At 43.6% G+C, this 281,335-nt stretch overlaps 19 protein-coding genes, 2 long non-coding RNA genes and 1 other non-coding gene across 41 annotated transcripts in view; 14 read left to right on the plus strand and 8 right to left on the minus strand.

Moving 5' to 3' along the window:
- Positions 1-3,559: 3,559 nt before the first annotated feature.
- LOC130529044 (uncharacterized) lies at positions 3,560-5,550 on the minus strand. The gene is made up of 2 exons (XM_057038942.1): positions 5,336-5,550; positions 3,560-5,043 (listed from the first exon to the last, which is right to left on the minus strand). Exon 2 carries the CDS (start codon positions 4,358-4,360, stop codon positions 3,560-3,562), a length of 801 nt encoding a protein of 266 aa, XP_056894922.1. The 5' UTR covers positions 4,361-5,043; positions 5,336-5,550.
- Positions 5,551-7,186: 1,636 nt separating this feature from the next.
- LOC130528254 (carnitine O-palmitoyltransferase 2, mitochondrial-like) lies at positions 7,187-9,424 on the plus strand. The gene has a single exon (XM_057037417.1). The coding sequence runs from the start codon at positions 8,008-8,010 to the stop codon at positions 9,286-9,288; it is 1,281 nt and encodes a 426-aa protein (XP_056893397.1). The 5' UTR covers positions 7,187-8,007; the 3' UTR covers positions 9,289-9,424.
- A 36,970-nt stretch (positions 9,425-46,394) lies between these two features.
- Positions 46,395-65,679, plus strand: ryk (receptor like tyrosine kinase). Of its 2 annotated transcripts, XM_057037415.1 has the most exons (16): positions 46,396-47,174; positions 51,109-51,230; positions 51,315-51,414; positions 51,649-51,780; positions 52,019-52,081; positions 52,457-52,598; positions 53,739-53,839; positions 55,689-55,772; positions 55,860-55,985; positions 58,722-58,808; positions 59,032-59,101; positions 59,927-60,059; positions 62,405-62,514; positions 62,625-62,784; positions 64,179-64,315; positions 64,691-65,679. In XM_057037415.1, the coding sequence occupies exons 1-16, from the start codon at positions 46,979-46,981 to the stop codon at positions 64,800-64,802; spliced, it is 1,875 nt and encodes a 624-aa protein (XP_056893395.1). In that variant the 5' UTR covers positions 46,396-46,978; the 3' UTR covers positions 64,803-65,679. The 2 variants fall into 2 exon arrangements, with proteins under 2 accessions (XP_056893396.1, XP_056893395.1); XM_057037416.1 differs by lacking the exon at positions 55,689-55,772 and having other exon boundaries at positions 46,395-47,174.
- A 307-nt stretch (positions 65,680-65,986) lies between these two features.
- Positions 65,987-82,662, plus strand: LOC130528252 (solute carrier organic anion transporter family member 2A1-like). Of its 6 annotated transcripts, none has more exons than XM_057037414.1 (20): positions 65,987-66,294; positions 73,048-73,185; positions 73,280-73,799; positions 74,310-74,472; positions 74,972-75,181; positions 75,278-75,376; positions 75,447-75,586; positions 76,040-76,106; positions 76,199-76,363; positions 76,434-76,638; positions 78,124-78,265; positions 78,429-78,592; positions 78,723-78,787; positions 78,909-79,029; positions 79,109-80,509; positions 80,632-80,809; positions 80,920-81,003; positions 81,200-81,596; positions 81,674-81,986; positions 82,067-82,662. In XM_057037414.1, exons 4-15 carry the CDS (start codon positions 74,397-74,399, stop codon positions 79,227-79,229), a joined length of 1,575 nt encoding a protein of 524 aa, XP_056893394.1. In that variant the 5' UTR covers positions 65,987-66,294; positions 73,048-73,185; positions 73,280-73,799; positions 74,310-74,396; the 3' UTR covers positions 79,230-80,509; positions 80,632-80,809; positions 80,920-81,003; positions 81,200-81,596; positions 81,674-81,986; positions 82,067-82,662. The 6 variants fall into 6 exon arrangements, with proteins under 6 accessions (XP_056893394.1, XP_056893391.1, XP_056893390.1 ...); XM_057037411.1 differs by lacking the exon at positions 73,280-73,799 and having other exon boundaries at positions 66,063-66,080; positions 66,142-66,294; XM_057037408.1 differs by lacking the exon at positions 73,280-73,799 and having other exon boundaries at positions 66,122-66,294; positions 81,200-81,313; positions 81,517-81,596.
- On the minus strand, positions 79,741-79,812 carry trnap-cgg (transfer RNA proline (anticodon CGG)). The gene has a single exon. It is a non-coding gene; the product is annotated as a tRNA-Pro (tRNA).
- Positions 82,663-84,920: 2,258 nt separating the features above from the next.
- zgc:109982 (uncharacterized protein LOC553564 homolog) lies at positions 84,921-88,025 on the plus strand. Of its 2 annotated transcripts, none has more exons than XM_057037425.1 (6): positions 84,921-85,130; positions 86,272-86,433; positions 86,548-86,727; positions 86,808-86,901; positions 87,404-87,587; positions 87,704-88,025. In XM_057037425.1, exons 1-6 carry the CDS (start codon positions 85,034-85,036, stop codon positions 87,938-87,940), a joined length of 954 nt encoding a protein of 317 aa, XP_056893405.1. In that variant the 5' UTR covers positions 84,921-85,033; the 3' UTR covers positions 87,941-88,025. The 2 variants fall into 2 exon arrangements, with proteins under 2 accessions (XP_056893405.1, XP_056893406.1); XM_057037426.1 differs by having other exon boundaries at positions 84,928-85,154.
- Positions 88,026-88,560: 535 nt separating this feature from the next.
- dr1 (down-regulator of transcription 1) lies at positions 88,561-90,058 on the plus strand. Its single transcript, XM_057038380.1, has 4 exons — positions 88,561-88,929; positions 89,096-89,331; positions 89,412-89,575; positions 89,715-90,058. The coding sequence occupies exons 2-4, from the start codon at positions 89,103-89,105 to the stop codon at positions 89,859-89,861; spliced, it is 540 nt and encodes a 179-aa protein (XP_056894360.1). The 5' UTR covers positions 88,561-88,929; positions 89,096-89,102; the 3' UTR covers positions 89,862-90,058.
- Positions 90,059-92,958: 2,900 nt separating this feature from the next.
- Positions 92,959-97,571, minus strand: med8 (mediator complex subunit 8). Its single transcript, XM_057038378.1, has 7 exons — positions 97,463-97,571; positions 97,181-97,302; positions 96,073-96,217; positions 95,039-95,179; positions 94,511-94,598; positions 94,195-94,425; positions 92,959-93,460 (listed from the first exon to the last, which is right to left on the minus strand). Exons 1-7 carry the CDS (start codon positions 97,466-97,468, stop codon positions 93,390-93,392), a joined length of 804 nt encoding a protein of 267 aa, XP_056894358.1. The 5' UTR covers positions 97,469-97,571; the 3' UTR covers positions 92,959-93,389.
- A 921-nt stretch (positions 97,572-98,492) lies between these two features.
- tmco1 (transmembrane and coiled-coil domains 1) lies at positions 98,493-101,137 on the minus strand. The gene is made up of 7 exons (XM_057038379.1): positions 100,935-101,137; positions 100,486-100,563; positions 100,337-100,396; positions 100,203-100,249; positions 100,047-100,114; positions 99,827-99,971; positions 98,493-98,939 (listed from the first exon to the last, which is right to left on the minus strand). The coding sequence occupies exons 1-7, from the start codon at positions 101,002-101,004 to the stop codon at positions 98,841-98,843; spliced, it is 567 nt and encodes a 188-aa protein (XP_056894359.1). The 5' UTR covers positions 101,005-101,137; the 3' UTR covers positions 98,493-98,840.
- A 3,593-nt stretch (positions 101,138-104,730) lies between these two features.
- On the plus strand, positions 104,731-108,295 carry magoh (mago homolog, exon junction complex subunit). The gene is made up of 5 exons (XM_057038590.1): positions 104,731-104,931; positions 105,917-105,975; positions 107,130-107,240; positions 107,938-108,020; positions 108,092-108,295. Exons 1-5 carry the CDS (start codon positions 104,841-104,843, stop codon positions 108,189-108,191), a joined length of 444 nt encoding a protein of 147 aa, XP_056894570.1. The 5' UTR covers positions 104,731-104,840; the 3' UTR covers positions 108,192-108,295.
- Positions 107,343-111,515, minus strand: cpt2 (carnitine palmitoyltransferase 2). The gene is made up of 5 exons (XM_057038589.1): positions 111,197-111,515; positions 110,877-110,957; positions 110,673-110,779; positions 109,132-110,439; positions 107,343-108,875 (listed from the first exon to the last, which is right to left on the minus strand). The coding sequence occupies exons 1-5, from the start codon at positions 111,364-111,366 to the stop codon at positions 108,562-108,564; spliced, it is 1,980 nt and encodes a 659-aa protein (XP_056894569.1). The 5' UTR covers positions 111,367-111,515; the 3' UTR covers positions 107,343-108,561.
- Positions 111,516-117,808: 6,293 nt separating this feature from the next.
- Positions 117,809-120,779, plus strand: LOC130529002 (uncharacterized). 2 transcript variants are annotated; one of them, XM_057038884.1, is made up of 2 exons: positions 117,809-120,210; positions 120,503-120,779. In XM_057038884.1, exons 1-2 carry the CDS (start codon positions 117,944-117,946, stop codon positions 120,630-120,632), a joined length of 2,397 nt encoding a protein of 798 aa, XP_056894864.1. In that variant the 5' UTR covers positions 117,809-117,943; the 3' UTR covers positions 120,633-120,779. The 2 variants fall into 2 exon arrangements, with proteins under 2 accessions (XP_056894864.1, XP_056894863.1); XM_057038883.1 differs by having other exon boundaries at positions 117,809-120,353; positions 120,503-120,657.
- Positions 120,780-121,801: 1,022 nt separating this feature from the next.
- Positions 121,802-129,100, plus strand: LOC130529003 (carnitine O-palmitoyltransferase 2, mitochondrial-like). Its single transcript, XM_057038885.1, has 5 exons — positions 121,802-122,750; positions 126,266-126,346; positions 126,426-126,532; positions 126,639-127,940; positions 128,506-129,100. Exons 1-5 carry the CDS (start codon positions 122,563-122,565, stop codon positions 128,832-128,834), a joined length of 2,007 nt encoding a protein of 668 aa, XP_056894865.1. The 5' UTR covers positions 121,802-122,562; the 3' UTR covers positions 128,835-129,100.
- Positions 129,101-131,921: 2,821 nt separating this feature from the next.
- ndufa11 (NADH:ubiquinone oxidoreductase subunit A11) lies at positions 131,922-134,421 on the plus strand. Its single transcript, XM_057037792.1, has 4 exons — positions 131,922-132,077; positions 132,290-132,382; positions 132,665-132,787; positions 134,208-134,421. The coding sequence occupies exons 1-4, from the start codon at positions 131,999-132,001 to the stop codon at positions 134,318-134,320; spliced, it is 408 nt and encodes a 135-aa protein (XP_056893772.1). The 5' UTR covers positions 131,922-131,998; the 3' UTR covers positions 134,321-134,421.
- A 56-nt stretch (positions 134,422-134,477) lies between these two features.
- On the plus strand, positions 134,478-160,178 carry LOC130528433 (kinesin-like protein KIF1A). The gene is given in 49 exon segments (XM_057037793.1): positions 134,478-135,417; positions 136,991-137,108; positions 137,558-137,631; positions 137,725-137,907; positions 137,988-138,053; positions 138,172-138,350; positions 139,025-139,136; positions 139,199-139,276; positions 139,349-139,414; positions 139,491-139,508; positions 139,601-139,679; positions 139,749-139,827; positions 139,903-140,057; positions 142,804-142,907; positions 143,053-143,132; positions 143,610-143,685; positions 144,054-144,133; positions 144,221-144,327; positions 144,426-144,509; positions 144,634-144,814; positions 144,882-144,954; positions 147,699-147,780; positions 147,853-148,001; positions 148,080-148,258; positions 148,370-148,507; positions 149,216-149,334; positions 150,156-150,235; positions 150,311-150,402; positions 150,572-150,769; positions 150,852-150,939; positions 151,017-151,135; positions 151,212-151,270; positions 151,362-151,577; positions 151,935-152,043; positions 152,177-152,243; positions 153,198-153,282; positions 153,370-153,475; positions 154,973-154,999; positions 155,846-155,960; positions 156,045-156,178; positions 156,267-156,328; positions 156,391-156,536; positions 158,342-158,527; positions 158,615-158,686; positions 158,806-158,867; positions 159,052-159,153; positions 159,231-159,423; positions 159,714-159,819; positions 159,893-160,178. Coding segments are annotated over 47 exon segments (5,070 nt in total). The 5' UTR covers positions 134,478-135,417; positions 136,991-137,002; the 3' UTR covers position 159,819; positions 159,893-160,178.
- Positions 160,179-162,592: 2,414 nt separating this feature from the next.
- scly (selenocysteine lyase) lies at positions 162,593-167,802 on the plus strand. 4 transcript variants are annotated; one of them, XR_008951296.1, is made up of 14 exons: positions 162,593-162,757; positions 163,183-163,238; positions 163,401-163,510; positions 163,592-163,692; positions 163,797-163,974; positions 164,057-164,184; positions 164,262-164,429; positions 164,519-164,625; positions 165,110-165,146; positions 166,469-166,552; positions 166,701-166,800; positions 166,869-166,944; positions 167,019-167,224; positions 167,649-167,802. XR_008951296.1 is itself a non-coding variant. In XM_057037788.1 (13 exons), the coding sequence occupies exons 2-13, from the start codon at positions 163,225-163,227 to the stop codon at positions 167,161-167,163; spliced, it is 1,248 nt and encodes a 415-aa protein (XP_056893768.1). In that variant the 5' UTR covers positions 162,593-162,757; positions 163,183-163,224; the 3' UTR covers positions 167,164-167,802. The 4 variants fall into 4 exon arrangements, 3 of the variants coding, with proteins under 3 accessions (XP_056893768.1, XP_056893771.1, XP_056893770.1); XM_057037788.1 differs by having other exon boundaries at positions 167,019-167,802; XM_057037791.1 differs by having other exon boundaries at positions 164,262-164,417; positions 167,019-167,802.
- A 5,197-nt stretch (positions 167,803-172,999) lies between these two features.
- akr1a1b (aldo-keto reductase family 1, member A1b (aldehyde reductase)) lies at positions 173,000-181,398 on the minus strand. Of its 3 annotated transcripts, none has more exons than XM_057037794.1 (9): positions 181,346-181,398; positions 180,664-180,765; positions 178,766-178,885; positions 176,902-177,053; positions 176,542-176,737; positions 175,142-175,341; positions 174,203-174,275; positions 174,011-174,097; positions 173,000-173,138 (listed from the first exon to the last, which is right to left on the minus strand). In XM_057037794.1, exons 2-9 carry the CDS (start codon positions 180,742-180,744, stop codon positions 173,073-173,075), a joined length of 975 nt encoding a protein of 324 aa, XP_056893774.1. In that variant the 5' UTR covers positions 180,745-180,765; positions 181,346-181,398; the 3' UTR covers positions 173,000-173,072. The 3 variants fall into 3 exon arrangements, with proteins under 3 accessions (XP_056893774.1, XP_056893775.1, XP_056893776.1); XM_057037795.1 differs by having other exon boundaries at positions 181,342-181,360; XM_057037796.1 differs by lacking the exon at positions 181,346-181,398 and adding an exon at positions 180,233-180,312 and having other exon boundaries at positions 180,664-180,679.
- Positions 181,399-187,880: 6,482 nt separating this feature from the next.
- uhmk1 (U2AF homology motif (UHM) kinase 1) lies at positions 187,881-195,643 on the plus strand. The gene is made up of 10 exons (XM_057038079.1): positions 187,881-188,637; positions 188,909-189,038; positions 189,802-189,988; positions 190,061-190,258; positions 190,395-190,489; positions 190,738-190,814; positions 190,903-191,001; positions 191,087-191,175; positions 191,601-191,721; positions 193,842-195,643. Exons 1-10 carry the CDS (start codon positions 188,334-188,336, stop codon positions 193,982-193,984), a joined length of 1,443 nt encoding a protein of 480 aa, XP_056894059.1. The 5' UTR covers positions 187,881-188,333; the 3' UTR covers positions 193,985-195,643.
- Positions 195,644-197,161: 1,518 nt separating this feature from the next.
- On the minus strand, positions 197,162-202,927 carry LOC130528555 (meprin A subunit beta-like). 2 transcript variants are annotated; one of them, XM_057038077.1, is made up of 13 exons: positions 202,680-202,927; positions 202,490-202,540; positions 202,360-202,403; positions 201,901-201,979; positions 201,707-201,824; positions 201,197-201,375; positions 200,612-200,830; positions 199,869-200,018; positions 199,154-199,369; positions 198,440-198,696; positions 198,000-198,210; positions 197,750-197,926; positions 197,162-197,673 (listed from the first exon to the last, which is right to left on the minus strand). In XM_057038077.1, exons 5-13 carry the CDS (start codon positions 201,820-201,822, stop codon positions 197,396-197,398), a joined length of 1,803 nt encoding a protein of 600 aa, XP_056894057.1. In that variant the 5' UTR covers positions 201,823-201,824; positions 201,901-201,979; positions 202,360-202,403; positions 202,490-202,540; positions 202,680-202,927; the 3' UTR covers positions 197,162-197,395. The 2 variants fall into 2 exon arrangements, with proteins under 2 accessions (XP_056894057.1, XP_056894058.1); XM_057038078.1 differs by lacking the exons at positions 202,360-202,403; positions 202,490-202,540; positions 202,680-202,927 and having other exon boundaries at positions 201,901-202,100.
- A 4,076-nt stretch (positions 202,928-207,003) lies between these two features.
- LOC130528899 (uncharacterized) lies at positions 207,004-208,335 on the plus strand. Its single transcript, XR_008951431.1, has 3 exons — positions 207,004-207,290; positions 207,553-207,975; positions 208,093-208,335. It is a non-coding gene; the product is annotated as an uncharacterized LOC130528899 (long non-coding RNA).
- Positions 208,336-210,937: 2,602 nt separating this feature from the next.
- LOC130528390 (F-box-like/WD repeat-containing protein TBL1XR1) lies at positions 210,938-275,883 on the plus strand. 6 transcript variants are annotated; one of them, XM_057037686.1, is made up of 17 exons: positions 242,649-242,957; positions 259,013-259,078; positions 266,184-266,285; positions 266,373-266,476; positions 267,847-267,992; positions 268,073-268,298; positions 268,397-268,529; positions 268,724-268,865; positions 269,067-269,130; positions 269,378-269,475; positions 269,643-269,703; positions 269,789-269,910; positions 271,056-271,130; positions 271,696-271,823; positions 273,028-273,193; positions 273,769-273,870; positions 274,014-275,883. In XM_057037686.1, exons 4-17 carry the CDS (start codon positions 266,461-266,463, stop codon positions 274,038-274,040), a joined length of 1,506 nt encoding a protein of 501 aa, XP_056893666.1. In that variant the 5' UTR covers positions 242,649-242,957; positions 259,013-259,078; positions 266,184-266,285; positions 266,373-266,460; the 3' UTR covers positions 274,041-275,883. The 6 variants fall into 6 exon arrangements, with proteins under 6 accessions (XP_056893664.1, XP_056893666.1, XP_056893667.1 ...); XM_057037687.1 differs by having other exon boundaries at positions 266,373-266,410; XM_057037684.1 differs by lacking the exons at positions 242,649-242,957; positions 266,373-266,476 and adding an exon at positions 210,938-210,962.
- The window catches only part of LOC130528391 (uncharacterized), an 80,700-nt gene continuing 12,800 nt past the window's right edge, over positions 213,436-281,335 (minus strand). Inside the window, exon 2 of the long non-coding RNA XR_008951274.1 lies at positions 213,436-213,994. This is a non-coding gene — a long non-coding RNA (uncharacterized LOC130528391). The remainder of the gene's footprint in view (positions 213,995-281,335) is intronic.

A 281,335-nucleotide genomic window follows, 5' to 3' on the forward strand; every position in this document is an offset into this window, starting at 1 on the left:
AAGACAAGAAGCCCAGTCCCGCTTTCGGGAAATTGGCAATGTTCGCAGGAGGTTGTGAAGTGTCCTGTTGAACCTCTCACACTGCCCATTTCCGGCCGGATGATAAGGGGTGGTGCGGGACTTGGCAACCCCATACAAAGCACAAAGTTGGGAAATCAAACCACTCTCGAAGCTTCTGCCCTGGTCTGAGTGTAGGCGACTTGGAACCCCATACTTGTAAAACCATTCTGTGACCAGAACCTGGGCTACTGTCACCGCTCGCTGGTCCCGGGTGGGAACAGCCACTGTAAATTTACTGAACACGTCAGTCATGACTAAGACGTTCTCAAAGCCATTACGAGAAGGTTCAAGCAAAGTAAAATCCACTGCCAAAATCTCGTTTGGCCGGGATGCGAGAAGGTGGCCCATGTAACTCCGATGAACCTGCCCCGAGTCTTTCGCAACTTGACAGCGTTCACACCGCGCTGCACCCACTTCTTGATGTCGGATGACATTCCCGGCCAGTAGCAGCGTTGCCGCACCAGCTCGGTGGTCCTTTCTGTGCCTTGATGCCCATGCTCCTGGTGGAGCTGATGCAGGGTGTCCCCCTTGAGCACCGTGGGCAAAACAAGTTGGAGTTGTTCCTCCCCACCGTCAGAGCGGAACACCCGCCGGAAAAGCACCCCATTCTTTTCGACCAGGCGGTCCCACTGGCGCAACAGCACAATTGCGGGCTGAGAGAGCTGCCTCCTCTCAGCAGGGGTAGGGAGGGACCCACGTCGCCAGAACACCAACACCTCCTTTAATACAGGGTCCTCTTCCTGCATCAAGTGAAGATCAGCTGGAGCGTGAGATGGAAGGATAGAAATCAAGGACTGCAAGGCACCAACCATAGGACCAGGCTGGATGTTCGGCTGAAGGCTACACGGGACAGAGGTGCCAGGCAAAGATGGAATGACACAATCCGGCGTTGGTGCGTACTGTCTCGACAGTGCGTCCGCATTTCGGTTGTTTCGCCCAGACCGGTACTTGATCTCCAGATCGAAAGCGGCAAGCTCAGCAGCCCACCTATGCTCGGCCGCCCCCAGCTTAGCCGACTGAAGGTGGCTCAAGGGGTTATTATCTGTGTACACAATGCACTTATGCCCCAACAGATATTCTCTAAATTTCTCCGTCACGGCCCACTTGAGCGCAAGAAATTCTAGCTTCATAGAGCTATAGTTGGACATGTTGCGCTCAGTGGGCCGGAGCCCCCTACTCGCATAAGCCACCGGCCTCACGCAACCATCTGTCTCCTGGGAGAGCACTGCACCAAGCCCACTATGACTAGCGTCAGTTTCAAGGATGAACGGACGTGAGAAGTCCGCGTAAGCCAATACTGGGGTGGAAACCAACCTTGACTTTAGAGCATTGAAGCTCTCCTCACACTCGGGCGTCCATGCGGAGCCCAGTGCCCGGCCAGATCCCCGCTTTGTTTTGGTGCCAGCCAGGTCAGCTACCAACTGGTGCAAGGGTTTAGCCATCTTGGCGAAGCCATCGACAAACCGCCTGTAATAACTGGCGAACCCTAAAAAGGACCGCAACTCACTGATGTGACGAGGACGCTGCCAGCCAGCCACAGCCTCTATTTTCTTGGGATCGGTCGAGACACCCTGGCTGGAGATGATGTGTCCCAAGTATGACACCTGCTCCTGGAAAATTGCACATTTCTCCGCTTTGACCTTAAGGCCCTGCCCCTGCAGTCGCCCGAGCACCATTTCCAGCCGCTGTAGGTGTTGCTCGACGGAAGATGAAAAGATGATTATGTCATCAAGATAAAGCAGGAGGGACTGACCTTGCTGATCGCCAAACATGCGTTGCATCAGCCGCTGGAAAGTGCTTGGCGCATTGCAAAGGCCAAAAGGCATCCGATTGAATTCGAAAAGACCAAAGGGGGTGCAAAAAGCGGTCTTGGGACGGTCCTGCTCCGCCACAGGCACTTGGTTATACCCACTGGCAAGGTCAAGAGTGGAAAACCAGCGGGCCCCCGATAAGGCGTCCAGGCTCTCCTCGATACGAGGCAGTGGAAAGGCATCCTTTCTGGTCTTACTGTTCAGGAGCCGATAATCCACACAGAGCCTCAAGCCACCATCCTTTTTCCTCACCAACACGATAGGTGAGGCATAGGGACTGGAGCTCTCACAGATGACTTGTGACTCCAGGAGCTGGTTAATGTGCATCTTCACTGCCTCATACTCTGAAGGGGGAATGCGACGATACCGTTGCCGTACAGGGACATCATCAAGCAGGGGTATCTCGTGTGAAATTAAGTTCGTACACCCCAAGTCACCATCACTGGCTGCGAACACTGAGCTGTACTGGTCCAGCAAAGACCGAACACTGGCTTGTTCCAGCTCAGTTAAGGCTGAAAGGTCCCATGACCCTATCCTATCAAGTACGGATGGGACGGCGGACTGGGAGGCCAATGTGGCTGTGGTCAACCCCACCTCAGTTATCCCTGCAGGCAAACTGACAACTTGAGCGGCATTCACAACACCAAGTCTGACCCGGGGGTAAAGGAGAACCCCTGCTTCCCCAACATTGACAACTGGTACCCACACAGTGCCACGGACAACCCTTAGCAGGCATGGTGAAGCCAACAGCCCAGCTGGCAACCCTGACTGGGGGGGCTCAAACAAAACGCTCTGACCCGAAAACTGTTCAGAACAGGTGGCAGCGACCAGCTTCATCACCCCACCAGGTATCCGAACTACTTGCCCTCCACGGACCCTAACGTCACCCTGAGGTTTTGGCTGTACTGCCGTCTGGTGGCACTTCTGAAGGGCGGCCACAACGGACCCGGTGCGCCTGACACAAAAGGCGACTCGAAGAGGGATGAACCGAACACCCCAAAAAGCTCTTGGTAGCATCTGCGGATTACATTCATCCCAAGGATCCCGGGGGACGAAGAAGCCCCAGGCGGGTCTTTCACCACGAGGATACCACAACACGGTATCACCTTGCCGCACAGTTCCACCTCAAGCTCCAAGTAACCCACATATGGAATGGCTAACCCGTTAGCTGCACGCAACTGCAGCCATTGACATGACTGAAGGCGGTCATGGCCCCAAAACCCGAACTGGGCCCGAAAGAAGCTCTCAGTTATGGTGGAAACCATGGAACCAGTATCCACCAAGCACTCAACACCAATTCCCCCAATTAACACAGTAATATTAGGACAGGGAGCAATTAGCTTGGTTATAGCGGGTGACGGTGAGCCTGTGGACCCCCCGACTGAGCTGTGGCTCGGCAACTCAGTGGGCTTCAGTTTCCCGACTGCTGAGAAGAGGAGGACCTAGCCTGTGTGTCGTAGCCAGCCACAGAGTTTACACGCCGGCGGGGAGGAGCCCGCTCACCATCGCATTCGCGGGCAAAATGGCCAGGCTGCTGACATCGCCTGCAAATCAAGGGGCCTGAACGGGAGATTGGGGCTAAGGGAGGAGGGGCCTGCAAGGAAGCTACCGTCATTGTTAACTGATTTAACTGCTCTTGTTGACGCTTCAAGAGATCCATCACCGCGTCCAAGCCTGGTTCTTGGGGCCTAGCCTGGGGACCTGGTGGGGGCGACCCTGCACTCCGTATTGGAGGCCGTAAGCCGTTGGCAATGAAACACTACGACCCCTAGTGCCACCTGGGAGACCTTCCTCTCCCACCTGATCGCTTCGCCACGCAGTTCAAGCAAGGTGATAGTAGGCTGGCGACGAACCAGCTGCTTTAGCTCGCGACGAAGGGAACCATCTAGCACATGCTCAACAAACTGGTCTCTCAGCAGCACATCAGCGTTTGGAATTCCATTGGGTGCCTGCCTCTCCACGCGGGCCATCAGAGACATCAGGGCCAATGAAAATTCCTGCAGAGTCTCACCGTCCAGCTGCTGCCGCGAAAAGAAGGCTTGCTGTAGGGTGACGTAGGACTGACTGCAACCATACAGCTCCTTCAAGATGGCAAGTACACGCCCCGGATCCCTCTGTTCCTCCCGAGGGCGGAACTTTATCTCCTCCTTGGCCTCTCCCTCTAAATGGTCAACCATGAACAAGGCTTGCTCTGCCGCTGGAAGGTACCTAGCACGCGCGCACGCCTGAACCTCCTCTGCCCACTCTGCAATGCTAATTCCCGACTTCCCACTGAACATCGGGCACTTGCGGTCTCTTGGGATGACGACCAATCGTTCAATAACAGGAGCTGAAACCCCGGCACCGGAGGCGTAACCAGTCGGACCCGGGGAAGCTGATGCGGACCCACTAGCACCACCCAGAGAAGTGGTACGCTCGTGGCGAAGTTGCTCGTTGTCTGCCTTAAGCTGCAACACCAACTCTCGAAGCTGTTGAATCTCCTCCTCCATGTTGCCTGGAAGAGGGAATTGCACCGGACAATAGGAGATGAGACCGCTGGGCTGATCACTGCTGCTTTGGCTCTACAACTGCCCAAACCTTAAATCAAATAAGAAAAAAACAAAGGAGATACAAACAAAAGGAAAATTATCAGATTCAAATAAACACCAATAACCCAAAAAAAAATAGTCTCTGCCTCCTTTAAATGTGGAATCCTGCCGACAACGCCAAAATGTGGCGGGGTGCAGAGCGTGGAACGGTGGATGACAACGCCACCTGGGGAATTTCACCCCAGGAATTAACCGGAAACAGGCACGCGCAGATACGGTTCGGTTCCAGAGGCAGAGACAGGATTGAGGGTTAGGCAGTACAATTTTATTAAACACAACTCAACACCAAAATAGCTCGGCTGTACAAAAATCAAACAAAAGGGGGTGGACAGGGCTGGGGCCCCACCGGCAGGTGAAACTCAATTAGGGGAAATAAACAAACTAAAAACACCGTGCTACTACAAACAAAACTACACACGAAAGGTGTGGTAAAACGCCCTCCACCAGGGGTTGGGTCCCCGCCGTGGCCCGCAGCACCTGTCCACAAAGAAAAGAGAACAATTAAAACACGGTTAAGAGTCTAAAAATTGAGAGTAATAGCTCCGTAGTCGCCTCGGCGGCACCACTACGTCTCAGCGCCGTCCCTCGAGCGAAGGGGGGCGAGAGAGAGAGAGAGAGAGAGAGAGAGAAGGAGAGAGCGAAGCGAACAGGAGAGAGAGTCCCGAAAACGGGACGGAGCCAAAGCAGCAGTGGGTCCAGTACGCGAGGTAGTCCGTGCCGACTGTTTGGTGGCGCCACCACTCCGTGAAGGTTCCCGCTGGGGCAACGCGACCCACCGCCACCGGCCAGCCGGCAGTCAACTGCAACAAGGACAGCGCCATTAACTTTTATCGACCGAGTGCGGGAAAGTCAGTGACGCGCATTGCTGCGCCTTACCTGCCCAGGGTAAACTAGCGCGCGTGCCCTCACGGCAAAGCGCTCTAGGTGGAAGGATGGCGGGAGGAAGCACCAACCTTCTTGGCGCTGCCAAACAGCATGCTCGCGCTGTGAAACAGTTTGTTGGTTGAACCGCCCAGATAAGCCGCAACCCCGCCGTACCGTCGAAGGGGGAAAAACAACTAAAGTCAGCTGGAGGCAGTGCCTTATATAAACCTTTTCTCCCCACCCCAATTAAGGCACTACCTCCATAGGACACCTGTTCGGAGGGCAGGCCACGCCCTGCCACACATGGCTCTGAGGGACTGCTTCAACACTACAGACTGGGATGTGTTGACATCGACGGCCTGATAGCCTGCATTACGGACTACATTAATTTCTGTGTGGAAAATACTGTGCTTACCAGGAAGTTCAGTGTTTCCCCAACAACAAACCCTGAGTGAACCCTGAACTAAAAGCCCTGCTGAATGAGATGAAGAGGGTTTTTAAATATGGGGACAAGGAGGAGCTGAGGAGAGTCCAGAAGGAGCTGAGAAGGGGGATAAGGAGAGGCAAGGACAGCTACAGGAGGAAGCTGGAGGAACGCCTCAAGGGGAGCAATGCCAGAGAAGTCTGGAGAAGCCTAAAAACCATCTCAGGCCACACAAAAGAAAGTTGGAGGGCCCCTGATTCTGGGGGCCAGGACTGGGCAAATGAGTTGAATTTCTTCAACAGATTTGACTGTGCCGTCCCTCCCTCTCCCACTCACCAAAGCCCAGACCTGACTGTGCTGTCACATCACCATCCCCCCTCTCCCCCCGTAACACCTCCGACACCAGCAGCTCTCTTCTCACACCATGCCACCTCCCTCCACCCCCTGCCGGATCGACCCTCATACTCCAACCCCCGTCCTCACTCACCAGGAGTCACACCTCACCTCTCCATAACAGTTGATCAGGTGAGGAAGGCTGAGGAGGACCAAGACGAGGAAATCTACTGGCCCTGATGGCATCAACTCCCGACTACTTGAGGACTGTGCAGATCAGCTCTGTGGAGTACTCCTGCACATCCTTAACCTGAGCCTCAGTCTGGAGAGAGCTAGAGCTGTGGAAGCTCAGAGAGGGACAGGAAGAGACTCAACAAACTGGTGAGAAGGGCTGTCTCACTCCTGGACTGCTCTCTGGACTCCATTGAGGAGGTGGGTGAGAGAAGGATGTTAGCCAAGCTGACATCAATTATGGACACCCCCTCTCACCCCCTACACAAGACTGTGGGGGCCTTAAGCAGCTCCTTCAGCAGCAGACTGTTACACCCACAGTGTAAAAAGGAACGGTACCGCAGGTCATTCATCCCAACTGCTGTCAGATTGCACAACATTCACAACTCTTAATATAGCACCAATAACCCATGGTTGGCATATTTTTTTCTGCACTACTTAATCATACTACCTCCGGAATCTGCGGATAAGCTATTATCCAATCTAATATATATTTTTTATTATACTATTTTTCTTTTCTATGCATAGTTACAACATATTTTCAACATGCTGTGCAATCTGTAAATGCCACAAATTCTACTCTTATTTGCACTTTCATTTTTCTTCATATAGTATAATATTCCCTTCTGTATATAATGGATAATGTACATAGTATTGTACATAACATAATATTTTTTCTTTTAGTGTTGTATATCACTGGCTACTTCTGTAACGTGAATTTCCCCGATGTGGGATCAATAAAGTTTATCTTATCTTTACCTGTCTTGTTTCATGACCATGTTTGTTTCTGAAACAAGTTATTCTTGAGTGAAGGAAAGTCGGTTCTTTTGAAACACATATATTCCCAAATAAAGGTAGAAGATTTGGTCTTTATCTGTCTTCAGCATTAAGCCAGGCAAGATCAGCATGCATTTTGTCCATGTTTTTCGTCATTGAACACCGAAGGACAAGACGTGCTGCTCTATTTTGAACTAACTGCAGCCTTTACAGCTTTGTATAAGCTGTGCTTGGCCAGACAGCCAAACAGAGTGTGAAAAAAGCTTGGATAACCTGCAAGGTGGTGTTGGGTCTAAGGAAGGAGAAGCATTATCTAATCATTCCTTCCCATTTTTCCTACAATTTTTCCTACATGTTTTTACCATGATAACTTACTGTCATTGTGAACCCCAAGGAGTTTAACCTCATTAACCTGGCCAACACAGCTGCCAGTTAAGGAGATGCATAAATTTAAATCTTGCCTGAGTGCAAAATTCATATTTGGTTTTCACTACATTTAAACCTAAATTGTTTTTGACTATCCAATCTGCAATAAGTGTAATTTCATTTTGAAGGAGAACATCTAACATCTTCTTTAACATTCTAGCAATGTGTTATCACTATTTCTTTGATGGAGTGAACGTGTATACAGCATTCATATGCATTTGTTTCAACAGCGTAAATGGAAATTTCAAAGTTTTAATGAAGTAAATCAAAATACTGTCACCATAACTGTATTATATTATTGGTAACAATGTTTATCATTTTGTGATCTGAGAACCACAGAGAAAATTGCCCAAGACTTCCTGAATGGTGTCGACAGAGAACTACACAAGGAACTGGTAGCTAAGGATAAAATCAACAACCACACAAGCTACATTTCAGGTGATTTTAACATTCTTATATTACAAAAAAAAAAACAATTCATATGTTCTGATGGATGAATAACTTTCTTTCAGGACCCTGGTTAGACATGTATCTTAAAAATCGCAAATCTTTACTGCACTTCAATATTTTTGTGCCGCTTCGACCAGACCCAAAGACAGAGTATAATCAACATTTGGTGTGGGCCACCAATCTGCTCTGCTCAACTTTGCGCTACATGAAAACACTGCGAGCTGGACTACTGGAGCCAAATGTTTTACACTTCCAGCCTTATGGAGCTCAGATGGTTGACGCCTACCCACTGGACATGTCTCATTACCATCGTGTCTTTAACACAACTCGAATTCCAGGACAGGGCCGAGATGAGCTCTTTACTAATGAGAAAGGCCGCCATGTTCTTGTTATGAGAAATGGCAACATGTATGTTTTTGATGTTGTAGACAGGGATGGAAACTTGTTGAAGCCTACAGAGATCCAGGCCCACTTGAACTACATTTTGACTGACCTGACACCAGCACCTGCCTTTCCTATTGGAATCTTGACCAGTGAGAACCGAGACATGTGGGCCGAACGGAGGGACAAACTGGTAAATTGTGGAAATACAGACAATTTAAGGCTTGTGGACAGCGCTGTTTGCTGTCTCTGTCTGGATGATGCAAGTATGAAGAAGGGTGATGACATGTTACATAGTTTGCTGCTGGCTAATGGCTGCAATTGGTGGCTTGATAAGTCTTTCAGTCTCCATGTTTCAAAATCTGGTGAAGCTGGCATTTGCATGGAGCACTCCTGGGGTGATGGCATGACCATGACTGATATTTTGGGAAAAATCTACAAAGACTCAACAGAGCAGCCGCAGGTGCACCCAGGCTCTGTTGCTGTTGCAGTGGATTCAGCTTCTGCTGTGCATCAGTTACAGTTTAACCTGGACAGTGTGCTGAAGAACGGCATCAAGAAAGCCAATGACAACTTTGATTTACATGTGTCACAACTCAGTATTGATTTTATGATCTTTGGGAAAGGTGGGAAGGAAACAATGAAGAAAAATAACTTGAGCCCAGACAGTATGGCCCAGCTTGCTTTTCAAATGGGCTTCCTGAGGATGCGTGGACAAACTGTTCCTACGTCTGAGTCATGCAGTATGGCGAGATTCAAGCATGGTCGTTTAGAGATTATTCCATCAGCCACCACCTACACAAAACAATGTTCTAATGCCTTCGTTTATCAGCGAGACCAACACAGCGTACAACAACTAAAGGCCATGCTCTGCCAGTGCTCCAGGTATCACAGGCAGCTTGTCAAAGAAGCACATATGGGTGAGTTTAAGATATTTTTGTAGCTATAATTTGTGACACCATAATCGTAAAGAAAGAGGAGAGTTTAATATCTTACATATATTCTTAATTCCATGGGAACACTTCTTTTCCAGAATTTGTTTAGCTCATTTTACACAATTAGATCAACTCAGAGGTCAGCAAGTCTAGCAGGGAATGGAATGTGGTGGTGACGAACCAATAATTCTCTTGGTCAGTGCAAACAATCAGAGGGATAAATGCTGACAGCTTAATAAGTGCAATTATCCAGTATAAGTTGTGCAGCATAAGTTTGCATCATAAATTTTGGCTTCTTTGCACATATAACCCAGTCACATGTCTTTATATGTTTTACAGATAAGTTGAACACAGTTGTATACTTTGTCCCTGCCTTGGCCAATTTGCTATTTGCACTGTTGCTTTGGGTTTCAGATAAGTCAGCTGGAGATTTTCTGATCAATCAATCAATAAATCTTTATTTATCAGCATCTGTTACAATCAAAATTGTTTACAGAATCCCAGGGCCTGACCCCCCAATGAGCAACAGTGGCAATAAAAAACTCCCCTGTAACAGGAAGAAACCTTGAGCAGGACCAGGCTCATGTAGGGTGACCCTCCTGCTGATGGCTGGCTGGGTAGAGAGAGAGGAGAAGGGGGAGGACAGTTAGAAGAGAGAATAGGTACAGAACATAGAAATACATTAATTACATTAATTATAATAAACTGCCGGTGGAGTTGAGTGGGTCAGCAGGGTCGGAGGTCAGCAGGCTAGCATACATCTGTAAAGGCGGCTAAACTCTTTAAAAAATGGCGCTGTCTCAGGCGGCAGCCAGTAGTAGCAGCTCCCTAAACTTAATTGTTCTCTTTTAAATTTTCGTAGTGTTTTCTATACTTGTTTACATTCTTTTCTATTTGGATTTACTTAATTTCTTTCCATTTTCAACTGGAGTATTCAGACACCATGTTCTGGAGGCTAGAATACTTTTTTCTCTGTTTTGCGGTGCTTGGGTTATTCGCGGCCCCCATCAGCTGTGCCGAGAAGCGGAGCGGTATTGTTTATACACGAGACCAGCTGATGGCTCTAAGACCACCATCCTTCGTGGTCGAAGACAAGCCCCAAATCCCGAAGGAGCTGAGGAGGAAACGACAAGGGACTAAGGCTGGAGTTAAACAGAGGATGAAGAGGCGACGTTTTAAACCCTGCGTCCCCGCGGTCATAACGGGGAATGTCAGGTCCCTGGCAAATAAGATGGACGAGCTGGAGGCGCTCACACGGACCCAGCGGGAGTACAGAGAGGCCAGTATCATGTGTTTCACGGAGACATGGCTCCATGGACTGATACTGGACTCTAATGTGACGATCGCTGGTTTCACCACTGTGCGAGCGGACCGAGACACCACCGCGGCCGGTAAGAAGAAAGGAGGGGGACTGGCCGTGTTCGTTAGCAACAGGTGGTGCAGCCCGGAGCATATTTAAGACAACGAGCGCGTGTGCAGTCCAGACGTGGAACTTATTGTTATCGGACTCCGTCCATACTTTTTGCCACGGGAGTTTACTAATGTCATCGCCATCACTGTTTATATTCCTCCGACCGGTAAAGCGGACACGGCCTGTGATGTTATTCACTCTGTCACAGCTGACCTGCAGACTAAACATCCCGGAGCCTTTATCCTCATCACAGGTGACTTCAATCATGCCTCCCTTAAGTCAACTCTCCGTACATTCCACCAGTATGTCCAGTGCAGCACGAGAGACAGGAAGACTTTGGATTTACTGTGTGCTAATGTCACCAATGCATACACCTCCACTGCACTCCCTCCACTAGGCAAGTCTGACCACAATCTCGTGCTGCTCTCCCCATCATACACACCTGTGGTTCAGCAGCAATCGGTCACTGTGAGGACTGTTAGGAAATGGTCAGATGGTGCCATGGACTGTCTGCAGGATGCCCTGGAGACCACCAACTGGTCTGCTCTCTGTGAACCACATGGTGAGGACCTGGATGGACTGACAGACTGTGTTTCTGACTACATCAAGTTCTGCACTGAGAACTCCGTCCCCACCAAGAAGGTACGCTGTTACCCAAACAACAACCCATGGGTGACAAGCGACCTGAAGGCCCTTTTGAATAAGAAGAAGAGGGCCTTCACTGCTGGGGACCCGGCTGAGCTCAGGAGTGTACAGAAGCAACTGAAAAGCAGTCTGAAGGAGAGCAAGGATGCCTATAGGAAGAAGCTGGAGGAGACTGGAGAGGAACCAGACCAGGGATGTTTGGAGTGGGATGAGAACAATCACTGGCTTCCAGAAGAAAGGAATATGCTCAGCTGATGGGAATGTGGACCAAGCTAATGAGTTGAACCAGTTTTTCAACAGGTTTGATTCTAGCTCCCCCTCCCCCAGCTGTCCCAATATTCCTCTGAATAACAATGGGTCCCCTTCACACCTCCCAGAGCCCCTAACACCTCTGCCAACTTCTTCCCCCTCCCCCCTGCTGACACCCTATATGGATTCCAACATCCCACTCCCCCCGACAGGACTATCCTTCACGTCTGGCCAGGTGAGGAGAGAGCTGGAGAGGCTCAACCAGAGGAAGGCTGCCAGACCGGACGGCATCAGCCCACGAGTGCTGAAGAGCTGCTCCAGGCAGCTGTGTGGGACACTGCAGCACCTGTTCAACCAGAGCCTTCATCTTCAGAAGATCCCAGTGCTTTGGAAAACATCCTGCCTGGTCCCGGTGCCGAAGAAGACCCATCCTGTGGCACCGAGTGACTACAGGCCAATAGCACTGACCTCCCACATTATGAAGGTCATGGAGCGGCTGGTGCTGTCACACCTCAGACCTCTGGTGAGCCCCTTTCAGGACCCTCTGCAGTTTGCCTATCAGCCCAAGGTGGGGGTTGATGACGCGGTAATATACTTACTACAGAGGGCTTACGCCTCCTTGGACAGACTAAACACCACAGTGCGGGTCATGTTCTTTGACTTCTCTTCTGCCTTCAACACCATCCAGCCAAGACTGCTGAGGGCTAAGTTGGAGAAGATGCAGATGGATGCTCCCCTTGTTTCTTGGATCGAGGACTACCTGACAGGTCGACCACAGTTTGTGAGACTGCGGAGCTGTGTGTCCGACCCCCTGATGAGCAACACAGGAGCTTCTCAAGGAACTGTGCTCTCCCCCTTTCTGTTCACCACCTACACAGCTGACTTCCAGTGCCACTCTGAGACATGTCACCTCCAGAAGTACTCGGATGACACAGTCATAGTCGGGTGTGTGGAGAATGGACAGGAGGATGAATACAGGGACCATGTGGAGAGTTTTGTCAGGTGGAGCAGGGAGAACCTTCTGCAGCTCAACGTGACCAAGATGAAGGAGATGGTGGTGGATTTCAGTAAAAGCAAGTCCCCTCCCTCCCCAGTCTGCATTAGTGGGAAGGATGTGGAAATCGTCTCATTTTACAGGTTCCTGGGTGTTCAGCTGGACAATAAACTGGAGTGGTCCACAAACACCGATGCTGTTTACAAGAAGGCCACGAGCAGACTCTATTTCCTCAGGAGACTCAGGTCCTTCAGTGTTTGCAGCAGGATGCTCCACATGTTCTATCAGTCTGTCATGGCTAGCACCATCTTCTTTGCTGCAGTGTGCTGGGATGCAGGTATTAAAGCTAAGGATGCTAACAGACTCAACAAACTCATTAAAAAGGAGGGGTCTGTTGTTGGATTTAAACTTGCAAACTTGGACGAGGTGGTGAAGGACAGGATGGTGTTGAAATTGCGGACAATCATGGAAAATCCCTCCCACCCCCTCCATAACACAGTGGACAAACTGAGAAGCAGCTTCAGCAACAGAGTCCTGCAGCCTCGCTGCTCTAAGGAACGGTACAGGAAGTCCTTCCTGCCGTCCGCCATCAGACTATATAACTCATCCAAACCCAGCCAATAACAATAATTGTGTAATGTTTATGTTGTAATTTTATTTCTATTTTATTCTATATTTATGTATATATGCTTATAATGATTCTAATATGTATATATTATATTATGTATATATTATATATATATGCTTATAATATATGCTGTATATATGCTTATAACGTTCTAATCTTATCTGTATTTATTTATTCTGTTTCTATACTTTGTATAGGGTGCTATTACAATTCAATTTCCCCACGGGGATGAATAAAGTTCATCTTAATCTTAATCTTAATCCTTAATACCTGTAGATGGAAACGGGGAAGCAGAGAAACTACACAGGAAATAACATCATCAATGATCTACTCGGAGAGGAGACTATCTCTCTCTCTCTCTCTGTCTCTCTGTCCGTCCGTCCGTCCATCCGTCTATCTAAGATTAAGATTAAGATGTACTTTATTCATCCCCACAGGGAAATTGAATTGTAGTAGCAACCTATACAAAGTATAGAAACAGAATAAATAAATACAAATAAGATTAGAATGTTATAAGCATATATACAGCATATATTATAAGCATATATATATAAAATATATACATATTATAAGCATTATAAGCATATATACATCAATATAGAATAATATAGAAATAAAATTACAACATACACATTACACAATTATTGTTGATTTGGTTTGGGTGAATTATAATTGAGTTTAATGGCGGACGGCAGGAATGACTTCCTGTACCGTTCCTTAGAGCAGCGAGGCTGCAGGAGTCTGTTGCTGAAGCTGCTTCTCAGTTTGTCCACTGTGTTATGGAGGGGGTGGGAGGGATTTTCCATGATTGTCCGCAATTTCAATACCATCCTGTCCCTCACCACCTCGTCCAAGTTTGCAAGTTTAAATCCAACAACAGACCCTGCCTTTTTAATGAGTTTGTTGAGTCTGTTGCCATCCTTTGCTTTAATGCCTGCACCCCAGCACACCACAGCAAAGAAGATGGTACTAGCCATGACAGACTGGGAGAACATGTGGAGCATCCTACTACAAACACTGAAGGACCTGAGTCTCCTGAGGAAATAGAGTCTGCTCATGGCCTTCTTGTAAACAACATCGGTGTTTGTGGACCACTACAGTTTATTGTCCAGCTGAACACCCAGGAACCTGTAAGATGGGACTATTTCCAGTTCATTTGAAAGCCTGACTCTTGGCATCACCCATCTGAACTGGAAGGCAGAAAAGCCACTTTGGTTTGTAGTTGTATATCGGCCCCCTGCTGGGCCACATTCAGAGTTCCTATCTGAGTTCTCTGATTTCTTATCTGACTTGGTCCTTAGAATAGACAAAGTCATTATCATTGGAGACTTTAATATCCATGTAGATGTTGTAAATGACAGCTTTAAAAATGGCTTCATTTCATCATCCTCCAGCAGATAAACCAACCAACTCATAGCTTCAACCACACCCTAGATCTAGTTCTGACTTATGGTGTTGAGGTATAACAGGTGTCAGTGTTCCCTCAGAACCCACTCCTGTCAGATCATTCTTTGATCACTTTTACATTTATGATTAAGGATTCTTCTATGCTCAGAGCACAGTCTTACTATAGCAGATGTCTTTCAGATAATGCTGTAGCTAAGTTTAAGGAAGTGATCCCTGTGCTAATCCCAGGACCGCTGTGTGTTTCCCCAGGGATCAGTCATGATAATCTTAGCCCTGCTGAGGTTGACTCTATTGCTGAAGGTGCAGCAACCTCACTGAGAATCACACTTGATTCTGTTGCCCCCCTGAAAAAGAAAATAGTAAATCAGAGGAGGTGTGCCCCTTGGTATAACTCACATATCAGGACCCTCAAGCAGAAAGCGTGCAGACTAGAAAAGAAGTGGCATTCTTGCAAAATAAATAGCTATCATGCAGCCTGGAAAGACAGTCTGTTAGTTTACAAAAAGGCCCTCCGTAAGGCTAGAACAGCTTATTTTTCTTCTTTAATTGAGAAAAATAAGAACAACCCCAGGTTTCTTTTCAGCACTGTGGAGAGTCACAGTGTTTTAGATCCACGTATCCCTTCTTAATGAGACCTCATGAGCTTCTTCACTGATAAAGTTCTAGCTATCAGAGAAAAAGCTAACCAGGCCATCCCTACAACTGGACCATCACCAGATGTGCTGACTGTGGGAACATATAGGTTCTCCAACGAGCCCTTAAACTCCTTCAGCCCTATATATTTTTCTGAGGCGTCTTCGCTAATTCAGAAATTCAAGACCACCACGTGTCTTTTCGATCCCATCCCAACACACCTGTTGAAGGATGTTTTACCATTGATAGGCAGTTCTGTCCTGGACCAGATCAATTGTTGTTTAGTGACAGGTTATGTACCCCGGTCCTACAAGGTGGCAGTGATTAAGCCGTTGCTTAAAAAAACATCACTGGATCCTGATGTGTTAGCAAACTATAGACCGATATCCAACCTTCCTTTTATCTCTAAAATTCTAGAGAAGGTTGTGGTGACTCATTTACTGGAGCACCTGCAGAGAAACAGCCTGTTTGAGATGTTTCAGTCAGGCTTTAGAGCTCATCAAAGCACAGAAACAGCACTTCTTAAAGTTACTAATGATCTTCTCATAGCTTCAGATCATGGACTGGTTTCTATGCTGGTTCTGCTGGACCTCAGTGCTGCTTTTGATACAGTTGATCACAGCATCCTGTTACAGAGACTGGAACATGTGATTGGGATTAAAGGGACAGCACTAGACTGGTTTAGATCATATTTATCTGATAGATACCAGTTTGCTCATGTCCGTGGCATTCCCTCTTCATACAGTAGGGTTAGCCATGGAGTTCCTCAAGGTTCTGTACTTGAACTAATCCTTTTCACCTTGTACATGCTCCCCTTAGGTCATGGTGTTTGGTCCTGAAACTCTCAGGGATAGATTAGATCACATGATCACTCTAGATGGTATCTCATTAACATCTAGTCTCTCTGTGAGGAATCTTGGAGTAACTTTTGATCAAAATCTCTGCTTCACCTCACACATTAAATTAGGCCCTAGAAGTGCCTTTTTTCACCTGAGGAACATCACAAGGATTAGAAAACTACTGACCCACCATGATGCTGAAAAGTTAGTCCATGCATTTGTTACTTCCAGGCTGGACTATTGTAATTCTTTATTATCAGGGTGTCCAAACAACTCTTTAAGAAGACTCCAGGTGATCCAAAATGCTGCAGCTAGAGTTCTGACAGGTATTGACAAAAGAGATTCAATTCAATTCAATCTTTATTTATATGGCACTTTTCATACACTAGGTAGCGCAAAGTGCCTCACAAAGGATAAAAACAGCAAAGAGAACAAGAGAATCAAGAAAAGGACACACACACACACATGCATACAACACACTTACACACACACCCACACACATAAACAAGCTGAGGCAAGCTGAGACATGGCTGGGCACCGAGACCTGAGGCGAAGGAGACGCCACCTTTGGAGGCCCACCAGGCCGAGGGAGGTCACGGTCCGTGACCACAGGTGGTACCGCCACAAAGACCACCCCGACCCGGACAGACCGGAGGCTCCACACCAAAGCACAGAGCCCCCTAACCACCCAGGCCAGAGTCGACAATGGGACAGCACCCCCAGCGGTAGACCGCAAACATCTCCCAGCCTGGCAGGCCCCCATGAGGAAACACCATGAGGAAACACTGGAGCTAAAAACTGAAGGACTAAAACAGTAAATGGGATAAAAGGTATAAAATCTAAAAACTAAGGAACTAAGAATTGAAGGAGTAAAACAGTACTAAGACTAAAACAGACTGAAACAGTAAATGGGTGTGACGGCCCGCCCAGGTGTTTTGTTTTGTTTACCCAGAGACTGGGTGGGTCGTCAGTGAGACTGGTTTCACCTGCGAGCTGGGAGGAGCCAGAGGACATAAAAGGGGCGGTTCTCCTTTGTCTCGGGCGCTGGCTGGGCTGATGCCACCACACCTCATGGCCGTCTCATCATTTTGGTTTGGGTTTTTCAATAAAATAGTTAGATGATTTGATCGTTCTGTGTGCTGATTCCCTCTATTTTGTTACAACTTTGAGCCAAGTCGTAACAAATGGGGGCTCGTCCGGGATTTTGAAAATCCCTGAAGAAATGGTTGTTTTCTTGGCAGTTGATGTTTGCCAGGTTAAATGTAAAAGTTGGAGGGAGTTTAGCATACAGTTGTGTTAAAGTTTGAGAGAGCGTTAGTGCTTTGTCCACTTATGGTTTAGAAGTTCTGGCCTGGTGTGCTTCAGGGCAGGCACTAGGTGTTGGAGATACCTTTCCCGGTAGGTCTAAGGTGGTCTGGGTGACTAGACCTGTTTGTTGTTTTAGTTTATTTTGGTGCACTAGTGTGGTTAGAGCGTTTGTCTCGGGGACACTTCCAGGACTGTCAAGGTGGGCTGCCAGCGTGCTGGTCGCTTAACCGAGTCACTGGGCTTTGTGTTTAATCTTCCCACCACAACTTTTGCATGAAGTCTAGGGATTGAGTTAGCTAGTTAGCTCCCTGGTTAGGTAGGTAGCTAGGGGAAAGTTGCTCCACATGTGACTGCTGTGTGCACACCAGGTTGACTAGCTTGTTGTGTTGGTGGTGAAGGTGCTTACTTGCCTTTACGCCGGGCACAACTGTGGTTGGTTAGCGTGCTAGACTGGGGTTTGGTAAGTTTATACGGTTTGAGTAATTCAGGGGACTAGCATTAGTGTTGTGGACATGGCTTCAGTTGATGAGTTCTTGCGGAATCCAACTTGGGAGTTATTAAAGACTCTCAAGAAAGAACAACTGTTAAAAGTTGCAGAGCATTTTGATGTGGAGTGCCCTAGGCCATCACGTAAAGACACGATATTGTCTACTTTAAAGGCAAACCTGGTGCAGCAGAAGGTTTTGCCTCCAGTAGTGGGTAGTTCTCTGGAACCTCATAAATAGGTTTATCAGGTTGAGGGGTTCGGAGCTTTAACTTTTGAGCAGCAGAAGGAACTGCTAGTATTACAGCATCAGCAGGCAGTGGAGAAGGAGGCACGGGCTAAAGAGTACGCTTTCGAACTTGAGAAGCTAAAGTGGAAAGTTCAGTTACGTGAGGCTGAATTGAAGCAAGAGCAACAGAGTTTAGAGCGTTACCGTCTTGACCTGATCAAAGATGGTAAACTTTCTGGTCCCTCTGAAGGTAGCTTGTCGGCACAGAGTACTTATTTTGATGTCGCAAGTAACTTGAGACTGGTTCCAAAATTTTCTGAAGAAGATCTTGATACTTTTTTTTTGTTGTTTGAAAGGCTGGCCAAGGCAAGGAAGTGGTCTGACTCTGAACAGACATTGCTGCTGCTATGTGTTCTGACTGGAAAAGCTCAAGAAGCCTTTTCTGCGTTAAGTATGGCTGACAGTGAAAACTATAACTCTGTGAAGATTGCAGTTTTAAAGGCTTACGAGTTGGTGCCAGAAGCATATCGACAGAAATTTAGAACTTCTAGAAAACAACATGATAAAACATATGTGGAGTTTGTTAGGGAGTTAACTACTCTCTTTAATCGTTGGCTAATTGCATCTGGAGTAGAGACCTTTCCACAATTGTGTGAACTTCTTTTGTTAGAACAGGTCAAATTTACTCTTCCAGAGCGTATAGCTACATTTCTGGCGGAGCATAAGGTAAAGAGTGCATCAGAGGCTGCAGTTTTAGCAGATGAATATGCCTTGACTCACAAGATCCGGGGAAACTGGAGTCGTAGAGACATGCCTTCCAGTACTCAGAAAATGGATGGTTTGGGTTTGGAATTGGAAGTTGATTTGCCCAAGAGTGGTGGTAGTCATGAGAAGCAGTACCAGGGTAGAACTTGTAATTACTGTTTGGGACAAGGTCATTGGAAGAGGGAATGTCCAGTGTTGAAGTCGAACAGCAGGTTCTACCAGGGAATCCGTCCTGCAAAACCTGTGGCTTTGGCTGTGTCAGTTCGTCCTGCTGGTAAGGCTGGGGCAATAGCTGCTGTGAAACGGCATACTAACTCCATGGTGGTTGCCCCTGACCTACCTGTGGTGTCAGGGTTAGACGAGTCTGACATCAGGTCATTCGACCCAGGGTATCGTTCCTATGTCTCCCAAGGTTTTGTGTCCTTGGTGGGAAGTGGGAAACGGGTACCTGTTAACATTTTAAGGGATTCGGGTGCTTTGGACTCGTTTATTCTCGAGTCAGTGCTGCCGTTTTCCTCGGACAGTGACACTGGCAGTTGTGTTAAGGTTAGGGGGATGGGTCCAAATGTTTTGACTGTTCCTTTACATAAGTTATCTCTATCTTCTAATCTAGTGCAGGGTGAGGTTTCACTTGGGGTGTGTTCAGAGCTGCCTATAGCAGGAATACATGTGATCTTGGGAAATGACTTGGCCAGGACTCATGTGCAAGGTGGTGCACTGCTTATCCCTGAAGGGGTTACTAGGTCTGATACTGTGGAGCCCTGTAGTGGGAAGCATACAGACTCAGCAGTTTACCCAGTGGGGGTAGTCACTCGAGCTCAGAGTCATTCTAGTTCTGGTTCTAAAACGGTGGGAAAATTAGAAAAAGCAAACTTGGAAAAGTCCCAGAGGACAATGAAAGGGTTATTTGCCCGTAGAATCGAAAAGCGGGTCTTTAGCCCCAGTGACCAAGTGTTGGCACTTCTTCCTTTGGTGGGTTCGCCCTTTCAGGTGAAATTTGCAGGCCCTTATGCTGTTGTAAGGCAGATCTCGGATCAGAATTACATCATTGCAACGCCTGATCGTAGGAAGAAGTCACAGCTTTGCCATGTAAACCTGTTGAAATCTTATTACGCCCTTCCGTCTTTGTCTAATGGTACACTGGGGGAAAGAGCAGTGGCAGCCTCAGTGGGTAATTCTGACCCTATGTCTGTATTGGTAGGGGGTGAAAAGGAGGATGTGAAGGTTCCTGATGATAGCATCATGCAGGGCCGTCTTAGGAACTCTGAGTCTCTTAGTAAGTTACACAGGTTGTTGGATCATTTGTCTGATATGCTAATTGAACTGATACGTTCTTTCTCTTCCTTGTTCTCGGACACTCCCTCTCGTACTCACTTAATTAAGCATGACATAGATGTAGGAGATGCTCAACCTATTCGGCAACGTTTTTATTGCGTTTCACCGAAGAAACGTGGATAGCTTGAGTCAGAGGTAAAGTACATGTTAGAGCATGACATTGCAGTGCCCTCTAGTTCAAGTTGGACTTCACCAGGTTTGCTGGTGGTTAAACCAGATCATACTTTTAGGCCATGTACTGATTTTCGCAAAGTGAACAAGATCACTAAACCTGACTCTTTTCCATTCTTTGCAGAATCCAAAATCAGCGACTCATGAGATGGTGTCTTTTCCTGCAGCCGTACCACTTAGACATCCGCCATATAAAGGGGGCAGAGAATGTCCTGGCAGATGCATTGTCTAGGGCACTGCCTAGTTAAAATTTTGTGTTCTGTTTGCCTTAGTCCCTTGGTTTTTCCCTGTCACTCTTGCTCTGTTTCTTTAAGGGGTCAAAGTTGCTCAGTCAGGAGGAGTGGAAATGGGTTAAGCCGAGCACAGGAGTGGTGCCATTCTGGACCTTTTCCTTATGGGGGGGGGGGGGTGTGACGGCCCGCCCAGGTGTTTTGTTTTGTTTACCCAGAGACTGGGTGGGTCGTCAGTGAGACTGGTTTCACCTGCGAGCTGGGAGGAGCCAGAGGACATAAAAGGGGCGGTTCTCCTTTGTCTCGGGCGCTGGCTGGGCTGATGCCACCACACCTCATGGCCGTCTCATCATTTTGGTTTGGGTTTTTCAATAAAATAGTTAGATGATTTGATCGTTCTGTGTGCTGATTCCCTCTATTTTGTTACAACTTTGAGCCAAGTCGTAACATGGGATAAAAGACTAAAAACTGAGAATAAGAACTGAGGGAGTAAAACAGTACTAAGACTAAAACAGACTAAAACAGTAAATGGGATAAAAGGTGTAAAGACTAAAAACTGAGAAACTAAGAACTGAGGGAGTAAAACAGTAAAAGTATCAAGTAAAATAAGGATAAGACATAAAAAAGCATGAGGACATAAAAGAAATTAAAAATAATCCGAAAATCAGTTAAAGGCCTGATTAAAAAGGTGTGTCTTGAGCCTCTTTTTAAAAATCTCAACAGTCTCTGCGGCCCTGAGGTTCTCCGGCAGGCTGTTCCACAGTCGGGGACCATAATAACTGAAGGCCGCTTCCCCGTGCGTTTTAGAGCTTACTTGTGGAATGGTTAAAAGGCCGGTGCCGGAGTACCTCAGAGTCCGCGAGGGTTGATAGAATAAAAGCATGTCTGATAAATAAGTCGGGCCAAGACCATTAAGACATTTAAAAACAAAGAACCTTAAAATCGATCCTGAAACGCACGGGTAGCCAATGCAGCGATTCTAAAACCGGTGTGATGTGCTCCCGCCCTCTGGTCCTCGTCAGCACTCGTGCAGCTGAGTTTTGTAATAATTGTAGGTTAGAAATGCTCTTTTTTGGAAGACCAGAGAGCAGGGCATTACAATAATCTAAACGACAAGAGATAAAAGCGTGCATCAGCACCTCCGTGCTGGCCTGAGAGAGAAACAGGCGGACTCTGGCTATATTCTTCAGGTGGTAAAAACCTACCTTTGTTATGTTTTTGATGTGTGGAATAAAACTAAACTCAGAGTCAAAGATCACACCCAGATTTTTTGCAAATTGAGATGGCTTAAAATCCTTTAATTTTGGTACAAGTTTCTCTCTCTGACCTTCAGGACCAATGACTAGGACTTCTGTTTTGTCCTGGTTGAGCTGTAGGAAGTTTTCTGCCATCCATGACTGGATATCTAGAATACAGTTAAAAAGGGCATCAACTGGCCCTGTGTCATCAGGAGCCACGGCGATGTACAGCTACGTATCGTCAGCATAGCTGTGGAAGCTGATGCAGTGGCTCCTGATGACGTCCCCAAGAGGAAGCATGTAAAGATTAAAAAGGGTTGGACCTAAAATTGACCCTTGGGGAACCCCACATTTTGTCTCGTGGATTCTCGAGGAGCATGTATCCATACTTACAAAGAAGCTTCGATCAGTAAGGTAGGAGGTTAACCAGTTAAGAACAGTACCAGAGAGGCCGACCAGGTTCTTTAGTCTATTCAATAAAATATGGTGGTCTACTGTATCAAAGGCGGCGGTCAGATCCAGTAGAACCAACACCGTGAGCTTTTTGTTATCTAGGTTGCACCTGATGTCATTTAAAATCTTTAAAAGGGCTGTCTCTGTACTGTGGTTCATCCTAAAACCAGACTGATGCCTCTCTAAAATGTCGTTTGAGTTTAAAAAATCATTCACTTGGTTAAAAACAAGTTTTTCTAAAATTTTATTTAAAAATGGTAAGTTGGATACTGGCCGATAGTTATTTAAAACGCTGGGGTCTAGATTGCTCTTCTTCAGAAGGGGCTTCACCACCGCCGTTTTAAAGGAGGTGGGGAAGACACCCGTCTGAAGAGAGCAATTCACCATATATAGAAGATGTTCCTCAAAGAATCCATAAAATGTTTTAAAAAACGGTGTGGGAATTGGATCTAAAAGGCAGGTTGTGGGCCTTACTTGGGAGAAAACTCGACCAAATGTCCTCGCATCAACCAGGACAAAACTCTCCAGTGTCTCCTCAGGTGAATGCAATGATCCAGGAGTGTTGTTGATTAAAATTTGTTGTGATAAAAGACTGGATCTAATATCATCGATTTTACTCCTGAAGTGGTCTGTAAAGGCCTTGCAGAGGGTGTCAGTCGTTGTTGTGGGACACCATAAAATTACCATTGGTTAAAAGCTCAATTGTGTGGAATAGAAATTTGGGGTTGTTTTTATTGTCAGAGATTAGTTTTTTGAAATGAGAGGTTCTTGCTTGCTTGATTGTGTTATTGTAGGTTTTGAGGTGTTGATAAAATATTTCTTTATGAATGGTCATCTTGGATTTCCTCCACCTCCTCTCAGCACTCCTGCAGGTTCTTTTCAGTTTTCTAATTTCTTCATTTCTCCACGGTGGTGCACGTTTTGTTCTTACAGTTTTTGTGACAAGTGGAGCCACACAGTCTAGCGTTGACTTTAATTTATTGTTAAAAGTGTCAACAATAAAATCACATGGTGCTGGTAAAATTTCTGCAGGAGTGCTCTGTGAAATCTGGATAAAATTTGCAGCCACTTCAGGAGTCAGGTAGCGTCTCCTCACCGTTCTCACAGGGGCCCTCCGCTGGTTAAAACTGGTGATGTTAAAAAACACACAAAAGTGGTCAGACACGGCCAGATCCACAACAGAGGACCCACCCACGAACAGGCCATAGGTTATGACTAGGTCCAGGGTGCGCCCTCTGTTGTGGGTTGGCTGCGTGACATGTTGTTTAAAATCCAAACTGTGAAGGAGGTTTAAGAATTCTCTGGACACTGGGTCCGAGGCATTGTTGAGGTGTAGATTAAAATCGCCAGTTATTAAAATCCTGTTGTATTTAGCGTAGATGATTGATAAAAATTCCGAGAATTGACTGATAAAAGAGGTGGAGTATTGAGGTGGTCTATAAACTGTTATGCTTAAAATAGGAGGGCTGCTAAAAACAAACGCATGATGCTCAAATGATGGAAACGTATTAAAAGAGACCTCGCGTGATGGTGTCAATGGAGTGAATGATCTGTGATGTTGATGGCAGACATGGGAGTAGTGGTGGAGGGGCATGTATGGTGCAGCGTGCGGGGGGTGAACGTATATGTGAGTGTGAGTGGGGGGCAGAGTGTTGGTGTGCATGTGTTTTAACCAATAGTCAGGAGGTGGATGTTGTGCAGGAACGGACAGTCAAGTCAATGTTCAAAGATAGAAGCCAGGACCCTCATGGTTTGGGTGAAGGCCGTCCCGTTTAAAAAGATGGGGTCTATTTAAAAAGGCAGCAAAATTGTCAATGAAGGGGATACTGTTGCCCAAGCAGTACCCCTTCAGCCACAGGTGCAGCTGGCAAAGGCGGCTGGTGATGACGTCACTGTAGCGGGGTGGGGGAAGCGGGCCGGAGATAATTAGCCGCTTGCCCGTGTCCAGCAGACGGTCCACCAGGGAGATGAAGTCCTGCTTCAGAACCTCCGACTGCTGAAATTTGAGGTCATTGATGCCGGCTTCCAGAACCAGCGTGGAGGCCGAGGGGTGCTGTGCGCTCAGCTGCAGGGCCGAGGATGTAACCTCCGCAACACGGGCACCGGGGTGACAGAAGGTCCGGCCATCGTGCACCGCCACATGCCTGACCATTGAGGTCCCGACCACCAGCACCGCGGGGGTGCGCTGCACCTGAGTGGCCGCCTCTGATCGTCTGGAGGTGCGGCGGTGGCGGCGAGGAGCCTGGGGATGGTGGCGCCGGTTGTGGCTGCTCCTGACCAGGATGGTAGCGGAGGGCCATGTCGAGCGAGCTGACCCTGGTTCCTCATCTGGTGAGAGCCAGCTGGACGGACAGAACCAGGAGGCGAGCTGGAACAAGCGCCCACGGGAGGGAAGTCCTGCAGGCTTAGGATATCATACCTGTTATCCAGTGGCAGATACGGGGGCGGAGGAGGCGGTGATGGACGAGCCCCAGTGCCCCTGGCCACCACCGACCAGGGTTCCCTTGGTTTGAGCGGTGTTGAACTCACTCGGGCTCCTGCTCCATCCCTGGCGATGAAACCCTGCGACTCCGTGGGGCGGAGGAAGGAGGTGGAATGAGCCGCTCCTTTGGGCATGGCTCCCTGGCGGTGCCGGCGGGACTCCGCCGGTGCTGTGGCTGGAATTTCAGCGTTGATGGACCCGGTCCATGGCAGGGTGGTGTCATTCGTGGCCGTCATGCCCCAGTCACCAGCGCCGGATGCCTTCAGGAGGGCGATATGTTTCGCCTGGGACATAGCAACAGTGGAGAGGTCCAGCAGGTCGACCCGCAGACCCTGTCCCTCGGACCTCAAACGGGTGATATGTTTCTCCTGGGTCGAGGCGACAGCAGATGACTCGAGTATGATTTTGTCCCTCTCCTTGAGTTCGGACTGGAGCCCGGAGATGCTCTCCCTCAGTTTGGAGAACGTGGGGAGGCAGGACTCACACACCACCATCATGCCTGCAGCCTGAGCCGGGGGACAGCCACACTAGGCACCGTGCCAGCACACGGAGGTGAGTCCAGGTTAGTACCATGGCTAAAAACAAGCCGGCGCTAGCAGCGGGCAGGTGACTCCGCGAGATCGATAAAACTTAAAATTTTAAGATCCTCCGCACCGATGTCTGCTCTTCATAGTGATCTGTGTTCCATGTAAAATGGTAACTCACGGTCTGATGTTTTTGATGTTCCTCCTGTCGGACGCGATGTTAGCAATCCATCCGGTTAGCAAACCATCCGGTTCAGTCCCATCAGAAAAACATTTTTAAAAAGGAATTTCTTTAAACTAACTCCAAGTTGGCCTCCAGGTGTTGCAGTGTAAACTCTGATGTTTCATTTATCAAGAGCTGTTGTGAAAAACAGCAGCGTGAAGATGTTGATGATGCCGTCAGTGGAAACTGTGTTCACATGACTCCTGTACTGGCGTCTCTTCATTGGCTGCCCGTTAAATTTAGAATAATTTTTAAAACCCTTCTTTTGACCTACAAGGTCCTCAGAGGTCCAGCTACATCCTATCTGGAGGAGCTAGTGACACCTTACCAGCCCAATAGATTGCTCTTCTTCAGAAGGGGCTTCACCACCGCCGTTTTAAAGGAGGTGGGGAAGACACCCGTCTGAAGAGAGCAATTCACCATATATAAAAGATGTTCCTCAAAGAATCCATAAAATGTTTTAAAAAACGGTTTGGGAATTGGATCTAAAAGGCAGGTTGTGGGCCTTACTTGGGAGAAAACTCGACCAAATGTCCTCGCATCAACCAGGACAAAACTCTCCAGTGTCTCCTCAGGTGAATGCAATGATCCAGGAGTGTTGTTGATTAAAATTTGTTGTGATAAAAGACTGGATCTAATATCATCGATTTTACTCCTGAAGTGGTCTGTAAAGGCCTTGCAGAGGGTGTCAGTCGTTGTTGTGGGACACCATAAAATTACCATTGGTTAAAAGCTCAATTGTGTGGAATAGAAATTTGGGGTTTTTTTATTGTCAGAGATTAGTTTTTTGAAATGAGAGGTTCTTGCTTGCTTGATTGTGTTATTGTAGGTTTTGAGGTGTTGATAAAATATTTCTTTATGAATGGTCATCTTGGATTTCCTCCACCTCCTCTCAGCACTCCTGCAGGTTCTTTTCAGTTTTCTAATTTCTTCATTTCTCCACGGTGGTGCACGTTTTGTTCTTACAGTTTTTGTGACAAGTGGAGCCACACAGTCTAGCGTTGACTTTAATTTATTGTTAAAAGTGTCAACAATAAAATCACATGGTGCTGGTAAAATTTCTGCAGGAGTGCTCTGTGAAATCTGGATAAAATTTGCAGCCACTTCAGGAGTCAGGTAGCGTCTCCTCACCGTTCTCACAGGGGCCCTCCGCTGGTTAAAACTGGTGATGTTAAAAAACACACAAAAGTGGTCAGACACGGCCAGATCCACAACAGAGGACCCACCCACGAACAGGCCATAGGTTATGACTAGGTCCAGGGTGCGCCCTCTGTTGTGGGTTGGCTGCGTGACATGTTGTTTAAAATCCAAACTGTGAAGGAGGTTTAAGAATTCTCTGGACACTGGGTCCGAGGCATTGTTGAGGTGTAGATTAAAATCGCCAGTTATTAAAATCCTGTTGTATTTAGCGTAGATGATTGATAAAAATTCCGAGAATTGACTGATAAAAGAGGTGGAGTATTGAGGTGGTCTATAAACTGTTATGCTTAAAATAGGAGGGCTGCTAAAAACAAACGCATGATGCTCAAATGATGGAAACGTATTAAAAGAGACCTCGCGTGATGGTGTCAATGGAGTGAATGATCTGTGATGTTGATGGCAGACATGGGAGTAGTGGTGGAGGGGCATGTATGGTGCAGCGTGCGGGGGGTGAACGTATATGTGAGTGTGAGTGGGGGGCAGAGTGTTGGTGTGCATGTGTTTTAACCAATAGTCAGGAGGTGGATGTTGTGCAGGAACGGACAGTCAAGTCAATGTTCAAAGATAGAAGCCAGGACCCTCATGGTTTGGGTGAAGGCCGTCCCGTTTAAAAAGATGGGGTCTATTTAAAAAGGCAGCAAAATTGTCAATGAAGGGGATACTGTTGCCCAAGCAGTACCCCTTCAGCCACAGGTGCAGCTGGCAAAGGCGGCTGGTGATGACGTCACTGTAGCGGGGTGGGGGAAGCGGGCCGGAGATAATTAGCCGCTTGCCCGTGTCCAGCAGACGGTCCACCAGGGAGATGAAGTCCTGCTTCAGAACCTCCGACTGCTGAAATTTGAGGTCATTGATGCCGGCTTCCAGAACCAGCGTGGAGGCCGAGGGGTGCTGTGCGCTCAGCTGCAGGCCGAGGATGTAACCTCCGCAACACGGGCACCGGGGTGACAGAAGGTCCGGCCATCGTGCACCGCCACATGCCTGACCATTGAGGTCCCGACCACCAGCACCGCGGGGGTGCGCTGCACCTGAGTGGCCGCCTCTGATCGTCTGGAGGTGCGGCGGTGGCGGCGAGGAGCCTGGGGATGGTGGCGCCGGTTGTGGCTGCTCCTGACCAGGATGGTAGCGGAGGGCCATGTCGAGCGAGCTGACCCTGGTTCCTCATCTGGTGAGAGCCAGCTGGACGGACAGAACCAGGAGGCGAGCTGGAACAAGCGCCCACGGGAGGGAAGTCCTGCAGGCTTAGGATATCATACCTGTTATCCAGTGGCAGATACGGGGGCGGAGGAGGCGGTGATGGACGAGCCCCAGTGCCCCTGGCCACCACCGACCAGGGTTCCCTTGGTTTGAGCGGTGTTGAACTCACTCGGGCTCCTGCTCCATCCCTGGCGATGAAACCCTGCGACTCCGTGGGGCGGAAAGGAAGGAGGTGGAATGAGCCGCTCCTTTGGGCATGGCTCCCTGGCGGTGCCGGCGGGACTCCGCCGGTGCTGTGGCTGGAATTTCAGCGTTGATGGACCCGGTCCATGGCAGGGTGGTGTCATTCGTGGCCGTCATGCCCCAGTCACCAGCGCCGGATGCCTTCAGGAGGGCGATATGTTTCGCCTGGGACATAGCAACAGTGGAGAGGTCCAGCAGGTCGACCCGCAGACCCTGTCCCTCGGACCTCAAACGGGTGATATGTTTCTCCTGGGTCGAGGCGACAGCAGATGACTCGAGTATGATTTTGTCCCTCTCCTTGAGTTCGGACTGGAGCCCGGAGATGCTCTCCCTCAGTTTGGAGAACGTGGGGAGGCAGGACTCACACACCACCATCATGCCTGCAGCCTGAGCCGGGGGACAGCCACACTAGGCACCGTGCCAGCACACGGAGGTGAGTCCAGGTTAGTACCATGGCTAAAAACAAGCCGGCGCTAGCAGCGGGCAGGTGACTCCGCGAGATCGATAAAACTTAAAATTTTAAGATCCTCCGCACCGATGTCTGCTCTTCATAGTGATCTGTGTTCCATGTAAAATGGTAACTCACGGTCTGATGTTTTTGATGTTCCTCCTGTCGGACGCGATGTTAGCAATCCATCCGGTTAGCAAACCATCCGGTTCAGTCCCAATCAGAAAAACATTTTTAAAAAGGAATTTCTTTAAACTAACTCCAAGTTGGCCTCCAGGTGTTGCAGTGTAAACTCTGATGTTTCATTTATCAAGAGCTGTTGTGAAAAACAGCAGCGTGAAGATGTTGATGATGCCGTCAGTGGAAACTGTGTTCACATGACTCCTGTACTGGCGTCTCTTCATTGGCTGCCCGTTAAATTTAGAATAATTTTTAACACCCTTCTTTTGACCTATAAGGTCCTCAGAGGTCCAGCTACATCCTATCTGGAGGAGCTAGTGACACCTTACCAGCCCAATAGACTGCTCCGCTCTCAGAATGCTGGTCTACTTGTGGTCCCCAGAGTCTCTAGGGGTAGAACGGGGAGCCGAGCATTTAGCTACCAGGCCCCCCTGCTATGAAACCAGCTCCCTGTCCAAACTCATATTTCTCAGCTTTCACAAATAACTTGTTTTTGGGGATACATTGGAGAACCAGCCGAACATGGACATACTCCTCGAGGGTCTTGAAAAAGATCAAGATGTCATCAATGGACATGAAGAGGAATATATTCAGCATGTCCCACAGCACATCGTTCATGAGTGCCTGGGAAACAGCAGGTGCACTTGTTAGACCAAACAACATGGCCAAATATTCAAAATGACCTGCAGGATTGTTGAACACTGACTACCACTCATCTCCCTGGCAGGTCCGGCAAGGTGATAGGCGTTCCATAGAGTGATTTTCAGAAAAAGTGGGCTTTGTAGAGAGGGTTAAAGGCATCATTAAGTACAGGCAGATGATATTTATTCCTGACTGATCTCGTTAAGGCCCCAGTAATCGATACATGGCCGCAAGAAAAATCCTGCTCCTATGAGGGAAGATTAGCCCCATGACCAATCAGTCTGTTAAATACCTCCCCGTGGCCTCCAGAGGTTGTACAGGCTGGATGTTAGTGCACCAGGAAGTAAGTCAATAGCACAGTCATAGGGGCAATAAGGAGGTCAGGAGAGGGCTCATTGCTTGTTGAATCCCTCCGCCATGGAAACCGTTTCTGAGCATTTTCTTGCAGAGTCTGAGTGACCATCTGCAAGATCAACTCATACCTCGGAATGAATCCCGGGATCTGAATTCCCTCGTGTCCTTGGCTATCTTGCTGAGAGCAAGATGCCAGGGACAACAATCCCATACTCTTGCCTCTTTTCTAAGTGCTCCAGTCGCTGCGGAGCAGCGAATCCAGCTGGGACATGCCAAGTTAACATCATAGGAATGCCATGGCAGAATCCGTGGGGTGAGTGCTTATACTGTGGCCAACTTGGTCATTTAATTTTGCTTTGTACGTGGAAAGTAATTGGGGTTTTTTTCTGCATGGATTTAAAGATTGTCAATTCTTACCAGTCAAGCTAGCATTTATTCGATATGAAATAATTCTTGGGCAAGTGTACAGTGACCTTGTTAGAAGTCAGTGACATAACTCAATGCAAAACCTAAGACAGACAAGGAAGGCAGCTTTAGTGAACAACAGTTTATTTACAAAATATTTACAACGGTGAGGGAGCGAGGATCCATTCAGGATGTTGGCAACTTCTGTTGGGTAACGTAATGCGTCACTTCCTTTCTTCTCAATAGAATTCATTTGTGCACTGTGCACGGTGTGTGTTGGAATCACTTTCATTAAAATTGAATAATCTGGAAATTCTAGTTACTCGATAACAAGGAGAAATAATTCATATTAAACAAATACAGTATTCCGCTGATTCGACCGATTACTAGTATTAGCAGGGCCTCACCGTCTGTTTCACCCGGTGTCTTACCCCATGTCTGTTCAGTGTGTGAAATGTTTAGTTACTCTTCTGCCTCCTTTAGTGAAGGGAATAGGTGCATAAAGTGTAGTTAATTAATGACTCTGGAGGCGAGACTTAGCGAGCTTGAGACATGGTTCCGCAGCTTGGAGTTGTCTGGAGTTGCGTCAGGTAGCCAGGAGAAGGTAGCTGATGCGGCGCTGCATAGCGTAGCTACAGCTAGCTGTCCCCCGGCAGCAGCCAAGCAGCCGGCTATCCAGGGCGGCTGGGTAATGGATTGCAGGAAGCGTAGCCCAAACCAAAAGTCCACGGTGCACCACCAACTGCTTCCCGTAGCTAACTGTTTTCCCCACTCGGCGACACACTCGCTGAGAAACCAACCCTGGTAATTGCCGACTCTGTTTTGCGCTACGTGAAGCCGACTCCAGTAACCATAGTTAAGTGCATTCCGGGGGCCAGAGCGGGCGACATAGAAGCCAATCTAAAGCTGCTGGCGAGAAGTAAACATAAATTCGGTAACGTTATTATTCACGTCAGAGCAAACAACACCCGGCTTCGTCAGTTGGAGGTCACCAAAATTAACATAGAGTCGGTGTGCAATTACGCAAAAACGCTGTCGGACTCCATAGCATTCCCTGGTCCCCTCCCCAATCTGGCCAGCGATGAAATGTTTAGTCGCATGTGGGGTCACTGGTTGTCACGGTGGTGCCCCGAAAACCAGGTGTCCTTTGTAGACAATTGGAACAGTTTTTGAGGGAAAGCCTGGTCTGATTAGGAGAGACAGTGTCCATCCGACCTGGGATGGTGCCTCCTTCATTTCTAGTAACTTGGCCAATTTTATTAGACCCAAAGTGACCTGACAAACCACGGTCCAGACCAGGATGCAGATTTGTAGTCTTACACACCTCTCTGCTGCTTCCATAGAACCCTCATCCACCAACAATACCATATTAACTCTATAGAGGTAGTCTCTGTTCCATGGTTAAAAGTTCACCAAGCACAGAGCAGGGGAGCGGTCAATCACCATAATCTTATTAAAATTAATACCAAAGCACAAATAGAAGAAGCTAAAATCACAATTAAATGTGGACAAATAAATATTAGATCTCTTTTGTGTAAATCCCTGTTAGTGCATGACCTGATAGCGGATCATCACATTGATTTATTCTGTCTAACTGAGACCTGGCTTCAGGAGCAGGAGTATGTTAGCTTAAACGAATGTACTCCTCCTACCCATCTTAACTATCATATTCCTCACGTTACTGGTCGAGGAGGGGGAGTGGCAGCAATCTATCACTCCAAGTTATTAATTAATCCTAGACCAAAACATGATTCCAATTCATTTGAAAGCCTGACTCTTGGCATCACCCATCTGAACCGGAAGGCAGAGAAGACACTTTTGTTTGTAGTTGTATTTTGCCCCCCTGCTGGACTACATTCAGAGTTTCTATCTGAATTCTCTGACTTTCTATCTGACTTGGTTCTCAAAACAGATAAAGTCATTATTATTGGAGACTTTAATATACAGGTGGATGTTATAAATGACAGCTTTAGAAATGGCTTTATTTCATTACTTGAGTCAGCTGGTTTCATTCAACAGATAAACCAACCAACTCATAGCTTCAACCACACCCTTGATCTAGTTCTGAATTATGGTGTTGGGGTAGAACATGTGTCAGTGTTCCCTCAGAACCCACTCCTGTCATATCATTCTTTGAACACTTTTACATTTATAATTGCTAACTCTATTGCTGAAGGTGCAGCAACATCACTGAAAATCATGTTTAATTCTGTTGCCCCCTGAAAAAGAAAATAGTAAATTGGAGGAGGTGTGCCCCCTGGTATAATTCAGACATTAGGACCCTCAAGCAGAAAGTGCGAAGACTAGAAAGGAAGTGGTATTCTTGTAAAATAGAGAGCTACCATTTACCCTGAATAAAAAGGCCCTCCGTAAGGCCAGAACAGCTTATTTTTCTTCTTTAATTGAAGAACAACCCCCGGTTTCTTTTCAGCACTGTGGCCAAATTATCCAAGAATCACGGTTTTTTAGATTAACGTATCCCTTTTTCCCTTAGTCGTGAAGACTTCATGAGCTATGTCAATGATAAAGTTCTAGCCATCAGAGAAAAAGCCAACCAGGCCATCCCAACATCTTGACCATCAACAGATGTGCTGTCTGTGGCAACATACAGGGTCCCTAACGAGCGCTCAAACTCCTTTACTCCTATATAATTTTTCTGAGGCATCTTTGCTCATTCAGAAATCCAAGTCCACCACGTGTCTTTTACATCCCATCCCAACACACCTGTTGAAGGATGTTTTACCAATCATAGGCAGTTCTATCCAGGACCAGATCAATTGTTGTTTAGTGACAGGTTATGTACACCGGTCCTACAAGGTGGCAGTGATTAAACCGTTGCTTAAAAAACTATCAATGGATGCTGATATAGTAGCAAATTATAGTTTTATAAAATTCTTGAGAAGGTTGTGGTGTCTCAGTTACTGGAGCACCTGCAGAGAAACAGCCTGTTTGAGATGTTTCAGTCAGGCTTTAGAGCCCATCACAGCACAGAAACAGCACTTATTAAAGTTACTAATGATCTTATAGCTTCAGATGATGGACTGGTTTCTATTCTGGTTCTGCTGGACCTCAGTGCTGCTTTTGATACAGTTGATCACAGCATTCTGTTACAGAGACTGGAACATGTGATTGGGATTAGAGGGACAGCCCTAGACTGGTTTAGATCGTATTTATCAGATAAATACCAGTTTGCTCATGTCCATGGCGTTCAATCTTCATACAGTAGGGTTAGCCATGGAGTTCTTCAAGGTTCTGTACTTGGACCAATCCTTTTCACCTTGTACATGTTCCCCTTAGGAAACATTATTCGGCACCATAGAATAAATTTTCATTGTTATGCTGATGACACTCAGCTATATTTATCCACGAAACCAGAGGAGACAGAGCAGTTCGTGAAGCTTCAGACCTGTCTTAAAGACATAACGTCTTGGATGTCTTCAAACTTCCTTCTCCTTAACTCAGGAAAACCTGAGGTCATGGTGTTTGGTCCTGAACCTCTCAGGGATAGATTAGATTACATGATCACTCTAGATCACATATGTCAAAGTCAGTCCTCGAGGGTCACGATCCTGCCGGGTTTTCTTTCCTACCAGGCTGAAACTGCATTCAGTGGGATAGAAAACCCAGCTCGTTTGTGGCCATCGAGGACTGACTTTGACATGCCTGCAAGGAGATAGCATAGTCTCTCTGTGAGGAATCTTGGAGTAACTTTTGATCAAAATCTGTCCTTCAACTCACACATTAAATTAGTTTCTAAAAGTGCCTTTTTTTACCTGAGGAACATCACAAAGATCAGGAAACTACTGACGCGGCATTGACAGGTATTGACTAAAGAAATCACATAACTCCTGTACTGGCATCTCTTCATTGGCTGCCCATTAAATTTAGAATCATTTTTTAAATTCTTCTTCTGGCGTATAAGGTCCTCAGAGGCCTAGCCCCATCCTACCTGGAGGAGCTAGTGACACCTTACCAGCCCAATAGACCGCTCCGCTCTCAGAATGCTGGTCTACTTGTGGTCCCCAGAGTCTCTAGGGGTAGAATGGAGGGCCGAACATTTAGTTACCTGCTCCCCCTGCTGTGGAACCAGCTCCATGTCCAGGTACGGGAGGCTGACTCCATCGCTACTTTTAAGATGAGACTTAAAACCTACCTCTTTGAAAATGCTTATTATCACTGATTAGTTATGCTGCTATAGGCCGAGGCTGCCGGGGTCCAGAAACATGATCACCTGACAGGCCTCTGTCACCTCACTGGGTCATGCTGTCCTCTCCTCTCCTCTCCTCTCCTCTCCTCTCCTCTCCTCTCCTCCTTACCAAGTAGACTGGTGATGTTATTTCTTGTGTAGTTTTTCTGCTCTCCCCCCTTCTGTATTCATCTACAGCAGGGGTGCTCACATTTTTTCAGCATACAATCTACTTACAAAATGACCAAGTCAAAATGATCTACCCACTACAAAAATGCAAACAATCTAAATATTTTCAAATGTATTGAGGATTCTTTGTATGTACAATGTATGTTGATGTAGATTGCATAACCGAATGAGCCAATATTGCAAAACACACATAATAATTAACTATTAACGTTTTTTTTGTAATTGCCTGTGTTTACTTTGATGACTTGCACTGAATTGAATCAGCCAGGGATGCAGTCCGGACAGTAGCTGCTGACAGCCAGCCTCAAGCACACTTCCAAATGTACATCAGTCATGGTGGAACGGTATTTGGACTTAATAACCTTCATGTACTTAATAATCTTCAACGCACTTCAAAAATGACATCGTGAAAAAAAAGTCCACTTCCCATTCCTTATGAAAGTGATATGTTTTTGTCTTCTTACTTGGTCCCACACCATCATTCATTTTTCTGACTATAAGCTTTAGCGATGGCTTAAAATCAGAGGTAATTCGCTGAATAGCTTAGCGCCGTTGTTTGCGCATGAGCGGTGACCTAAAGGTCAAAATTCAGTTGTCATCTGACTTGTTGCCGTGTATGTCAATCAAGTAACGGGATTGATGATAGACTGACATCGTAAGTTCTGCGGCACTTAGCACCGTTGTTTGCGCTTGATTGGTCACCTGAATGTCAAATTCAGTTGTCATCTAACTGGCTGCCCTGTATATCAATCAAGTGACGGGATGAATGATAGACTGATATTTTTTGTTGTCACGCCGCGATCGACCAGTACTACCTCCGCGATCGACCGGTAGATCGCGATCGATGTAATGAGCACCCCTGATCTACAGGTATCGCCGCCTTCATAAGCTGTATACTGACCTACTGACCTCCGACCCCGCTGACCCACTCAACTCAATTCTACCGGCAGCTTATTTTAATTAATATAATGCATTTCTATGTTCTACCTATTCTCTCCTCTACCTGTCCTCCCCCTTCTCCTCTCTCTCTCTACCCATCCAGCCATCAGCAGGAGGGTCCCCTTATACAGTATGTGCCTGGTTCTGCTCAAGGTTTCTTCCTGTTAACGGGGAGTTTTTCCTTGCCACTGTTGTTTGTTGGGGGTCAGGCCCTGGGATTCTGTAAAGTGTCTAGAAACAATTTTGATTGTAACAGACGCTATATAAATAAAGAATGACTGATTGAAGGAATGTGTGGGTGCTACTCAGGAATACGGTGGTGAACGAAGTGCCAAGCCAAAACCATGTGAGGTGCTCAACATGGAGGGAAGATGCGATGACCTAAAGGCAAGAGAAGAAAACAGTTAGAAAATGCAAAAAGTGCAAGGAATTGAAGTCTGGAACACTTGGCTTACCATTGGTACTGACTACTGGTACTGAAAAGGTCTGCTAATCAACACGATCACCTGCAGAAACAGAGCAAAACAAACACACAGACCAGACACAGGATCATTACAGACCTGAAGAAACACTTTCTTCAAATTGTGAGCTGCTTAGATTTGATCTCATCTGTTGATGTTAATGACTTTTTAAAAAAATGGAGATCTACAGACAACATGCCTCTCACAGACTGGCCCTTGTGAGTTCTGCCCTAGCAGATCAGGGTGTCATCTGTAGTGACCACCTTCCTGGAGAAGATGGATCCCAGAGACGCCCACTGTTTCAGAAAGCATGGAACTCGCCAGTGACTAACGCCCCAGAAGCTTGGGTCTGACCACCCCTCGCCGTGCACTGTGATGCAAAGGGTCCGGTCGACATGAGGCCACCCAAAGCTGGAATTCCTTCATGTGGAGGCAACTAGATAGACTAGGAGAAAGGCAGACTCCATTAGTCTGTGTAATCAAAGACCACAATCTGAATCGAACAGATCTGCCTTAATGTCTTCCATTTATGATGCATTTGTAGCAGAACTCAGGAAGGTGTTCAATCACCTGGTTCAGGGCAATGAAGCACAGGCCAGACTTTTTAGTTTCTGACAGTGTTGAGCATCAGCCAAAGATTTCAACACATCTCCACATTTATGCAGCAGAGAGCAGATGATATGACACTGCACTTCAGGCAATAGTTTTTTGGGGAAAACCTGGTCTAATTAGGAGAGACAGTGTCCACCCCACCATGGATGGTGTCTCTCTCATTTCTAGGAATTTGGCCAATTTTATTAGACCCAAAGTGACCTGACAAACCAGGGTCTGGACCCTCTTTATCTGCGTTGATAATCATCAGGGAGAGATGGAGGGACAAGGCCAGAGCGTGTCAGTCATACTGTTGCTCCCCTTCTGTCTTCCTTCAGGTTCCACCTGTGGAGGGCCCAGCTTCGAGTTCCACACACATGCCAGTGGAATGGGAGGAACTCATCCAGCTGGGTGGAGAGTGACTAGCACAGAGACAGAAGAGACTCTAAGGTCTGCCTGTATTGCGGCAAAGCCGGCCACTTCATTACCTCCTGTCCAACACAGCCAAAAAGACAAGCGTTGAGTCTTCCTGCTCCACATCTTCATGGATGACACTCCCTCCTGTGGCTACATCATTTTCTTCACCTGAACTTCCTGGTGAATTGTGGAGCCTATGATAGTTAGATTAAGGGTCCTCGCCTACCAAATAGGTTGCTGTGATGTGAAACCAGATGCCTTGTCTTGCCATTTCTCTCCTGACCACTGCTGACCAAAACCCAGCCTCATCCTGTCTCCCTCCTGCACTGTGGGTGCTGCCTCCGGGCTGGTCAAAGAGAAGGTCTGAAAGGTGCAGTTAACTCATCCATGTCCTAGGTGTACACCTCACAACTGACTGTCGGTCTGCTCTGATGTACTGCAGTTGGGCCATTCCACCCAACTTATCTGACATAGGTCTTACCTGAACTCTCCGTTTTCTTCAGCAACAATTCTGGTTACCAGATTATCAAGTTCTTTGTTTCTGCTTGTCCCAAAGATGTCCAACAGATCTCCGGCAGGTCTCCTCAATGCCCTTCCCATTCCTTCAGGTCCCTGGTCGTAACCAGACTCCCCCCTTCTGATGGTAATGTGAGAAGAATTATTGTTGTTATTACTATTATCGTTTTAATGCTATAGTGAGTAGATTTAGAGTGTTTAAGGGGTGTTTAAGAAAAGGAATGTGTGAATGTTTAAATCAAGTGTTGGAGCTGTTATATAATCAGCACTTGGAGGTACCATGTTCAAGAAGACGAAGAAGTCGTAAAGATAGGAAACAAGGAATTGTGAGGTCCTGATGGACATAAATCTCGTATGGACCAAATAAAAGAGGTGAGCGAGCAGCAGAAGAGCGGAGTTGAGAGAGGAAGCTTGAACTGCTCTCCCTTGCAAGGAACTCCTGTTGTTTGCGTGGTTGATCTGAGTCTAGTGAACGAACAGCGCGGGTGATCAAAACTTCATCCTCACAAAATTTGGTCCTTCGAGCCGGATCCCAAGACCTGGAGAGGAGCGCCGTGGGACGACCGAACGCCGAAGTCTGTGCACAGCCGGAGTCAAAAACACGTCCGAAGTGAAAAACCTTTCATCACGAGTTGACGGAAGGCCGGTCTTCGTCCCTCCCAGGGCGACCATCTCCAGTGACGGGAAGAAGGCACCAAAACAACTCAGAGAGAAACCATAGAAGCAACGGAGTGAGTATAAGACACGAAAAAGCGCTACATGGGAAAATACCGCGGTATTACCTGCCTGGTCATCAGGAGAGAAGCAGAGGCAAGATACACCCGCCTCCTCAGAGGTAGAAGCTTGGTGTATACTCTCCTGATTAAAAAAGAGGGGCTATAAGGCCACGGCAGAGGGACTGAACTAGATATCCAGTAGGGATTGAGGGTTGTTCAGTCGGGAGATCAGGAATCTCCACCCAAATACATAAAAACTGATCAAATAAAGTGCAAACATGGGCAACCAACATTCCACAAAAGGTGCTGAATTCGAAATTCCAGCATCATGTAAACACATGGAATGCCATTACGGCCACGAGACAAAAGACTGACGAAAGTTTTGAAGACTGTAGTATGAGAATGAAAGATGTGTTCTGGAAAAATAGTGGAATTCCGTATGTGGAAGAACCAGAAGGTCCCTACCAACAGCAGTTAAAGCAAGCTATACTGTACATGGCGGATCAAAATCAGAGATAAAAACCTGGGTAGAGAGACAACTAGTTGATTTCGGAACCTGTTCCCTAAACCGCTAAGAACAACATGCTATGCATGCTGAAAGACAATGCCAAAAGAGTAAGAATCAATTCCCAGGCATGTTTTTCAATGCCAACCCTGTCCCAAGCCGAGGCCGTGGACGTGGGCGAGGCCGTGGCGGAAGGGGAGGAGGAGGCAATTCCCGTGAAAATGATCAGTGTCATTATTGTAAAAATTATGGACACTGGGAACGTGATTGCAAAAAGAAATAACGTGACCAGAGATACAATAGAAAACAGCAGCAAGGTTCTAATCTACCCCAGCAATGACTAGAACCGGAAAAAGATGTCACAAAAATGAAAACAAATCAGGGCACAAAATTTGACCAATTTGAAAAAGAAGACTTAGAAGATGTTTTAGACTTAGAAACCATCTTCATGTTTGCTGAAGGCAAACCAGAAATACAACTGACCGTGTTGGGTAATTCTTTAACATTCTTAGTAGACACGGGTGCAGGTAAATCAGTAATTAGAGATCCAATAGCCCTGACACCAACTTCTACACAGATTTTTGTGAGATCAGCAAATGGTCTCTTAACCAAAGAAAGAATGTCAGTTCCTGTAGATGTTTGTGACCCTGAAAGTAGAATCAAACTTAAAGCTCCTTTTGTGATCTCCACTACATGTCCCATAAATCTGTTAAGAAGAGATCTTATCTCTCAGCTTCAGTTGATGATTCGTACCACAGCCGAAGGGATGTGGTCTGGAGATAGAATGGTTAATCTGTGGGTAAGGGAAGGAGAGAAGTGCAGTAAATTCTGGTCACTCGACATTCCCGAAAAGCAGCCCCCTCCATTCTCTGACCCAATCACTATGATATATGGTAAAGCTCTGTCACACTTACAACCCGAAGCCCACCTCCACAATCAAGCTGACTTGCATGTAACCATGCATGTGGAGGGCATAGGTGAAATCTGTAAATCAGACTCTCAAGACACACCAAGCTATGCAGAGAAGTTTGCTAAACTCAAAGATCCACAAATGATTGTAATTATGCATCTATATGTGTGTGGTCAGACAGCTGTCTGCACGGCAGGAAGCCTTTACACCAAAGCAGCAGCGCTATTCAAAGTGTCAGGTTCTGTACCGCATGTTTCTATTGCTAAACCGCTTAAGAAAAGATGGCAAGACTTGGGATGCGACGCAAAATAGCTGTATGTAAATGCACTGCACATACTAACAACACAGACGCAGTCTCACAAGGCAATGCCTTTGCTGACAAAGCCGCAAAGGCTGCAGCAAATAACAACACACTTCTTGATAATGATGAGGAATCATTTACCTTAGAACCTGCAGATAATGATATTCTAAAAGAAATGCAAAAAAGTACTCCAGAAAAAGAAAAGGCCATGTGGAAGAAGCGAGGAGCCAAACTGGATGACAAAGGACTGTTAACCATAGGCAATAGGATTAAGATTAAGATTAAGATGAACTTTATTCATCCCCGTGGGGAAATTGAATTATAGTAGCAGCGTATGCAGAGTAAAGAGACAGAAAAAAATAAATAAATACAGATAAGATTAGAATGTTATAAGCATATATACAGCATATATTATAAGCATATATATAATATATACATAATATAATATATACATATTATAAGCATTATAAGCATATATACATAAATATAGAATAAATTAGAAATAAAATTACAACATGAACATTGCACAGTTATTGTTATTGGCTGGGTTTGGATGAGTTATATAGTCTGATGGCGGACGGCAGGAATGACTTCCTGTACCGTTCCTTAGAGCAGCGAGGCTGCAGGAGTCTGTTGCTGAAGCTGCTCATCAGTTTGTCCACTGTGTTATGGAGGGGGTGGGAGGGACTGTCCATGATTGTCCGCAGTTTCAACACCATCCTGTCCCTCACCACCTTGTCCAAGTTATCAAGTCTACAGCCAACAACAGACCCTGCCTTTTTGATGAGTTTGTTGAGTCTGTTGGCATCCTTTGCTTTAATGCCTGCACCCCAGCACACTGCAGCAAAGAAGATGGTGCTAGCCAGGACAGACTGGTAGAACATGTGGAGCATCCTGCTGCAAACACTGAAGGACCTGAGTCTCCTGAGGAAATAGAGTCTGCTCATGGCCTTCTTGTAAACAGCATCGGTGTTTGTGGACCACTCCAGTTTATTGTCCAGCTGGACACCCAGAAACCTATAAGATGGGACTATTTCCACATCTTTCCCACTAATGCAGACTGGGGAGGGTGGGGACTTGCTTTTTCTAAAATCCACCACCATCTCCTTCGTCTTGGTCACGTTGAGCTGCAGAAGGTTCTCCCTGCTCCACCTGACAAAACTCTCCACATGGTCTCTGTATTCATCCTCCTGTCCATTCTCCACACATCCGACTATGACTGTGTCATCCGAGTACTTCTGGAGATGACATGTCTCAGAGTGGTACTGGAAGTCAGCTGTGTAGGTGGTGAACAGGAATGGGGAGAGCACAGTTCCTTGAGGAGCTCCTGTGTTGCTCATCAGGGGGTCGGACACACAGCTCTGCAGTCTCACAAACTGTGGCCGACCTGTCAGGTAGTCCTCGATCCAAGAAACAAGGGGAGCATCCATCTGCATCTTCTCCAACTTCGCCCTCAGCAGTCTTGGCTGGATGGTATTGAAGGCAGAAGAGAAGTCGAAGAACATGACCCGCACTGTGGTGTTTAGTCTGTCCAAGGAGGAGTAAGCCCTCTGCAGCAGGTATATCACTGCGTCATCAACCCCCACCTTGGGCTGATAGGCAAACTGCAGAGGGTCCTGAAAGGGACTCACCAGAGGTCTGAGGTGTGACAGCACCAGCCGTTCCATGACCTTCATGATGTGGGAGGTCAGTGCTATTGGCCTGTAGTCACTCGGTGCCACAGGATGGGTCTTCTTTGGCACCGGGACCAGGCAGGATGTCTTCCAAAGCACTGGGATCCTCTGAAGATGAAGGCTCTGGTTGAACAGGTGCTGCAGTATTCCACACAGCTGCCTGGAGCAGTTCCTCAGCACTCGTGGGCTGATGCCGTCCGGTCCGGCAGCCTTTCTCTGGTTGAGCCTCTCCAGCTCTCTCTTCACCTGGCCAGACGTGAAGGACAGTCCTGTCGGGGGGATGGGTGACATGCTGGGATCCATGTAGGGTGTCAGCAGGGGGGAGGGGGAAGAAGTTGGCAGAGGTGTTAGGGGCTCTGGGAGGTGTGAAGGGGACCCATTGTTATCCAGAGGAATATTGGGACAGCTGGGGGAGGGGGAGCTAGAGTCAAACCTGTTGAAAAACTGGTTCATCTCATTAGCTTGGTCCACGTTCCCATCAGCTGAGCGTATTCCTTTCTTCTGGAAGCCAGTCCCTGGTCTGGTTCCTCTCCAGTCTCTCCTCCAGCTTCTTCCTGTAGGCGTCCTTGCTCTCCTTCAGACTGCGTTTCAGTTCCTTCTGTACACTCCTGAGCTCAGCCGGGTCCCCAGCAGTGAAGGCCCTCTTCTTCTTATTCAAAAGGGCCTTCAGGTCACTTGTCACCCATGGTTTGTTGTTTGGGTAACAGCGTACCTTCTTGGTGGGGACGGAGTTCTCAGTGCAGAACTTGATGTAGTCGGAAACACAGTCTGTCAGTCCATCCAGGTCCTCACCATGTGGTTCACAGAGAGCAGACCAGTTGGTGGTCTCCAGGGCATCCCGCAGACAGTCCATGGCACCATCAGACCATTTCATAACAGTCCTCACAGTGACTGGTTGCTGCTGAACCACAGGTGTGTATGATGGGGAGAGCAGCACGAGATTGTGCTCAAACTTGCCTAGTGGAGGGAGCGCAGTGGAGGTGTATGCATTGGTGATATTAGCATACAGTAGATCCAAAGTCTTCCTGTCTCTCGTGCTGCACTGGACATACTGGTGGAATGTAGGGAGAGTGGACTTAAGGGAGGCATGATTGAAGTCACCTGTGATGAGGATAAAGGCTCCGGGATGTTTAGTCTGCAGGTCAGCCGTGACAGAGTGGATGACGTCACAGGCCGAGTCCGCTTTACCGGTCGGAGGAATATAAACGGTGATGGCGATGACGTTAGTAAACTCCCGTGGCAAATAGTATGGACGGAGTCCGATAGCAATAAGTTCCACGTCGGGACTGCACACGCGCTCCTTGACGTGAATATGCTCCGGGTTGCACCACCTGTTGCTAATGAACACGGCCAGTCCCCCTCCTTTCTTCTTACCGGCCGCGGTGGTGTCTCGGTCCGCTCGCACAGTGGTGAAACCAGCGATCGTCACATTAGAGTCCGGTATCAGTCCATGGAGTCATGTCCCCGTGGAACACATGATACTGGCCTCTCTGTACTCCCGCTGGGTCCGTGTGAGCGCCTCCAGCTCGTCCATCTTATTTGCCAGGGACCTGACATTCCCCGTTATGACCACGGGGACGCAGGGTTTAAAACGTCGCCTCTTCATCCTCTGTTTAACTCCAGCCTTAGTCCCTCGTTGTTTCCTCCTCACCTCCTTAGGGATTTGGGGCTTCTCTCCGACCACAAAGGATGGTGGTCTTAGAGCCATCAGCTGGTCGCGTGTATAGACAATACCGCTCCGCTTCTCGGCCCAGCTGATGGGGGCCGCGAATAACCCAAGCACCGCAAAACAGAGAAAAAAGTATTCGAGCCTCCAGAACATGGTGTCTGAATACTCCAGTTGAAAATGGAAAGAAAGAAAGAAAATCCAAATAGAAAAGAATGTAAACAAGTATAGAAAACACAACGAAAGTTTAAAAAAGAACAATTGAGTTTAGGGAGCTGCTACTACTGGCTGCCGCCTGAGACAGCGCCATTTTTAATTTTATTTTTTATAAACCAATCCTTCCCCGGAATATGCATAAATGGGCAGCATTAGTGAGCCATGGGCCATGCCATGTCTCAACAGGAGGGATCGTACAGATGGTTAATGAACATTATTACACTATAGGATTTCATACATACTCAAAAAAAACATTTGTTCACACTGTGCTATTTGTGTGAAACACAGCCCACAGGGAGCCCTTAAGGCCCCTGCAGGCACTACACCATTACCAAATCATCCATTTCACACAGTTTTTCTAGATTTTATTCAGCTAACACCATGTGAAGGTAAACAATATTGTCTAGTAGTGTTAGATGGATTTACTAGAGGGGTAGAAATTTTCTCCACGGCAAAAGCAGATGCACTAACAGTGGCAAAAGTCCTATGTAGAAAGATCACATTTAACGATGAACAGGAGGGAAAATGTGAGAAGAATTATTGTTGTTATTACTATTATCGTTTTAATGCTATAGTGAGTAGATTTAGAGTGTTTAAGGAGTGTTTAAGAAAAGGAATGTGTGAATGTTTAAATCAAGTGTTGGAGCTGTTATATAATCAGCACTTGGAGGTACCATGTTCGAGAAGACAAGGAAGTCGTAAAGATAGGAAACAAGGAATCGTGAGGTCCTGATGGACATAAATCTTGTATGCACCAAATAAAAGAGATGAGCGAGCAGCAGAAGAGCGGAGTTGAGAGAGGAAGCTTGAACTGCTGCTTAGCTCTCCCTTGCAAGGAACTCCTGTTGTTTGCGTGGTTGATCTGAGTCTAGTGAACGAACAACGCGGGTGATCAAAACTTCACCCTCACAGTAACACCACCATTCTCACGGTGGTTGACTGATTCCTCAAAACCTATGCAGTTAATCCCTCTCTCCCTCCACTCTGCAGCAGACTGGTGACATTTTTGGTCAGACATGTTTTCCGCCTTCAAGAACAATGAATCAAACTACTTCCCCAGTTCATTTTGCAGGTGTGTGGGGCCTCCTGCAGCACACATCGGGCATTAGTGAGCCTCTCTTTAAGGTACTACCATCAGTCCACACTTATGGAGTTCCTTTTGGCTTTGGGTGAAATATATCCACAACTCTCTAGTGTCTGCCACCACTGGGATGTCACCCTTAATGGCCTCCCTTAGGGTATCAGCCACCTCTGTTTGATTTCCAGGTGCACAATGTGGTATTGCCCTCTGTGTGAGCCAATGGAGCTATAGGAGTGTGTAGTGGCAGGTTCCATCCTCTTGTGCTCATCTCAACAGTCCCAGAAGTAGGCCAATCAGCACAGAACTCCCGCCCCATCCTATTAGCCAGGCCAAAGGGTGTGATTGTCCTAAAAGGACCTTCCCCTCCAAGTGAACTGTCTTTAAGTTATTTGATTGGATTATCAACCCCTTTGTTGTATGCCTTACGCTGCCCTCCTCTCCCAAGTGCATCCCACCATTCTTGTGTCCCTACTGAAACCAATTTACAAGTCTGATCTGGTTCCTCCTTCCGAGCCCCCGCAGGTCATCGATGGCTGCCCTGCAAATACTGTCGGACGTATCTTGGATGTCCATCAATGTTGATTTGGGTACACAATGAAATCAAGTAATCCTTATTTATAAAGCATTGTCAAAATTGTCTCAAGATGCTTTGCAGAATCCTGGGCATAGGAGGAGGAGAAGGGGTGGCAACAGGTAGAAGAGAGAATAGGCATAGTTCATGCAAACACATTTATAACAAGCTGTCAGTATAATAGCTGAATGGGTCAGGGGGGGACAGAGGTTGGCAGATCATTGCACAGCTATGAAGTTGGAAAGGCCTGTGGATAGCTGCAGAGAGGGAGGAGCAGGGAGACAGCACAGAGGTGTGTAAGACCACAACTGCGTTGACATTGTGTCCTAGATTGTCAGGTCACTTTGGGTCTAATAAAATTGGTCAAATTTCTAGAAACGAGAGAGGCACCATCCCAGGTGGGATGGACACCATCTCTCCTAATCAGACCAGGTATTGCCCAAAAACTGTTCCAATTGTCTACAAAGGACACCTGGTTTTTGGGGCGCCACCATGACAGCCAGCAACAAACTACGACATATAAATTAACATCTCATCACTGGCCAGATTGAATAGGAGACAAGAGAATGCTATAGCGTAGGACATAATTTTGTAAAGTAACAAACCAACTCAATATTCATTTTGGTGACTGTCAACTGATAAAGCTGGGTGTCATTTGCTCCAACGTGAATAACAACTTTACCAAATTTACTTTTTTTTTACAAGCAGCTTTAAATTTGTCAAGTGCTCTGGCCCCCAGAATGCACAGAACAATGTTCACCGGTATCGGCTTCCTGCACTGCAACAGAGTCAAAACCCTCCAACACTGGGCACAAGAAATACATCCTAAGGCAGGAAGAAGGAACAGGAACACAATAAGTCAGCTCTCAAAACACGTGGCTATACTCTCATGTGGTTCTTTCATCAGAATGAGTTTTCCATAAAATCTTTTAAAACTACTGACACTGACTGTATAATGCTGTGGTATTGATGGGCTAAAAGATTAAGTACTTCTATGTTTGTGAAACCTATTTTAAAGTATAATTGAAGAAGATGTGCCAGCAACAGGCTGCTCCATAAAACATCACCAAAATCAAAAATTTATTTTGACCATTGCACTATTTTGCTTAATTCGTTTTTTCAAAAAAAAAAAAAGCTATTTGTTTTAGTTTCAATTAATAGACAATGCTGACTTGTTTATTACCACATGCATAATCGTCATTAATCGGAGCCTCTGACTTGGCTGTTTCCGTGCTGCTTTCATGAACCATTGATCTTTAAGGCAGTATTTCTTGTCAAGAGATTATGCTGCTCACCAGAATGTCGAATGTTTATTATTACTCAGAAACATTTCTGGTGTGATATATTTTCACCTAATTTTGGTTATATAATGAGAAACCTTCGTAGTGTTAAAAGTTTAGCATGTATTTATTTATTTTGGTTAAAACATTTCCGATGGTCGTGAAGTGATCATGGAGTAGGCCCGAACGCTCCCCCTACCAGTACAAGATGAGAGGAAAGTATGGAGGGTAGCGCTCTGTATCTTAGCTAGAACCTTTTGCATCGTTTATTTTAAGCTTCTGAATCGTTACCTCGGTGTCTAGGTTAGGCTTTCGGTGTTCAAAATGAAAACTCCGTAAGCGTTGCATTTTTCGAAACACCATTTGACAGCTACGGAGTTTTAAAAGTTAGCCTTTGGGGCTAACTTAGCTTGTATCTGCTAAAATACAACAACCAGGCCAAGAAATCTGCTTTTCGCGAGGCCCAAACTAAGGAGTAATGGTGCTTCTTAGATGCGGATAAAAAAAATAGTGGCCACAGGTGAACAACGCAGAAACACCTGTAAGTCGTGTAGCCATTGACAGCAATGTCGGTTCCCAACTTTGCTCAAACAGCTGAGCCCCGACGTTGGCCACACTCGATGTTGTGGAAACTGGCGAGTTTTATCTTCCTCATCCTGCTGAAAGGGATCGATTGTTTGGCTAATCCCAGTTACCTGCCAGACAACTACAACCCCAGTGTGAACATCTACATGAGTTTGGAGGAGGTCAAGAAGCTACTGGGTAAGACTGGCTATTGCGGTGGAGTTCATCACTGTGTCTTAACTGTGTTGAGTTGCTGGGGTTTACACTGGTCTTGTTTGGTGTTTGAGAATAAATCGAAGAACAAACCAATGAACCTAAATCTGCACAGTAAATAAAATATGTACTCTTAAAGGTTTGTGATGTGATTAAACACATTTTTGCAGGAACTCGGAAATTAACATTGCAAAACTTTCCACTGAATAAGTTATATTATCTCTTTGTTTTGGTCCTTTCTGAAGGTTTGATCTGCAACTTAATGCTGTCCTTTTTGCTTTGTCCTCTTGTTGCTGCAATTGAAATTGGTACCAATGAAATATGTTTTGTGCATGCTCCCAACTGACTCACATAGACTAATTTTGAGTCAAGGAAATTAAAAATGAAATGTTTAGGTTTTCTCATGAACCATTAAATCTAAAAGAATATCACAGCATACCAGGACTGTGAGCTTTTGCTATTGGTGGTTTGGTGATGGAGGTTTAACAGCTCTTTGGACATTGTTAAAAAGTATATTGACACATTGATGTTTAGAAGGTCCCTTTAAAATCAGTGTTTAAAGCCACATTATATATAAATATATAGATATATTTTTTTTCGTAAACTATTTTCCTTCTTGGGTCATTTTTATGACTGCTGAGTGAGGGAGACCAGGGACTCCTCTGTCCCCGTGTCATTAACACTTTGTAGGCCTTCAGTGAATTCTGGCTTTGAAACTACAAATTGTATTCTTGCTGCCTTTCCAATGAAAGTGACAACAGCACTTCCAAGAACTTTCTTTGTTCAAGTAGAGAGTGCTCCCATGGATCCTGAAAAAAATCTGGAAAATGGCTTAAAGGTTATGTGCGTGCATGTGCGTCCATGCTGTCTGAAAATAAGGCACAGCTCTTCTTTGCCTCTAGGTGGTTCAGCACCATATTTTTTAGTACCAGCCAATCAAATTTGCATGTTCTCTCAAAACAATCTCGCTTCCTAATGTTTTATTTTTATTTTTTTCCTCCCTACATTCAGCTTGTTACTTTTCAGATGGCAACAAACGGGCAGCAAAGTTCTTTTAGTGGGCGTGTTAAATATTGAGATTGACATGAAAAGATGCTTTCAGTGGAAATTGGGAGTCAATGAAAAGTTTTTAAAATATCCATTGTTACATGTGCACTGACAAAAGGAGGGTAGAACTCTAATTAGCACTGGCAGGAATTTTGCTTATGTTATTGTTGTTAGCATGATTGAATGGGATTCAACATTGTTAAATTAGCATTACAGCTATGCAGCTCGCGGAGTTTAGCGAAAGCAAACATGCTCGTAGCTGCTCTGCCATTGGCTATTGCCTAGCATTTTCCTGTCATCCCATTTGCTAGGAGGGACGTCAATCTGTACATGTTTGTGTGTATCCCAGCGTCACCTTCGTTTAACTTTTATTTACTATGGACCCCAGGAAAGTGGAGAAAAATGAAAAAGAAGAAGAGAGCTTTTTTGTCCATACAAACGAAGCAACAAATAGAAAAGCATGAAAAAGGGATGCGTTTGGTTGATCTCATCAAAGAATATGGCCGTAACCAGGATTTATTGTTGGTGTTTGAATGTTTGTCCATTAGATGGTGGTGTTACCACAAGTGTTAACGTTCGTTGCTAGTTCACAAGCAATTCAGAGGGCTACAGAGGCTAATTAAACAGTAAATGGTAGAAAAATATAAGGTCATCACTGGTTTGGTAGCTTGAGATTGTTTAAATCCAAACCGCTTAAGTTACCGCAGAGTGAAAAATACATGCCCAACTATGTCACTACCATCTTGGCAACCGTTTATTAAGTACCTATTTACAGTCATTTAGCAACTATTGCAGTCTTTTTGGTTCTAATACCACAAGCTGCCATACTTAGACGAATGTGTCAGTACAATGTTAGAGATGCAACTACACTTTACCAATGGTTAGTATGTATCTTGGTTTTTAGGTCGCTTCTGTTTTGGTACGATTTTTTTGGTCTGTATAGTGTGGAAAAAAATACTACTTTTTTTATTTATCGCTAAATGCCACATACAAAATCACACCCAATAAACTGTATTTCTGCTTTGTGTGTTATAACCTAAAATAAATTCATAAAGATATACCATATTTTCACGACCATAAGGCGTACCGTCTTAAAAGGAGCAGTCTCAGTTATGGATGCTATTTCTGTATTTAACACATACATAAGGCTCACCAGGTTATAGGGTACGGGCATGGTAAAACATACCGGTACGTTATCTTAAAATATGCATGCTAGTGTATATTTAGCAATGTACTCCTGTTATTTTTTGATCAATCCTCATCCACAAATCCATCAAAGTCTTCTTTCTTCTTTATTCGAAATGAATCCAAAAAGGCTTTTGCAAAAGCCGGCAAGCCAAAAAGCGTTTACCGAATTTTGGAACTCAGTGCAAACATAAGGCACACCATATTATAAGGCGCCCCATCCATTTTGGAGAAATTTTAAGACTTTTAAGTGTGCCATATGGTCGCGAAAATATGGTACATAAATCATTTTGCCAGTTCATCCTCAATAAAACTTGCTTTTGTGGTAAAAATGTGCGAGAGCAGGTGTAACGTGGATCATGTGTTTTTATCACATGACCAAGCCTCCACTGCCACATCCTTAAAAAAAAATCTTTGGTGATCAACATTTTGACTTCGGCAGTAATATTTTTGTCTGCAACAATCCCGCGCGGTAGGGATTGGCAAGAGTCTGTTTTTCTCTTGCCGGGATATTTTAGAATGCACAATGCAAAATGGTGTTAGCTCCTTGTAACTCACATTATCAGAACAAACCATGACCATGTGGAAATTTGTGCACCACCTTCAAGCAATAATACTGATTTTGAACATATTTGTTGTTTTTCTAAACAAACCTGAGAGACTGCAGCGCAGACATGAACATTTTAACACAAATATTTTAATATACCTGTTGTCACAGCGACAATACGAGCGATTTTCTATGGTGGCATCTAATGTTAGTCTGTCACACAAAGTGCCACTAAAACAAAGGATTTTTTTAATGGTAAACTTTGCAGTTATTTGTGATTTAACGACTATTTGAATACTCGAAAATCATTGCCCGTCCCCAGTCTGTGGCCCGACGGGGGTGATGCGGTTGAATGGTGTCGCCAAGATGCGGCCTCAGTGTTTCCATTTGTGTAGAACCCTCTGTGGAATTTGGTGAAGCGTCAGTGAGCTGGGATTCCTTGGCAAGGCTGGATTTAGGCGGATTCATCTTTGCGAAAGACTCAGGAATTAGGCCACGTACAAGGTTATCCTGGAAGAAAACTGCTGCCTTCTGCTCTGACAATGAGGACTTAGTTTCTCCAGCAGGACAATGCACCATGCCGCACAGCTAGATCGATGGTGGTGTGGATGAAGGACCACCAGATGGAGACTATGACCAGCCCAATCTCCAGACCTCATTGAAAATCTCTGACAGATTGTGGCCATCCTTTTCATCACATTCCAAAGAAAGCTGATATCTTACTCCAGTATTGACCTAAAGTCTTCCAATAGCAGTGTGAAAGACTGGTGGAGATGCATGAAAGCTGGGTTATTCCGCATGTATTGACTTTGAACACTCCATAAGATAAAACATTGGTAAATTGTTGAAAGAAGTGCCCTTTATCAGCACTCAGTGGCTGATACTGGGTCCTGAGCCCCGTACCCCTGTCTGGGACCAAAGCACCACCTCCAAATCAGTGAAGTGTGCTGAAGTGTTCTTTATTTGAAGTGATATTGGTTCTTCTGAAACTTACTTACTGTTGTGGAGTGTTTTTTTATTATTATTTTTAAAGAGGTAGGACAGTGCTATACTAGGAGCTTTGTCTTTTAACTGTGGTTGATGTGCAGCATTCAGAGTGGCTTTTTAAACTGACAAGGTTTAATGTGATGTCATCTTCAGGTCTGGATGCAGAGCTGTACTATGTACGCAACAACGTAGTCAATCATTATGCTCTGTCCTTCACGTTGCCTGTGCCCAGTGAGACCAACAGCCTTCACTTCACTTGGCATTCCAAGACAAAGGTTTATCTCAGCACACAGAACCATGAGCGCTTTTGCTTGTATTAAAGTGTGGACAACTTTTGGCTGTCATTCTCGGTTTTCTAGGTTGGCTACAAGCTTGGCTTTCACACAGAGAATCCAGATGCCATGAGCCAACCTCGGAGTAACATCTCCACTCAAGGGGAGGTGCCCCACATTCCTTCTGGTTTGTCAGATATTCTTCATTTGTGGTTGCTCTTTTATTTGGCTCCTGCACTTTCTTCACATGAAAACCAATAGTAATTGTTCTTTCACTCCAGAATAGATGTAATGATGCTGGATGCTGCTGTAGGATCCAGAGAAAGATTTTAACCCCCACAAAAGCCCATACCTTTTTAAAATGAGCCATACTCTTTTTGTTGAGGCCATTCTACTCATTGAATTCATTTGTATGTTGCAGTGTTTAGGGTGGATTTGGTCTGTTCGGGAAAGGTAGATGGAGAGGCTGTTTTAACAGTGCAGCTTAATTTGACCACCCATACCAGCAATTACATGGTGCTCAACTTTAAGAGGAGGAAAATGTGCTATAAAAGTAAGTATTGTAATTATCAGAAATAATGAGGTTACTTACTTTCCTTTTTTAAAGTTATTTTTACTGCATCACCATTAAACTCACATATTTAGAAAAGTTGCTCTTGTCCTTGAAGTAGATGCCATAGATGTAAACTTGCATTTAAATATTGATAATAAGTTTAACCCATAAAATATGTTTTTGGTTTTTAGTGCTTTTTAATGTACTTAAAAACCCCATTTGTGTCTGTTTTTGTCAGAAAGTGATTCAGACATGAACATTCCCAGTCCATTCAACAATAACACTCTTCCCAGAACTGACTGTAAGTCTTCCTCCACAATCTTGTTCATTGTCTTTTTTTATGTCAAGTGAGGCTGATTAGATGAATTATTATTATTAGTTCTGTTAAAATGAGAACAGAAAGGAATTGAGACTTTTATGTGAAATATTTTTACTGTTTGTTTAACTGTGTACATTTTTAAATATGCTCAAGCACTTTTAAACAAAATCATTATTATTGCGTTATTATTGTTAAGATTCTTATTATTGTGGCTGTTATTGTCATTTAAAAAAAAAAATCATCCTAATTGGTGATAATAATCACATTTTGATTCTTTCCTAAAATTCATTGGCAGGGAGGATCTCTGAGTTCTTTATGAAAATGTAATTATGGTATTTTATGTCATTTTATGTTTAGTTGAAGGTGTGATTGCACCTACCACCTCCACCCAGGTCTTCTATATAAGCGTCAGCGTGTGCTGCATCGTCATATTCCTCGTAGCAATCTTCTTGGCCATCATGCATTTACACAGCATGAAGCGAATGGAAATGGAGGACAGGTTTGTATCAGTAGTCCTTCCAAAAAGTTGTTCCACTCATTTCAATGTTGAGGCTTGAGCTACCAATTGACATCTTTCAATTTTCAAAGTTGTATTTTACACAGACAGAAAAAAAGCAGTGCAAACTGGTTTCCACACCTCCAGTTTCTTTAAAAAGTCAAGTTGGTGCAAATGGTTTCACAGGTTTTGGGATCATACCATCACTTTGATGTGATCTTTGATTTAGGAAATTAGGTGTCACGACAGTTGGATGAGGTAATTTAGGTTTGTCCCATTTTCTATACTGTCACTTTTCACTACTGTCTGCTTGTTGTGACCAGAGTTAACATGTTAAAAGTTTTTTTTTTCCACTAGCGGAATGAGGGCCAAGTCATTGCATTAATGATGGCCTGTTAATACTTTGATTGGCCGGGCAATTGATGCCAGTAGCGAGTGCAACATGTTGGAGAAAACCTGGAGTCTGTGACTTTAAGTTTTTTTTGTACATTTCTTACTCCATTGATGGGACCTCACTTGAAACAAATTAGTATAATTAGTAATGTTGATGATTCCTGTATGCAGACACTGTCCTCCGTATGTAGCAATGGCTTCTCTCATTAGCAGAGTATTAATTCAGCATGTCAGCAGTAGTTGATCAACTGAACTAGTGTTGCTATTGGATAGGAAGTTGCTTTTCTTGTTGCAGTCAGTGTGTATATTTTTGGTAAAAGATTTACATGATTTGCATTTTGTACATTTTTGAATAGTCTGTATTTTGATGCAGACTTTGATAAATAATTTATTGTATTCTGATTTCTCTATTTTTATTATAAGGCTCTGGTGAGATCAATAAAATCCAAAGATTTATAAGAGAAGTTTCATTGCTAACGGCATTGTGAGAGTTTAGGACCGCCTTGTTAGGGAAAAGCCCACCCACATTAAAGAGGAGCCGTGGTGTAATGGGAAACCATCCCGACCATACCGTAGCCCCTTGAGTTTATCCATGTAGAGCCGATACTGTGTAATGGAAATGTGCCCTATTATGTGTGTGACTAAATGACTTCAAATGAAAATGAGTAAAGAGAGAAGTTGAATTGAAATACTTGGTATAAAAGTGGGAAGAGAAGTGTGACAAGTGTGTTATTTCCCATTTGTTCTCAGCATGAGTGACAGTGGCAGCTCGCAGGGTCTCTCTCAACCATCTACACATACCACACAGTACCTGAGGGCTGACACTCCCAACAATGTGGCCCCTGTCACTAGTAAGTTTATTTTATCTGAAGCTTTTGTCTCCTAATATCTGAAACATTCTTGCATACTAACTTACATGTCTGTCGTGCTCACTTAGTTTTGTTTCTCTGATCAGCCTGTTGGTGCATTCGAGCAAGCTGTTCAGTCATAAACTTGACATTTGAGAACTCTAGTCCAGATCACTGCCCTGTAGACGGTTCTGAAGGGTTCACAGGAGGGTGGCCAACAAGGCTCTGTGCGTTGTATTTTAACATCAAGTCTGCTCCCTTAGCATACACCTACCTATGGACAAAATCATTACTTAGAGCCCTGGATGGATAGTCAGATCCACAGGTTCCCAAAGCTGCCTTCAGGTTTGGTACTGGTGTGGCTGGAACTGCTCTAAAAAGGGACTCAAAACAGACTGGAGACAGACTAAGAGAAGACCAGAGGTCCCCCTTTAATGCCAGAAACCTCAGAACATCACAAATCACTGGGCTGTGTTCTGATGGCTGGAAACAGGAGGGTGTCACTGCCAGACGATATGAAATGCTTCTTCACTCATTTAATCTGCTTCAGCCACATTAAAGCACTCCTCTACTCCCTGTAGAAGAGAGCATTGGGTGTGTGCTCCTAGAAGAGAACCAGTGAGGACATTACATCTACAGTATCTTTACAAGGATGTACGTCCCCACTACACTCTGTACACCTACAACTTCAAACCCACACGCGTGGACAACATGGCCAGTTTTCTTATACACACCACAGGGGTTCGTCTCAGTCTGCCTCCAGAGAGGTTTACAGCATGATGAGCAGCGAGCACCTTCAGCTTGCTTGGTATCATATTCCCAGCTGAGCTATTGTGGACACATAACATGAGAGCTGTGATCAAGAGTCCCAACAGAGGCTAAACTTCCTGAGGCTCCAGACTGCTGCTGACTCATTACCATTCACCTATTAAAAGGTGTATTACAGTATGGTATGGAAGATGCCCTGAGGCAGGCAGGAAAAGGCTTTGGAGTGGACTTAAAGTAGTATAGAACCTTATTAGTTGCTCTCTGATGGACATTCACTGTCTTTGTAGTGAAAAGTCCTTTTTGACAGTTCTCATCCTGGTTTCCATCTGATGCCCTCTGGCAGGCACCTCAGAGCAAAAACTACTTGACTAAAAACAGCTTTTTCTACAGCCAATTGAAAAAGTCAGTCAGAAATCCAATGTAGTTTTCTCTGTCAACTGGACTTTGTTTCTTCTCTTTAAAGACGTTTCACCTTCTGTCCAGAAGGCTTCTTCAGTTCTGAACTCACTGTGGACAGAGCTTGAAAATATAGCCCCTGTGGACCATTAGCATGCTAATGATCTGGGTGGTCACCTGAGAGTCGTTGGCAGGGTCTTTGGTAGGGTCATTCACCTAGTTTTGGTTGAGGTGTCTCACCTTTGTCTGCTGGCTCACTTGGTGGTGAGTCACCAGATCTCCTGAAATGGTGTGAACATTTGGTTTGTTGTCAGGAGGACTGGAGGACTTCATTGTATGTGGGTGATAGGAAGTGCCTCAGCCCACCACCTCTGTTTAAGGATGGTTTTTCCAATTTGACATGGATGGCTTCCTTGACACCCCTCTCAGTCAGAAATATATTTAGAATTGACACACTGTCCTCTTGTCTGTCTTTGGGTGTATATATCTTTGTTTCGCTGTTTTTTTAGTACCTCTTCGTATCTCACACATTGTGTCATGACAGTTCATTCTTCTGATGCACCAGATCATCCCTCCTCTCCATTTCGTCTGATACTACTTGACTTTTATGCTTGGATATTTACTGATCTGCAACTGCACCTCATTTGATGATTCATTTTTCACCTTCCATATTTTAATAACTCCTCAGGCAACCATCAGGCTTCTGCACCCATTCTTCAGCTTGCTGCCACTACCTTCCATAACATTGGTGCTTCCCCTCATGAAACCAAAAGTAAGTCCCACAGGTCGGTCGGTCGGTCGGTCATATTAGCTGTTTACTCTTAAATGATGAGCTTCATGAAAGCTGTGGTTCTTTCAGACCATCCATCTCTCCATATCGAGAAGAATGACCTTAAGAGTGTTACTCTACTGGAAGCCAAAGTTAAAGTGAAAGACATCGCAGTATCTCGGGAGAGAGTCACACTACGAGATGTTTTGCACGAAGGTACTTTTCTTTCTCTTATAAACATGAAATGTATGTTACGTTAATTTGCTGAAAATTGGGGTACAGTCAGGTTCAAGATGTTCTGATTCTGTGTGCCTCCCACGCGCACAGGTTACAATCTGAGGAGCTCGGCTACAAAAACTTGATAAACTCGGGAACTGCAGGTCGCACCGTAATCAAAGAAGCACCAAAATGTGCTCGGAGGATTTTGGTCTGGGGAATCAAACCTGTAACGATTATGCATCAGAGTAATCCCTGAAAAACTCGAAAAGCCTCCATTCTCACACCCGAACAGGAAGTGGCTTTTTTTTATTCGTAAGGCCTGATGTGTATCTCCTCCTCTTTTGTGGTACAGGCACCACATTTTTACCAGAACCTGTCTAAACTCTTGGAATCGCTGGCTATGACTTTTCTTTCTAATGGGGTGGGGGCGATATAGGGGTGTTTTCATGGACAAAAAATCCAATGTTAACTAATAGGACAGGCTTTGAAAAGGTCATGTAATTTAACCCGTTTGAGGGCCAGCAGCTCTGTCAGACATTCACCTAGAAACACCATAAAAACTTTAAAATGTTGCCAAAAGAGGCTAAATTGGCAATGTAAAATCTTAAAATGTTGGAAGATACCCCCGCAGGGGGCCTTTGTTTGAGGCCTAGAATTTCCTCCCCACCTCTGCTTTACTGTGTGTATTGCAAACACTTGAAAGTTTCGCTGAACAAATCACTCTAACTCTGTCGCAGAAGGTCCTAGAAGCATTAAAAAAATAAATAAAGCATCCTTTGGTAGCTACAAGTCTCTGCCACCTAAATAAATTAATCAGCACTCAATACAATGAGCTGCCCCGCCGACAGGTCTGCTCTGACACCATTTAACCTGATTTAATTTCTTTCCGGTTCTAATGAGCCCAACATCAATAAAATCTGTGATATGGGTGGGTTCTGGCTTCTCCTTAATGATCAGTAATGTGCGTGTCTTAGCAGTATGCTTGCTAGATATATGGTATTTTTTTTAAAAATCGAATCAAGCTGTTTCAGGTCCATATACTGTATATTGAAGTGTAGAGATGTCTTTTTTTGCAGCAAAAAAGTCATAATTGTGCTGAAAAACATTTATCTAACAGTTGTTCGGATGGCCTGACTTTCGCTCTAAGGTCCAGTCTACAGGATACGGCAAAGGGTTTGTCCCGTCTTCATTTCAAAGACCTTAAACAGAAGCTGTCAAATAAAGCCTGCAGAGTGGATTTTGTGTTCAACGCAACAGCCACCATCGCTATGGCAATGGAGTTTCAGTTGAAATGCTGATTTCTCATGCAGCGCTGTCCATGTGCATTACATGTTGATTCTCATTCAGTTCCATCACTAGGTGGCCAACATTACTATTTTAAAATGTTGCCTTACTTTCTCCTTCATTGTTTTTTTTCTCCTTGAGTTCATGTTATGTTGCTTATGGTCTGTGTTTTTACTGCATTATCAAAGTCTGGGATGGGGACATCTGTAGTTTCTAGGTGAGGTTTCTTCTAGGTCAGGACCCTTTCCCCTCTAAAGCACTTATGACCTGCTGGGGGAAGCATACCGCATGTGGACCTCCGCCCAAGTATAGAAACATTTAAAACACAATCAAGAGAAATTGAAGGCAATATTTTGTTTTTTAAATATATTTCCAAGAATCTAAGTCAGAAATCCTGCTCTTGCTCTGGACTTCAAGTAATTTGGTGTAGATTTGTGAGACTTTTTGAATTTAAGCATAATTTAAAGCTACAAAATGCTGAAGTCTAATCATCTAGAAATTTTCATGAAAAGATTTAAGTACTTTAACCGTAATATTGTTTGCATCCTAAATGTGTGCGATGGCACTTGCTTGAGGTGGCATCTCCTTGATTGAAAGCTTGATTGAAAAGGGGGATCTGTAAGAATGCTCACACTTTCAGTCTGGAAACTACCGTAAATTCTGGACTACAGAGCGCACCTGATTAAAAGCTGTATAATCGAATTTTAGAAAGAAAATCAATTTTGTACTTATACAAGCAACAGGTATTCCACGTAGTAATATGAAAAATTAGATCGAAAACATTCAGTACTGGTATGTTTTTATTACCGTAAGAAACGAGTCACTGCTGAGTGACAAACAGACAGGTAAGAAACAACAGCCACTCTTTTCACTTGTATGTTTATACAGAGAACTTAAATCCAATTTTTATCACGTCAGGATTTTTTTAACTTTTAATTTAATCCACTTAGCAACATAAACAAATACAGTATATTGTACCGGTAAATGCTTTTTTCCTAACGGTGTCTGTAATGCAGCTACCTTGAAATATACATTTGTATCAGCTACACACAAATTATGTTGTTTGTTCATTGTTTGAGTAAAAAAGCATAATCTAAAACACCCCGATGGCCCACCTCTAAAATCTTCTAGAAAGGATCGGTGTGGACTAATGGGTCACTGTGTTCAGCTTGCTTTGAGGAAGAAACCGGGGATTAGATCAGTTGGAATCCCAATGATGCTTCTTTGTCTGGTTTTCAGTACTGTGAAAACTAAAACATGTTTTCTCTTTAAAAAGTTCACAATTCTTTTGTACAGCTACAACAATGCAGAAGCACATTTTCACGTGTTTGGGTATTTAAAACTGCCGGGGTCAGCGGCGCTCGCCAGCTCATAGCTCAGAGGCTGGTGTCCAGAATTTTGTCGTCCAAATCTCCCTTTCATATAAGTGTTGTTTTTTTTTCTTGACAGGAACATTTGGCCAAATCTTTCAAGGTGCACTACTGGATGAAAAGGACCCCAGTAAAGAAAAGCAGGTCTTTGTGAAGACAGTAAAAGGTATGGACTCCATTTTATCCATTATTGTGATCCTCATCTGTTTTCTTACTCACTTACGTCTGTGTCATCCTCAATGTAAGTAGCCCTTAAATACAACAAATATGTGGCTATTTTACAAATGCACAGAAAACGAGTATAAAGTCAGTGTGAAATGATTATGTTGGTGACAATAGTTGATCGGCTGTTGAAGGATTTTGCTCGTTTGCGTGATTCCTTGGTGCAGATCATGCCTCTGAGGTTCAGATCACCATGATGTTGACTGAAAGTTGCAAGCTTCGAGGACTTCATCACAGGCGAGTGCAGAGATTCCTTTATTTACAAATCACACTGTATATGTATCTGTATAGAAATCCTGCTTAAGTATGTGGATTCTTATCATCTGAATAATGCAGAACACTCAAGTATATTTTTTAATTGTTTTCAATAATGTTGATCACAATGTCATGGAATTTAATCAGCATTTGGGGGATCATCGGTTTACCAGACTGCGGATTCAAAAGCAGTAAACCAAAATGTTTTTTGTTCTTCGTTTTCACTCTTGCCTTTTAAAAAAAAAAAAAAAAAAAAAAAAAAAAATTGTCTATAGCAAGTTGAAACCTTTCAAATCAAAGGGAATGAAATTAGTTCACATCGTGAGTATGGTGAAGTTGGAAGCGCTTGAGCCTCTTGGGTCAATAACACAGAACCAAAGCAGTATGAGAGCAGAAACGATTTTGGCCCGCCACATTCTCATGCAACCTACCAACCTTTCAAAGGTTCAATGCATTTCTAATTCGAAAAAGTGTCTTAGTTAGCAGAAAAAAAGGTTGTGTGGAGGGTGTATGTCCTCTCTGGCGCTGCATGGGGTCTCTCCAGGTTCCCCCCACAGATTAAAGACATGCCTTTGAGGGACAGGTGTCCTGGTGTCTCCAACCTGGCCTTAGGTGTGAGTGAGTGGTTGGCTGTTCTACATCTTAGCCCTATGATCAGCTGGCGGCTAGTCCAGGGTGCACAGCGGTGGAAAATCAAGGGATTGCTGGATGTGCACATTGTTTTGTGTGTCATGGTTAAGATTAAATGTTCTGTATTATTGAGGGAAGACCGTTGCAAACATGCACTTAAAATATCTTTCACTGCAGAAATCTGTTGCCGATAAGTCATGTCTGCACAGAGGACGGAGAGAAGCCCATGGTGCTGTTGCCTTTCATGGCTTGGGGGAATCTCAAGCTTTTCCTTCGGCAGTGCAAGTTAGCGGAGGCTAACAACCCACAGGTGAGGCACAGTTCGTGGGATGAAACACAATTTTAACCCTTTTGCATACTCTTCAAATATAGAGATTAGATCAGATTATATTCAAATCATTATCACAGACGATGGAGGAAAAGGTAAAAAAATCTCTATATTTCAGTGAAGCACATATATTGAAATTTTAGTTTCAAACAAATGTTTTGACATTAAAATCACAGTCAGAAAAAACAGAAACATCTTACCCAAAAGGCCAGTGTGTAATAATCCAAACTCGAAAAGGCCTGTCAAATTTTTGAGGAAGCAAAAACATTTATGTCATATCATTTATATCATATCACGCTTGAAAATCCCGAAATCTTCTCATTCTCAGCCAATCTTGGACCACCTTCTTCATAGTTGTCGCTTCAGTGTTGTCTTCTATTGTCATGGTTGAAATGGTTTTATTATTATTTTTATCATCTTTCATGTGAAGTATACCCTGTAGTGCTGGAAGGACTTCGATTTGACCTCTAGCGTGATTTTTCTATAATCTTATATGTTCGCAGGGTTTGACCCCCCCCTCGAAATTAGCAGGGAAAACAATGTTCTCCCCAAGCTTTCTCTGGAGGGAACATAGGACCTTGGGGGGGTGTTTGATCTGGAATAGTCTGCAGAATTCCTGAATAGTGTGGCTGTCTGCTGCAGAAACCTGTCTGGTGGACCACACTTGCAGTCTTCCCTAGTTCTGTACACCCACCAGATATCAGCCAGTGTGGGGCTGTAGACTTATTCATTTAGTTGTACCTCGAGATGGAGCAAGACTAAGTATAATAATCTACAAGAGGATGAAGTGATTAAGTCCAGGCTGTTCTTAGTGTTTTTGCGAAGGAACAAATCCTGCAGGACTTGAAGTGGGTACCTGGAAGCGTTACCCGTAGATATAGATGAGCCTCAGTAGTCACGTTTGGGCTTTCCTCTGTGTCAGGCTACCGAATATCATCGGATTCGTGGTGCAGATTCCTAGGAACGTTTATACAGATAAATAATCGGGTAATAAAAGATCCACGATGATGCCTGACAAGCGCCCGTCTCAGCTACGCTCCAAAAGTTGCACTTTTGCCTCCTGAGTTTTCTTTTTTTTTGGCAAACATGAGATCAGCTCGCAACACTCCCACTGATGCCCTTTTCACCCACTCACTTTCTGATGGTTGAATCATGAACCCAGTCCTTGGACAGGTCCATCTACTGTTGACCTGGGAATGTCTTTAGTTACTGGAAGCTCCGCAATACTTTGCCTATTGTGTGAAATAAAGGTGAATTTAGATAAGTGGGTATATATTCTCTCTCTTGCTCTTGCATTAATTACTTTTGATGCTTTTAGGGTTTTGAAGTATTTGATTATCCCATGAGGGTTAAGGCAAATAAATAATCCTTAAATTTGTTTCCTTTTTAACAGCGTCAAGCATAGAAAACCATTCTTAGCGAACAGGCCTTGCACTTGTATTAAGTCAGTTATTCTATGTACCTTATTTTCATGACCATAAGGCGCATTGTAATAAAAGGCGCAGTCTCAGTTATGGGTGCTATATCTGTATTTAAAACATACATAAGGTGCACCGTATTATTAGAGCACTTGGTGTGTTGTATTCACTTTACTTAAAATTTGAACACTTTGACATTCTAGTCACCTGATAACAACAGTGAGAAACAACCCATATTAAACAAATACAGGGCTTCGCCGACTATTAGCATTAGCATGGCCTCACCGTCTGTTTCACCCGGTATCTTTGTCTGTTCAGCGTGTGAAATGTTTAGTTACTCCTCTGCCTCTTTTAGTGAAGGGAATAGGTGCAGAAAGTGTAGTTTATTTACGGCTATGGAGGCCACCTTGCTTTGTTCCCGCGGAAACTCAGCTTCGTCTTCTTCACTTTCGTTCACTTTCTTGTTTTCTCCACTTTCTGACCATGGACTCATTAACATTAAAATGTCTTGCAGCTGCTCAATTGCCATTTTCAGCCACATATTCGATGGCCTGCAGTTTAAAGTAAGCCTCATATGCGTGTCGCTTGACCGGCGCCATTTTAGGGGATCCTTACGCGTAGGTGTGCCGCTAATTGATAGACGGAGTGTTTACTGTAGTGCACCCACCAAAGGCACACAGCAGATTTTGGAACTCAGTCCACACACAAGGCGCACCATATTATAAGGCGCACCATCGATTTTTGAGAAAATCTCAGCGTTTTAGGTGCGCCTTATAGTCATGAAAATACGGTATTTAAATTCCCATCTTTAAACCACGTTAAAATCAAAGTACTCACAGCCTTTTAACCTTTTTTTTTAACTGTGATTGTTATCCATACATTGTTCATCTGTCCTCTATGTCCTTTCAGTCCATCTCTCAGCAAGACTTGGTTTATATGGCCATTCAGATTGCATGTGGAATGAGCTATTTATCTCGCCGGGAGGTCATTCACAAAGATCTTGCTGCCAGGAATTGTGTGTAAGTGATCTTGACTGGGTCGGTGGTCCTCACTGTTATTACTGTCAGCGTACAATAACCTCTTTTGGAAGTTTTAGTGTAAATCATGACTTAATTTCCTCTTTTGACAGCATTGATGACAACATGCAAGTCAAGATTACAGACAACGCCCTGGCACGAGACCTTTTCCCCATGGATTACCACTGCCTGGGCGATAATGAGAATCGTCCTGTTCGCTGGATGGCCCTGGAGAGCTTGCTTAATAATGACTTCTCCAGTTTAAGCGACGTGGTAACATCTTCAGTGCCGTATACAGTGTGAAACAATAAATGAATCTGCCATTTTTGGTCTAGATAAGGTAGCTTTAAATGCATTTGACACATTCTCTGACAATTGGCTGAGGTGTTGGAGGGAAGGGAGCAGCACTTCTCTCTTTCCTGTCAGGATAAGCAGGCATGTATGAGACGGGAAGCTCAACAGATCCGGAGAGAAACATACAGTATACACACTCTTTCTTCATTTACATGGCAATGGCGTAGACATGCACATTCATAACTCTGGAATTCGGCTGTATAACAGTCATTTATACACTACATTTATAACACTAGTCAATTGTGATTTATGTATTTAAGTCTTTTCAGTTGTTTATTTAGAAATGTTCACATTTTGGTAACTAATGTAATTTTACCTATCACTGGCCAAAAAAAGTGATTTATGGCTGCCGTTACTCTCAGAGGCTGAAATCACCAGTGAGATTCTTCTGGCAGCATCTAACCAGTCTCAGGACTCAGCAGTTCTTAGTTTTCAGTTTGATATTTGGTGGATTTAGCAGGATGTTTTTGGGTCTAATTCTACCTCGGCTTCCAGTTATTTCTGGATCCTCTCACATGTTCCTTAAACACTCTCAAACAGGGTAGGAGTCCATGATGGTGAGCTGCTCAGGTCAGGTCCTGCTGCAGAAAAGCCTCCACAAAACATGAAACTCCCACCCCCAAGTTTTCAAATTGGTTTGAGGTTCTTTTCCCGGAATATTGTATTCAGTTTTTGCCAAATATGTTCTGTCATTTCACACATCATTTCAGAAGTCCTGCTATACCTTCTCTCTGACCTCAATTTTTCTTTAGGAGAGCAAATTTATTCAGTCATTTCATGCTTCTAAAAACCTGAGCCCCCCTGTACCCCTGCTGATGAAGTGGGGATAACTGTGCTGGTGTCCTAATTTACTCTTCACCAAAAATGGTATTCTTTTAAATTTGAAGGAACTCAGAAAGTTTCTATTGCATTTTAATTTAAGTTTTTGACTTTTACTTAAATCTACCCAATTTGAAAATCAGGACCCATGAAGTCGATCCACAATGGCCTATGTTAACAATAGACTGGTTGTTGTTAAAAAAGCAGCTGCAAACAACTGCGATACTTGCACATTTTTTAACCTGCTGCGAACAACTACTGATAACAATTAACTTGATTTTTATTTCCTCTCATTTCGAACTTGAAGGAAGGAAATTTCTATCTTTAACAACATGTAATAACTTTATACTGTAGATAGTTCTGGAATAACAATGGTAATCCAACCACCCTGACATACCAACAATTATCACTTAAGGCTTTTGCTGCCATCGTGTGGCTACAAACAGAAAAGGTTGGCAGAGAAGGAGGCTGAATCCCATGTCTTGTTTCCACAGTGGGCCTTCGGGGTGACGCTGTGGGAGCTGATGACTCTCGGTCAGACACCCTATGTCGACATTGACCCATTTGAGATGTCGGCCTACCTGAAGGACGGCTACAGAATAGCACAACCGATCAACTGTCCAGATGAATTGTGTGTTGATTAATAGCACATTGACATACACACACGCATGCACAGGCTTTTTCCATCAACAGATGGACATTTATGCCACCTTGTTAATTCCACTGATGTGCAACAATGAAACCGGTGGTCAGACTGAGTTAGAAAGACTACAGGGCTTTGCTTTTATCTCTGTGCTTTATAACACAGTAATACTGTTTGACTTCTGAATCAAAGTTGGATAAGAGGCCATTGCTATAGGAATCCAGTATTTACATTTTGAGGGCTCGTGTTTTTGTAAACAGTCATTTTGGTCATGTGGTGTATTAAATAGGCAATGATGATCCTCTCTCTCACCCATCGGTCTGTCTGTCTTGCTGATCTGGTGTTTGTGCTGTTTTGTTTCAGGTTTGCAGTGATGGCTTGTTGCTGGGCGCTGGACCCAGAGGAACGGCCCAAGTTTCAGCAGCTTGTTCAGTGTCTCACTGAGTTTCATTCAGCGTTGGGTGCTTATGTATAAAACGGCTCTCTCGCTCCTCCAGAACAGCTAATGTAGACTGGGAGACATTATTCATGAAGACCATGCATGAAAACGTGTTTTATTAATGGCAAAACCTTTGGCATTAAATGTAGTTAAATTGTCCTTACCCCGTAGGAAAATGACCAGATTTCCAAGTTTCTTTTAGCGGTACTGTAATGACAGAAGCAGCCCAAAGATGCCCTCATCTGTCCAGGGACTCAGTATTTACCAAGGTTTCTCAACCCTCCCCCATTCCCAGGTGTAAACCTTTGATTACCTTTGGGACGCCTTCTTTAATTCACAGAGATGAACGTATTTAAAACTGTGTGGCAGAAAACCTCTAACAGTTCAGTACAGGTACAGTTTTTATACTGGACATGCTGCTTTGCGGGGCTTTTTGGGGATGCCCAGGAATGGACACGTTTGAAAGCATATTGGTGTTGAGGCAGAAACAGGTTTTCTTGTTGGAACTAATGTGCAGTCTGAGGCGGTTCTCCAGAGTCGCCGTACATGCAGAAACCATGTGCTGTTTGGATTAAATCCACCTCTATCCCAAAGTTTTGCTCATTTTATTTCCATTATGACAACCTTTGAATTTAAAAACTGAGTGTTCTGATTAACATTTGGATGGTGACTTTTATATGGAAGTGCTTCCTCCCTGTGCTTTTTACCATCACAGAAATGGACATATAAAACCATATTTGTGTTTGTTGAGGCATTTTTTTTAATTTTTTTTTATACAAATACTGTACTGGTTTATTGATGACACTATTAAAAATGTGCAATCTCTCTGTGGCTTAAAACATGCAAAACTCATCGTTTGTATAACAAGTAATCCTCCAATTTTTGGACATGATTAAAGTGTTTTTTAAACAAAGCTTCACCTTTAATTCTTTTTGGGGGGGGGGGGGGTGTTCTTGTTTGTTTTATCACCATATAAATGTTAATTTCCATTAAAGTTTTAACTGATGTGATCCGGTTGTTAATATCCCTACTTAATTATCAGTTCTAAATTAAAAGGTTTCAGTATTCTGCATCTTTTGATTTGGGCAATAACCGCTGGGGTTTTGAACCTGTTCCCATAGGATTTGGACAAATTAGCAGCACTGTGACACTCAAACTCTTCCGTTTCCACTTCCTGATAAGGTTCAGTCATATCAAAGATTTGGCAGAGATAATAACGAAGGGGGAACAGCTGCTGTTCACGTAAGCTTCCCTGTCAAATGACGTCAAAGCTTTATTGTGAGTTACGATTGGAATGACGTCACACTTCTACAGGTGAGAAACGCAATGCTAAACTATTTCCTGTTCGGAAGCTCTTCTACCAAAGTTTTTTCAGGGCAGTCGTAGGCCGAGTGAGCCTCCGCTCAGCTTCAATCGGGATCTTCATTACGCAGCTGGAGCTGGGGAAGCTCAAGGAACCGGGCAGGTCTGCAGACGAGCAGCTCCACAAAACACGAAGAAAATGACGAGGATGACCTGCACGATTAAGGTGGGATCCCAAACTCTTCCTTTTCAGTTAGAGTTTCAGATATGTGACATCTATTATTCTCTCCTTTTCCTGCGTTTGATGTGCGAGCGCCCCCACACATCAGCCTTGAATAAAGCAGCATTATATGTGAATCACTTAAAAGATGAAGTTAAAGGACACCCCTTTCATTTTCAATTCAAATGCTGTTTTGAAAAGTACACTTACAGGAATTTTGCATTATTTGATCTGATTTGCACAAGGAATCACTATTATTTCTAGTTCCCTTCTTTTTCACCGGGACCTTTAAATAAATCAGACAGGTTTGTAGTTTGTAGTGATGAAACATGTCTGCAACGGTTGATGTTCATAAAGCATAACATAATAATAATATATTGTAGTAATCCCAGCAGCCTCACTGTGGACTACATGTGGTGGTGTTGGAACTGATGCGTATCACAGTTCATAGGAAATCAGCTGCTGAAGTGCTAAAAGAATCAGCTGCTGAAGTGCTAATGACCGCTCATCAAGGATCTCCTACTCTAGTTTCAATCAGCAAACCTACAATAGGCAGGAAGGATCAGATTCTTGGAATGTCAAGGCAGCAGACTTTCAGGATGTTTTGAGTTCATAATGATACCGAAAGAGGTGGCACAATTAGTTTACCAACTGTTTATAATGTGTTCTCAACACCTCGATCTACCTTAGGTGTTATTTCTTATGGGAGGAACTAAGTATTGTTCTCTTAGTCTGACTAAGTTTTGAGGACTTTTTCTTGTTTAATAGAACACAGCACTTGGGACAATAGGAGCACTTCCTTCCTGTGGGAACTCTTGGCTTGATATAAACCATGTGAAACAACTAGGACACCCAATGAAAGCCTGTGTTGGTTTAATATTTGGAGACATTGATAGTTAATGTACAGAGAGTAATATAAAGTAATATAAGTAAACTATTAAAACTGAAGAAAAGACTATAAAAAGCAAGTTAATGTGTCTCTTCAAGTTTAACTTTCATGGGAGAAACCTTTGTTCTGTTGGTCAAACAGGAAGACCAGCGTTCAGACAGAGAGAAGACCTCTGAAATAATGTTCTGATGAGCCACAAATTTAATTAACAGGAGATCAGGGCATTACAGTATTCCAGGAACAGAATGTCAACCCAACTGTGAAGCAAGCAGGGATGTGGGGGCGTTCCGGTTTGGAGATGCAGCAGCAGGACCTGACCAGCTCACATCACAGGATCCACCACGACTCCTGGCCTCTTTCAGAGGGTGTTTGAGCAACAAAACGCATCAATAAATCCACTGGCTGAACACGTTAAAATGGGGAGCCACGGAAGCCCAGATCTAACGGAGATGCTGGTGGTGGTGGTGGTGGTGGTGGTGGGGGGGGGGCAGGTGCTGGATAGCAGACAAATGTTAGAAACAGATTGATGCTCAAAGGAACATTAGTGGGTATTTCAGTCAAAGGGGTAGCACCACCATTAGAGTAGGACCTTCCACAGAATATATTTCACAAGGTCTGTGGGATCGTCGAGATGTTGCTAAATGTGAGTCAAGACTTGCCTTGTCCTGTTCTTTTTTCCCTCTTCTGTTTGCCAGTTGTCAGAGCTCAGAGTAACTAACGGGTCTGAACTTGGCATAGAGACGTTGTGCATTTCTGAATCCTTAAGAACCATTTTTCCTTCCTTTGTCCTCCATAATTTGTAATAATGCAATGCCTTAGTGGCAGAGGTAACACATTGTCCTACTTCCTGTTTCTCCTTGCTTGGAGACCAGGCATGTCCAAACCAGCCTTATAAGGGCCCCAATCTATCAGCTTTTCTGTGCTACCAGATAGATGGCCACTTTCACCAAGGAGACTAGAATCCCAGGTAAAAGCATTCTTCTCCCTAGGAAGACAGAAACCCCTGATTAGTTGTAGGACTGAGTTGGACTCCACCTGTATTTGTAAAGTGTTGGTGGATTGTGTGGATTGAGCTCACTAAAGTACATTTAATGGTTAGTATTTGACTGCTGTCCACTTAAGTTACACAATCGCAATATCTGTACTTATCACTCTCGCAATTTATCTCTGCACTTATCTCATAGCATTAGCATTAGTGTCACCTTCAGCTTCACCCTCTGCTTGTTCTGAGTGTGAAATGTTTAGTTATTCCTCAGATTCCTTTGCTGATAACCTTAGTTTGTAGGAATTGCAGTTAAGTAATGATTTCAGAGATGTTTAGAAGTGTGAGTCTTCTGGAGATCATCAATTAGCCAAGCCAGGTAACTCAACCAGCAACCATGCAGCCAGGATGACTGGATGGAGGTTTACAGGAAATGTAGCCCAAATTCAATAATGAAAAGGTTTACATTTTGTAAAATTTTAATGCCGTGCAGATTTCTGTGCAAGCACGAGGAAGCCCCTCTGGGCTTGGCAGGGACTGGGAGCAGCTTCTGCTCATACACAAACAGCTTTTCCTGAGCTGGACAGATATTTGGATGAAAAGCACAGAAATGGAAACACCCTGAGTTGGTATCTGGCAGACCCGCTCAATGCTATCTTGCCCTAACATTCCATCCAGAGCACACAGCCTGAATCAGTAGTAGAAAAACAATTTCAACATCCCACATGAGGTTACACCAGCCAGGGTCTGGGCCAGGATGTCGACTCATAGTCTTAAACACTTAAACACCACTGTTTCTGTAGAGGCGCCACTCACCAACATAAATGCCGTACAGACGATAATAAAGGCAGAGAGTGAAAGTGAGGTCTCCCTGAGTGAGACCTGGTGGCAGGGTGAGGAGAAGGTTGGCTTCAAATCAATTACTTCTTTATCGGGTTCCTCACGCCTCGGGTCACGGAAGAGAAGTGGCTGAACTATAGCATTTCACTTTTCTAATCCACCCCAAATCTGGCAACGGGTCCACATCCCAAATTTCCAAGCTCTCTAACCTTTTGTCTGACTTGTCCCCAAAACAGATACTACAAAGGCCCCGGTTGTAAGAAAGTTGTCAAAAAGATGCATGCCTGATTCTTACCATTCGCATTTGCAAACTTTGATGTGCAACATGTTTCTGCTCATGCACACAAACTTGAATTTGTGTTACCAGTGAAATCTTCCAAGTCATGGAAATTTGAATCATATTCACGAGAAAACAGTACCCATACATAACAGCTGGATTTTGGGTAGATTTTTTCTTTATGTTTAATGTTTAATATTATGTTGAACAGCTTTCTTGCTCCATAAATGATCTTTTTTTCCCACTTGTTCAATTGAACTGAACATTTTTCCTCCTGTTAGATCATTCAACAACCATCATTATTCAAAATTCTAAGTAGGAATTCTTATTCAGGCAAAAACTTTTTTTTTTTTTTACAAATGTCTCAGATATCTATCCATGAAACCAGAGGAGACAGAGTTGTTAGTGAAGCTTCAGACCTGTCTTAAGGACATAAAGTCTTGTATGTCTTCAAATTTCCTTCTCCTTAACTCAGGAAAAACTGAGGTCATGGTGTTTGTTCCTGAACCTCTCAGGGATAGATTAGATCACATGATCACTCTAGTCTAGATGGTATCTCCTTAGCATCTAGTCTCTCTGTGAGGAACGTTGGAGTAACTTTTGATCAAAATTTGTCCTTTAACTCACACATCAAATGAGTCTCTAGAAGTGCCTTTTTTCACCTGAGGAACATCACAAGGATCAGGAAGCTACTGACGCATCATGATGCTGAAAAGTTAGTCCATGCATTTGTTACTTCCAGGCTGGACTATTGTAATTCGTTATTATCAGGGTGTCCAAACAACTCTTTAAGAAGCCTCCAGGTGATTCAAAATGCTGCAGCCAGAGTTCTGACAGGTATTGACAAAAGAGATCGCATAACTCCTGTACTGGCATCTCTTCATTGGCTGCCCATTAAATTTAGAATAGTTTTTAAAATTCTTTTTCTGACCTACAAGTTCCACAGAGGCCTAGCTCCATCCTACCTGGAGGAGCTAGTGACACCTTACCAGCCCAATAGACCGCTCCGCTCTCAGAATGCTGGTTTCCTTGTGGTCCCCAGAGTCTCTAGGGGTAGAATGGGGGGGGCAGTTAGTTAGCAGTTAGCCACCCGCCCCCCCCTGCTGTGGAACCAGCTCCCTGTCCAGGTATGGGAGGCTGACTCCATCTCTACTTTTAAGATTAGACTTAAAACCTTCCTCTTTCGTTTCGTTTCGTTTTCTGCCCTCCACCTAGTCCTGGGCCGGCCACGAGGCCGCCTCCCGGTGGGACATGTCCGGAACACCTCTAAAGGGAGGCGTCCGGAAGGCATCCTAGCCAGATGCCCGAGCCACCCCAACTGACTCCTCTCAATGTGGAGGAGCAGCGGTTCTACTCCGAGCCCCTCCCGGATGTCCGAGCTTCTCACCCTATCTCTAAGGCTGAGCCTGGCCATCCTACCCTCACTCGTGAACAAGATCCCGAGATACTTGAACTCTTCCACCTGGGGCAGGACCTCCTCCCCAACCCGGAGAAGGCACTCTACCTTTTTCCGAGCGAGGACCATGGACTCTGACTTGGAGGTGCTGATCCACATCCCTGCCGCTTCACACTCGGTCGCGAACTGTCCCAGCATTTGTTGGAGGTCCCTGTTCGATGGCGCCAGAAGAACTACGTCATCCGCAAAAAGCAGCGACGAGATCTTCCGCCCACCAAACTCGACACCCTCCACTCCCCAGCTGCACCTAGAAATTCTGTCCATAAAAGTTATGAACAGAACCAGTGACAAAGGGCAGCCCTGGCGGAGTCCAACCCTCACTGGGAATGAGTCCGACTTACAACCGGCTATCCGGACCAAATTCCTGCTCCTTTGGTACAGGGACTGGGCGGCCCTTATCAAGGGACCTTCCACCCCATACTCCCGGAGCACCCCACAGGATGCTCCTGGGGCCCCGGTCATAAGCTTTTTCCAAGTCCACAAAACACATGTGGACTGGTTGGGCAAACTCCTCTCAAGCACCCCAGCAAGGGTAAAGAGGTGATCCGTGGTTCCACGACCGGGACGAAACCCTCATTGTTCCTCCTCGATCAGAGGTTCGACTATCAGTCTAATGGGGCCACCAGGCGCTCGCCATCGAGCCCCAGCCCCAGGCCTGGCTCCAGGGTGGGGCCCCGGTAACCCTCCGGGCCGGGTACGCGGCTTCCCTTTTAGACGTTCTATGATGGGTCTTGAACCATTCTTTGTCCTTCCTCTTTGAAAAAGCTTATTATCACTAATTCTGTAGTTTTATTATAGACAGACAAATTATCATACTTAGGGGGTAAGATGTTAACCTAATGATTAGATGCATTAGGTTAACATCTTAGCTATGCTACTATAGGCCGAGGCTGCCGGGATCCAGAAACATGATTATCTGACAGGCCTCTGTCACCCCACTGGGTCATGCTTTGGTCTTTGGTCTTTTGGGTCTTCTTTGGTTCCAGAAAAGGCAAAAAAGCAGTCTGTCTTCCTGAGGCCAAAGCTACACAATCCTCTCCCAAAATGGGTCTTAGTCAATACCCAGAGAATGTTTATGTTTCAAGGAGCTACAGCATTGTTTCCAAGTTTGCAGCATCTGCCAGCAGAATAAAATGAAACTATTGTATGCTCATTTAAAATGGTTGTGAAAAAAATGATGACCATTGCAATTAATAACTGGCTGAGCCCCCCTGCCACCAGCAATAATAACCTCGACCGGGCATTTCCTGTAGCTGTGGATCACACCCACTCATTGTTCAAGAGGAACAAGCAGAACAGCTCCAACTCTGTCATTTAGTTAGGACATTTTGTGCGTCTTTAAATCAGTCCAAAACATCCCTGTTGAGGTCTGAGCTCTGACACGGCTCCTCCAGAAGCTTTTCTGTTGCCGTTTGGTTTTAGAGTAGCTTTGATATTTGGTGTCACTGTTCTGCCTCACCAAAGTCATGAAAGATCAAATGTGTGTGTGTGTGTGTGTGTGTGTGTGTGTGCGTGCGTGCATGTGCGGCAGGCCATCAGAGAAAGTCTGGTGCCTTCATTCATGTGTTGTTGAGTGTAGCATTAATGCAGATGGTAGCAACATCCATGGAAATCATATTTCCTGGTTACTGCTGCCCATTCAAGCTAATGCCCCCTGTCACAAGGCAAAATTGGTGAAAGGACCACAACAGGGAGTTTGAGGTGAACTCTCAGACCATCTCAGCCCCCACAGCCTGATCAGCCAGATCAACCTGAGTGCAGCCTCCAGAGACCTGGCTGAACGAGCTCACCACGGTCGCACCGGTGCGACTGAATCGGTTTCATCCTGTCGGACAGGAATATGAGAAAATAGTGATAAGAAAAGGGGGGAATGATAGTTTATGAACTATGAATACAGCCGCCACATCCATGGGAAGGAGCAATGGTGAATCAGTGAGCCACCTACGCACAAGGGAGGTTTGGAAAGGACTTTCCAAAACAGTTCCCTTTAACAACAAACTGGACTGGACTGATAAGACTAGGGAGGGCTTTGTCCAAATTGTCTGTCATCATGGACACTAAGACTGCTGAGGTGTGAGGAGGAGCCCTGCTGTTGTTCCTGAGCTCACCATCGTACAGTACTAACACCATACACCTCGGCACGAACCTCAACACTGCACATCTAAACGGCAACGTCGGCGTGCCAAGATTGCTTCTTATTACTCTTTGCTTTTTATATTGTCTCTATTATTTTCACGTCTTTTTGAGCTGCTGCAACAGTGTATTTTCCACACTGTGGAATCAATAAAAGTTTCTCTTATTTTGATTTTTGCTAGCTGTTCGTCCTGTGCCATGGTCTTCTGCAGTTGTCTCAGCTGCTGTACAGTGCTTACTTCAAGAGCATCATCACCACAATCGAGAGACGCTATGGCCTCAGCAGCTACTCTGCAGGATCTCTTTCCTCCCTCAATGAGGTAGTGGCGAAACACCCCTCTCTTATCACACAATTAGCATGAAAATTATTACATGACATAAAACATTGCTTCGTGATTTTTTTTTGAATTACAGAAAATCAGCTTCAAACCTTTGTTTAGGTATAGAGTTAATAATTGGGCCTCAGACCATGTTTTTGAATTACTATAGCCTGGGAGGCCAGTCTGTGGCCTGCTGAGGTGTTCGGGACGCCCAGGTTGCTTTGTTAGCAGCCTCCAGCTCATCTGCATTGCTTTGTCTGGCTCACCCAGACTAAACCAAACCCCTGAGACTCTCTTTGGACTTCATTTTGGGGGTCTTTGCTGGCCAAGTACAGGGATATCATGCTCAATAAACAGGTTTTGCAGGATCCAAGTCCTGCTGGAAGATGACCTCGGCGTCTTCATAAAGAGGTTCAGCAGAAGGAAGCCAGAATGCTGCTGGCAGCTGCTGCACTGACCTTTGACCTGATAAAACACAGCACCAACACGAGCAGATGACCTGACCCCCAAAACCATCAGTGACTCTGGAAACTCCAGCTCCACTTTGGTCTCTCAGCATCTCCACTCTTCCTCCAGACTTTGGGACCTTCGTTTCCTCTTTGTCCTCAGCCCAGGTGAGACGCCTCTGACACTGTCTCTGGTTGACACCAGGACTGAGACGGTTGTGTCCCTGTCCTGGATCCGTCTGTGTCGGGATCCGTCTCCCATTCATTGCTTCCATGGATGTGCTTGGATGCAGCAGCCTGAGAACAGCAACTGCTTCAGCAGGAACCTTTGCTCTCTGACCCTCCTCTTAAGTCAGTCTTCCTCATGATGCTGTCGCCTCGTGACGGTTAAAGGCTCAGGAAAACTTTGCAGCTGTCATAAGGTGTACAATACAGGTTTATTAAACCAAATGAAGGCTTGAAATCTTTCATTGTGTGTAACAGATCCATATAATGAGTTTCACTTTGAATTAAATTAGTGGGAAAAAATCAACTTTTTCACAGGATGCAGGTGTATCAGCTGTGTGTTCAGCTTGTGTTGAAGTTATTTGACTTATTCTTTTTAAACTGTGAGAGATCACTCTAATCATTGTGGCAAAGCTCTCTAAATGTCTCTCTGTCTGTCTGTCTGTTTTGTAGGTCAGTAACAGTGTGCTCATAGTGTTTGTGAGCTACTTTGGAAACCAAGTCCACCGTCCTCGCCTGATTGGAATCGGTGGCCTCCTGATGGCTGTCAGTGCAACAATGCTGACCTTACCTCATTTCCTGTCTCAGCCGTATAAATACGACTCAGTTTTACACAGTAAGAGAAATGCAAGCATAACAAGAGCTCTGCAGTAAATGCTAATTAGTCCTGCAGCAACATCTTCATCCAAATACCATCATTGCTGCTTGATGCCACTTTGGACTTTTAACAAAACAGTAACATGCGCCTCCACTTCACCTCCATCTCATCCCAGAGGTAATAAAGTCTGCTGTAGTTTCACCCCCCAGGCAGCCCCAGAACTGTCCTAGCATTTGTCCTTCCACCAAAGGTCGCCAAAAATGGCTTACCTAAATTTCACAATGCGACAAGTTACAGTGTCAGAAAGCGGTCAATCATCATGAAAGATATATAGTTACAGTGACTCCCAGAGTAGCTTGGAGGTATGGAAAACAAAGTTAAAGGCAAAAAGCAGTTCATTGTGCAGCATAATATTTAACCAGTTATTCTTGTTTGTACCATGTTGATAGATTTAGGAATTGTACATTAATAAGAATCAATGGTTGTATTTGACTTTTATCCCCTCACTATTAAACAGACCACCGGGACCTTTGCAACCTTCATATAAATGTGAGTGACCCAAGCTGTGACCAAGAGGAGACCAGACATTTGACTGAAAATCATTACCTGTGGCCACTCATGGCCAGTGCTCAGCTGTTGTTTGGGGTTGGTTCGGTGCCCATTCAACCTTTTGGGCTGTCCTACATCGATGATTTTGCTGGACCTGGAAACTCCGCTCTTTACATTGGTGAATTTAATTTGTAAATCCTGTTGGAAAGTTTTTTGTGTTTTTAGGTTTCACTTCATTTTGTACAAAGTGTAACAGCCACTTCCTTTATTCCAGCCATCCTTTTTTCAGTATCTGTATTTGGGCCAGCTGTTGGCTACCTGCTGGGCTCTGTGGTCTTGCAGTTCTATGTGGATGTGGACAGAATTGGTCTGGGTAATGATGTCGCTTAGACGTGTGTTAAGTATGGGTGACACTGTATATACACTGATTGCCATTTTTACAGGAGCTGAACAAGAGTTGCACCAAGGTGATCCTCGTTGGGTCGGTGCATGGTGGATGGGCCTTCTCATCACCACTGGATTCCTGCTTGTCACCTCTGTTCCCTATTTTTTCTTCCCTCGTACTATGCCTGCCAAGCATAACGTGAGTCGTACACATCGGTCTGCACTTCTCTCATTTTTTATGATGGTATTTGTTTAAAACCAGTGATCAATGATGCATTGACATCTGCCAGTTTTACAGCCATAATGGAAGCCAAGAAACTGCAGAACAGCGGCATGAAGTTGGTTCTAAGAATGCTTTGATAAGCAATAAATATGATCAAAGCAGGAAGCCCATTTTAATTCATCTTTAACTACAATAACTCTTTTAAGGGTTAAGTTCACCCAAAATCCCCCCCCCCCCCCCGACTCTAACTTTAAATATTTTAAGCTCTTAGTATGAGGGTTGGTCCAAAAATCCAGAAAATGAGATACTAATGTGTGATACTGATAAATGAGTGGTGTAAATTCTGTTCCCCGAATAACTTTTTTTTAATGATTACTGACTGAAATTTCCCATTCCACCACAAATGTGTCACTGTGTGGAATTTTACAGGTGATGAGGAATAAAAGTGACATGGATGACAAGAAGCTGGATCGATCACTACTAGATCGCCTGAAACGTAAATGGATTATTTCCCTAGGGAAACGTGTTAAATATCTGGATCATCTGGATCAGAATAATAATCTGTGTGTTTGTGTGGGTGTGTGTCAGTGTTTCCCAGAATGTTGTCACACCTCCTTTTAAACCCTCTCTTCCTAATGCTGGTCCTGGCCCAGTGCTGCTTCTCCTCAGTCATCGCGGGTCTTTCTACCTTTCTGAACAAATTTCTTGAGCAGCAGTTCAGCGCTTCGACTGCCTACAGCAGCCTGTTAGTAGGTGGGTGCACTACAACTGAAGAGTATATTTTAGAGATTAAAAGTTCACAATAGCTGTTTGTGATTCTCAGGAGCTCTGAATCTGCCAGCTGTTGCTTTGGGAATGCTGATGGGTGGAGTCATCATGAAACGGGTGGGTCTGACCCTGAAGACCATCCCACGCTTCTCTGTGCTTGTGCTGACCGCCTCCACATTGCTCTGTGTCCCACTGTTCTTCATGGGTTGTCAGACACATAATGTCACAGGGGTCAATCATTTCCAATTTGGACAGCAAGGGTAAGTGTGAGATGAGTGATTTAAAGTGGTTTGAGTTATTTCAGGGCATCCACCTCAAAGACTGCATTTGTCACATCCTAGCTGGAGGGCTCTTCACAACCCTGCTGCTTATTGAAGTTTAGCAAATTAGCTTTGGCTTATTGGTTAAACACTTATGCCTCATTTCAATCAAGAAGGACTTGCTCAGCCAGCAGGGCCGCAGCTCAGACATCCTGGAGAACTTTGGTTTTTCGTATTTATCAGATAGATACCAGTTTGCTCATGTCCACGGTGTTCCCTCTTTATACAGTAGGGTTAGCCATGAAGTTCCACAAGGTTCGACTCTTCAACTCACACATTAAATTAGTCTCTAGAAGTGCCTTTTTTCACCTGAGGAACATTGCAAAGATCAGGAAGCTACTGACGCAGCATGATGCTGAAAAGTTAGTCCATGCATTTGTTACTTCCAGGCTTCTTTAAGAATCCTCCAGTTGATCCAAAATGCTGCAGCCAGAGTTCTGACAGGTATTGACAAAAGAGATCACATAACTCCTGTACTGGCGTCTTTTCATTGGCTGCCCATTAAATTTAGAATAGTTTTTAAAATTCTTCTTCTGACCTATAAGGTCCTCAGAGGCCTAGCTCCATCCTACCTGGAGGAGCTAGTGACACCTTACCAGCCCAATAGACCGCTCCGCTCTCAGAATGCTGGTCTACTCATGGTCCGCAGAGTCTCTAGACTGGGGGGCCGAGCATTTAGCTACCAGGCCCCCCTGCTGTGGAACCAGCTCCCTGTCCAGGTACGGGAGGCTGACGCCATCTCTACTTTTAAGATTAGGCTTAAAACCTACCTCTTTGAAAAAGCTTATTGTCACTAATTCTGTCGTTCCAGTTACTATCATAGACAGACAAATTATCATACTTAGAGGGTCGTCTAATCATTAGGTTAACAACTTAGTTATGCTGCTATAGGCTGAGTCTGCCGGGGTCCAGAAACATGATCACCTGACAGGCCTCTGTCACCCCACTTGGAAATGGTCTCCTCTCCTCTCCTCTCCTCTCCTCTCCTCTCCTCTCCTCTCCTCTCCTCTCCTCTCCTCTCCTCTCCTCTCCTCCTCACCAAGTAGACTAGTGATGTTATTTCTTGTGTAGTCCTCCCTCCCTTCTACAGGTATCGCCGCCTTCAGAGCTGCATACTGACCTCCGACCCTTAATTTACTTAATATAATGTATGTAATGTATGTAATGTATGTATTTTCACCTATGCCTATTCTCTCCTCTACCTCTCCTCTCCTACCTATTCTCTCCTCTCTCTCTACCCAGCCGGCTATCAGCAGGAGGGTCCCCCTGTTTGGGGTCAGGCCCTGGGATTCTGTAAAGCGCCTTGAAACAATTTTGATTGTAAAAGATGCTATACAAATATTGATTGATTGATTGATTGATTGATTGATTGATTGATTGATTGATTAAACTAAAAGGGGAATCTCTTGTTGGTGTCCCCTGCAGGTCCCTGTGCTACACAAACTGCTCCTGTGTTAGCAGTGCTTTCAACCCTGTGTGTGGCTCTGATGCTGTCGAGTATATTTCGCCTTGTCATGCAGGCTGCACCAATTTCACCAAAGACCTCAACAACACTTACAGGGTTCAGGTGAGTTTCTTCACATACCTGCAATCTCCCAGGACAACCCTGGAGGTTTCAGGTCTTGGTTTTTTGAGTCCAAATAAAGTTTATACAACTGCAATATTAAGCAGTTCTAATGAAACCCTGGTTGTTAAAGTGAGCTCAACATGTAATTTCTTGATTGGTGCAGCTATACACTCAGTGCATGTGTATACCCGGGAACCAGAGTCATGCTCAACCAGGTCCATGTCCAAACAGCTGCCCACATTTCCTTGTTCCTGCCATCCTTGTCATCTCTCTGGCAGCACTGATCGCCTCCATCACTCACAATCCCCTGTACATGATGGTTCTAAGGTAAGAATGATCATGCACATGTATATACATTATTTTAAAAGTGTTGCTCTAATATCGATAAAATGTCGCTACCACTCTTATTATAGTACTATACCTCATATAGTAACAACATGTTTTTCTTTTCCTTCAGGTCAGTTGCCTCAGAGGAGAAATCCTTTGCCATTGGAATTCAGTTTTTACTCATGAGACTGTTGGGTAAGATGGAATAAATATGTTGTTTTGCATTTTTTGAAATTTCTTGAAAATGTAAAGAATATTAAGTACATATTCAAATGTCGTAATCAAACATACTCTGCATTTTTATCCGGTGGTTCAGCGTGGTTACCTGCCCCTGCTCTCTTTGGGATGGCAATCGATAAATCATGCATTTGGTGGAAACAAATTTGTGGAAAGAACTTTAGCTGTGGTTACTATGACAACATCCTCCTGAGGAACAGGTTGAAAATGAATCAACACACATACACATACTATTGGCACATACTACAATTTTTAGTCTTTGTTTTTATGACCCTGCAGGTACATCGGCTTGCAAATGAGTTATAAAGTCATGGGCATTATCCTTCTGATGATTCTCGGCTGGAAGGCACAGAGGACACAAGAGTACTGTCTGGAGAAGGACCACTGTGATCCAATCTAAAGAATAATTGAAACGTGGAGAAGATTGCCACCAGTCTTTATATATCAGAAGTATTCTTTCACCCCTTCAGGTTACTTGTGTCTGTCACAGAAGTGTTAATGTGTACATTACAGAATTTCAGAATTAATTTTTTGTACCACTAGTGTTGAAAAATATGTTCTATATTCTTAGTAAAAAAAAAATATATCAAATAGAATTTGACTTTAAGGTATGTCTATCTATCTATCTATCTATCTATCTATCTATCTATCTATCTATCTATCTATCTATCTATCTATCTATCTATCTATCTATCTATCTATCTATCTATCTATCACTAGTAATGTTGACCTGCAGATCTGTGCATTTATATACATACACGTACGTGTGTGTACAATTGATGTTTGTTTGTGTACTAAACGATATAGAACTGAACCAAAGAGAATCTATGAGCATAAACACGGGCAGGTAGAACTAAGAGTAAAAGAAGTTGACCAAATCAAGGAATGAGTCAATAAGGTCGAAATAGAGAGGGCTCGTCCGGGATTTGAACCCGGGACCTCTCGCACCCGAAGCGAGAATCATACCCCTAGACCAACGAGCCTTACGAGCACAGGAGAATTCCTTTAGTGTCAAAAAGAAGACTACACTCCGTCACACGGGGAAAAACATGTATTTTAAAAAAATAAAAAAGTGATATGTGAGTTATTTCCATCGGTCATTGTTTCTGTATTAATGACTTAATACTAGATGCAGTTGTACTCACCGAAGAACATCAAAAAATAAAATATTTCGTACATAAAACACAACGCAAATAAAATGCGTTTGGTTCGAATGTATATACCCATTTCAAATAAGAAACACTGGGTGGCACAAGCATTCGAAATGACACTGGAACGAGTACTAGATATCACAAACCTCGATACCGTTTAAAATAAAGCCGATAAATCTTGGCAACAAAAAATTGTTTTAAGATTCGATAAAATATATTGTATGCACTTGTGCACTCTGTGACAAAACGTGAATGGTGATATATATTTTGAATTTAAATTTGCATCCACTGCATTTAAAAGATTACATGCGCTAACTTCATTGTAATTCCTTGTATAGACACGCAGTAGGATTTCGACTCGCAGCAAACGTTTACTGTATTACCTCGTATAGACGGGCAGTATTACTGTTAAGAAAGGTTGGTGTTCCAGCTGTTCGGAGCTAGCACGTCTTCATCTATGTTGTCCTGCCACTATTGATTTCAACGAGATGGAGGTCCTTCAACTTTCTCAGCTAAATATCGACCCAAGGTATAGTAATTTGAATTTGGGAAAGGTGTAATTTTGCGCTAACTTTTGAATATTCTTGCATCGCGGTGCTAAGTTAGCTAAAACTGCTTGACTTGAGTCGGTGGTTTGTACTGGGTTTCCAGCTCTGTCCTTTCTTCTTGTGAGCCGGAGCTTCAGGATCTTATGAGACAAATTGACCTGATAATCCAGCAACAAAAGCGAGATTGGGAAATGGAGCTGCAGCTCGTTCAGAACCGGCTCAAACGGAGGGAAGAAGAGTTGATGATTTCCCGAAATCTAATGGAGCAAAGGGACCTGGAGGTGCAGCTGATGCTTCAACCGAGAAGAGCTTTGAATTGTCCAACATTCAGTGCTGCGTGATGATAGAAGTTGTGTGTAAAAACCATTTTGGTCATTCTTACTGTGTTTAGGTCAGATCGCTGTGCAAGCGGCTGGAGCAACAGCAAGGGTTGCTTTTCGAGTATGAGCGACGCCTCCTCGACATCAGTGAAGAGGTGCTGAAGACATGCTGCACTAGAGTGTTTAGATCCGTCGGATATCTTATATGACAGCCACATTCATGGGAAGCTGCAAAATCTCATTTATAAATCGCTCTTTGCACTCTAGTTCACGTCATGAATCAGGCTGGACGTTATAATTCCATGTGCATGTTAGTTTCATTCATAATCTGAAGATATCAATTTCTTGCAGTTTGATAAATTAAAGAGAGGTTATCACAAACTTCAGCACAAACAGCTTAAGGAGACCAGGCATGGACTCGCAGCAGAGTGTTCCAACAAGACTGGACACTTTAAAAAGGCTGAGGTAAAGTAATTCCATGTTTCTGTCCTTGATTGTTCTGAAAATAGTCTTACTTAATCTCTGGATTGTGACCTGAAGCAAATCGAGCACACGAAAGGAGGATGTCAGACTAATGGCAGGAACAAAACCAAAATGGCTTGCTTTCTGTTTTGGTTTCTGTTTCATTCTGATTTGATCTCTTCTCTCTTTCCCTATTCCAATGGAAGGACTTAAGCTTGAAATGCACAAATCAGCAAGCTCAGCACAGTTGCACCATGACCAGCCACTCCCAGCTGGCTCAGGACAGGTAGCAGGCACTATGCATGCAAGACATGTGTGCACTATGTTCTTAACACAATGTGTCTCCTTCTGCTTTGTCTCCAGCTGTGTAGGTACCAGACATAACAAAGAATGGGATGGCTCGCAATTAACAACTGCCTCTGAAGAAGCAATTCAGAGGCTTCTTAAACAGTGTCGCGTCATGGCCTCTGGCTCAGAGGAGAACCTTTTCAGTCTGGCCCAAGGCAATGGCTGCTTGTCATCTCTGCTGTCCTTGTCCCCCTCCTTTTCTAGTGGCTCTCCATTCCCTGTCAGGAACTCTGCAGCTGAGTCTGCTGCAAGCAGAGGAAACTGCACCTCAAAAGAATCTACGGTTTTAGCATTTCAAGTAAAAGAGGCACCATCTCCTTCCCCAGTGGTAAATAATCTTCTCTTTAGAATTCTAGAGGTGTACTTAGGGTGATATTTCCTTTTGTTTTGTGGTCATCTTTCCCTCAGCAGAGTTGCTTGGTCTCGCTTGCCGACCGTATGGTTTGTTGTTTTCTGGAGGAGGAGAACCAGCGGTCCACAAAACTACTCCAGAGGTTAGACAGCCATATTCACCAGATGAAAGAAAACCAGGCAAAGACACAGTCCAAGTACCCACCCAGTGTCCCGAGTCCTGCACGCACTTCTGTACACTTCCTGGCGCAGTAGTGGCCCTTCTGGGAAATCAGAGACATGAGGACTTTGTCACTGGATGTGTTTCGGATCAGTTTGATGGACTTCCAAAGGCAAACCCAGGACGGGACTTGGACTGTACACCACTGTGCTGTCGGAGGCCCGCAGATGACACATTAAATCAGTTTAGACGGACGGAAAAGGCCTCGGTAAAAGGAGTAATCAGAAGAGTCTTTGGAGAGTTTTATTTGTGTTTTATTGATGACAACTGACATGGAAAAATTAGGAAACAAGACAGTCAATTTAGTAATAACTGGTTACTTTTCTTAGTTTGAATTTGGTTTTAACCCGATTGAGAACGTATGTAGTTGGAGAAATCCCTTTCATTGGAACTTTATGTTAAACCTTTAAAATTAAATTAACATTTTTCTTTTTTCATGTGTAAGTATGGGTCATGTCGTTCAACAGGAAAATCAAATAATGGTCACAATGGTCAAGGAGGAGATCCTGCCCCAAGTGGAGGAGTTTAAGTACCTCGGGGTCTTGTTCACGAGTGAGGGAAGAATGGAGCAGGAGATCGACAGGCGGATCGGTGCGGCGTCCGCAGTAATGCGGACTCTGCACTGGTCCGTAGTGGTGAAGAGAGAGCTGAGCCGAAAGGCGAAGCTCTCAATTTACCGGTCGATCTTCGTTCCTACCCTCACCTATGGTCATGAGCTTTGGGTAATGGCCGAAAGAACAAGATCACGGGTACAAGCGGCTGAAATGAGCTTCCTCCGTAGGGTGGCTGGGCTCTCCCTTAGAGATGGGGTGAGAAGCTCTGCCATCCGGGAGGAGCTCGGAGTAGAGCCGCTGCTCCTCCACGTTGAGAGGAGCCAGATGAGGTGGCTTGGGCATCTAGTTAGGATACCCCCTGGAGGCCTCCCTGGTGAGGTGTTCAGGGCATGTCCCTCCGGTAGGTCAAGATCACAAATCCATTATCTTTTGAATGTGTTCACCATGACATGGTTTTATTGTTTGAGTTTTCCATGCCTGACATGTTCAAAGAAGCGGACGAATCGGACTCATTCTACAGGCTGGAGTACTTTACTGTAAATGTGTCTTCCTGGAAAAAAAATGCATTGATATTATGCCCTGAAGACACTCAGACGGTGGAGACGAACATACCGACTGGTACCAATACCACTCAAACATGAAAATCAGCTCTTATGATGAACGTTGAGGAAACTTTCTTTACTTGCACGTTTGTCGCGCTGTTCGGTAGAAATAGACCAAAATCAATTCTGAATTAAAAAAACTGTGTGATTTTTATTTGTAACAGAATACTGGAATTACTTCCAGAAGCTTCTAGGGTCTTGCCATGGTCCCTAAACACTGCGTCTCAGTTCATGATGGAAGAGCCCTGATCATCATACACCCATCAGATTTGGACCATGACCTGGAGGTCGGCTTCTTCCATGGATACTTTTCATGATGAACTGGAAATATATATTTAGATATTAAATTACACCATTTTTTACAGTGATACCTTATCAGCCCAATAGACCGCTCCGCTCTCAGAATGCTGGTCTACTTGTGGTTCCCAGAGTTTCTAGGAGTAGAATGGGGGGCCGAGCATTTAGCTACCAGGCCCCCCTGCTATGGAACCAGCTCCCTGTCCAGGTACGGGAGGCTGACTCCATCGCTACTTTTAAGATCAGACTTAAAACCTACCTCTCTGAAAAAGCTTATTGTTACTATTTCAGTAGTTCCAGTTACTATCATAGACAGACAAATTATCATACTTAGGGGGTCGTCTAATCGTTAGGTCACATCTTAGCTATGCTGTTATAGGCCAAGGCTGCCAGGGTCCGGAAACATGATCACCTGACAGGCCTCTGTCATTCCACTGGGTCATGGTTTCCTCTCCTCTCCTTTCCTCTCCTCATCAAGCAGACTAGTTCTTGTGTAGTTTTTCTGCTCCCCCCCCCCCCCCCCCCCTCTATTTATTTACAGGTATCGCCGCCCTCGGAGCTGCATAATGACCTCCGGCCCCGCTGAAGTGATTGTACTGTATATCATATTTTTTGTGTGTGTTTCTGTGCTCTGTGCCTCTCCTCTCCTCTCCTCTCCTCTCCTCTCCCCCTCCCCTCCTCTCCTCTCCTCTCCCCCTCCTTCTCCTTTTCCTCTCCCTCTCCCTCTCCTCTCCCTTCCTCTCCTCTTTCCCCTCCTCCTCCTTCTCTTTCTCCTCTACCTCCCCTTCACTCTACTTCTCCTCTCCTCTACCCCTCCCCTCTCCTCTCCTCTCCTCTCCTCTCCTCTCCTCTCCTCTCCTCTCCTCTCCTCTCCTACCTATCCTATCTTCTACCTGTCCTCCCCCTTCTCCTCTCTCTTTACCCAGCCGGCCATCAGCAGGAGGGTCCCCCTACATGAGCCTGGTCCTGCTCAAGGTTTCTTCCTGTTAAAGGGGAGTTTTTCCTTGCCACTGTTGCTTGTCTGGGGTCAGGCCCTGGGTTTCTGGAAAGCGCCTTGAAACAATTTTGATTGTATAAGACGCTATATAAATAAAGATTGATTTGATTTGATTTGACAATCATCTCTTAATTAAGTGCCTTGTCAGCCTAATTGCCTAATGTCCATGTAGCATTAACAGGACACGTGCTGTTGTTAATCTTCAGCCAGCGACCTTCTGCTGAGTTGCAGGTTTGTGGATTAAGGATTGTGCCTTCCCAGCACCTTGGAACTCTTGGGTATCTCTTCAACCATAGCTGTGGGGTTCTTCTGCTTCCTTCCATTAAACATCAAAGATAATTACTCTTGGACAGCATGACCCAGAAAGTGGTTCTCATAACAGGCTGTTCCTCTGGAATTGGCCTCTCCTTGGCTGCACGCATTGCGAAGGATGAGAAGAAAAGATTCATGGGTAAATCTACTGTGTGTTTATGAGGTTTGTCTTAAATTCTGCCGTTCGTTTTAATTGGAAGTGTATAACTCGTATTTGAATTAACATCTGCTTTGATCAGGGTGAACCTTTCACCAGTCAGAGAAGAACTTAAACAAGAGGTGTGATTATGACAAAACATAACAGCTGGAAATCCAAGCAAGCCTCAACTACCATCAATTCATTTCAAATATGTTGACGTGCAACTTCATTTAGTTGGTGTTTAATTATTTAGGTGCCATTAGGTTCACTTAGATGTTAATTTTAGAGAGCGGTGTTGGAGTGGAGTCCAAAGTATTTGAAAAAGTTCACTAACTGAAGGAGAATGAGGTGAGTTGGAGTTTTGCACCCCTATCTTGTGTGTTTGGGACTCATCCTCCAAAACCCAGCAAGGCGAATTTATACCAAATGGTTCAATTTTGGTCTCATCTGACCACTGGAACATCCCATCCCTCCTCTGTATCCTTTGGATGGTCATTGCTGGCTTGAGTAGAGGGACATTGTGAGGGTCTGGAGGATTTTAATCCACAAGGGTATATGGTGTTACTAATGGTGACCTCTGAGATGAGATCTTGCATGGAGCCCCGGTCCAAGAGAGTAGGAGGGGGTAATTCCTTCTGTTTTCCATTTAATAAATACACCAACAGTTGTAGCTGTCTCACCAGCTGCTGTCCTGTCCTGTAGCCCATTGCAGCCTGGTGCATATTGTCCCCAGTGTCCTTGGACAGCTCTTTGGGAGACAGGTTGGAGTCTGATTGACTGTCAAGACAGATGTTGTTCAGAGTAGTAAAACGTTTGAACCGGTGCAATAAGTGAGGGGCAGAATTCTTGCTGCTTGATAGGTGAACAAATACTTATTTCAAGCGACAAAATCCAAATTGTTATTTCAAATAAATTCAGACAGCATCATTGTCTGGGGGTTTGATTCTGTTTCTCACCATTGAAGTTTACATACAATTGAAATGAAAGACTTTGTACATGGGGACACCTGAAAAGTCCCCTACTGTATAGGCCAGTTAAAAATCTACTTATTCCTGATGATTGCAACTGTATTTATTTAAGGTTTGAAAGCAGCCCAAACATTTAAAGTTAGTTTCCTGCTCAAATGGACATTTGCTTTTAGTCTATGCCACCATGAGAAACCTGAGTAAAGGTGAGGCTCTGGTTAAGGCCGCGGGTCGCACTTTGGGCCGGACTTTGGAGATCAAACAGCTGGATGTGTGTGATGAGGACTCCATCAGAGCTTGTGTGGACAGCCTGCCTGACCGCAGGGTAGATATTCTCAGTAAGTTAACATCATTGGCATCTCTTCACAGAAATTTGTTTTTACTGTCCTCATCAAAGCCACAGTGCAGTTGTCTTCATAGGTCTGCTGTCTGTGCTTGATATGCTCTCGTAGTCAGCAATGCTGGGATGGGTCTTATCGGACCCATTGAGTGTCAGTCGATTGGCGAGATGAAAACTGTGATGGACACCAACTTCTTTGGACTTGTGAGGTTGGTGAAGGAAATCCTGCCAGATATGAAGAGGAGAAAGAGGGGACACATCGTTGTTATCAGCAGTGTGATGGGAATTCAAGGTGGGGGTGTTCATCCACTATAAGAACACCGGTTTGTGGAAAAATGTGTTTTTAATGATGTTCACGCTCGTCTCCTGCAGGAATTCTCTTCAATGACATCTACGCAGCATCCAAGTTTGCTGTGGAAGGCTTCTGTGAGAGCCTGGCTGTACAAGCGCTGAGGTTTCAGCTCAAGTGAGATGCTGATGTGTTCAGACAGAACACATGTCTTCATGTTAGTTAGTTAACCTGTACAGATCTCTCATTAAAATGCAAAGTGCAACTTTGTGAAATTCAAATATAAATAAAACAGTGTAAAACCAGCTACACAAGCACGAGTAGGCTGGTTTTACTCCAGCCCTCACCTGCATCTTCATCAGCCTCCCATTAGGACCACAAGCCTCCCAGTACCTGACCAGCAAACTACATTCTGTATCTTCTAGCATCTCTTCAGCCAGTGTGGTAGGCTCCTTCCATAGAGGATAACAGGCATCCAAACGGAAGGATACAACAGTGGGATTGTACAAATTATTAAATACAATTTACACATTTTTACATGCACAATCCAAAGAATGTATTGTTGTTTTAGTGGCACAAAAAGTTGTGGCTTTAATCGAGAGATGTCCTTTTTATATGTCAGTCTTAACTTATGGTGCCATTCTTGAGCACCTTAACATGTTGAACTCTTTGTTCTCAGTATCAGCCTTATTGAGCCTGGGCCGGTCATAACAGAGTTTGAGCGGAAGGTCTACGAAGAAGGCTTGAAGACTGACCTGAGCAAAGCCGATGAAGTGACCGCTGACATGTTCACTAATATCTACTTGAAAAACTACAAACAGATCTTTGAAACCTTGGGGCAGACCGCAGACGACATTGCTGAGGTGTCGCGTCTCACTCGAATACAAACGTTCTACAGACATTTTCTATTAATGTGTTTACTACGTATTTTGTCCATTCAAATGTCTGAAGTTGAACTGTACTCTTTTTTTCTTTCTAGCATACTCTCAAGATAATCAGCATGGACAACCCCCCTTTTCGCCATCAGACCAACACACTTTATACTCCCATGACCACGCTGAAATATGCTGACCCCAACGGTGACCTCCCCATTGATACCTTTTACAAGATGGTGTTCGAGCATGACAAGATCTTTAATGCCAGTCTGAACTTCCTCAAACTTTTGCGGTGGAGAAGCCGAAAGAGTTTCACCTTGGAAAAAGACAATAACAACTAAGTTCTCACTACTGAGTCTATACCTTACCTGTTAGCTGTAAGATTAGTAGTCAATAAAATGTTGTGTTTAAAGCCAACAAATGGAATCATCCTCCACCATGAGAAGAGTCATTCACACTCATCATCCCATTTACTCTCCATACTTTCTTAACCTGGCAAGAAATACACAGCCTTAAGTTAATCTAGAGTAAAAACAGAATGAGCAAGTGGGAAATAATTATTGGGGGGATTATTGAATGAAAAGTAAACACCTATTTTCAAGGTATTCAAATAGAAATTGGGCATCTTAAAATAATACATTTTAAGGAAAAATAGAAATATATACACTATACATAATTTTATATTGAATAAAATGATTGTGACACATGCTAGATTTACGGTATTTACTGACAGACAGACAGACAGACAGACAGACAGACAGACAGACAGACAGACAGACAGACATGCATGCATGCATGCATGCAAGTGTTCTTAATGATCAGGTCAAAGTCCCTCTGTTGCCAACTTTTGGGTTTATTTAGGTTTATTTGGGCCAGGCGTAAGCTGACGCCCTCCTGGTGGAGCTCATGATACCGGGCGGGCAACTTTAAACTCTGCCCTCCTCGGGCTGACGTACATCCGCCTTTTTTGACGTCGTTTCCGGGTGGATTTTAAGCTAATGTTTTCCCCAAATAATATCGGTACAGTTGCATCGTAAGCGTATTAAGACAGTTTGCGGTGTTTGAAGTAGAATAATCGACAGTGTTGTGGCAAGTCTGTTATGTTCGTCTCTTGTGCTAAGCTAACTTTAACACAAACCAGGAAGAGCCCTTTTAGTTTTGCTGTTTTGTCTTTGCTTCTCGGCGTCATTACTTCTGGGACCACAAATGTTTGGCTAGCAAAGCGCATTTGATCTCAATTTTGGCTTGTTTTAATGGTTAGCGTGACTGGAACGTGGGTTGGTACGTTTTATTCCATTTAACCATTGAAGAAGCGACTTTGTTTGAGCAAGTAAAACTACTTCTCGTTTCGGCGAACAAGCTAGCCAGTTAGCTCACTTAAATGAGAAGTCTGCCGCTGTTGACAGTGGAACAGACCGTCTCCAATTCGACAATTTACTTGCTGTATTAAGTTTATGAGCTCAAAGGGGCCTCTGTTGGTTTATTTTCTGAATTAGTCGTCATATGCTTGCCGCGATGGCTTCTTCTGGAAACGACGACGACCTCACAATCCCCAGAGCAGCCATTAACAAGATGATTAAAGAAACTCTTCCAAATGTACGTGTGGCCAACGATGCCAGGGAGCTTGTGGTTAACTGCTGCACGGAGTTCATTCACCTGATCTCCTCAGAAGCCAATGAAATATGCAACAAGTCGGACAAAAAGACTATATCTCCAGAGCATGTAATCAACGGTAAGTGCTGCTTTGTTGAGTAGCCGCCCTGTTCATGGCTTGCAAACTACAAATCTCCCTGCAAATGCTTCCACACGCAGCCCTGGAGAGCCTTGGCTTCGGCTCGTACATAACCGAGGTAAAGGACGTGCTCCAAGAGTGCAAAACTGTTGCTCTGAAAAGGAGAAAAGCGAGTTCCCGACTGGAAAACCTGGGAATCCCAGAAGAGGAGCTCCTCAGACAACAACAGGAATTATTTGCCAAGGTAGGAATAATTGAGGAGAAACTACAAAACATCGCGTGTTTCGATAGTAACAATTCTGTCACGGCGTATTTCTGCATTAAAATGCACCCAAACGTGCACATCCATGTTTTGGTTTGACCTGTGCCTCTTGACCCGGCAGGCCCGGCAGCAGCAGGCAGAGATCGCTCAGCAGGAGTGGCTGCAGATGCAACAGGCAGCACAACAGGCGCAGATCGCAGCATCGTCTGCCAACCCGGCTCAGCAGACCAATTCCTCTCAGGATGAGGATGAAGAGGAGGACATGTAATCACAACATCTTCAACATTTGGGTCCCTTCCTGGGACTCGACTGGTGCTTTCATCGGCAGGAACTTAAGACATGCGCAGCTGCTGGAACACATCTGTGTAAGCTGACGTCAAATGGACGGGACAGTCAAAATACCAGCACCAGATTAGCAGATTGGAAATGTACAACTGTCAATAAAGTGTTTTTGATTAATCTTTATTTCTTGAATATAACTTTTTTGTTATGACTACTTCTGTTATTTCGGGGGTTTGGGTTTGGAGGTTTCTGGGTTTTGGACAAGAAGTAATATGTAAAATTGATTTTGTGGAAAAGCACGCGTTTCGTCTTGGCTACTCAATCTTGTAGACCAAAATAAATATGAATAACAACTAATTTAAATCAGTGCTCATTTACGGCCTGGAAGGGTTGTAGAGCTGGATCAAAGAAAATGCAGCTCATGAATTTAATCTGAAGATGGCAGCCACAGGTGTGGAAGCACAAAACTAGAATGAACAGGAAATGGGTGAAAGCAGCAGAACAAGTGACGAGGTGTCACAGTTGTATTGGAACCACAGACAAGGAAACTTCTGGTATATTACAGATATAGTCTGAAAGTCATGTCACTTTTATTTTACTCCCCATTTTGTTACTTTACAACCAAAAACATGAATGAACAAATAAATATGAAGCTCAAGAAATCCTATGATCTCTTAACTCTCATTACCCACAATCCCAGCTGCTCTCGGAATGAGTAATTAAACACACCGCAAGACCTGCAAGAAAGGTTTTGAAATTCTTGACCTATTAAAAAAGGATGAAATTGGACATGATTTGATGAATAGTAATCACAGCCGTCATTATGACATTTGGATCCAAGTGGAGACCTGATCCATGCGTGGCATTTGACCCACCGTAAAAGATGGCATAAACGGTTCTGGGGGTGGGGTGAGCTGGATGAAAGATGGTTCTGAGGGAACAAGAGGTGCAGGAAACAACATTGCGAATGAAGTAGACCAGTGGGAAAACCAACTGCTGCTTCCCAAAACCTTGAGTGAGGAGAGCTGATGGAGACCAGGGAGGGAGGGAAACTGAAACTGTTGTGGCCACATCATTGGGTTACTATTCATCACAAGATAAAGAATGTATGGACAAGGTTGCGCAGTGGAAGGTTTGACTCCCTTTACCTTCAGAACTACCTTCGTTCCTCATGATATACTTTCAACCAGGTGTTGAAACATTCCTGAGATTTTGGTTTCTATTGCTGGTTGGTTCGCAAAGGTGATCGATTAGACTGAGATCAGGTGACTGGAGGTCCCAGGAGCAGACTGGACTCATTGTCATGCTCCAGATGATCTCTGTCATGTGCATATCCTGCTCGAAGTAGCCATCGAAGATGGTTCACTGTGATCGTAAATGGATGAACATGAGCAAGTCACTTTCATGTTCCTAGCCGACAGCAGGGGTTAGTCTTCTGCTGTAGCCCATCTTCTTCAGGGTTCCAGAGACAGTCTTTTACAATCCTCAGTTGCAACCAGTGGTTATTTGACATATTGTTGCCTTTCCATCAGGACCAGTCTGCCCTTCTCCAACACCAACATCATTTTCATCCACACAACTACCTCACATGACATGTCCTCTGTTTGGGACTCTTCTCTGTAGACCCTGGAGATGGTTGTGGGTGAAAATCCCAGTTGATCAGCAGGTTCTAAAATCAGCCCTCCTGGCACCAACAACCAGCCACGCTCAAAGTCACTTAGATCCCCTTTCTTCGCCATTCTGATTCTGGTTTGGTGTCCAGACTCAAGTCCAGCTGGAGCTGCTCAGAGTCTTGGCAGAACATTCTCAAATCCAGATGTGCAAAACTTTTAGTGTCTCATTAAAAGGACTGAAGGCTGTAGAGGTATTCCAACCCAGTAATAGGTCAAGGTTTTGGAAGCATCACAGCGACGTGTGACCAATGACAACTACCATTGGAGATCAACTGCTGCCTGACATGCAAAAATAACGAAACCTCTTTTGACACTTCTGACTTTGATCACATAACTCCTGTAATGGCGCCACTTCATTGGCTGCCCGTTAAATTTAGAATAATTTTTAAAACCCTTCTTTTGACCTACAAGGTCCTCAGAGGCCTAGCTCCATCCTACCTGGAGGAGCTAGTGATACCTTACCAGCCCAATAGACCGCTCCGCTCTCAGAATGCTGGTCTACTTGTGGTCCCCAGAGTTTCTAGGAGTAGAATGGGGGGCCGAGCATTTAGCTACCAGGCCCCCCTGCTATGGAACCAGCTCCCTGTCCAGGTACGGGAGGCTGACTCCATCGCTACTTTTAAGATCAGACTTAAAACCTACCTCTTTGAAAAAGCTTATTGTTGTTAATTCTGCAGTTCCAGTTACTATCATAGACAGACAAACTATCATACTTAGGGGGTCGTCTAATCGTTAGGTCACATCTTAGCTATGCTGCTATAGGCCGAGGCTGCCGGGGTCCAGAAACATGATCACCTGACAGGCCTCTGTCACCCCACTGGGTCATGGTTTCCTCTCCTCTCCTCTCTTCTCCTCCTCATCATCAAGCAGACTAGTTATGATGATTCCTGTGTAGTTCTTCTGATTCCCCCCCATTTATTTCCAGGTATCGCCGCCTTCGGAGCTGCATGATGACCTCCGGCCCGGCTGACCCGTCGTATAGTGTATTATTGTGTGTGTTTCTGTGCTTCTCTCCCTTCTCCTTTTCCTCTCCCTCTCCTCTCTCTCTACCCAGCCGGCCATCAGCAGGAGGGTCCCCCTACATGAGCCTGGTCCTGCTCCAGGTTTCTTCCTGTTAAAGGGGAGTTTTTCCTTGCCACTGTTGCTTGTCTGGGGTTAGGCCCTGGGATTCTGGAAAGCGCCTTGAAACAATTTTGATTGTGTAAGACGCTATATAAATAAAGATTGATTTGATTTCTTCCACTTTCCGAACCTTCTGCGTCTCAGCCCAGTTCCCCACAGATTTAACTACCACCGCTCCATTATCTGACAGTTTTTTTTTCTCATTTCATTCTCACCAGTGGAAACACACAACACATCTGAAAAACTGATGTTTCAGGAGCACAACTGGTAGCATGACAGCACTGCAAATCTGGAAACAAAATTAAATATAAAGGTACATTTATTAACCCAACATTCAGATCCCTTAGACGTTTGGAAATTATTCCACTGACAAAAAAAAAAAAGTAACTTTTCAGAGGTGCAAATGTCTTTTCAAACTACAGAAACTACACAAGTTTACAACTATACACAAGTTTAAGCAAGATTTCGTAAAAAGACGAGTACAAATATTAAAATACTGGCTCAAATCTTCTCTTGAATGAAATGATAGATGTATATATCTATATCAATATATAGATATGTGTGTGTGTATATATATATGTTATCACAAATATTTACTGAGTCTTTTCTGATTTTACAGAGACACATTTAGGCCTCAAGTTAGTTATTTTCATGGAAATTATTGTTGTTTATTGTGGTCCCATATGTGTCAGTTCAGGACAATGGCAGGGCAGCTGGGCTCAGCGGTTGTAAGGATGCATGGAGGAAGCTGCAGCTTTGATGTTGGTCTTGATGCTGCTCGACATCTTTCCTGAAAAAATGAAGCGGGATATGAAAACAAAAAACCCACATTTTCAACACAAATACCAAACCAAATAAATTAATCTGTAAATGAGTATCAAGAGTATTTGTATCAACATGACGCAACTAAAGACAGATATAAGGATGTTCTCATGTGACCAGGTCGTATTAAAGTGTCAATATGACATGAATCATCATAATGAGATAAACAATGAATTAACATAAACACAAACTACAACAGGACGCCAATAGTTCAGCCCATGGGAGGGGGTAGTTCAGACCATGGGAGGCGGTAGTTTGGCTGAGAAGCTGTTCCGGTAGGTGGCTACGTTTAAACTACTTTTCTAGCTGAAGGTGTGGCAGAGCTGTGGGCCCTCAGACAGTAGTGGAAAAACACGACTTTTCTGATGCCTCTTCTATAAGTTAACGGGATTTTTGGGCTGCGAAAACCCCCTTACCCCCCCCCCCCCTTCAGTTCTGCATAAATATTTGGAAGAGTGCATTTAAAGGATTTATTGTTGAAAGAAATGCTGGGATTATTGGGAGGTATTTTCAGGTCTGGATGGCTTCAACAAATATGCAGACTGTCTTGTTAATCGATTATTCATATACAGGTGATCACATTAATATAGGACACACACGGATCAGGGGCCACTTTAAAAGTGCTGTTTATATAGGGCTGCAGCAGCGTCTCTCTGACCCAGGGAAATAAACCAAGTATAAAAAGCTCTCCCTGGCTCTTACCTTGCTGCCCCGGCTGCTGTGGACCAACAGAACCTGCCTGCTGGACTGGCCCAGCCCCGATGGTTGCCTGCTGTAAAGCTGAAGTGCCACCCATCATGGTCCCTGGACCTGGATGTCCCTGAGCCACGGGACCCGGAGGCCTACATTTGGAAAGGCCTTTCCCAAATGCAACAGCTCCAACCAACGTGTTCGTGTCAGCAGGGTTGAAATACTGTTTATTTTGTCGCAATGCTGGGAAAGATAATGAGATAAACCAAGAATGAAACACAAACCCTCCATCTGGATTGAAGAAAATGAGTTTTCTACTGAAACTTACAGATGCTCTCTGCCTCTCTCTCATCACGAGGGTTGTTCAGCTTCTCCAGCAGGCTGGAACACAGTTTATTCAACGCCTGGATCTGCTTCTGTCATACAGTATTCATAGATTGTTCTCATGACTAAAGGGGAAAGAATTACCGGGGAGCATAAAAACCAGGAATGAAAATGTAACAAGTAATTCAAATTTAAGAGGTAGACTGTTTTTTCACATTTCACACCAAGTGTGCAACATCACTTTAAAATCAAATCAATCTTTATTTATATAGCTTCTGTTACAATCAAAATTGTTTCTAGGTGCTTTCCAGAATCCCAGGGCCTAACCCCCAACAAGCAACAGTGGGAAGGAAAAACTCCCCTTCAACAGGAAGAAACCTTGTTAAAGATAGGGTCTGACTATTTTTAGACTGTCACACACACACACACACACACACACACACACACACACACAATTTCAAATGTAAAAGAAGAGTACAAGTCAAGTGATAACACCAGCCGATGGTTACACCTGGACTCAAAGTAGACCAACCTGTGCCACCTCTACACCAATACGTGCTGCCTCTGCAGTCAGCTGCTTCTCTTGTTCCTCCACATCTGGGTCAGGCTTTGTCCGCAAGTAGTCCGGAACAATCTCATGGCTGAACACTGGGAGGCGCTGCTCTGTGAGTTTCTGAGCACAAATTGAAGAGTTTGATGTGCACCACTTCAAAACGTCAAAAGGAGATTTATCACAATGGCACTGGCCAAACCTACAGAGTTTAGGTTTGGTGAATACACAAGTATCTGACTTGGACGACAAGATGGAATCAAAAAGAGCAGACATTTTACAATCCAACAAGATGATCTCCGCTGATGCGAGTGCTGATTCACCACCAAAATTATAGGCAAGAAAACATGACAACGCATGAGTCAGTCTGTTTCAGGGTGGATGTAAACCCTAATTTACCTGTGGTTTTCCCACAGTAAAGAGATCCGAGTGCATCGGCTCCTTTGGTTGTGACCTCTTTTGGTCAATGCTGCTGTGTTGCACCTTGGTTCCACAAATTTTGCTCTATTCTTATTACTCACCGAAAGTAGTAACGCCCCCACTGCAGCTATAGTTCACCCAGTTCCACGAGGCTCCCACTGGCCACAAATGTCTTTCCCAGTCATTTGATCAGATTTTCTCAGCACGGTCATGCTAGTGCACGAGGTAAATATTTATGGCCATTCTCAGTCAATTAAAAAAATAAATAATTAAAAAATTAAAAAATTAAAAAAGTTTCTACATATGGTGTTCCAGAGTCACTATAGGTCCACTTCAGTGATTTTCAAGTGTGGAAAAATACCCAGACTTTTTGAGTTCTATGCAGCAATTTAAACGTTATTTTAATATTTTGTTTCCATATTGTCCCCAGGGCCTGTGGTGCCAGATCCAGGTAAAATGAAAAAAGCTGTTCAATTTGAGTGACCCTGTAGAAATCTGTATATACTATAACTGGACACATTTTAGTCTGTAGAAACTAAAGTTTAAATCTATTTTCCTGAAGTGTATGGAAAAAAGTCACGGAGCAGGACACTTACAGCTAAATCCTCATCGCGATCTGGTGACAGAAGAAGTGGTATTATAACTTGGTTCCGGAAGGATGGTGTTTTCTCATTCCTGAGCAGCTTGTTGATGGTGTTTAACTGACCCGACAGAAGAGCAAAATTGTCCAGTACAGTGGGCCTGAAAGCAATCAATCAGAAATTAAAGTAACAGCTTTGGGGAGGTGCTTCTCCAAACAGAAAACAAGAAAACACAATTGGGAAAACGTTTAAGCTGGATTTATATTAAAGATGTAATTTAAAAAAAAAAAAAAAAAAAAAAAAGCACATCAGATGCACAAAGTTAGTTACTGACCAGAATAACAACCCACACCAGTGTCTGTGTAGTCCTTGTGATAGGCTACATGCCCATCACAGGGCAACATCAACAGCTGTCCTCAGTGGCTCCTCTAGATTGTTCTTTAATAACATTTGAAGTTACAGTTGTGAATTCTTTAGGATGCAGATGATGCTAACGGGATAACACTTAAAGCAGGCTAAAGCCTGAAATGTCATTTACAACAGAAAACACAATGAATCCTACTCCCAAATACAGTATGGTCACAATATGAGACAGCAGTCAGAGACATGCACATGTCCCTAGAAATACATGATATACAGTGCAAAGAAAAATAGTGTTTTGCATGGTTTTCATAAGAGATCTGTTCTTCTTCAAGACCAGGAACAGTTTGGTCCTGGATAAAACTGTAATTAATAATGACAGTAGAGAAGGTTTGCCTTGAGGCCTCTCCAGCAAACATTAAGCTCCCCAAAAAGGCCACCAACCAGCTCAACAAGGCATGTGAACCATGATCTTCATTTTGGGACTGTTCATGCTCATTTCTTTTTTTTCTGATGTTTGTTTTAAACATTTCCCAGTAAAAATAAATCTTTATTGTATTGCTGGATCAAACATGGGGGCCGGGAGCTTTTGCATGCATTTGGATGATAAAGCGTATGTGATTTGGTTAATTTAAGCTGTGTTCTTTAGTGTAAATGTGAATGGCTCCAAGGCACCAGCTCAAAGCTTGTGGAAGGTTTGGCAGTCCTTCTGATGATCGAGTTGAGCGATACGGTTTCTGTCAAGAATATCGAGTGTACTTACCACATTAACCGCTCATATTCATTCTCCAATTTGTAAATGAAACTATGGAGAGCAGTTTTGACGTGGGCCACCCGAGAGATGAGAGATTCTACCGACGCTTCCAGCTGCTTTTCCTCTCGTTGCTGGTGAAAGCAAGAGCACAAACGGATTCCCAAATTCACATCAATAATTCCAGAGTACTTGTATTAGCCAAACCCGATGTACGACTATTCCCTCAGTGACTACATTAGATAAACGTCCGCACAAGTTATCATGATAAATAAATCAAGAACCAAAACATACCTGCATTTTGAACCTCCAGTTACTGTTGGACGCAAATTTATGACGTCTTCTTCTTCTTCGTTTTCTTCTTCTTCTTCGTTTACGGGAGTCGAACTGTATCGGCACAAAACAGCGCCCTTTATAGGTCAGTCTCGATCACTATATCCCGATTGTTCTAAAACTAATATACTCTCAATTTTTAGTTGCAAATATCCCTCTAAAGTTTCCAGAAAATATTTACGTGGGCACATGAAAATGTTAAATGTAATTATCTGTTATATGTTTTTTCCTGCTGTTTTTCATTTGGCGTTGGTAAAGAGTGCAGATAGAAGACCATCTAATACTACTTACCCATTTCTCTAAAGTAAAATTGAATTAAAAATGAATGAATATGAATTGATAGGTTCTATGATGGTTCTGATTGCTGCTCTTGATACAGTGGATAATCGCCACCTGTTACAGAGACTGGAGGTCACTGGGATTAGAGGCACTAGACTGGTTTAGCTCATAGTCAGATCAGATAGATTCCAGTTTGCTCATATTTATTTTTCCTCTTCATATAAGGTTAGTAATGAGTTCCACTACTAATCTGTACTTGGACCTCTGCTTTTCTCTTGGCCTACGCTCAGTCTGTAAGGTGAAGTCAGTTTCATCCTGTTGTCTTGGAAAACATTATCCAGCTGCAGGAATGCATTCAGCTGTATTTATCTACACGTTTGTGTTTAATCCTCCTCAGGAAAAGATAAACTAATCTCTTCGTTACTCTGGATGATCTACCCTTTAATTTCCCTGTTACGTTTCTTGGTATAAGCTTAGACTCACATACACAAGAGCACCTTTTTTCAACTCTTTTTTTTACTCTCCTCTCATTTCTTGTGTAGATTTGTGCTGTTGCCCTCTCGCCTCGCGCATGTAATCATAAGCTTAGGCTAATCATAAGCTTCAGTCTCTTCAGATGTTAAGACTTACTTCCAAGCTGCTGATTCCATCAGTATGAAAAAAAAGCAACTGATGTCTTTATTCCATAAGAATTAAAACACAGGACACAATGGGGAGGAAGTAAAACTCTTAATTTAAAAAAGACCTAAATCTTAGTTAATATGCAAAAATTGTGCATCCAATCTAACTGGCAGAGTGACTGGTTTTGTCCTAATGAAGCATTATAAACAAACAAAAGGTTTGCTGCTGTCTGATGATCACAGAGGAGATCCAGTGGATCTCTGCACTGCATGCAAACGTCTAAGGACAGCTTCTACCTCTAAATTTTTGTCAAAGTTAAATAAAGCATAGTCAATAAATCCAACAGAAGGTGATTTAATGAAGCTGCAAAATGAATGCTCCAGCTCTGCAGACGCTGCTCCGCACCATCATACTGCAGTAAGAACGTCCCGTCTGATGCTTAAGAAAACTTTGCTGCTTGAGGAGGAGGTCCCAAGAAGCCTCCAGCTTGTTTTGTAGCAGCTCTTGAGGGGGCCAGACCCAGCATCTTCTGGATGTTCTGGAGCAGAAACAGCACAATACATGTTGGCTAAACAACCAAAATGTCAAAATGGCCATTGTACATTTGATCCTTTCTTAATTGTTTTTCTCCAGGAGATGGGCCATTAGAGTAAATTAAGTTAACCCTATTATCCTACAATGACAAAAACATGGAGAACATATGTAATGTACATCTGCTCCTCTCCTACACCCCCCCACCCCCCCCCCCCCCCATCAGCTGTTTTTGGGAATAATTCCTCTCTGTCCGCTTCAAAAAAAAGCATTCTTTTAAAGGAAATGAGGAGCCCCACTGCTTTTCTTGAACCTTGTGTTTGAATTTTATCTGTTGTCCCAATATGTATATATTTCCATATGTTACTATGGTTTACTGTAACTAATTTCTAATAGTGCGCTTTCTTGCCTGGCTCTCCCTCGAAAAAATATTTAATCTCAGTGAAGTTCCAATTGAAATAAAGGATATAACAGCAACAATAACAAGCAGTTCTGGCTGGGCCACTCATGGTCATTTACAGTTGATCCAACTGCACTAATTGATATTTAGCTTCGGACCATTACCCTGTTGAAAGATGAGCCCTCTGCCCAGCCAGAGGTCCTGAATGATCTCAATTAGGTCTGAGTTCATTGGACTTTCTGTGCTGGGTTCCATTCAACTGCCCCTCAACCCTCAGCAGCTGACCTGTGTGTCTCTGACACCAGATCCCCTTTACAGCGCATAGACATTCAGCAAATAAAAAGGATTCCTTTAAGCTTACTGTACATACGGTGACTTTGCAACCTTTAGCCCTCTTCAACTCAAAACACATTTCATTATGTGGATTTGATGACAGGACCACACAAAAAGATGTTATATGCCAGAGGAAAAATGTGACATTTAATCAAAAATACCTGTCTGATGGACATTGTGCAGAGGATGTAGAGGAAAATAAAAGAACAGTCAGTGTAGTCTTCTCCCAGCAAGTTACGATGTGACAGTCCCTGAATGTATGAGAGCGGGACAAATGGGAGCTTGGCGACCACTCTGCCGTCAAAGCTGAAGGAAAGCACAGTCATTAGCAGCTGCTTGTTTGGAGGGATCTGTATGTTCTGAACAGATGAAACTACTCACATGGAGTTAAACATGCCCATCAAAGCAGTGAAGCAGAAGCCAATGGCAAACATGGACTTCATGCGCACCTGCATACAGAAAATTTGCAAGAATTTATGGAATGCAAAACATGAAATGAAAACAAACTAGATTTAGACATAAAATTAAGCATCATACCATAGACAAGTCTCTGTTGTTGTTTTTCAGCTTCTCTTCTTGTCTTTCTGTAATACATTTAGAAATGTAGAGATTCATTAGTAAGTAAAACATGCTTGCTGATACTTCATTATTAGAATTTACTGGGTTTCTACCAATTTTCTTCTTCTGCTGACGCCCTGCAGATTCTGTAATGGTTTCTTTTTTCTTCTCCACTAATATTGAACAAACAAAAGCCAATAGAGATTAACTCACTTCAGTCAAAGCTGACCCAACATGAAGCCCTGCTGGATGAGATACTTACGCTTTTTGCTTTGTTTTTCCACTTCAGCCTTCAGCTTTTTGTACTTTTCAGTTCGATACACTAAAACCCAAGTAATCCCTGAAGAAAGACGCAGTTTAAACACAGTAAAGGGCAATAATGCACACTTTGATGCAACCACAACAGGCGCTGGTCTAAAGTCATCGGACTCTGTCGCAATTTTAACCTTTTATTGGTGAATGTTTGCAGATTTTGCCGATCATAGATGTAATAAACAGATTAACAAATGGGATTCAGGAAGCATTAGCTTGGTCGGCTACTCTAGCTGCTTCAGTCGAGCCACTTGGCTTTTGAGGACCAGACTGGGAAAAACCAAATGATCATTAACATTACGATTGATGAAACAAAGCGACACGAATGTGATGTCTTTTATTTCCGTTGTTGTTGACAACGGTGATTAAAACGTCTAACTTTAGAAAAGCGTCACCCACCTTCGGCCAACAACGCTGTACAAACTGAAATGAACACAATAAGAATTGTGTCTGCAAACATGGTACTCATGACGATGATATTCACAGGTTTACCGAAGAGGAGAGAAAGGTTAAAACACTGACAGAACGGGTGCGTGTGCGTCCGGTCTAGAACCGGAACCCGAGCCGCTCGTATCGCTTCTGCGCATGCGCTAAAATTGGCGCTTGCGCAGATATTTTTACGGTCTTTTTCGCCGTCTTTATGACCACCAAATGACTAAACAAAAGCGATTCTAAACATCAGACATGAATGAAATCGACACATTTAAAATCGAAACAACTGTCTATTTAAGAGAAAATAAATAAGGTGATATTTAATAATCAATATTTAATAAAGATCATCTAAATGCATAAATTGAGGTAGCATTCCCTTTCAATTAGACATTTAGGGTCCTACAGATCAGCTTTTTTCATTGTTTCAAATTACGTGAAAATAATTATTGGAATTATTGGAATCACAAAGGTCTAAAATGAGATCTTAAGTCTGAAAAATAGTGCTGATAACAAATGAGGTGATCTTTCCAAATATTTTCCACATGGTTCATACTACAAATAACAGTCAAATCAAAATTATTTTTACACTTTCTGCATAGCTGTATAAAATACATTTATTGAAGAGATGACATTTTTACTTTCAAAAATTAAACCAAAACAGAAATATATACATACAGACTTTCCAAAACAACAACAGCAGCCTAAAGGACCAAAGACGTATGCCTCACAGGAAATCGTATGTGTCAAAGAGCAAATATGACCAAAGAATCTAAAGGATCTTTGACCCTTGATCCAGGACTATATTGTGGAATCTCACATTACATCTACCTGGCAACTGATGGAAACTGATGTTTAAATACATTACTGTCATCTACTGTAGAGGAGTCTAGATGAGTTCTGACCCCCTCAGAACAAAGGCTCACCCAACCCCTCATGTGATGTTACTGTATGTGTGATTGTATAACAGAGTGATTATACTACAGTAAAATATACTTAATATTGATGCAGCATCAGTATATTCTTCACAGACATATTGCCATGTACAATGGGATGAACACCCTTTGACTGGTGCTGGGGTATGAAAGAACTTCAAGAAAACATGCAGACTACAGGAACCATTTATGCTTTAACCTGAGATGCAGACAACACCACGAATCTACCTCTAGTCTAGACCCTCTAGGAAACCCAGAGGAGACAGAGTTGAATCGGCCAAAAAGGGAACAACATTGTCATTCCATATGTTGCAGGGCTTTCTGAGAAGATCAGGAGGATCTTCAACAAACGCAACATCGTGATGCACTTCAATCCCTCCAATACCCTGAGGCAGAAGCTTGTCCACCGAAAGGACAAAACACCGAGACACAAACAGAACAACGTAGTGTCTGCAGTCCAGTGTAACGACGAACGCCAAGACCTGCACATTGGGGAGACAAAACAACCGCTCCTCAAGTGCATGGCACACATTGAAGAGCCAATTCCTCAGGCCAGGACTTAGTCATTCACCTGCATCTGTAGTACAAAGGACACTTGTTTGAGGACAGTGATGTACAGGTTTTGGCCAGGCAGGACAGATAGTTTGAGAGAGGAGTGAAAGAAGCCATCTATGTCAAACTGGAAAGACCATCATTAAAGAGAGGTGGGGCTCTGGGACATGACCTCTCACCTGTTTACAATACAGTTTTGACAAACATCCCCATGTGGAGAAGAGGCCATTCACACGTGGCCACTACCCAATCCCATTGTGTCAGTAGATCAAAAAAACAAAAATAAGTCAACTACTAAAAGAAAGTTAGCGCAGGCGACAGCGGCTCAGTCTGTTAGGAACTGGGCTGAGAAGTGGAAGGTTGTTGGTTTGAGACCCAGTGCAGACAAAGCTCATCCAGGGATGGACCTGCCTTCACCCATATGTGATGAGAGAAGACTATATGTGGGGTAGGAATAGATATTATAATCAAAAGTGTAGTTAAGTGAACTGTAGTAAACAAGTTATCTTAATGTATTATCAATCACTCTGAAAAATATGACATAAAGTGCTAAAAAACTTTAACAAATTCATTGTTATTGTTTGACCTGATCTTGTAGAGCAAACCCCTGATCCAGGTAAGCTGAGGAGCAGTCTGACTGATGAACAGACAAACTACAGATGGGTCATGAAAAGCATTTCAATAACTCTCTGGACAAGTTCATGGAAACACTCAATGCTCAAACTACTCACTGAACAACAATAATGGCATTAAACCATTAGGTTAAGCAAAAACAGCCCATGGTGGAGCTATTCACAGACCTAAAAATGCTTTTGACACAATAAACCACAATACTCAAAAATAAATCAGAATGGCATCAGGGGGAAAACATTGGAAAGGATAATGAGTTATTTATCTGACAGGAAGCATGTTTAGATATGACCTGTGGCGTCCCCCAGGTGTTGGATACTAACGGCATTAAACTGTCTATTGATGACATTTACATGGATTCATAAGTATTGAGGAGGGTTTTATTTGTTATGGCAGTGTCTTAACTGTAGTCTGGGGTTGTCTATTAGTCCAGGATTATCTTTTTGCTTTTTACATGTTTGAAATAAACTAAATGAAACTACACTAAACTGAAATAATAGATTACACAGAGAAACCACATGTTTTCTTTATTAAGAATTATTGAACATTGCATTTCAATATTAGGTACCGGTATTCAGTTTGCCTTGTTTGTGCAGTCGCTTCATCCACACTCCAGTCCTGTTGCTGGCGGTAATACACCATCATCTGGTGTGACAACTACCTAATAACAAAAGAAGAAGAAGATGCGGTGGCAGCAGGAGCAACCAAAGAGAGGAGGAAAGTAAAGAGTTTTGGATGGACAGTGACAGAAAAGGCACCTTCAACTACATCGACTACACATCGGTCCAACATCACCCTTGGTTACCAACCCTGGTTACCTCCTGATGCTGTAGGAGACCTCTCATTAATAGCATATAGGAAAGACAGGAACCGTGTTCTCAGTTCACAACTGGCTCAAGCACACATTGATGGTTATTATAGTTGTGTGCAGATATATACAGAGGCATCAAAGAACCCGCACGATATGATGCATGGAGAGACAGGAGGGAGGAGGTGGTGATCACCCAACTCCGATGTGGACACACAGGATTAAATAACACGTTGAATAAAATAGGGAAACACAAGGGGTGTGGGTGTGACTGGAGGAAAGTCAGTGGAGCATGCCTCAGTGCACTCTAGAAAATTCAAAGTACAGAGAAGATGATCCAGGAGCTTAATAAACAAAGAGTACAGTTGGATGAGGGATTTACTGAGGAGCGGGCGTAGAGTGAGGCGTTAGAATTGTGCTGAAGTTTATGACAGGAAATAAGTTAACAAAGAGAATATATGCTGGTTTGGGTTATATTTGTTTGGTTTTGTTCTGATTTTTTTATTTTTACCAGTACCTTGTGCAGAGTTCTATCCTGGGTGCCCATCCTCACCGGTGGCGGTAGTGCACCCGAACATTGCCCACCGCCATTAAACAGGAAGGAAGAAGAAGAAACAGAAGCGCTAAAAGAAACACTTAAAAAGAAATAAAGTACAGCGTAATCTCGTGTAATTGTTGAGGAGGAAATCGGATGATGTCTCTTTTAGGGCTTTTTTTTTTATATTATTATAATTTTTTTTTTTTTTTTTTTAGAGTTAACAGGGCTAAGGAGTAGGGTTTAGACATTAGAGAAAGCTGCTTCGCACTCCAGTCCAGAAGTTGGCGGTATTGCATCTACAAGCTGGATGCCATCCGCCGTTAAGAAGAAGAAGAAGAAGAAGAAGCGGCGGTAACAACGGCAGTAGTAGCCATAGCGGCAATATTAAATCAGCGTGTTCTTTGAACTTAACAATGTCAACAAGTGACTTTTATTTGAGATATTATGTTGGTCATAAGGGGAAATTTGGACACGAGTTCCTGGAATTTGAATTTAGACCTGACGGTAAGTTGTATCCGGCCTATCGCCTGAACCTTTAGCATTAGCTTGATTCCATTTATTGACTATTTGTTACCGGAGCTCAGCACTTACACATGTATGTATGTTCATATTCATACACACAAACGTATACACGTGTGTGTGTATATATATGTGCGTATAAACACGTGTGTGTATACATATATATACATAATGCGTTAACGGGATCAACCACTACCGCGTGTTTCTATGATGGTCGACAAGTGGTATTTATTGTCGTAAAAACAATTCGAGGTAGAATCAAATGTGGGATTTCCCTTAAGGGTCAGCGGTTCAGGGAATTCCTGCAGTGTTTTGCGCTCAAATGTTGGGTCTGTGTAGACCTGCCAGCCTCATTCCTTGAAAGTAAATCCACTTTTTCCTGTACACGAGAAGGGAACAATGGAACCAAGTCAGGCTGATGTAGAAAACTCATTTCTGTCGAGGCCGTAAAGCTGACTTTTAAGTGTAACTTGTGCAGTAAACACAATCAGTTATTAATAATTTATTCACCATTTCCAAATGCTGGCCTTAAGACACTGGAACACTTTACTGGACAGCAACACACGTGCATTGTGTATGTTATGTATTATATATGTGCTCCTATTTCTCCACAGTCACAATTTACAAGTCCCTTGTCATTTTTCAGACAAACATTGACGAATGTGAATCACTGTTAAAATCATTTCATGCTAGAGGAGCAGACTTTTCCCTCTTTGCTCCGGATTGAATCTGTCCATTTGCAACTTCCTAAGAACTTAAATATGATGAAGTTATCCTAATATTCTTACCCAGATGCAAATGGGCACACAGAAAATGATTTCGCCTGCTTTTTGAACATGGTTATAAAAATAATTATTGTTATAATATTATGAATTTGGTTAATTAGCGTAACAGAAGCGGGATGCATGAAAAGCTGCCGTAGCTTTATGTGTGGAGATGGCTGAAGTTGATGCTACTCTTCTCCATGCAGGGAAACTGAGGTATGCCAACAACAGCAACTACAAGAATGACGTGATGATCCGAAAGGAGGTAATTCTTCATTTATGTTTTTCTGTAAAGGTGGGGGAAAGGTGTGCATTAAATTATTACATTGAATTCCCGTGGTTAACGTGCATTGCTGTCAGCTGATGCAGAGCGAGGGCTAATCTGTGGCTTTTTCCGAAACCACACACTCGTTCCCTATTCACTACTCACTACATGGGGGACATGGATTGAGTGAGCTACATAGTGCACTCAATTTAATGTTAGTATTCGGACAACAGCATCATTTACGGCGCACGTAAAGTGACGTCATGGTGTCGCATAAAAATTACGAACCGGTCGCCGGGAAAAGTGGCCAGGTCCATTTAATTATTTTAACCCATCAGAAATACATTCAGCGGCCATTTTATGAAAATGCAATATTTTACCCTATAATTGACTTTATATAATAAAATGAAATATTAATGTCAATAATAATACAATAATAATTACTTATTACCTAAAATAATTAGTGTCCCTTGACATTTTCAAGCCAAGACGTGATGGTACATTCTCAAGTCATATTCTGCTGTAGTGAAAACATTTAATAAAGCAATTTTTCATCAAAAAATGGATCCAGAGCTACTTTTCATCTTTGTAAATATTCTTTTACTGAGATTCTGTCGACTGGTGAGGAACAGACAATTCCGAAGAACAATTTTAAGTGAGGGGTGGGGGGATCAGTAAAGATTGATTGATTTTTTTATTTTTACACATTTATGTTGTCATATTTTAAGATGATCATATTGGACCCCTACTGAAAAAAATCTTATTTCCAAAAATTTCATATATCAAACCGCACAGTAGAAATTACCTTAAAAAATGTATCCCATCAGCCTTTACAGTATCACGCACACCGTAAAGGCTGATGGGATACATTTTCCAAGTTAGGGTGCTCGCTTGTACACTACTTTTCGCAGTGCATTGTGGGATAAATTGAGTGCACTACATAGGGTACAGCGATGCTCACTAACAATTCGGACACTATTTCAAAATGGCGTCCACACTCTTGAGTGCACTATGTAGGGTATAGGGGGTGGTTTGGAAACAGCCTGTGACTTGTTTAACTAAATTGTGATCTGGGTGCTAACCCTCTTGGTCATGTGACTTGGTCCTCTCAATAGTTAATAAAGGTCTGAATGACTATCTTTGACACTGCTCAGGCATATGTCCACAAAAGTGTGATGGAAGAGCTGAAGAGGATCATCGACGACAGTGAGATCACCAAGGAAGATGATGCGCTGTGGCCCCCTCCCGACAGGGTCGGCAGACAGGTTGGTGTCCGTCTCCAGCAGGACGAAGGGGTGCTTTTATCAGTGTGCCTTTAGAAGGCTCCCCTCAGAACAGCAGGGTGTCTATAGCAGCACAGAAAAGCCTTATCAGTTTAGGTGTTTCTTTTTATTTCCTTTTTATTGTCTTCCTGACTCAGCAGGTTGAAGCAGGTATTCAATTTCCCTACGGGGATGAATAAAGTAAATCTTGAAGTTTAGTTTACAACCCAGTTGGTCAAGTGAAGTGACGTAGATTGATTGGTTTAAGGCAGTGCTTCTCAATTATTTTCTGTTACGCCCCCCCTAGGAAGAAGAAAAACATTTTGCGCCCCCCCCCCCGCCGTGACTATAATTAGTGAAATTGAAATATGAAATTGTTATAAATACACCTCTGCATAACATTGTATCCTTATTAACATTAAAGAAAACAAAAAAAGAAAGAAATATAGACCAAAACGGGATGATTGTTGCCAATATTCGGCACGTTTTCGCTGAAAAAACTCAAGCGGCTTATCAGCGTGACTGGGGTGTAATGTCCCCCAGTCACGCAGCCCCTCTCTAGATAGACGTCCAGGAATCCTTCTGGTTAGACAGAAGAGACAACCATGTGGAAGAATGTCTTGGAATACGGTGCTTGATACAATCCAGAGGCAGGTCTGCGTATTGAGAAAAGGTTAACCCTCTTTCCCCACCTCTGCAGGAGCTGGAGATCGTCATTGGAGATGAACACATCTCGTTCACAACTTCGAAAATCGGTTCCCTCATTGATGTCAACCAGTCCAAGTAAGTGTTGATTTCAGTTGTAAAAGAGACCCAAGGTTAGACTCCTGAGACCATCCTCTTGTGCTCTTCAGGGACCCTGAAGGCCTGCGTGTCTTCTACTACCTGGTGCAGGATCTGAAATGTCTCGTCTTCAGTCTCATTAGTCTGCACTTCAAGATCAAGCCAATCTAAGGGGTCCTCTTCTCTACTGTAGCTGATGTCTTTGGAGTTTTGCATTTTTATGGACATTTGCTTTTGTTGAATTTATTTTATTTGGAATAAAAACTGAAAAAAGGTCTACTTTGATTATTTACAGTTTTAGGTAAAGTCTACTTAAACCATAATCATTTCCTTACTACAGCACCTGAAAGAGCAGCACCATAGTGACAATTTAATGCTCAGATTAAAGTACACATTCCCATGTCATAGAATGACCAGCGTCAGACCGCAGCTCGCACTTTTATACGTGTGGCCATTATCAAAAACATCACAGCTAATTGTTAACAAGACCATGTTTAGAAGTTTTATCAGTGTTTTAAGTTGTTTCTTGATTTGAAGTCTTTCATTCCAAGACAGAATAAATATCATCCAAAGACTTGTAGACACACTCCAGGAATTCATGGGCGTTACGACTTGGGTAGCTGGATACGTTGCAGCCAATCCAGTCGTCATGGATACCATATCCAATACCAAAGCCATCAGGCACTACGGGGGCAAAACCACCAAGGTTCACAGCTGGACTGGTGAGGGTACTTGTAGAGAGGATGTTGTGGTTAATGGCTGCATAGGCTGGGTCTGTGTAGAGGTGGGGCAGGGCCCGGCCCTCAGAGCCAGCCAGGTACCTCAGGGCAAACAGGTGACGATCAAATCCCTGACCTGTTGACAGAAGGACATGGTCATGACCTCGTGGCGACTGGACACCTCTGTAGTTTGAGATAAACAGGGCTCTGGACTGCTGAAAGAAAGGAGATCTGAAAGGCTTCTGCTCAAGGTCTTTCAGAGGCTCTCAGGTGAGAGGTGAAATATGGCCCCTTGTCTTTCAACCGTCCAGCTGACTCCACTAGGGTTCTGTGCACAACATGATACATTTACATAGTTAGAATTTGACAACTCCTAAGTAAAATTGTCTCACCCATAGCTGCCTCCTTCGTCAACTGTCCATGATAACTGGAGCACTGATGTAGCAACGCCTTCAGCTGCTCCACACTGTGTTGTCTTGGCTGACAAACAAAGGCGTGTGAACATTTTTTAGTGTGCACTGTGGCTGGTCGGACAGTCTCCGTGCGGCCATGTTTAAAAGCCGCTGTGCTGCAGGACTCGTATGTGGCCACCGTTTGCCCGTACTGCCTCAAAAAACCCATCTGAAAGGCCAGCTGGACCATAGCATCTGGACTTAACTTGTTCTTCTTCAGCCTTTCTTTACCACCTTTCTTGAATTCCATGGCATGTATAGTGAGTCTTGATACGGCACTTTCAAATTTCTCCTTGGCTGTTTGGATTCCGTTCTCTAGCTCAGCATCCAGGTTAAACTGCAGCCTGGAGACAGCAGAGGCTGAATCCACATCAGTGGCGGCGGCGGGGCCTGGGTGCACTACTGGATGTTTGGTTGTGTCTTTGAAGACCTCGTTCTGGAAGCGAAGCACAGCTACGCCATCACCCCACGAATGTTCAAAGTTGATGGCCGCCTGTCCATCTTTGCTCATGATGATGCTGAAGGACTTATCAAACCAGCGGTTGTACCCGTTGCCATGCAACATGTTATGGGAGGTATGAATATGATCCTTTAGGTTCTCTTCATCGAGACAGAGACAAAAAAGAGCACAATCAATCATTTTCAAGTTCTCTGCATTTCCAGCAGCTCGTAACTTCTCCCTTAGGTCGGCCCACACGTCTCTGTTCTCTGTGGTCAGGAAACCAAGAGGGAACCTGGGCACTGGTGTTGGGTCAGCTAAAATGTACTTTAAGTGTGCCTGGATCTCTGCAGGCCTCACCATACTCCCATCTCTGTCTACAACATCAAATACGTACATGTTTCCATTTCTAATAACAAGTACATGTCGGCCTCTCTCATCAGTGAAGAGCTCATCTTTCCCGCTCCTGGGAATGCGAGTTGAATTGAAAAGGCGGAAGTACTGCGACATATCCAAGGGGTAGGCATTCATCATGTAAGCGCCGTACCAAGATAAGGACGATGGGACCCAGCGAATGAATTTTTTGAAGTGGTCCGTGTCACTCTTTGCAGGGTTGAGATGGAAAACCTCTGGCTCCAGGAGTCCAGCACGTAATGTTTTCGTAAAGCGTACAGCGGAACACACCATATTGGTCGCCCGCACTAACTGGTCATTGTACTCCGCATTGGGATCAGGCGTAAAAGTCATGAAAGGATTAAAATTCAGCACTACTGGGTCACGTGCTGAAAGATACATATCAAACCATGGCCCTGAAAGAAAAAGAGCTTATTCAGTACAGTAAAATAAATATACACACATATATATATATATGTACGTACGCACACACACACACAGAGTATATATAGGATCAGAGCTCATGACTAAGACTAAATGATGGTTACCAGGAGATGAACAGATGGAGTGTATGCCAGTATTATGGGAAAGAACCCCTTGCTGGAGGCTTTAGCAACAGCCACAAACTATCATGTAGTTCAAACTTCACCTGAGATGTAACTGGTGTGCTTATTCTTAAGGTCTTGAGCCACCAGCTCCTTATTCAGCTGGCTTCCCACGCCATTCAGAAATTCTTGTGAAACTTTTTCGGTTGATCTGACAATGGACATAAAGAAAGGACAATGTAGATTTGAACAACTGGCAGAAAGATGTCAAAAAGGCCGTTACTTTAGAGTTGACTGAGAAAACTCACCTGAACTGGTCTCCTTCTAAAAGCGGACTCTGGGCAGCTAAATACCTCCTTATAGTATCCTCCAATTTGGGTACCGGTAATCTGAATAAAAAGATGGACTGATGAGAAAATGTTCCACCTGTCTTAGAGAGGTCGACTAAGTTTCAGCTCTGGAACAGGAAAATGACCAGTTGTCCTACAAACCCTGAATCTTAAGGGTTCTTTTTTGCTTCATTTACGACCTCTGACATTTCAATCAGAACCAAGTCTGTAATTAAAACTTCCACTTAAACCCAATCACACATTATAGTGTAAGGTCATCAGACACAGCCACATCTAACCTGGGTAAACTCTTCTGGTAATGCATCGTTGGAACCGCACTTTGGTGCAAATATTCGATTGAAGACGCGTTTTTCCTGGAACGTTGACAAACGTCCGCAGCAGCAGCTCTTTGTAAAATTCCGCGTTTCCACGGCGCAACAACGCAACGCCATGATAGCAAATTAAACATGATTTTAGATAGCAACGAGGTAGTTTAATCGGATTTTAATGCCGATATTTACAACTGTTTAACTGCTGAAAGTATTTTCAATGTTTCCGACGGACTCTAATCGACCTTTGCTAAGTGTCGAAACAGAAATAATTCTTCGTCTCCGACTTCCTCTTGCAGTCAACACAGCACAGCACTGCCCCCAGGCGGAAGGATTGCGAATTTGGGAGCGTAATTCAAAATTCTAAGAAAGTTTTATAAAAAGAAACGATTTCGATCAACTCTTGAGGTGCTGAAAAATAATCTTTCGAAAATGTGTTTGTAATATCCTTATTAACTTTTTGTCATCTGTTTATTATGTGCCATTCATACATAAAAGGTGAAAAGGTGTTTCAAAAACATGAAACAAGTAAGGGGGGGGGGGGGGGGGGGGGCAGGTTCCTGAGCCATCACATTGGGCAGAAAAATTAGAAATCAATCAATCAACAATTATATAGCATCTGTTACAATCAAAATTGTTTCTAGGCACACAGAATCCCAGGGCCTGACCTCCAACAAGCAACAGTGGCAAGGAAAAACTCCCCTTTAACAGAAACAGACGTGTGACTGCTTTCAACTGATATAAGAAAATAAAATTTAAAAAATAAAAAAGACAGGAGCACAGCATAAGATGCAACAGAGAGAGGAAGTAAATGGACAAAACCGACCCGCTGTGAGGATGCAGCCAACATCCAGAAAGCCCTCTGCAGGGCACTTGGCTCCACAACAAAGGCCACCTGCAACCACACACAGTGCCAAACGGCATTTTGGCAAGGGTGCAAGAGGACACCAAATGGGCAACGCAACATCACCACGCCAACACCAACTCCACCATGTCGCCGTCTCTGTTGCTAAGGTGATACTGCTGGCTGAGACAGCCTGTTGCAGAGTAATTCTGCTGGTTATATTTACCTCAGAATCAGAAGAAGGTTTATTGCCATTGTACATGTAATACACAGTATTACACAAACTAGGAATTTGTCGTGGTGTGCCGCTGCGACATTCAACATAACATTAGACATCAACACCACACTAGAATAAGATAAATAAAATAAAATAAGACTTATATACAGTATTTACATAAATAGTGAGTGGTGAGAAATAGTGCAGGTCCATGAGGAGTAGTGTATTGTTTATGAGTCCGGCTGGCTGCTGTACATGGTGCTTAAGTGATAAGTCACTTGGTGTTCAGCAGCCTGATGGCAGAGGGGAAGAAGCTGTTAGTGTAGCGGGAGGTTCTGGTCCGAATGGACCGTAGTCTCCTGCCTGAGGGGAGGGGGGAAAACAGTCCGTGACCAGGGTGGGAAGGGTCGGCCGTGATCCAACCTGCACACCTCCGGGTCCTGGAGATATACAGGTCCTGGATGGATGGGAGCCTGCAGCCGATCACCTTCTCGGCAGCGCGCACGACGCGCTGCAGCCTCAGTCTGTCCCTGGCGGTGGCACCAGCAAACCACACGGTGATGGAGGAGGTGAGGATGGACTCGATGATGGCCGTATAAAACTGCGCCAACATCCTGGGAGGCAGATTGAGCTTCCTCAGCTTCCGTAGGAAGAACATCCTTTGCTGGGCCTTCTTGATGAGGGAGCTGATGGTTGGCTCCCACTTAAGGTCCCGGGTGATGGTGGTGCCCAGGAAGCGGAAGGAGTCCGTGATGGTGACGGGGGAGTCCATAAGGGCAAGGGGGGGCAAAGGGGCTGTAACTTTCCTGAAGTCCACAATCATCTCCACTGTTTTCTGAGTGTTCAGCTGCAGGTTGTTGTGTCCGCACCAGGACACCAGTCGAGCCACCTCCCTCCTGTAGGCAGTCTCGTCTCCATTGGAGATGAGCCCGATGAGGGTGGTGTCATCCGCAAACTTGATCAGTTTGACAGACTGGTGGCTTGAGGTGCAGCAGTTGTGTACAGGGAGAAGAGGAGGGGGGAAAGTACAAAGCCCTGGGGTGATCCGGTGCTGATGGTGACGGAGTCGGAGACAGTCTTCCCCAGCCGCACGTACTGCCTCCGATCCGTCAGGAAGTGAGTGATCCACCTGCAGAGGGAGGCAGGCACACTAAGCTGGGACAGCTTGTCCTGTAGCAGAGCGGGGCGGATGGTGTTGAACGCAGAGCTGAAGTCCACGAACAGGATCCTCGCGTAGGTTCCCGGGGAGTCCAGATGCTGCAGGATGGAGTGAAGGGCCAGGCTGACCGCGTCGTCCACAGATCTGTTGGCTCTGTAGGCGAACTGCAGTGGATCCAGGAGGGGGGTGGTGATGGACTTGAGGTGTGGCAGGATCAGGCGCTCTAAGGACTTCATGACTACAGAGGTGAGCGCCACAGGTCTGTAGTCGTTAAGCCCAGTGATCCGTGGCTTCTTGGGGACAGGGACCTACGAAGAGAAAAGCTTTTCCTTTCATTCCTATGAAAACAAAGCTTGTCTGATAATATAGTAGACACATTAAAACTGGTTTTCATCTTGTTGGAGGGAATTGGAGTGGGAAAAAAATGTAATTTCCTGTCTGTGGTACAAAGTCTCAATCTTGTGTTCTGTTAGAATTTAAGCTCTAACCGTTTTAAATTGCATAGCCTGGAGGATCTCTTGGTTTGCACTAAAAATTAGTTAAACTAAAACCTTTCCATTTCATTGCCTTAGGATACACTTAAGGTGGCATTTGTGTACACACAAAACTGGCAGTGTCTGGAAATATTTATTTCAACTAAGCATCAGGGTTTACAGGGTTACAAAGAAAATTGATGTGTGTTCACATTTTCCATGTGGGTCCTTTTGCTTGAACACATATAACCTCAATATGACTGAAAGATCAATATGACTCCATGATCTGTCTTGCTCCATTATCAGTAATGATATAGTTAAGTGTTATTCCAGTGTAGGTTTGCAATAAATGTTGACAACATACATACAATTATTATATTTGTAATTATCTGCAGTAGTATGTGTCAGTTACCCCTGTCTTTTAACTGCCTTATCATAGTAGCCTGTTGGTTGTTTTGTGAAATGACGGTTTTTCTGGTTAAGGTTATTTGTTTATTTGTTTTGGTGTTGTCACAAGTTCGGAGCAGCTTTTTCTTCCCTAAGCACATGTCACCAGCACTGATACTGACCAAATTCCCTCAGTGGGAAGAGGATGCTAGCAGTAGATGCTAGTGAAATGGAATTTGATTGTGGAATGTAAATTGTATACAAAAGGAGGAAATTGAAATGGTATTCTATTGTGAAATGTAAATTGAGAACAAAAGGAAGGGTGTGATGGAGACTGGGAGAGCAGACGGAATCCATTTGGTTCCTCATTCATTTACATGGAAACAAAGGTTGAAGGAAGACCAGCGTCAAAGGACTGAGGGGGGGACATCCTCAGGCATTCAACTTCTTGTGCCAGCCGGAACACCCGCTGTGAAGGCACCAAACTCCTGAGGTGCATACAGTGCACACCTACTGTGTTGGCGTCCTGTGTCCTGTGTATGCAGCAAACACATGCTGTGAAGACGTCTGCACCTCAGGGGCGGGCCTTCAACTATATAAGATCAGAACTGTATACATTGAGCAGAGATCTCTCCGCATGCTTCCGTGTGTGTATCCTGACCGACTGACTGGATTAAAACCATCTCCTACGCAGTAACTTAGATTAATAGTTTTTCTTCTCCAAACGGCTAAAAATTCCACGACAAACTTGGTGTCAGAAGTGGGATCCTGGGTACGTCCGTCGGGACCCGACTGAGGGGCTGGCCACCTGAATCCACCAAAGGCGATTCATCCTCAAACCCCGCAATCTTACGGAGGAGGACCCAGTCGGTCCCGATCGACGGTCACAGGATTCCTCGAATTCCACGGCTGAATTTAAATTGGTAAGATGTATTTATCCTAATATTTGAAACGAATTACTGCGTAGGATAGACGCTAACCTTACTCTGCTAACTGGCGAGCACCGCTAAACAGCTTAAATAAATACGAAAATCCTGTGAGCCCTTTGAGACGAGATCAGGTTACAAATATAAGTAAACATCAAAGGAAGTCCTGTGAATTTATTAGAAATAAGATCAGGTTACAAAATTAAGCCCTGTGAATTTATTAGAAATAAGATCAGGTTACGAAATTAAGCCCTGTGAGATCATTGAGGCAAGACCAGGTAATAGTGTAAATCCTGTGAGCAAGAAAAAAGGCAAGACCAGGTATCAAAGTGTAAATCCTGTGAGCAAGAAAAAAGGCAAGACCAGGTATCAAAACGTAAATCCTGTGAGCAAGAAAAAGGCAAGACCAGGTTGTTAAAGGGAAGCCCTGTGAATTTTTTTAAAAAATAAAAAAAAAAGATCAGGTTGCAATAAAACAGGATCAGGTTACCATGGGAACCTTGCAGAGTAAGGTAAGAGTCGAACGTGGTGCTGGAGACCGACTGTCTCCAGTAATGGACATAATGACTAAGAAGTACGGGCCGGAAAGTTGTGCATATGTCGGGTTGTGGTGTGAACAGTATGGGTTTTCAGAGGGAGGATCGTTAAGTGCGCGACAATTGTCCACCCTGAGGGACAATTTAAATAAGAAAAGGAATGAAATGATGAGCAGAAAGAAAATATCAGCAAAAGAATTACACGTGATGATAGATATGGAAGAAAAGTTGAAATGTTGGGAAACAGAATGTGATAACCGCGAGAGAAAGCAATGTCAGAAGGCAATGACACAATTAAAAGTAGGGACAGTTAAGGTAGCCAAGCCCGAGCAGAAACCTCCCCCTTCCCCCTCTTCCCCCTCCCCCCCCTCTTCTCCCCCTTTTCCGTCTCTGCAGGACAGCTGGAAATCCGACGCCGGGCCATCTGCCTCTCTTGAAACCACCTACCCGCCGCCTTATCAACTACCACCCAGCCTGACTGCCCCCTCGCGGCCTCCTACACCCCAACGGGCCCCGAGCTCGCCTCTTCTGCCTCTACCCATCCCAGATGACCTTCACCCGCCAGAAGGACTCCACCCAACAACCACAGGGGCGGCCTGTGGGGTGAGCCCAAGAACATCATTCTCCCCTATAGCCACCAGGGGGACGAGAGAACGGGACCACAGGCCCTTGGTACCTGCCTTGACAATGCCAATGGTTCAAGTGGGAGGCCCTCAGGGCAACCCAATGTATGTGTACAGGCCCTGGACAGAAGCAGACATTGTGGAAGCTGCAAAACACCTCCCTCGTCCGGAGAAAGGAGGAGCGACAATGGCAAAAGCTCTGACTGACTTCTTTCGAGACTATGTCCCCACATCCTCTGAGATGGCCAGAATAATGATGAAGATCTGCTCACCCACACAGTTCGCAGCTGTAAAAAGCATCTTCAGCGGGCACTGGCAGCCTGCAACAATCAACTGGGCGTCATCTGGAGCAGACGATGACCCTCATGACATAGCCTATAGGGACTTCACCACCCGCCTGATCACCAAGGTAACCGAAGACTTTAAAACACAATGTGATCTCTCCAAGGTTTCTGCGTGTGTTCAGGCAAAGGATGAGGGACCACGAGACTACGTCCAACGTCTCATGATAGTGTTCGACGATCACAGTGGCATGACCAAGCCTGACCCTTATCCAGGCCCAGAAGTCACCCCGTATGAAACCCTCCTGAAACAACAATTCCTTCAAGGCCTCCAACACCCACTGAGTCAGCTGGTTAAGGACTCATGCATCGGATGGAGTGATGCTGATACGCGACTCTCCGTGGTGGTAAAGCATGCTGATCACCAGTACAAACGACAGCAGGAAAGAAGGACCGCTACGGAAGAAGAGGACAAGCATACAAAGAGAGCCCTGCAGCAGAAACAACTGGCTCTCCTCAAGTATCCTCCACCAGATGGCGCCAGACGACACGACGGAGGAGGCCCTCCACGTGCCCCATCTCGAGGCCCACCGCACACACGACAGCAACCACCATACCAGGGGCAGGAAGACTCAGACGCCTGCTTCTACTGTGGTCGGAATGGACACTGGTCACGAGACTGCCTCCGGAGGAGAGGAAGAGGGCGTGGCAGAGGGTACCCGCAGGGCAGAGGACGGGGACACTCAGAGCACCAATTCCATTCAGAACCATGGCAACAATTGGACTGACTAGAAAGAGAGGTGGAGCCGGCTGAGGAGCATCCAACCACAATTCAGGCACAGTATCACACCACACCACCACGAGAATATCCGCACGCGAACGTGACTAGCCTATTCATGCAATATGCTCATATTTCTGATCAAATTATAAACAAATTACCTACAGTAGAGATAACCGTGCAAGAAACTAAGCTTTGTTTTGTGGTGGACACGGGAGCCACCTATTCTGTGATACAAGTCAAATCTCTCTCCAACACTCGCATGAGTGGCAGATCTCTGTACTCACTGGGAGCAAGTGGAGTGTATGTCAGAGAAACGTTCTCCGTTCCTCTCCAGTGTAAATTTGAAAACACACGTTTAAACATGCATTTCTGATATCTGCGACATGTCCAATAAACCTGCTAGGCCGTGACCTTATTTTAGCTCTGGGAATAAATTTTATCAACCCCAGAGGGATTAGAGCTTGAGCGTCCATCCCCCTCATCTATTACTATGTTAGCTACTCCTGTAACCCCGGAATTTAAATGGATTTACATTTGGGGGCTGCCCCATTCAGAGTCAAGCGTGCTACTACAATGGGCAAAAGGCAGAGTGGGCCCTGCTGCACATCTGCAAACAGATGATGCAGTGCACTGTACTGCCCATGTCGCACCAAACCAGGACACAAATTATGAGGAGCGTTTCTACGCACAAGCCTCAGTCCAGCTAACCACTGATACTATGTACTGGGATCCCATGCGCTGCGCTGCGTCTGTCAACTTGTCTGCATGTGACTGTCAACTTGTCTGTGTGTGTGTCTGTCAACTGTTTGATGTTCCATCCAGTACTCCCCACATCTCCCTGGCAAAAGGGCCAGAAGACTGTTGGAAGGACCTCGGATCCTGGGTTAAGCTGTGTCGCCTCGCCACTGATTGGGAAGACACATCCAACCCATATGTCCAATACTCTCCATCACTTCAAGTTCACTCCATGTCACATTTAAACAAGGTCCCGGCAACGCCCACAGTTATCGTGGTACGGGACTGTCTCTCACTCCTCTCACACGCTCCGTCCTCACAGAAAACTGAATTTCCAATGGTGCCTGACCATGTGTGGGCGGCCCACAAATACGATGTTGGATTGGTTAAGAATTGTGAGCCGCTAATCGTCACCCCAAAGTCCGGGTACAGGCCAAGGCGAGCCCAGTACCCCCTGAGGAAGGAGGCAATAGAAGGCATACAGCCAGTATTTGACTCACTTCTTGCAGCAGGAGTCATTGTCCCATGTCCAAATTCTCCAGTAAATTCACCGATACTTCCAGTCAAGAAGTACCGGCCACCGCCTGCTCCAGAAGAGTGGCGATTTGTCCAGGACCTCACGGCCGTCAACGCCGCAGTCCAACCACGTGCACCCCTAGTCCCGAACCCTTACACCATCCTATCCACTGTTCCTCCTGACGCTACATGGTTTTCTGTCATTGATTTATCTAACGCCTTTTTCAGTGTTCCAGTCCACCCCGACTCTCAGTTCTGGTTCGCCTTCCAGTTCAGAGGCAAAGGATACACGTTCACACGGATGCCACAAGGTTACTGTGAATCTCCCACCATCTACAATCAATGCTTAGGAGCCTCCCTCGCCTCTCTCCAGCTGCAACCAGGTTCAGCACTGTTGCAATACGTTGATGACCTGCTTCTTTGTGCACCCACTAAATCACAGTGCACTGAGGACACAATCACGCTGCTCCAACACTTAGCCACAGAAGGCCACAAAGTTTCACAGTCCAAGATGCAATATGTACAAACAGAAGTGGCGTTTCTGGGCCACAGAATAAGCAAGGATGGAAAGGCCCTCTCAGACAAACATATTCAAGCCATCCAGCGGGCCCCTCGCCCGGTCACGGTGAAGGAACTCCTGTCATTCATTGGTTTGTGTTCTTATTGCAGAGCTTTCGTCCCAAACTTCTCAGAACGGGTGAAGCCACTGAACGCTCTGTCACGCTCCCTTTCGATGAGCACCAGGATCCAATGGACGGTGGAGACCGAGGCCGCCTTTACAGACCTCAAGCTTGCCCTACAGTCACCACCGACGCTCGGTCTCCCTGATCCAGAGCGTCAATTCATTCAAACTGTTGACGAACGTCATGGGTGCATGACGTCTGTTCTCTTGCAGGAGCATGGTGGGGCTCTACGTCCGGTCGCTTATTTCTCTTGCAAACTCGACCCAGTGGCAGCGGCTCTTCCCCACTGTCTTCGGGCCATAGCAGCAGCAGAAAAGGCTGTAGTGGCCTCCAGAGACCTAGTGGGATACTCCCCTCTCACTCTTCTTGTCCCTCACATGGTCACTGCGATCCTACATGAGCAACGCACGTCCCACCTATCAGCAGCTAGGTACATCAGGTATCACACTCACCTCCTGGGTCTGCCTAATGTCACAGTCAAACGTTGCAATGTCTTGAATCCAGCCACCCTCCTCCCCACCCCGGAGGAGGGCGACCCTCATGATTGCATGGCAGAACTCTCGGTGTCTTGTTCCCCACGTCCTGACCTCATGGATCAACCTCTTATCAATCCTGATCTTGTTCTTTTTGTCGATGGGTCAGCATCCCGGGATGCGGACACGGGCCGGTGCAAAGCCGGTTACGCAGTCTGTGACTCCCGCGGCACTGTTGAATCTGCATCATTACCATCCAACTACTCAGCTCAAGCCGCTGAATTGGTGGCCCTTACCAGAGCTTGCCACCTCGCAGCCAACCAGTCAGTTACCATCTTCACTGATTCTAGGTACGCCTTTGGTGTAGTTCATGACTTTGGAGCATTGTGGAAGCACAGGGGCTTCCTCAAGTCTGATGGCGCTCCCATCTTGAATCATCGGCTGGTGGCGGCTCTTTTGGACGCTGTCCTTCTCCCCTCACAGGTCGCAATCTGTAAATGCACCGCTCACACTAATCTCTCTGACCCTATATCTGCAGGTAACGCTCGTGCAGATGAAGCAGCAAAAACAGCTGCTGCCCTGCCAAGCACACCGTCCACTCTCTGTGCGGTAACGGTTCCCTCCTCTCTGTCTGCCATCCAGTCACTTGCCACACAGAAGGATAAGCAGCTCTGGCGCCAGGTGGGGGCAGTCCATACTCAACACGGCTGGATGGGCCCTAATGGCAAACCATGCTTGCCCTCGGCTCTTTTCCATCACTACGCCAAGTTGACTCATGGTCTCGACCATGCGTCAAAAGGGGGGATGCTAGAAATTATGTCAGAGCATTGGTTCACAAAAGGGTTCACCCCAGTGGCTGAGAAATTTTGTAAAGCCTGCGTAGTATGTGCTACACACAACCCCGGAAGACCAACATCAAATTCAGCACAAGCAGCTCATCCTCCACCAACCCGACCGTTTGAGCCTGTAATGATGGACTTTATAGAGTTACACCCAGCAGAAGGTAAAATATTCTGTCTGGTTTTTGTAGATATGTGGTCCAAATGGGTAGAAGCAATCCCAACATCCAGAGCAGATGCAAACTCAGTAGCAAGAGCACTGCTGGCAGAAATAATTCCTAGGTGGGGAATCCCTGCAAAACTCTCGAGCGACAACGGGGCACACTTCGTAAACGAGGCCCTAACGCAACTCTCAGTTTATCTTGGAATAAATATCAAAAGACACTGTGCCTATCATCCCCAAGTGGTGGAGCTGTGGAAAGAGAAAACGGATCCTGAAGGCAAAAATGGCAAAGTGCTGCGAAGAGACGGGCCTCCCATGGCCTAAGGTTTTGCCCCTGGCATTAACGTATATGAGAATGCGCAAGAGAGGAAGAGCTAACCTGAGTCCCTTTGAAATTCTCTTTGCAGGAATCCCGAACGTAGGCATCACCCCTCCACAGGCGACCCTCCCAGACACGACACTATGCGAGAGCTCTGTACTAACCTATTGTAGAAATCTCACTAAGTCTCTTTCAGAAATCCGGGCACGAGTGAAAGCAGCACTGCCGTCTCCAGCGGACCAACAGCTCCATCCATTACATCCAGGGGACTACGTGGTGATCAAAGACTTCCGGAGGACCAGGTGGAACCAGAAACGGTGGCAAGGCCCATTCCAAATTCTGCTGGTGACTCAGACAGCGGTGAAAGTAGCCGAGAGAGCAACGTGGATCCACGCGTCCCACTGCAAGAAGGTGCCAGAGCCGAAGGAGCCAGTCAGTAGGGAGTGAAACTAGTGTCCCTGCTGCTCCAAGTGGCGTGCCAAGCCACCAACGAAAGAACAAGAGGAGCCTCCAAGGAAAGCCTTTGCATCCCAGGCGACGGACCGACCTGATCCTGAAGAAATTCCTGTGCGTCCTGGGTGTGATATCAATCACAGCAGTACTACTCATCTTCTCCCTAGCACCACTCAAGAAACCGGACTTTACAATTCATCTGAATGTGGACTGGAAGAGGATTATAAAGATGAACTAAGTTACTGATGTATTTCAAGTTTACTGTCAAAATCAGGTTGATCCAAGTAGGATCAAAAGGGGGGAATTGAAATGGAATTTGATTGTGGAATGTAAATTGTATACAAAAGGAGGAAATTGAAATGGTATTCTATTGTGAAATGTAAATTGAGAACAAAAGGAAGGGTGTGATGGAGACTGGGAGAGCAGACGGAATCCATTTGGTTCCTCATTCATTTACATGGAAACAAAGGTTGAAGGAGGACCAGCGTCAAAGGACTGAGGGGGGGACATCCTCAGGCATTCAACTTCTTGTGCCAGCCGGAACACCCGCTGTGAAGGCACCAAACTCCTGAGGTGCATACAGTGCACACCTACTGTGTTGGCGTCCTGTGTCCTGTGTATGCAGCAAACACATGCTGTGAAGACGTCTGCACCTCAGGGGCGGGCCTTCAACTATATAAGATCAGAACTGTATACATTGAGCAGAGATCTCTCCGCATGCTTCCGTGTGTGTATCCTGACCGACTGACTGGATTAAAACCATCTCCTACGCAGTAACTTAGATTAATAGTTTTTCTTCTCCAAACGGCTAAAAATTCCACGACACTAGATGCTATTACAGCACAGCTACTAGATATTAGATAAATAACAAACATAAATCGATTTTTTGTTTTTTCAGCCATCATCTATTGAAGATTTTCTAAACTTCATGACTATTCTGTCAATGGCGTTCTGGCAGTGCGCTGCATCAAAGAGGATATTGGGTAATCCTTGTTTTTTAAGGATTGCTGCGCTGGCCTTTAAGATACGGACATACAGCAGTAGAAATGCTTCTTTGGGGGAGTATTTACATCAAAGTGTCGTACCAACGACGCATTACCAGAAGAGTCTACCCAGGTATGAAGTGATGCATGAATGTTTTATTTGATCGTTAAGTGTAAATTGAAATAATTGAGAATCATTGCTCAATTGTTTGTCAATTAGCTTTGGTTTGTCTGACTTATTTTTAGAATTCATGGTTTCAATTTTAAAATATTTATTCTGGTATTGAGATTTTTCATTTTTCATTTTATAGTAATAATCGGGTCTATATCTAACTGTTGGGATGATAAATGCATTCAGTATTTAATAATTAACATGTACTGTAAGGATTTCATATTATATACAGACTATTTTTAACATCTTTCTGATTGTTTCTGATTTTATGCTGACTTAATGGTGCCTAGTTGGGTCGGGGGTGGTCAAGACCCCATCCCAGCTGTCTTTGGCTGAGAGGTGGGGGCCACCCTGGAGGAGTGGCAAAGGTCATAGCCCATAGCTAACCTCCACTTTTCTGGAAATAAGTGTTTTAAAAAGATTTCATAAAGTACATATTTTTGGTTATTCCTAAATAGCTTCTGCTGTCCAGGTGTAATTGCCGTAACCTAACAATTAGTTAAACCTTGTTAAACTACGTAATAAATACAATCCTTGCCTCCTGTAACGTCCTGCCTGTTGGAGGTCTTTTAATCTTGCACTTAGCACTGAACTGTTAATATGGCATTTCTTTCAAGCAACTGGTTTTGCTTCATATCTTATTTTCATCATTCTAAAAGTTTGTGACCTTGTTTTCCCATGAGAGAATGTTACATTTACAGAAGTGGAGCACCTTCTCTGCACCCTCACTCCACAACATACTCATTCAGAGCTCAGGAAATAACAAGAAAATTGATAGAAGTCAAAAGTTATTTCAAAGTATTGGACTGTTTCTTCCTTTGATCCCTTTTTTTTTTTAGTTAAAAAGATTTTTACAGTTATAATCGGCAGACACAAACTGAACCCCAAAGGCAGACACACAGGACTGAATTAGGTCAAAAAGGAATTAGTCCTTATTGACAGTTTGGCATTTGACGTCTGCTATACACAAGATACAAGAACTCCACAAAGTGGACAAAACAGGCTGGGCGAAATGAGCAGGATCAGGCAACAGAGTTGATCTGCAAACAAGCAACAGGAAACAGGAACAACCGACAATGCAAATCCTGAAGGAGTTTCTGGAGGGTTGAACAATGAATTAACGATGATGGGAGTGAAAACCAGTCTTTTATCGTTGAAAGGGATAAGATGTTTAACCACAGATGAGTCGCAGGTGTGGGATTTGAACAATGGGAGTGAACTGGGAAGCAGCACTGCCCGGAGCTGGAAATAAACAAACAGGGAAGAGACAGGCAAACAAACAGAAGGGAGGGGGAGAGGGAAAACACCAGGGAGAAGTCATAACATTATGGTCTTGCCTTTACTAGTGAATGAAGTACTCGTGCACATCCTTCTTCTGTGATAGAAGAAGAGCAGCACAAATAATCTGTGGGCTGAGAGTGATACCTTTCACTCAACGGAACAAGGAGGGATTTGACAACTAGTGTTGACAATACTGACAATGCTGTATGGTGTTCCCAAAAGAGCCATGGTACCTCCACCCTTCCAAATTCAGAGTGACAACTACTGCTGTACGCACACCCAACCAACTGGCAGAAAAATGATCACAAAGGAGCCATCTGAATCTAACACCAAGGTCAAGATCTCTGAGAGCGAGCTGTAGGATGTCAACACAGGGGAAGCACTGTGGCGGAAGGCTTGTGAAGTTGTTGTCACCTCTTGGAGTAGCCAGGCTATCATTACAACACATCGGCTGACCTCTAAACAGCTCATCCATTCTGATAGTCACCTGAGGGATTGGCCTTCACCATGGTCAACTGACGTTAGAATGTGAACAGGACAAGGTCCAGGTTAAAAGAGGGAATTGAAGGGTTAAAAAAATTCAATGCTAAAGTTAAAACTCTGAAATTGCTAACAGTTAAGACCCTGTATGTTAGCATTTGGCAGACAGCATTCGGTATCATCCAAAGACCGGAGAGGTACAGTGGCGTTCAGGTACCTCGGAGACCAGAGGTGGTGCAGCAGTGACTTATGTTCCAGTTGGCTGACTTTTTGGTTTTGATTTCCAACTAGGTTTTTTGCTCTGTGATATCTTTGTTTCTTTTTTGACTCATTGGCTACTGTAATCCTGACTCCTTTTCGATCTTCAATAAATGCTGATCGACCTTTTGAAAAGACCAATCTTCTGGTTCTCTGTGTCACATTAGACGAACACGCGACAGATGCCTTCTAAGTGGAAAGGCCTTTCTGCCTGCTCCTTCTCCCCCCTGACATCGAGGCTCCAAAGAGGAGGCTGGAAAAATCCTGTTAACACCGTTAAGTGTTACCACCACCTCTGTTTACCATCCTTAAGCAGAGGTGGTGGCCTGAGGCACTTCCTGTCACCCACATACAATGCAGTCCTCCACTCCGTCCAACAACAAAACAAACATTCACACCATTCCAGGAGACCCAGTGACTCATCACCATGTGATCCAGCAGACAAAGGAGAGACACCTCAACAGAAACTAGGTGAACGACCCGACCAACGACCCTGCTAACGACTCTCAGGTGACCACCCAGATCATTAGCATGCTAATGGTCCACAGGGGCTATATATTTTCAAGCTCTCTCCCCAGCGATTTCAGAACTGAAGAAGCCTTCTGGATAGAAGGCGAAACGTCTTCAAGAGAAGAAACCCAGTCCAGTTGACAGAGAAAACTACCTCGGACGCACAAAATAGCAAACGACAGAAAATGAATCAATTCACGGTGTGTTATTGGCTGTCTGGTCTCTGTACCTCCAGAGCGGGTGCTTGGTTAGCATTGCCGGCAGAAAGTCAAACCTGTTTCCAGTCCATTTTGGACTCTGGCAGGGCTGTCCTTTGTCACCGGTTCTGTTAATAACCTTTATGACCTCAGGGGGCTGGAGGAAGTCCGGTTTGGGAACCATAGGATTTCATCCTTGCTTTTTCAGATGATGTTGCTCTGTTGCAGATGTTGTCCAGGACCTCCAGCATGTACTTTGTTGCTGAGTGCAAAGCAGCTGGGAAGAGAATTAGTTCCTACAAATCTGAGGCCATGGTTCTTGACCGGAAAAGGGTGGTTTGCCCTCTCCCGGTTGGTGCAGAAGTCCTGTCTCAGGTGGAGGAGTTCAGGTATCTTAGTATCTTGTTCAGGAGTGAGGTAAGGGTGGAACGTGAGATTGACAGGTGGATCAATAGAGCTTCTGCAGTTATGTAGTCGGTGTACCAGACTGTCATGGTGAAGTCAGAGGTTCACTGCAAGACAGAGCTCTTGAATTACTGGTCAGTCTACACTCCTACTCTCACCTATGGTCACAAGCTTTGGGTATTGACCAAAAGGACAAAATCATGGTCACAAGGAGCTAAAATGAGTTTCCTCCGCAGGGTGGCTGGGCGTTCCCTTACTGACAATGCCTTTTAAAGATAAGATTTTTTTCCTGGAGAGGTAAAACATAATATACACTATCAGTTTCTCTTCTTTTTCACTGTTAAGGCTCCCGATACCCAGATTGGAAGATACCATTAGGAGATATTTAGCTGCTCAGAGACCTCTGTTGGATGATGTCAAATTCAGGTAAGATTACATGAAATAAAGGAGTTCACTTTTTTACGTACTCTTAATGACCTTCTTTAGTTTAATTGTATATTCACAGACAAACAGAAAAAATTTCACACAGTTTCCTGAATGGTGTTGGGAGAGATCTGCATGAGGAACTTGTGGCAAAAGACAAATATGAAAAGCACACAAGCTACATCGCAGGTGATTTGACAGGCTCAGGTCATTCTGATGTTTCCTAATTGGAAGTAAGAATATCAAATATATTTATTACTGATCAATGTGGTTAAGTGATTTATTTTCCTTGTAGGACCTTTTTTGGAAAAGTATCTTTGTTCAAGGGATTCCTTAGTGACTGCCAATGCCTTCATAATCTTCACTTCTGACCGAAAGAAAGAATACAACAACCAGCTTGTCCGGGCGACCAATATAGTTTGCTCTGCTGCACGCTTTATGAAAACATTGCGAACAGGGCTCCTTGAGCCAGAAGTTTTCCACCTTAGCCCCAGAAAGAGTGATTCAAACTGCTTTAAAAAATTCATCCGCTGGGTCCCATCCTCCTTGTCTTGGTATGGCGCTTCTATGATGAATGCCTACCCCCTGGATATGTCTCAGTATGCTCGCCTCTTCAATACCACCCGGATTCCCAGGCTTAGGCAAGATGAGCTCTTCACTGATGAGAATGGGAGCCACGTCCTGGTTATGAGGAAAGGAAACATGTATGTGTTTGATATTGTGGACAGGGATGGGAATTTGGTGAAACCTGCAGAGATCCATGCAAATTTGAAATACATATTAGATGATTCAACCACAGAACCCACATTCCCTCTTGGGTTTCTGACCACGGAAAACAGAGACGTGTGGGCAAACCTCAGGAATAAGCTAATCGCTGCTGGAAATGCAGAGGAATTACACATTGTTGACAGTGCACTTTTTTGCCTGTGTTTGGATGATGAAACTCTGACAGACATCACTCACATCACACAGAATGTATTAAGTGGTGGTGGCTGCAACAGGTGGTACGATAAATCCTTCAGCATAATTCTGACCAAAAATGGCGAAAGTGGTGTCAATTTTGAACACTCCTGGGGTGACGGTGTCAGTGTTCTTCGGTTTGTAAATGAGATCCGTAAAGACACGACAGAACAGCCGTTGGTACACCCAGGTTCGGCTACTGCTGCTGTGGATCCAGACTCTGTTGTGCGGAGGTTGCAGTTCAAGCTGGACACTGAAATGGAGGACGCTATCACAAAGGCCAGAAAGAACTCTGATGTACTTGCATCAAACCTCACTGTTCATGTCACTGACTTTAAGAGAGGAGGAAGAAAATTCTTCAAAGAAAAGAAAGTGAGTCCAGATGCTATCATGCAACTGGCCTTTCAGATGGGCTTCTTGAGGCAATATGGTCAGACAGTGGCAACAACTGAGTCCTGTAGCACAGCCGCATTCAGGCATGGCCGTTTGGAGGACATATGGCCAGTTACACTTCCTACAAAAACATGCTCACATGCCTTCGTTTGCCAGCCAGGCCAGCACAGCGTGGAGCACTTAAATGCCATGCTCAGTGAATGCTCGAAATGTCATAAGCAGCTAATAAACGAAGCGGCAACTGGTAAGTCATATTCTGCACATTGAATCTCTCTCTCTCTCTCTCTCTCCTCTCTCTCTCTCTCTCTCTCTCTCTCTCTCTCGCATAGGTATATATACACATATTTATGTATATATATGTGTGTGTGTGTATATACACATGTGTGTACATACATACATACATACATACATACATACATACATACATACATACATACATACATACATACATACATACATACATGCACACAGCAAGTTGGCCAGCTCAATGTACAAAAAACCTCTAAGACATAGCAGTCATCTGGCATAAATTATTATATATATACACACACACACATATATGGGAAGCATTCGTAAGTTGGGGATTCGGTTAGCACTTTGGCTGTCTGTCTGTCTGTCTGTCTGTCTGTCTGTCTGTCTGTCTGTCTGTCTGTCTGTCTGTCTGTCCATGTATAGATATGTATATAGATATACTGTATAAAGACAGAGAGAGAGAGAGCGAGCTATTTTTGTACAGTATAGCTGGTGGTACTACTGAGTGCAGTGGTGTTTGTAAATGTTTGATTAACCACTTATATTTCTAATACCAGGTCAAGGATTTGGCTGTCACCTATATGTTCTGCGACACCTGGCCATGTCAAAAGGCCAGACCCTTCCATGCCTGTATACAGACCCATCTTATGCTAACGTAAACCGCATCATTCTGTCCTCCACCACACTCAGCAGTGGTGTATTAAGAACTGGCGGTGCTGCCCCCGTAGTCTCTGATGGGTTTGGCCTTGGATACGGTTTTAGAGACTCTGAAAGTCGTACCATTGTGACCAGCTATCCAACTCTAAATAGCCATGAATTTCAGCAGTGTGTCCACAAGTCTTTAACAGATATTTTCAATGTCCTGGAAGGAAAGCCGATCAGCTAAGAAAACTGTCAAGTCCTGGTTGTGCAGTGATACCAGGACATTGCCAGAGTACTGTTGAAATGCCCTACAGCCAAGTACCAAGAAACCAAATGTTAGGAGCACCATTTCTGGACTGCTGCCTCGGTCTGAGACATCTTCTTAACAATGGAATCATTCCTATATATCTTATGCGTTTATATCATATGTATCTTATGTGAAGTAATCCGAGCATAAGCATATGTATTTAATATGACTAATAAAGTACTTTGTCCTCATTCTTCTCCTAACCAAGTTTGGTAATTGGTGTGAGCTATATGTAATTGTAATTCATATTTACTTTGCGTAAATTACTAAACAAGAAAGTTCTGTTTATATAAGATTCATCTTTGTGAGTAAACACAATTTGCATTGCAACATAAGGTCCTTTTGTATTCTGTAACTGTTGAGTATATATGTTCAATAGTAATGCATTTAGAATTTTATAATTCGACACTGACAGAAAAATATCTTTAAGCACAACCTGAATGAGTAATTCTATTCTATATTCTATTCTATGTAGCTTTAGCTGCATTTGGTGAAAGTTTGCAAAATCATAGGAACTCCATAGTTTTCTTTTCCAGTCGGACATTTTAAAAGGAATTCTATATCAAATGGCTGAGACAACCTGCAAGGTACATGGATGCAAAGCACCCAAGTCCAGTGTATTGTTCAGGTTGACACAGGAAGTTGAACAATTTATGAACCTGTGGTGCCAACAGAAATCCACAAAATCCAGCCCCAGCTCTCTGTAGTCCTGATTCTGTTCTGTCTAAAACAAACAGGTATAATGAATTGAATAAAGAGTTTATTTTGAATATGAAAGAAAAAAATGAGACAAAACAACTTACAATAAGACATACAAAAACATATTTAAGAGAGAAGAAGAATAACTTGTAAACTCTCACCTCTTCCTTTTAAATAAGGAACCTTACTGGTTAAAAACATTTCTAAACACTAATACCTGATGCTTGACATTAAATCAAAATATGATCATCTTAAAACATTACCACATAAATGTGTAAAAAAAAAATCACTCACTCTTTACTGATCCCCTCCGCCCCTCACTTAAAACTGTTCTTCGGAATCGTCTGTTCCTCACCAGGCGACAGAATCTCAGTAAAAGAATATTTACAAAGATGAAAAGTAGCTATGGATCCATTTTTTGATGAAAATTTGCTTTATTAAATGTTTTCACTACAGCAGAATATGACTTGAGAATGTGCCATCACGTCTTGGCTTGAAAATGTCAAGGGACACTAATTATTTTAGGTAATAAGTAATTATTATTGTATTATTATTGACATTAATGTTTCATTTTATTATATAAAGTCAATTATAGGGTAAAATATTGCATTTTCATAAAATGGCCGCTGATGGGATAAAATAAATAAATGGACCTGGCCACTTTTCCCGGCAACTGGTACGTAATTATTATGCGAAACCATGACGTCACTTTACGTGCGCCGTAAATGACGCCGTTGTCCGAATACTAACTTTAAATTGAGTGCACTATGTAGTTCACTCAATCCATGTCCCCCATGTAGTGAGTAGTGAATAGGGAACGAGTGTGTGGTTTCGGAAACAGCCATAAAGTCTTGGATGTCTTCAAATTTCCTTCTCCATAATTCAGGAAAAACTGAGGTCATGGTGTTTGGTCCTGAACCTCTCAGGGATAGATTAGATCACATGATCACTCTAGATGGTATCTCATTAACATCTAGTCTCTCTGTGAGGAATGTTGGAGTAACTTTTTTATCAAAATCTCTCCTTCAACTCACACATCAAAATAGTCTCTAGAAGTGCCTTTTTTCACCTGAGGAACATCACAAAGATCAGGAAACTACTGACACGGCAAGATGTCGAAAGGTTGGTCCATGCATTTGTTACTTCCAGGCTGGACTATTGTAATTCTTTATTATCAGGGTGTCCAAACAACTCTTTAAGAAGCCTCCAGCTGATCCAAAATGCTGCTGCCAGAGTTCTGACAGGTATTGACAAAAGAGATCACATTACTCCTGTACTGGCATCTCTTCATTGGTTGCCCGTTAAATTTAGAATAATTTTTAAAACCCTTCTTTTGACCTCCAAGGTCCTCAGAGGCCTAGCTCCATCCTACCTGGAGGAGCAAGTGACACCTTACCAGCCCAATAGACCGCTCTACTCTCAGAATGCTGGTCTACTTGTGGTCCCCAGAGTCTCTAGAGGTAGAGTGGGGGGCCGAGCATTTAGCTACCAGGCCCCCCTGCTATGGAACCAGCTCCCTGTCCAGGTATGGGAGGCTGACTCCATCTCTACTTTTAAAATTAGGGTTAAAATCTTCCTCTTTGAAAAAGCTTATTGTCACTAATTCCGTACTCCCAGTTACTACCATAGACAAATTATCATACTTAGGTGGTTGTCTACTTTAACATCTTAGTTACGCTGCTGTTAGGCTGCTGGGGTCCAGAAACATGATCACCTGACAGGCCTCTGTCACCCCACTGGGAAATGGGTACCTCTCCTCTCCTCTCCTCTCCTCTCCTCTCCTCTCCTCTCCTCTCCTCTCCTCTCCTCTCCTCTCCTCTCTCCTCTCCTCTCCTCTCCTCCCCTGATTATAAGACTATAATCAAGTCAGAGATTAAGGGAAATGGAGAAGCATTCGGACAGAGAGTAAAGGTACACAGTTTTATAACTTACAAAAGAATGTAGGGGAAATGAGGGAAGGCCATACGACAACAAAGAAACAGACAGCAACAAGGTAGAAGACATCATATCACAAATGAGATTTAGGCAAGTGGGATTAATTGCACATTTAATGGTACAGAAACATGAAACAGGAAACTGTGAACATTGTGGGTTGAGGGAAATGGTGGAACCTGTCCTCTTCCAGCGTTCAATGAACCAGAACCAGGAGATTCAAGCTCAGAGAAACAATTAAAAGAAAGAATATAGGTTAACACATTTACAGAGGGTAAATTCAGAGGATGTTGCAGTTGAGGGCATTTTTTTAGAAAGGTTTTTAGAAATACTGGTATTGTGTTCCACTCTCCAGTCCAGAAGCTGGCGATAATGCGCCTACAAAGTGTTTGTAACCGCCATAAAATGACAGTAGAAGAAGAAAACAGTGGGCGTAGAAGAAGAAGCCTGTCGTCCTTGCTGAGGTTGCTATGGGGTACTGGGACAAACCCGACGGAACGGACTGTGTGGAGAAAACATGGATATCTACCAAGCTCGGCACAGCTTTGGGTAAATATTAACATATGCTATCCGTGCATGTCACATACTGACATTTTGTTGGGTAAGAAGTTGTAATCCATATAAAGCTAATCTAAGATTGCACCCAATGCTAATGATATTGAACAAGTTAGCACATTGAATCAACTCTACTCATACGTTTTCTGTGATTACAGTAACATTTGTGAAGCATCTTTCTGCTGTTGTCTGTGTGTCCTTGTCAGGCTTGGTGGGGTCCGCTTATTACCTAGTGGCGTTTCGGCCTGACTCTGTCATGGCAGCGCTGCAGAAGGCCACAAACTCAACCGTGACCATGGGTAAACCTCCAGCTTTTTACTTAACCACACAGACACACAGTTTTTTAGGTTGCAGTGACAGACTCTTCTCTCCAGTTGCTGGATGTGTTTAAATGATTCTTGTCAAGCTCATGTTACTAAAATAATTATCTGTTTGCAAAATGATTTCCAAACGGTAGAAGTGAATCTAAAAGAAATAAGGTTTGAAGTTGACATGTGGTAATTCTAATGAAGGCGCAGATACACAGACTGCATCTCTGGAGTAAAAAGCATTTTAATACATGTACCAATGTGTTCTTCCAGCTGCCGTTGGAGCCATCTTTGGTTGTGCAACCTGCCTCAGTAGTCAGATGCGTGACACCCCGGACGATCCTCTTAGTTATTTTGTTGGTGGTTGTGCTTCTGGGATCTTTCTGGGAGCCAAAAGTAAGCAGTTCTGATAAAGTGCTCTAATTCTCAACCCATTTATTTTCAGTTCCTCTGAACCCCCTTTGAATATTTATTGAGCAGGAATTAAGATTAAGATGTACTTTATTCATCCCCGTAGGGAAATTGAATTGTAGTAGCAACCTATACAAAGTATAGAAACAGAATAAATAAATACAAATAAGATTATATATATATATAGATATATATATAATATATAATATATATATATATATATATATATATATATATAAAATAGAAATAAAATTACAACATAAACATTAAACAGTTATTGAATGGTTAGGACAGGGGTGGGCAAACATTTTGATTTGTGGGCCACAATGGGTTCTAACATTTGACAAAGGGGCCGGACCAGGAGCAGATGGATGGATGGAGTGCTTTGGTAACCTCACCTCATTGGAGAAAAAATACACATCTTGGGATATGGAGAAAACATGTGCTTTAATTTCAAATGAAAATGAAGAGAAGCATTACAACAAAATATCTGACTTTGGAATGAGTCTTAAAACACTTAAAATCAAATGAATAAAATGTACCTTTTTAAAAAAATTAATAACCATTTCTATTTTAAAGCACTGAAAGTTCTGTTATCCTTCAGGATATCACCATCACTCTCCTCCTGACTGTCTTTTTTCTAGTGGGAAAACACCAGAATTGCAGTGAAAATATAACATTAACAAGGTTTATTCATTTAATTTTTCAAGTTTGGCGGGCCGGATTAAAACGTTTAACGGGCCGCGTGTGGCCCCCGGGCTGTAGTTTGCCCATGCCTGGGTTAGGACCTGAGCTGATGCATAAGTCCGGTCAAGAGAGCTCAGCTCTGACAGAGAGGGATGAATTATAGAGTTTAATGGCGGATGGCAGGAATGACTTCCTGTACCGTTCCTTCGAGCAGCGAGACTGCAGGAGTCTGTTGCTGAAGCTGCTTCTCAGTTTGTCCACTGTGTTATGGAGTGGGTGGGAGGGATTTTCCATGATTGTCCGCAGTTTCAACACCATCCTGTCCCTCACCACCTCATCTAAGGGAGCTGCTACTACTGGCTGCCGCCTGGGACAGCGCCATTTTAGTTTTAGTTTTAATTAGTTTTTTTAAAAATTAGTTTTAGTTTTAATTCATGTGTTTTGCTCTTTTAATTGTGATTTGGAAGGTATCTGAGTATTTATTGAGAAGAAATAAGAACAACCCCAGTTGATCAAAGAGTTGTAGAAGCTCAAACCAGGATAGGGTCGTAAATTCCTCCACAACGCTCCTAAGACACAGCAGTGGGTCAGGGTGTAAACATGGAAAGACTGGGATGATCTCAAGATGCAGCTTTAGATGCTTCAATGTTTTAAAAACATCGGATTGGAATGAGTGGCACCACCATGTTCTGATTCAAAAACTACTTTGTTTTTGCAGCTCACAGTGCAATAACGGGGACCTCAGCATGTCTTGGGCTGGGAACACTTGCGTTCTTCACTAAAGTTGGCAAGATGGAGGGCTGGAGGCTCGCTGGACCTCCGAAGCTTTAAGGAAGATCACTGTAACATGAAGTTCATTGTAAAAAGAATTAATGTAATACATGTTTTTTGAAAATAGAAAAAAATAAACTAAAGATCTTGTGATTTACTAACTCGTGGTGCGAACACAGGACAGGTCAAAGTCTAGTTCAGGTGCATGAGACAACAGTTGAAAAATCAGTGAGACATTTATGTACACTGAAGATCTGTGTGAAAAGTTCAGTTAACCTGAGTTTTCAGTCCAGAAGACCTTTATCACCACCTCCAGGGTTCACCTGAGGACAGGCAGGCAGAAAATAACAGAATTTCATGTTGGTTAACTTTGATCAGAATCAGGTTTACATGTAGAAAGATTCCTGTATGTTGGTGTGTGAGGAAGCCCGGAGGAGGATGTGAAGCTTCTGCAGGTGGACTGGCGGACATGCCATCATTTGTCATCCATCCCGCTGTGTCATCGTGTGTAAGTCTAAAGAAATCGGCCACCAATCACAGCACGTTTGGGGCCCTGTTGGTCAAACTGATGGAGAGGTTCCATCACAAACATGCTCCAGTCATAAATCACCTCATTAAAATGAAACATTTGAGGTGGAGCAGCTCCAGAAAGATCAAATCAACCATAATACAGGGAAAAAAACTGTCCTCCACACTGGACAACGTCCCTTTAAAGCCTCCAGGAAGCAACTATCAGGGGGCCCAGCGGCTGATGGGTGCTGCTGCTGGGCTCCTCTAATCCTGCTACACGTGTTGATGTTTGATAACATAGCAGAAGATCAGAAATGTGTTCTGGGCCCAAATCTCCTAGCGCGTCCTCGCCCAGCAGCAGAGTTCAGCTCAATGGGTTGGTTTCAAAATAAAACCTCAAAACTGCAGCGGTCTGATCCTCAAGATCCGGGTCGCTCCGGGATGAATCGGGTGGGGCGACCCAGAGCTGAGTCTTGCCGCGAAGAGGGTAAAGGAGAGAGAAGAGGGGCAATAACGAAGCCTCGCCTCTCTGACCGCGGACGTCACCGCCCTCCGCGCAGGAGCGGCACCGGCGGCGCATCAGCGGACACAGTCGGTCCGCGGGTCCCGGAGGAACCAGAGGTCCCAGAGAGGAGGTCTCCGCGCAGGTAGGACTCCACCGGCCAGGCTGACTACCTGGAACAGCTCACAAAGTTCCCGAAGCGTCTCAGGGACGTTTATGTAGCCTATTTCTTGCCTCTATCACTATTATTTCCCCCCCTGATTTCTTCTTTATTTTCTTATTAGTTATTATCTTACTGCCAAAATAATTAGTTTTTTGTGAAAAGGAGCAGATAAATGATGGGCTTAAACAGCCAGAATGGTCTGATAGTCAAAGATGTTCAGGGTGGTTTTAATAAGAAAACACTGTGGTTTTCTGCTGTATAAACTATTATTTGCCATTTATTTCATTCTTATTTATTTTTATTAGTAGTTATCCAAAATACTTACTGCTTTCTCGGGGGAGGCCTTCCAGGGAAGTTTTTCAGAGGAGTTTAAGAGGCACAAAAGAAACAAATTCTGACTTAAATAAAACAAGTCAGGCGTCAATTTAAAGCTGACAAAACATCAACCTTTGACAGAATCTGCTTCTTAGACTTTAATATTAACATTCAGTTCAAACAAACTTTATTTCTACAGCAGCCCCCTCACATCAACCAGTGAGGGGGCTGCAGGGGGAGGAGAAAGAGCAGGGAGAAGGATGGAAGAGAGGAGGAATATACACTGACGTTATGGATGCAAATACCCCAGACATATGGAGCCACTATGGCTTTAATACCAGAGACAGAGAAGTAAAACTGAGCCGGGGTCAAAGGTCAGCGTGTAACTGGAGCCGGTGATACTTGTGGATAGATGGGGGGGGGTGCAGAGAGAGAGAAAAGGAAAAAGAGGAAAGAGAGAAAAGGACAAAAGTACAGAAGGTCTCAATTACATTTAACAATGGGGGGAGGGGAGGGGAGGCAAGAGCTGAATAGAGGAGAGGAGAGGAGAGGAGAGAAGAGGAGAGGAGAGGAGAGGAGGGGAGGGGAGGAGAGGAGAGGAGGGGAGGGGAGGAGAGGAGGTCCTATGGTCCTATGCTGAGCAGCACACCTGAAGCCCCATCAGGTTCTCCTGGTTCCCAGAGTTACAAAGAGCAGCAGCTTCTCGTTTCTGAGTGGAGGAGCCAAGCTGAGCTGCTAACACAGTGTTATTTTCCATTAGGCCATAAAACATTATGCTTTGCTGCAGGTCTTCCAGTACATCATATCTTCTCCTCTTCTTTTCATTATTTCAGCAAAGCTTTTATATTGTATATTTTAGGCTAATCATTTTTCCTTGCTATTCTATTTGCTTTGTTCTGCTCTATCCATATTTTCTGATGGGGCTGTGCAGCAGACACACATGTAGATGTGATCTTCTGCCCAGAACGTCTCTCATGTATTCATGCAATGTTTCAGTAGCTTGTACAAATGTCAACCTTTTCCAGGCTCTTCCAGTGTATGCATAGAGACGCTCAGATGTCCTGCTGCTCCGGTATTTCTTTTGTTCGTTCTAACTCTCTAATGAGCACGAACGTTTCTGGTTGCAGATGCCAAACCTTGACTGCTCAGCCAAGAGATGAACTTTACGCCTGCCACATGGAGATACGTCGTGCAATTTGTGCAATGATTCCTATGTAATCCATTTGTTTCTGAATTGCAGGAGGACTGAGCCATGACAGGAGCCTCTGTGAAGGTGGCCGTGAGGGTCCGGCCCTTCAATGCACGAGAGAAGGGAAAAGAGTGCAAATGTATTGTTCAGATGTCTGGAAACACCACAAGTGGGTAACAACAATGTAATAGAAGATCTATATGCAAGAGCTGTGCTGTCCGGGTTGGGGGTGGGGGAGAGTTCCTGCCCATGAAATTGTGCAGATGGAGCGAACCTGATGTCTAGATTTTAATGCTTGCTTCCTGACCGAGGTTGGCGCCTACAGGGAGGAGGCATCCTCTACTGACTGGAAAGATATTTGATCTGAAAGTTGAAGTCCCAAATGAATAATAGATGCGGCTTCCTAAAATATTTACTATTTGGCCTCATTTAGTGGCCCTGTGTCATGATGGGCCCCTTCATTTGGGGGCATGTTTGTGTTCAGTTCCCTGATGTTCTAAACTCCGAACCAAGATTAAAAGTCATGACTGCTTATTCATATTGTCACACAGTGAGTGGAAGATGTTTTTTGTTGATGCTGGGCAGACTGAGATCTCAAACTGTATTTTTGTGTGTCAGCTATCATCAACCCCAGGCAGGACAAAGACATCAAGAGCTTCAACTTTGATTACTCCTACTGGTCCCACACCTCGGTAGCTTTACTTCCTCTAAAATCTACACACTCTAATGGAAGTGAAGTCTTAAGAAATGTGGTAAAAGGCTGATTGTTGCCATCATGTCCGCAGCCTGAGGACACCAGCTTCGCCTCTCAGATGCTAGTGTACACGGACATTGGAGAGAAAATGTTGCTACATGCCTTTGAGGGCTACAATGTCTGCATCTTTGCCTATGGTCAGACAGGTGCTGGCAAGTCCTACACCATGATGGGCAGACAGGACATTAAGGATCAACAGGGAATCATTCCCCTGGTATGGATTTGATCATATCATATTCAGTATCTCACAAAAGGATTCCAGACAAATTAGTGTGCTTTTTGTTTCCTTTGCAGCTTTGTGAGGATCTTTTCACAAAGATCAATGGCAGCACAGACAGCAGCACGTCTTACTCTGTAGAGGTACGGTAGGGGAGGCGCTCTTTCAGCTGAGCCAAATGCAGATCCTGCCAGCCTCTTTTAGTACAGGTGCTTCTCACTGTTGGTGTCATGACTGTCCAATGTCCAATTACCTGAACAGGTAAGCTACATGGAAATCTACTGTGAACGCGTGCGTGATTTACTGAACCCTAACAACCAAGGCAACCTGCGTGTTCGAGAACATCCGCTAATGGGACCGTATGTGGAGGACCTCTCTAAACTCGCTGTCACCTCTTACGCTGATATCCAAGACCTGATGGACTCTGGCAACAAAGCAAGGTGAAAGAGCTGCCCTGTATCTTCCCCTGCAGAAGGTGTGGAGGGTGGCAGGATGGAGGATCCAGTACAAAGCCTTGTTTTAACACCATCTCACTCCTGTGTTGGTAACTGGTGTTCTAAAACATCCACAGCATCACTTGTTCACACACCCTCAGAATGAAACCTATTGTAGCAACAAGGCAACATGAACACATGGAGTTGGAATAGTAAGGGAGCAGTGAAGTCAAAAAGTTGTGTGGGGATCATCGGACCCTCCGCCATGCTCCTGCTGCACGTGCACTATATAGTTGCATCCTGCGTAAAAAAACACAGAATTACTAATGAATGTGTGTCATGACATGCAACCACATGCACATTTAAACTGCTGCAACAAATAGATAAAAACAGAACAGAACAAAACTATTTTTCTGTTTTCCCAGACATCTTTGATGGTGAAAAGCTTTTAAATGCACCTGAATTGAATTGGTTATCATGAGACTCTGAACGTCTCTGTAGCTTCTGCAAACTCATTTATCACATGATCATCCGTGAAATGCAAACGTGCGGCCAGCACAAGTTTAACCTCGGGACCCCGGGCCCTCCCTCGGGACCCCAGAGGTGGTGCTGTACGGGTTGTTTCTTGTGGGGTTTCGGGGGAACACAATGATGAGTTGTGATTTTCTCATCCTGTGCAGGACTGTTGCTGCCACCAACATGAACGAGACCAGCAGCCGCTCTCACGCTGTCTTTAACATAATATTCACTCAGAAACACCAGGAAGATAAGACTGTCAACACCTGTGAAAAGGTACCATTTGCCAGGTGACCCAGAACTAAGGGAGGCTGAGTGTAATGCTGCTTCTGTTTCAGGTCAGTAAAATCAGCTTAGTGGATCTGGCAGGCAGTGAAAGGGCAGATTCTACTGGAGCCACAGGAACCAGGCTGAAGGTAAGACGGCTTCACTGCAGATGTTAACTCTGAACCGGCGGGAGTGTAAATGTTCTGCCTTCTGCATCTCAGGAAGGTGCAAATATCAACAAATCTCTGACGACTCTGGGAAAAGTCATTTCTGCTCTGGCAGAACTGGTACGTGCTGGTACGTGTGTGGTGTTGTCCAATGAAGACCTTGTTCATTTATTCTATTCTGTCTAACTGGTTTCAGGACTCTCTGTCAAACAAGGTAATTTATGTTAAAATACTAACTACTTTTATTTTTGTACAGTCCTATTTTTAAGCACTCGAGTGACATTATGGTTTAAACGTACTGTTTAGAATAAAAAGAAGAAGAAGTGCGAAAGCTTCATTCCTTACAGAGATTCGGTTTTGACCTGGCTCCTGAGAGAGAATTTAGGTAGGAATGCTACAACGAAGTAGGCTGCAACCAACAGGAACTCTCTTTCAAAGTACTTTGTGTCCACAGGGGGGAATTCTCGCACTGCAATGGTTGCGGCCCTCAGTCCCGCAGACATCAACTATGAGGAGACACTCAGCACACTCAGGTGGAAAATGCACAAGACATTTGTTGGACTTTTGCAGTGACTGAAGGGCTGCGACCCTCCATCTCTCTACCACAGGTACGCAGACCGGGCCAAACAGATCCACTGTAATGCAGTGATCAATGAGGATCCCAACAACCGACTGGTGCGAGAGCTGAAAGAGGAGGTGTCCCGTCTGAAAGACCTCCTCGCTGCCCAGGGCCTGACCCAGGGCCAGGCCCAGGTTGTGGACAGTAAGGGTTCATTCTTCCTATTCACACAGCCCTTCTGTGGGTACATGGCTACAGATACACACCTGGAAGAAGACTGGACGGCTACTGGCACAGGACGGAGGTTGTAGAGCTAGCTCTAAATATTGGGATTTTTATTGGAATTAGGACAGTGCACATTGATCATTGAGCAGGAAAACTTCTGGATCAGCAGCTACAGCACTGTGACTGACTTAAACGCAGTTTGTTATCTTTTAGATGGAGACTTGATGCTGTTGCTCTTGCGTCTCCTCTCCACTAACTATAGGGGTCGTAATTTTCTCTCACCAATTAAGGCTAAATGCTTTTCTATCATCTTATATTATCAGTCTCCAAGGTAGTTTTCTCTGTCAACTGGACTGGGTTTCTTCTCTTTAAAGACGTTTCGCCTTCTATCCAGAGGGCTTCTTCAGTTCTGAACTTGCTGGGGAGAGAGCTTGAAAATATATAGACCCTGTGGACCATTGGCATGTTAATGATGTGAGTGATCACCTGAGAGTCGTTGGCAGGGTCGTTGGTCGGGTCGTTCACCTAGTTTCGGTTGAGGTGTCTCCCCTTTGTCTGCTGGATCACATGGTGGTGATGGGTGGGTCTCCTGGAATTGTGTGAACGTTTGTTTTGCTGTTGGACGGAGTGGAGGACTGCATTGTACGTGGGTGATAGGAAGTGTCTCAGCCCACCACCTCTGTTTAAGGATGGTTTTTCCAATTTGACATGGATGCTTCCTTGACACCCCTCACAAACCAGCGGTCTTCTCTGGCCAGTATCTGTACTTGGCTGTCCTCAAAGGAGTGCCCACTCTCCTTTAAGTGTAAGTGGACTGCTGAGTCCTGACCCGAAGAGGTGGCACGTCTGTGTTGTGCCATTCTTCTGTGGAGAGGTTGTTTGGTTTCCCCAATGTACAGTTCCTTGCATTCCTCCTGGCACTGTACAGCATAAACAACATTACTTTGTTTGGGTCTTGGTGTCTTGTCCTTCGGGTGTATTAACCTCTGTCTGAGAGTGTTGCTGGGTTTGAACTGAACCGGTATGTCGTGTTTCTGGAGGATCCTCCTAAACTTCTCAGAGACTCCGGACAGATAGGGGATCGAAACGCTGCGGCGTTTGTTTCTCTCCTCCTCTCCCTTGCTGGGGTCTCACTTTCTTGAGGTTTTGGTGAAGGCCCAGTCTGGGTAGCCACATGTTTTGAGAGCTCTCTTAATGTGGTCCTCTTCCTTCTTTCTGCCTTGGGATGTGATGGGTATTTCTTTGGCCTGGTGTTGGAGAGTTTTGATCACTCCCAATTTGTGTTCCAGTGGGTGGTGAGAGTCAAACTGAAGGTACTGGTCGGTATGTGTAGGTTTCGTGTAGACTTCGATGGTGAGATTTCTGTCCTCAGTGATCTTGACTGTGCAGTCCAGAAAGGCCAGACCGTTTCCTTTTACATCTTTCCGGGTGAATTTTACATGCGCGTCTGTTTTGTTGTTTTGTGATCGGAGAACGCTTCCAATTCTTGTGTTCAAATTTTGACCCAGGTGTCGTCCACATAGCTGAACCAGTGGCTTGGCGCAGTTCCTGTGAAGGATGTCAGGGCCTGGGATTCCACCTTCTCCATGTATAGATTGGCAACTATGGGGGATACTGGTGAACCCATGGCACAGCCATGTTTCTGCCTGTAGAAGCCATCTCTGTATTGGAAATAGGTGGTGTTCAAACACAGGTCCAGCATGGTGCAGATTTGGGCTGGTGTTAAGGTTGTTCTTTCTGGAAGATTCTTGTCCAATAGAAGGTGCTTGTGTATGGTGTCTATGGCGCTGGTGGTGGGGATGCACGTGAAGAGTGACGTGACATCGTAAGATACCATAGTCTCTTCTGGAAGTAGTGTGAGTCCACTGACCTTTTGAGCAAAGGAGTTTTTGATGTGGTGTGGGGTGTTGCCAACCATGGGAAACAAGATGGAGGCCAAGTTTTTGGAAATGTTGTATGTTACAGAATTGAAGCTACTTACTATGGGTCTGAGAGGGGTCCCTGGTTTGTGGATCTTGGGCAATCCATATATGCAAGGGATGGTTTCTCCTGGATATAGACGGTACTATTGTGGTCTGTCGATAGCTTTATCCATTTCCAGTTTCTGTAGTAAGTCTACCACCTTCTTCTTGTATGAGCTGGTGGGGTCTCGCTTGAGTTTCTCATATGTAGCGTTGTCTGTCAGGAGACTGATTATTTTGGTGTCATAGTCAGTGGTATTGAGTAAGACACCTACCTTTGTCAGCTGGTAAGATGGTGATGTTCTTGTGTTCTTGTCCTTAGGTAAGGATGCAATGGCTCTTTTTTCCTCATTATTGATATTGGAGGTTGGAGGTTTTGCACTAGCTAATGCAGCTGTTACCTTAAGTCTAATCTGTTCTGCTTCTGCTTCCGGGAGTTTATTTCTGATGGCTGTCTCAGTGGCTGTGATGAGTTCGACAGTTGCTACCTCTTCAGGGGTGACTGAAAAATTCAAACCTTTGCAAAGCACTTCCTCTTCGGTTTGTGTAAGCTCCCTGTCAGATAAGTTTTTTTACCCATTTCTCCCGTTATCAGTCTGCATTTCTCTGGTTCCATATTCCATATTCCCCATTATAGATCATACAACTTCCTGCACACCAACTGCGTTCATCTCCCACCCGATAAGATCTATGTTAATATAGTAATAATAATAATAACAACAGCAATAATAATGATTGTAATAATAATAATGATGCTGTGACAGGAACCAGGCCCACTACATCTGTGCCAGTCTTGTCCACCAATCCAGAATCCATTGACTGTATCAGGTTCAGTCCTGGTCGTGAGGAGGCCATTGAGAGACTGAAGGTAAGAACCCAGAGCCTGATTGCAGCCATGTAACCCTCTACATATCAATCAATCTTTACTTTATTCGTGATACACCTGCAGACAATATATATATATATATTTTTTTTTTTTTATTTATTTTTTTTTCTCTCTCTGTTTACATCAGGAAACAGAGAAAATTATTGCGGAACTTAATGAGACCTGGGAAGAGAAACTTCGGAGAACAGAGGCCATTCGGATGGAAAGGTGAGCTGCACAGCACAGCATATGATCTAGAAATCCAATATGGAGTTGACCGGGAAGCTTCCCACATTCTGTTAGGGCAAATGACAAACCCTGTCTTTATTGCTGCCGGTGGCAGCTGGCCATGAGACCAGTGCTAGGGTGCCCCACTGGTGATTTGTATTTGGAAAAAAAGGAATATTTAAATGAATAATACCTTTTTAAAGTAAATTATTTTTCCAGCAGTGTGTATCTACCACAAGGAGGCGCTATTGCAGTAGTTAGTAACAGCTTTGTAAGAATCTGTATATACTTAAATAAATATTAATATTATTAATATTAGCTGATCTCTCCTGACGGTCTCTGTCAGATCACTGTAGATTCTGTTTCATTTTCTCTTGCTTTATTTTATGAAATGGATTTTAGAAACGAGGAGTCTGTATCTGCATTTAAGAATGTGCGTTTATCCAAAAACGTGTAGACTGTGTCATTACCCCACAGAGAGGCCTTGCTGGCAGAACTGGGTGTTGCAGTGCGAGAAGACGGAGGGAGCGTTGGCGTATTTCCTCCAACGATGGTGAGGACTTTAAAGAGAGTTGATTAATCCACTATAGTCAATAACTCTTTTCTCCTATATTTACCTTAAAGACCCCCAACAACCCTCGAAAGCCCCAACCTGTGTTTATCGACACAGTTGGTCTTTTCTCCCCCAACGAGGTGCGTCACTGTAGCATTTTAAAGCTGAGTGCTTTTACTTTAACAACTTCGATTATTTTTTATGACGTGTTTGATTGTCACTCAAGGAAAAAAATATTGTAAATATTGGGGAAATCTTTTGTAGATAATCCTGCTTCAGGCTTGTTTTTAAGCGCTGGCTCTGCACCATTTTACTTTTCAACGGTATTTGCGGTTGTGAGATTTTTTGACCTGATTAATCTTGTTTAGACGCCTCATCTGGTGAACCTCAACGAGGACCCTTTCATGTCTGAGTGCCTACTGTACTATATTAAAGATGGGGTCACCAGGTTAGCTATTGGCTTTAATATTATCTCATAGATGAGGTGGTGTTGACGATTCAGCATTTTAAACTAGTGCCCATTCTTATCTCCTAGGGTAGGTCGCGCGGATGCCAGCAGCCATCAGGACATAGTCCTCAGTGGCCATTTTATTCAGGATGAACACTGCCTCTTCACCAGTTCAGCTGGCACAGCTGGGGAAAGTGTGACATGTTCTTTGCTTCACAAGCTTATAGTTAACTTTAGAGTTTTACACTATTGAACAGAAATGAGATGCCTTACTGTCTTCTTTCTTGCTAAGCATTAGTAATTCTGGAGCCCTGCAAAGGAGCAGAGACTTTTGTCAATGGCAGGAGAGTCACAGAACCCACTGTCCTCACATCAGGTCGGTATGGGTTCAACCTACATTTCACAATTCCCTCTACTTACTGTATTTGCTGCTATCAGCTACTTAAGATTTAATCCCAGTTATAATATTGAAATTTTGATCTAATTTTAACCTGATAAAGGTAACCGCATCATACTGGGCAAAAACCACGTGTTCCGGTTCAACCATCCTCTTCAGGCCAGAGCTGAGAGAGACAAAGGCCAGCATGCCGATGGCTCTCCTGAGCCTGTGGACTGGACCTTTGCCCAGAGAGAGCTACAGGAAAAGCAGGGCATTGACATGAAGCAGGAAATGGAACAAAGGTAGGCAAAAGAAGGAAGTCTGAACTTGTGTTTGTTGGAAACCTCTGACTGTTGTTTCTGTGTTCAGACTGCAGGAGTTAGAGGAGCAGTATCGAAAAGAGAAGGAGGAAGCCAACAAGCTGCTGGAGCAGCAAAGACAGGTGACTACAGAGACAAGCATACCAGACAAACATACAAGAATGACACAACTGTTGGAGAGAAAGTGATCAGTTTTCTTCCCGTGCTGTTGCCATCAGAGGAATGAGACGGAAGCTTCAGTTTACTTGCTGCAAGGGCAACCACACATCTGCAGTGTGGGCTACAAGTGTGGGCCCTGGTGAGGTTTATTCTTATACTAGCACACGAACATGTAAGATTACAATAAGCGTAAGTGTAAGCGTCATATGATTAGACAAAGCATGATATATACAAAAGGAACATATAAGAAAATGGGGGATGGAGTGTCGCAGAATGTTCAGGTTGTCTCCTGCTATCTTGAGGTGATAGAACATCAGCTAAAGTAGGTCACAAGTTTCTGATCAGGAGTGCTAATAAGTAGTTACAGCATTGTTATATGAACAGTTTTATGTCGGGGAGAAAGTGATCAGTTTTCTTCGCGACATAAAACTTGGTCCTTCAAGCCGGATCTCTTTTGAGATCACGAACCCGAGGGTGCGGTCCTAAAGACATCATCCAACACCAGCAACGACGCCGAAGCCTGTCAACAGCCACTCGTGAGGAAGAGAAAGACCTGAGGACGTGAATTCGTTCCAGGCCGGCGGTTAGAACTGTTCCCAGTGCTGGATGGTGGCCGACTGACGTGTCTCCTCGCAACAAATTGTTGCCTCAGAGGGTGAGACCTGGTTAGACTTAGCCGAAATTAAGTTAGACTTGGCCGTAAACATGTGGGTTAGACATAGCCGTAATTAAGTGGGTTAGACTTAGCCGAAATTAAGTGGGTTGGACTTAGTCTTAATTAATTGGGTTAAACTTAGCCGTAATTAAGTGGTTAAACTTAGCCGTAATTAAGTGAGCTTCACTTAGCAGTGAATAAGTGGGTTAGACTTTTGCCTGAAAAGTGGGTTAGACTTAGCCGAAATTAAGTGGGTTATACGGTACTTAGCCGTAAATAAGTGGGTTATACTTAACCATCAATTAAGTGGGTTAGACTTAGCCATCAATTAAGTGGGTTAAACTTAGCCATTAATTAAGTGGGTTACACTTAGCCATAATTAAGTGGGTTAAACTTAGCCATAATTAAGTGGGTTATACTTAGCCATTAATTAAGTAGCTTATAACTTAGCCGTAATTAAGTGAAGAAAATCAGAAATTGTGTTTGTGTGTGAATAGAGGACTAAGCCATTGAAAGAGTTGATGGAAGAACTCTGCTAGTCCTGTGTTTTACTATTTTGCTCGAAGAAAACAAAGTACTGGTGATCAGAGGAAAAAAGGACGAGTTCTGCCCCTGAAAACTGGCACCGCTGTGTGAGTAGCGCACAGTGGAAGGCCGTGTCAGTGTCCTTCCTCCTATTTGTGTACCAGAGAAGTTTTCTGACCAGACCCAGTAATGAGAAGTTAAAATGCCACTGTTTACGGAGGGTTGTGTGACGGGGTCAGGAACAATAAGTCAAGAAAGGTGGAGAAGAAAGTTCAATTTTTAAAGCAAACTCTGCACTGCAGACATACTGGAGTGTCGGCAGTACACCAAGATGTTTATGGAGGAGCAGAAATGTGCCGACGCGGTGCTTGTGACAGAGGCCGGGCCGCAGTGGCTTCAAGCCGAGGTAGACCGTCTCACCCGAGAGCTTCGTGAAACGACCCATGAAAAGATCCAGGCAGCTGAATATAGACTGGTGGTTCTGGAGGAGAAGCAGCAGCTGAGGGAGAGATTTGATGAGTTGGAAACGGACTACGAGGCGGTTCGACACGAACTCGAACAGCTAAAAAAGGCATTTGGACAGGCTTACTCCACTCATAGGAAGATGGCAGCTGATGCTGACAGCACGGGAAGAAAACTGATCACTTTCTCCCCAACAGCAACGCACATGGCTGTCATTGCCGTGACACTCATCAGTCGTTTCTTAAATCCATCTTGAGATGTTAAAACCCTTGAGATGTTAAAAGCCTCAGGAGCCAGGTCTTTCTTCATTTCCCAAAAAAACAAACAAAAACCAAAAACAAGAATGTGGTTATGGAAGGTAAGAGCCACCCAAGTTCCAATCCTCCTAATTTCAAGTAAATCACATTGTTTGGTTTTGAGAAGCGGTGAAAAGTCACTTCTTCCAACCTTAATGCCAACAGTGTTTTCTGCATGCGATAAATGCATGTTTCATGCACTAAAACTAAATTTGCAATTTGCATTTCCTATTTATGATATATTTTATATCAATCAATCAATCAATCTTTATTTATATAGCATCTGTTCCAATCAAAATTGTTTCTAGGCGCTTTACAGAATCCCAGGGCCTGACCCCCAACAAGCAACAGTGGCAAGGAAAACCTCCCCTTTAAGAAGGAAGAAACCTTGAGCAGGACCAGGCTCATGTAGGGGGACCCTCCTGCTGATGGTGGGCTGGGTAGAGAGAGAGGAGAGGAGAGGAGAGGAGAGAGGAGAGGAGAGGAGAGGAGAGGGAGGAAGGGGGGGTTAGTTACAGTTACTATTCAAGATTATGCTGGTATTTAAAGAGGCCATTGCAAACTCAAGTAATTAAAACATAATCATAACAACTGTGACTTTGTGATTTGAAAATGCTCACTGGAACACACTTTGAACTCAACTACACGTCTTTTCTTACAGTTTGTGGTCCCAACTCATTTTTAAAGGAAAGATGTTTGTGGATTCAACACACAACTCATGTACAACTTCGCATGTTCCAATTAGTTTATACTCTATATTACTTGACAGAATTATGAAAGCAGGCTGGAAGCTCTTCAAAAGCAAGTGGAAAGTTATATGCCAGAAGATGGTGAAGAACCAGAAGTAGAAGGTAGAGAGAGTTATGGGATTTTTTCAAAAAATCATGAGAAGTTTTTCACAAATACTGGTTGTGGGTTCATAGTGCAGTGGAGAAAGAGGGAAAGGGAGCTGGCCTCGGGCGCCTTTCGGAAGTGGAGGTGCTACCAATTTACATCTCTTCGTGATCTCATTTGGGAGAATGCCATCTTCCTTAAGGAGGCCAATGCTCTGAGCGGGGAGCTCCAGAAGAAGGTGATTCTATAGATGTGATTTTCACAGCTATTCTTTCACATGACTAACAGACACTCATATATTGTTTTGCTGTTGTAGGTCCAGTTTCAGTTTAGGCTGTTTACAGATAAGCTGTACTCACCACTGCCTTCAGACCTGGTACCCTCAGGGGTCAGGAAGGCCAGAACTATGCAACACTTCCCACGCACCCTTGTGGTTGTGGAGGTGCAGGAACAAATAAACCGGGCCACCTATTACTGGACACTAGAAAAGCTAAGGTACTATTATGCATCAGGACTCATCACACTGTTGATTTTGATAAAAAATAAGTATCAGAACATCTTTTAAAAGATGTGAATTTATGGAGCAGTGGTTTGTGACACTTGCAGGCAGAGGCTCATCCTTATGAGAGAAATGTATGATCACGCTGCTGATGTCCCCAAGAATACAAGTGAAGACTGTGTTAAGGTGACCTCGGGAGGTGATCCTTTTTATGAGCCCTCTCCCCGGTTCCACCTGATTGGGAGGTAAATACATTGTTTTATTCAACTTAGGAGGACAAATGGAGGATTTTGGCTATTTCTTGTTTGTGTTTGGTTATTAGACCAAGACTATTTCACCTACTGTGAGCTTTCCTTTTGTGGAATGCTCATATTAAGGTGGAACATATTCAGAATAATATGATTTTCAAAATGTGCAGATATGGTTTAGGGTCTAAACATTCAAAATATAGGACATAAAATATGACGTATGTTTAGCTAATGGCTTCAGGCAGGTTATTCTGGAGGTTTTCTAGTTCTATTATAAGACTGAGTCTTGTCATTGGCCTTCCCTGTGTACAGTCAGAACCATTAACTTTTAAAGCCTTTTGGCTTCCTCTGCTCCAATTCACGTGTGCATCTGCTATTACATTACTGCTACGCAAAACATTGTCCTGAGTATTATGTTTAAAAGATTTCACCCTTTACGCTTGAAGTCAAAATATATGATCTTGTACCTCACTGATCAATGCTCTGTAAATCCTGGAAGGCAGGAAAAATGCATAATTTGATCACTACAAATGGGGAGGAAGGAGCCTCTACAAATCAAGAGCAAAGGGCAGCCATGTCCATCGGAAGAGCATATCTGAAGTCTGTGTGGATGCTTTGCAGCTGTCTGTTCTGTCCTTTAGTCAAAGCCAGAGAGAGTAAATGAGAGCTGTCTCATTTTTTGATTGTGCACTGCTTCCTCTTCAGGGCTTTGGTTTACCTAAGTAACCTGCTGTTCCCTGTGCCCCTGGTCCACCAAGTGACAATTGTCAGTGAGAAGGGAGAAGTAAAGGGATTCCTCCAGGTGGCAGTTCAGGCTGCACCAAGTAAGACACAGATCCTCAGCCTCCTCAGTACAGAGACATTACCCACGTTTACACAAATAACCAGCTCAAATGCTCAAAGTTGTAAGACCGCTATACGTACTAGGAAACCAGAAACCAAAGGGACATTAGCAGGACACCATCTTGGTCCATCAGAAGAGCCAAAATACATGTACGAGAGAAAATCTCCAATAAAATACCCCCGAAACCCCTTCATCTGATTGGTCCCTTGGTGGCTTGTGAGTTTCTAAGATTCCAGGACACCTATGAAAAAATGTCATCATGGAGCAATTTAACACTGTTTGTTTGCAGAAGGAATAAGCTCCATCTCACCAAATGCAGTCAGCAAACGTACTTGTCACAGTGAATAATTCGGATTAAGTGCTTGATGCATGTTTTGATTGAATCACTTTATTTTGCATCCATGTTACCAGTGAAGTTAGAATTTATGTATGGAATAAACACAATCAGACTGGAGAAACATCTGCATATAAATGTGGCTATAATGGGGCCAGGAGTCCTACACACTCAGTTCATCTAGTTTTAAATAATTTCAATCCAACCCCTCCTCAGTCACTACAGGTGGGCCTCAGGGCTCCGTCCTGGGGCTCCTGCTCTTCACCACAAACCTTCTCAGAAATATGATTATTAAATTTCCAAAAAATTGACTTCCGTTGCTTCATGGATGACACCAAGCTCTTCCTCTTTAGAAAATCAAACTGCACACCTCCTCACTCACCTCCTGTTTAACTGAAATCAAAACCTCGTCTCAGCACACACATAAATGTATTGTTACGACCTGTATTGTTTCTGTTTCGTTGCAGCAGGTAAAGAAAATCCTGAGTGTGTGTCAGAACTACAACGCTCAGCCAAACTCTCATTTGATGATCAAGATTATGAAAAGGTAGAACAAATTTGCTATATGCTGTACAAACTTCCTGCACACGTCTACACCAAGAAACCATGTGTATTTTTACAGTTCCAGTCAGATTCCTGTTCAATTGGATTGTCCCACACAACAGGTCAACAACAACAACAACAACAACAACAACAACAACAACAACAACTCATGTGTAGGTAATTGACTACATGAATCAATGACTATAGTGTAGCTGTTTACAGTCATGACACACTTTAACATTCTGCCATTGTGTTCTCCTGAAGGAGGGGGTCTGTGCTGATATGATAAAACCTTTATAACACTGTATATAGACAATACACTACAAATTAACACAAAAAGAGGATGTTCCTAATCAAAAAAGAAAGAGCATTTCTATTTTGTACTGATGGCAGCAGGTACGCTTGAGGCTCATCTGGACAGCCTACATGAGACTCCAAGGGAGCACCTAAGAATCGGGAACCAATTTCCCTTTCGGGTGACTGTCCTGCAAGCATCCAGCATCTCTCCAGAATATGCTGACATCTTCTGCCAGTTCAGGTTCAATCACCTTTTTCTTTTGCACGTGGATGTCCACGTTTGTTATGTCCTGGAAACGTTTCACCACACCGGTTTATTTCAGTTTCATCCACCGCCGCGATGAGACCTTCGCTACTGAACCTTTTAAAAACACCAGTCATGATCACATTCGTCTCCACCATGTGCAGAATGTAAGAAGTCAGATAATGTGCATCAGATGTGTCCCACTTCAATGTGTGCAATTCTGTAAGATTTTCTGTTTTTATAGATTACCGTTGAAGTTACGAAATCCTTTGTCGACTACATCAGGACTCAGCCTCTTGTGTTTGAAGTGTTTGGACATGACCGGAAACAGCCTTTTGCCCCTCTTTCTACAGATATGATCAGGTATATGACTTTGATCTTTTTGCATATGGACAAAAAGATGTTCCAAAAATTGCCATATTGTTACATTCACATACAGGCAAATACTTCATCCCAGCAGAAGACAGTTTCAACGAGCACTGCCACTGTCCAACCCAGGTTGAGCATATAATCCTAATCTAGAACTTGTGTTCTGTTGTCACTCAATGATCTCTTGTCCTCTGAATTTACTGTTATTGGGTATGAGCAGTTGGCCCGGAGGCCTCGCTGGACCGGGAGATGTCCCTGGAGTTGATTCGATACCTTGTCCCAGATGTGTTCAAAGGCGCGCTGCTGGACTCACTATCAGGGCACGCTCTGTCTGCTGCTGGTGTGGCTGCTTCCTTCACAATGGAAGGAAATGGATACGATCGGCTTGCAGGTCGACCCATCTCTATCTGCTCAGTCATTAAAGCTCAGCAGCCGGGTTGGTCTTTGTTTTTGATCCATTAGGCTCAAATTATTTGCTGAAAAAGTCTCTACGCGACCGGCATTACACTTGGTGGGAACAGTGATTTAGGAGAGAAGGATTGCTTCAGTCATTGTTACAGAGCTAAAATAGTGCCATTAATAATGGGGAAGAAACAGAGAGTTTGATATTGGAACCATACCATAGCATTAGATGGTGGACCAAAGGGTCCGAAGCGAGTATTTAGCACATAGTGTTATTTTGCAGAAAGGCTCAAATCGTGAAAAGTTGGCCTTGTGAATTCATGTTCTACCCATCTCATTCAGTGGTCTGACCTTTGCTGGAACCTGTCTCACATGCACATCTCCATCCTAGTACCTTCTACCAGGCTGACATCAATAAGCTGCCAACGAGCTGGCCCCCGCCAGAGTCAATCAGATCTCATGGTTTTCTTTGAGATTTATGAACCGGAGGCCAACGGAGAGTAAGTGTCTTAGTGAGCCTAACATTAGGATACAAAGAACAATCATCCTGAGTTCAAGTTTTCTTCTGTTATTCTACAATGCAGTAGTATTAACATGCTAATAAAACAGTTGTGTTTCCACTTATTGTCTTAGCTACGCCCCTGCATTGGTGGACCACAGAGGAGGATTACCAGGTCAGGGCACTTTCTTCTTGCACCAGGTATGCAAACAGGACTATAAAATCATGTTTTAGTGAGATATTCTTAACTCGATGGCTCGAGCCCAGTCACTCAGAAGGGCACAAGCATAATTATGTTGCTGCTGATCCATAGAACCATCTACCAGACACTATAACCTTGACAACATATGCTTGCTCAGCACAAAGGGCTGCTCAGAGATACAGTTGTTGTTGACTTGACTCTACATTCCAGTGGTCAGTGATGCTAGAAAAGCACAATAGTACATAAATAGTCCATTTACCATTTTACCTGACTGAATTTGTGATTTATTTTCTTCCTGGTATTGCTGGAAATGCTTCACATTGAATCTAGTTAGAACCAAATTTGCAACATTAGAACAGCTACTCTAGTTCAAGGAGAGCAGAAATAAAGAAGCCTTTTGGTGAGAGGCCAAACATCTTCCAGTTGCTTTCAAAAGTTCAGTTGACTTGTTGACAAACAGTTATGGATTAATAAGACATGGATGAATGAGACCCTGTGACCCTGTCAAAAAGTATTTCTATATTTTACATCTCTGTATTTGATGTCTCTATAACAAATATAATTAAATAAGAGAAGAATGTAATCATGTCTAAGTTATTATTACAATTGTTTAGTAGGTCTAATTCACATTTTTATATTTTATTTTTCGATTTGTTTTATTCATTTTGAATATTTTAAACCAGCACTGTTAAAAGTACTCTGTATTGATTTATGCCCTGATCTCTTCTGCTGCTGTAGACTTCAATGGAAACAACAGTTTCCTCTGAGTCCGATTTTTTTGTTGCCAATTGTGGATTAATGAACATGCAAGTTTTTCACAAAATGTTGGCAGTTGTGAACATTATGCCAGCGAGAAAAATGCAGTAGAAAGTCATCAAGTGATACATGATGTTGAGGGCCTGTGGTGCCCCCTAACTCGAGGCCTACATCTTTTATTTTACTCCCAACTGCAGGGCCTGCAGAGGAGAATAATTGTTACCATTATACACGAGTCAGGAGGGGATGTAGAGTGGAAAGATGTCAGTGAACTTGTTGTGGGTAAGATTTGAGTTTGCTAATTTTACTTTGATAAAATCAATAATTCTCATCCTGACCTAACTCAATGTGCAAATGGTCTCTCCTTAGGATGCCTGCGTACCACCCCTGAAACTGAGGAGACCATCACTGACCCCAACATTATCTCCTTGAACATCCTGGTTGCTGGCTACATCAGGCCTATGCAGGATGATTGGTAACTTACTATTCAAGCACAACAGCATGACCTTGATTGGTATATTGCTTTCAAGAAAAAGTTGTAAAAGTGCATTATATCAGTTAATACGATAGTAGCAAGTGAGAAGAGATTATGATTTTTTTGCTATTTGCCACAGTTTAGAACATTAATTAACGGTTATTAAAACACCTGAACAGCGGAGTGGTATCGTCTCTGTCGTCCCATTGCTCATTTAATGATCAATCCATCTGTTTAAAGGGCTTGTTCCAGATTAGAGCCACTTGAACTCATTGTTTTGAAAAATTAGTTATGACCTGCCCTTTAAGTCTTATTAGATTCTGAAGCTAAAAGATCTGACCTTCAAATGATCAAAATCTTCTTCTGAACCTGTCCAGATTATTTTTGTTGTAACATCAAGATTCCCTTGGCCCAGTTTACACAGCATCAATATGATCACCTTTCCCAGTGATTGTTAAGACTGAAAGCAGATGATTTTCTTAATTGCATTGTGAACTGAACAAGCAGGACCTGAAAAAAATGTCAAATGTAAATATTACTTGTTGAATCTTAATGTTAAATCTAAATGTTGAATCTAAATGTTAAATCTAAATGTTAAATCTAAATCTCTCTGGTGAAACTAGCCATAATTACCTCATATACACATTTCCTCTGTTGGTAACAGGAAATACTGAAATAAAATCCCAGGTAGGGGGAAAATTAACATTTTTTACAATTTTTTACAATATTCATGTTTATTTTACTTTTCTTTTCGTCACTTTAGCAAACTTTTTTTAGCACTTTGCTATCACACATGAAAGTAGCATTGCAGGCATATCTTAGCAACACTGACAGCACACTCTCTTGGTCAGAGATGCACATTCTCATAGCAACAGTGAAAGATGGGTAGAGGAGAGACAGTCAGAACCCGTTTTTATTACAAAAAATAATCACCCAATAAAGATTTTCCCTTTAAAAGGGAGGCATCTTTTAGTGCCAAGTCTGTTTTTTCAGACTTCGATGACAACCCAGTCTGAGACCTGTGATTTATTTGAAGGTGGAACATTAGATTCAGATATAACATTTGAATTTAGATTTAATATTTATAATTAGTTATATCAATCTAGATTTAGCATGTCCATTTAGATTTAGCATTTAGATGTCGAAATAACATTTAATATTTACATTTAACTATTTGCAAAAAACTATTAAAAAAACTGACTATTCTTGTGTGGATTTTTTCTGTATTTTAATCAATATTTTAGAGGCATAAATATTTAATTAGAATTAATTAATTATCCAATCTCATATTCATGAGAAAGCAAATATGCAACTCTTACCGCAAACAATTATTACACGGGCCAAAAATGTACTGTTGTGAAAATTATGAGGTACTGCACATGTGTGTGAGTGTGTGTGTGTGTGTGTGTGTGTGTGTGTGTGTGTGTGTGTGTGTGTGTGTGTGTGTGTGTGTGTGTGAGAACAATCACGTAACAAGTCATTGTTTTGCTTTTGCAGCCAGTTTCTGGATGCTGACATGCCAAGGTATATTGTTTTGCCTATATTTTCCTCTTGTGGTTTCGCAACTTTGCTCTATGTGATTGATTCCACCAGCATGTTTTGTAACTCTTTTAATCTCACTGCCGCTACTGTTAATGGGAATCATGTGAATGTGAATTACTGTTAGTAATTCATCTGATCCTAACTCCAATCAATTTTCCCTCTCTCCCATTCATAGACAAGTTTCTTTGTGTCTGAGCTGTGTGTTTGTCACAGTACCTGTGCAAGACAGATAAGGAGCTGAAAGGACAGAACAATATAGTAGAAAAGTACCAGAAGCTGTTGAACTGATAAATCATTATCAGAATTTTAATCCACACTTCTTCAATGAACGAGAGATTCACTCATGAGGAAGGGGAATCGGGCAGGCCAGACAGAAGCCTAGGATATTTACCAGGTCTGGGACGGAACAGGCAGAGTTGGAAACGAGGAATCTGGGAATAAACACTAGAAAATAAGGCATGAGTCACAATCTGCTAGTGAGTGTGTATAAATCTGAGGTTTAACTGGAAAAACAGGAGTGAAATTGGGCTGATGGCTGGGGAGAGCGTAACAGTTGTACTGGATTGTCTCAACTGTTGTGGAGCAGACTGGGACAGATGAGTATGAATAAACACTAACACGTTCAGCCAGAGCAAAAAATTTAGTCTTCCGCCATGTGAGCCGAGCTTTTCCAGAGCCACTAATTGTGGCCTCTGGCCTCATTTTCTATGTTAGGGTGTATAATGGATTTGGCTTAGATTGACTCTTTAGGAACTTGCTTCGATTAACTTCTAATTCAAGTGAAAGGAGGTAAAATTTGAATGCAATGCTATTCTTGTACTGCCTCAGGTCCTTTTACCGCTTTGAAGCCACTTGGGATAGCTCCATTCACAATTCGCTGCTGTTAAATCGTGTCACTCCATGTGGGGAGAAGATCTACATGACACTATCTGCCTATTTGGAGGTGCAGTAGTATGCAGTATGGGAGTAAAGATAGTGGTGTGTATGGTGACATGTGCATTTCGTTTCTCTATTTAATCAACTGCAGCTGAAGAATTGTACCCAACATGCAGTCATTACTAAGGATATATGCATGGTCTTTTACCCCCGAGAAACCATGTTATCAGGTTTTCTCTCAATTCGCAACCTTTTTGGCACTGGAAGTCTGAGAACAACAGAAGGGTGAGTTTCACCTTAAAAATGGGAATATCTTGTGACACTGGCATCCTCTCTGCACTATGCTTGACTCTTTTTGCTTGTTCGGTTTCAGAAACTGCATTACAGGAGTTTATGAAATCAATTTGTATAAGATGCCAGATGCTGGAAGTCCAGGTAAGATTTTTCTTTTACATCCTTCTGTCAGTCTTCCCTGTTCCTACACTTTTCCATTGCAGATATGCAAAGGAGATGCCGGCAAGTGCTGGACAGCTCAGTGGTCTCTGTCCATGGGGAGGAAATCCTGGCTGACTGGAGGCCTCATACTAACAACCTCATTTGGAGCCACTGGTGGGAGCTGGAGAAACTTAGCTATCTTCAAGATGTAAATACCAACAAGTACTCTACTTTTATAGTGTAAGATACTGTAATTAGCAGTATTTAAATGTTGCCACTAATAAAATAATATTATAATCCATCAATTTTAAGATTCCTTGGTAAGTCAGAATATTCAGGCCTACAGGTCTAAAAGTTTCATTTTAAAGCGATTGTAATGGCCCTACATACAAATTCTAATTTTTTTTTTAATGTGTTGATAACATTTGATGGAATAAAATAGACTCAGGTGGTAGAGTGGTCGTTTCAATGATGTGAACCATTTGCATATGTCCCTAAACAAATCGTTAGAAGCCAAAATTGCTCTGAAAGTTGCATCTTCAGTGTATAAATATAAATTATTGCTAAATCCATAATTATTCCTAAATCCAGGCTGGTTACTCTACTATTTGTTTTTACCATCATGTGAATTTGACTACACACTTATAATGTACGTAAAGCACTTTGTATGGTCGAAGATGAGAGAAAAAGGGTTTTCTGCATCATCTGAGTGAAATATAAATTTGTCTTCAAAGCATATGACACCACCCCTGAGGCAGAAATACACCAAGGAAGTGATGAAAGTCTTTGCACCACGTTGCTTTATTGGCCATGTTTGGTGACATATAAGGAATTTGAATCTAGTCCATCAGCACTCTAACAAACTTTACAAAAACAATAAAGAAGTAAAGACCAGTAGGAATGTGTCCTTTTATAACTATAATGATTGTCAGTATTTACAAATATTAATTTTTCTCTGCAGACCCAGTTGTCCGTTGCAGTCTGCTGTTGTACCTTTTGGTGGTAGATTTGCAGTACTGTACTTCGATTGCATCAATGCTGTAGCTCAACTAGAGTAATCCAAATGTAGCTGAACAATCGTCCCCTGAAAGCTCAGATGTGAATCAACTTAATGGTCGGTGCAATCTTTGTATGTGCTACATTTTCCTTATATTTCGCAAACCTGGAAGCAGAAGCTTTACAAAGAGCAACCAATAGTGTCCTAGTATGGCCAAGTATAATTGGAACTACGTGGAGACTCCGAGATACTGATGTATTTGAATTAACTCGGCATTTTAAAGTTTACAGATGATGCAAAACGGGTGTGGCCCAACAACAACAAAGTAAAACTGCAAACCACCACCAAATTATTGAAGAATAGAAGTGATTTAGCAGTTCCTGAGGCAGGTTGAACTTCCTAAACAGCCTGAAGAACCACATCCTCTGCTGTTTCTTTTTCCAGACTGTGTCTCTGATAGGACTACTTCAGGTCCTGACCACAGTAGATATGGTGCTTTTGAAAATAGTGAGATGTGGGAGTTGGGGGTGGTCTTCTCTTTAATTCCACTGTCACAGTCTTGAGCGGGTGGTGATGCTGAGTGTGCAGTGCTGGATGTGGTGCTCCCCAGCATCACCCGTTGCCTCCTGTCACCGAGAAAGTCTCTGTGATGTTGAAGGCTGAGCTGAAGTCCGCAAGCAGAACGTGGCCATATGTCCCTGCAGAATGGAGGCTCTGGAGATTGTAGTGCAGCCCCATATTCACAGCCTCCTCAGCTGACCTGTTTGCTTGATGAGCTAATTGCAGGGGCCCAGCAGCAGCTCCATGACGTCCAACAGCATCTCTGAAAAACTCCACAGACAAACTCCTCTGCAAAACACTCGAGTTCTGAGAAACCCGGAAGTGTTTAGTGTAATGTTACAATGCGCTAAAACAAAATACAACATACCTATTTCACATTTTAATGATTTTCTTGCAGGTTGTTTAAACAAGCAAAATGTTTAGATTTCAGAAGGGTGTCTCCTCTTTGGTCTCAGGTGGAGAAAACTAAGCATTGCCTGTTACTAAGGCAGAAACTTGAGTCTACATTGGGTGCGGGTCAAGATCCCCTGCTGTCTTGTGTCACAGAGGAGCTGAGTGAGTCTCAACCACTTAAGATCAATAAAGAGGATAATTGCAGTTCTGAAATAACAACTGAGAGGCAGAAGACATGCGTTGCTAAGGTTAGCACTTGTTCATCATACTGAATTTACTCTTAACAGCATTATTTAAATCAAAGTTTGAAGAAATAATTCAGTTTTTGAACTCAGTGTTTGCAGGTGCTCACACTTGCTTTCAACCCTGAATTCAACTACCCCTGTGTTGGGCCTAGTGAAAGCCAGGTAGATCGAAAATACTGATATTTATATAAATAACATACAAAAAATGGGATTTCAATGTGTAATTTTGTGTGTAATAGCTCACAATCCTAAAATATTCCTCTTTAATTCCTACTTTTAAGAGCATTGCATCCTCTTCAATGTGCCTTTCTGTGGTCGATGGTCTTCACAGCTATGAAACCAGGTCAGCCCTTGTAATTATTCATGTATGTGTTGTATATATTGTCATCCCCCTGGTAGCTGAGGAATATTAGGAGTTCAATGATCTTTCAGCCTTAAAGAAGTTTTTAGAATGAATCTGATTGTAAAAAGTCACAAATAATCTAGAAGATTTAGACAGCAAAACCTGGTATGTGTGTTGGCAACAGGCCCAGTTTAGACACGCTACAAGAGGCTGAGGCTAAGTCCATGACTGAAATCAGCCCTTGCACGACTAGATTTGTCCCAGACATCCAGGAGATCAGAGTCAGGTGAGTCAACATTAACACTCTGGAGAAAACACACCACACTTGTTTACACAGTTTCTTTTCTTTTTTAAACTCCGCAGCCCCATGATTTCCAAGAAAGGTTACATACATGTTTTGGAGCCCCATACCAATAGATGGGTAAAACGCTACATTGTAGTACGTCGACCACATGCCTACTTCTACAACACAGAGCAGGACAGTGTGGAGCGGGCTCTCATCAACCTCTCCTCTGCTCAGGTGGAGTATAGTGAGGACCAGCAAGCAATGCTGAAGGTCAGTGACCTAAAAAATGTCCATTATATATCATTGTCTGCTGTTTCAAAAGTTCTAGGACAAAACAAGTGTTCTGGCAGATGTTATTGCGTGCCAAAAGGAGCTGCTGTTGCGTTTTTGTCTTGTAATAGCGGGCAAAAGAAAATCTTGGGTGCATTGGTAGGAAAATGTCAATAATGAAGTCAAAACACCTTTCACGTGTCTAGAAACCTGTCTGCTTAGTTGTGTTTAGGAGGAACAGTGAGCAGAACAGTAAGCCTTGTTTTCTTTCTTTTTGAAAAAAAAAATAGACCCCTCACACATTTGCCGTGTGTACGGAACACCGTGGAATTTTGTTGCAAGCAGCGAATGACAGAGAGATGCGTGATTGGCTATGTGCTTTTAATCCTCTCTGAGGTAAGCAATGCTTTGGCAGTCAAAGTCAAAAAGTTTAAAACAACAGTCATACATTCATCTTTGTGTCTTTCAGGTCAAAGTTATCATTAAAATAAATTGGATGGATGAGGATGAGCCCTTGAAGGCCCGGCAGAATCTCCAGCATTTGTTGAATATCATCCCTTGTGTGTTAAGCTATGTCCATGTGGTTGCTTCATAAAAACACTGAGGTGACATCTGTGAAGTTGCTGTGCCTTTCCTGGAGGAGACCAGACCAGTCATATATCACTGACTTGTTTTTTTTAACAACATATAGAGGTAAATAGTGCAATAAAATACCAGTGAACATTGTAAAATTAAAATAAAGCAATGGCAAGCCAGTTGATAGTTGTGTATGTTTTCAAATTCTTGGCACTTTGAAAGATACAGTACTAAAGATCATCATTCATAGCTAATTTTATTTTCAGTTTCATGACTGCTATTCAATTTTCATCAAGATATACAACAGCAGTAAATATACACTCAACACATTAAGGGCCCACCAATGTGGATTTTGAAGGAAACCAGGATGTCAGTGTTAAATAAACTAGATTAAACTAGAACAATTATATTGCATATTGTGTACTTTTTTGAGAATAGACTCAAGCATTACAGAAAAAGGCTGGCCATCTAACTGCTTACTGTGATCAAAGTAAATAATGAGAAACAGCTCTACAAAACAGATTTTATTCTTCAATCTTTGATGAGGACTAATTCCATTTAAATCAGATCTGAATAGAGCATTTGTCAATTAAAATCTATTTTCTGTCAGGTAGGTCTTGAGTGCTCATCCTTACCAGCTGCAGACATTTTTTAGAGACTAAAGCTTCATCAGGAGAGGAGAGTACGGTACATAAACCAGTGCGGAGTACATTGTAACAATGCTTGATGAAAATGTTTCATATAAAGTAGTACAAAAAAATCTAGCTAAAGTACTGTGACAATCTGGGTTCTACAAACGAATAACTCAACCAGAGACTGAATTTAGTACATTTAATACGTCACTTGACTACAGGAGGATGCTAATCTTGATGCCGAGCCTCCAGCAGACCTCACCGAACACCTGGGCCTCAAAGTTGTGGCCCTGGTCACTGTGCAGTTCCTCGGGCACACCTGAGTGGCAGAACGTCTCACTAACTAGGTGCTGAGCTGAGGTAGGTGCACTCTGATCAGGAAACCCTGTAAGCCACTTGGTGAAATAGTCCATGGCTGCCAAGACCTAGTAATTCCCTTGGTCAGAGGTGGGAAAGGAACCAAAGATGTCTATACCCACACGCTCCATTGGAGCCCAAATCTGGTACTGCTGTAGGTGAGCATGAGGGCACCATGTTTGTCCTTTTGGGGTCAGGCCCTGGGATTCTGGAAAGCGCCTTGAAACAATTTTGATTGTATAAGATGCTATATAAATAAATATTGATTGATTGATTGATTGATTAATTGATTGATTGATTTTGAGCAGTGCAGAAGTCACACTGACGAACATGGAGCTCTAAATCATGGAGACACCCTGGCCAGTAGACCCATAATGGGACCTGGTGTGTGCCACTCCAAAAACACTATCCCTACTAGACATGGACCAGAAGAAGGACCCTGGAGCCTGGGATGGAGGAGGCCATCCCAGATGGTGAGGTTGGTCTGCTGGGCGTAGAGGGCCTTGATCTTATAGTACAGTGCCGATACCTTCTTCCAACCTGTTCTTGGCTGGACTCAAATTTTGGACGGCGGCTTGGTTCTGGTCAACTCAGAGTTTCTGGGAATTGATGGTTTCCAAGCTGTTGTTACCAGCTGCTGTTGGTGATGAGACCTGGGGCAATCCAGGGGGATGGTCCAGAGGGCTGATACCATTGGGCTCGCAGTGTCCCAGTCCTCGATGCACTGACAGTACCCAGAGTGTTCCAGTTCACAAGAGCCTCAGGACATCTGCATTCCCATGGAAATGGCCACCCTGGAGATGATTCTGGAAGTTGTAGTCCTGAAATGTCTCCTGCCATTGCATCAGACGCCTCTTCTCTAGCACCCATCGCTTGAACTTCAGTCATTGCAGACTCCACAGCAAACTATGGCTTTCTCCGATGTGTCATTTGGCCCCCTGTAAAATATGTCATTAATGCTAAACACAACCTTTTTCATTTTCATAGGTGCCAAATTTACAATCCTTACTTTTCTATCATAGTTCAAAGAAGATTATTGTGATGAATTCTTCCACTGGTTGGGTCAAAAACTGATGTCTTTCAAAAAAAGTGTTTTTAGTAAACAAACCTCTATATTATGGCGCCGGCTACTGGCCTGAGATGCATCCTACAATGTTTTCATTTCAGCATAAACAGGCCCTTTAAACGCAGTTCTAGTTTAGGGTTAAACTGGGCCTGAGTAAAATTAAATAAATAAATAGTGCTGAATAGTGTAATATCAAGTTCCATTTATATGCAAAGTATTGAATAAATGTAAATTCTGAGATTGCTTTTATCCCATGAAACAAACAAATTGTGGGATACCGGTAATAAAACTGTCACTTTTCTGTGGCAGCATTACCCAGAGTTGCCATAAAGCCTTCTCAGCGAGGTTTCAAAATCCAATAAATCTTAACGAGTCAATGAATAGTTCGGACACTTGGAAAGGTCATATTTTTAGACTTATGTCTAAAGTGTATATGGTTCATCGTTGACAAATACCCCGGAATCCTACACTTCATAGAGAGTATTCCCTTCAGTTTGCAGGTTTCTGTGGAGCATATCTGGCAACCCAGTGACGCATTTCCGGTTGCAATCACAACAACTGACGTGGGCTAGTTGAGCCGCAGCGGCCACGCTCGAAGCTCATGTACCGCCTGCAGCCGGCGGGTCTGAAACTAAGCTCGTTAGCGGCTGTTTCACCGGAGAACAGATAGAAATATCGGGATCTTTTGTGGACGGGACTGGAGGTAGGAAAGCTAACAGATGTTGATCTCTTCGGGCGTTAACCTGCGAACATAATTTTAATATAGTGATGAGTGAGACCACGTTTTAAAGTTGTTTCTGGAGGTGCTGCTAATACTTAATGCCAGGCATCTTTGGAAACGTTAATATAATGTAATAATATGTAATAATGTGGAATATGTAATAATGGATTCTGTCAAAGCAAAACACAAATGAATGAAATAATGCTCTCATGTCATAAATTAATGTCAGGAATTTATTAAAGGACCTTTTCTTATTCGTTTTCTTTATTTAGCTAAGCTTACTAAACCAGCACTTCCGAAATACAAAACAGAACTTTAAAATAATAATAATAATTTGCATCATGGGAGACTTCCAGTAACATTGTCTTTTAAACTAATGTACATATGTTCCTATTCCCTTGGTAAAGGATCCCATCACCACTGGCTACAACCTTCACCATTATTGAGAAATGGATCCCACCAGGTAGGAACTCCTATCTGATAGTCAACCTTTTCAACAAAACTCTGACATTGTGTGAATGTCACTAACAATACAGCTTTATTTGGAATCCCAGTGACTTGTTTTTTGACTTTGCAGTTTAGAAAATATAATGATTAGGCATTTCTTCAAATCATTGTAATCCAGAGTCTATATGGACTACAATGCAACCACTCCGCTGGAAGCAGAAGTGGTCCAGACCATTACTGAAGCCCTCCAGGAAGCCTGGGGAAATCCCAGCAGCACTTATCCAGCAGGTACGCAAACTTTACACCCACTCACAATGTGATCTTTCAAACTCAACATCTTCTACAGTTATTATTTGAGTGTTGTTATAGGAGTCAAAGCTAAAGCAATGATAAAGAAATCCAGAGAGAGTGTGGCAAGGCTGGTGGGGGGCGAAGCAGATGACATCATCTTCACATCTGGGGGAACCGAGGTGCACATTTTAATTCTTTTTTTTAAATGTGCATTTATGAGACTGATGTTTGTTCAGTTGTATAAATTAATCTATACTTCATAGTCTGACTTATTATCTTCCAGGCCAACAACATGGTATTTCACACTGCTGTGGAAAACTTCTGGAGAAACTGGGAGGCTGCACAAGAAACTCATCAGCACCTAAATGAAAACAGAGTATTTCCACACATTGTCACTTCAAATGTAGAACACGATTCAGTCAAACTTGCAGCTGAGTACCTTCAGGAAAATCGCAAGGCAGGTGGGACCTGAAGGCAGCAAAGTGTTGAGATTACAGACAGCAGAAGGTAAAAGATGGGAGTATTTAAAAACTTCTGTTCCAGATGTGACGTTTATAAGTGTGTCTCAAGAGACCGCTCATGTGGAGGTGCAGGACATCATTGCTGCAGTGCGCCCCAACACGTGTCTGATTTCTATCATGCTGGCAAACAATGAGACGGGAGTCATTATGGTAAGAGTGTTTATGTCACAACACATGCTCCTATACATCTATATTAAATCTGTTTGAACCTTTTCTTTATTTCTCAGCCCATCCAGGAGATCTGTAGCAGGGTTAAAGCTATGAATAAGAAGCGAGAGAACCTCAGGATTCTACTCCACACTGATGCTGCTCAAGCTCTCGGAAAAATCCCAGTCAATGCCCGTGAACTAGGAGTGGATTTCCTCACTATAGTGGGACACAAGGTCTGGAATCTGGTATAGTTTAACTGGTGTCTAAATTATTTTATTTGAGCATCAGAAGGAAGAGCAATCCAGCTAATTGAGGACTTTTCTTATGTTTGTAGTTCTACGGTCCTCGGATTGGTGCTTTGTATGTGAATGGTCCCAACACAAGGACACCGTTGTACCCGATGCTGTTTGGTGGTGGACAGGAGCAAACCTTCAGGCCTGGGTAACAATCTGCATTGATAAAAAAGGAAGGGAATACTCATGATGAGTTCTTGTGGAAAAAACAAAGCTAAAGGTCTTTTCAAATGTCTGGAGAAAATAAAATAGCAGCCAATCAATTGGGGAAACTTAATCAACCCTCTTTATACTGGGAAATAAAAGCAAAATAGAGGTAAAAATAAGATAGAAGGTATGTGGGACATCAGCATCCACCTGAGGGTCATTTCAAAGATGAACAGTGTTGAATTAAAAGCAGAGTTTTATAGCAAGCTTCCGTCTGTTCTGGTGTACACCTCAATGTCCCCAGTCCTCTTTTATATTGAACAAATATATTTATTATTACCTTCTACCACTGACCACCTAACAACAGCCCACATTAGCACCGCAGTTAGCATCTTTTAACGAAGGCATTAACTGTTAATAACTAAATCAAGTGAACTCAGTGGTTAGACCCTAGCACTAATACTGTTCTTGTCTGTACATTACAGCACAGAAAACACAGCAATGATCGCAGGTTTGGGGAAGGTAGGTTCTGTCTGTCTGTCTGTCTGTCTGTCTGTCTGTCTGTCTGTCTGTCTGTCTGTCTGTCTGTCTGTGCGCGTGTGTGTGTGTGCATGCGTCAGTCAGTCAGTCAGTTAGTTAGTTAGTTACCGGTTTGTCCATCCATCCACCCATCTGAACTTGCAGTAGGTCTTTACAGGTTAAGTCACACGCCCCGAATTTGCTCAACGGTGTTGAAGTCTCTAGATTTCCAGTCCAGCATATTCCAGCAGACTACTCATTTTATGGATTGTTGTGTCTGTCAGGAGTTTGAAAACTATTCTATTTTGATGGGCGCTGATACCTCTTAAGTGTGCTCTAATAATCTGACCTCTACTGTTGGTAGGTCGAGTTGAAAAATCACAAAAATGCAGCATCTATCATTTACCTCCCTTTTCATGTGCTGAGAAGCATTCGGACTGTAATTGTAAATATAACCAATCTGTCTTCACTGTTGATCTTGTATATTTAGTATCTACACTCAGGGGCCACTTCATTAGGAAGACTTTGCTAATAACAAGTTGGGCCCCCTATTTTGCCATAGATTCAACAAAGGGTTGGAAACATTCCTCTGAAAACATGTTCCATATTGACATGATGGAAACACAGTTCTGTTAAGTGAACCTCGCATTCCAACACATCCCAAATGTGCTTTCTTGGATTGAGATCTGGTGGCTATGGAGGCCACTGGAGTACTGTGAACCTGAGCTATGTTGCATGAGTTGTAAGTAGACATCAGTAGATAGATGCATTGTGGTCGGTAACATACTTTCAGGCTCTAACCTGACTGGAGTGGCACCTGGTCTGCTCTTGGACACCTTTGTCATACCTTGGTGCACTGAGCAGTTATTTGCGTTACTGTTACTGATTTTGTTTCAGCTTGAACCAGTCTGGCAAATGTCTTCTGACATCTGGCATCAACGTTGCATTTATTCCCCAAGAACTGCCCCTGGATTTTTGTCTTGAGCATAGCTATATGCCTAAATGCAAATGGGTTGCTGATCAGAAATTTGCTTTACCTAGAACTGAACAGGGGTACCTAATGTGGTGACTGAAGGTACTGTTGCCTCCAGGCCTTTTATTTGATCTTGTCTTGTGCACTTCCTCATCTTGAACTTGCAAGGGAATGAGGAGCAAGGAGGACTCTAGAGAGATCCCAGGACACCCTCTGTAGACAAGGTTGAAAGGACTCTCCATGTGTGTTTAAGGCAGATTGCAGAAATTCTTCACTTTGAGTGAAAAATGCAGTGCAGGGTTTGAAATACTTTTGGGTCTCTATAATCTCTGCTCTGCTGTGCTTCTATCAGGCTGCAGAACTGGTTACCAATAACCTGTTGGATTATGAGGCTCATATGCAAAAGACTAGACTTTACCTGGAAGAAAGGTTGAAGGTAGGATTTAAAAAATTGTCATTTTGAGGAGTTAATCCTGTGTTTTTGCATGTTCTGCAGGTTCTTGTTCTGACTGTAAAAAGCATAATCTCCATTGTGTAGCTAACTTCCTAGTAAAAGAAATGTAATGACTGTCATTCTTGTGCAGGCTGTCTTTAAGGACAAGATCCACTTCAACAGCCATTACCCGGGGTCCGATATCCTCCCCAACACCTGTAATGTGTCCATTCTAGGCCCAGGTTTACAAGGTAACGTCATTGCTCCAAGACTGTTACCAACATCTTTTTATGATTAATATCTGTGTCATGTGATTTAGGCTGGAGGGTTTTGTCCAACTGTACAAGGCTGCTGGCAAGTGTTGGTGCTGCCTGCCACTCAGACAGCGGCGACAAGTATGAACAGCTGTTCTTTTTCATACATGACATTCATGTTGTTAGAGGTCTGAAACCATCTATCTGTCTATCAGGCCCTCTGATATTCTTCTAAGCTGCGGCATTCCTGTTGCGGTGGCAGCAAATGCGGTGAGGCTAAGCCTGGGCAGGGGAACGACAAAAGCAGATGTGGATGCAGTCGTTGAGGACTTGAAGGAAACTGTCCAACTGTTATGCTGACAGCACAAGCCACTGACCTCAACGTCTGCTTGGATGAAGCAAATTGAATCTAATATTTATTGTAGGTGGTACAAGAAATAAAGATGTATGGTGTATGGTGCAAAACTTGAATACAGATTTCCTGGAGGTCTAGCAGAGAGTAAATTGGACTGTTGATAGAAATGGAAGAAGGTTGCCTCATCCGAGAGGCTTCTTCTTACTGACTTGACGTGAGATGACTGTTGCTTTATTTGAGCAAATAAATGCTACCTGATGTTGCAAAACATTGATATTGTTGAATCAGTGTTTCAAAAGCAACATATCAAGTGCACCAACTGCTGTTATCTAAAATATGTAATGTTTTCACATTCCAGGATAGAGACAGTGATGGTCTGTAACTTCTTTCAGAGGAAAAACTGTGATGCTGTTACTGTTTATTGTGCTTGGTGTTATCATTGCTTTAAATCTGTCCTTTCCCTGTTGTCATGTGTTTGCATCATCTCTAGAGCTGAGCTGGAGGAACCAATGACTACCAAGGCCCTTGCAGTCAGACTGCTCAGTCTCTTCCTTTTAAAAAAATGAGGCCACTGTACACCTTGAAATATAATTTTATTGCGGAGTGTTATGTGCCTAATAAATAATATTTTAAGCTTGAAACAAGTTTATGACCCTCGACACCCTCTGGGTGACACCCTCTGGGTGTCTAGTAAGAGAATCAAGCAGTCGTATATAGGCCTTAATCGATTATGTGCAATGTATCAATCAATCTTTATTTATATAGCATCTTTTACAATCAAAATTGTTTCTAGGCACTTTCCAGAATCCCAGGGCCTGACCCCAGACAAGAGACAGTGGCAAGGAAAAACTCCCCTTTAACAGGAAGAAACCTTGACCAGGACCAGGCTCATGTAGGGGGACCCTCCTGCTGATGGCCGGATGGATAGAGAGGGAGGAGAAGGGGGAGGACAGGTAGAGGAGCGAATAGGTAGGAGAGGAGAGGAGAGGCATAGAGCATAGAAATACATACAAAAATACATTATATTGAATTGAATTGAATAAGCTGCCGGAGTGGGTCAGCGGGGTCGAAGGTCAGTATGCAGTTCTGAAGGCGGCAATACCTGTAAATGAATGGGGGGGGGGGAGAAAAACTACACAAGAAATAGCATCACTTGTCTACTTGATGCATCACTTGTCTACTTGATGAGGAGAGGAAGGGAGGGGGAGAGGAAACCATGAACCAGTGGGGTGACAGAGGCCTGTCAGGTGGTCATGTTTCCGACCCCGGCAGCCTTGGCCTATAACAGCATAGCTAAGATGTTAACCTAATGATTAGACGACCCCCTAATTATGATAATTTGTCTGTCTATGATAATAACTGGAACTACAGAATTAGTAACAATAAGCTTTTATAAAGAGGTAGGTTTTAAGCCTAATCTTAAAAGTAGAGATGGAGTCAACCTCCCATACCTGGACAGGGAGCTGGTTCCATAGCAGGGGGCCTGGTAGCTAAATGCACGGCCCCCCATTCTACTCCTAGAGACTCTGGGGACCACAAGTATTCTATTCTATTGGAAGATGTCACTAGCTCCTCCAGGTAGGATGGCGCTAGGCCTCTGAGGATCAAGCTCACTAAGTCTTGCCTCCATAGCCGTAAATAAACTACACTTTCTGCACCTAGTCCCTTCACTAAAGGAGGCAGAGGAGTAACTAAACATTTCACACGCTGAACAGACGGTGAGGCCATGCTAATGCTAATAATCGGCGGAGCCCTGTATTTGTTTAACATGGGTTATTTCTCACTGTTGTTATCAGGTGACTGAAATGTCCCAAGTATTCAATTTTAAGTAAAGTGAATACAACACACCGTGCACAGTGCAACCAACGAACAATTGAGAAGACAGGAAGTGACGCAATACGTTACTGGAAGTTCCGTCATCAGCCGTGATGAAGTAAGAGAAGTAAAAAACGGAGAAGCAATCCGAGCTTTTTAATCAAAAGTTCTGCACATTGGCAATTTCCAAAATTTTGCCGTCAGTTTCGAGTCCGGAAATTTGTACGGCCAGATATATTCTGCTGGGAAGCACGGTGAAAGGCCGGAAGTACTGTTGAAAAAACACGGAATAGGACAGTTGAAAAAAACAGGATCTATCCATCCTCTACTGCTTTTCTAATATGCATGATTTTTTACTCTGCCCTTTTGCTAACCTGACTGGTTATCGGTAGGAGGGTCCATCTGAGCAAGGGCCAAAGATGGAGTTTTTTCCTGCTAATGCTGCGCATGAGCCTGTGTTTCTGTAAACCAGCTACAGACATTCAGCAGGAGGGTCCCCCTACATGAGCCTGGTCCTGCTCAAGGTTTCTTCCTGTTAAAGGGGAGTTTTTCCTTGCCACTTTTGATCAAACATTACTCCAAGATTCCTCACAGAGAGACTAGATGTTAATGAGATACCATCTAGAGTGATCATATGATCTAATCGATTCCTGAGAGGTTCAGGACCAAACACCATGACCTCAGTTTTTCCTGAGTTAAGGAGGAGGAAATTTGAAGACATCCAGGACTTTATGTCTGCTGGACCTCAGTGCTGCTTTTGATACAGTTGATCACAGCATCCTGTTCCAGAGACTGGAACATGTGATTGGGATTAAAGGGACAGCCCTAGACTGGTTTAGATTGTATCTTTCTGATAGATACCAGTTTGCTCATGTCCACGGTGTTCCCTCTTCATACAGTAGGGTTAGCCATGGAGTTCCACAAGGTTCTGTACTTGGACCAATCCTTTTCACCTTGTACATGCTTCCCTTAGGAAACATTATTCAGCAGCAGGAATAAATTTTCATTGTTATGCTGATGACACTCAGCTATATTTATCCATGAAACCAGAGGAGACAGAGAAGTTAGTGAAGCTTCAGACCTGTCTTAAGACATAAAGTCCTGGATGTCTTCAAATTTCCTTCTCTTCAATTCAGGAAAAACCGAGGTCATGGTGTTTGGTCCTGAACCTCTCAGGGATAGATTAGATCACATGATCACTCTAGATGGTATCTCCTTAGCGTCTAGTCTCTCTGTGAGAAATCTTGGAGTAACTTTTGACCAAAATCTGTCCTTAAACTCACACATTAAAATAGTCTCTAGAAGTGCCTTTTTTCACTTGAGTAACATTGCAAAGATTAGGTGTTGTTGAGAATTGTCTTTATCTTGTTATGTGTTTCACCATATGTTTCTGTCTTCTCTTAGAAGTTAGGCAAGGTAGACTCATTAGCAAATGAAATAAAGAACAGAGACATTTGCAGGATTGTTGTTTGTTCTACTGTTATCTTAGGAGCCAGTCAGGCAGGGGGTGCCAACACAATTGTAAACAGGATATCAGGGGGGTTGACGATGATCACATTTGCATGAAGAATGGGATCTGGCCACCTGGGAAAGCAATGGAAAAGAAGGACTGTATCAACACCAAAGGAGGCTGGAAGAAGAGGACGAGGTCATCCCAGCAGAGGAACTGGATTGGATTGCATGGACATTGTGAATTTGCATGTGTGTGACTATGAAGGACTGGGCCAAGGGATAGTTAGGTTGTCAGACTTCGTGCCCTGACGATTAACTCTGTTGTTGCTAGGGTTATGAACTGGCCCGGAGCTCTGTAATATTTGTGTTTGGAATTGGTTCTATTGTCAAATACATTTCGAAATTGGTACTTTTCTTCTCGAAGTCTTCATTCAAAGAACACGCGGATTAGCAGTTACAATACGGGAGGTATTGCGATCCAACAGTGTATTATTTTCAATTCCCCAAAAAGCCTTCAGCTGGTCCAAAATACTGCAGCTAAAGTTCTGACAGAGACCACATGACTCCTGTACTGGATTCCTCTTCTAACCTACAAGGTCCTTAGAGGCCTAGCTCCATCCTACCTGGAGGAACTAGTGGTGCCTTATAATCCCAATAGACCGCTGTGTTCTCAGAATGCTGGTTTACTTGTGGTCCCCAGAGTCTCTAAAGGTACACTGGGGGTCCGAGCATTTAGCTACCAGGCCCCCCTGCTGTGGAACCAGCTCCCTGTCCAGGTAGGGGAGACTGACTCCATCTCTACTATCAGATTAGACTTCAAACCTTCCTCTTTGAGAAAGCTGATAGTCAGTATTTCTGTAGTTCCGGTTATTATCCTAGATATACTGGTAATTATCTAATTATTAGGTTAATATCTTAGTTCTGCTGCTAGAGGCCGAGGTTGCCGGGGTGCACAAGCATGATCACCTGATCACCAGGCTACTGTCACCCTGCTGGGTCATGGCTGCCTCGCCTCGCCTCCCTCCTGGTCCTGCTCAAGTTTTTGTCCTGCTAAAGGTAAGTTTCTCCTGCCACTCTTGCTTGGGTGGTGGCTCTGAGCACAACATATATATCGGAGTTAGTCCCACTGTAGTTCCAGTTATTATCATAGACAGACAAATTATCATAATTAGGGGGTCGTCTAATCATTAGGTTAACATCTTAGCTATGCTGCTATAGGCCGAGGCTGCCGGGGCCCAGAAACATGATCACCTTACAGGCCTCTGTCACCCCACTGGGTCATGGTTTCCTCTCCTCTCATCAAGTAGACTAGTGATGCTGTTTCTTGTGTAGTTTTTCTGCTCCCCCCCTTCTGTATTCATTTACAGGTATCACCGCCTTCAGAGCTGCATGATGACCTCCGGCCCCACTGACCCACTCGGCCGGCAGCTTGCTCAATATAGTGTATCTTTGTATGTTTCTGTGCCCGTCCTCTCCTCTCCTCTCCTACCCATTCTCTCCTCTACATGTCCTCCCCCTCTCCTCTCTCTCTAGCCAGCCGGCCATCAGCAGGAGGGTCCCCTACATGAGCCTAGTCCTGCTCAAGGTTTCTTCCTGTTAAAGGGGAGTTTTTCCTTGCCACTGTTGCTTGTCTGGGGTCAGGCCCTGGGATTCTGGAAGCGCCTTGACTGTAAAAGACGCTATATAAATAAAGATTGATTTGATTTGTAATTTTTTTAAAATCACATGTCAGCGGCAGGGATCAATCTAACAAAATTAAATTAAAAAACAGTTAGTAGGAAGAAGGCACCTCCTGCTGTTTCATCAGAACAATATCCATGGGGGATTTCATGGGCAACCAAATTTGTGCTATGTTATCACGTACACTAAACACAGATTTTTCTCTCAGGTCCAAGTTTTTCCTGTCATGTGCAAGGTGTGACCTGGCATGTCCCAAAGACCCAAGATGTGCACAGCCTGGATACAGATTATGACTCCCAAAATGGCTTCACTGTTTCTGTCTACTTAGTCTCCACCCCGTCCTTGATAATGGTAGTCTTTGTTCCTGAATACTAGACTAGTTGGTTTGGTATTCCTGATTTACCCCATAGGCTCTATTATGATTAGCTACTGCGCCACCAGGAATTTAGTCGATCTGTAAGTTAAAAAAAATTTCAGGAAGAAAAGCCACTTAGTTAAATATTTCTGCCATGAACAAAAGAAAAATACTTACTGTCCATGGAGACATGAGTGATCATGATTGCTAGGAAATAGACCAACTGTAGCTCCCTATTTTAATGCCACTTGACAAACTTTTCACCTCCATTTTGTAATGCTATGCTTGCAGTACATGTTTGCCTTTTGAAAGGACTTTATTCTCATTGTATGCATGATTAGGGACAATAAAAAAATAAAAAAATCTGGTACTTGATTGCCCTTCTGTTTTTTGTTCTATCGATCCTTCTCCTCCACCCAGCTCACCATCATTAGTTTTGTAACAGAATATCAATTAAATTTAATTAAATATAGCTCATAAAGCCTGTTTTCTGGCTGCCTGTCCCCCTCACACACACCAAATGATAGAAGACCAAGGAGTGCATTTATGACATTTGTCACATTTATTAGTGATGTGTGATTTAAGGCACTGTTCCTCTTGCACAATGCCCCCTCAGAAGGACTCATTGAATGGATAGTGGGGATGTCCTGCATCTCTGGGAACACTTTGTCCATCCACCTGCAACATTATTAGACTATTTGTATAAACAAGTAAGATTTGTACAAACCAAATGTTCTTCACCGCAGATTAGAGATAGTGAAGAAATACATGACTAACCTAATTTACCATGTTTTCCAGACTATAGGGCGCACTTAAAATCCTTAAATTTTGTAAAAAAAATTGACTGTGGGCCTAATAATCCAGTGCAGCTTGTGTATAGATTAATTCTGTTTGTTCTTCCTGACGTCAAACCAATTTTAAAATCTGTCAAAATGTTTTAATGTGACTTTGGTAAACTACAAATAAAACATCTGTGTAGATTCTCAGTCATCCTGGTCATCGTTATCCAAGGTAGTTTTGCATTTCTAAAACAAGTGCACCACTTATAGGAGACACACACCCACACTATGAATCTATGGTGCAGAAGTGGAAGAAACAAGAAGATGAACTGCGCCACGTAAAGAAAACGAAATAGAGTTTCAGGGGGAATAAAGTAAGTTACGCCACTATCTGCCAGTGGATCATGGATGCCTGGGCTAAAATATCAGTCTCAAGTGTCGTCTGAGCTTTCATGAAGGCTGGAATCATCACTGAACAGCTGATTAACAGCAACAAGACTGACTGGGATAATGACGAGAGGGATCCGGAGTTCTTTATGCTGAAATCGCCTAGTTATCTAACTGTTTTACTTCATTTAATGCATCTTATATCCCAGTGCGCCTTATGGTCTGGAAAATAAGGTACTTTGTTTTTACATCAGAAATGAAGTGTACATTTCCTTAAATATACGCCAGACTTGCTAGAAGTTATGTTATGAACAGCCTTAACCACAGATTAAGCAAAACAGAATTTCAATAGGAGTTCAAAAGATAACTGCAGAGGTTACACACTTTGATCATGGGTACGATGTAGCGCCACCCTCTGTTCAGTGCTGTGATGTTTTTCATTTCCTCTTGCTCTAGTATAAAGTCAAACACCTGGAGAACAAATACAAAAAGCACATTAATAGTAAGTAGAGGCACTTATCAATGACCATAAAATAAAGATAAATAAATGCATTACAAAAAAATACAAAAGATTACTTGAATGTTTTCTATAATGCGAGTCTTGGTCACACTCTTTGGGATGGTTACCACCCCTCGCTGCATCTGCCATCTGCAAACAAAATGGACTTATAATAATTATTTGTCATTGATGAAAATCAAACATATCTTTACAAATGTGCATAGTGTTGTGTTACGTACTAAAACACATAATAGGAAAACACATTAGCATTAACATATTGACATTAGAGCATCTCCACCAACTCTCTCTCATTACATTTTGACCCCACATGTTTACACTGTGCAACCTGATGGCTACGCTACGATGGCCCACTCCTCTGGCTGCATCTGTAGCTCCGGGTGTTGAGATCAACCTGCTGCAGAGGAAACTGATGCCTCCAGCGTGACTTCTGCACACTTTAAGGCTGAAATGATGAACGTGAAAATGGACCGAAACACTAGCATGGCAGCTTTGAAGTCAGAAGTGGTTGTGCAAAGGTGGACTGGACGACACATTGATCCCTATACTGTTAAGATCACCTTTATTTTGTCTATTTTCCCTTGACTGCACATTGTTCCTTTCTCCCCATGTTCCTCAGAGGGCCAAGGTGACCTATTTCAGCAGCTCGCGCAGCCTTCCATGATGTCTGACATCAGCACGAGAACTTTCCAGGCATAGTTTGAGCTGCACACTTCAAGGTCAGAGGATCGAGCTTAGCGTAGAGTTGGGGATAAGATTCTAAATGTCAGTAACAGAGGGAGGGAAGTTTGATGCTTCAGAGAGGATGGTAGAAAGGGATTTGGTAGGTTTTGGTGGGTGAGGGAGAAAATATATGTTGTTGATGAATACTGTCAATCTTTTTCCTGAAAAATAACATAATCATTGGGTTTAAGATTTTAAAAACAGAGTGAAAAGCCACAAAATGCAACTTAGCTGCATGGTCATGCATGATCAAATAACTCTTCCCGCTAAATCACCTCAGGACAATCTGAGCAGGGGACTTCTTGTATTTCTTTGCAAGTCCAAGAAGCAGCGGCTCCTCAAGGACCACCGGCTCATCTGGATGCTTCCATGCGCGATCTGGTGAGCCCAGAGGGCTGTAGGCAGTCATTATTAGACCTCTGTCCCGACAATGGCCCATTAGCTCCACCTGAGCCAGGTAGGGGTGGCTCTCTACCTGCCCACAGAAACAAAAGTCAAACATTCCTAGACGCCTACTCCATGATGGTAATGTTGAGTAGAAACTACTGTAAGACACATAAATAGGTTGTGTTGATAATCAGGGCCCCATGATTTCCGTGATGACAGAAGGAATTGTACGCAGACTACAGCAGAATTTGTTGCTGTTAATTACAAGCACACTTGATTTGTACAGCATCTTTCTTACAAAGATTACAGCTCTATGTGCTCCACAACAAAAGAGAAGAGAGAGATTTTGTTTGACTGAAATGTGGTTTTCATGCAGACGTGTGGAAGGCAAATGCACGAAGACAAAGCCACCCCTCTCATCATTTCACCTGCCCCTCACCCTTCAAAACAATGTGGCTGTCTTTGACAGGGTGAAATTTGGCTAAGAGTACTACTCTACATAAATTTGGGTTTTCAGCCTTAAGCATTAGTGGCTGGTCTTGACAGTCATTATGAGTCCTGATACTTTGAAATTAGACCAGTATTGGTACTCTCCTATCCCTGATAAATTTAAATTCCATGTAACTTGTGTACATTTTAGTTATTAAGATCACTCTTTTGGTAGTAAAAAAATCTAATCCAAAACTCCTGCCTCAGAAACAGATCAATCTGTAAGAATGTGATTATGTGACACAAGACATCAAACACAGGGGCACAAGGCTCTTTCCCTTTGCCTTAACCTTGTCCCTCTAAACAGAGTGGCATGACCACTGAGTCCTCAAGCAACACCAGCCAGCTGCTACGTCAGCAGACAAGATGCAAGAGCAATAGCTGCCATGGTTCTGGGATTATTTCTACACCTTTCAAGCATTTCGTGAGTTGCAAGTCATGGTCGTGAAGTCCTGTGCTGTGAATTGGACAGCGGTTTAGCTTGTATTAGATATAGATGGATTCGACTGTTATAACAATTTTAAAATACGAGCAACGAGTTGGGATTCATCCCAAGTCTTACCAGGCCTTGTCTAGAATACCTTTAAAGCCTAACTCTTGCTGGGAAGAGTATCTGTACCAGTAGACTGTGCTACCTTGTAACATAAATAACCCCATCAAGACTGCTGAACCTTCCAGAATAGAGCGTAATGGGCAATGGTTGAGTCAAAAAGGTTACATTTATCCTTGTAAATCAACTGCTTGTTCCAAAAATTCTTATCCAAAGTGATAAGCACGATGCATATGAGTCTGTCATCACCTGCAGAACAGTGGGTTTGATGCTGGCCACAGCTAGGATGTCATTTATCTGACAGCTGTTGAAGTTGGACAGACCGATGGACCTGACCAGGCCTTTCTCCACCAGCTTTTCCATAGCAGCCCACGTTAGCTTGTAATCTATGTAGTCGTAGAGCAGGCTGCCATCCTCCTTTCTAGGGAAAGGGTCATCTCCTTGTCTGTAAGGTAAAGAGAATGCAGGAAAACTGAAATGAACTTCAAAGATCTATGCATCTTATTCACTTCCTCCGGTGTCTGTTTTGGAATTAAAAAGTACCAATTATAATATTGTTTGGTTTATTTTGAACCTACTGTAACATTTTATGGTTAAAACTGAGCTCACTGGAAGGCATGGGGCCAGTGGATCAGGTAGAGGTCCAGGTACTCCAGCTGTAGGTCCTTAAGTGTCTTCAGTAGGGCTGGCTCCACATCCTCTGGGTGGTGCTTGGTGTTCCACAGTTTGGATGTGATGAACACGTCTTCTCGTCCGATGACCTAGTTTTCACATACACGCACAGCTTTATGATACACAACAACTGGTGCTCCAATCTGGACACCACACCGCGTTCCAAATTATTATGCAGATGAGATTTTTCTCAACAGGTGATGCCAATGACAGTCAGCATAATTTTCATGTTATTAACCGTTTGAGTATCAATTGAATGTCATAGAAAAAAACCTCGCAATGATTGCAGTATTTCTTTCAAAAACAAAAAAAAATTAAAATACACTGTTCCAAATTATCGCGCACAACAGTTTCAAAACATTTTATAGATCGTAAAGAACTGAAAATGGTGTGGACAAAGCAAAATATCTATGAGGGTGAGAGGCAGTTCAAGTCCCAACAGCAGCTCTGGGAGCCTATTCTGTCATCCTGCAATGAAGTTCAAGCAGAAACTCTCCATAAACTCACAAGTTCAATGGATAGAAGAATGGTGAAGCTGCTCTCAAAATAAGGGCTTCTATGTTAAAGTCTATCTTGAACTGCTGAGATGTTTTTGGTTGAAATAGCTTTTGATTTCATTAGATATGACCTTCTAATTGTGCCAATTCAACAAATGACCATCAAAATGTTTTGAAACTCTATTGTGCGGGTCAAGGCACTCCTTTCTAGGTGCAGTCATGGTGTTGAGGGGGTCCGGTTTGGATGGATGGATGTATGGATGGATATTGTGCATAATTCATCAACCTTGGGGAGCAGATCTTTTTCAGTGGAAGTGGGACTTGGGACAGGCTGTACAGTAGTTATGAACAAGACTGGAAGTTAGTGTGTTGACACAGGATTTTCTATCAGGGGTTGATCCACCTTTGCTTGCATCACCAGCAGTAGCAGGTCTGACCTCCCACTGAGAGAGGCATGGTTGTTCCCTTCCTCTCTCATATGTCACCATGTCAACATCATCATTATATCGTTATGTGTGCTGGAAATCTGTCAGGGAAACGATGGCTAGCATGGACATCAGCCAGTTGATGGTCACTGTTGTTGTGTTGCACTTTGTAATTTTGTCTCACTCCCAAAGTTGACTAGCTGAGCACAGATTAAAAAGGGATGGAATTTGTGGTTAATCTGGAAAGATTTTAACACATGACATTTGATTTATTTCTCAGATTTTTCGCTCCAGTGATTAGGCTATTCAGCAAAGGAGTATCTCCTGAAGAATTTGTCTAAAGACAAATAAAAATATAATGCGAGAAAATAATTTGAAATAATTGAAAATAATTTATTCGAGCAAACAGTGTGTCTCAGTGTCTTACGCTCCTGACAACAGTGGAGGGCGCAGTGACCACCGGCGGTGCAGCTAGCTAGAGAGGCTCAAGAGGTATAACCAGAGCTCGGTGCCCAAAAATCTTGAAAGTTGATAATATGGCCACTCAGAGCATCCCCAGCCAGTAATACTGCCATCAATAACTGTTCCAGCTCAGAGCCAGAAATCTTCCACCAGATCTCTTCTTTTCTGCAGAAGCAGAACACTTTGCACATCCCATGATCTCGTCAATGGGCTTCCATGATTTATATAAAAGTTGTGTCATATCACTACACAAGTATAAACAATTCCTGATCGGTGGAATTTCCCGAGCATGACGGGCTTCATGTATGAGCTCCCATTAAAGATCACGAGCGTCTCCTTTCCAAAGTGAAATATCTTCAATGATTATGGTCCCAGACAAATCAGCCAGCCATTGATCGGGACACTGTATGGATTTACCTTCCCTGGACCAACTGTTTCATGCAGGGCTTCTCCAATCTCGGCCTCATTGCCATAAATGGCTGCACAGTCAATGTGGCGATATCCAGCCTGGAGAGCCCAAATGACGGCCTGTTTAACCTGATGTAGAGGAAAGACAACATTTCAAATTAATCTTTCATGCCATGGAGCCACCTAGTGGTATGACCGGTAAATTAAAGCGGGCTGTTTTACATTGAATACCGTAATTTCCGGACTATAAGCCGCTACTTTTTTTCTACACTTTAAACACTGCGGCTTATTCTACGGTGCGACTTATTTATGTTTTTTTTCGTGGCGCACTATCACAACTATTGTGAATCAGTCATTTTTACTAACCCTCATCAACATGGAAAATACTAGAAGAAAAGCATATAATGCGGCTTTTAAGTTAAAAGCCAGCTTATAGACCAACTACAAAACCTTTTCCCTAGCAGCTACCAAGTACACTGATTCATCAGCAAAGAGCAATGGTGAACAGTTGTGGTTGATGTAGATAAGGTGTGATTAATGGAAGCAGGGCCAGCGGCTGGATGAAGATATAGAAGAATCTTCTCCATAGCGGCCTGAACAGGCCAGAGTGATTCAGAGTTTGGGCCACTTAATTGGAAAAACAATGCAAACATGCATAGAGTTGATATGATTTCTGCTGACACGCTTGTGTCCCTACTTCCTTGAAAGCACATCCTCTGTCCCCTGAGAGAAGCGCTGACAGCAGCATGGTGTGCAGCTCACCCAGCAGACCTCTCTACCCAGTTACCGTATTTTCACGAGCATAAGGCGCACTTTAAAGTCTTAAATTTTCTCCAAAATGGACGGGGCACCTTATAATGTGGTGCACCTTATGTTTGCAAAATCTATGAGTTCCAAAATCTGTAAATGCTTTTCGGCTTTCGCAGAAGCCATTTCAGATTCATTTCGGATTCAGAAGATGATGTACGTGAGTGCATTGCTAAATACACACTAGCATGCACGTTTTAAGCTAGCATACCAGTATGTTTTACCAAATAACCCGGTAAGCCTTATGTATGTGTTAAATACAGAAATAGAACCCGTAACTGAGATTGCGTCTTTTAATACGGTGCGCCTTATGGTCGTGAAAATACGGTACTTTCATGCATCTCACCAAATGCCCCAAAAGCCAAATCAAATCAGAAGTGCATATCCACTTATTTTGGATTCTCATAGACAATATTTATTGTAATAAGGTAATTAAATATCTCGACATATGTCATTGTTAAAAAGATCAATGAATGGTGTCATAATCAGACTATACAGTATGTTCTCTGTAGTTATTAGATTTCTCCACTGCATCCTTGATGACGCTCTGTCAAAAGGGAACAGTACAGTCACGGTACAGGATGCAAAAGGCCTCTTTTGATAGGACTTGTTGACTTCATTCTAAATGAAATGATAATTTTAACAATCAAAAGTAAAAACATGTGTTACCTCTGACATTTATGATGGACCAGCTGTACGTGGGTTGGTGGGGTTCAGTCCACCCATACCGCCACACAGTTCTGACCTTGCTGGACAGAGAGCTGGATGTTGTCTTGTGGTAAAAGACTGAAGTGAGAGATCTAACGTTGCTGATCCACAGCTTGTTGATGACGAGCTGTGAAACCACTCTGGACAACAGCCTCTGGTCCACAATCACCCACTAAGCAGGTATTAGTTCCTTCAGAACTTTCATTCAGTTCATTAGTCACTGTGTTCCTGGGCCATACATGTGTCGTATTCTAAATTATGACCACAAAGCCAATAAAGCACTCCATACAATTCAAGATGCTACATTTGGGACACATTCAGCATGAGAGGACAAGTCAAACTGCAGAGACAGCAGCCAGATGTGTACTGTGGGCTGTGCACAGAAGCACTACCTTTCCTGGATCACTCTTCCATGTTCCCAGGCCAAGGAGGGGGACCTTCCTTCCTGTGCTGAGAACTGCAAAGTCATTCATTCCTCCGTGGAGTGCAGAAGCCTGGCAACATCACCATTCAGTCGCTTAGTAATGCGCCAGAAATGAGCCCTTCCTGTCAGGCTGTGCGTGCCCCAGCTACCATAGCTACTATACAAGCTAATACACAGACACACAGACATGCAGGCGGACAGACAGACAGACAGACAGACAGGCAGACAGGCGGACAGACAGACAGACAGACCAAATCCAGTCTTTCAATTTTAAACATGTGACTGCTTTTCAGAATAATTACTGGTAAATCCACTACAGTGTTTATATGTGATGATCGTTTCTTTCATAATTCAAACTTGATTCATAAAGTACCGTCGTAAACTAACAATGAAACTCAAGTTTAGTCGATTTAGTGTGATTAAAATGTGACTGGAAAAGGGTGACATTTGTCAGGCGATGAACCCAAGGGGAAGTAACAACACGCAGCGGTTGTTATTAAGAGTTAGTAAGACCCTTTATCTCGGGTTAGGTTATTCAAAATGTCCGCTATCTTTAGGTGCTGTCTCATCAACAACTGCGTGGCAAACTTTCATCTGGTCCATACTTTGTTCAACCTATATCTTTTGATTTTGGATTGAGACGTACTCACCGAGGTGGAGGAGTATCAGTGCGAAGAAACGCCTTTTCCCTCTTCCTCTTCTTCTTCTTGGGTTTTAACGGCAGTTGGCATCCGTGTAGTTTCATTACTGCCACCTTCAGCTTCTTGTCCTCACTTGGTTCTCCTCAAATCCCCTTTCATAGTCCAGTAAAGGTCTTTTTTAAAATCTTTCCTCCCACCTGAACTGTCTACATAACTCAAAATGCTCTTCTCATCCATGTCTACCATTCCCAGTTTTCTCAGTTCATCATCACTTTTTCCTTTCTTCTGTATATCACCTGCATACTAAAAGGTCATGTTGTTAGTGGTTCCTTTGACCCATCAGTATGTATCTTAATCTTTTTAATCTTTATTTATATAGCGTCTTTTACAATCAAAATTGTTTCTCAGCGCTTTCCAGAATCCCAGGGCCTAACCCCAAACAAGCAACAGTGGCAAGGAAAAACTCCCCTTTAACAGGAAGAAACCTTGAGCAGGACCAGACCCATGTAGGGGGAGGACAGGTAGAGGAGAGAATAGATAGAACATAGTAATACATTATATTAATTAAAATAAGCTGCCGGTAGAGTCAGGTTGGGTGGGTCAGCGGGGTCGGAGGTCAGTAGGTCAGTATACAGCTTATGAAGGTGGCGATACCTGCAGATGTATACAGAAGGGGGGGGGGGGGGGGGGGCAGAAAAACTACACAAGAAATAATATCACTGGTCTACTTGGTGAGGAGGAGAGGAGAGGAGAGGAGAGGAGAGGAGAGGAGAGAGAGGAGAGGAGAGGAGAGGAGAGGAGAGGAAACGATGACCCAGTGGGGTGACAGAGGCCTGTCAGGTGATCATATTTCTGAACCCCAGCAGCCTCAGCCTATAGCAGCATAACTAAGTTGTTAACCTAACAATTAGACGACCCCCTAATTATGATAATTTGTCTGTCTAGGATAGTATCTGTAACTACACGATAGTTGATAATAAGCTTTTTCAAAGAGGTAGGTTTTAAGTCTAATCTTAAAAGTAGAGATGGAGTCAGCCTCCTGTACCTGGACAGGGAGCTGGTTCCACAGCAGGGGAGCCTGGTTGCTAAATGCCCGGCCCCCCATTCTACCTCTAGAGACCCTGGGAACCACAAGTAGACCAGCATTCTGAGAGCAGAGCGGTCTATTGGGATGATAAGGTGTCACTAGCTCCTCCAGGTAGGATGGAGCTAAGCCTCTGAATCCAGTGCTTTTATCTGCTGTCTATGATGAAGGCCAGTTCACTTTTAATATTATGATTTTTCTTACTGTGCTCAGTCTTGAGAAGCAACAGTCCCCCTTCCACATGTCATAAGCTTCTTCCACACCAAAGAAAATTTCTCCCACAATCTCTTTATCGATTTCAGCTTTTCTTACCTTACTTTCTAAACACACTTCTAGTATATTAACCTCTCGTTTATTATTCGTCAGAACGATGGGTCGATAATGGCCTGGTATCCTTTCCCAGGCTTCCTTATAGGTGTCATTTCTGCTTCTTTACAGCTCTTCCTCCCACACTTTCTTAAATAAAATAACAGCTTATCAAGACAGCTTACATCCCAATGTTTAATCAACTGGTGCATCAGAGGGGCAACAATGAGACAGCCCCCAAAACAGGAATGGCTTTCCAGGTTGAGGCCACTGATACGCTTTTTCATCTCTTTTGGCTAATTTTTCAACTGACTGACTTTCTACTGCTGTAGTTATTCATTTGGCTTGGATCAACATCTCTGTTGATATCATGGTGCGGTACCTGGACGCTACAGAGGTTGCACAAGTAGTCCAACTCCTCCAGGATGGCACATCAATACATGCCATTGGAAGAAGGTTTACTGTGTCTCCCACCACAGTCTCAAGAGCATGAAAGAGATTCCAGGAGACAGGTAGTTACTCCAGGAGAGCTGGACAGTGCCATAGAAGGTCCTTAAACCCTCAGCAGGATCAGTATCTGCTCCTTTGTGCAAGGAGGAACAGGATGAGCACTGCCAGAGCCCTACAAAATGACCTCCAGCAGGCCACTGGTGTGAATGTTTCTGACCAATCAGAAACAGGCTCCATGAGGGTGGCCTGAGGGCCTGACGTCCTGTAGTGGGCCTTGTGCTCACTGCCCGGCACCGTAGAGCTCGATTGGCATTTGCCATAGACCACCAGAATTGGCAACTATACGCCATTGGTGCCCTGTGCTCTTCACTGATGAGAGCAGGTTCAACCTGAGCACATGCGACAGACGTGAAAGGGTCTGGAGATGCCGTGGAGAACGTTATGCTGCCTGCAACATCATTCAGCATGACCAGTTTGGTGGTGGGTCAGTGATGGTCTGAGGAGGCAAGGACACACAGACCTCTAGAGGTTAGATAATGGCACCCTGACTGCTATTAGGTATCTGGATGAAATCCATGGACCCTGGAGGATGAAGGAATTGATACCATTGACTGGCCCCCACGTTCATCGGACCTAAACCCAATGGAACACCTCTGGGACATTATGTTTAGGTCCATCCGGCGCCACCAGGTTGATCCTCAGACTGTCCAGGAGCTCAGTGATGCCCTGGTCTAGAACTGGGAGGAGATTCCCCAGGACACCATTCGTCGTCTCATTAGGAGCATGCCCCAGGCATGCGTACAAGCACGTGGGGACCGCACAAACTGCTGAGAATCATTTTGAGTTGCTACAATGACATTTTGGCAAAATGGACCAGTCTGCTGCATCATTTTTTCACTTCCATTTTTGGGATGTCTTTGATTTCCCCCCTCTATAGGGTGATCATTTTCACTTCTATCAAATTATGTGGCATCATTTTGTTGCTAATACATCACCTACTTTTTATCAGGAAAGATATTCAAGATCATTTTTCCCCTTGTTTAGATCTGATGTGTTTTCTAAGTGTTCCTCTAATTTTTTTGAATCTAAACCAGTCTAGGGCTGCCCCTTTAAGGCCAATCATATGTTCCAGTCTCTGTAACAGGATGCTGTGATCAACTGTATCAAAAGCAGCACTGAGGTCCAGCAGAGCCAGCATAGAAACCAGTCCATGGTCTGAAGCTATAAGAAGCTCAGTAGTAACTTTAATAAGTGCTGTTTCTGTGCTGTGGTGAGCTCTAAAGCCTGACGGAAACATCTCAAACAGTCCAAGGTAGTTTTCTATGTTGGGATAGACAGACCAGGGTGGTAATCCCTCTTTTTAAGAAGGGGGGCCGGAGGGTGTGTTCCAACTATAGGGGGATCACACTCCTCAGCCTCCCTGGTAAGGTCTATTCAGGGGTACTGGAGAGGAGGGTCAAACCTTGGATTCAGGAGCAGCAATGTAGTTTTCGTCCTGGGCTTGGAACGGTGGACCAGCTCTACACCCTCAGCAGGGTCTTCGAGGGTGCATGGGAGTTTAGCCAACCAGACCACATGTGTTTTGTGGACTTGGAGAAGGCATTCGACCGTGTCCCTCGGGGGGTCCTGTGGGGGGTGCTCCGAGAGTATGGGGTGCCGGGCCCCCTGATACGGCCGTCTGCTCCCTATACGATTGGTGTCAGTTTGGTCCGCACTGCTGGCAGTAAGTAGAACTCATTTCCAGGGAGGGTTGGTCTCCACCAGGGCTACCCTTTGTCACTGATTCTGTTCATAAGTTTATGGACAGAATTTCTAGATGCAGTCATGGTGTTGAGGGGTTCCGGTTTGGTGACCTCAGGAATGGGTCTCTGCTCTTTGCAGATGATGTGGTCCTGTTGGCATCATCGGCCCGTCACCCCCAACAATCGCTGGATCGGTTCGCCAAGTGTGAAGCGGCTGGGATAAGAATCAGCACCTCCAAATCTGAGGCCATGGTTCTCAGCCGGAAAAAGGTGGAGTGCCTTCTATGGGTCAAGGAGTTCAAGTACCTCGGGGTCTTGTTCACAAGTGAGGGAAGAATGGAGCAGGAGATCGACAGGCGGATCGGTGCGAGATCAGCAGTAATGCGGACTCTGCACCGGTCCGTTGTGTTGAAGAGAGAGCTGAGCCAAAAGGCAAAGCTCTTGATCTGCCGGTGAATCTTCGTTTCTACCCTCACCTATGGTCATGAGCTTTGGGTAATGACCGAAAGAACAAGATCACGGGTACAAGCGGCCGAAATTAGCTTCCGTCATAGAGTGGCTGGGCTCTCCCTTAGAGATAGGGTGAGAAGCTCTGCCATCCAGGAGGAGCTCGGAGTAGAGCCGCTGCTCCTCCGCGTTGAGAGGAATCAGATGAGGTGGCTTGGGCATCTAGTCAGGATGCCCCCTGGACGCCTCCCTGGTGAGGTGTCCAGGGCATGTCCCTCGGGTAGGAGGCCCCCAGGAAGACCCAGGACACGTTGGAGAGACTATGTCTCTCGACTGGCCTGGGAACACCTGGGGATCCCCCTGGACGAGCTGGAAGAAGTAGCTGAGGAGAGGGAAGTTTGGGCCTCTCTGCTTAGGCTGCTGCCCCCGCGACCCGATAAGGGGTGGAGGATGGATGGATGGATGAGCTAGAACTTTATCAGTGAAGAAGCTCATGAAGTCTTCACCACTAAGGGAAGAAGGGATACATGGCTCTAAAACACTGTGATTCTTTGTTAATTTGGTCTCAGTGCTGAAAAGAAATCAGGGGTTATTCTGGTTTTCTTCACTTAAAGAAGAAGAATAAGCTGTTCTAGCCTTACGGAGGGCCTTTTTGTAAACTGCCAGACAGTCTTTCCAGGCTAAATGGTAGCTATCTATTTTACAATAATACCACTTCCTTTCTAGTCTTCGCACTATCTGCTTGAGGGTCCTAATGTATGAATTATACCAGGGGACGCACCTCCTCTGATTTACTATTTTCTTTTCAGGGGGCAACAGAATCAAGCGTGATTCTCATTGAGGATGCTGCACCTTCAGCAACAGTCGACCTCGGCAGGGTTAAGATTATAATTATTGATCCCTGGAGAAACACATGGTGATTCTGGGATTAGCACAGGGATCACTTCCTTAAACTTAGCTACAGCATTATCTGAAAGACATCTGCTATAGTAAGACTGTGTTATGAACACAGAAGAATCTTTAATCATAAATGTAAAAGTGATCAAAGAATTATCTGACAGGAGTGGGTTCTGAGAGAACACTGACACATGTTCTACCTCAACACCGTAAATCAGAACTAGATCAAGGGTGTGGTTGAAGCTATGAGTTGGTTGGTTTATCTGTTGAAGGAAACAACTGACTCAAGTAATGAAATGAAGCCATTTCTAAAGCTGTCATTTACAACATCTACATGGATGTTAAAGTCTCCAATAATAATGACTTTATCTGTTTTGAGGACTAAGTCAGAGAACTCAGACAGGAACTCTGAATGTGGCCCAGCAGGGGGCTGATAAACAACTACAAACAAAAGTGGCTTTTCTGTCCTCCAGTTCAGATGGGTGATGCCAAGAGTCAGGCTTACATATGAACTGGAGCTGTGTTTGTGTCTAGGATTAATTAATAACTTGGAGTGATAGATTGCTGCTACTCCCCCTCCTCGACCAGTACCACGAGGGCTATGATCATTAAGATTGTTTAGGAGGAGTAGATTCTTTTAAGCTAGCATACTCCTCCTAAGTATGTCCTTGTCTTCCTTGTCCTTACAAATATATCCAACATGTAACTGCAATTTGATACCATTTTAATTCACAGGACGTTTCCCCCATTTCTACCTGTCGTGCTGATATTTATGATGTTTTCAAGCGGATCCTCATTGCTGTACTTTGGATTACATCACTTTTGTAAAGGGTGTTTCTGCTGCTGATCCACACTTACATAATTTATGATTGATCTTATTGATCAGTTTTCATTTTTTTCTTACTTAACTTGCACTTTTTCCTAATTTTTTCTAAATTTTTATGCAGTTTAAACTTCAGTTTCTCTGCTACTTTCTTTTGAGTGAGAAATATAACTTTTGTCCACTCCAATGAAAATCTCAATGCCCAACTTGATGATTATAATTGCACCTTATTAATTCCTGCCATGTTTCCATAATGCCCCCATCATCACCGAATAAATGTTTTTCAATTGTAATCACTACATCGTAAAAATATATTTTATCATAATTAAGAATAAACCTGCGGTAATAGCACTGCCCTGAGGAACACCATTGTCTACTGTCATACATATCCTTGTATTTTTCTGTTACTTAGAAATTGTCATCAATGTATTGTCTCTTCACTTTCTCTCCCAAGTTTATTTAACCTCTCCAAAAAAGATCACATACTTTGTCTGCCACACAAAAAAAAATTAAAGGACAGCCACTATTTCTTCATCTGTATGTGCTTTGCTGCTGTCTGATTCTACAGTATGGGAATAGATCTGTCTTACCTAAAACCATTTTGATTTATTTATATACATGAAGTGATATATATATATATATACGTCTCTTTCTGTGACACTTAGTCTTTCACTTCATTGTTTTCAGAAATCATAATTATTTCCTATAAAAATGTGGTGTTAAAGTGAGCGATTCTGAGATGCAGTACCACCCCTAAGCGACAGGAGCGCCCTACAAAACTACGCGAAGAACTCCAGAAGTAAAAGCGGAAGTGCGATCAAGAGCTTTAAGAGCTGTTTTGGAAGTTTGCTCAAACAACAACAGCAACAACAAACAGATAGTTTGGACTACCGCTGTTATATGAAGATTGCAATGGACGAAGGGCGTCGAAAAGCGGTTTTCGGTCACTTTTAAGAGATCACTTTTAAGCAGCCAGTTATTAGCTGCCGACTTTTTGTGGCACAGAATATAGCTCTTTATAAATCAGCAACTTAGCCGACTTTAATTTTAGCAAATTGACCATGCGCGTCCCTCTGTCCCTCGATTGTCTTTGAAGATCAGCTCCAGCCGTCGATAGGTCTTTGCTGGATGTTGGCTTTAAGCATGAGTGCAGGTCTGGCTGCCCTGTCTGCCCATGAGCCGTCCCGGCACTGCTGAGCGTCTGCAATGCACCTCCCGCAGCTGTTGCCTCTTGTCAACTAGCCTTCGATGGCTTACCGCGGCTTCTCCGAGCCCAGCACGAAGACTAGGAGCCCGCGTCCGGACAACATCCTACCACTGCCTAGAGGGGTCGACCAGAGCATGAAGCCGGTGCTGTTTGAGATCTTCGGCGAGTTATGGACCGTTCAGTCACGACTTGGCCAGGGAGTGTCAGCCTCGGTTTACCGGGTCAGCTCGGGCCGGGCCGCCACCGCTGCTGTGAAGGAGTTCCAAGCCGACACTCAGGGAGGAGATTACGGGTATCATAAGGAGAGGTCCGTTCTGGAGCACATCCATGGTCACAAAAACATAGGTAAAAACGCCACCACGTTCCATCACCTTACCAGGTCTTTTCAGCTTTTAATGAGTTTGTGAAAATTGCTGCTGTCCTGACAGCTTTGTGAATTTCCACATACCCTTGGGGTCCTCTCATTTAGGTCTCAGCAAAAGTTTGAGGAGCTGAAGTAGTCAGGTTGTGAGTGTCGCTATGACTGTAACTGTCTGAGGAAGGTTCTTCGTGATACATGGATAATGTTGATCGTCCTTGAAACACCAGACCATTGAGGGGCTTCCTGTCCTCTTAGTGACGCTGTACGGGGTGTTCACCAACCACAGCTGTACGGGGGTTTCCACTCGTTGCCTTCTGCTGGAGCTCTTGGATGTCAGCTTGTCTGAGCTGTTGGTGAGGGGCAGTGGAGGTCCAGAGAGTGGAAGGTACGTCACTTCAGTGGTTCCTTTGGTTCTGCAATGCTGCCATCAATAAGATCATATAACAATATAATTTGATCACACCGTGAAATACTGCTCCAAGTTTAAACACATTTTCTTTATTCCAGGCTGTGGTAAGAATTCAGCCTCTCTGGTGTTTAGTACATTTGCTGTTGCATTCTTCTGCCAGTGGTTACACAGCTTGATTGGTAATGTGTGAAGCAGCCCTGTCCCAGTTGGTCCCGGGCATGCTTGCTCCAGATTTTCTCTTCTTGTGTGGAGCATCAGTTTTAACCAACGGCAGCTCATTTGAGGCATATTTAATTAGTCAAGATGTTGATCATAAGGATTTCCTTGTCTTGCTTCTGTGCATTTTTTCCAGTTTGACTATTTTTAAAAACGGTGGCTTGTTTGCAATGTTCTTTTTGTAACTTAGCTGGATGTGCTACACATTGGCCCTGCTGCTATACTTGTTTGTTTGTTTGCTTTGGGGAACATTATGCAGGTGTGTAAGTGCTTGAATGAATAGTGAAAACTCTTCCTGAGCCGTCTCGTTGGCTCATACTCATTCACCGGCCAAGTTCTTCACCTCTTGGATTGATTGGTTTTTATAGCATTAACTAAAATATTGAACAACTTGCTATTCATCTTTTCAGTAATATCCCAGTGCTAAGAATATGTCCCAAAAAAAGACCTAAGGACTTCAAATCAGCTATTGGAAAGAGCAGTGTGTTATGTTTTCTATCACACTGTGATGATTTCTGTGCAGAGGCCAGCAGGGTCACTCTATGTGGCTCATTCAGCACTGTGCCAGAGACATCCTAGAGGCTCTGGCCTTCCTCCACAGGGAGGGATATGTCCATGCTGACCTGAAGCCGCGCAACATTCTCTGGAGTGCTGATGACGAGTGCTTCAAACTCATCGACTTTGGCCTCAGCTTCAAAGAAGGAAACCAGGTGCGTGTTGGGTGTGTGGATGGTCACTGTCCACTGTTTCTAATGTGTCTTCAGTAATCTTGCCTCCTCCAGGATGTCAAGTACATTCAGACCGATGGCTATCGAGCCCCCGAGGCCGAGCTTCAGAACAATCTGGCTCAAGCTGGAGTGGAGGTGGAGGGGGACTCTGGCTGCACAGTGGCGGTTGACCTGTGGAGTTTGGGTATCATCCTGCTGGAGATATTCTCAGGAATCAAACTCAAAGACACTGTTCACTCGAAAGAGTGGAAGGTAGAAATAACACTTTTTTATTGCAAAACTGAGATAAAGATGCTTCAACAAATAAGATTTAACAGAAGCAGTGACACAAACTGCTTCACTCGGCGGTAGAAACCTCCTAAAAGTTCTTTCATATCCTGTCCTTTAGGAGAACAGTGCTGCTATCATAGACCATATTTTTGCCAGTAACAACCAGAGGTGCCCTGCCATCCCAGTCTATCACCTCAGAGACCTTATTAAAAGGTATGTTCCATCCCACATATGTGTCTGGAATGAATCTTGATCAAACAGGAACATGTAGGAAATCAGGATCTTTGTTGTTGGAGACTAGCTTAGCGTCTTTTACAAATCCTAATAATTTGGTTTGTCCGTCTTTACATTCGATTGGTTCCTTCCTGCACGATGTTCTCATTTTGCTGTGTTGACAGAGGAGGTTTTCTGGACCAGACTTGATTCTTATTGAGCTGTATATGACTTATTTGTGTGCTCAGCATGGTAGTAAACAACTCCAAGCAGCGATGCACAGCTGAAGCGGCCCTGCTCAGCCCGTTCTTCAGCATCCCCTTTGGTATGTGTCGGTGTTTGACACGGTCGAGCACTTCTCCGTATGTTGTTATGTCACCTCTAACGGCCTGCTCTCCCTCTGTCTCTGGTAGCGCCTCACATTGAGGAGCTGGTTCTGTTGCCCTCTCCTGTTCTGCGACTGATTAATCTGATCGATGACAGCCACCTAAACAACGATGAAGAGTATGAGGGTACATCTACACAGCTAAATGTGGACAGATTTAAAGCCCTTCCACAGTTTAAAAATGTAATTTTTGTATCTCTGATTTGCTGCAGACATCATGGATGACATGAAGGAAGAGTGTCAGAAATATGGATCAGTGGTTTCTTTGCTCATCCCCCGGGAAAACCCAGGAAAAGGACAGGTCCGATACGTGTTCTTTAAACAGGGAATCCTTTTGTAATAGCTCAGTGTGGTGTAACTCTGCCTGCTTGGCACTTCTGCCTGAGTATGGTGCCAAAATATTTTCAGATACATTTTCATTTCTTTGACTTTGGGTATTTTTTTTTTACACTAAAGATGGGAGCAAAACATCAGTTATGATGTGTCCATTTTTTTCCTTATGCCTTAGAGGACACATTCACACTCAAATTTCCTAAGGTCAAGGTTAGAATCACCACCCTTCCCTCACTACATGTCTCCAGACTGTGGGTGAACATGGGACGACCTAGAGAAATTAGCAAAGAAATGGCCAGGACTGTTAATTTGTTTCATCTCCAAATGTCCAAAATCTGTCTGCTTCCCCCCCAAAGCAGGTAACCTTATTAATTTCTGCTGTTTTCCCATAAGGTTTTCGTAGAGTACGCCAACTCCGGTGACTCCAAAGAGGCTCAGAGGCTGCTTATGGGACGCACCTTTGATGGGAAGTTTGTCGTAGCCACCTTCTACCCTTCGAGTGCCTACAAAAGAGGTTACTTATACCAGCTAGTGCAGTGATGCTCAGGCTACACGTCCCCTCTGTTGGCATCAATGAAGCGGCCTGTGGTACAGGTTGCTGCTAGGTGCAAGCCTGTATAATAGCTGCTGCACTTAGACAGCTGGAGAGGCTGTCCCCTCTTCTGCCTGAGGATGAGTGAAGAGCCCACAGCAGCACCTCGTACCCGCCTCCTGCAGTGTGTGTATAGAGTACAGAACACGTGGACGTGCAGATCTCCATGCTATGGGATGGTGTTTCTCTTAACTTTACACATTTTCTTTCATACTATAAACACGTTTAAACAAATATATCCAGAGCAACTGTCCAGTGAAATCTGAATCGTCCCCTTTTTTATTGGACACAGGTTCTCTGACCAATTCTACAATTATTGTATAACTATCTACAGCCTAATGTGAATCAGCTAAGTTGAGTATCAAAGCAGTTCATGCCTGTTGAGCCAAGCATCCTAATGTACCCTAACCACCCTTTACTCCTGTTACTGGCATGTAAAGCTGCTTTAAACACAATGATGTCTCATGATTGTAGCTTTCGTATGTCAGCAGCATGGAGACAGGTGATGTGTGGAAATGAAGCAGTGTGTGAATGCAGGTGCACAAGTTAACACCATCACCGAGAAATATTACAGTTTCTGTGATGGAGGAAATATGAGTGCGGAGTTTTCCTTAACAACCATTTATTTTATAAGTGAAAAGGATCTGTGATGCCTGGGCTTCATTCAGATCCTGCGGATTTTGTTGGTTAGCTGCAACAAAGGGTCAGGAATGTATTTCATTGCTTTAAGAGTGAATATGCAGTGTCTGTTAAGTGCCCGCTGATATTAAATGGAGCTAACGAACCAAAACTCTGCCCATGTTAACCTTGGCAACTAGTTTTGTAAGCAATCCCCTGTAGCGGGTGTAGCCTTACTCCGTTACTCCAGTTTCTTAAGGGCAACTGGAGCTAGCACCTTGCACAAAAGTAGCATTACTGCATCTACATTTTAGCTTTGATGTAATTTTGCCTTAATTGTTAAGGAATAGACACATGTCGACTGTGGGTGAATTTCTCTAGGGACTATAGGGAATTTAGAGGGACAAAAATAATCTACCTGAGGAGGAAATTCACAAATCGATGCACTCAGACATCACAAATTTGTTTTTTTGGGGGGGACAATCTGCACAGGTTTGACCCCTTCTGCCCTTAGACCTTCAAACCAGTTCAGGAAAACTAAAAGTGGGTATACTGTCTTCAGCAGAGTTTTGCTCTGTTCTTACAAATGGATGTCTTAACTTGCTAGTAGTCCAACCTTTTTAAGCCAAAAATGTTCCACATTGTCTGTTAGGACTCTTCACCTTCAAGATCAAATGCCTACTAGCCTGCCTCTAGTGGTGGGCTGCAGTCCAGGGCCTGGGTGTTTTAGGCTCAGTCAGCCCTAAAAGCCAGTTTGGCTGCAGACCTCCAGCATCAGCTGGCCAAGAAACAATCAACCCAAAATCATGTCGACGCTTTTGGAGGAAGCGAATTCATATCAACTGATCCACGTAACACGAAGGCAAACCATTACTTTCTTAAATGTCCAGCGTGTTTTGATTGGTCTATACATTTTTGTAGCATTTAGCGATCATTTATCGAGTTTGATGGCCGGCAAATTGAATCCATTACACTACCAGTCAAAGTGGGGTAGAGGTGCGTGCAAGACAGTTCAAAATCAAGCGGCTGCTTTAGATTTCAGTGAATCAAACTAATGTGAAAGTGTTTCTCTCACGTTCATGTTAGCTGTTCTTTATAGCGTTTCTCATGGGCGGAGGTCTACCCTCCACCCATGAGGGGAGTAGAAGCTTGTTCCACCTGGCTAATGCCTTTTAATGAATTTTAGCAATTTGGAGAATACAAATATTAGATACAGTAGCTGTTCCCCACCTGCAGGTCTGGAATTTTCAACTGTGAGAGTCCGAATCTGAAAGAGATCCATAAAAAATCAAATGATATTATTTTGAAATAATTAAGTTGCACTTTATTGCGTGAATTAAGTATTTGATACAATAGAAAACTAGAAATTTTATATGTTGCTATCCCTTTCAAATATAAACAGAGATCTTTGTTTCCAATCACAGAGCTCACAGTTTTCCTGGAGCCAGGAGCCCCAATGAAGGGATCTGTTTGTTGGCCATTGTGGCCCCATCCATCCTCTCCCCAATCCACTGTAGTCCTCCTGTCCCCTTTGCAGCAGTGTTGCGTGATGTTTTCTCCCCCATGACTCACAGTTGGGATGGTTATCTTGGGACTGGACTTATCATCATCCAACTTCCTCCAAACATAGCGAGTCTTCAGGTCACTGACCAAATCCTCACCTGTAGTTCTGGGCTAGTCCCTTACCTTTCTCATGATCCTTGATTCTTTACGAAGCAGAGCCGGCATGGAGCCCCAGTTTGAGGGAGGGTGACCATCATCTGGAGTGTCTTCCATTTATTTTGAATTGTGCTACTATCCTGTAGTCCATTTTAACCATGTGCAGGTTTACATTTAGTCCCTGGTCTCCTTAGACAGCTCTTTGGTCTTCACCACGATGGAGTCTGATTGATTGAGTGTGTGCACAGGTGTCCTTTAACACAGGTCTCACCTTCAAACAGATGCAGTTCATCCAGGTGAGGCGTAACGTGTCTGTATAGCCAGAATTCTTGCTGCTTGACTGTATTTTCTTTTAGCTTCGCTCTCTTGCAGTTGAAGTGAACCCACCATGAAAATGACAGACCTGTCCATTCTTGTTAGTCGGGGAGCTTGGCTGGTGTATCAAGTCCTTACTTTCCCCACAATATTACTCTTTTACCACTTTAGGCTGAGAGAGGGAGAGTGCTCATACACCTATTTGTATATATATAGTATAAAACTACATATGCATACAGTATATGTAGGTAGATTGGCAGGTAGATGCCAAAGGAGTGTCTGCTGTAACTTTATGATCCCTTTGTTGTCTTTCTTGCTTGTCTTATTCTAATTATTAATCACATTGGTGCAAATATTGTGGATGTTTGAGGCTCACTGTTGGGTCTGATGTGAGAATCCACCGATCCACCAGGGCTGTTTTAAGGCTCCTCTAGGGCTCCTCTGGGGCTCCACTAGGACTCCTCAAGGACTTCTCTTGGCAAGATTAAAAATCACAGCTTGCATTTGTTTTCAGATTAATTCAATCCTGAGCATGAGAACCAGGATGTTGTCATCTGTTGAAAGTCTAGAAGAGTTTCCACCTCATTTCCTTGCTCTGGCTAATTTGTTCACAAGGTTCTTTGGCATTTGGTTTTGTTTTTTTTGTCATCACTATAATTATCATGGATTAGAGTTACGCTTTAATGTGTGTGAGGACAAAATAAAGTTCTCAAAGGTGCATTTGTTTGGTCAATACCAGATCAAGTGATCCTGGTCTGCTCAGCTAAAACCATGAATTACTCCGCTGATGATAAATCACATGATGTGTTTACTGCTTCATTTAGTCTCCTCCTGCTCTCAGGAGAGCAATAACTGTCTTGAGGATCATTTGGTTAGGGTTTAAGATTCATTATTTGTTGTTCTTACTACAAAAACCTGACACAGGTTATCAGCTTTGTGTGCCTAAATCAGTCTTCTGTCATCTTCTGCTAATTAGGGAGCAGTTGTGCTTCCCGAAGTGTCCCAGGAGCTGTTATCTCTGTCAACTCACCAACTTGTAACTAATAACCCTGTTATTAGACATGTTCTTGACTCCACCACCAGCTGTTGCTCCAGTATGGAACGCTGCTCTCTGGCAGCTTCCCTCATGTTACAGACGGTACAGATTCCTCCATGTACAACTGTGCTGGAGAACATAAAGTACAGCTGTTGTATTGTCGTCACTCCTGCTGTTTTCTCTGTATTTATCACAATAAAACTGTGCTTGACTTAATCGGATATTGGTCCGTAGTTTCATTCAGAATTCTAAGGGGACTTTCTTTCTGACAGTCTTTTTTTTTTCAATATCAGTTGATGACTACTGACATCTACTGCTTTTCTCTTATAGTGTTGGGGTTAGGGGTGCACCCTGCGCAAGCCATCAGCGCATTGCAAGTCAAACAAACACAGACAATCATTCACACTCATAGTCACTCTTTAGGCGAATTTACAGTGTCCAGTTCACCCCCAAACACATATCTGTGGACAGTGGGAGGAAGCCAGAGACTCCATATAGGCATGGGAAAAAGTGCACACTCTACACAGCCTTCAGGAAATATTAGCTTCTATTTTTCAATCCATGCTGTTTTCTTGTGTTAAAGAACTGATATATAAACTAAAATGTGAAGTTTTATCATTTGGTGAATTCAGGGATCAGACAGCTGGAGGTGCTGCCTCTGTGTAGCTGCTGCCAGAGCTACATCCACTGTTTGTTCAGTCAGGGTAGATTGGTTGGCAGTGCTTATCCTAGTTCCTGTAAAAGTAACACGGAGGGATGCTGGAGTCCATCCCAGCTGCACGCAGGTCCACCTCTGAACGAGTCACTAGCTCATCGCAGGGCCCTCAGGGGATGCGTTACCTTTTTCAACGATACCTTGGCAGTGCTCTGAAGGTGTCCTGGCACCTCTCCGATACCAGAACACGGCCCAAGTGTTGTCCGCACTCGGGCTTGAACCGAAAACCCTCCTTCTCAGCCCAGTCCACCACAGACTGAGCTACCACCATTAATATTGATTTAGCTTTTTTTTAAATTTATCAAATATTTTTTCATGAGGCTGTTGTGACCGTTTTTCAGTTGTCTTTTAAGTCAAACCCATTCAGATGACTGAGACCAGAGCGGCTTTCTCCATGATTTTGTCCATGATGGTCTGTTCAGGACAGCAAGGTCTTCTCTGCTAACAAAAGAACATAATCAGAAAAGTAAATCTAGTTTTTGTTTTCAGAAATATGTAAAGAAAATGTCATCCATAGTCTGTTCTCCTTGTGTTATGTTAGATCCTCTTTGTTTGCTGCTTCCATTGTTGTATATTATGGTAGAGTTTATATCCAATCATATTTCAGCTAGATTGTTTTGTCACCTTGTATGGAATCTGCATGAGGTGGGCTCCTGTATGCCCAAATTTCAAGTCTGCAACCACGTGGGCCACAACGTGACATGTACATGTCCTGTGATTGAAAAAGCACTTGTGAGAACCTATCCGTCAAAATATCTGAGCTAAGGTAAGCTAAGGAGATCTGTTAGCTACCAACCTCTATCTCTATTTTTTAACCCGTTATGGCTGAAGAAGCGCTAGTTTTGGTTGTAGATATCCCTTTGCCAACTGCTTCTGTTGGGTGGTCATTGTCAGCATTAAAACTTGTGTCAGAAACACGGCCGACAGAAATATGTGGCTGTCAGCATTAGCCTCCACATCCATAGAACAGGATGTATTGACTGATGCTGTTTCCTTCTCATGAAGACAGAAGAAGAAAAGTCAGAATCATTCTTTATTGAACAACACATGAATCCAAAATTTAGAAGCATGAGTGAACAACAATCTTCAGCTCCTGAACATCAGCAGTGATCACTGAATGCCAGTTAAAAATTGGTTCTTTGTAAGGAAAGCTGATAGACAACAGCTCAGGTACTCGCAGCAGATGGGAACTCCTGGGCTGGGTACTCCTGTAATCCATCAAAGACATTGTGTCTGAATTGCAACGAAAGGTTTTACAAACGCATATAGTACAAATTGTAACTTGCCTCCATGAATCCAGGCATGTCCTGTATGATGACTGCGCGATCACTCTCCTGCTGTCTCCTCCGTCTCCTGATGATTAGGATGAGAACAACCGCCACAGTCACCACACAGCCTGCCGCAGCAGTGACGACCACAGCATGTGTAGCAGTATCCTGTGGAGGTCCCTGTGCTGCAGACTTTTTCAGACCATCATCAACATGGACGGCTGCACGAGCCAGGGACTGAGATACCAGCAAAGCAGATATGTCTGAGGAAAAGAAGAACAGGGACGTGACCTAATGAGCTATAGAGTCTAGCTTATAAGCTTGTATCTGTCTCTGCACCTTCTAGACTGAACAGGAAGAAGGCATCATCTCCTTTAATAAAGTTTCTGCTCTTCAGCCTGTTGTGGGCGAGGAATGAACTGGTTCCCAGGCCTGGACCTCGGTAATAAAAGCTGCCATCAGACACGGAGACTTTTGAACCCACCTTCCTGGGATCATCCCAGTAGAACTCTGTGCCTGGAAGAAACACCTGAATGTTGGTATGTCTGACAACATAATGGTCTACAGCACACAGCAGTCTTCCCAGTACCATCAGAGGACTTCTTCCCAGGGTCAGTGGTGACCATTCGGTGCATGTTCATCTGCTGTCTAATGTCAGACTGCTGATCCATCAGCACCATAGTTGCCTGATGCCATGGACATGGCCACTGGAGGTTATGGTCATTGGGTCCTGAGGTCAGGTAAAAGTAGATTCCCATGTAGCCAGGACGGGAACTTTTCCCATTAAGGTAAACACCTACCTATAACCCCACCACACAACATAAAGGAACATGTAAATGTACATTTTCACACTTTAACTCCCTCTTGTGTCATCCATGCAAAGCCTTCTCTGAGGAGGCCTTCTGAGAGCCAGGTCTCAAGTTCTAGCTGCGTGCACTGTTCTGGTGATACAAATACCTAAGCTACATCAGATGGACAAACTGACCAAGCTAGAAGCTAAAAGCTTACAATATGCTAAAAGGCATTGACCTGGAAGGAGTAGCCAGTCGGTGATAGGAAGCGAGGACTATACAGTTTCCTTCCACTGGGTGTGGTGGCCATCAGGCCTGTGATGTTGCGAATGTGCCAGATGTGCTGAGGGCACTCCATAGATGAGAGGTTGATGTCATCCAGAGAAAAACCACCAGTCGATGGACCGTTTCCTCGGATGCCCTCAAAAACCACACGAGCCTTCCGTGTCATGTTGAGAGTGATAGCATGCAGCTCCCAGGAGCCCCGAACACCCCCTGTAAGAAAACCAACCAGATCTATGTTTGTTCTGTCATTGTCAATGCTCTTTTCTCTGATTTAATACATTTATTTATTTTCATTTTAAAAAGAATATTCATGTCAATATATGAGAAGTATATAAATGCCGTTGCCCCACAACAATCAGAAACTTGGCCATATTATTTAATCTGTTGGACACAGAAGTCAAAAAGAGCTGAGTGTGCTTGACCGAGATGTCTCTGTTCCATGTGCTGTTTGTAATTCAGAGCAATTCTGGAGCTTCTCTTTATGTGGAAGGGCAAGAACTACTTCCTGGCCCCTCCACATCTCCCAGTAAAAGTAAGGGAAGACAAATCTCTACAGATCAGGACAATCAATAAATAAATATTTAAATGAATTGTGGAAACAATAGTGTGCGTTTCTAGAATGCCGTTAAGGTTGATGTGAGTACCGGTACCGTATCATCACGCATACCTGTGATCGATCGGATGAGCTTTAGCTTGCTGCCGGGGTTGGCTTGGTCGTAGTCTCGTACCCAGATGTTGAGGACGTCATCGGATGCTCCGCTCTGGTGGAGGAAGAACTGCAGACAGTGGGTCCCAGGTTTGGAGTAAAGCCATTGAGATTCCAGAGATGCTCGGTCAGCAGGTTGAGCAGAGGTTGTGCTGAAGTGCATGAAGTAACCTTTTCCTGAGGAACCACACACAGTATCACAGACAACCATGCACATCTGGACCTTTGTGAAAATACACATTCTTCAAATCATTCAAGATTTACTTTATTCATCCCTGTATGGAAATTAAATACAAGATTTCTTCCTATAAATTCCAGTCATCATATCATTTTTAGAGGCTCTATACTATAAATAAATGGATGGAAGCTTATTATTGCTGGATTCTTTGGCAAACAGCATTGAATAAACCACTGATCAAGTGTGCCCTGCACTTGGCTGTTAATCTTTTTCCCACTCTAAATACCAAAGGATTATCCTATCTTTATGGGCATTGGTCAATCTTCAACAGCACAGCACCCTAAATTCCTGGGCTCACGCACGCCCTTTGGATGACGCTCTAAAGGTAAATTCAAACACAAGAAAACCACCCTGAAGATGACCTGATCAAGGTCATTTCCAGGAGCTTTCTGTTTATATTCATCTCTGGAAGTAAACAAGCAGATGGCCGACAGTCACCTTTGCATTCTCCCATGTTAGAGAAGTCCGTCTGAGGGCCACCATCCACAGATGCACGGCGTTCCCACTTCTTGTTGCCCGCACCCTGAATCATGCCACAGATGTTTTCCTCTTCAAAATGGCAACTTTCAACAAACATGGAGGATTTGGCTGGGAAGAAAACAACATGAGTATGTCAGCTTTTGCCTAACGTTGAACCCAAAGCTCCAACAACCCTAACCTATAGTGCCAGATTGTGTAAGAAGTACCATAAAGTTGGTATCAGCCTGATATTTATTCATTTAATTAATAATTGATATTAATGAATATAAGAACCACTGTCACAAACGTTCCATGTTTTGTGACGGGGGGCTTTTACACCGACTGTCAGAAATATGCGACAAACCGGTTGTGTCATGCAATCGACCGAGATGGCATTTGCATTCCTACCAGTTAGAAAGCTTATGTAAGCCGGTTATATAAGCCACAGATCCAGGAGTCTCTGGCAAGCACTTGTTTCTACAATACAACCATTAATGCCTGTTCGTGCAAATTTGCAACATAGCCATTATTATTTCAAATAATCAATCTCAGCTTAATTTAGCATCTACTTAAAGTAAAAAAAAAACCACGTTTTAAATATACATGTATATAAATTCAGGCATTAAGGGGTTAAAATCTGTCATATTGTAACACACAGACTGATGCACATGCCTGCTTCAGTATTTCTCAGTTTTACTTGACAGACAAAAGAGACCACTGACTGCAGTTGTAGAGATGGCTGATCTTGCTCAGGTCGCCGGTGCTGAAGCTTATCCGCTGACCGATTATGTCCATAAAGTGTGGGATCTTGGTGACGATTGTCGGTTCAGAGCCAGTGGCGAAGGACATTTTACTGTAGTGCATGACTGAGCTGTAGTCATAGGGAACACCAAGAGCACTGGTCATCGTGTCGTCATTCATTTTGAAGTTGTGCTCTTTACCTTAGAGTAACACAAAAGAAAATCAGATAGAACTTAGTCTTTTTGGGCTCAAGATGGATAAAAGGAATCAACAAGTAGAGTTATTTTGCTCAGTCTGGGCTGAGAAGTGGAGGGTTCTCAGTTTGAGCCCCGGGGCAGACAAAACATGGAAGGTGTTCTGGTAGAAGGGGAAGGTGCTCAGGGCAATGTGGAGGTACCCTTGAGCAAGGGACCAAACCCACAAATGCTCATATAGGGCCCTGTGATGAACTGGGGACTCATCCAGGGGGTGGGGGGGACCTGCCTTCAACCACTGTGGACCCTCCCAGTGACCCCGAAAGGGATAAAGTGGCGAAGAAGACGAGAGTTCTTTTGATGCAAGATCACCTGGCACAATACGATCCCACATGATGTCGACATAGTCATCGCGGTCAGCCCTGGACTGCTCATGCCGTAAGCCTAACGCATGAAGGAACTCGTGCTCAACGGTTGCGACACGATCACAGTTTTTACCAATGGACAGTCGCTGCTTTCCTACCTGCTGGTTACCTACAGAGGAGAAGCAGCTAAAGGGAACACAAAAGAGATGTGCTTTTAACAAAATCAGTCCAAACTGCATGTTGTCCCTCAGCGAGATTTTTTACAGCCAGATAATGTACAGTTTAGAGGGCTGCATCTGTCTCCAACTGTAGTGAACCTCACAATGCTGGACCACTGTTTTCATACCCCAGTGGCAAAAGCAGTTCTGTTGGATTCTTAGCTTTTCCAAAAGAAACACAAATACATGTGACCAATCTAAACCTGGTGCTGATTTGAAATCCAGCTCAGAGGTGCTGTTAGCATAGCTTGCTTCATGTTCAGAGACACTCTCCAAAGGAAGTGGGACTCTTGACTCACCCGTCGCCCTTATACACTGAAATGTAGTTCTGCTCTCCTTTCCATGGTTTGAAATCAATGCAGGTCTTTAGCCTATACTGATCCAAAGCTTTCAGGATGACCCCTTTGGCATTCATGTCTGTAGATGAGACAGCCAACAACAAAGTCGTGAACATCTATAACAGTAAGGGACAGGTACTAAATATGTGTCCTACCCAAACTGTCCTCCAGGTAATAAGGGATGGGTGTTGGCCAGCGATACCGCTCTCCAATTATGGTATTTCTGTGTGAAGCCTGAGGGAAAAGGTGACTTTTTCCACAGCACTTTTACTGAAGCAGATAATCGCTCCGACATAATTGTAGCATCATCACTGAGAACAAAATTACTACTATACTACTACTGCAATACTAGTACTATTTCTCTAACAGACTGACTTTCTATCTTCATAACAACTGCGACAAAAGAAGGCACCTGTGGGTTTGATTTTGAATTTTGCATTTACAGCCTATGGGAACATGTTGCTGAACCATGAAAGCTGTTGCGTCATCTTCTACTTTAATAATCAGGCTTATAGTTTTTGATGTCATTATAATGGAAAAAGAGGACAAGACAAAAAACCAACATGAAAAGAAAAAACTTTCATTTGAGTCTACATATATGCTGCAGAACGTACTTCATCCAGTTGGATATCTCCTTCCAGCAGGTCCACCCCAGCCACTACAGGACAAAACACAAAACTGATGTCAGAAGATCTGCAAAACTATCCTGTGCTGTAAAAAAAGAGAAGAGATGCAGCCACAAACCTTCATTAATGTCAAGGATGTCCCAGTCATGGCCTTCGTCAACATCAATTTCTACAACGACAGATTTATCCCACATTTGCTATTGTTAGTTTCATTATTAATATTTTTAGTGTTACTGTTTTTATTGCTATTGTCTCTGAAAGGTGGTGTGGAGGAGGTTCATTTATAAGTTTCCATTTTCCTGACTCACCTATTTCACCTGTCAGTTTAGCTGCTGCCTGTTAAAGAGATGAGAGAATCAATCATTGGAGACAAGTAAAGGCTGGTCTGAACCCGAGAAGCCTTTAATAACATTAGTGAGTAAAACACTGACCAGTCCCAAACCGAAGAGCAGAAGGCAACACCTGAGCTCCATGGCTGCAGCAGTGATCACAGCTGAAGCTCTGACCTTCCATTTATTATAGAAGACATAGGACTAATGATTAACTCAATTGATTATACAACCAGTAGATCAATTACTAATTTAATACTCTTTCTTAGTTTATTGCAGAACTTAAAGGAGTCTTAAAGGAATCATAAAGTAGTGACCTGACTTTTTTTTTTACAATTTATTCAGAAGCAACAAGAGATGCATAATTTAGTTCATTATAAAACCAAAATAAACCCGCATATCTGCCGTGGACCTTGAAAATCGTTAGTGAGCCTGGATGTGGGGCTGAAGGGTGTGTTGGGCAGTATTGACCCCTGAGGTGAAGTCAGCAAAAAGGAAGCCTTCTGAGGAGATGTTGCAGGAATACCCTGGCATTATCAACACCACCTCATTTATAATGTGCACATTGGAAACACCCAGTCAGTGATTTGGTTAATCCAATGGAATTTTATCTTAAGTCTGAAGTCCTTTAGTTCATCAGAGGTGAACTTTTTGGGACAGCCTCCTATGGCTGGAAGACTTGTCTGCTGTGCATGAACCTCTGCAACTAGATCTGGAATATGTCCCCCAGCTGCCCTGTGCAGCATCTCTGACCACTTTGACCATGTCTTCCTCAGGGACACTCCAGCCTGAACTGAGGCCATGATCTCTCTGAAGTAAAGAAGTTAAGGTCACCAAGTGAATGGAAACTGAATGTGGACCAGCAGCAAAAGTGGAGGTTTCTACAAGTAATTACCTGATCTAAACACAGGTTAAACTCCATGAGCCACTAGCTCTAGAGGCTCAATATTTGACCTTCTTGGCACCTTCACCTCAACACCTTCAACTGTAGAAGCATGACTAAAAGAACAGCTGGTTTTGATTGTTGAGCATTAAGTGATGATTGTTGGGGACAAATGTGTCAAGGAAAACTTTGAAGCATCTACCGTTGTGTCTTTTCTTTACTGATACACTAATTCATTATGATATTCCTTTCAAATTATCTATATTTATCATTACAACCAAAATTGTCTCTCGGAGCTTCACATAATCCCAGGACCTGAGCGGCAGGAGTGTGTGTGTGTTTGTGTGTGTGTGTGTTAGATCTCTCTGTTTTATATAAATCTGGCTCTTGGAGCATTATAGTCTCCATGGACCACTTGACAGGACCAGGACTGGAAAACTTACCATGTTAACCATCAACCAGACCCCCTTCCTTTTATAGGGGTTGAGGGTTATCAGTTGTTGTTGGTTAGAAATGGCACACTGGGAGGATCAGGGTGGACTTAAGCAACTGTGGGTTGTTTTAACATCAATAACTTCTGCTTGTTGTTATGTTTTCATGACCCAAAAGTACCCAAAATCTTTTTCTTGTTATTCGAAAGTGTAGCTAAGCCTAATAGCCAGAAGCAGACTGTTCCCTAATTTTTCAGTGGCAGAGTACAAGAAGCATCTGCATGTTTGGGGCTTGAAGGAATTTAAAGTAAAAAGATATAAAATAAATGCTAGCCAAAGTAAATTTTGCTGTTTAAAGGCGGAATATGTGATCTTGCATGACATCAAGTAAACACAAAAACCAAAGAGAGCAAGCATGCCACCTCCCCTGATTGGAAATTGGAAAACAGATCTGTGCTACGCTAACGATGCTAAGATGACTTCGCTAACTCTAACTCAGGGGTGCTCATTACGTCGATCGCAATCTACGGGTCGATCGCGGAGTTTGTAATGAGCGATCGCGGCGTGACATTAAAAAATATCAGCCTATCATTCATCCCGTCACTTGATTGATATACAGGGCAGCCAGTTAGAGGACAACTGAAGTTGACATTCAGGTAACCAATCAAGTGCAAACGACGACGCTAAGTGCAGCAGAATTTACGATGTCAGTCTATCATCAATCCCGCTACTTGATTGATATACAGGGCAACCAGTCAGAAGCGCTCAGCTATTCAGCGAATTACCTCTGATTTTAAGCCAATTAGTTAATTATTATGTGTGTTTTGCAATATTGGCTCATTTGGTTATGCAAGGTACATCAACATACATTGTACATACAAAGAATCCTCAATACATTTGAAAATAATTAGATGTTTTGCATTTTTGTGGTGGGTAGATCATTTTGACTTGGTCATTTTGTAAGTAGCTCATATGCTGAAAAAATGCGCAGATTTGTATTGAGCAATATGGATTCACGTAGTTATGCGAGGTACACCAACATATATGGATCACATAAAGAATTCTCAATATAATTATGTATAAATGTATAATTATGTATAAATGTATGTTTTGCAAATTTATAGTAGGTAGATCTTCTTGACCCCTGATCTACAGGTATCGCCGCCTTCAGAGCTTACAGCTTACAGCTTACTTTATTTCTGTAGGTATTTTCTATGATCTATGCCTCTCCTTCCCTCCCTCTCCTCTCCTCCCTCTCCTCTCCTCTCCTCTCCTCTCCTCTCCTCTACCTGTCCTCCCCCTTCTCCTCTCTCTCTACCCAGCCAGCCATCAGCAGGAGGGTCCCCCTACATGAGCCTGGTCATGCTCAAGGTTTCTTCCTGTTAAGGGCGAGTTTTTCCTTACCACTGTTGCTTGTTTGGGGTCAGGCCCTGGGATTCTGTAAAGCGCCTAGAAACAATTTTGATTGCAACAGATGCTATATAAATAAAGATTGATCATAACCTCGTGATGATGTCTTGTTTTTCCTGTATGAGGAGCTGCTAAGAGGGGATGCTGTGGCACATAGGCTCCTGATTGTTCTTCAAATGAGGATGTGTACCATGAAGCCTTCCTCCTACTTCCATTTTTGGTAATAACTGGAATCTATACCATTTGGTGGCTATATTGTGTTATGAGGTCATCAGAGAAGAATGTGTTTACTTGACTTTATAAGAAGGGGCTATCGAAGTAAGCACTTTAGAGATCTTCACCATTTGGACAACGAAACCGCCCTCAGGCAAGCTGCAGCATCCGATAGATACCTGACTGTTCTCTCCAATATACATCTCTTATAACCAAGTCGGAGTCTACGAAGATTCCATCATCATCAACACCTCTCGACTACCACCAGAAGAATAATACCACATACTTCCAGCTACTGAGGCCTCTTGGTGGACGGGGTGGTCAGTCCACAGGAAGAGAATGAAAGGGACACTCCACATGACACACGCTCAAACTACCGGTAATCTCGTGATAAACATAAAAACCCAATTCCAAAATCACAGCACAACGGGGAGGAGGAGATGTTACCATCCAGGACACCAACACCACGGGCACTCAGCAGCTGAAAGAAAGACAATAAAAACACATTGATACAGAAACAGAAAACAACAAAAGCTTACACCAATTAACATACTAATTAATTAAAATACCGACCTAAACCATTCTCATAAAAACCCTCATCAGGTCACACACTCCTGCACCATGAATTCACACACTCAAACACCCAATGTCTGTGGGCCTGGATTCCCTCGGTCCGTGAACTCAACACAACCAGAGACCCACGATCGCTGTCCAAGGGATGCAGCAGCTGCAACTTTCACCACCCGATCCGGTAATAAATCCTGCTGCCAACGAGAAGGACGTGCAAGGAGCCCAACAAACACACCAGGTCAATGTCCAGCAGGAACGGCAACAACCAAGATGGGGAACCACCGGCAACCAGATGAATCCAGCTGTCAGCTGAGTTCAGAACTGAAGAAGCCTTCTGGATATAAGGTGAAACATCTTCAAAAGAGAAGAAAAACAGTCCAGTTGACAAAGAAAACTACCTTGAATAGACACGCAAAACATAACAATGGCTGGGATCAAAGCATATAGACTTTGTTCAGAGTCAAAACATTAAAGAAATACCAAAGCCATTTTGAAAGACATACATTAAGACATCAAAGTCAAGATGGATGAAAGAATCTTGGCATGAAAGACAAAGGTATAGTCAACAAAGTTCCCCTGCTCAATATACTAACAACTAACAACTGTGCAACATTGGCTGTTGAGCTGTCGTACAGAGCAGAAATGGGCGTCTCTTCCAATAAACGCAAACGTGAGGAATCCTCAAAATCAGGTGACTACACCATCAGAGAAGCCAAATCCATGTTTTTCATGCTGGTCTGATTCATTTATACAAAAGTTTAAAGCAGAATGGTTTTACCTCACAATCAGAGACCAGAACCAGTCCAACCACCAGCAGAGGGGAGGACGGTAGGCCAGTGAGCAAAAAGAGGAAGGTCGGCTCTGAGTGCAGGCGAACGGTTTGCAGCAAACCCACTACTCGAGTGGGACGGAAGGACGTGTCAAACCAGGGCAGAAAGAGAAAGGCCCAGTCATACCCAGAAGCTCCCAGGAAGAGACAGAAGACTGAATCAGTGACGGTTCCCCACAATGTGTTCTCTTTTCCTGATCTGCAGCCATCAACCACAGCAAAGCCCAAGCATGTCTTGGTGCCCATCAGCAGAGGTGAGGTTATTGTGGAGGGTGTATGTGTATGTGTGTGTGTGTGTTTGTGAGCACTACAGCTGTAGTAAATCTGTATTTGCAGAAGAATATGAGAAACACTACTTAGAAGTTTCACAGCTCCAAGAAGGAGGTTTTGGAAAGGTGTATTGTGGTTATAGAAGGGACGATTTATTTCCAGTAAGTATTTTTATTTGAATCACACCAAACACACATACACATATAATCCTCACTAATCTCCTTGACACATGATTCTTTCCTGCAGGCGGCAATTAAGCACATCAATAAAGCCTTGGTCACGTACCAGTCAGTGGTAAGGCTAATTTTGATCCTACCATCAGCTGTTGAATTTAGTGTGGAGCTGTTCCTTTTTCATTGATGACCAGCAGTAAACCACAGACGAGCATCTTGTGCTCCTCTCTTCAGTTGATAAATGGTGAGCTCCACTGCGCCCCACTGGAGATGGTACTGATGGTGATGACAGCAGGGGACTCTGTAGGGGAAAATGCCGTCATATCACCATTAGCATGGACTGACCTGGATGATGAAGTCCTACAGACCACCGTCTGGCAACTCGGCTGCATCCTCCTGGAACTACTTAGTGAAAATACTGACTTGTTCACAACAGGGATGCAGCACTGCGAAAATTTCCTCACCCAGACCATAAAGAAGTTAAAAGTGTCTGAAGGTAAAGGGATGCTACTGCTTCTTTTCTTTATTAATATTTTGCAATTGTCTGAACTTGTAATTAATGAATGCAGCTTTCAGGCTAACAGTCACTTTTCTCTCCGTCTACCCTCTGTAGACTGTAAGAAGTTTTTGAAGAGCTGTTTGCTATTCAACCCGGATCAGCGTTATACCCTGGAACAGATGTTGTGCCACCCGTGGTTCCATTCAAGTGTCCTGCCAGAAGCACAGCCCTGAGGTCACTTGACAGCTGATGTCCCTCTATTTTACTGTAATTTTCAGGAAATGTGAACCTTATAATGATATGTAACCATTTATCACTACTGCCTAAATAAACACACTATTCTCCTACATCTCACAATACCCGAGAAAATGACTGGTGTCTGGTCTCTGCTTTGTTTCTAGGTAACTATTTGTATTATACACCCAGCCCAGATGGGCCAACATGGGGACCAGGTGGTGGACTTGGGGCTGGGTGAATGCTTTTAGAGGTTACTCAATAAATGTTACCCATGTTTTGGTGTCGAACTGATGAAAAAAACAAGTCTTCCAAGTCTAAGGCTCTGATCCAAAAGAAACCCAGGTGGCCTTGACAGACATATATTTAGTGTAAATTTTAATAACACGTCATTATTCATTCTAAACATGGAGAAAAAAAAAAATTCAGGCTTTTCCAACTGTATGTTGTTAATTCAGTGACCAGAGGAGCATTTGTCAGGACCAGTGTTAAGTGTCTCTCCTGTACAGGTTTTTGTTCCTGTCTTAATCACGTCCTGTTTTATTTTGAATTCTGGTGGGTGTCATCCGCATCTTCCTGACAAGTCTTCCTCCTGTGTAATTGGGTAACGTCTCTGTTCCGTCTCCCTCCACCTCCTCTTTATAAGCTGTTTCTTCCACCCTTCCGTCTCAGATCATCTTGTTAAAGGGGAGTTTTTCCTTGCCACTGTTGCTTTTTGGGGGTCAGGCCCTGGGATTCTGGAAAGCGCCTAGAAACAATTTTGATTATAACAGACGCTATATGTAAAGATTGATTTGAGTTGCTGTAAAAGCACTTTGATCTGCTGAAACCAATTCATGATTTGATAACCCCCGATTTACATGTCTGTTAGCAAGATAGTGAACCCTAAATTTAGTGAATCCGAAAAGATTATTTCCAGAGTGCTGTTTTTATGCACAACAACATTTTCTTCTATCGCCAATACAAGCGCAACTTGGGGACTTTTTTCCATGTTTCTTACACTAACCCATAAGATCAACCTTCAGGAAACCCCTTTTCATCCGATTAAAGCCTATTGATGTGAGGCTTCTGAATAATAAAGCTAAATAACATTTCCTCTGCTAAACTGTCACTGCAACAACATGAATCCTGCAAAATGTGTTCAAATTTCCTTCTCCTTAATTCAGGAAAAACTGAGGTCATGGTGTTTGGTTCTGAACCTCTCAGGGATAGATTAGATCACATGATCACTCTAGATGGTATCTCATTAACATCTAGTCTTTCTGTGAGGAATCTAGGAGTAACTTTTTAGCAAAGTCTCTCCTTCAACTCACACATTAAAACAGTCTCTAGAAGTGCCTTTTTTCACCTGAGGAACATCACAAGGATTAGAAAACTACTGACGTGGCATGATGCTGAAAAGTTAATTCATGCTTTTGTTACTTCCAGGCTGGACTATTGTAATTCGTTATTAGCAGGGTGTCCAAACAACTCTTTAAGAAGCCTCCAGCTGATCCAAAATGCTGCAGCCAGAGTTCTGACAGATATTGACAAAAGAGATCACATGACTCCTCTCCTCTCCTCTCCTCTCCTCTCTCCTCTCCTCTCCTCTCCTCTCCTCTCCTCTCCTCTCCTCTCCTCTCCTCTCCTCTCCTCTCCCCTCACCAAGTAGACAAGTGATGTTATTTCTTGTCTAGTTTTTCTGTTGCCCCCCCGTCCCTCCTGTATTCATCTACACTAACTGTTCGGTGAGTAAATTATATTTACATGTGAAGGTGCTCGTACCCCATCCCACTGCCCATGGCTTGTTATATTTTGGCATGCAGCCTGTCCACTTAGCTGTTTGGACCTTTCTGAGCACATGTGATCTCCACAGATCGAGCTTTTTCAGTGTATTCAGGGAGCAGGCAGCTACGATTTGAGACCAAAATGAACCATGAAACCACGCAAGCTCAGAGAGTGCACCTTTAATGAGCTTGTCATGAGCTGGTTAATTGGCATCATGGCAGCGAAAGAACAGTCAAACATACATGCAGTTCTACTGCTTAGAGGCACCTGATTTTACTCCTTTTGATGATTTCCTCATTCTCTCTGGTTCTGGTTTTGGGTGGTCACACACCACATTGGTCATTCCTCTCAAAATTGGTGACTTTTATTAGAATAAATGATTGGTTTTTAATCAATTAAATAATTTTAACTCTTTAAGCTTTTTGGAACATGCAGAATCGTTACAACACTAATTTACCCAGGTGTAAAAGTTCACCTGATCATGTCCAGGTTTCACTGAAACTCCACCAGGGGGAAGCAGTGATCTGGATTTCAACATGAAACAACATGACAATCTGGCCCAAGAGATGGCGCTGCTGAGTTACTTACAAAGGTGGACACGCACGCCAAACACACCACACTCTCGGCGTTGAACATGGATCAGCAAGTCTATTTTAGAACCTTAACAGTTGAAAATGGCACAGACACCCCACCCCCACCTGCACCCTGCTGGGACTGTGTGTGTGTGTGTGTGTGTGTGTGTGTGTATGTGTGTGTGTGTGTGTGTGTGTGTGTGTGTGTGTGTAAGTGTGAGTGTGTTTGTAAGAGAGAGGGAGAGAGAGAGAGAGAGATGAGAGGGGGGAGGAATAAAAGGATCCAGGAAGAGAGGAAATGTAGGTCATGCTGGCAGAAGTCACGGGATAAGATGAACGTGGGCTGTTGGAAAAGAATGACTGAGGACCAGCGCGTCTTCTGACCTTTCACCTAGACTGAAGAAACGATATGTGAGTGAGTGAGTGAACGAGTGAGTGACACTTCTGCTTATGAAGGAAAAAACGGGACTTATCTGGATCTCATCCTATGAAGGTGCAATTCTAACAGTTTCCATCAATTGTTCAATCTTTATTTATACTGAGCCTGTTACAGTCAAAATTGTTTCTAGGCGCTTTCCAGAATCCCAGGGCCTGACCCCAAACAAGCAACAGTGACAAGGAAAAACTCCCCTTTAACAGGCAGAAATCTTGAGCAGGACCAGGCTCATGTAGGTGGACCCTGCTTCTGATGGCTGGCTGGGTAGACTGGTTGTTTCTCATGTTTGTGGACACCAGCAGCCTCGGCCTCTTGCAACATAACTAAGATATTAACCCAATAATTAGACGACCCTATAAATATTATTATTATGTCTAAGATAGACATATCCCCCTCTGCCTTTAGAGACTCTGGGGACCACAAGTAAACCAGCATTCTGAGAGCGGAGCGGTCTGTTGGGATGATAAGGTGTCACCAATTCCTCGACGTAGGATGGAGCTAGGCCTCTGAGGACGTTGTAGGTCAGAAAAAGAATTTTAAAAATTATTCTAAATTTAGCGGGCAGCCAATGAAGAGATGCCAGTACAGGAGTTATGTGATCTCTTTTGTCAATACCTGTCAGAACTCTGGCTGCAGCATTTTGGATCACCTGGAGGCTTCTTAAAGAGTTGTTTGGACACCGTGATAATAAAGAATTACAATAGTTCAGCCTGGAAGCAACAAATGCATGGACTAACTTTTCAGCATCATGGTGGGTCAGTAGTTTCCTGATCTTTGCGATGTTTCTCAGGTGAAAAAAAGGCACTTCTAGAGACTGTTTTAATACGTGAGTTAAAGGAGAGATTTTGGTCAAAAGTTACTTCAAGATTCCTCACAGAGAGACTAGATGCTAAGGAGATACCATCTAGAGTGATCATGTGATCTAATCTATCCCTGAGAGGTTCAGGACCAAACACCATGACCTTGGTTTTGATTTCAGTTACCTAACATGTCCAGATAGGCTGACAGCCTATTTGAAAAGTCAAGATTTGGGTATCTATGCTAAATACATAGGTGCGTTTTAGTATTGATCTCTCAGAAAGGTAATGGTATTGCAAAATCAGACTTTCAAACTGTCTAAAACAGCACATTTCTCAAAAAACAAGCTTGACTGTTTCACATGTCATCACCTCCTACAGTTAAATGGAATGGCCTCCACTTCCGGTACATTTGTTTGAACAAGATATATTAGCATTATGCTGACTAGCATTTACCAAAGGCCTGAAATATGACCTTCAATTTGAATTGGCTGTCCTGTCATCTGGGCTGATCTTTGAGCTGTAACAGCGCGGAGGTCCCGCAAATGTTGTTGCCTTACTGAACAAGCAAAACTCTTCACTTTGAGTCTGTTGTCAAACACAAGAGACCAAAGTGATGGTTGCCATGGGAATGTGGCAGGAAGCTCCTCATCTTCCCACCAATGAGCTTCAGTGATTTGTTACTGAGCGAAACCTGGCTAGTTGCCTAGGAGACCACAGGCATTGCACTTCTCTTGATTTAAACTGCTAAATATTTTGTCAAGCATTTCTTAAAACATAAGCTATATTCAAAATCCCATATTGGAATGCAATGTACACATTTACGAATTTTATACCATTATGAAAACTAGTTGGCTGCTAAATTCACATTTTGCATCTGCACAGTTGTCAATATAATGAGGCTAATGCTAATGCTACAATAGTGTGATACATGCAAAGAGCCAAATATCACCTCCAACTAATACTAAAGAGACACTGGGACTGAACCATTTATTTGTATTTATATTAAATATAAACAGTGTACAATTTCGGGACAGATGGGCTACAACTGGAAGAGTGAAACACATATTCATTGATATTCTCTACCGTCTTTTATGTTCATATTATAAAAATGTTTCCTTTGACAGATTTTAGCTTTGGTTATTTTGATATTATGTGTGTCAATCGTCTTAAACACACCAACCAGGACAGACTTGTTTGTGTGTGGCTGAAGATGAAAGTGAAGACTAATGTAGAAATGCAGCATATGTGGATATGACATAAGCTTCCCTTGATGATTCTTCATTTAGCATCCTCGTGGATCCTCTTTTGTGAGCTTGTTTGTGTATTTAGTTTGAACAATGAAAAACCACATCAAGTACCGTAATTTCTGAACTACAGAGCGCACCTGATTAAAAGCCGCATAATCTAATTTTAGAAAGAAAATCAATTTTGTACTTATACAGGCCGCACTGGATTTTAAGCCGCAGGTATCCCACGTAGTAATATGAAAAATTAGATCGAAAACATTCAGTACTGGTATATGTTTTTATTACCATAATGTCTTCTCAATCCTTCGTTGGTTGCACTGTGCACGGTGTGTTGTATTCACTTTACTTAAAATTGAACACTTGGTGTGTTGTATTAACTTTACTTAAAATTGAACACTTGGTGTGTTGTATTCACTTTACCTAAAATTTGAACACTTGGAACATTCTAGTCACCTGATAACAACAGTGAGAAACAACCCATATTAAACAAATACAGGGCTCCGCCGACTATTAGCATTAGCATGGCCTCACCGTCTGTTTCACCCGGTGTCTTTGTCTGTTCAGCGTGTGAAATGTTTAGTTACTCCTCTGCCTCCTTTAGTGAAGGGAATAGGTGCAGAAAGTGTAGTTTATTTACGGCTATGGAGGCGAGATGTAGCGAGCTTGAGACGCGGTTCTGCAGCTTGGAGTTAGCTGGAGTTGCGTCAGGTAGACAGGGGAAGCTAGCTGCTGCAGAGCTACCTAGCGTAGCTACAGCTAGCGGTCCCCCGGGAGCAGCCGAGCAGCCGGCTAGCCAGGGCGGCTGGGTGATGGTTCGCAAGAAGCGTAGCCCAAACCAAAGGCCCACGATGCACCACCAACCGCTTCCCGTGGCTAACCGCTTTTCCCCACTCGGCGACACACCCGCTGAGAAACCGACACTGGTAATTGGTGACTCTGTTTTGCGCTACGTGAAGCCGACTCCAGCGACCATAGTTAAGTGCATTCCTGGGGCCAGAGCGGGTGACATAGAAACCAATTTAAAGCTGCTGGCGAGACGTAAACATAAATTTGGTAAAGTTATTATTCACGTCGGAGAAAACGAACTCCGGCTTCGTCAGTCGGAGGTCACCAAAATTAACAAAGAGTCGGTGTGCAGCTATGCAAAAACAATGTCGGACTCCGTAGCATTCTCTGGTCCCCTCCCCAATCTGGCCAGCGATGAAATGTTTAGCCGCAAGTCATTGCTTCGTCGCTGGTTGTCACGGTGGTGCCCCGAAAACCAGGTGGCCTTTATAGACAATTGGAGCACTTTTTGGGGAAAACCTGGTCTGATTAGGAGAGACAGTGTCCATTCCACACGGGATGGTGCCTCTCTCATTTCTAGTAATTTGGCTAATTTTATCCCCAGGTTTCTTTTCAGCACTGTGGCCAAATTAACCAAGAGTAACAGTGTTTTAGATCCACGTATCCCTTCTTCCCCTAGACTTCATGAGCTTCTTCGCTGATAAAGTTCTAGCTATCAGAGAAAAAGCTAACCAGGCCATCCCAACAACTGGACCATCACCAGATGTGCTGACTGTGGGAACATACAGGTTCTCCAACGAGCCCTTAAACTCCTTCAGCCCCATATATTTTTCTGAGGCGTCTTCGCTAATTCAGAAATCCAAGACCACCACGTGTCTTTTAGATCCCATCCCAACACACCTGTTGAAGGATGTTTTACCATTGATAGGCAGTTCTGTCCTGGACCAGATCAATTGTTGTTTAGTGACAGGTTATGTACCCCGGTCCTACAAGGTGGCAGTGATTAAGCCGTTGCTTAAAAAAAACCATCACGGGTTCCTGATGTGTTAGCAAACTATAGGCTGATATCCAACCTTCCTTTTATCTCCAAAATTCTAGAGAAGGTTGTAGTGACTCAGTTACTGGAGCACCTGCAGAGAAACAGCCTGTTTGAGATGTTTCAGTCAGGCTTTAGAGCTCATCACAGCACAGAAACAGCACTTCTTAAAGTTACTAATGATCTTCTTATAGCTTCAGATCATGGACTTGTCTCTATGCTGGTTCTGCTGGACCTCAGTGCTGCTTTTGATACATTTGATCACAGCATCCTGTTGCAGAGACTGGAACATGTGATTGGCATTAAAGGGACAGCACTAGACTGGTTTAGATCATATTTACCAGTTACCAGTTTGCTCATGTCCATGGCGTTCTCTCTTCATACAGTAGGGTTAGCCATGGAGTTCCTCAAGGTTCTGTACTTGGACCAATCCTTTTCACCTTGTACATGCTTCCCTTAGGGAACATTATTCGGCAGCATGGGATAAATTTTCATTGTTATGCTGAGTTCCTTAAGGCTCTAGATGTTGTAGGGCTGTCGTGGCTGACTCGACTGTGCAACATTGCGTGGACATCGGGGGCGGTGCCCCTGGATTGGCAGACCGGGGTGGTAGTCCCTCTTTTTAAGAAGGGGGGGATCACACTCCTCAGCCTCCCTGGTAAGGTCTATTCAGGGGTACTGGAGAGGAGGGTCCGCCCGATAGTCGAACCTCGGATTCTGGAGGAGCAATGTGGTTTTCATCCTGGGCGTGGAACAGTGGACCAGCTCTACTTCCTCAGCAGGGTCTTCGAGAGTGCATGGGAGTTTGCCCAACCAGTCCACATGTGTTTTGCTGACTTGGAGAAGGCGTGTCCCTCGGGGGGTCCTCTGGGGGGTTCTCCGAGAGTATGGGGTGTCGGGCCTGCTGATACGGGCCGTCCGCTCCCTGTACGATTGGTGTCAGAGTTTGGTCCACATTGCTGGAAGTAAGTCGAACTCGTTTCCAGTGAGGGTTGGTCTCCGCCAGGGCTGCCCTTTGTCACCGATTCTGTTCATAATTTTTATGGACAGAATTTCTAGGTGCCGTCATGGTGTTGAGGGGGTCCTGTTTCGTGACCTCAGGAATGGGTCGCTGCTTTTTGCAGATGATGTGGTCCTGTTGGCGTCATCAGCCTGTGACCTCCAACGATCACTGGATCGGTTCGCCGCCGCATGTGAAGCGGCTGGGATAAAAATCAGCACCTCCAAATCCGAGGCCATGGTTCTCAACCGGAAAAAGGTGGAGTGCCTTCTCCGGTCAAGGAGGAGATCCTGCCCCAAGTGGAGGAGTTCAAGTACTCGGGGTGTTTGTTCACGAGTGAGGGAAGAATGGAGCAGGAGATCGACAGGCGGATCGGTGCGGCGTCCGCAGTAATGCGGACTCTGCACTGGTCCATAGTGGTGAAGAGAGAGCTGAGCCGAAAGGCGAAGCTCTGATTTACCTGTCGATCTTCGTTCCTATCCTCACCTATGGTCATGAGCTTTGGGTAATGACCGAAAGAACAAGATCACGGGTACAAGTGCCGAAATGAGGCCGCTGCTCTCCGCGTTGAGAGGAGCCAGATGAGGTGGCTTGGGCACCTAGTCAGGATGCCCCTGGGTGCCTTCCTGGTGAGGTGTTCAGGGCATGTCCCTCCGGTAGGAGACCCCCGGGAAGACCCAGGACACGTTGAAGAGACTATGTCTCTCGACTGGCCTGGGAACGCCTGGGGATCCGCCCGGATGAAATGGAAGAAGTAGCTGGGGAGAGGGAAGTCTGGGTTTCTCTTCTTAGGCTGCTGCCCCCGCGACCCGACCCCGATAAGCGGTAGAGGATGGAGAGGATGTTATGCTGATGACACTCAGCTTTATCTATCCATGAAACCAGAGGAGACAGAGAAGTTAGTGAAGCTTCAGACATGTCTTAAAGACATAAAGACCTGGAGGTCTTCAAATGTCCTCCTCCTTAACTCAGGAAAAACTGAGGTCATGGTGTTTGGTCCTGACCCTCTCAGGGATAGATTAGATCACATGATCACTCTAGATGGTATCTCATTAACATCTAGTCTCTCTGTGAGGAATCTTGGAGTAACTTTTGATCAAAATCTCTCATTCAACTCACACATTAAATTAGTCTCTCGAAGTGCCTTTTTTCACCTGACGAACATCACAAGTATTAGAAAACTACTGACCCACCATGATGCTGAAAGGTTAGTCCATGCATTTGTTAGAGATCACATTACTCCTGTACTGGCATCTCTTCATTGGCTGCCCGTTAAATTTAGAATAATTTTTAAAACCCTTCTTTTGACCTACAAGGTCCTCAGAGGCCTAGCTCCATCCTACCTGGAGGAGCTAGTGACACCTTACCAGTCCAATAGACCGCGCCACTCTCAGAATGCTGGTCTACTTGTGGTCCCTAGAGTTTCTAGGGATCGAATGGGGGGCCGAGCATTTAGCTACCAGGCCCCCCTGCTATAGAACCAGCTCCCTGTCCAGGTATGGGAGGCTGACTCCATCGCTACTTTTAAGATTAGGCTTAAAACCTACCTCTTTGAAAAAGCTTATTGTTACTAATTCTGTAGTTCCAATTATTATCATAGACAGACAAATTATCATACTTATGGGGTCGTCTAATCATTAGGTTAACATCTTAGCTATGCTGCTATAGGCCAAGGCTGCCGGGGTCCAGAAACATGATCACCTGACAGGCCTCTGTCACCCAACTGGGTCATGGTTTCCTCTTCCCTCCTCTCCTCCTCCTCATCAAGTAGACTAGTAATGCTATGTCCTGTGTAGCTTTTCTGCCCCCCCCTTCTGTATCCATTTACAGGTATCGCCGCCTTCAGAGCTGTATACTGACCTCCGACCCCGCTGACCCACTCAACCAGCAGCTTTTTCAATTCAATTTAATTCAATATAATGTATTTTGTATGTATTTCTATGCCTCTCCTCTACCTCCCCTCCCCTCCCCCCTTCCTCTCTACCTCTCCTCTCTCTCCTCTCCTCTCCTCTCCTCTCCTCTCCTCTCCTACCTATTCTATCCTCTACCTTTCTACCTGTCCTCCCCCTTCTCCTCTCTCTCTACCCAGCCGGCCATCAGCAGGGGGGTTCCGCTACATGAGCCTGGTCCTGCTCAAGGTTTCTTCCTGTTAAAGGGGAGTTTTTCCTTGCCACTGTTGCTTGTCTGGGGTTAGGCCCTGGGATTCTGGAAAGCGCCTTGAAACAATTCTGATTGTAAAAGACGCTATACAAATAAAGATTGATTGATTGATTGATTGAGACGAGTCACAGACGAGTGACAAACAGACAGGTAAGAAACAACAGCCACTCTTTTCACTTGTATGTTTATACAGAGCCCTTAAATCCAATTTTTTTTACGTCAGGATTTTTTAACTTTTATTTTAATTTAATCCTCTTAGCAACATAAACAAATATATTCTACCTGTAGATGCTTTTTTTTTAAACGGTGTCTGTAATGCAGCTACCTTGAAATATACGTTTGTATCAGCTACACACAAATTACGTTGTTTATGCTTTTTTACTCAAACAATGAACAATCTAAAAACCTCCGATGGCCCACCTCTAATATCTTCTATTTTCATCGCGGTGGCGATTGCTTTTGCCTTCCGTCTGATTTTTACAGTGGAAACACCGCGGCCGCCTGCTCTCTGTGTGTTGACCCAGTCTTCCAAAACGTTTTCTAGCTCGGGCTACCTGCTATGTTTACATCTAAAAGCTTTTGTCGTCTTTTTGATTTGGATCAGGCTGGCGTCTCCACCTTCTCGCCATTGATTACCGTAATTTATGCCAAGATTACGTGCGGCAGCTCGATTTCCTTCTTCAACCGCCAGAGCGATCGCTTTTAACTTAAAAGTCGCATCATATGCTTTTCTTCTAGTATTTTCCACGTTGATGAGGGTTAGTAAAAATGACTGATTCATAATAGTTGTGATAGTGCGCCACGAAAAAAAAACATAAATAAGCCGCACCATAGAATATGCCGCAGTATTTAAAGTGTAGAAAAAAAAGTAGCGGCTTATAGTCCGGAAATTACGGTATTGAAAAATGAATACAGTATTGATAAATGTGCTGTCTGCACATGCAAATAAGTTCTTACTCTCTCACCAAGGACATCAGGTGAGTTTACCACAGCCCTGAGTCTCAGAGAGAAAGGGCACCATGTTTCAACTTCCCTCTTTAGCTGAGAAGCACACACAGGTGTGCGGCTCAATATGGTGCTCCTCCAAACTGTGACTGTCTTTCTGAACATGAAGCATATGTGTAAAATACAATAAAATCAGATGTAAGTTAGAAAAATGACCTAAGGGGGATGGCGAGTTGCATACGTTATTTTTGAATACCATGAGAGTCATAGCACTTTATACTTCAGGTTTTTGCTCATTATTTGCTTACTCTCTTAAGGACTTGTTATGGTCAGGTTGGTGTGGTCAGCTGTTCTGAGCAATTCTGTTGTTCTGTGTTATTACCTGCTCGGTGCTTTGTTGCTCAATCTCGCCACCTTCCAGCATCCTCCTGTGGGCTTTGTTTCTTTGATTTCTGTCGGGGTCATCTGCTCTTCATTCCCTGTAATGACTGACACTAACCTTGCTTCTATGTTGCCATGCTGATGCTCTGCTAATTTTGCAAATTATTGCGTGGAAGAAAGTATTTGGTTTAATCCAATGTTGTCTGACTACCATGATGTAAATCCATTTGAAATATAATTGAGAGAAAAACTCTTAATATTTCCATTCAGCTTGTTCAGCATTCACCTCCTTCTCCACCTCCATTTATATTATTTTCTGCCTCTTCTGGAAGAAGGTTGAAGCTGTTAGATAAGATAAGATAAGATAAAAACTTTATTGATCCCACATCGGGGAAATTCACGTGTTACAGAAGTGAGGAAAAAACCTATTTTGTTATGTACATTACTATGTACATTATACATGATATACAGAGGGGGAAATTATATACAGAAGGGAATATTAGACCATATGAAGAAAAATGAATGTGCAAATAAGAGATTACTTAGTTAGGTAGTATGATTAAGTAGTGCAGAAAAATATGCCAACCCTGGGTTATTGGTGCTACATTAACAGTTGTGCATGTTGTACAATCTGATGGCAGTTGGGATAAATGACCTGCGGTAACGTTCCCTTTTACACCGTGGGTGTAACTGTCTGCTGCTGAAGTAGCTGCTTAAGGCCCCCACAGTCTCGTGTAGGGGGTGAGAGGGGGTGTCCATAATTGATGTCAGCTTGGCTAACATCCACCTCTCACCCACCTCCTCAATAGAGTCCAGAGAGCAGTCCAGGAGTGAGCCAGCCCTTCTGACCAGTTTGTTGAGTCTCTTCCTGTCCCTCTATGAGCTTCCACAGCTCCAGCAGACTACAGCGTAAAAGATCGCTGATGCCACCACAGAGTCATAAAAAGTCCTAAGCAGTGACCTGCACACTCCAAAGGACCTCAGTATCCTCAGCAGAAGTGTTCCTTCCTATCCATCTGAGACTGAAAAGGAGCCAGACGGATCCACTGAGGCTTGACTCACATCAGAAGACAGTCAGTAAAAGCCCCAAATGAAGAGGGAGTATGATGAAAAGGGAAGCGCAACCATTTCTGAGTTCAAGTTAAGTTAAAATGTCCAAAGTTCACAGGAGCTCAGGAAACTGCAGCGGCTGCAGACTTGACTGTGTATCCCAGCTGAACACCCAAAATGACTCAGTTTAACATCTTTTTTCCTTATTGTTCAAAACCAAAAAGGCCATGAAGGAAGTTGCAGTGATGCTAACCTATTCTGATTCTGACTGATCTGACAGACCGAACAGCATTAAGAGAGATGAGGCAAAGCTATACAGTAAGACAATATTCAAGCATTTCAGAAATGCCGTGAATGGACACATACAGGACTACCTTAGGATTTCTTCAGACACGCCTCCTGATCCAAATGATACAACATCCTAGATTAAGAGCTATGGAAGATATGCAGCATGATTAAGTCACATGACATCTGGGCATCATTAATATGTTCTTTACACATTCACCTTATCAATAAGTAAATGGTTTGAATCTAATGTCTCATCTTCTGAAGCTTAAGTCCTTGAACACAGGTTTAGTCTCAAAAAGAGAAGACACTCATGGCTTCTTTTACATAACCTTGGTCTATCAATCATAGCCAAAGAGAGAGAGAGACAGATGGAGAGAGACTTTTACTTTAAATACCACTTTTATTGACAATAATAAATGTAATAAAACATATAATGCACCTGTCAATGGATTACAAAGTTCCTGACTTACATGAGGCAGCAGGTGAGGCTGGGGAGTATCACATCCAGCATCCGGTCAACCAGCACTGGCGTCCACCAGGGGTGTGTGCTCTCCCTACTGCTCTTTTTATACTAGCGACTGCACCTCGGGAGACCCAACTGTCAAACTCCTAAAGTTTATGGACGACACAACCGTCATCGGCCACATCCGGGAAGGCGAGGAGTCTGCGTACAGACGGGAAGTAGAACAGCTGGCCATTTGGTGTGGTCAGAACAACCTGGATGCTCTGAAAACTGTGGCGATGACAGTGGACCCTATAAGAAACCCCCAACTCTGCCCCCCTCTCCATTCTGAACAACATGGTGTCTGTGGAGACCTCCAGGTTTCATCAGGAAAAAGGCCCAGGAGAGAATGTACTACCTGTGCCAGCTCAGGAAGTCCAACCTGCCTCAGGAACTGCTGATCCAGTTTTACACCGCCATCATCCAGTCTGTCCTCTGTTCCTCCATCACTGTGTGGTTTGGGTCAGCCACCAAACAGGACAGGAACAGACTACAACAGACAGTCAGGACTGCAGAGAGAGTCATCGGCACCAGCCTGCCCTCCGTTCAGGACCTGTACGAGTCCAGAGTCAGGAAATGGGCCAGAAGCATCTCTGCAGATCCATCACACCATGGACTCCCCTCTTGTAGGCGCTACAGAGCACTGTACATCACAATAAGGAGACATAGGAACAGTTTCTTCCCACAGGCTGTTACTCTGATGAACACTTAACACCAGTCACTATGTCAGGAACAATCCCCGTGGTATTACTACCAGTTGTGTATACTGTATATATCACAATGTCATTTCCACCTGTTTATAACATATCTATTAAGGAGGAAAAAATTTTTTATATTCATGCACCATTTGCATTTTAATACCACAATATAAGTTATGTTCAATTGAGCAGCTGCTTAGTTTTGTTGTTTAACTTTACATATTTCTATTATTTCTTTACCTTGTGTGTTATTGACTGTCACTTTTTAATTTTATTGCCTTGTTTTGGTACAAGAGAGTGCTCTAAATCGGAGTCAAATTCCTCATATGTGAAAACTTACCTGGCCAATAAAGCTGATTCCTTATTCTAATTCTAATAAAACAATCATTAAGTCATTGTCAGTTGAGGTAGTTAGAGTTCCAGTTCTCTCTGCTCGGACACTGAACACAGGACACTTTCATGGCCCCACAGCTGCTGAAACATTTCCAGGTTCGTGGTGGCCTTGTAGAAGCAGAACTCCAGCCTCAATCTGGCTCTAATGTTCTGCCTCCACACAGCCACCACATCACATGTGTCCCTGTCCTGTATTCTGTCCCCGTGTCATGTAGATTGGCAACTTCGCTTCTCCAGTTAAAAAATTTAGGACCCGACACTTGTTGCATTCAGTTTTTGTTTTTTTTTTGCACGTGGTCCCACCAATAAATCCCAATGCAGAAAAAAAATATATTACAACGGTTGAAAATCTCTGTTAAAACATGAAAAAACCCTTTGGGTCTGCTGCATGCTGTAAAAACATGAAAAACTGTCTCAGACAGACCACAGAACGGACAGATGCTGGAAACACGACTGTCATGCCCTGTGTGTTAGTGCCTTTTTTTTGTGTTTTGTTTTCCTGGTTTTCTCACTAGGGGGTGTGGTGGATTCACCTGGGTACCTTTTGCTGGTGACCGTCACACCTGCAGCTTCTCGCGTTCTGTCCCTTTAAGTAACTTTCCACGTTTTTTTCCACATCTCTTCCTAGGTCACCATGCACCCCTTATTTGGAGGAACGATCTGCACTTCGCACCTTTTCACCATGTGGTGCAGTTATCTGAGTTAATAAAAAATCTTGTTTTAACACTGTCAGCTGTTGTTCGTCTGCTTACAGGTCCTGCCTTTATTGTCGGTCTTTTTGATGGGGGGGCGGGTTGTACAGAGTCCTCCACTGTGGACATTATCCACCCAAGCTGTCTGTCCTAATCCTCTGTCAACAAGAACATGAAAGAGAAAATAGCTCAAAAAGTTCTCAAACATGAATGCTCTCAGTTCAGAGAGATTTTGCTGCAGCATCCCCAAAGGCACCTTGAGAGTCATTGGAAGAAGTTGGATGACCCTTTCATTTTTCTCTTCAAGCTTGGACATGTGCGTGCACTATCCTCTAACAATTACACGAAAGTTACGAAAGCACTTGAATACTGTGAGCAGAGAGAAGGGAAAACAAGTGGAAATGCAAAAGGGGGGAAATAGAAACAGTAAAAGATCAAATATTCAGAGAAGAATAATCCTAATTGGTCTTAAAAAGAGTCATCTAGAAATGTAGCAATGTAATATGTTTGCTTATGCTGCTTTTGACACTGAAGTTAGTGTGTTGACACAAGATTTTCGAACACGGGTTGATCCACCTTTGCTTGCATTACCAGCAGTAGCAGGTCTGACGTCCCACTGAGAGGGGCGTGGCTGTTCCCTTCCTCTCTCATACGTCACCCCATCAACGTCATCATTACATCGTTACGTGTGCTGGAAATCTGTCAGAGACTAGAATGGACATCAGCCAGTCGATGGTCACTGTTCTTGTTATGCACTTTGTACTTTTGTCTCGCTCCCAAAGTTGCTAGCTGAGAACAGATTAAACCATATTCAACAGTTAATCTATTGAAGGGGGGATGGAATTTGTTAGTCTGGAAAGATTGGAATATGTGACATTTTAATAATTTCTCAGATTTATCACTCCAGTGATTAGGCTACCAAGCAAAGGAATAACTCTTGAAGAATTTGTCTGAAGACCTCTTTGAAAATAATTTATGTTCGCAAACAGTGTGTCTGTGTGTCTTATGCCCCTGCTGGACTTTTTGGGCAACCTTGTGTTCATCCCAACAGGTCTATGTTTATGATTTTAAATCATCTGAGACTATCTTGTCATTATTAGGCCACAGTGTTGTACTATATCATCGGTGGGGCAGCAACTGAACTGGAGATGCTCAGAGGGCTGAGTCAGTGCTGAGTATTACAATTATTATATTATCATATATTAATTTTCAAAGGTCCTAACAAGGCCACTTAGAGCATCCCAGGTTGGTGTTATCACCATAAATATGTGTGTCCTGCGCAGAGCCAGAAATCTGCTGCAGAACCTCTTTGTCTCCACAGAAGATGAGCAGATTACAGATCTCGTAATCTGGTCAGTGTGCTGGCTTCCATTAAAGATGGTGTAGATACAGTGATGTGCGGTGAGGTTCATGGCTGGGGAGGCACTGACGTCATCAGTCAGATTTAAAAACCTCCACCATTTAATTGGCAGTAGAAAATTGTGTTAGCTTCTGAATATAATTCTCCATTCGTATGACAAGGTGAGAAGAAAAAAAGGATGACTCATCACTTGACACGCTACCTGTAAAACGTTTGTTCCACTGCCAATCCCTGGCATCATTAGTGCCCCCTAACATGAGGCCGGAGAAGTGTTGGCCTCCCTTATGCTTCTTCGCCCCGATTGTATGGCACAAGAAACACATTACAGAAATATAGTTGCTTACAAAAACACAGCTCATTATATAAATTAGATAAACTGTGAAAATTTAGTTCATATTGTATTCGTATTTGAACATTTAATAGCGACATAAAGAGAGAGTACCGCCCTCATCTGAGCTCCCATTAAAACCTGGCTTCCAGATATATTGGCGATGCAACGCTGTGCTGTGCTATGTTGCGCTACGTCCGTTGCGTAGTATCTTCTTGGTATTTTAATCGTAAACGTGAAAATTAAAAGATAATATAAAAATGGTGAAGTTATATTGATGATTAGTTTATAAAATCACTGGAAAAATACAACCATTTAATTTATTTTTTCATTTTATTTTTCGCTTTCCATGATGCCTGCTCTGACTGCACGTCACCGTGTAGATAGAAATTTGATTAGTTTGACTGAATAAATCAAACTCTTCAGAGATCACTCTTTGTTGAGAGGATGTCCAGTGGCCACAGCAGCAGCAACAGGCAGGAACATCAACTTCTTCTGGGTATTTAGGGGACGACGCGGGGTGGCTTTCATGTTGCCAAGCTGAGATGCTCTTTTCCTGGGTCAATTTACACAACAACCCATTCACGGTGCCGAAACAACCTTGTTGTCTTGCAGTAAGAAAGGGACTTTACACATTTACAATAAAGATGACTTATTCAAACAAACTAAATTCTTTTAAAATGACAAAAATGTCTGCAGAGAGTCCTGATAGAAGACATGCCATGTCAAAAATATGGTGGAACAACAAAAAAAGTATTGTTTCATTTGAAAAGATGAAGATGTCATGTAATCTATTTTTGGATGCTGCTCCTCCTCCCTTCTCTCTCAGCTCTTGGCGGCTCATCATTAATTCATTCCCTTTCTCAAAGTCCCTCCCTCCACCTTTCCTTCTTCTCTCAGCCTTTCTTCTGCCATCTTAAGGCACTCACTGCACTGTTGAAGAGAATGTCTTTATGGAATCACCAATGAGAGGCTAAAATACAGTTTGAATTTGCTGGATTTAATATAGATTCCATATGAAAAGGAATTCTGCTTATCTGTGACTGTGACCACAGCTTAGCATCACAAAGAACCAAATGAGAAAGACATGGAGGACAGCTGCTATGAAAGATGACAGTTAGTCGAAAGACAATTACATGTCTTTCATAAAATAGCATTCATTGATCCAGTTACAGTTATAAATCTTCATGTAATTTTGTGGATCAGTGTCCGTTTGCTTCCATGTCTTTCAGAGGACGGAAGGACATTCTTAGCTGTCCTCTAATATTTGGGTCCAAACAGTAACAGAAACAACAGCTCACCAACAGTAGGGTCAGTAACAACAGCTCATGGCTTTTATTGACTGTGGAGCTGATGAGAGTGACTTGGAGCTCTCTTTAACCCCTCCACTTCACCTTGGTGGCCAGATCTCTTAATGGTAGGAAGTCGACAGATGTTACCCGCATATCTGCTCCTGTTTCCCTGCTCACTTCAGGCAATCATTGTGAATTTATTCAGCTCCATATTATTGATTCCCCTCATGCCCCAGTTGTATTAGGTCTACCCTGGCTCAAGAAACACAACCTGGTTCAGTTCATCTGATCACCTTTGGCAGAGATGGCCTTCCAAGAACTCAAGAGGTGGTTCACCTCTGCTCCGATTCTAATACAGCCTGATCCCGATTGCCAGTTCATTGTAGAGGTAGATGCTTCAGATGTCGAAGTGGGTGCCATTCCCTCCCAATGTTCCATGAAGGATGTGCTTTTTTTCACCCATTGCCTTTCTCCATCTGAGTATAACTATGACATTGGAATAGAGAGTTGCTTGCTGTCAAGTTCATCCTGGAGAAATGGTGGCATTGGCTTAAATGGTCGAGGGTTCCTTTGTGGTTTGGATGGATCACAAGAATCTAGAGTACATTCGCACTACCAAACGTCTGAATGCTCCCCAAGCTCTCCTGGTCACTTTTCTTTTCCAGGCTGAACTTCACTCTGGTTTATCGTCCTGGGTCAAAGAACAGCAAACCTGATGCCCTCTCCTGCATCCAGCCTGTCCTCAGCAACCTGGGGGTTTTGGAACCCAGTAAAATTCTGTGACACCAATGTTTTGTCAGTTCAATGGGATATTGAGACCTTTGTGCACTCTACTCAGCCTGATAACGCGGCCCCCAGTCAGTGTCCTGTTAATCATCTTTTCGTCACCAAGTCTCTTCGTTCCCAGGCCCTTCAGTGGGGTCACTTTTCTCCACTTTCCTGCCATCCTGGAAGGAGGCAGACCCTAGCCTTCATTGGGTGAAGATTTTGCTGACCAACGATGGGAGAGGATGTCTGTGCCTTTGTCTCCGCCTGCTCAATTCAAGACCTCCACACAGCCTCCATCTGGTCTACTTCAACCCCTGTCGGTACCTAAGCCCTGGTCCCATATTGCCATGGATTTTGTAACCGGCCCTCCTTGTTCTGATGGGAACACCACCATTCTCACAGTCATTGATCAGTTCTCCAAATCTGTGCACCTGATTACTTTTTAAAACTTCCTTCAGCTAAGGAGACGGCGGAGCTGGTGGTCACACATGTCTTTCAGCATCATGGCCTTCCTGTTTTTTCTGAAAGAGGTCCACAGTTCACCTCTCACCTTCAGAAAGCCTTCTGTAAACTGTTTGGTGCTTCTGTTAGTCTATCCTCAGGCTTTCATCCTCAAAGCAATGGACAAGCAGAGCTTTTGCAAATGTACCTACAACTTGAACAACCTGAACAAGGCATAGTTCACAGGAGAGTGTATAAGTCTACATATGATGGATGGCCAAAAGGTCACAGGTCACAAAGGATGGGTTGAGGGTGATCTATCCAAGGTTAACAAAGAGGATGTGTGACAGTCTGTCACACTTCCCCAGACACGCACACACTCACACACACTGGTGCTACAAAAAAAACAAACACAACTTTTCATAACTCACCATGTCTGGACCAATTTGAAGGAAAAGGCTCAACTTTGGTTAAACCTTTTCCTAAGAAGATATTATGGTTTTGGTTGCATGGCTCCGCGGAGAACTCTGAAGTTTCTAAGCCCTATCCAGCGGCCTCCTTTAGAGCCCTTGGCTGAGAAATGGTCTCTAGTGGATCACGGTATGACTTTGGGTAACTCATGAGACAGGTGAACTATTGCTGGGTGGACTGGACCTGTTCTCAACTCCTATGACAAAAGTGTCCATAGATTAAATGTTATACACCAAAATCATGCTCCTTAATTAATGATGGGGGCCTCATTGAGGGTTTTTTTTATACCTGGTGAGTGTTAGAAATATCTGAACGACACCTGACTTTATATTCGCATTAAAATTGTCAATGCTGATGGTTAAAACATCCCCCCGAATGTGCGAGTTAGTTTGATTAACTAACCTCTGAAAACCATCTTCAGCAGTAGGGATGCGTGGCCCTACAGAGCCATGATTGAGACGCTGCTCAACTATTTTGAAAACACCCTAAAAAGCTTTTGTTTTACAAAGACTAACATCAACCTCTGAGCATAGGCAGAGAGCATTTTGATGGGATTCTCAATGTTTGTGTTAAAACTCAATCCAGGAGAGGACAATGAAGCGCTCCTTTCAGTTTCCATCGGATCTTTAGGACAGGAGATGAGATTCTGACAACACCTGCCCAACACAGTCATGCTGATTGTATATGCCAATTACGATTTTATTCTGGAGATTGACACTAAATGACACTTGGTAATGGATTATTATTGAAGAATGACCCACCACCAGATGTAGAGGCTGCTGCAGAGAATGCTGGGAAATGTGTGGGCCTCAGATTACCTTCCATTACTGTCTCAGTTCCTCCCCCTGCCATCCTATATGGTTGTCAATATGCATACAGGGAACCAACCTGGGGCACACTAGCTAGCCCTGACTCTAGAGAAAGGACGGGACTGGAACTTTTTTTGACTAATGGACTCCTCTCAATTTCAGCTACTATCCCACAAACATCTTAAAGTTTTTGCAGGAGTGCACAGAAAAAATATCATACCACAGCAGACACCTGTTATCTTTTGCATGTGATTACCATTACGTTTATTATTTGTACCATCGCAGCTGCAGCTTTTCTTTTCAAGATGTTTTGTCATTGTACGGTAAAAATGTGCTAAAAAGGAACCAGGAAGCAATCACACTGCTGAAAAGATACAGTGATGGACTTGTCATGATAACACAAAAGTCTGACATCATGGTGTCTTTAGAAACCTTTATGAATTAGGGTTAAAATAAAATGCTGTCCACACTGGTACGAATGAAACAATTTCTTACGAATTTGTGTTATTGTGTTTTCTTTCAGGAAGGTGGAATCCAGGGTGGGGATAGAGTATTTTTCCTTCTCTCTTGTCGTCTCTTCTTCTAGCGGATGGCTCCACCTTGAGGGGCTGTCAAGAGAAAGAGCTCTATCACCCTGTTTCAGATGCTCGTGTTGCTCTCTAGCCTTGGGGTTGAGGATGGTGGATGCAGTAATATTTAACACTGTCAGAGTATATAAAAAACTTGTGCTTGTGATTTTCTAGACCACTGCATCAGGTGTTTCAAGAAATCAATCATATATGAAACTTTAAACTGAACTCCATGGTGAATAAATTCCCCTCTAGAGGACCTTCTCTCCTCTGATATCTTTTTCTTGATGAACCCCCTTTTCACTCGCCCTCTCAGCACCCCTCCCAGCACCATTCTCCACCATAACTTCCTTAGAGGGGGGTCTGTAACGTCACTGTTACACTTTTCTCCTCCTTTTGACATTGTTTTAACAGGTTGAGATATCTCTGCAACAGGGCATCATGCTTTTAGGGTTTCAAACCTGACTCGTTCAATATTGCCCTTATTTTAACGTTTAAGTTATTATCAGCCAAATGCCATGTGGTCTGCTGTGAGCAGTTTAATGGTTGTGGGGAGAGAAGAAACATTTTTTGCGCCTATTTCATCATCACCTTCTTTGAATGATACAATCCAAAAGACCCATTACGTGGGTAAAAGAGTGGTGAGAAGAGGTAATAGAAACCCACCCGAGGCCCCAGCAACATCTGGTGCTTCAGACCCGTTCTTTTATTGCCCAACAGCCTGATTTTCTTTTGAATCTTCGACATTCCCCTTCAAAACATTCAAAGTGAGCTCAAACAGAGCCTGGATAAAGTCGGAGGACCAATGAGTCAGTCTCATTGTTTCTGTGGGGTAGCGCAATACAGAGAGCTTTGATCAATGGGGTGGTTCTTTTGATTCAAGTCAACATCCTTTCTATGAAGTTTTAGGAAGGTAAACCATGGACCACTGATGTTGAAGCACTCCCAACCTCAGACTATATGTTTCTGGACATGAAGATGTCAAACCAGCAATTAAATACCCTTGGAGGTCTGCTGTGGGGTCTTCAAAATTTTCCAGAAACAAAGCCTTTTTAAGGAACATTTGCTGAGCTGTGTTCATTTGTAATTTGTCTCATGGGTTTTTAAACAGGATCATATAATTGATGTTTAAACGGATGGTGTTGCTGTATTTCCCCTGCTGAAATAGGTTCTGTCTCAGCATTATGACCCTCATGTTTTTATGACGTCTGTACTGTGTAAAGATTTTGACCACTTTAGGATGGTTGGAAGCTTGAAAAATAACATCATCAAGGATAATCAAATGAAATTGTTCTGGCAAAAACAGAGTTTCAACTTCAAAAGAATCAGAGAGTTCTTCGAGGAAATGAATTCTTTTATTCACCTTCAACAGGTCATCAAACATGGCTTGATATGAAGTATAAATGCAAACTTTGTTGTCTGGTACAGAATCCAAAACATGTTCACCTTACTCCAAAACATACTTTAGAAAAAACAGGGTGCTAATAGCGCAGCCTGTTGAGTCAGGCTGAGAAGTAGAGGGCTCTTGGTTCAAGCCCCAGGTCAGAAAACAACATGGAAGGTGTTCTGGTAGTAGGGGAAGCAACACTGCTGCAGTACCCTTTAGCAATGTTCAAAACCCATAAATTCTCATATAGGGCCCTCCAATGTTTGGCCATTTTGTACCCTCCCCATGACCCCAAAAGGGATAAAGCAGTTACGAAGATTAGACAAAACAAAGTTTTTCCATAACCACTGGGTCCTACAATCAGGCATAAAAATGGCAGTTTGAATCTGGGGTCAAAGTCTTTCTGCATTTTCGATTTTAATAACTAAAAGGCAGAGTCGTTCCATCAGGAAAGAGTCAACTCTTGTTATATACCAGTCTAAACTTTTTCTGAAATGAAGAGTTTTTAAGTGAAAATCGTCACCAATAATGCTCTGATGCGGTGTTTCGATTACCCCTCCCCCCTAACCCTCCAGGTATTCACCAAGCAGCTTTTTCATTCTGTCATAGTTGACAAGGGCACCACATCCACATGCAAGTCTTGCGTAATCCCTATGATAATCAGGGTATCAGGCTCTTCAACACAGAGAACTTTACTTCTCTTCATGAAGATAAAGGGTGAAACTCACCCATCTTCACCATACCTTTGAAGATTAAATAGCTGTAAAACCCTCTGGAACTGTACCTGATGAAGCAAAAGACCAGTTTTTTTTCTCAAATCTTGTGCATTCGGGGCTGGTGCACATGGAGCAGCGACCTGTACAGGTGTGCCTTTCATGTCTATCATGACCACTGTAACAGAAATGACTGTGATTGTGAAAAGCCACACATCTCAAATCTTCATCCTTTTCTTCTCTGTTGTCAATACCTGCCAAAACTTTAACTGCAGCATTGTGGATCAGCTGGAGGCTACTCAAGGAATTGTTTGGACATTCTGATATTAATATATTACCGGTACAATAGTCCAGCCTGGAAGTAAAAAAAGCATGGACTAACTTTTCATCATCATTCCACATCAGTAGTTTCCAGATCTTTGCAATGTTTTTCAAGTGAATAAAGGCCCTTAAGGAGACTATTTTAATGTTTGAGTTAAAGGAAAGATTTGGGTCAAAAGTTACTCCAAGATTCCTCACAGAGAGACTAGAGGCTGCGGAGATACCATCTAGACTCTAGATGATCACTCTAGATTTTAGACTCTAGAATCTAGAGAGATCATTTGATCTAATCTATCCCTGATAGGTTCAGGACCAAACACTGTGACCTTTTTTTGCCTTAATTAAGGAGAAGGAAATTTGAGGACATCCAAGACTTTATGCCTTTAAGACATGTCTGAAGCTTCACTAACTGCTCTGTCTCCTCTGGTTTCATGGATAGATATAGTTTAGTGTCATCAGCATAACAATGAAAATTTATCCCATGCTGCCCAATAATGGTTCCTAAGGGGAGCATATACAAGGTGAAAAGGATTGGTCCAAGTACAGAACCTTGTGGAACTCCATGGCTAACCACACTGTATGAAGAGGGAATACCATGGACATGAGTAAACTGGTATCTATCAGATAAATCTGTTCTAAACCAGTCTAGTGCTGTCCCTTTAATCCCAATCACATGTTCCAGTCTCTGTAACAGGATGCTGTGATCAACTGTATCAAAAGCAACACTGAGGTCCAGCAGAACCACCTTAGAAACCAGTCCATGATCTGAAGCTCTAAGAAGATCATTAGTAACTTTAATAAGTGCTGTTCTGTGCTGTGGTGAGCTCTAAAGCCTGACTGAAACATCTCAAAAAGGCTGTTTGAGCAGGTGCTCCACTAACTGAGTCACCACCACCTTCTCAAAAATTTTAGAGGAAGATTGGATATTGGCCTATAATTTGCTAACACATCAGGATCCAGTGATGTTTTTTTAAGCAACGACTTAATCACTGCCACCTTGTAGGACCGGGGTACATAACCCGTCACTATAAAACAATTGATCTGGTCTAAGATAGAACTGCCGACCATTGGTGAAACATCCTTCAACAGGTGTGTTGGGATGGGATCTAAAAGACAGGTGGTGGACTTGGATTTCTGAATTAACAAGGACATCTCAGAAAAATATGTAGGGTTAAAGTGTCATGGCCTGTGTGTTTTGTTCCATTTGTTGGCGTTTTGTTGTCCTTATTCTCTTTCTCTTGGGGGTGAGGTGGAGTCACTTCTGTGCCATGTTCACTGGAGAGGGACAGAAGCTGCTTTTCTTCCAGACGGCAGAAACTGACATTTGTGACCTTTCACTCAGCAAAAAATATCAAACCTTTCTTGTAATTTTAGTCAGTAAATTCTTCACTATTTTTATTTTTGAAGACATGAGGTTTTGTTGAAATAAATATGATGTGTGTGAGTTGTCACAGACAACCTAAGGGTCCCACAACCTGGAGGATGTGATCTAATATATGTAGATCCAATCCTTTAATAATAAATATGTTTGATGATTAGTTAATTACTATGCTAGCCAACCTGATACTAGCCCCATAGAAGCGGCTGTAACTCTATCGCCCCCTGTTGGCTTGCTGCAGCATAGGTCATAAACCCTGTGCAGAAAATGCCAATACTGAGCCAGAACCAGAAGCCATCGTTATCCAACACTAAGAACATTCACTGCTTCAGAATATCAAGATGTGGAGGACACTTTATCTACTGTCAAAAACTTAACCACATTTCATCTTGCCATCTTTCTGCTGTGCTGCACTCTCCTTTTTTTTTTTTTTTTTAAATTGATCAGCCTCCTGAAACTTCCTTCCCGGGGGGGAGGGGAGATTAGAGCTTATTTTTGCTCCACTCTGCAGTGACTGGCTCTGGCAATGCCCTTTCACCTACATTTACTGAGAGCCAGCCTGCTGAGACAGAGACACACACGTGCACAAACAGGAAAAGAGAGAGAGTGAGTGAGAGAGAGAGAGGGATAGAGAAGGAGAGAGATAGGGAGGGAGAGATAGAGAGAGGGAGAGAGAGACATGTTTTGTAATACAGTTCAACAGATCAGATTAGCCTGATTAGGTGCTTTTCCACGACACAGTATCGGCTCTACACATTCAACTTGACACGATACGGCAGTGTTGGTGTTCCATGACACCATGATACCTGTTTTGATATGGGCAGGGGCTTCCAGACCAAGGTGGTCAACCCTCTCAACGTGTTCCTCATCTCTGATGAACATTGCTTTAGAACTATTGTCTCCTTTATTGTCAGAGTCTGAACACAAACCTCAGAACTCATCACACAATAAATCCTTGACCACAGTCAGAGGACAAATCCAGTACCTTCACAGTGACAAGGTCAAGGCTTCACAGGAAATACACACATTACAGGAATTACACACGTGACTGAAAATACACACACATGACTGAAAATTCACACACATTCTAATATGGCAGCAATTTTTTTGATTAATAAGGACGTTTATTGGTTTTATATCATGATTGTTTATTTTTTATATGACGACAGCGCAACAATACCGTAGGTTCATTACTGGACAATCAATGCAAAGCAATAAAACCATTAGATCTACACAAACCATTCCGTTGTTATTTTCCATATATTTTCCTGAAGCACACAACTAAAAAAACGGTTGGTTGGGTAGTGAAGAGAATTATTTTATCTTGTTAGCATCTTTTATCCTATTAGCATGTGTTATACTATATGTTTTTTTTATGTTACAGTTAGTTTAGAAGTTAGGAATACTATATACTCTTTAGTAGGAATACACATAAGCAAGTCAGTTGACCCTTCCCTGACCTGAAGACTGGTCAGACAGTTGGAGCCAGCCAGACAGGAAAGGGTAGATCCCCATCGTAAAACATGACAACGTAGTTTACTGGTGTTGATAAGTTCCTTGGCAGGAATATGACTTCGGACCTGGCCATCTGGAGAAGATAATGGACAAGAAGGACCACACCAACACCAAAGGAGGCTGGAAGAAGAAGATGGGGTCATCCAAGAAGAAGGACTGGATTGGACTGAATTAGCATCAATAATTTACATATATCTTTCTATATAAGACTGGGTCAAGGGATAGTTAGGTCGTCAGACTTCATGCCCTGACAATTGACTTTGTTGTTGCTAGGGTTATGAACTGGCCCAGAGCTCTGTAATATTTGTATCTTGAATTGATTCTGTTTGCTAAATACATCTGTTTGCTAAATACATCTGTTTGCTAAATACATCTGTTTGCTAAATACATTTTGAAATTGACATTTGTTTACTTGAAGTCTTCATTTAAAGAACACGCGGATTGGCAGTGACACACGAGAGGTACTGCGATCCAACAGTAGAAACAACTCGCAACCAGTCGGGCCACCAGCAGGAGGGTCCCCCCCCTCCCTTCCTACATGAGCCTGTTTCTGCTCGAGGTTTCTTCCTTTTAAAGAGGAGTTGTCGGGGGTCAGGCCCTGGAATTCTGGAAAGAGTCTGGGACAGATGCTGTAAGAATGAAAATGAGTGGAGTTGAGTCTGTCATCGACATTTTCAAAGCACCTCCCGGATTGAGTCTCCAACCCCAGGTTAGGGTTACAGATGTTTGCAGTGGAGCTGCCCCCACTTTTTCACTGGACCATCTTCGTTCTTCCCGCCCCACATCCCAGAGTTTAGGAATGTACAGAGCGACCCAGACTGATGAGCAGTACTAGAAATACTGACAAGCATGGAGTGTTGATGAGGATCTATGGTTGTTTTTCACAACTGCTAAAGACACAGAAACAGACTGATTCTAATGTCACACCTTGGCAAGGCCACCTTAAACATTGCCCCTTCTGGGCTCGGGTAATTGTGCTGTATGACTGAAAACATCAATATTAATTGTGACGTGTGCCAGGTGGTGGAAGTTTTACCAGTAATCTTTTGAATGGTTAAAGTTGCATGGAAACTAGTGTAGAACATCATATTTTTAATTTTAGATATTTAATATTCGATTCACAATCACTTCACAGGGCTCAAGGTGGTAAATGATGGTCGAAGGTATATGATAGCAGACTAACTAAATGCTCAAAGTTGTCAGTTGTTTTCCTCTTTAATCTATTGTTCTTACCGATGGTTGAGTGTGCTTTTTTATCAGAACAATTTTAAGAGTTTTTTTGGGGTTTTCATTGCTCACAATAAAACATATGGTGATATGATGTTGATCCTAAAGTATGTCAGTGATCTGTACTTGGATGCCATGGTACTGAGATCACATGACTCCTGGACTGGCATCTCTTCATTGGCTGCCAATTAAATCTAGAAGAGTTTTTAAAATTCTTCTTCTGACTTACCAGGTCCTCGGAGGCCTAGCTCCATCCTTCCTGGAGGAGCTACTGACACCTTATAATCCCAATAGACTCCATTCTCAGAATGCTGGTTCCTCTTTAAAAAAGCTGATAGTCAGTAATTCTGTAGTTCCAGTTATTATCCTAGACATAATTATCATATTTAGACGATTGTCTAATTATTAGGTTAAAATCTTAATTATGCTGCTAGAGACCAAGGCTGCCGGGGTACACAAACATAAGAAACAACCAGTCTACCCAGCCAGCCATCAACAGTAGGGTCCCCATCTTACACGAGTCTGGTCCTGCTTAAGGTTTCTTCCTGTTAAATGTGAGTTTGTCCTGTCACTGTTGCTTGTTGGGGGTCAGGCCCTGGGATTCTGGAAAGGCTTAGAGACCATTTACATTGTAACAGACACTACAATGGGTCTTGGATGATGTCAGGGCTGTGAGTGGCACAAAGGCTCTATAGTTGTGGATGAAACATCTGTAAAAGTGGCCAAGGTTAGGAAATGCTGGTGCTTCCAGCTTTACGGGAGAAGTCAGGACATCGCTGTACCTACCTTTGCAGCCTCCATCTCCAGTTGACCCGGGGCACAATATAATCATGTCATTACCTATATAATGCATTTATTGATAATATATCATCATAACTTCAGTGAATAAATAAGAGATACAAGGCAGGTTAGGAACCCCACAGATTTGCAGGAAGCTGTCCAGCTGGAGGACATATAGAGGGTGGAAAGAATTTCTGCCAGTAATCAGAGGCATATTCATGCAACACATCAGGATCATCTCCTGTACTGAGGAGAGTGTTGCTCCAATCACAACTCTGCAGGGCTTTGTTGTCAGCCTCACTACAGCCTCCACTGGCAATCTGACCTGCTAGAAAGTCTTTTTTCCACCCCACTGCATGTGTTTACAATGGAAGGAAGACATGATTACATTTTGATGATGTTTTGGATCCCTGAGCTACTTTGACCTTTGATCAAACATCAAAGCCATCTACTGAAGCAATCTACCAAACTGCTTTTTGCAGTTTATTTTAATACACTGACATCAGTGATGGCAATCCCCTGGCCCGAGCATTACCAGAGCTATAATAAAAGTTTTGCTAAGTAGCTACTGAAAAAGGAGCCTTTCGGCAGGTCCAGAGCAACCCCATAGCAGTCGAGTTGTCCCAAGTAAGATATCTCCCTCCTGAGTAGGTAAAATCCCAATTTGTTCTGGGGTCACCCACAACCAAATGTTAGGCCTCATTTTCTCATTTACAAGTCAAAAATGAGTAATTGATAAACAATCTCTTCCCACGGCCCTGTAGATGACATGTTCCTAAAAACATCTTTCCACCAATAATATTTATTTTAGTGTTTTGTATGTGTGTGTGTGTGTGTGTGTGTGTGTGTGTGTGTGTGTGTGTGTGTGTGTGTTGGTTTCACAGTTTTCCTGCTGTTGTGTGCCAGTTACACAGAATATTTTGAAATGTCTGGTATGTTTACTATGTATGTAGAACTTTGTTTCTTATTGATGGCAAAATACACAGTAAACCACAGAAATCCCCACTATGAAGGATTTTATTTTGAAAAATCCAGAAGCAACTCTCTAAGATGATGTATTAAAAGCCTATAAAAAAAAATAGTTTCTCAATATGTTTTCATTTGCCATTGAATTAAATAAAGTGTGTATCTTACTGGTATGAGAAACCCAAGAATCTAGTTAAAAACGACCAGAAGCAGAAAGAAAAACCACTGAAACTATAGAGAAAACACAAACGTCTGGCTCTTCTGACGCTGATGTGTCTGAATACTTCCCATGATGTTGTTGCTGCTTGGGAAGGCATCACACTGAACTGGCACATTATATTGACTCTGTTTTTGACTTTCTCTTTTAATCAGTGGAATTCTGTCTGAAATCAAGCTGCCAGAAGTATGATGCCATTTTATTGGTTGTGATAGATCAACACAAATGGTGCAGATATGGCTCTTTGTTCTGAAGCAGTCCATTTCTTTCATCAATAAAAGAAATTTAAGTTCCTTCAACTGCTCACTCATCTCTTGGCTGGCACTCATTTTAGCTTACTCCTAAACAAAAAGCTTGCATCTGTGCTTCTTCAAGCATTGCTCTTCTATTTACAGTAGCAGTGTGCACATGCACCATCCATCCTGATGCTACTGAGCCAGCCAACCTCAATCCTTTCCCTCCCCCACACAGCTACCCTTAATCTGCGTCTGAAAGGGCCAAGCTTTCTGCTCTCTGACCTTCCATTAGTGGTCTCGAAGATGCTGTCCTCAGTCTCATAGAAAAAGAGTGTGTTTGCTACAAACCAATGATGATGTCAGCTTGTTATTGACACTCAGCTCTGAATGACTGAGCAGGCTGGGGGAGGGGAGGAATCTGTCTATTGCATAGGGGTGACCAGGCAGGCATAAAAGAGCTGTGTGTGCGTGCGTGTGTATGTGTGTGTGTGTGTGTGTATGTGTGTGTGTGTGAGAGAGAGAGTGTCAGTGTGTGTGGTGGGGGATGGGTGGGATCCTGCAGATCTTGTTTCCGCAGACATAATCTGTCCCAGTTGCTGCACACATCTTACAGTTTACAATAAGACCCCCACCCCCACTCCTTTGCCCCCACTCTGGTTCTAGATGTAGAAATCCATGTGATGGGGCAGAAGAAGGCACTGTGATTGAAGACAGGATAAAACCAAATGCAGCAGTGATCAAGAAATGGGCTCCGACTGGCCACTGAGTAAAAGGAGTTATCCGGGGAAACTCAGGGCAAATTGAAATGTATTTGTGCCTCATAAGCTGGTCTCATTGTTCCATATCTTCAATATAGAATAGAGCTAACAGTGCATGTTTACCAATGGAAGAGTCAAACATACTGCCCATGATGCTGTGGTCCTGAGCTCTCGTGAGGAGCATCTGTAATTGTGATGGTGGATCTGCTCAAGGGGAATCCAATATTTGGGTTTTATTTTGGGTTTCAACATCCAACAGCCCATAAAATTGGAATACAATCTTTTTCCCCTCTGTCATATGGTAATTGTGACACAGATTTATTCTTAAAAGTGAATCTGGCCTGGGCTGAGAGTCAGAGGGTTTTGAGTTCAAGCCCCAGTTGTCGACCACAACTGGGGCACCTCTCCCTTAGTAACTGTGCGTTCATGTAGGCACATTCATTTAAAACTGCATGTATCTTGTGAGTAAACACAAAAACAGTCACTTCCCCTTTATGGGATTAGGAAAGGTATCTTTTTCTTTTACAGATGTTTAGGAATATGAATAAAAAGTGGAATCTGTGAAAACAGAACCAGCCTGACAACAGTGGATTTGTCATTGTAAGCATTTTATTCATAGTCCCATTAGTACGGATGTGTGTCTTATGGTCGTCAACATATAGAATAGAATAGAACAGAATAGCTACTTTATTGTTATATGGAACTATAACTATTTTGGATGAAAGTTCAATGTTCATCTGAACTTGGTCTAATAAAAATAGAGGAGGAAAATACAATAAATATTAATCATACATTCTAAAAAGCTAAAACAACGTAAAACATAAACCTATATATGTGTTTGTGTATATGTATATAGATGTATATGTGTTTGTGTGTGTGTGTGTGTGTGTGTGTGTGTGTGGTGGACGCAGAGCAGCAGTTGTGTGTCAAAAGCGGGAGCAGTAGTGGGCTCAGATCACATCCTTGTGGGGATCCGATGGAGAAGGACATAGACCTGCAGATAGTGTTTCCTACTCTCACTGACTGGGATCTATTGGTGAGGAAGTCCATCAGTTGCGCATGTGGATGAACTCACCAACTGCTGGGTGTAATGAGCCTGACTCATCTGCATTTTGGTCAAGGGGACGCAAGAGCCTATCCCAGCTCAAGTCAGGCATTTTGTAACCAACCAACCAGTATGTATGAGACTTTTATGAAACTGGAATACATGAGTTCAAGAGTTCTGAACACACCAGTGAAGAGGCTCTTACAGATTTTTTTTAACCTATTTAACATGTAAGAGCGTTTATGGTGACTTACGGTCTAGTCTCTGGCTGCTAGATCACTCGCTCACTCCCTCACTTACTCACTCCCTTACTCATTCACTCGCTCCCTTGCTCACTCACTCACCGATGCCAAATCACTAAATGAGTAGTTAGGTCAAGTGGATGGTGACTGCTGAGGATGATGACCTATATTAGGGGCTTGATCAGGGATTGTACACTATGTTTCACAATGCATTATGGGACACATTAAAGCCAGTAAACAGGCTATAACAATGTTTGCAGGGTTAAGAAAACACAACCCAGCCCACAGAGGGTATGTCCTCTGGCTAATTTCTCTTCTGTTATCAGTGTGTGGAATTTCAGAGAAAGACATCTTCATGTGCAGTCAGAACCAAAACCAGAGGCGTGACTCTTTATTCTCAGTGTTCTCCCCTAATAACCCCTAGACTCACGACTCTAACTGTCTGAGCTGCACAAGCGTGCAGCAACTGTGTAACAAGGTGCTTTGGGATGGATGGGGATATGAAACTGACTCGCCTCTCTTTGTCTCATCAGGCTGATGAGACTGAATGTTCTCTTTTTGTGTCTCCATCCCTAAATAATTAAGGCCGTAGACAGATGTGTTATAGAGAAATGCTTTCTTGTGACTGTGCTATTGTCAATTACTAATTCCCTCAGATTGCTGCGTTGCTATAATGTGAATATGAAACACCACTGACATGGATCTGTTAAAGGGTGAGTCTGATGTTACGTCCAGTAAATTATCCTCGAGGCAACTCACAGCCAGTAAAGCCGAGGCCTCGTGTGCTAAATCGGCAGCTATGGAAATGGAATGCGTTGAATGTGTTCTACTTGCACTGTGTAAACCCTTGCTTCATTTGGAAAGTTATTGAGGGTTTTCTACACATACAGCATCTAGATTAATTGTTTTGATTTTCTTTTTTGTCTAATCATTTTATTAGACGTCATTTGTCTGATGTCTCCAGTGACATTTGATCTCTGTGTTTAACCTGCGGAGGATGGAGCATGCACTGTGCAGACCCCGAGTCTCAGAACTTGATTGTGGTCACTGCCTTGGTCCAGGTCACTGACTAGAAAATCCATTGTGTCCAGTGCAGCATTTTAGTTACACTGATTATTCATATGAGGTAAGATGGCTTTATTAACAGTGAGTCACAGCTTCATCCAGATTTTAAACAGTAGACCAACTGCAACTGAATTTATATCTGAAAGACATGAATGCTGCCAATACTGGTCAGACCAGACGTCAATATGGGAGTGAGTTTTTAAAAGCAGATCAAGTGAAGCAATATTCTGGGAAGAAATATTTATCTTCTGTTTTATCTCTCCCATATCACAGCAAAGAAAGAGGCTTAATGCCGCTCAGCTAAAGCCCAGCTCAGTAGGCTCAGATGCCACTGATGATGAGAAGCCCGATACTCACAATTATAACTGCTCTCATATGTCTGCAAAAGAAAGTAGTTATACTACATAGTTAATCCAGAAAATAATGAGGACAATGCATATAATATGTTTAATAAAATCAATCCAAAAGTGAATATGCAAGAAAACAAACATATACTGCCAACAGAAGAATACTTTGTTTTCTGTGTTTGTAGGCTTGAGAGCCAAAGTGGCTGAAAATAGTTTAAAAAAAGGTATCAAAACAGGTTTTCACATATCATAAGAATAAGCAAGATTACCTAAAAAGAAAATTAGATGAATCAATATTGAAGGGATGTGGTCTAAATTAAACAGCATCACAAGAAGTGGCTTGGAACAAAATTTCTGGCTTAGCTGATGTTCTATCGCCTCCGGATAGCAGGAGACAACCTGACCATCCTGTGACACTCCATCCCCCATTTTCTTATATGTTCCTTGTATATATCATGCTTTGTTTTATGCTGTCACGCTTATGCTTCATCATATGACGCTTACACTTATTGTAATCTTACACTTATTGTAATCTTCGTGTGCTAGTATAAAAATAAACCTCACCAGGGGCTACACTTGTAGCCCACACTGCAGACGTGTGGTTGCCCGTCCAGCAAGTAAACTGAAGCTTCCGTCTCATTCCTGTGAAGGCAACGACACGGGAAGAAAACTGATCACTTTCTTCCTCCCTAACAGCATAGCCACAGAATAATGAATTAACCAGATGTTGTCTACATGAATGATTTGAACCTTGTTGGAGACATTGAACAGTTGTATCAGAAGTATTTGACTCCTGTTCTCTTGTGAATTGTCTGATGCAAATTGCTCTAACTACTGTCCTATGATGTCGGTGTATAGAGAAATGAAGATGAGATTCCAGTCTTGTCTTTGCAGTGGCAAAAGAGAAGTTACATTTTGGCTTGAATGAAGGTAGTAGGTCTGAAAACAACACCCTGTAGGCGAGTGCTGCATCTCTACGGTGTTCCAGGCATTAAGCTCATGGCTGTGGTTTTGTGAGGAGCGAAATTACTCACTGCTGCAAAAGTAGTGGGCGTTTAGGACAAAATATAAAATATGGCATTTCGTAATGATCTTTAAGTTTGAGATGGACATAACAACAACAACAACAACAATTTAGCAAGTATCATTTGGTTCAATAATTGTACTTAAAAAAAGATTATCTTATGTTTTACTATGATGAAGAATTAAGAAACATGTGCAAACATGTCGTTCACAGGACAAAATCGAGTTGAAACCGAGAAAGTCTCAAGCAGGTGAACTCCTGGTAAAACTAGGGTATGTGCAGTGCTCCGCAGACTGAAGTGGTTCACGGTTGAGTGTTTGCTTTTGTGCTGAATGAAGCCCGTGGAGCCACTGCGCCACTCATTCTCCCGCTCACTGCGGCAGCCATGTTGCTGTAGCGCCGCTTCCTGCAGAGAAACCCGGGCCGGCCTCACTTTCGCTTGGCGGGTCAGCGTGAGCCGTTGGCTGCTACTGAAGCGTTTGGCTCTTTTCTCTACGAGCGAAGCAAAGCTACAACCCAGACTCAGCTTACTTTGTGGGGAATTTACCGTTATTTATGCGCAACATATCACTCAGAGGGGACTCCCAGCAGCAGCCGAGCGGCTCTGGGCTTCGTTATAACGCGTTTCCAGGCTTAATTACAGCTTGAAAACAGCGGTTGCGTTGGAGGAGGAGATTCCATATTAGGAGCAGAGAGGAGAAGACACCCCCCTCCCGTGTGCTTTGAGCTTGTGGTGAGTGTTTGCGCTCTTTCGATGGCTACTGCCGTTATTAATGACACCTGCTGGTGGACACGGCCTGTGCGTACGGTACAACGATGTCCGGTCACGCTATTATGCAGCTTATAAACATTCATTTCTACATTTTCAGTCGGTAGTGGGGGATGGGCACGCGTCAGCGTGTGAGTGGGCACGCGCACCACGCATGTGTTCGCAGTACAGTTCGCGCGCCCTTGCTTCCTAGCTACTGCTGCTAGCTATGAGCTACTTCATTGATCTTTGCAGCATGTAAACAAGTTTCGTGTCTTCAGCAACATGACACAAAAAGGCGCCTAAAGTCGTGATGCAGCCTGTAATGTCACGTGGAAGGGATCCTGCGTATAATTCAAGTTGCGTTTTTTTTCCCGGTTAGTTGCGGTTATTATTTGTCTGGGATTAACTTGCTACATTCATGTGCTATTTTAAAAGAGATGTACTGAGTTCAACCTTGTCTCCACCAATTTGGTACTGGTGTTCTATTTTACAATTTCATGACCCATTTCTCAGTTTTTCCTCCAAACATTTGTTGATGGTATGGAAGTTTGCTCTCAAATTCATCCAGGATCCCCATCAAGCCAGACTGGATGGTACCAAGTCCTCACTGCTTGCACCAGGAGTGTTTGAAAGTTACTGTTCAAGCCAATCTTTATTTAAATGATCCATAGAAGGTTCATAAAATGTTACCTTTAACCTTTACTGTGCCAGACTGTGGTTAGCATTAATTCTTCTAACAGCCTTTGTAAAGTTTCAAACACACATTCAAGCAAAGCTTACCAGTCATATCTGTATCTATAGGGTGTGCAGTCAAGAAAAGCTGAAATTTACATATTAGCTTTTTAATGTTCCTACATTTTTCCTACAGGCATTAATGACAATGCTAAAATCAGTAACCCACATTATTACAGGTAAGGGCGTATTAAAATAGATTCTCCATCTTTAAACATTTTAGTCAGACTGAACCTGAATTAAATAATTCCCCAAACTGATGATGTTTAATGTATTCTGCAGCCTAGGCTTTAACATGGAAATCAATCTGAGGCACAATGTAGAGGTTCAAACTAGATCCAGAAGAAGAAACCAATTCTTCAAATACTTGAGTGAGAAATGTATTTTTCTAGTGATATGAAGTCGCAGTCTAAGTTGTGTCCTCTTCATTTGTCAAAATTATATTCATTTAAATTATATTTTAGTAATTTAGCAGAAGCTTTTGTCGAAAGCCACACTGAGAGAGACCAATGTGAATAAAATACCAGTTTACAGTCCTAAATTACCTGGTACAAGTGCAACTACCAACTACCTGACCAGAGCTGTGAAGAGGGATATAAACAGGAGAGAGGGGAGAACGATAAGTGCTGTTAGGAGAGCAGGAACGCTCAGAAGGGATGTTTCTTCAAGAGCATTTGAAGGTAGAGAGGGTTGCTCCTGCTCTGGCAGTGCTCTGGAGGTCGTTCCTCTAACAAAGCTGTGAGCATTGTCTGGATTGTTTGCCTCAACAGACGGTTTTTCCAGATGATGATCATGTGAGGAGTCGAGGGGTAGAAGGGCTCCAACAAGACTGTTCAAGTAAGAGGGAGAAGATCTCTGGTGCTCTGTAGGTCACCAGCAGTGGGGTGATGTAGTCCGGCTTCTGGTTACTACCAGTTTGACATCAGCTCAGCTAACTGCTAAATTTGCCTGCTCTTCAGTGCATGTCAATGCATGTCTTTTGACAATGGGAGGCAGCCAGGGAACCCAGAGAGAACCCACATGGATGCGGGGAGATCATGCAAACTTCCTACTGAAAATCGCCTTGGTTTAAATCCTCTGCGCCATGGGGCCATCTTATTTTTGACAGTGCTAACACCACACTGCTGCTGAATTGTTGTCATATGTCGATCCATGCTTATTTCAACAGTTTCCGCTCTTCAACATTCTTGCATAAATGTATAATAGAATTCGGATATGTGTACACTACATATTTTTTAGTATTCAAAGACTTTATTGCAACATTGCCCTTCTGAAATATTTAATATTACACATATGAGGTCATTGATTCCTTAAAATAGTTGTGGTGTCATCTGTTTTGTCATTGTGTGAAAACTCATTTACTCCCAAGATTTAAATGTTTTGATGTTTTTCAGTGTTTCTATAGAATTTTCTTCACAGTTTAGGTAGAGCAAGAAGATTATGTGCTCGGCTCTTGGAGCTTGGACCTTAGTACTGCTTTTGATACAGATGATCAGGCATCCTGTTAATGAGCCTGGAGCAGGTCACTGGAATTAAACTGGACTGTATTTATCAGAGATTCCAGTCTTTCTCATGTTTTCTGTAGGTCAGTCATGGAGTTCCATAAGGTGCTGAACTTGAATCAGTCTTGTTCATGATGTACATGATTCCCTTATGAAACATTATTCAGCAGCAGCCATAAATTTTCACACCTACGCCGATGACACTCAGCTGTATTTATCCATGAAACCACAAGGGACCGAACAGTCAGTTAAACTTCAATCTTGTCTTAAAGACAGAGTCTGAGGACAGCAAATTTTGTTCTTCTTAACTCAGACCAAACTGAGGTGATTGCGTTTGGGCATGGATCAGCTGATTACACATACCAACAGAAAAGCTTTATATGTATGTACTGTTGCATGTCATATGCTGTCTGTAAATGTGAATATTATATCCGGAAATGCATTTCGGGCAGATTTTCCAGGTAGAGTTAGTGTCACACATGTGTGCAAGTAGGTGGTTGAACTGTTTGTGACAGGCAACAGAAGCAACCAATAAAGATGGAAAATGCTAAACGGCATGTCGCCCCTCTAGATGTACAAAAGGACCCAAAGATTGGAAGAAAATTGCTACTTCTCTCTAAGTTCTAAGTTGAACTTTAGACTTGACGTTTCCTCTCATTTAGTCTCCTGAAAGAGCTTCTGAGCTCTCCGCGACCAGATCTTTTTTTCCATTGTTCCCAGAGACAAAGCAATGCTGGAGAGACAAACAGGCTAGACCAGGGGTGTCAAACTCATTTTGGTCTGGGGGCCGAATATAGCTTAATATGATCTCAAGCGGGCCGGGCCAGTAAACTCATTGCAAAATTACATCGAACAATAACAATAAGCACCATTTTTTCTTTGTATTAGTCACTAATACTAATAATTAGTGCAAAGAAGAAATCAATTATAAAAAATCTTGATTAAATGAATCTTCCTTTTACTAAATACATTATGAACAACCTAAGGACTTAAAAAAGTAATTTTAGCAACACTTTTACTTAGTAACTAAATAAGTCTTAACATTTATTTAAGTGCGTGATGCATAAAACTGATCACAGTGATAGTAACAATGTTGCAAAACATTTAGTCACAGCCTTGTGAAAACACCGTTTTTTCATCATCTTGAAAGCAATTTGAACAAGTGAATAACTTTCACAGCAATTACTCGTCTTGCTTAGTATTTGCCCCTGAAACTTGGCATCGTTTATCCTGCTCAAGTGCATCAATATTAGGCATCATGTCCTGAGAAGCAGCTAATTTCAGAATCTCATTTAAGTGCTTTTGTGTGAGCTTTGAGCGCAGCTTCGTTTTATTAATGTTAGTTAGTAAGAAAACTTGCTCACAAAGATAGATAGTCCCAAACATGGACAACATTTTTGCAGCCAGTGCTGCCAATGTAGGATAGCCTGGTAGGAGGTACTTGTAAAATGTGTCTAAGCCCACAGAGGGAAATTTGTCCTTCAGTTCTACATCACACTGCAAATCAATGATTTCAAATTGCATGTCAACGGGCAAATCAGAAGCTCTGACTGTGAATGGTGAGCGAAAAACGGCAAATTCTGTCTCAAGTTCGCTAAAAACCTGAAATTGTTTCTCAAACTCCCTCAACAACTGTGAAATCTTGTCTTTGTACCGTTTTGCATCAAAATTAATGCTTGCTGCACACATATCTTTTAAACAGGGAAAATGAGCAGTGTCACCGCTTGCTATCTGCATCTCCCATAAACTGAGCTTTAACTTGAATGCACGTATGCTGTCATAATACTGTTATGATTTTTTTTGGATCCTTGCAACATTTTGTTGAGATTATTCAAGTGCTCAGTGATGTCAACCATAAACGTAAGGTCCTGCAGCCACAGATGGCACTGTAATTCTTAACAGGTTTACTTTTTTCCTCCATGAATTGACCAATTTCGCCACGTAAATCAAAGAAGCGCTTCAGCACAGCACCTCTGCTTAACCATCGTACTTCCGTGTGGTAAGGCACACCATGGGTAATATTCCAGTCACTGAGAAGGCTGTCAAACTGACGATGATTGAGACCTCTGGCTCGGATGAAATTAACAGTTCGGACAACCACCTCCATGACGTGATCCATTTTTAGCGATTTGCTGCATAATGCCTCCTGATGCAAAATACAATGAAATGTCCAAAAATTACCCCCTCCATTTGTGGCTTCTACTTTATCTCTGAACTTTGCCACAACACCTGCCTTTTTACCGATCATTGACGGCGCACCATCAGTAGCCAGGCTTACGGCGCGTGACCAGTCCGCCCCGATTCTGTCCAGCGCTCCAACTACGGGGCAGAAAATGTCCTCAGCTGTCGTGGTGTCGGTCATAGACACCAGCTCGAGAAACTCCTCGCTGACAGTCAAAGTCTTGTCAACTCCACGAATGAATATGGCCAGCTGAGCGATGTCCGTAATATCAGTACTCTCATCAATCGCAACAAAAAATGCCAGAAATGACTCCACTTTGCGTTTCAGTTGGTGGTCCAAATCTGCCGATAGTTCCGAAATCCTGTCTGCCACGGTATTTCTTGTCAAGCTAATATTGGCAAAAGCATGTCGCTTCTCAGGACACACAATTTCAGCACCCGTCAACATGCAGTTTTTGACGAAATCTCCATCGCTATATGGCTTTGATGCTAATGCTATTTGGCTCGCAATTAGGTAGCTGGCTTTCACCGCAGCATCACTGGCTTCTCGACTCCGGGTGAAAACAGATTGCTATTTCCTCAGATGCACGATCATTTCATTTACCTTCTGTTTTCCCAGTTCCCAGTTCTTCATTTGTTTGACACCCCTGGGCTAGACGATTCTGTTGGGTCCAAGGTTAGCATCTTCTGCTAGCTAGGCTAGATGATTCTTTCGGGTCCAAGGTTAGCATCTTCTGCTACCTAGGCTAGATGATTCTTTTGGGTCCAAGGTTAGCATCTTCTGCTAGCCATTGACCTTCCATTTGCTTCGTAAACATCTCGGTATGAATTTCTTATCAGAATTGATGCTGGCACTGCATGATGGCGCTGTTGCTGTGTTGGTGTCACTTCCCCCTGATCCGTAAACTTCATTTCAACTCAAGTCACCTGAGTCTCCTGTGTGTCAGTTCCACAATCGGCAGAATTTTCGCACCACTGACAAAAAATATTATGCACACTGTGCAGAAAGGAGTTCTTTTCGCTGAAGCACTTCTATCTTAAAATACCACATTAAGCTTGCCTTAATCTGGGATTCTGTTAGCACCTCGGCTAATGTATCACCCAGTTTATAACAAATCACACTCCCTTCTTTCCGAGTATGTTTTCTCATGCAAAATGAAACACAGATTAATATACTTCTATTAATATACCTCTCCTTTGCTCCGGGTGGAGCGCGACTCTGAGCCAGCCATTCAAAAGTTTTAAGTGCACCTGTATTGCAAACACAAAGAATTGGACACAGGTGAAAAGCTCAGGATCACTGAAGATGGCTGATTCCAAATGATCATGAAGCAGTATTTGGACTTTACTAACTTAATGTGTGAAAACTATAAGTCTATAAGATTCTACCAAAAGGAAAACTACATTACAGGACATTTCTTACCACACTTTTCCACCCATCTGTGGTCATGTTCACATCGCTGATGTGTTGAAATGGGCTCTTGAAACTTCTTTTCTCCACTTCATCTCATGCAGATGAGTGTATTTTATCACATGTCTCTGACTCGCAGAGTTTAGGACTGTTATCATCTCCCTATTTGTCATTAGAACACAGAACAATAACAATTGCGTTGCAATTGCTCAAAACCCATTATCAAGGCTGACTGATAAAGGCTTAACTGGTCAACAATATCCTTTACAGCATACTTACCTCCACCACGGAGCCTCCACTTTAGACAAAGGCAGCAAACCACGAACAACAGTGTTGTTACCCTGTGGTACTCATCTTGTTTTTCCTTTGTTATTTTTCCTATTTCTGCCAGTGTGAATTTATCCATTCCGTCTGGCCTCCTCACATCAGAGGAGCGACCATAACAGTTTAACATTAGCTGAGCACTTTCACCAGCCAATCCAATGGATGAGCACAGAAGAATAAACCAATTCTTCAAATACTTGAGTGAGAAATGTATTTTTCTAGTGATATGAAGTCGCAGTCTAAGTTGTGTCCCTTTTACAAGCTAAACCTTATCTTTAGCTAGCCACATATCTATAACATAAAGCTACACACCGTTACATGGCTCTCGGTTTAACTCAATGTAAGCATTAAGTCGCAGGAACGTTAACAAACATAAGGAAGTTGGCGGGATTGTTTTGAACATAGACTTACCTCTTGAAATCGCAGGCATGGTGCCTTCCTTTTCACGCTCAGATGAAGCGGAGTCCAGTGGTAGAGATTTTGAACAAGGTTGCTCTAGCTCTGTAATGTCAGGACAACCTGAATGCTGAGAGGAGGAGGACAGGTCAAGTCATCAAATCTTGATCATGTGAGTGTGCTTCTGGAGTGCAATTTACAACCTTTGCAAGATGGCGATTTTGTGCGGTAGGAAGGTAAATGTGCACACATGCTGAATATGATTTGTCCACTGCTGCAACTCAAAGACACTGAAACTCTATGTGGGACCAACAATGTCTTTTACAATCAGAGAATGCATGCGTATGTTGTGGTAGTGTCCTCGACTGCACAGCTATGGGAGTGATGCATTTTCTGTTGTTTCAAATGTGATTGGTTAGGGTTAGGGTTAAGAAAATTGGAAAATGGAAACTTGCCCCAAACCCTCCTGTGCGCCTTGTTTGGAGTGGTCTCATCTTTATCTCCTTTCCAGAAAGACTTTTTAGCCTTCGTGACTAAATTGGAAGTCACCACAGCCCCGTTCCCATATGCACTAACCCTGTACTGTCTGGAGAAAACTTGAGAAAATTAGAATGTCATTATGGGGGTCCTCTGCTATTCTTTTACAAATATAGAGGTCATTGCTCCAATTAGCGGGACAAAATTTTTTTTCTTCTGTCCTAGACTAGTTTTATTTCTCTTGTTCATTATTTTTGTATTATTTAATGTTTTCAGACATTGTACTCTGGGAATAAAAAGAGTTAATATTATTCTTGTCTATAGTACCGTATTTTCACGACCATAAGGCACACTGTATTAAAAGGCGCAGTCTCAGTTATGGGTGCTATTTCTGTATTTAAAACATACATAAGGCGCACCGTATTATTAGGCGCATGCTGAAACATACAGTAAAAAATGACAACGGAAGTAAAACAGTGAGTTTCGACACATTTATTGAACAAAATATTCATTCTTCCGCCACAAAACCATCAAAGTTTTCATCTTCTGTATCTGAATTAAACAGCTGCGCTATTTCATTGTCCAACAATCCGAATTCCTCTTCGTCATCATCTGACTCAGAGTCACCGACCGGTTCCGGTTTAGCGTTGATTTTGTGAAAGCTCTTACATGAAGACGGTATCATAGCCCATGCGTCTACAATCCACCCGCATATGGTGGCATAACTTGCCCGCCCCTGCCTCATGGATGTGGCTGGGCGCGGTTATCTTGTCGCGGCAGTAGGTGCGGAAGGTGGCCACCCTCTCCTGGTAATCCGCGGGCAGCCGCTGCGCAACAGTTGTCCTTGCGCGTATGGAGAGATGCCACCTCCTCATAAAGTGAAAACACTGAGATTGCTCGATTGCCAATTTCAGCCGCATATTCGATGGCCTGTAGTTTAAAGTAAGCCTCATATGCGCCTTGCTTGACCAGCGCGATTTTAGGGGATCCTTATGCGTAGGTGTGCTGCTAATTGATGGGCGGAGCATTTACCGTGGTGCACCTACCAAAGGCACACAGCAGATTTTGGAACTCACAGTTCACACACAAGGCGCACCATATTATAAGGCGCACCGTCGATTTTTGAGAAAATCTCAGCGTTTTAGGTGCGCCTTATAGTCGTGAAAATACGGTATGTATATGTTGGTACAGTGATCCCTCGTTTATCGCGGGGGTTGCGTTCCAAACACGCGAAAAGTGAAATCCGTGAAGTAGTCAACTTTATTTTTTTTATTATTTTACAATGCAATACTGAACTATAGAATGAAACCAAAAATCCAAACCTGTTTTAAAGCCCAAAATTTGTTTAAAACAATTATTTTAATATAGTAATACAAGGTTGGAAACATTGTCACTCGCGTATTTCACAGTCCCAGGTGTGCCTCTCCTGACTCCGCTCCGCTGTAGCGTCTGTTTCTACTGAAGGCGCAGGAGTCTTTCTCCGAGAGAAGAACATTGTTATGGGTAGTTGTTGGCGCTCTTTCTTTCTTCTGAGCAAGAAGATTTTTATAAACGGATATGCCACCTTCGATTAAATTTGAGAACTGCAATGAACGACTCGCAAAAAAAATCCGTGAAGCAGCGAAGCCGTGAAAGATGAAACGCGATATAGCGAGGGATCACTGTAATGGACAAAAAAAGGTGCCTTTATTGCTTTGGATGACCCATTCAATAGTATTGAATTTTTCACCAGTTCCGACCTTTGTACAAAGTTTTACAACTGCAAGTGCACTAGTACGTCAAAGCAGGTAACATCCTGTCACCAGGAGGTGGTGCTGTAAGTACCAGTAGATACTCGTAGATCTGTTCTTTGTTTCAATAATTATTAAAAAATAACAACCCTTAAGGATCAACTTCGATGTGTTCTTTCTTTGGTTTTAACTGCATTGCTGAAGTACTTAGTATCACCGGGTGCTCAAAATCACATGACTAGGAGAGAATGTGATCTGGACATCTTTATATTTACTGGTACTCATTTACTCTTTTAAGGTAAGGCTAAGGTATTCCGATGAACCAGGGGTCAGATCAAGTCCCATTGAAGACGACCATGGTCCTCTCTCAGCAGTGGGTTGTGCTGTATAGCTGCTGAGCAGGTGTGTCCCTGGAAATGTAGTGTGAGCGGCACTGCTGCCTTACCTTATAACATAGCTTTTCAACCCAGCATGAAGAGTGTTGCTGTGAACACGTCAATAACTTTCACCGCAATGTCCAAGGATAGCACATCATGCAGCTGTCGCTGCTTTTTGACTGTGCGTGATTGCATGCCATGCACTGGTGCTGCAGGGCCAACATTACTACATGCATGAAAGATGGGGCATTTTTTTAACTATTTACCTGGGCGACTGTAATCACGGCTCTGAGGAGTTCCTGCCTGTGGTGCATTTGTAACTTCAGTCCAGAAGACTGTTGGCTGCAGAGGAGCCAAGAAATTGTAATTAAGGAATGAAATGATTATCAGACTAGAAATAAAAACAAATCACAACTTAAAGTACAAGTGTAATTCTGAAACTGTACAATAGCCAGAGGACGAGAACTCTTCCACTTTTTGTGGATGTTTTTTTTTAATGATGTGATTTCTAATCTGTTAAAAATTCTGAATTCTTATTTTTCCACATTTATATTGGGCAACAACAGCTTTTTGAATGGAGTAGCAGCTGAGGCTCTTTCTGTGATTTCTGATTTTGACACGCCCTTAATTCTGCCTGGATAGATTGAAAGCAAGGCCTGTATGCTATGTTATATAGTGCAGATTGCTAAAGGTAGTTGTTGTTATCAGGGTCTTAATTCAGAGAATAATTGTTTTTTAGAAATGGTTGTGTTGAAGAACTAGGAGAGGGGAGGGGAGGGGAGAGGAGCTGAGAGGACAGGAGGGGAGGAGAGGAGAGAAGAAGGGAAGGGGAGAGGAGAGGAGAGGCAGTCATGACCCAGCAGGGTTCCATCAGCCTGGTGATCAGGTGATCATGTTTGTGGACCCCGACAGTCTTGGCCTCTAGCAGCAGAACCCGTGGTCTATTGGGATCATAAGGCATCACTAGCTCCTCCAGGTAGGATGGAGCTAGGCCTCTGAGGACCTACAGTGTAATTTAAAGTACAACTGCACCCAACATTACCCCACGGGCACTAATTTTGCGGTGGAAATGTTCACCCAGTAAAAGAGTAGAGCCAATACCATCAGTGGAAATGGTGGTAAATGTTCGGCATTCTTAGTTGCATGCCATAAATTTTTATGTGGACCAAAGTGTATCTGCCCTCGAAGGATCCCCCTTACGTGAACTAAGTACAAATAGAATCAATCAAAATCGTGACCCCCTTCTGCTACGAGAGGAGAGCAACCGGTAATAAACTTGGCCCACCCAGTCTCATTTTAGTTTCACCCAATCCGATCCACTTTCACAGTACAGCACAATTCCAGAACAGGAAGTTTAACCAAGGTGCTGCACAGTGATTTATATAAAAGACCACACTTAAGAAAAAAGCGTGATAAGAGTTAACAATATGGGTTTAAAAAATCACTTAGGCAAATAAAAAGGAATACGTATAAAAAAGAGCACATAAAAATGGGAGTAAAAGACAAACACGAGCAGTGACCACCCATCTCTCATGCTGAGTTAAAAGCCAAAGAATAAAAGTGCGGTTTAAGATGTGATTTAAAAGTTGGTAGGGTGGGGGGCATTTTTATTTCTAATGGCTGCTCATTCCCTGTGCTCTTCATCTACCAAATTGTTGTCGGAAATTATCCTGCGCCTCGACTTTCTTTAAGGGGACCTATCAAAAAAGCTGAACACACTTGTACCAAATGTGGGAGACACATGTTAAGCTTTTTGGTAACCTCTAACTGATCACTGCTGGGGTCATGTCTCTCGAGTCTCTGCTGCATAACTAATCTACCTGGGAAAGCAACAGTTCACCAATGTGTACTTTCTCCTTTTTGCTCCACTAATTGACCTTTTTTCTCACTGATTCCACTAGCTTGGGTATTTGGTCCAGTTTTTCATGTCTAGGCAAAAATTGAGCCTGCAAACACTGTGTTCTGCCTCTTGACTACCAGGACGTCTGTGTCGTCCTCCTCTTCCACCATGCTGGCTTTTGGCTGAGTCACCTTTTTAGGGTACTGGATTTCAAAGTCCGTCTGTTATGGGATGTTTTTGCCTCCAAGTCACACAATGGCACTCCTCCTTCAGTTACCGTATTTTCATGACTATAACCTAAAACACTGAGATTTTCTCAAAAACTGACGGTGCGCCTTATAATATGGTGCGCCTTGTGTGTGGACTGAGTTCATCTGCTGTGTGCCTTTGGTGGGTGCACTACGGTAAATGCTCCACCAATCGATTAGCGGCACACCTACGCGCAAGGATCCCCTAAAATGGCGCCGGTCAAGCGAGACGCGTATGAACGAGGCTTACTTTAAACTGCAGGCCATCGAATATGCGGCTGAAAATGGCAATCGAGCAATCTTAATGTTTTTGCTTTATGAGGCAGCGGCATCTCTCCATACGGGCAAGGACAACTGTTGCGCAGCGGCTGCTAGCGGATTACCAGGAGAGGGTGGTCATCTTCCGCACCTACTGCCGCGACAAGATAACCGCGCCCAGCCACATCACCAACATGGATGAGATTCCTCTGACTTTTAATATCCCTTTGACCCACAAAGTGGAGAAAAAGGGACCAGCATGGTGGCGATACGCACAAGGGGGCACGAGAAGTCGTCGTTCACCGTGGTTCTTGGCTGCCACGGAAACGGACAGAGCGCTGGATGACGGAAGGCAGACACAAAGACTATGAGGCAGCGGCGGGCAAGTTATGCCACCATATGCGGGTGGATTGTAGACGCATGGGCTATGATACCGTCTTCATGTATTGTAAGAGCTTTGACAAAATCAATGCTAAACCGGAACCGGTCGGTGAGTCCGGTTCAGATGATTAACAAGAGGAATTCGGGATGTTGGACATTGAAATAGTTCAGCTGTTTAATTCAGATACAGAAGATGAAAACTTTGATGGTTTTGTGGCGGAAGAATGAATATTTTGTTCAATAAATGTGTCGGAACTCACTGTTTTACTTCCGTTGTCATTTTTTACTGTATGTTTCAGCATGCGCCTAATAATACGGTACGCCTTGTGTATGTTTTAAATACAGAAATAGCACCCATAACTGAGAATGCGCCTTTTAATACAGTGCGCCTTATGGTCATGAAAATACGGAATATGCTATTTTGGACATTTCAACTATTCCAACAATCTTGTATATTGTGTTTGTTCTGGAGAGCTCCACTCTCTCGGCATCATGGGGGAATATTTTTATATTTATTGCAATAAACCAGCATGGATATTACTAAGACATAAGCCATGGTTTCAATAAATTCATTTTGATAATATAGTATCAACTTCTTCCGTACCTTGGCCAGTTTGCGTTGCGGTACTTCCAGGGCTGGCTGGTGTGCCAAAAGTTAAAAAATCAAAACCAACTAGGAACCACAGACCTAAGAAACGGGCTGTGTTTTCAATTAATTCATTTTATTTATAGGGTTTAGACTCGCTCATTAAACCATGACCACTTATAGATTGGTCTGGTGCCTTCTCAATTAGGCTAGCCCAGGGGTTGGCAACCCAAAATGTTGAAAGAGCCATATTGGACCAAAAAAAACAATAACAAATCTGTCTGGAGCCGCAAAAAATTAAAAGCCTTACATAAGCCTTATAATGACGACAAATTGTCTATATTAGCTATATTAGCCTACTATCAAAATGATCAGTAGGCTACAAATACATATTGAGCATCCTGGAGAGAATGATGCACCACGTGACCACTGCGATGGTGCTTTAAGTTTAACTTCCAAATGTTTCGGTCCAAGAACTCTGTTCTCCCCAGCTATCTTTCTCTTTTTCCCTCTGGTATCTATGGCCCATGACACACTCGCCCTTTTGTTTGCAACTGCCTCCTGTCTGGCACCACGTTGAGCTGAACAAAAGGTGTGTCGCAGGCTATGACGTAAATCTTCGTTGACAGAGATGCTGAATTTAAATATTTATTATACACATTTTTACAGCATTGGAAAACTCTAAGAATGTTTGTCATGTTTTTTCTCTTACAGAAATTATATTAAAACAACAAATATATTCACACATCCAGGGAGCCACTAGGGCGATGGTAAAGAGCCACGGGTCGCCGACCCCAGGGCTATGCCATGTTTATAAGCTGGGTTACATTCAATGACCTATATTTTTAACAGTGAGCTTGTCAACAGGTGTAATTGAGCACACTAGCTTATAATCTACACACAGTTTGGCGATCTCTTCCGTGTCAAAGGTGTGGAATCTTTGGATAACTTTATGATATGTTCTGCACAATTTAGGGGTGGAATCAGCATTGTTTTTTGTGTGTGTGTGTGTGTGTGTGTGTGTGTGTGTGTGTGTGTGAGAGAGAGAGAGAGAGAGAGTGAGAAAGTAAGGGAGAAAACCTGTGTGTTACATTGGGGGCACATTGTACAGTATTTATGTGCTTGTGGGAAAGCAACACGTCTCTTGTAGGAAGCACTGACTTGATGGAATAGCTGTAAACATGAGCAGGTGTTGGAACGTGTATCTAGTTTATACTGATTGAGTGCTGTAATGTATGGCTTTTGTATTGTGTGTTTCTTTTCCATTTACATGTTTTGGGGTTTAATTGTATAGACCCTAACCCCAACTCTAGCCTTCAGGGAGGAGTTTTGTGCTTATATATTCACCCCAGAGTCATGTTCGTGGTCTCATCCAGACAAATTAACATTTTAGATTATTCATACATTTGTGGCTTGAATGACAGTTGATGAAGGTCAGAGGTCAGCAGTTTCCTCCCTGGAGGTGTATGTAAGAGCTTGACTGCAGTTGCTGCTTGGCTGCGGGTCTCTGTTTATTTGATCTTCAGAACATTCTGTCCCTCCATTCTTAACCCTTAACAACTGATTATGTGGGTGTTGGGGTCATTATAATAATGGGATTTTGAATTTTGCAATTGTTTTCTTGAGATTTTTCTTGAAGCTCACCAGTGGTTTGATTGTATAAAAGACAGCTGATACCTAAGTCGGTGTTGCTCATTTCAACAGTCCGTCACAATGGGCCATGATATTTTGGTCCTCCACTTTGTGTTCGGCTGAAGAACGTCCTTTGGCTGTGCTAGAATGAGCGCATATATAGCACCTGATGTGATGTGTCTCTTTAATAAAACGGTTATGTTACCAACAATTTAAATATGAAATAATCCAGCACAATTTCGAGTTGTTTATTCTTAATAAAAGAATTACACCCTGTCTGGTTGTGTTGATTTGAATTTCAGTCCCGCTGGAGATTTGCTACCTCGTGTATCCAAGGTAGTTTTCTTTGTCAACTGGATAGGAGACGAAACGTCTTCAAAGAGAATACAGTCCAGATGACAAAGACAACTACCCTGGATAACTATGACCTGGATGATTGAGAATCCACAGAGACATCTTGCTACCTTGTGGTTCTGCACATGTTAGGTAGCAAAATTCAGCAAGGGAACCTCTTCACTTTCACAACAGCGTTTTATACCTGCAGCTCCTCACGCACGTTTTTATCCATCATGGCAGCAAACTGTCAAGATCAGGAGATCTGTGATCTGCTCAGCTTCTGTGGAGAAGAATTCAGCAGCATATTTGAGTCTAACTGTGTGCTGGTCATGTGTATTTACGTTGCTATTAGCAGCCTGAGACATTTAGATGAATGCATGTGTGCAGCTCTGTTAGCTTCTCACTCCGCTGCAGCTCTGGATGGGCAAAATAATAAACAAAGCAATGTCGCGTGATTGTCCGTGAATCCCTTTACTGTGGTTGCCTGCTGGAGCCGCAGCCCGTGTGTTTTGGTGGAGAATGGAGCTGAAATGTAATGCAACCGGTGAATTATCGAGGCCAGCCACAGTACACGCATGGTTTCTAGGCTATAGGGATGTCCCGGTCACATTTTTGCCCCTGAGTCCAAATCTATTGATATTGAGTATCCACCGATACCGAGTCCCAATCCGATACTTTGGTAGTGCAGTAAAACAAGAATAATATTGGTTAATCAGACATTTTAACTGTGCTACAGCCTGAGGAGAACGTGTGGGCCGCTCCACGTTGCTTTAGCTTGAATTATTCCTGAAACAGCAGTGTCAAAACAAAATACTAAAGAGCCACATAATGGATTTCCCTTTAAAAATGTATCATTTATTTCAGAGAAGATATAAATACATTGGCTGGCTGTGTCTGTCTGAGTTGCAGTGGAATGGAACCGGTGCTTGTTTCTCAGGTTTGTTTTTCCTTCTCACCACAATCAGTCCCCATCTGGCCATCGCGGTTGACTTGGAAATATATCCAAATCATGGACTTTTGACTATTTGATCTTGGCATCTTTTCAAATGGACTCACCTGGCCTGTCCAGGGACCAGCTCATTGCCAGTCATGTGATCTGAACCGTGTCCACTCAGGGTACCGGAATCCTTGATGACATGACTCGGGCTGGTCACCTGTATATTTCTATGCGCCCACTCTCTGCAAATGTGTTGTGCTTCCAACAACCATGGAGCATGGATCTTTTCCACTGATAACGATCCTTTAAAAATTAAGTGAATGGCCCCGATTTCCAATCACCTGATTGGATCGGGGATGTCCCGACGCAGTAAGGCTCCCACGTGTCCTTGTTAAAGTCCTCTAATACGTGCTGATGTCACAGGAGGCATTCATCTCAACTCACTTTGTCTTTTATAAATCATGTAGTTCCCATTAGTTGTTCTATACATGCCATTTCTTTCAGAAAGTGTTATTCAATGTGGAAATGCGTGTATGTATATTCCTGGTGTATTACAAAGTGGATAATTCAAACTGATCTCTTCATTCTTTTGTTTTGGGCTTTCATATCAGTGATGTGTGTATGTTTGTATGGAGCATCGTTAAGAGCAGTCAGTCAAAGCAGTAACTGTTTTCTGCCTTGTGTTGTAGGTTTTGAACTCATGGTTGAAGCTCCTGACTGATCAGTCGTGCTGCTGGAGAGAAACTTACACTGTGGTGAGTGTTGGAAGTGTTTGTCAGCTGCACATGTTGAAGTCATGAAACACAACAGCACATTGTTCATCTTTCTTAGCATTAAAACCAGCTGTCTACAAAACAGCTTCTATGTTTGAGTGAGCTGACTTGATGGCAGAGTTGTTATAAGTTATAACACAATATTGATTCAAAATATCTGGTCAATGTTTCTATTGTCAAAATAGCGCAACTCTTATTTTTAATTTGACTATATTTTTATTTCCAGTATTCTGCTGATATGTGTTTATACAGTATGTCAGTTTAAGACTTTGATAAGCCTTCATGTAGCAGGAAAATAAAAGTCTTTGATGGAATTAGCATTAAGAGCTAAATGATATAGAGGAATATATGGACTATGAATAGGAAATACAAAGAGAGTGAGAGAGCAACATGCCTGTTGAGAGAGCAACATGCCTGTTGTGAAGTGATTTTGGGATGGCTGATGTTCTTGTTCTGTGCTAGAACGGTCATTGAAAGGTATTTCCTTATTGACGTGTTCACATGTGCATGAAAGCTCTCATAGGAGTGTTTGAGGAAACAGCGCAGCCACTAATGTTTAGATGGTGCCCCTACAAGGCTTTTTGTCATTGATTTGGGTTTGTTGTGTTGTTGATAGACCCGTTCACTTGGTAGTTGGTTCAGTCAAGGACTTCTAAGCTGTCTCTGTGTCGTACCAGTGAGAGACCAGGGTTCCTCACATCAGATGCCCACTAGAACGCCAACATTTTTAGCATAGAGTGCGATTAGATTCTCTTCCAACTGGAGAGAGTCACTTTTCAGAGGAGGGGCTAAAACACCTGAATGGGAAACCAACCTATGTATGTCTTGAATTTTCTAGTACACATACTCTAAATGGTGTTTGTTTCCAGGTTTTCATCAACTATAAATGTGCCTGATTGGGAGACCTAGTTCAGAGTGATCTAAAGGCTTTTGGAAACCTTTGGTATGCTTTACATTACACCCCAGTTACCCTCTCAACAGCTCTTTAGTTGCCTCCTAACATGTTAGCAGGCCCTCTGGAGAAACAATGCTGCTTTGCTTTGATGTGGAATCCAGAACATCTCCCTGTGAAACGCTGGTGTGCTTTTCTCAAACCAGTTCCTGTGTCTGTTTAGTGGTGTCAAACTTTTTGCTTTTGATGGTTTGATACTTTCTTACTGTTGTCATTTATTTTGCTGAAACCCCAGAAGCCTAAAAACCCCTGCTCTTGTTGTTTTTATTGGTTCATTGATCCATTTATTCTTTGCTTCAAGCCTTTTTCCATTTCTGCTGCTGGCCAGTGTAGAAGAGAGTTGCCCTCCTTCCTGTTTCTTCCTGAACTGTCCTGTTTAGTTTTTTTGTTTTTTTAAAAACAGCTGTCCCAGTACAAGAAAATCTCTCCCATGACTCAGATGCTCAGAAGAATTTCATCCCATTTCCTTTGTTCTGAAGAGAAAAACACATTCAAATTACAAAAGCCCCAGGCCGTTTGTGCATGTGCACGTGTGTACCGGTCACATGGGGTCATTGACCTGCATGAACACTTGCATTGATATTAATATTCCCCTCCGTGGATACCGAATCCTTTGTGCTGCATCACCTTTTTCTCCTCATAATGCTGTGATTTTGGAAAACGGTGGTCCAACGTCCCTCCCTTCACTCTGAGGTGGCAACCCTAGTGAGCAGGGGTCAGCAACCCGCGGCTCTGGAGCCGCATGCGGCTCTTTAGCGCCGCCCTAGTGGCTCCCTAAAATATGAAAATGGAAATTGTTTTAATATAATTTCAGTAGGAGGAATAACGTGACAATCATTCTTAGTTTTCAAATCCTGTATAAATGTGTATAATAAATATTTAATTTCAACATCTCATTATAATGGAAGTTAAACTTAAAGCGCCATCGTACAGCAGAGTGGCCACGTGGTGCGTCATTCTCTCCAGGATGCGCTGCGGGGAAAATAAACATTTCATCATGAATGCTCATTATGTATTTGTAGCCTACTTATCATTTGGAAAGTAGGCTAATACAGCTAATATAGACACTTAAAGCATGTGTTGCCTTCATTATAAGCCCTATATAAGGCTTTTAATTTTTTGCGGCTCCAGACAGATTTGTTTCTTGTTTTTTTGGTCCAATATGGCTTTTTCAACATTTTGGGTTGCCGACCCCTGCTAGTGAGGAACATCTCAGCTAAGTACTAGCTGTTTTGCCACTCAACCTTGGGTGGGTTGAGTTGATCCAGAATGTGCACAGAGCCATAAGTCTCTCATTTCACATCACAGAACTTGCTTACGTGGACTCAAGTATCCTGGCTTTGATTGAGGTTTTGGCTACTCCGACCTGGAGAACTTGTGGCATGTTTACGGCAGTTATGCCATTTTGTGACAGCTATGAGCTGTCACAAAATATGCTGCGATACACACTGAGCTTCATACCTCTTGAAAGAGTTAAACAGGTTTCAATGGGAAAAGCCTGGAAAGTCTGCTGTGAACAGGCTGCACGATGCTGCTTTTCCAGCGCAGCTGTTGTTGCCTTCTTCCAATGCAATAAATAACCTGAATTATTTCAAGTTGCAACCAGATAGTACAGTTAAACGTGCCAACGGTGTAAGAAGCCACATTGGTCTCGTTTGGATTGGGGGAAAGTTGGTTTGTGTTGAACTGAGAACCGGGACGGCGATAATGAGCATGTAAACCTAAATCCAAACAAACAGGTCTTTCTGTGATCATGTCAAGGAAATATTCCAGTGACAAACCTGGATGAGTGAATGGCTGAGCCGCTGATACATGTCAGGGACTTGATCCTTGACTCAACAACTTGTAGGGGGACGTCCCATCACAGCAGGTTAGTAGGGTCCAGAAGGAAGGCCACATTAGGCCTACAGTCCTGGATAGGGAGCAAGTGTGTTATGTATGAGGCTCCGAGAGCAGCAATACTATGGAAGATAGACAGCACACTGCTTACTAATCATTTTACTAGTCACTAATCAATTCAAACAGCAACCAGTAATGTTGGTTTTGGTTTTGCGAAGTTCCCAGTAGCAGTATTTCATCCATATGTCCATCATCTACTGCTGCTGCAGCCTGTCCCAGCAGTCCTTGTCCTGTGTGTGCGTCCACAGTGGGCTTGGAATTATGAACTGAGTCACTGGGGTTGCTCTATTATGAAAAGTCTTTCTAGAATATTGAAGGTGATTTATGTGTTCCACTCACACACCAACACTCTTTTTGATTGGAAATACACGTTCTCACTGAAGTTGTCCACCAAAGCCAGGAAATAATCCAATTATGCAAAAATGACCAAGTTAGGGAAAACCACAGAATAAGGGAGGTTACCAAATCATGAAAGAGAATCTGAAAGGCTGAAAGAAACTATGTCAAATCTGCTCGAGATGTTGTGTGCAGGGTCAACAAAGGAAACCTAAATTAAAGGACCAGAGCAGAGTTTTACTGTCAGGCACCTAAAGGGTTAGGGTTAGGGTTCCAGACCAACTCCAAGGCCCACATGCTGTTGTTACTTCGGTTCTGACCCCTTCATTTTAGGAAGCTGTTGTGATGCAGCACAGCGCTGACGGTTTGGGGTGGCACCTGTGGTCTAATGAGGACAGGGTGCCACCAGGTGGCGGGTCACTTCCTTTACACCTGAGCCCTCTACCAAGAGCTTTCAAATCAACGCCGCTGAGACACATTTGTGTTAATAATGAACTTTACCGTCACATGTCATCGTGTGTGGCCCTGAGCCATAGAATGTTCACAATATGTCTGGTATTTTCAGTGCCAGCGCTACGTTAGTCTCGTTTCTAGTGCGGAACAAATTCTACCTGCTGTCCTCTGAAAGATTCTCGACTGCATGTCTCATTCAAAGTGAAGTGTGGCCGAGTTCTACCTACAGCACCGACCAGTAGAGTGGCAGGACACTGGCCCAACTCTTTGGACTGGGATGAAAGGAGACATTTGGTTTGAATATGGGTTCATTCATGACAGGTTTGCAGATGTTCCCTGTGTTTAATCTTCAGTCGTCTCTGGTCAGGGATCATTAAGGGGACCAAGTGGGTCCAGGCCTCAAATGTTTCTGGCTCATTTGAGCTGAAAGCTTTTTGGTCCTTACCACGTCCTCAATTGTGACCAGAAGAACCGGTGACTGATTTCCAGTCAGCAATATTAGCCATGAATATAGTCTCTTAAAGGTGATGCAGTATTCTTATCTAAAGAGCGCTGGTGCCGTTCCTGTCAAATTGTTGCAATTGTAACTTTAGCCATTCTTACTTTAGAAATAATATATATGTCTCAAAGAATGAACAACTGATTAGAATTAATAAGTGTCCATGACAAGGAAGCATTTGGAGAATATTTGAAATTCATTTGTTTTGAAATTCAAATTTATTTATGTGTATCCATTCACTTCATGTTGTGTTGCTCTGGAAGGTTCGGTCCCAAAGGGAGGTTGTGTGCTGTAAGAGAGCGTGTGTGTGTGTGTGCGTGTGGGCGTGTGTGTGTGTGCGTGTACGTGCGCATGCACACTGAGAGATGAGCCGATTCTGAATGGACTCTGTGTTCTCTTCCTGCTCGGAGAAGCCTAAAGTCTGGGAATCCCATTTGTGCAATTAAGCATCACATGATGGGAACCGCCTGATTAATTCTGCTGCTCAGGGAAGCAAGTTAATAAAAAAATAAAAAAATTGCACTTTCATGTTTTAATTTTTTTGGGGGGGGGCAAAAAAATTAACTATTTTTGACAGAAAGAAATGTCTGTGTAGATTCTCAATCATTCAAGTCATGGTTATCCAAGGTAGTTTTCTGTGTCAACTGGGCTGGGTTTCTTCTCTTTGAAGACATTTCACCTTCTATCCTGAAGGCTTCTTCAGTTCTGAATTCACTGGAGACAGACCTTGAAAATATAGCCCTTGTGGACCATTAGCATGCTAATGATCTGGGTGGTCACCTGAGAGTCGTTGATAGGGTCGTTCACCTAGTTTCAGTTGAGGTGTCTCCCCTTTGTCTGCTGGCTGACATGGTGGTGAGTCACCAGGCCTCATGAAATGGTGTGAACGTTTGGTTTGTTGTCAGAAGGACTGGAGGACTTCATTGTATGTGGGTGATAGGAAGTGCCTCAGGCCACCACCTCTGTTTAAGGATGGTTTTTCCAATTTGACATGGATAGCTTCCTTGACCCCCCTTTCAAACCAGCGGTCTTCTCTGGCCAGTATCCTTACTTGGCTGTCCTCGAAGGAGTGCCCACTCTCCTTTAGGTGTAAGTGGACTGCTGAACCTTGACCCGAAGAGGTGGCACGTCTGTGTTGTGCCATTCTTTTGTGGAGGGGTTACTTGGTTTCACCAATGTACAGTTCCTTGCATTCCTCCTGGCACTGTACAGCATAAACAACATTACTTTGTTTATGTCTTGGTGTCTTGTCCTTCGGGTGTACCAGCCTCTGTCTGAGAGTGTTGCTGGGTTTAAACTGCACCGGTATGTGTCAAGGTGTCAAGGAAGCTATCCATGTCAAATTGGAAAAGCCATCCTTAATCAGAGGTGGTGCGCTAAGGCACTTCCTATCACCCACATACAATGCAGTCCTCCATTCCTTCCAACAACAAACCAAACATTCACACCATTTCAGGAGATCTGGTGACTCACAAAGTCAGACAGTCAATTTGTGGCTGCATTTCACATTACACTCTTTTTGGTTAGTGTTGCAAAAGTGTGTCAGGAATGTTTTTATGCGCTGCACTTCTCAGTCATGTGACTGTTGATCAAGCTTCTTAACATGACCCCTGAGACCACTGCTGGGCCTACAAAAATCTCTGCTGAATGCTGCAATTAAAGGTTACTTTCTAAGATCTGCAATAATCCTGGATTAAAAACACGCAGAAGGACTTTGAATCTTAACTGCTAATGTCACCACGGCGGCTCCTCTTTGCTGCTACGCGGTTGTAAAGCCTTCCTCTGAATGACTCGTGACACCCAAGGGGGCATCTGCTGCTGCCCTGGCCAAACACAAGATGCTGGCTCATGGTGCCTCAACCATTGTGGGGGAGACGAAATCAGCATGTGTCCTGTGTTGCGGGGCCCTCCTAGGTGTCCTGTGTCGTGGGGCCCTCCTAGGGAGGTCTCCTACTGTCACCTCATCACATTATCACTGACATTTTGTCAACCCAGACTATCTGTAATATATATGCTAAGATCCTGGACCTAGACAATTCCTGGATGGATTTTTTTATGACATTGACAAAGGTTCGATGAGCTCAGATAAAATGGATTAACTTGATTTATATTACTGGAATTTCTGCCGTGCAACACCAGTTTAAGGTTGTGCAGTCAGCAGCCGTTACCTCCTGTCTTCTTTCTGAAATAGTTGAAAAAGCTGTTCCAATTGGCTTAACCCTTCCCTTTTACTGACTTCAACCGTAAGGTCCGTTTTAGGCAAGGCTACAATGATATTTTTGAACGCTCCATAAAGCGCACGTGTGCTCTGTACACGTTTCCATTGAAGGTTGTTTTGGGCACAAGCTTTGTCATTAATCTCTCTAGAATCCCTGGAAGAAAGGTGAATGTTTCACACCTATTGGTACTGTTGTAGTTACTGTTGTAGTTAGTAGTCGCCCCAGCCTGTTGACCCAATTCGCCTTCACTTTTCTCTATTTCAGTGTTACAATCTGCATTGCTTTTATGTTTCTCCCTTATGACTCTAGTAGAATATTCTCCTCTTCTGTCCATATTCACAACATAGATAACTGGTCATGTGACCATTTGCATCAAGTCCTGTGTGATCTAAATATGAAAAGAGTGTTTCCATTGCTCTGTTGCCATATATTTCTATCCCAAAACATCTGAAATTTCTCGTGAGACTGGAAAACGCTTTTAGCAATATTTGAGAAGTTTTCACAGTACCAATTTTCAATTTTGTGCATTTGTTAGGGTAACGGAACCCCTGCTAGTGAACTGGAAGGATACTGACAGAGAGACAGCAATAGTGTCTAAGTCATGTTGACCACAAATATAACTGTAGTGAAGAAAAACCGCTTCAAAATTCCTGTCGATGAGAGAACAGCGTAGGAAGAAGGGTTGGTGTGCTTGTAAGCTTGTGCATGATTATTCTTCTCTGTTTTCAGGCTTGGTGTATGCGTTCTGACCTCATGGTGTAACAGGACTAAAGATGAGCATTAGCAGTGATGAGGTCAACTTCCTGGTCTACAGATACCTACAGGAGTCAGGTATTCCCTTCACGTCTATTAGACTTATGTCTCAACTGTTCAATAATTCTATGATCATAATATGTTGCATCTTATATTTTATTCAAGAGCGGCTTGTACAACTCTCAAGAACCCTGTACAGAAGAGTAAGAGCAGTCAACCATATATTAAATCAAGGGCAAGAAGCAAACCTTAAATGTCTAAAAGTGAAGGTAAAATAATCTTGAGTGAAGGGGTCGGCCGATCTGAAGAGGTGTCTTTGGCGTTAGAATGAACCCTGAGGCAGGAAGAGAGAAGTGGAAAATGTGGTGTTACGTCCTCAAGGCAAAAAAGGAGCAGAAACACAGACATTCAATAAGGATTGAGTCAAAGGGACAGAAGACAGCAGAAGACGGAGTTAGCACTGCTGGCTAACTAGCCAGCTCATTGTCCACATAAGAGAAACAACAGCGTTACATTCTCAATCTACCTGTGTGTCCAAACAACAACGTAAAGATGCTAAAAGTCACAGAGCTCTCCGACCTTCTTTCAAGTTTCCAACAACTTTGTTGCCGAGTTGAGGCAACCTTCCCTCCCGACCGGGCTGTTGCTAGAAATGGCGAAACCACTTCCGGTCCTTTCCATTCAGCCCACTTCGGTCCTTCGGTCTTTGATATTTTAGCTTCGCCCAATATTGTGTTGAGGTTCTGGCCCCTCCCGCTACTACCAGCACACCTTCCATGGTTTGTCTGCCCTGGGGCTCGAACCAACAACCCTCCACTTCACAACTGGGCCTTCCAGGCCTTCCCATCACAACTGGGCCTTGCACGTGTGGTGCTGGGTGCTAAAGCCGGGTCCATCAGCTGCTGTCACTGGCAGTGCGTTAATTTGGGTCAAAGGTCACATGAGCAGATTTAATTGCAACTGACTTGGACTTTATTGTTGTAAAAAAGTTGATGTAAATTTTTTCTCTTCAGGAAAGAGTCAATGCATATTTTAGAAGTCGACGTTTGTGTTTCATCGTTGCTAAAAGTCACTGCGTACAGAGAGTTGCTCCACATTTCCAGTATCCACGTGAAGCCGAGGCTGCTCGGGGTGGACTTCTGCTGGCGTGGAGCATGGTGCTGTCACCCCAGCCAGCTCGGGGCCAAGAGGACAGGGGGCATAACTTGGACTGTTGAGATCCATGTTTTGTGCTATTAAAATGTAAATGATTTGAGCAAGTTGTGTTTGAAGTCCAGTCTGTGCTGTGTGACTGGTTGATATGGGACCAGCACATACAGGCTCAGTTGAAGACCAGGCACCCTCTGAGGCACACAAGAAGGTGTGGAGTCTTCGCAGATTCTGATCCTGCGACAGTCCAGAGGACCCAGAACATCACCTCCTGGGTTGGTACCACTGAGTACCACCTAAATGTGGCTGGGTTCTTCAGCGCATGGACACCATTTGTATGTGACACAGTGGTGGAGGGCGTGGATGTGACGTGGGACATGTAGCAGGCTTCTGTTTGAACATGCTTCTATCCCGTCTGTAAACAAGTTAAATGAGTGTTCAAATCTGATGTTTTGATGTTCTGATGTTCTTCCTTTCTTCTCTTTTCCAGGGTTCTCCCACTCAGCTTTCACATTTGGTATAGAGAGTCACATCAGTCAGTCTAATATCAATGGAGCTTTGGTTCCTCCTGCTGCCCTTATTAGCATCATCCAGAAGGGTCTCCAGTATGTTGAGGCTGAAGTCAGCATCAATGAGGTGGTGCTCCTCTCTGCTTTTTCCCTTTCTCCTCTTCTCTTGTCTATGCTCCTCTCTAACCTTTCTCCCGTCCACCATAGGATGGCACGTTGTTTGATGGTCGGCCTATTGAGTCTTTGTCTTTGATCGATGCCGTGATGCCTGATGTGGTCCAGACCAGGCAGCAGGCCTACCGGGACAAAATGGCCCAGCAGCAGGCAGCTGCTGCAGCGCCAGCTTCAGCCACAGGAGGCAGCGTGACTAGTAATGCCAAGAATGGAGAGAACACTGCCAACGGAGAGGAGAATGGAGGCCACACATTAGCTAGTCAGTAATGATGATATAAGTCAGAGCTTATTTCATTCTCCAATATTGATGAAGTTTATGTTTGATTAATAACCATATAACGTTGGTGCCCATCTTAGACAATCATTCAGACCTGATGGAGGTGGACGGAGATGTTGAAATCCCACAAAACAAGGCCATGGTCCTGAGAGGCCACGAGTCAGAGGTCTTCATCTGTGCCTGGAACCCAGTGAGCGACCTGTTAGCATCCGGGTTGGTACCTTGCCTGTTCTCGACACAGGTCTCTAGCTGCGTTTCTGGTTGGGAGTGGGATGGACAGGACCCAGTGGTGTTTTAGCTTCGTGGTTGAAGCAGTCATGCCAGACTTGTGCACTTATCTGGTAACAAACACTTATTGGCTCGCCCTCAACATCCTCATACATCACAGGCTGTGTTCTCGCCATCAGGTCTGGAGATTCAACGGCTCGAATATGGAACCTAAGTGAGAACAGTAGCAGCAGTTCCACTCAGCTGGTTTTGAGACACTGCATTCGAGAGGGGGGTCAGGATGTCCCCAGCAACAAAGACGTCACCTCATTAGACTGGAATGTAAGCAAGCATCTCCTCATTTATGCGCACAAAGACATTTGGTGAATTTCTGTGTTTCAGTGTGAACGTCAGACCTGTTGGAATACACACACCAGGAGTGTTTGTGACCCTGTCAGCTCTCACTCACCTGACTGTTGCAGGTGCTCCAGACATCTGAGTGCAGCAATAACATTCTTACACACTTGTCTGTGTTTGGGACAGAGTGAAGGCACACTGCTAGCAACAGGCTCTTATGATGGCTTTGCCAGAATATGGACAAAAGATGGTGAGAAATATGATTTCTTTTGAAATATTTTTGATTCTGAAATTATTTGTCATGTTACACATCTCAGTGTTCCATAGCCATTACCTCATGTAGCGCTCCTCTTTGAGCTTTGTGGCTGGGGTCCTTGTGTGATGCTGCCACCTCCAGGTTCTTTTTACAGCTCCACCTCCAGTTGTTGCCGACTCATTTGTCTTGTTATTAAAGCTTTGGTGCTGAAGCTTTGCTCCTGTTTGCTGCTTATCCACAGGAAACCTGGCCAGTACGCTTGGCCAACACAAAGGTCCCATCTTTGCTCTGAAATGGAACAAAAAGGGCAACTTTATCCTGAGTGCAGGGGTAGACAAGGTAACTAACAGCGTCCTTATTGAAGTGTTAGTTTCTTACCTGCCTTGTTGCCATGAAGTTGTAGCCAGGTCGCCATGTGGCCATGTAGCCAGGTAGCCATTTAAATGTGCCATAGTTGACAAAAGAACAGTGGCTTCTGCCTCTTAACTGTGCTGATGTCTCACCAGACAACCATCATATGGGACGCTCACACGGGAGAAGCCAAACAACAGTTCCCCTTCCATTCAGGTACAGAGAAGTGTCTTTGTCCCCTGGAGCTTTTAGCCAGTTAACATGTGTGACGAGGTGTTTATGGTGTTTCTGCTCCCCTCAGCTCCAGCTCTGGATGTGGACTGGCAGAGCAACAACACATTTGCCTCTTGTAGCACAGACATGTGTATTCATGTCTGTAAACTGGGACAGGACCGACCCATCAAGACATTCCAGGGACACACAGTCAGTGCTTCTCTCATGTCTTCCACACAGCATCTCACTGTGGTTCCACATGGTTCCTTCAATTATCTCATCAAAGAGCTGATGTTGCATTGACCAGAGGGGCTGTAGGACAGCTGCTTCTGGGCATGATTCCTGATATACCAGGGTTATGTCTTTGCACTACACCTGTGCACATTCAAACAGGTGATCTGCACTGTGGCTCTTTGTTCGTTAAAGGACAGAATTATAATTAGCTTAAGCTCTTTTTACAACCTCTCTTATAAAGTTAGAGGTTTTCAAAATTTCTTTATGCACGCTCAAGGTTCAACATAGAGGACAATATCCAGATCACAAGTGTTTCATGTCAGTAGCCACAGTTCCTCTCTGTCAGGTTCTGGTTTCCTAACAACACATCAGCGGTGGAGACTCTTTCATTGTTTAGCCTTGGCTCAACAATTCAGCCAGTTTAAATGGGATGAAACACTTCATACCTGAAGAAGAGCTCCTTCAGATTCCTGTAATACAGGCAGAATTACCGTATTTTCTGGACTATATGTCGCTCAGGAGTTTAAGTCGCACTAGCCAAATAGAAAAATAAATGTAGTCGCAGTGGACTATAAGTCGCATTTTGGGGGAAAATTTATTTGATAAAATCTGAGACCAAGAACATACATTTCATCTTGAAAGGCAATTAGCATGGATTAGCAATAGGGTTACGGTATGCTAACGTAACAAATTCAGCTACATGACCCACAACGAACTGAGTACGTGTCTGCTTTGTTAACGTAACATATTAACAGTTATTCAGATAACTATAGCATAAAGAACATCCGAGCAAGGTTACCAAACAATCAAGTCTAACTCCATAGATGAAGCGCCACTTCTTCTTCTGCGTCGCTAAAGGAACTCGTTCCTCAGGTACACACGCCTAGATCGCCCTCTTGTGGTTGTCAGTGTGAAAATAACGAACATGTGAAATTCTGTAATAATGTATTTATTTAAGTCACTCCGGAGTACAAGTCGCACCCCTGACAAACTATGAAAATAGTGCGACTTATAGTCCGGAAAATACAGTACACTGCATGTGTGAACGTTCTGTATTCAGTTCTGATCTGTTCTCAGTAGAACTTTCTCTCCTTTCTTTGTTCTCTCTTCTCCTGCTTTAGAATGAAGTCAATGCAATCAAGTGGGACCCCACCGGGAACCTGCTGGCCTCCTGTTCTGATGACATGACACTAAAGGTGAGCTGACGTGAGTCTGAACGTGTGCCTCACTGCACTCACTGTCATCCCAAACCAACGTCTGGCCTTGTTGGATGCTTGTGGAGTTTAAATGAGCATAAATGGAAGATATGTTGACTTTTGAGTGCATCCAAGTGAAGCCCAAACGTCAAACTGTTGTGGGCAGAGCTCACTTATCAATCTTCTCACATCTGGTCTCAGTGGAATTACTCTAAAATATTAGTGTGATTCAAAAGTTCTTCAAATGTAAGGAAACCTTTGAAGTGTACATTGGAGGTTTCAAAAAATAGTGTGCTGTAGAACGGAGGGTTCCCGGTTCGAGCCCCAGTGTGGACAAAACGTGGAATGTGTTCTGGTGGTAGGGGAAGGTACCAGAACACCTTCAGAGCGCCGCGGGGTGGACCTGCCTTTACACCCAAATTCAGCTGGGATAGACTCCAGCAGCCTCCTTCAACAAAAAACAGTTAAATTTTGTTTTTATTACACGAACTAATGAAGAAAATCATGCAAAAGTCAAATTGAGTGTTATTCAAATGTTCAGACTGTGGGGCTCATCTATTTTCAGATCTGGAGTATGAAGCAGGACTCATGTGTACATGACCTGCAGGCCCACAGTAAAGAAATATACACCATCAAATGGAGTCCCACGGGTCCTGGAACCAACAATCCCAGTGCTAACCTCATGCTAGCCAGGTGAGTGTCGCCCTCAGTAATAAGGGTTAATGCTGGCTGTAACAGTCTGTGACGGCGGCCTCCTGTCGTTGAATCCTCCGCTGGTTGAATCCTCATCTTTTCAGTGGACTTTCTGAATTCTATCTGCTCTACTGTTCTCGAGTGCTGTGCTTTTCAATTGGGGGCCCAAAACTACGCCTTCAAAATTTTGCTGATTCTGAGGGACTTAGCTAACCCCTGATTTCCCCAGAAGCATCAGCGCCGTGCACCATGTAGTAGGATCTAGCAAATAGCTGCATTTCTGCAGCGAGCGCTGCGCGGCATCTCTGGAGCCTCCCAGCAACCTCCCAGCAGAGGCTCCACCAGTGCTACGGCGCTCTGCTACACTGGTGTGACGGCGCTCTGCTACACCGGTGCTACCGATGACAGCCTGTAAACTCTTATTTTCTTTTTCAAATCACGTCACATCCTGTTACACAATAGTTTTGTTCTGAGGAGAGACTGAAACTACAGCACTTCCTGTGTGAATGTTAAGTTCAACGTTAATGATCCTGTCAGCTTTTTCTGAGGTGCTAGGATCTCTGGGAGTAGCAGCAGCTTTTATCATCTAGCTCCGCGGCGCCCCAGTGGGTGAGGGTACACACAGCCATGAAGCTGGAGGGGCCAGTGGGTTCCTGCCATTTTTGTGTGGGATGGCAGTTGTGGGAAACTGTGAAAATCATGACTGTTACAGAAAAATGATTTAAAGCACTTTATTTAAAAAAAAAAGTCCCCATTTCTCTAGTCTTTCAGTAACTTTAGAAGAGAAAATCAGATTACTGTAGATATTTGATCATTGAGATATACTATATGATACTATAATGTAACAAACAGTAGCATTGAGTTGTGTGTCCAGAGTAGTGCTGTGATTCTCTTTGTTCTTTATGTCTTTGATGCTTCTCAATCTTCTGAGAGTATTTCAAATGTAGCAACGCGTTGCTCACCGGGTAAAGGGGGTGGGGGGCACACAAACCACTGAAGTGCTGCTCTGCTGTTTGTTTTACATTTAGTCTCTGTGTTTGACTTGACTTTTAGGTGAGCTGAAAGGCACCTGTGTTTCCATGTCCTTCAGAAACATAAAACCCTCCCACATGATTCCTTTGGTCCTGTCTCACTGGATCTGACAGAGTGAGCGCATGAGCACTCTACTGGTTTTAATGGCATGTCCACTGTCGTCCACCCACAGCGCATCATTTGACTCCACAGTCCGTCTCTGGGATGTGGAGAGGGGAATCTGCATCCACACACTGACCAAGCACCAGGAGCCAGTCTACAGTGTGGCCTTCAGTCCAGACGGCCGACATCTGGCTAGTGGCTCCTTTGACAAATGTGTGCACATCTGGAACACGCAGGTAGGCAGAGTGTGTCCAATCAGGGGAAATGGCTGCTTCCACCTCATCACAGCTGTTTTTTTAAGTGTGCCCAGTTTCAGTCAGGGTGTCATCCCAGGGCAGATTTAGAGCTCAGAGAATAATGAAGATGGGGAGTGAGTGAAGAATCTCTCACTCCTGCTTCAGCAGGCTTTTGGTCCACTCTAGTCCAGGCTGTCATCCGACATCAGATGAAGTCTGGTGACATAAGAGATTACTGATAACTTAATTTGAGGCCAGCTTAATTTGAAGCTGCTCATCTCAGCTTCTGTTCAGTGATGGGAATAATACTTCCTGACTGCCCGTGGTCGTGATCTGAATTGTCTTTAAGGCCCTTGTTGTGGTTTTGCGTAGCAGCTTGGCACTGCTAACATGTTTCTTAAGCAGATGGGATTTGTGATTTATTCTTCAGCAGACCGTTGTCTGCTTTTCTGTCCAACTTTCTGCATTTAGACCACACACACACACACACACACACACACACACACACACAGTCTGGTCAGTTTGAGCAGTGTGTTGAAAGGTGTGTTCCTTCTCATTTTCCTGTGCTTCTGCAGACTGGAGCGTTGGTCCACAGTTACAGAGGAACTGGGGGCATCTTTGAGGTCTGCTGGAACGCTGCAGGAGACAAAGTGGGTGCCAGTGCTTCGGATGGATCAGTAAGTACCAGTAGGCCTTGAGGTTTGATTCTTCTTGAGTTCTCTGTCCATCCTGCCTTCCTTTCTTTGTTCCTTTTCGGCTCCCCACCCCGTCTTATTCAGCTTGTCCCAACCCGTCTCTTTGCTCCTCTGTCTCCCTGCAGGTGTGTGTCCTGGACCTGAGGAAATAGTGCTGCTGTGTGTCAAAGCCATGGACCGACCATGAATGTGTACATAGCCAAACGACTCTCCTCACCTGCTCAGCGCGCTACTTGCGCTTCGACTCTGGCCCCGTTCACCGACAGAAAGACAGCAGGGAAGGGGAACAAGAAGCAGCCGGCACAGCAGGTCCAGACTGGGCTGAACAGATGGGACACCCCCTCTAAATGAGAGACTCTTCCAGCGATACAGATGGACGATTAAACATGTGTATATGTACCAAAATCTGAAGCTATTTTGCTTTTTTGACCCTCAAACGCTTGTCATCATGGAAATGAAGAACAATGATAAAAGTGTTCATTTTTGTTACTAAATGGATTTCATTGTGCAGACATATCACCATGAAATAGGATGGCACTTAGTTTTTTTAAATTTCAAATCTCAACATTTTTATATTTTTTATCTTTGGGGGAGGGGCCAGGCTGGCCATTTGACCAGAAAGCCTTCTTCACTTCCACCATGATATTAAAGACTGCACTATCTGAGCTACCTGTGATGGTCCGGACCCACTGCTCACCTTTCTGGAATGAAATAGTTTAGACAACCATGTGCAAAAGTAAGATGGCAGAAGCTCCATCATTGAGGGCGTGGCCAAAGAGAAGGTCTGTCACCAGTCATGAAGATAGAAGGTTGAATATTTTCATCCTTACATGTTTCAACATATTGAACTCCACTGTGGCTCTAAAATGTTGCTCCGTCTTCAGGACTGCATTTGTATCTTTGATGAACATGTTGGTGCAGTCAGTACGGGAAGATTTACACTTCTATTGTGAAAAAATTAGGAGGGTACCATGACGACCAGTGTCAGACAGTCGGCCTGTTCGTGTTTACAGTTAAGGTTGGCATGTGTGATCAGAGGGCCCTTCTCCGGCTCCTGCTCTTTTAGTTATAGATTCTGATCCAAGCCGTGCCGCTGGGTCGAAACATGAAAGAAGAGTTGAGTTCCTTGGCTCTGCTCCCCTGAAAGTTTAAGAATAGTGTTGTTGTGGTTCTGGATGGTCTCACTATTCTACAAATACTTTTGATACTACCACTAAGACAAAACAGAAAATCCACTTGTTCATTGAGGATTGATTAATGGTTTGATAATGGAATTCAGGGTTTTTGTTTTTTAATAAAGGTCCTATTTTTTGGCTTTCGTCAGACAGTAAACTAACACCTGCCTGTCGGCTCAAACGTGACCGGTTTCTCACAACACTATTTTTAAACTTTCTTACTTGCTGCCTTCAGAGGTTTGTTATTTCCACACAGGAAAGAAAAATATTAAAGCAATATGAAACCCTCATTCCAGTCAGATCAGTTTTCTAACCAGTGCAGGAGGTCACGTGTTCAACACCACCACTCACCTGCCAGTTCCTTACCGATGACACCAGAATGATAATTTCACATCTGGAGGACATTTTCTTTGCTTTTATTAGTCTGGTTTCTACCAAAGAACAATAGCAGGATCCAACTGTTGCTTTGTGGGTTTTGTTAACTCCACTGATGATCCAACAATGTAATAATGTTGCCCAGCCAACCAAATGAAAAGTTGTTACCTATCTCAGATGTGAAGTTCAACCTGCACGGTGTGTCCAGAACACCTCTGAGAGATTTCTGATCTTCTGGGTCGACGGTAAGGAACTGGCATGGCTGTGTTATTAGCTTGAGAGGAAATGACATCACACAGCACAGTGTTCTGTGCAACAGGCGTTTGGGTCAGTGTACCCCTCCCACAGTTTCTCCAGATTGTCTGCAGATTCATCACCTCCATCTGTTCTTTTTTCTGCCAGATAAATGAAACAAAAGTCAAGAATAAAATATATTTTGATAAGACTTTCAAATGTTGATTTGTGTGTGAGTGAAAGAGTCGAGCTTTTGCAAATGTGCTGATGGTTTCTTCCATAACAACAGAGACCCCCCCAGAGAGCAAACGAGACGGCAGCTATGATAACGAGGCGGGTCTCCGCTCCAGTTCAATTTGGGACCTTTGCCAGCTGAGAGCTGGACGAGAGCAAAAGTTGATTAGTGTGGTAGGAGGTGAATGGCGGTTCTGTGTTCCACGCCTCCTGTATCTGTCATTGTACCTGCAGTGAAAAACCATTCCAACCCTCTTGCTGTTATGAGATACTTGACTGCTGGTCTCACTGGAGGAGTTTACAGATGAAATCCATTATTCATCTGGATTTCTTCCTGCTGAAGGAGAATAGCAGCCAGGTTTCTCCTGGAAATCAATCAATCAATCAATCAATCAATCAATATTTATATAGCATCTGTTACAATCAAAATTGTTTCTAGGAGCTTTACAGAATCCCAGGGCCTGACACCCAACAAGCAACAGTGGCAAGGAAAAACTTTAACAGGAAGAAACCTTGAGAAGGACCGGGCTCATGTAGGGGGACCCTCCTGCTGATGGCTGGCTGGGTAGAGAGAGAGGAGAAGGGGGAGGACAGGTAGAGTAGATAATAGGCAGAGATCAGGGAAATACATTATACAATAATACAAGCTGCTGGTATAAGAGCGGACCCTTTCAGCCGCAGCTCCAGAATAAGTCCACCACAGCAGGATCGGTTTTGGCTCACCTGCAGTTCCCTTGTCAGTGCCCTTGACTTTCTGATGTTCCTGTACAGTCAGCATTTTAAAGGTGATCTATGAAGGTCAACAGCACCTGGAAGATGGATAAAGGCTTCTTTAGTTCTGACTGGTTTAGTGGGACTTGAACCTTTTTAGGTCAGTACAGTATGAAGGGGCTGAATGCCCATCATGGGGTTATCATGAAGAGCAATGGTTAACACGTGCCAGCTAGACATAGAAGCCAGTGGATGGGGTTGTCCATCAGGTGAGTCTTAAGGATGGTGAACATTCCGAATGTGGATGTGTTCCCTACCATCACAGCTCATGGCATGGAACTTGGGTTCCTTTGTCTCTTTGTGCCCCTGCTCATTTGACCAGTAATCCAGCTTCAGACCATCCTCTGGTGCCTCCTGTCTCTGTATGCCATCAGGACCAGGTGGGACACTATTGCTATCCACTGCTTTTGTTTATAGTCTTTTCTGCCTTTCTGTTTGCCTGCGCTTAAAGAGGACTGGAGGTCACTTGATTGAACTTGCACTCTGGCCAAAACCCAGTGTTAGTGGGATGTCCTGCCTGGAAAAGATTGCCTTTCACTGACTTTTGACAGCTCCTGGTGTTTTGGGGTCATTTGAAAGGTAATCTGTTCCTAGCAAATGACCTTTGCTCTGACAGTGAAATATATTCCTTTCTTCCTTTTTCCATGGGAGCTCTGTGCTAACGAGCACTTCCTTTGTTAGCTTGTAATGATGCTCTTGACATGTAGCACAACTAGGAACCAGCTGGTCAATGCCAGAGTTCATGTTTGTCCTTGATTTTTCTGCACCTAGATGCCCTTCGTGTATCCTGGCGAGCATCTCTCTACACATGGATGCACGTTCCACAATCCTGTCTCCTTTAAGCAGAGGGCCGTCCACCACCGAGAGCTCTGACTGAATGTGATCATATTGCTTTAATGGCCCCTTCTTTCGCCCTTCTCTTAAATTTCTCATCACCTTCTTCACATTGGCATCCTTTGCTATCTCTGTGGCTAACTTGAACACTTGTTCCTGTGTGGCTGCCAATGCTGCATAGACCTTGTCCTCCTCTGACTGAGAGTTGTGTACGACGTTTGAGTTCCCAGCACATATGCAAGTTCATAATCATCAGGCTGCAGTTTTATCATTAGTCTCTGTAGCCATAGCAACACAGGTTCTTAGCAAGTCCCGAGCAAAGGCTTGTGGTCTGTTTCAAGGATAAGTCTAGGAAGTCCATAAATGTTACTATGGAATTTTTCACACCCCAAAGCCAAACCTGAGTCTTTTCTGTTTGTGTGTATCCACTTTTTGTAGGGGTTCACTTGAGAGCGCAACAGTTCTTCTGCTCGGCATCATGTTCATTTGCCTACAGGAACTCTGTCTGATGATGGAATAGCTTTCTCAGATTATCATTTGCTAAATCTGGAGGATGTAGTCTTGTCCTGTGTTGAAACAAGTCCTCCACTGATCTGTTTTCCTGATATGCAAACTGCAGACGGTCCAACAGGGTTCCTGGGAGGTCATTGGGACCACAGACATCAGGGCGGCAGAGCTGTAGCCTTTCCATCCTGCGATTAAGGCGTTCTGAAGCAGGAGAGGACTTCACACAGCTCCACACAGCAATCTGTTGAAGGTCTGAGTGAAGATGTTGGTCAGCTGGTCAGTGCAGACCTTCAGACAGGAGAGTGTCATGCCATCTGGACCTGGAACCTTCCTGGTCTTTTGTGTCCTGAGGAGCTGGCAGATCCTGAGTGAAGCTGGGGGCCAGTGGGGAGTGGTGGGAGAGCTGCTGAGGGTTGTGAGCTGGTTGTGAGTGTGTCCTGCAGGCCTCTCCACACAGACGCAGGCTTGTTGAATGAAAACCTACTCCTCAGAGTAGCACCTGTTTGTGCTCTGATCTTGTCTGGGTATATTGGCCTGCTGGTAGAGGGCTCTGTCCACATCCATCAGCATCCTCCCCAGTCTGAAGATGTCCATGTTTTGAGAGGTTTATTGTAGTTTTCAGACCAACCCACCAGTAGAGAGATGTAAGAGAGCTGTGTGTGTGAGATGTGTCATGTCTGTGAATTCATCCAGATCTGAAGCTGTAGTGGGAGCTTTCCTGGACATACCAGCTTTGTCTCAGTGCTCCTCCTCCTCTTCACACTTCAGCACAGCCTCAGCACTTTCTCATGTCTGCCTGCAGGTCAGGAGGAGATGGACCATGTTGTGGTTGGAGAGGCAGAGCAATGTAGTCCAGATATGTTTGGACTGATCCTGTTGTGTTGTGCTTACAAAAATGAATGTCTGTTTCACACCCCTAGGAAATCAAATCTCTGATCACATTCTTCAGATCCTTCACCGGAGACCTTCAGGAAAGACAAAAAGCCTCAACTTCACACACAAAACAGAGTATTTATTGGTGCTGTGGATTACTGAGCATCACACACGGTGCCTCCAACTTTATCAGCCCCACCAGAGGGAACCAGAAGACCCCAGAGCTCACAAAGCTACACCCCTCCCAAAGATAGAGCAGTAACATGTAGACTGATGTTATGATTACAGTTTACAATAATGCTTCAAATAATTTTGTTATTCTTGCAATTTCTTTATTCATCTTCCCTCCAATTCTCAGAGCCTTACAGTGCCTCCTGGCTCACCAAATGTGAAACTAAGAACATTATTCCGATATTTGATATGATTCTAAGCATCAAAAGTCTGCAGTGACGTGATGGAAAATTCACTTCATACATTAACTTTATTACTGGCAGTTGTTACTTGTTTTTGTTCTCCAGTACAGATCGAATGGATCGTCTGCAGCTCCCGCACACTCGCTGCTGTCTGACGGCCCCTGAAGACTGCCTGTGGAGACCTCGAGTCAATCAGTGTAAATCCAGCAGGGGGCAGTGTTGATTCGTGCACACCTGCGCATTGGCCATCTGAGCGGGGAGGGAATCTGTCGCTGAGGTTCTAACCGCTCTCTGGGCTACAGCTTTTAAAGAGATGAACAATGAGCAGTGATTGGTGGGAGGTGAAGGAAGAATAGGACAAATAAAAATGAATGCCAGGCAATCCGAATGACACATTTGCTGTGATCGGTACAGGAAGGAGGCATGAACGTGTGGAGCCATTGTCTGTGACACACTCTAATAATCATATCATTAGTACAGAAGTTGTTAATTGTGTTCATTCACATAATTATCTGTCTGTTTCCTTAATGTCACCCCTGGGTGTCAACAGAATCCACAGAATTTGTTCAGATATCAAAAGCCGTGAAAGTGAAACAGCAGAGCTGCAGTTGTGGAATATTGAGTGGGAGTGGGGAGAGTGAGGACAGCAGGAGCAGCTCTGAGTCTGGACTTCAGTGGACGTTGCTTGACAGGTGTCATCGTGAAGCACAATAGTGGTATCACTGAGTCAGTCCAAGCATCTCAGGGGAGACTTGTGAAATGTAGAATAAGAGAAGACATAAACCTTGAGCGGTGTAGTCCATGACAAGGTCAAAAATTCCACACCTTCACTCAAATATAACTGTTGACGCTCTTAAAATGGCCAACAGATAAAAGATTTAATCCTGATTGGAAAAGTACAACGTGTCTGGAGAGTCCCTCAGGCACACATTAAGTTGATGCCCAGGGTTAATGAACTCCAGTTAAAACTTCAATCCAGTTCTCCTTTCATCTGCAGCGTAGTGCTCACTGGTTCTCAAATGAGATGCACTGACACGTCACCAAGCTGCAGCTTTAAACAAGCAGTCTGGGGAGGGTATAGAGTTGGTCCAGAGTTCCACAACTGGGATGAAAAAAAATATTATTCCTCCTGAATCCGGGGTTCGATTATCGGGCAAATTGTCCCCTCTAGTACCTGGCAGAGACCTTTACAGGGAGGCTGAGGAGCATAATCCTCCTATAGTTGGAACACACCCTCCGATCCCCCTTTTTAAAACAAGGTACCATGCCATGCAATGCACTGCCATGCAATGTTGCAGAGGTGTGTCAGCCAGGACAGCCCCACATCACCCAGAGACTTGAGGTGCTCATAGTGGATCTCATCCACCCCCAACGTGCTGATACCAAGGAGATCGCTGACTACCTTGGTGACTTCACCTTGGGTGAAGGCAGAGTCCACCTTGGAGTCCCCAGCCTCCGCTTCCTTCAAATTTGAGGAGCTCTTCAATTCCATTGTCATATTCCTTCCACCGCCTGACAATATCCCCAGTTGAGGTTAGAAGGTCCCCACCCACACTGTAAACCGTGTTGCTGAGCAGCTGCTATGGAAGAAACTTCTGGAGATAAATGTGGAACACATACAGAACCAAAAAGGTGAAAGAAACTTGAAACTTTGGAAATAGCTAAGCCTATTTTTAGCTTTTTAGGGATGCTGTCACACAGATGGCTCAGGCTTAGGTGGCCTGAGAGCCCTGAGCCTTTGGGTAGAGCCTCTTTTCTGCCAGGGTTGGGGCAATCTCTGTGGTCATGGATCCTGATGATCCCAGTGTATTTGGCCTCCCCAGAGGTCTCAGTGTCCAGCCATGTCTCAATGGTAGTATACACCAGTGGTCCCCAACCTTTTCTGTACCACGGACCGGTTTAATGTCTGACAATATTGTCGTGGCCCAATCTTAAGGTGTAGCAGATAAAAACAAAATAAAATGACAATATTGGCATTAAAAACTGTGGTATTTTCTCTATATTATTATTATTATTATTAATAATAATGAA

Source organism: Takifugu flavidus, chromosome 7, assembly GCF_003711565.1.
Source record: "Takifugu flavidus isolate HTHZ2018 chromosome 7, ASM371156v2, whole genome shotgun sequence".
Classification (NCBI taxonomy): Eukaryota; Metazoa; Chordata; class Actinopteri; order Tetraodontiformes; family Tetraodontidae; genus Takifugu; species Takifugu flavidus.

Coding starts and splice junctions, on each gene's coding strand:
- LOC130529044 (XM_057038942.1), bottom strand. CDS start 4,360: ATGGAGGAGGAGATTCAACAGCTTCGAGAGTTGGTGTTGCAGCTTAAG.
- LOC130528254 (XM_057037417.1), top strand. CDS start 8,008: ATGAATAACTTTCTTTCAGGACCCTGGTTAGACATGTATCTTAAAAAT.
- ryk (XM_057037415.1), top strand. CDS start 46,979: ATGTCGGTTCCCAACTTTGCTCAAACAGCTGAGCCCCGACGTTGGCCA. Junction 51,781..52,018: donor GAGGAAAATGTGCTATAAAA/GTAAGTATTGTA, acceptor TGTTTTTGTCAG/AAAGTGATTCAGACATGAAC. Junction 58,809..59,031: donor CTTTGTGAAGACAGTAAAAG/GTATGGACTCCA, acceptor TCCTTGGTGCAG/ATCATGCCTCTGAGGTTCAG.
- LOC130528252 (XM_057037411.1), top strand. CDS start 66,268: ATGACGAGGATGACCTGCACGATTAAG. Junction 78,788..78,908: donor TTTACTCATGAGACTGTTGG/GTAAGATGGAAT, acceptor CCGGTGGTTCAG/CGTGGTTACCTGCCCCTGCT. Junction 79,030..79,108: donor AACATCCTCCTGAGGAACAG/GTTGAAAATGAA, acceptor ATGACCCTGCAG/GTACATCGGCTTGCAAATGA.
- zgc:109982 (XM_057037425.1), top strand. CDS start 85,034: ATGACCCAGAAAGTGGTTCTCATAACAGGCTGTTCCTCTGGAATTGGC. Junction 85,131..86,271: donor TGAGAAGAAAAGATTCATGG/GTAAATCTACTG, acceptor ATTTGCTTTTAG/TCTATGCCACCATGAGAAAC. Junction 86,728..86,807: donor CAGTGTGATGGGAATTCAAG/GTGGGGGTGTTC, acceptor CGTCTCCTGCAG/GAATTCTCTTCAATGACATC.
- dr1 (XM_057038380.1), top strand. CDS start 89,103: ATGCTTGCCGCGATGGCTTCTTCTGGAAACGACGACGACCTCACAATC. Junction 89,332..89,411: donor TCCAGAGCATGTAATCAACG/GTAAGTGCTGCT, acceptor TTCCACACGCAG/CCCTGGAGAGCCTTGGCTTC. Junction 89,576..89,714: donor AACAGGAATTATTTGCCAAG/GTAGGAATAATT, acceptor TTGACCCGGCAG/GCCCGGCAGCAGCAGGCAGA.
- med8 (XM_057038378.1), bottom strand. Junction 96,218..97,180: donor GAATATGAGCGGTTAATGTG/GTAAGTACACTC, acceptor GATTGCTTTCAG/GCCCACTGTACTGGACAATT. Junction 94,426..94,510: donor GAGAGAGGCAGAGAGCATCT/GTAAGTTTCAGT, acceptor TATCTTTCCCAG/CATTGCGACAAAATAAACAG.
- tmco1 (XM_057038379.1), bottom strand. CDS start 101,004: ATGAGTACCATGTTTGCAGACACAATTCTTATTGTGTTCATTTCAGTT. Junction 100,397..100,485: donor GGAAAAACAAAGCAAAAAGC/GTAAGTATCTCA, acceptor GTTCAATATTAG/TGGAGAAGAAAAAAGAAACC. Junction 100,115..100,202: donor ACAACAGAGACTTGTCTATG/GTATGATGCTTA, acceptor TTCTGTATGCAG/GTGCGCATGAAGTCCATGTT.
- magoh (XM_057038590.1), top strand. CDS start 104,841: ATGTCAACAAGTGACTTTTATTTGAGATATTATGTTGGTCATAAGGGG. Junction 104,932..105,916: donor ATTTGAATTTAGACCTGACG/GTAAGTTGTATC, acceptor TTCTCCATGCAG/GGAAACTGAGGTATGCCAAC. Junction 105,976..107,129: donor ACGTGATGATCCGAAAGGAG/GTAATTCTTCAT, acceptor GACACTGCTCAG/GCATATGTCCACAAAAGTGT.
- cpt2 (XM_057038589.1), bottom strand. CDS start 111,366: ATGTTTAATTTGCTATCATGGCGTTGCGTTGTTGCGCCGTGGAAACGC. Junction 110,958..111,196: donor TACCAGAAGAGTTTACCCAG/GTTAGATGTGGC, acceptor CTTTTTATTCAG/ATTACCGGTACCCAAATTGG. Junction 108,876..109,131: donor GACGAAGGAGGCAGCTATGG/GTGAGACAATTT, acceptor TTCTGTCAACAG/GTCAGGGATTTGATCGTCAC.
- LOC130529002 (XM_057038883.1), top strand. CDS start 117,944: ATGTTAGCTACTCCTGTAACCCCGGAATTTAAATGGATTTACATTTGG. Junction 120,354..120,502: donor CCCCTCACAGGTCGCAATCT/GTAAATGCACCG, acceptor TCTGCCATCCAG/TCACTTGCCACACAGAAGGA.
- LOC130529003 (XM_057038885.1), top strand. CDS start 122,563: ATGACTATTCTGTCAATGGCGTTCTGGCAGTGCGCTGCATCAAAGAGG. Junction 122,751..126,265: donor TACCAGAAGAGTCTACCCAG/GTATGAAGTGAT, acceptor TTCACTGTTAAG/GCTCCCGATACCCAGATTGG. Junction 126,533..126,638: donor GCACACAAGCTACATCGCAG/GTGATTTGACAG, acceptor TTTTCCTTGTAG/GACCTTTTTTGGAAAAGTAT.
- ndufa11 (XM_057037792.1), top strand. CDS start 131,999: ATGGGGTACTGGGACAAACCCGACGGAACGGACTGTGTGGAGAAAACA. Junction 132,078..132,289: donor CAAGCTCGGCACAGCTTTGG/GTAAATATTAAC, acceptor TGTCCTTGTCAG/GCTTGGTGGGGTCCGCTTAT. Junction 132,788..134,207: donor GATCTTTCTGGGAGCCAAAA/GTAAGCAGTTCT, acceptor TTGTTTTTGCAG/CTCACAGTGCAATAACGGGG.
- scly (XM_057037788.1), top strand. Junction 163,975..164,056: donor TCAGGAAAATCGCAAGGCAG/GTGGGACCTGAA, acceptor CTTCTGTTCCAG/ATGTGACGTTTATAAGTGTG. Junction 166,801..166,868: donor TCTAGGCCCAGGTTTACAAG/GTAACGTCATTG, acceptor CATGTGATTTAG/GCTGGAGGGTTTTGTCCAAC.
- akr1a1b (XM_057037794.1), bottom strand. CDS start 180,744: ATGAATGACTTTGCAGTTCTCAGCACAGGAAGGAAGGTCCCCCTCCTT. Junction 177,054..178,765: donor AAACAGTTGGTCCAGGGAAG/GTAAATCCATAC, acceptor TGTGAAAACTAG/GTCATCGGACGAGAAGACGT. Junction 174,098..174,202: donor GCATTATAGAAAACATTCAA/GTAATCTTTTGT, acceptor TTTGTTCTCCAG/GTGTTTGACTTTATACTAGA.
- uhmk1 (XM_057038079.1), top strand. CDS start 188,334: ATGGCTTACCGCGGCTTCTCCGAGCCCAGCACGAAGACTAGGAGCCCG. Junction 190,490..190,737: donor CTCAGAGACCTTATTAAAAG/GTATGTTCCATC, acceptor TTGTGTGCTCAG/CATGGTAGTAAACAACTCCA. Junction 191,722..193,841: donor TTCGAGTGCCTACAAAAGAG/GTTACTTATACC, acceptor TTCCAATCACAG/AGCTCACAGTTTTCCTGGAG.
- LOC130528555 (XM_057038077.1), bottom strand. CDS start 201,822: ATGAATGCCAAAGGGGTCATCCTGAAAGCTTTGGATCAGTATAGGCTA. Junction 197,927..197,999: donor TGGGAAGAAGTCCTCTGATG/GTACTGGGAAGA, acceptor TGTTTCTTCCAG/GCACAGAGTTCTACTGGGAT. Junction 197,674..197,749: donor CTTCCTGTTCAGTCTAGAAG/GTGCAGAGACAG, acceptor TCTTTTCCTCAG/ACATATCTGCTTTGCTGGTA.
- LOC130528390 (XM_057037684.1), top strand. CDS start 266,228: ATGAGCATTAGCAGTGATGAGGTCAACTTCCTGGTCTACAGATACCTA. Junction 269,131..269,377: donor CAGAATATGGACAAAAGATG/GTGAGAAATATG, acceptor GCTTATCCACAG/GAAACCTGGCCAGTACGCTT. Junction 271,131..271,695: donor CTGATGACATGACACTAAAG/GTGAGCTGACGT, acceptor ATCTATTTTCAG/ATCTGGAGTATGAAGCAGGA.